General features: G+C 41.5%; 28 protein-coding genes, 2 long non-coding RNA genes, 1 other non-coding gene and 2 pseudogenes across 63 annotated transcripts; 15 read left to right on the top strand and 18 right to left on the bottom strand.

Moving 5' to 3' along the window:
• Positions 1 to 1,270: 1,270 nt before the first annotated feature.
• Positions 1,271 to 23,433, bottom strand: zdhhc18a (zDHHC palmitoyltransferase 18a). 3 transcript variants are annotated; one of them, XR_015860683.1, is made up of 10 exons: positions 22,820 to 23,433; positions 22,566 to 22,726; positions 22,253 to 22,402; positions 21,739 to 21,876; positions 21,615 to 21,666; positions 21,226 to 21,328; positions 21,036 to 21,148; positions 20,654 to 20,759; positions 17,327 to 17,485; positions 1,271 to 1,639 (listed from the first exon to the last, which is right to left on the bottom strand). XR_015860683.1 is itself a non-coding variant. In XM_088386287.1 (10 exons), exons 1-9 carry the CDS (start codon positions 23,050 to 23,052, stop codon positions 19,609 to 19,611), a joined length of 1,098 nt encoding a protein of 365 aa, XP_088242413.1. In that variant the 5' UTR covers positions 23,053 to 23,433; the 3' UTR covers positions 18,919 to 19,067; positions 19,580 to 19,608. The 3 variants fall into 3 exon arrangements, 2 of the variants coding, with proteins under 2 accessions (XP_088242412.1, XP_088242413.1); XM_088386287.1 differs by lacking the exons at positions 1,271 to 1,639; positions 17,327 to 17,485 and adding exons at positions 18,919 to 19,067; positions 19,580 to 19,650; XM_088386286.1 differs by lacking the exons at positions 1,271 to 1,639; positions 17,327 to 17,485 and adding an exon at positions 17,520 to 19,067.
• tent5ba (terminal nucleotidyltransferase 5ba) lies at positions 1,959 to 5,234 on the bottom strand. The gene is made up of 2 exons (XM_088386291.1): positions 5,075 to 5,234; positions 1,959 to 3,532 (listed from the first exon to the last, which is right to left on the bottom strand). Exons 1-2 carry the CDS (start codon positions 5,228 to 5,230, stop codon positions 2,504 to 2,506), a joined length of 1,185 nt encoding a protein of 394 aa, XP_088242417.1. The 5' UTR covers positions 5,231 to 5,234; the 3' UTR covers positions 1,959 to 2,503.
• Positions 23,434 to 23,892: 459 nt separating the features above from the next.
• Positions 23,893 to 26,556, bottom strand: pigv (phosphatidylinositol glycan anchor biosynthesis, class V). The gene is made up of 3 exons (XM_088388298.1): positions 26,340 to 26,556; positions 24,882 to 26,048; positions 23,893 to 24,809 (listed from the first exon to the last, which is right to left on the bottom strand). Exons 1-3 carry the CDS (start codon positions 26,403 to 26,405, stop codon positions 24,522 to 24,524), a joined length of 1,521 nt encoding a protein of 506 aa, XP_088244424.1. The 5' UTR covers positions 26,406 to 26,556; the 3' UTR covers positions 23,893 to 24,521.
• A 1,074-nt stretch (positions 26,557 to 27,630) lies between these two features.
• On the bottom strand, positions 27,631 to 40,918 carry arid1aa (AT-rich interaction domain 1Aa). 5 transcript variants are annotated; one of them, XM_088386975.1, is made up of 20 exons: positions 39,710 to 40,918; positions 37,111 to 37,326; positions 36,498 to 37,046; positions 36,316 to 36,420; positions 35,726 to 35,966; positions 35,564 to 35,653; positions 35,314 to 35,484; positions 34,572 to 34,872; positions 34,350 to 34,495; positions 34,175 to 34,260; positions 33,891 to 34,100; positions 33,612 to 33,816; positions 33,363 to 33,516; positions 33,114 to 33,283; positions 32,848 to 33,028; positions 32,258 to 32,383; positions 31,924 to 32,020; positions 30,918 to 31,758; positions 30,715 to 30,845; positions 27,631 to 30,639 (listed from the first exon to the last, which is right to left on the bottom strand). In XM_088386975.1, exons 1-20 carry the CDS (start codon positions 40,616 to 40,618, stop codon positions 28,798 to 28,800), a joined length of 6,771 nt encoding a protein of 2,256 aa, XP_088243101.1. In that variant the 5' UTR covers positions 40,619 to 40,918; the 3' UTR covers positions 27,631 to 28,797. The 5 variants fall into 5 exon arrangements, with proteins under 5 accessions (XP_088243101.1, XP_088243103.1, XP_088243102.1 ...); XM_088386977.1 differs by having other exon boundaries at positions 33,363 to 33,498; XM_088386976.1 differs by having other exon boundaries at positions 36,325 to 36,420.
• Positions 40,919 to 41,879: 961 nt separating this feature from the next.
• gpn2 (GPN-loop GTPase 2) lies at positions 41,880 to 44,684 on the bottom strand. Its single transcript, XM_088386980.1, has 5 exons — positions 43,892 to 44,684; positions 43,564 to 43,720; positions 43,269 to 43,429; positions 42,633 to 42,763; positions 41,880 to 42,475 (listed from the first exon to the last, which is right to left on the bottom strand). Exons 1-5 carry the CDS (start codon positions 44,303 to 44,305, stop codon positions 42,403 to 42,405), a joined length of 936 nt encoding a protein of 311 aa, XP_088243106.1. The 5' UTR covers positions 44,306 to 44,684; the 3' UTR covers positions 41,880 to 42,402.
• Positions 44,685 to 44,731: 47 nt separating this feature from the next.
• gpatch3 (G patch domain containing 3) lies at positions 44,732 to 47,857 on the bottom strand. The gene is made up of 7 exons (XM_088388181.1): positions 47,416 to 47,857; positions 46,422 to 46,876; positions 46,117 to 46,291; positions 45,774 to 45,833; positions 45,537 to 45,658; positions 45,334 to 45,461; positions 44,732 to 45,253 (listed from the first exon to the last, which is right to left on the bottom strand). The coding sequence occupies exons 1-7, from the start codon at positions 47,819 to 47,821 to the stop codon at positions 45,070 to 45,072; spliced, it is 1,530 nt and encodes a 509-aa protein (XP_088244307.1). The 5' UTR covers positions 47,822 to 47,857; the 3' UTR covers positions 44,732 to 45,069.
• Positions 47,858 to 48,226: 369 nt separating this feature from the next.
• Positions 48,227 to 51,742, bottom strand: LOC148391991 (uncharacterized). The gene is made up of 4 exons (XM_088388111.1): positions 51,605 to 51,742; positions 51,177 to 51,299; positions 50,806 to 50,915; positions 48,227 to 50,649 (listed from the first exon to the last, which is right to left on the bottom strand). Exons 3-4 carry the CDS (start codon positions 50,906 to 50,908, stop codon positions 48,674 to 48,676), a joined length of 2,079 nt encoding a protein of 692 aa, XP_088244237.1. The 5' UTR covers positions 50,909 to 50,915; positions 51,177 to 51,299; positions 51,605 to 51,742; the 3' UTR covers positions 48,227 to 48,673.
• Positions 51,743 to 52,929: 1,187 nt separating this feature from the next.
• LOC148391990 (uncharacterized) lies at positions 52,930 to 59,861 on the bottom strand. Of its 2 annotated transcripts, XM_088388112.1 has the most exons (4): positions 56,607 to 56,793; positions 55,879 to 56,060; positions 55,508 to 55,617; positions 52,930 to 55,352 (listed from the first exon to the last, which is right to left on the bottom strand). In XM_088388112.1, exons 3-4 carry the CDS (start codon positions 55,608 to 55,610, stop codon positions 53,377 to 53,379), a joined length of 2,079 nt encoding a protein of 692 aa, XP_088244238.1. In that variant the 5' UTR covers positions 55,611 to 55,617; positions 55,879 to 56,060; positions 56,607 to 56,793; the 3' UTR covers positions 52,930 to 53,376. The 2 variants fall into 2 exon arrangements, with proteins under 2 accessions (XP_088244238.1, XP_088244239.1); XM_088388113.1 differs by lacking the exons at positions 52,930 to 55,352; positions 55,508 to 55,617; positions 55,879 to 56,060; positions 56,607 to 56,793 and adding exons at positions 57,248 to 59,082; positions 59,238 to 59,329; positions 59,660 to 59,861.
• Positions 59,862 to 60,631: 770 nt separating this feature from the next.
• LOC148391989 (uncharacterized) lies at positions 60,632 to 63,619 on the bottom strand (annotated as a pseudogene). Its single transcript, XR_015861061.1, has 3 exons — positions 63,404 to 63,619; positions 62,964 to 63,073; positions 60,632 to 62,808 (listed from the first exon to the last, which is right to left on the bottom strand). The product of XR_015861061.1 is annotated as an uncharacterized LOC148391989 (transcript).
• Positions 63,620 to 65,138: 1,519 nt separating this feature from the next.
• Positions 65,139 to 66,984, bottom strand: LOC148391988 (uncharacterized; annotated as a pseudogene). The gene is made up of 2 exons (XR_015861062.1): positions 66,879 to 66,984; positions 65,139 to 66,723 (listed from the first exon to the last, which is right to left on the bottom strand). The product of XR_015861062.1 is annotated as an uncharacterized LOC148391988 (transcript).
• Positions 66,985 to 70,335: 3,351 nt separating this feature from the next.
• On the top strand, positions 70,336 to 71,495 carry nr0b2a (nuclear receptor subfamily 0, group B, member 2a). The gene is made up of 2 exons (XM_088388117.1): positions 70,336 to 70,970; positions 71,033 to 71,495. The coding sequence occupies exons 1-2, from the start codon at positions 70,460 to 70,462 to the stop codon at positions 71,272 to 71,274; spliced, it is 753 nt and encodes a 250-aa protein (XP_088244243.1). The 5' UTR covers positions 70,336 to 70,459; the 3' UTR covers positions 71,275 to 71,495.
• Positions 71,496 to 72,766: 1,271 nt separating this feature from the next.
• kdf1a (keratinocyte differentiation factor 1a) lies at positions 72,767 to 76,857 on the bottom strand. Of its 2 annotated transcripts, none has more exons than XM_088388114.1 (4): positions 76,554 to 76,857; positions 74,830 to 75,881; positions 74,380 to 74,454; positions 72,767 to 73,579 (listed from the first exon to the last, which is right to left on the bottom strand). In XM_088388114.1, exons 2-4 carry the CDS (start codon positions 75,857 to 75,859, stop codon positions 73,491 to 73,493), a joined length of 1,194 nt encoding a protein of 397 aa, XP_088244240.1. In that variant the 5' UTR covers positions 75,860 to 75,881; positions 76,554 to 76,857; the 3' UTR covers positions 72,767 to 73,490. The 2 variants fall into 2 exon arrangements, with proteins under 2 accessions (XP_088244240.1, XP_088244241.1); XM_088388115.1 differs by having other exon boundaries at positions 74,830 to 75,878.
• Positions 76,858 to 77,229: 372 nt separating this feature from the next.
• Positions 77,230 to 79,455, bottom strand: tpbg1a (trophoblast glycoprotein 1a). Of its 4 annotated transcripts, XM_088387877.1 has the most exons (4): positions 79,324 to 79,379; positions 79,154 to 79,242; positions 78,973 to 79,078; positions 77,230 to 78,904 (listed from the first exon to the last, which is right to left on the bottom strand). In XM_088387877.1, the coding sequence occupies exons 3-4, from the start codon at positions 79,014 to 79,016 to the stop codon at positions 77,929 to 77,931; spliced, it is 1,020 nt and encodes a 339-aa protein (XP_088244003.1). In that variant the 5' UTR covers positions 79,017 to 79,078; positions 79,154 to 79,242; positions 79,324 to 79,379; the 3' UTR covers positions 77,230 to 77,928. The 4 variants fall into 4 exon arrangements, with proteins under 4 accessions (XP_088244003.1, XP_088244002.1, XP_088244000.1 ...); XM_088387876.1 differs by lacking the exon at positions 79,154 to 79,242 and having other exon boundaries at positions 79,324 to 79,455; XM_088387874.1 differs by having other exon boundaries at positions 78,973 to 79,242; positions 79,324 to 79,448.
• Positions 79,266 to 81,819, bottom strand: LOC148391984 (transmembrane protein 222-like). The gene is made up of 6 exons (XM_088387878.1): positions 81,597 to 81,819; positions 81,326 to 81,410; positions 81,184 to 81,215; positions 81,018 to 81,114; positions 80,816 to 80,946; positions 79,266 to 80,374 (listed from the first exon to the last, which is right to left on the bottom strand). Exons 1-6 carry the CDS (start codon positions 81,713 to 81,715, stop codon positions 80,287 to 80,289), a joined length of 552 nt encoding a protein of 183 aa, XP_088244004.1. The 5' UTR covers positions 81,716 to 81,819; the 3' UTR covers positions 79,266 to 80,286.
• A 647-nt stretch (positions 81,820 to 82,466) lies between these two features.
• On the bottom strand, positions 82,467 to 87,962 carry wdtc1 (WD and tetratricopeptide repeats 1). Of its 7 annotated transcripts, none has more exons than XM_088387348.1 (16): positions 87,795 to 87,962; positions 87,292 to 87,420; positions 87,120 to 87,203; positions 86,910 to 86,956; positions 86,714 to 86,825; positions 86,087 to 86,274; positions 85,846 to 86,028; positions 85,679 to 85,776; positions 85,468 to 85,583; positions 85,308 to 85,383; positions 85,121 to 85,214; positions 84,824 to 84,994; positions 84,470 to 84,702; positions 83,958 to 84,114; positions 83,678 to 83,870; positions 82,467 to 83,604 (listed from the first exon to the last, which is right to left on the bottom strand). In XM_088387348.1, exons 2-16 carry the CDS (start codon positions 87,337 to 87,339, stop codon positions 83,407 to 83,409), a joined length of 1,998 nt encoding a protein of 665 aa, XP_088243474.1. In that variant the 5' UTR covers positions 87,340 to 87,420; positions 87,795 to 87,962; the 3' UTR covers positions 82,467 to 83,406. The 7 variants fall into 7 exon arrangements, with proteins under 7 accessions (XP_088243474.1, XP_088243480.1, XP_088243479.1 ...); XM_088387354.1 differs by having other exon boundaries at positions 85,679 to 85,773; XM_088387353.1 differs by having other exon boundaries at positions 87,292 to 87,408.
• Positions 87,963 to 88,466: 504 nt separating this feature from the next.
• On the top strand, positions 88,467 to 96,977 carry cep85 (centrosomal protein 85). 3 transcript variants are annotated; one of them, XM_088387346.1, is made up of 14 exons: positions 88,467 to 88,623; positions 89,385 to 89,434; positions 89,769 to 89,900; positions 91,768 to 92,525; positions 92,925 to 93,058; positions 93,183 to 93,294; positions 93,368 to 93,553; positions 93,761 to 93,913; positions 93,985 to 94,139; positions 94,475 to 94,592; positions 94,703 to 94,753; positions 94,845 to 94,952; positions 95,043 to 95,283; positions 95,350 to 96,977. In XM_088387346.1, exons 2-14 carry the CDS (start codon positions 89,395 to 89,397, stop codon positions 95,511 to 95,513), a joined length of 2,352 nt encoding a protein of 783 aa, XP_088243472.1. In that variant the 5' UTR covers positions 88,467 to 88,623; positions 89,385 to 89,394; the 3' UTR covers positions 95,514 to 96,977. The 3 variants fall into 3 exon arrangements, with proteins under 3 accessions (XP_088243472.1, XP_088243469.1, XP_088243473.1); XM_088387343.1 differs by having other exon boundaries at positions 88,468 to 88,623; positions 92,925 to 93,052; positions 93,177 to 93,294; XM_088387347.1 differs by lacking the exons at positions 88,467 to 88,623; positions 89,385 to 89,434; positions 89,769 to 89,900 and adding an exon at positions 91,150 to 91,387 and having other exon boundaries at positions 92,925 to 93,052; positions 93,177 to 93,294.
• A 237-nt stretch (positions 96,978 to 97,214) lies between these two features.
• Positions 97,215 to 99,896, top strand: ubxn11 (UBX domain protein 11). The gene is made up of 14 exons (XM_088387162.1): positions 97,215 to 97,385; positions 97,603 to 97,628; positions 97,709 to 97,792; positions 97,914 to 98,014; positions 98,080 to 98,131; positions 98,190 to 98,266; positions 98,329 to 98,413; positions 98,472 to 98,683; positions 98,765 to 98,842; positions 98,905 to 99,046; positions 99,119 to 99,222; positions 99,298 to 99,371; positions 99,517 to 99,666; positions 99,742 to 99,896. Exons 1-14 carry the CDS (start codon positions 97,315 to 97,317, stop codon positions 99,890 to 99,892), a joined length of 1,407 nt encoding a protein of 468 aa, XP_088243288.1. The 5' UTR covers positions 97,215 to 97,314; the 3' UTR covers positions 99,893 to 99,896.
• A 405-nt stretch (positions 99,897 to 100,301) lies between these two features.
• On the top strand, positions 100,302 to 104,859 carry hacl1 (2-hydroxyacyl-CoA lyase 1). Its single transcript, XM_088387339.1, has 17 exons — positions 100,302 to 100,468; positions 100,713 to 100,817; positions 100,895 to 100,935; positions 101,012 to 101,092; positions 101,158 to 101,230; positions 101,289 to 101,366; positions 101,540 to 101,634; positions 101,705 to 101,817; positions 101,880 to 102,015; positions 102,157 to 102,262; positions 102,405 to 102,488; positions 102,570 to 102,671; positions 102,741 to 102,895; positions 102,974 to 103,132; positions 103,216 to 103,323; positions 103,408 to 103,594; positions 104,392 to 104,859. The coding sequence occupies exons 1-17, from the start codon at positions 100,418 to 100,420 to the stop codon at positions 104,422 to 104,424; spliced, it is 1,707 nt and encodes a 568-aa protein (XP_088243465.1). The 5' UTR covers positions 100,302 to 100,417; the 3' UTR covers positions 104,425 to 104,859.
• Positions 104,860 to 105,012: 153 nt separating this feature from the next.
• Positions 105,013 to 113,643, top strand: colq (collagen-like tail subunit (single strand of homotrimer) of asymmetric acetylcholinesterase). 2 transcript variants are annotated; one of them, XM_088387341.1, is made up of 17 exons: positions 105,013 to 105,619; positions 106,120 to 106,229; positions 106,453 to 106,539; positions 107,929 to 107,973; positions 108,148 to 108,174; positions 108,764 to 108,835; positions 109,054 to 109,116; positions 109,203 to 109,229; positions 109,301 to 109,345; positions 109,421 to 109,456; positions 109,738 to 109,818; positions 109,889 to 109,985; positions 110,268 to 110,404; positions 110,646 to 110,765; positions 110,852 to 110,978; positions 111,074 to 111,176; positions 111,250 to 113,643. In XM_088387341.1, exons 1-17 carry the CDS (start codon positions 105,511 to 105,513, stop codon positions 111,317 to 111,319), a joined length of 1,356 nt encoding a protein of 451 aa, XP_088243467.1. In that variant the 5' UTR covers positions 105,013 to 105,510; the 3' UTR covers positions 111,320 to 113,643. The 2 variants fall into 2 exon arrangements, with proteins under 2 accessions (XP_088243467.1, XP_088243466.1); XM_088387340.1 differs by having other exon boundaries at positions 110,837 to 110,978.
• Positions 113,644 to 116,019: 2,376 nt separating this feature from the next.
• On the bottom strand, positions 116,020 to 123,243 carry plekha8 (pleckstrin homology domain containing A8). Its single transcript, XM_088386503.1, has 15 exons — positions 123,211 to 123,243; positions 123,026 to 123,129; positions 120,588 to 121,577; positions 120,115 to 120,231; positions 119,879 to 120,034; positions 119,661 to 119,785; positions 119,206 to 119,364; positions 119,095 to 119,135; positions 118,931 to 119,031; positions 118,428 to 118,704; positions 118,063 to 118,148; positions 117,495 to 117,553; positions 117,225 to 117,426; positions 117,100 to 117,161; positions 116,020 to 117,037 (listed from the first exon to the last, which is right to left on the bottom strand). Exons 3-15 carry the CDS (start codon positions 120,646 to 120,648, stop codon positions 116,840 to 116,842), a joined length of 1,644 nt encoding a protein of 547 aa, XP_088242629.1. The 5' UTR covers positions 120,649 to 121,577; positions 123,026 to 123,129; positions 123,211 to 123,243; the 3' UTR covers positions 116,020 to 116,839.
• LOC148391978 (uncharacterized) lies at positions 117,107 to 119,614 on the top strand. The gene is made up of 2 exons (XR_015860716.1): positions 117,107 to 119,036; positions 119,106 to 119,614. It is a non-coding gene; the product is annotated as an uncharacterized LOC148391978 (long non-coding RNA).
• Positions 120,762 to 122,970, top strand: fkbp14 (FKBP prolyl isomerase 14). The gene is made up of 4 exons (XM_088386510.1): positions 120,762 to 121,276; positions 121,446 to 121,597; positions 121,662 to 121,789; positions 122,078 to 122,970. Exons 1-4 carry the CDS (start codon positions 121,080 to 121,082, stop codon positions 122,234 to 122,236), a joined length of 636 nt encoding a protein of 211 aa, XP_088242636.1. The 5' UTR covers positions 120,762 to 121,079; the 3' UTR covers positions 122,237 to 122,970.
• On the bottom strand, positions 122,786 to 135,355 carry chn2 (chimerin 2). Of its 2 annotated transcripts, XM_088386509.1 has the most exons (14): positions 135,165 to 135,355; positions 134,883 to 135,047; positions 131,500 to 131,538; positions 130,284 to 130,339; positions 130,174 to 130,205; positions 129,978 to 130,091; positions 129,642 to 129,912; positions 126,564 to 126,647; positions 125,846 to 125,930; positions 124,656 to 124,829; positions 124,521 to 124,598; positions 124,251 to 124,388; positions 124,076 to 124,181; positions 122,786 to 123,544 (listed from the first exon to the last, which is right to left on the bottom strand). In XM_088386509.1, the coding sequence occupies exons 2-14, from the start codon at positions 134,929 to 134,931 to the stop codon at positions 123,373 to 123,375; spliced, it is 1,398 nt and encodes a 465-aa protein (XP_088242635.1). In that variant the 5' UTR covers positions 134,932 to 135,047; positions 135,165 to 135,355; the 3' UTR covers positions 122,786 to 123,372. The 2 variants fall into 2 exon arrangements, with proteins under 2 accessions (XP_088242635.1, XP_088242632.1); XM_088386506.1 differs by having other exon boundaries at positions 134,883 to 135,355.
• Positions 128,685 to 134,802, top strand: LOC148391975 (uncharacterized). The gene is made up of 3 exons (XR_015860717.1): positions 128,685 to 128,759; positions 134,322 to 134,459; positions 134,617 to 134,802. It is a non-coding gene; the product is annotated as an uncharacterized LOC148391975 (long non-coding RNA).
• Positions 135,356 to 137,712: 2,357 nt separating the features above from the next.
• On the top strand, positions 137,713 to 140,758 carry cpvl (carboxypeptidase vitellogenic like). 2 transcript variants are annotated; one of them, XM_088386505.1, is made up of 13 exons: positions 137,713 to 137,871; positions 137,994 to 138,175; positions 138,239 to 138,360; positions 138,524 to 138,644; positions 138,704 to 138,762; positions 138,824 to 138,903; positions 138,979 to 139,045; positions 139,106 to 139,228; positions 139,295 to 139,426; positions 139,519 to 139,617; positions 139,732 to 139,905; positions 139,979 to 140,151; positions 140,206 to 140,758. In XM_088386505.1, exons 1-13 carry the CDS (start codon positions 137,867 to 137,869, stop codon positions 140,285 to 140,287), a joined length of 1,419 nt encoding a protein of 472 aa, XP_088242631.1. In that variant the 5' UTR covers positions 137,713 to 137,866; the 3' UTR covers positions 140,288 to 140,758. The 2 variants fall into 2 exon arrangements, with proteins under 2 accessions (XP_088242631.1, XP_088242630.1); XM_088386504.1 differs by having other exon boundaries at positions 137,714 to 137,871; positions 139,979 to 140,161; positions 140,224 to 140,758.
• A 1,242-nt stretch (positions 140,759 to 142,000) lies between these two features.
• On the bottom strand, positions 142,001 to 179,618 carry creb5b (cAMP responsive element binding protein 5b). Of its 2 annotated transcripts, none has more exons than XM_088388344.1 (11): positions 179,062 to 179,618; positions 170,039 to 170,109; positions 169,767 to 169,860; positions 168,575 to 168,696; positions 167,375 to 167,526; positions 158,303 to 158,429; positions 157,008 to 157,118; positions 147,013 to 147,375; positions 145,520 to 145,747; positions 144,995 to 145,103; positions 142,001 to 144,215 (listed from the first exon to the last, which is right to left on the bottom strand). In XM_088388344.1, the coding sequence occupies exons 2-11, from the start codon at positions 170,090 to 170,092 to the stop codon at positions 144,061 to 144,063; spliced, it is 1,515 nt and encodes a 504-aa protein (XP_088244470.1). In that variant the 5' UTR covers positions 170,093 to 170,109; positions 179,062 to 179,618; the 3' UTR covers positions 142,001 to 144,060. The 2 variants fall into 2 exon arrangements, with proteins under 2 accessions (XP_088244470.1, XP_088244469.1); XM_088388343.1 differs by lacking the exon at positions 179,062 to 179,618 and adding an exon at positions 175,826 to 175,959.
• trnak-uuu (transfer RNA lysine (anticodon UUU)) lies at positions 172,064 to 172,136 on the top strand. The gene has a single exon. It is a non-coding gene; the product is annotated as a tRNA-Lys (tRNA).
• Positions 179,130 to 187,298, top strand: jazf1b (JAZF zinc finger 1b). Its single transcript, XM_088388371.1, has 5 exons — positions 179,130 to 179,379; positions 184,407 to 184,479; positions 185,186 to 185,382; positions 185,458 to 185,627; positions 185,750 to 187,298. The coding sequence occupies exons 1-5, from the start codon at positions 179,265 to 179,267 to the stop codon at positions 185,927 to 185,929; spliced, it is 735 nt and encodes a 244-aa protein (XP_088244497.1). The 5' UTR covers positions 179,130 to 179,264; the 3' UTR covers positions 185,930 to 187,298.
• tax1bp1b (Tax1 (human T-cell leukemia virus type I) binding protein 1b) lies at positions 187,285 to 197,496 on the bottom strand. Of its 6 annotated transcripts, none has more exons than XM_088388331.1 (18): positions 197,364 to 197,496; positions 196,067 to 196,260; positions 194,234 to 194,336; positions 193,930 to 194,120; positions 193,604 to 193,762; positions 192,734 to 192,882; positions 192,559 to 192,649; positions 191,753 to 191,938; positions 191,417 to 191,668; positions 191,161 to 191,331; positions 191,007 to 191,079; positions 190,779 to 190,915; positions 190,578 to 190,703; positions 189,764 to 189,817; positions 188,794 to 188,992; positions 188,532 to 188,698; positions 188,360 to 188,445; positions 187,285 to 188,057 (listed from the first exon to the last, which is right to left on the bottom strand). In XM_088388331.1, exons 2-18 carry the CDS (start codon positions 196,241 to 196,243, stop codon positions 187,862 to 187,864), a joined length of 2,517 nt encoding a protein of 838 aa, XP_088244457.1. In that variant the 5' UTR covers positions 196,244 to 196,260; positions 197,364 to 197,496; the 3' UTR covers positions 187,285 to 187,861. The 6 variants fall into 6 exon arrangements, with proteins under 6 accessions (XP_088244457.1, XP_088244460.1, XP_088244458.1 ...); XM_088388334.1 differs by having other exon boundaries at positions 191,161 to 191,328; XM_088388332.1 differs by lacking the exon at positions 197,364 to 197,496 and adding an exon at positions 196,953 to 197,171.
• A 349-nt stretch (positions 197,497 to 197,845) lies between these two features.
• hibadhb (3-hydroxyisobutyrate dehydrogenase b) lies at positions 197,846 to 201,673 on the top strand. Its single transcript, XM_088388359.1, has 8 exons — positions 197,846 to 198,014; positions 198,861 to 199,021; positions 199,134 to 199,243; positions 199,318 to 199,439; positions 200,260 to 200,393; positions 200,473 to 200,549; positions 200,622 to 200,778; positions 201,137 to 201,673. The coding sequence occupies exons 1-8, from the start codon at positions 197,945 to 197,947 to the stop codon at positions 201,293 to 201,295; spliced, it is 990 nt and encodes a 329-aa protein (XP_088244485.1). The 5' UTR covers positions 197,846 to 197,944; the 3' UTR covers positions 201,296 to 201,673.
• Positions 201,674 to 203,490: 1,817 nt separating this feature from the next.
• hoxa13b (homeobox A13b) lies at positions 203,491 to 206,291 on the top strand. 2 transcript variants are annotated; one of them, XM_088388352.1, is made up of 2 exons: positions 203,491 to 204,300; positions 205,318 to 206,291. In XM_088388352.1, the coding sequence occupies exons 1-2, from the start codon at positions 203,553 to 203,555 to the stop codon at positions 205,560 to 205,562; spliced, it is 993 nt and encodes a 330-aa protein (XP_088244478.1). In that variant the 5' UTR covers positions 203,491 to 203,552; the 3' UTR covers positions 205,563 to 206,291. The 2 variants fall into 2 exon arrangements, with proteins under 2 accessions (XP_088244478.1, XP_088244477.1); XM_088388351.1 differs by having other exon boundaries at positions 203,494 to 204,300; positions 205,315 to 206,289.
• A 302-nt stretch (positions 206,292 to 206,593) lies between these two features.
• On the top strand, positions 206,594 to 213,768 carry hoxa11b (homeobox A11b). 2 transcript variants are annotated; one of them, XM_088388368.1, is made up of 4 exons: positions 206,594 to 206,658; positions 206,991 to 207,036; positions 209,483 to 212,016; positions 213,274 to 213,768. In XM_088388368.1, the coding sequence occupies exons 3-4, from the start codon at positions 211,452 to 211,454 to the stop codon at positions 213,504 to 213,506; spliced, it is 798 nt and encodes a 265-aa protein (XP_088244494.1). In that variant the 5' UTR covers positions 206,594 to 206,658; positions 206,991 to 207,036; positions 209,483 to 211,451; the 3' UTR covers positions 213,507 to 213,768. The 2 variants fall into 2 exon arrangements, with proteins under 2 accessions (XP_088244494.1, XP_088244495.1); XM_088388369.1 differs by having other exon boundaries at positions 206,604 to 206,658; positions 211,232 to 212,016.
• Positions 213,769 to 214,777: 1,009 nt separating this feature from the next.
• Positions 214,778 to 218,560, top strand: hoxa10b (homeobox A10b). The gene is made up of 2 exons (XM_088388350.1): positions 214,778 to 217,382; positions 217,971 to 218,560. Exons 1-2 carry the CDS (start codon positions 216,629 to 216,631, stop codon positions 218,243 to 218,245), a joined length of 1,029 nt encoding a protein of 342 aa, XP_088244476.1. The 5' UTR covers positions 214,778 to 216,628; the 3' UTR covers positions 218,246 to 218,560.
• Positions 218,561 to 220,856: the final 2,296 nt, after the last annotated feature.

Genomic DNA, 220,856 nt, shown 5'->3' with positions numbered 1-220,856 from the left:
GACCCACGGACCGGTACCGGTCTGCAGACCGGGAGTTGGGGACCCCTGACCTAATGCATTTTTGCAATGTAGTTAAACCGGGCTAGATTATGTAAGAAAGCACAGTATTGATACCATGAACTTCACTGGGTGGCGAAACCGCCGTCCCATGGGAAGCAGTGAAATGAGAGCCCCCCCCCAACCTCAACCCGTCGCAATCCCATGTTGCTTTTTAATCACGCACACTAAAAAGCCGGAAAGCACACAAGAAAAATCTAAAGGTGCAGTTTAAATGCCTCATTCAAGCTTTTCAATTGTACTTAAATGCAAAAAAATTGAGCATCTACAGTTGAATCATCATCACATGCTGATCTGTGTTTGTGAAAAAAAAAAAAAAATACAAAAATGGGAAGGCGACTTCCACAATGGCTCTCTGTGCCAGCAAAGGTCATCAATCAGGCCAAGCAGCTCCAAAAGCACAGGAAAAGTAAACTTCTTCTTCTTTAAATGTTATCGTATGAGTTTTACGAAGAGAGCTTTCCAAGACTATTAACCAAATGACCACAAAGTAGCTTAAAGCCAATTCCGCAGCATAGAAACTCAGGTTGTGCACACTTGAAAGGAATGTGGAGGTGAAATGTCTGATACTTGCTTCACGGAGAGCGAGCAGGTGGGGGGTCGCTTTAGGCTTAGAAAAAATGTGCACAGTTGGACACTTAATCCCAGCATGTCTAGAAGCAAACTCACAATGGAAACATTAATGAACACTTGCCTGAGCCTGGGATGTGATATAAGGTTATGTAATATATGATCCCTCTTTTTTTATGAATGGAGCCCCTGGTGTAGCTTACTATTAATAAACGACTAAATAGATTGAATAAATTGATAATTAACAGATCAAGTGTTTGTGAGCACGCCTATAGTTTCAAAAAATGTTAGCTCAAAAGATAGTTTACTATTAATAAATGATTCAATCGATTGAATAGCTCAAATAAATAAATCTGGTTTGTAAATGTAAGCTAAACATATAAATAAAGGCCATGTCTCTTTAAAAAAATGTCTCTTGAGGAAGTTTGCTGAGCCCATATTGTACACTGTTGCTAACCAAAACAGCAGCACCTTTCATGAGTTGTTTTAAGGTCATTTCCACATCTGGCTCATAGCTCTAAGATTTGGGGTTTGCATCCATGTCAAGAATTTACATGTTCTTCCTGAGTATCAGAGTCTGGAGATAAGATAAAGACTGCAAATGGGGACAAGTCAAAAATGGAAAAATAACCACAGCTGTAAATCCAGCCAGACAGTTTATTATTTAATGTGATATTTTTGCACAATGGTATACAAATATAAAACTCCCTCATAATGGACGGCTTACCACAATAGTGGCCTGGCCTTTTTTTTACTGTTGAGTAATGACTACTGCTTGAAATAAAACAAAACAAACTTGAATAGCTAATTCCAACTGTCATCATGAGACTTTGTGAAAATGTTTTCAGTTGCCAGTCACATGTCGAAATAAATACGAGCCAATCGGGTTGCAGCTTCTCCGTCCTTCCTTGCTATCGCCGTGAAGATTTTGAACCGTGACTCGGATATGGTGTCAGTCAAGCAAACAGGGTTAGCTTTCCATCATTATCATTGGGTGGGAGAACAGGATGGCCTTTGTAAAAAAAATGAAAAAAAAAGCTTTAGTATCAGAGTAAAGAGAAGCCATTGTGCTTGAGAAAAGCCTCCTTATGGTTCATGTCCTCGGATCGTAACGGATCCTCAGCCAAATGCAGCCACGGGTATACATGACTGGAAAACAGTCTACTTGATGATCTCAAGTGGAAGACAAGCAAGCACTCGTGGTATGCGGCCATCGATAAGAGACGCTAATTACAATCCAGTCTACACTCTTTCACGTGATGACTCGTGAATAAATCCGAGAAAATGCTGGTGGCGAGATGAAAACAAAAATAACCACAAGAGAAGAAAACTGACTTTTGCTTTTTTTTAATCTCACAAAAAATGAATGCTTCTGCTCTTTAAAGACAGACAGAGTATTCTAGAGAGAGAAAAAAAAACCTGAATGCACAGTTGTCACGTTACAGACATGTCGAGAATATTTCACAGGTCATTTTTAGGCACTTGGAATCATAAAGCAAAGAAAAAAAAAATTCCCTTTCTGAGCAAAAATACATCTTTGGTCCAGTATTTTACAAAAATTAAAAGCCAGAGTATGAAAATAACATCAGCTTTAACGTTTGTCTCCTAAAGATTGTATTTCTATTGAAAAAAGCTCCACAAAGACTGTTTTTTTATCTTTTTAAGTTTTAAATAAGACATGATCGCTACATCTTTTTTTTTTTTTTTAAAAATGACCAGCACTCTCACGGACGTCATTTGTCGGCTCAATCGTACGTACAGCAGAACAGTATCGTTTTGTGTGTTTTGTTTCAATCGAGTCGCATTTGGCAAACTTTTTTTTGTCTGTGTTCAGTCTTCTTTCAGCGAGAAGACAATCAATCCGTCTTTTCTGGCCTCAGCTGCAGGGCAACCACGTCTGATAGGACGCGGCGCACGGCGAGGCGTGCGGCGCCTGCACGTGCGCGATGTAGTAATTGCTGAAGTTGATGTCCTGCACGTAAGGGGCCGGCTGGTAGTAACACGTGACGTTGGTCACGGTTGGGATGGCGTTCTGCTCGGCCAGCGCCTTCAACGCCAACATGGAGATGAGGCTGAGCGTCTGGCGCCGCTCGTGGCCCATCAGACACACGGTGCTCTCGTTCACCACCTGGTAGAGCGTCATCAGGCACTCGTAGCGTTTGTGCTCCATGCCGGCAAAGTGGTTGAGGAGATAAGCCTCCAGTTTCCTCTGCTGCTCGCCAATGTCGGAGAAGTCAATGAAGAAGCGCGAGCACATGTAGCGCTGCATCTGCTTCATGTCCGACTCGGAGGCCGCTCGGAAGCCCCGTATGAGGAGGTGGCAGTATTTCAGCAAACCGCCCCCTCGGATCTCTTCGGGGCTTCTGGTGGCAATGGTCCTCTGGCACAAATGATCCATGGCCTCCTGGAAGTCGCCGTACACGCTCTCGCCCACCACCGTGGGATGGAAGCTCTCCGACATGGGCGTCTCCGAGCAGCGGTCGAACAAGAGCAGCGAGTCCAAGCAAATCTGGAAGGAGTCCACGCTGAACTCAAACTGCCGCCTCAAAGTGTCCACAAATTTGAGCTCCACGTTCTTGCCCGTGTTGTTGGACAGCGAGATCAGGCTCCAGCGGTCCGCGTCGTTGCACACTTTCACCAGTTTCTGCACGTAGGCCTCCTTGAGGGTCAGCGCCGTGATGCGTTCCTTGGACACTCCGGGCGGGAGGAAATCAAAAAGGCAATCCAACACCACGTCCTTCACCAGTCGGAAGGCCTGGTCGTCCTTCAGCGACACGCCGAAAATCAAATCCAGGTCTTTGTAGCCCAGGCCGGTGTCCTGATGGAGCACGTGGCTGGCGGCCGAGCCGTTCAGCCTCACGTCTTTAACGTGCACTCCCTTGTCCTCCAGCCGTGCCCGCACCACCTAGACGGGACACAGGAAGCAAACAGGGCGTTACGGAAAGACGACATTGAAGTGAAGGCCGGATCGATACTCAAAGTCCATTTCATCTGCATCGACTCGTCAGAATGAATGCGGAGGAGGATGCCAAGCACGGAGCAGCCACCTCAGACTGTGACGCAAATATCTTTGGTGGGTAGCTGACAAGAAAACCTTTCCTCTCAGCTTGTGGGTCATTAAGGGTCAACTACGTTTCCTTTCCTCTCCTGGTGACCCGGATAACAGTTCTGGGAAAGCGGTCCACCACAAAGATGAGGATTCATATCAAGCTAGCTCAGTTGCTATCAAAATGAAAAAGCTCATCACATCATGTGAGCCTATTTATAAACTCAACTATCTTATTACAAGGAAGAGCTCATGATCCAAAGCAAATCACATCGAGTCTCATCTCTGCGGAACGAGGCAGCTCATGATCAAATCACGCCCTGAAATTCTTAATGAGTCTTCATCGCACGTATACAATCCTAATTCTCCCGCTGTGACTTTTAATGATCACATAAGATTTGAATATCTTGGGTCAGGCCACAGAAAAGAGGGGGGGGGGGGGGGGGGGGGGAATGAAAGACAAGGCAACCCCTGGAAGAGTTCTTAATGCCTCATTATGACTCAGCCCAGGAGAACGTGAACTCTGCCTGCACTGTCACATCCAGGAATGTGAACGCTCAGATTTACATTAGGCAGTGCTTCTGCAGGAGCTGCAAGTGTTCCTGGCAAAATGGTGGGAGGGGTGGGAGGGGGTGAAACCCAAGCAGAGACGACGAGACGCTTGTCTTTCCTAATATAGTAAGAGACTATTGATAAAAGTGACAGCCACAAGTTGTGTAACAAATAATTGGCTCGCTCAACAATATTTTTAGTCACACCTTCAACTCAACCTAATGAAAGAATCCACTCTTCCCACATTATTCTAAGAAGTCAATTACTTGTAACTACTCCTCACGTTATTCCCAAAACATGAATAATTTAGCTCTAGGGTGTGGGTGAAAACCAAAAAGAAAAAACACGTCGCCACTTCAGAGGATTCCAATCAGCATTTAAGCTTCCTGCAACACTTACTGGAGTGGAGCATTTATCTTTCCATAACCACAAGCATTAGCTCACGGCTTTGTGCACTCGCTGAGCTCATCATCGACGTGGGAATGAACTAAGTGCAGCGTGACTGTGAGGCTTCAGATAGACCATAAGTGGAATTTTGACTCATGAGAAGACGTTTTGCAGATAGCCAACTGTCTGTGCGGACGCCACAATGGGAGGAAAAATTGTGTAAGTCAGCCACTGGAAATGAGGGGGGCGGGGGGGGTTAGAGAGAGGTGGTGTGATTTCGATTAAAACCATCTCTGTGGTCCATACAGACTGACAACTTCTGCAAAAGATTGATTAAGCAACAGAAAGAGAAGTGAGCCTTCATGGAAGTATGCAAAAGAAGATTTCTTGGAATGTTCTATGCATACTTTTGTGAGTTAATGACATAGAAAGACAAGTTTGTCACCTAAAAAAAAAAGTTACCTGAACAATCTTTCGGGGGCTCATGGACAACGTGGGGAAGTTTCCGCGGCCGTGGATGGGCACAGCTTCTCCAAGAATGGAATCCAAACGCTGCACCTGATCCCAGGACAAAACGCAGAAACGCCGACTCTGCTTCGAGGCATCCCCGCACTCCATGCCGATCAAACAGCCCCGAGAGATACAAAAAAAATGAAGCCGAATAAATTCCTGTGGGATATTCCACTTAGTGCGTTCCGTTACTGCCAGATGGAGTTGGTGGAAGGAAGTGTTGGGTCAGCTGGTAGCAGAGAAATCCGCCCTACGTGCTCAAGCGTCGATTCATAAGGAAGTGCTCATGTGTTTCAAAGCTCCACCTTTATTAGCATACGGCGCTCTGATTGGTCGCCACGTTTGGTCATTGAGCAATGGCTCGGTGGAAACACCTCCCTATGACGTCAGTGCTGTGCATCGCTCCTCCTCCACTTGCCCTAATGCAAAAAAAATCAATTTAGCAACTTTCCACAATATACCTATAATATTAATAAAAAAACACCAAACAACACTTAGTAAATAATAAAAAAATATACATTTGACTTCTAAACCACAAAACAATCTGCCCATCTGCAAAAGTGCCTTGAGTTACTAAACTGACTTTAAATAGTTAAAACCCAAATGATGTACTGCTTATACAAATTTCAATCAAATTAAAACTACAAAAAAAGTAGCCTCAACCCTTGTCTCATAGCATATTGCTGTGTGACCCAGTTTTTTTTTAAGCTATTCAGAGTCTTGCATAGCTAAACAGTGTGAGCAAAAAAAAGCTTCAGAAGTTAAAAAAGCAAAACTACTTTCAACTTAAGCAAACTCCAAGCTCAACCTTTATTGACTCAAGGGATATTTGCAGAGCATGCCGGATGGGCGATTTTTTTTTTTAAATGTCTGTGACGCCCTGCTTCATGACCAAAGCTGCATGCCTTATAGGCGCCACATAAGAGAATGTTTAATGTGTTGCTTTGCATTTTCATTTCTCCACCCTCCATGTCAAATCACAACTCCCTGACCAGTTGAACAAGGAAGACAAGATTCATGAATCCAATCGTGATATCATTTCCATTCAACAAGTGGCAAAATGGCCACCGCTTGAGATTTTGCCGCTTACTTCATCTTCCAAAAACACAAAATTAGTCAGAATATTGTGTGTCAAAGACAGTGAAAGAGATATAATGAAACTGAAAGGAGTTTGTTGTAATTATGTTAAATGCTGAATCAATTAAAACACAGTCTTAATGCACTCAGCCATGTATGCTTTAAGTTTGAATAAGTGCCTCATTTGATTATGCGATTATTAAACCAGCATAAAATTCCCCCCAAAAAAAACTCTTCAATGAAAACGGAAATCGGAATAGGTTGAGAAGGAATTGACTTAATTTAGAAGAAACGGAATGAAAGATTAAGAACCTTTTTCCTAAAGCTAACCTAATATGTCTTCATTCTTTTTCCGTTGGCAGCTTTAAGTTCCTCTCATTAGCGTTTGCTTAATCTCTTTCCAACGCACAGGCACAAAAAGGTAAATTTGATCTTTCTAAGTGAATCCTTCAGGAAGACAAAATGAACGCATCAGCAGTTTGGAAACACCAATGAAGGTCGTTTTAGGCTGTTGTGAGCTGAAAAGATTTAGTCAATGTTTGAATACATTGTTTGGGTTAATCATATAAAAGTCTGCGTTCGTGTCTATAAAACGTGTGAAAGGTGATACGGTAAAATTTATTGAAATGGAGAAGCTGAGAGTGTTTGCACTATGATGGGTTGCAAATAAAACGTGACTTGGCACCACTCCCTGATCATTGCTTTACTCATAATTGGGTTTATGATGAAAACGCTCCACAGAATTGACCTTTAAGCTTCTCTTTTTTTTTTCCCAAATCCCCTCTCTGTCTTACATACTTATCCTGGATTTTAAATTGCATTGATTCATGCCCGGAGAGAAGCCAAGATGAAATCCCCTTAATGATAATTCCAACATAAAGGCAGACATTAGTCACAATGGCAAACATTACTCGTTTTGTTCACAGGGGGGGTTAAGTGTAACTGCATATTGAATTTAAAAAAAAAAAAATGGTGCCCATATCAGTCCACAGAGCTCATAAGTGCACCTGTAAAATGTTTACGAGGGAGTGAAGTTCATTTTAGGATTGAGCGCCGCTGGCTTTTAGTGACGCTGCAATAAAATAGATACACAGAAAAACATGCTCTTAAGCACTTGAGCGCACACGTACGTCATAAGGACGGGACTTTTTTAGTCCCCATGGAAGATTTTGCTCCTAATCCTGACAACATCGCTACGTCACCATGGCAACAGCATCCATCTGTGTCATTCGGACAGATGTGTTGTCGTTCTGACGGTCACGGCAGGTGCCGGCGCAAGACGGCCACTGCGTCACGACGCTATAAATAACACACGCTGTGGCAGCTGCGCATCCTGGGAAACAAAACGCACATTTCACCTGAATGTGAAACACTTGGTGAGAACACAAAGACGGTAGATAAATATTAAGCCACTTGACATTATCAGGTTTCTTCACTGTCCCATGGCAGAATGAGTCAGGACACGCTTTTTCATTGACCATGCTTTTGAACATTTGCCCACGTACACACTTAAGATTTAAGTCAATAGAAGCCATGTTTGGTCATGAGCGGGAAATGGGTGTCAACAGCCGCGACTGGGAAATAACAAGTGGAACACTAAAAATGACGTGTGTTTTCTTTTTTTTAATTGTTATTATTGTTTAGCTCCATTTGTGAAACAGTTTGAACGCTGCACTCTCCTTCACATTCATGCCATACCGTTTAATAAGTTTGACATTTAGGTAAATACTCTGACGTCTGCTAATCATGACGTTCGCCAAGAGCAGAGCAGGGCTCAGTTTGTTATGAACTAAAAGCGTGAAATGGTTAGACTCATCCTTAAAAATTGCCTCCATCATATTAATGTTTGATTATTGGTTCATTGCAGAATTGGAAGAACATTTAGGAATAAACATATTAGAAAAACAGACCACTTGTTTTATTATTTCGAGTTGCGAAACAACAAACATAGCCTACAATTTGATTTGTCCAATTCAACTAATAAAGGTACACTATAAGATATTCTACAGCTTGTTCTTTTTTAATCTAAAATAAAATATTGCTGATGAAAATCATTTAGAACTAAGTTAAATTTTATTTAAATTTTATTAAAATAATATTTTAACAGGGTTAAACAGAATGCTAATGACTTAGCTATACAATAAAAGAAAAAATATGATATTATCATCTCTTTTTCTGATAATGTGAATAACAGGGTTGAATCTGTTTGAGTGGCTCACTTTATTTTGGCTGAAAACAATGGAAAAGATAAAAAAACAAAGAGGAGGCTTTTACCTATTGTTAAAGCAATTAGCTCGAGGATGACATTCCTGCTGTCGTGTTGCTCGTTTTTTTTCCCCTGATATCGATATCAGGCCTGCATCTGTATTGAGAGACAAAAATGACCAGTATTTAAAATATGTCTTCTTGTATTTCTTTTAGGGGTGCTCAATGGCTATTTTCAATATTTTAGTATTACTTGTATTACAGCTACAAATGCATTTTGTCTCAGTACAACTGTAATTACATAAGTGTATGTTTCTGTATTTAGCACATGGGGTCCAATGTTGGAAGAAAAAACATTTTTCATGGGAATAAAATGTTAGTACTATCAGAAAAACTTGTTGGGTTAAGAAAATATAGCATTACATGGCAACGCCATAGTAGCACAACAAATAAGTTTTTAAATCTTTATTACCTACAGATTGTATTTACAACAGAGACAGATTAATTTTGGACCACATGGATGTGGCACAGGCCTGTTCTAAAAATAACTCACCAGTGATTGGACTTTGCAATTTCAAAGGAACATTGATCAATAAATGTTCAATCAATCATGATTTGAAAATGTAAACAGATGAAGAGATTTATGGAAACAAAGTGTTGCATACTGATATTTATTGGTTTCCTACCTTGTTAAGTCATTATTGATAATAATTTATTGGCATGACTCATGAAGAGGCTCAGTGTCACAATGAATGAAGATAATTAGCAACAGTTAATTAAAGGCAACAATAAAGTCATCAGAGTAAAAAAAATAATCAGAGAAGCATGTAAACTTTTTGTGCAATGATTCTGAATCTATGTATTTGTGGTTTTGTCAATAATAATGATAATATTTGTATTGTAGTCATATATTTCATAATATTTAGGATTTTCTTAGCTATAAATGACAACGCATGGTAAAATCCATATTGCACAAGGTTTCATTATTCAACCTTAAGAAAATTAAAACATTTTAAAAGCCTGATGTGCTATAAAAAAAAGTAATACATACAATTAGGGACTCATAAAGCCATCCAAAATGAAAATTTTACAATGACCGGTTATAATATCATTTGAGAAGCGAGTATCAAACTGGAGCCCTCAGTTTCAAAAAAGGTCGGTGACCCCCTGCACGAATTGAATCGCACGAGTGACACTGGATCTCGTGTTTATCCCTGAGTTGACATCCTGCCTGATCCATGACACTGTGGGTCTAGTAGGCGCGGTGAGGTTGTTCCTATTTCAACACACCCTAAGCAAATTGGCCTTTTAACTACCTGCTAAAATATTGGAAAATTCTCAAGCACAGCCACACTAATTTTGTGTCTTTCCGTCATATTGTTTATGTCACAAAGAAACAACTTTTTAGTCATACACAACCTGTTGTTGAACAATTGTCACCAACGTCACACACGGAAGTAATTAAGTCTCACCACACGGCACGTACATGTTATACACGAAGAACGAGTCTTAGTTATAATCGGCATTTGCTTTGACCTGTAACCAAAGCAGATGCTTTAATTACCCTATATTTAGTTTTACACTGTGACGCTCTTTCCACTGTGTTTGGAAAGATACTGATCCAAGTTTGTTTAGTAGTGGCTTCAGTCATGGCACCTGTTCTGCAAAAGCAGGTTGACTTGACCACTCGGCCGGGGACATCCGGACCTATGCCTGCTGTCTTATCACGGCAGAAAAGGTGTGATAAGAGCTCCGTTTACTTTTACGGGTTGCCCCAGAAGACAAATCTATGAGAGAGTGGAGAGAGCTTGCGCAAGCAGGCCACGCTGCTGACGTCAAGAGTGGCTGCTTGATTAATTACAGAAGTGCTCGGTGGAGTTTTCACAACGGAGTGAATATAGCTTTGGGTTTTGCCAAAGCAGCACAGTTAGATAAAAAAACAAAAAACAAACATCATTTAAAAAAAAAAAAAAAAAAAAAAGACTTAGGTTTTGCTGGCCTTATTTTTTTTAGTTAATTAATTAGATTTGTTCTATATTTATTTAAGATATATTTTGTTATAATACTAAGTGTTGCTTTTAATGACATCATCATTTTGAACATAGCCAATGCTCACTCAAAATAGTTCAAACATTGTTGCTTAATTTTTTTTCCCAGACTAAAGAATGACATTTACAACAATGAAAGGAATTTTGTGTCTTAAAATATGCTCACACAAATAATAGCGTAAGAGTGCAGCGTGAGGTAATTCCAAACATATTGGCAACGAGAAATCGGAATTAGAATTTCGAATTCAATATCAGTCAGAGTGAGGAACAAGCAAACGCATCCATTGCAGCCTTTACAATTTGAAAATGAAATTTTGATGAATACATTTATAATTTCATTCGCCATGGACTTTTTAAATTTAATATCTGAAGTGATTTTATATTTTTAGTCACAGTCGTGACTTGGTGACTCAGGATGAGAGTCGTTATTGCATAGCTGAAATGCTCCAAAGCTCAACAGTCAAATATAGCATTGGACTATTATGTAACAGTGGTTCATTTTACGCAAGAGGAAAAAAAAAAAACTTTGGCTATAGGCTGCAACTACTGAGAAAAATGAAAAAATGCAAACAGTGGCCTAGCGAGATAAGAAATTCCTTTAGAAGTTGTGATAAAATAGACAATAAATCAACTGTGCAGCTTTCATACGGCACATCAGAGAAGTGAGGGGATGTTGGCGGTGCGTCAGGCGCATATTTTATCCGTGTGAAATGTCTCTTTACTTCCCCCTGAAAGCCAAAAAGCTCAAGCACACATGTGGATGCATGCATGAGTTATAGAGGAGGCTGTGTTAAAGACAGGAATGTATAGCCTCACTCATAAAACTCCTTTTTTGCTCGCTCTCTTTGGCTTGGGAGCTTCTTACTTGGACAGATTCCTTAACGGGAGCTCAAATCATACCATCCAGCCGTCTCATAATGACCCTTAATGTAGCCGTATAACTGTTTATACTCTCAAATCCGACACTAAAAAAAAACAAACCCCATGTTGCTTTACTTTTCACTCGACGTGCCTCCGTCTGTGACCCCGCCAGACGGTTATCCACAAAATACAGACACCGGGGCCAAGAATATCACAAAAATGTAAAAATACAATATACAACTTCTGCCATTTTTCCAACACGTGACTCATATGAAAAACTTCCACAAGTGGAGCGATGGGTCCTTTCAAACCTCTGTAGAGTTTACCAGATGTGAGAAGGGAACCCCTATTTAGCAGGGAGCTCCGGTTTCATTCCCAGAAACCCCGCACCCCGCTGCCCTCCCGACGCCAGGAGCAGAACTCCCGGCCCGAGCAACACACGGGAGCCGCTCAAATCAGTGGGATGTTTCCAGATAAATTCCCTTAGAAGCCGTATCTGTTAAGATCATCCCAACGCAGGTTGACTTTATGATTTTAGGAGCAAAAGCACATTTTTTCCAACCTCAGACTTTAAACAGCGTGCCAAAAAATACAGCAGTATGCGCTGTTTGTATGCTTCCATTGCCTGTGTTCACACCCACAACAGCGCAAACCCCCATGACGAAAATCACAAAAGAATGAAAACTCCACCCATGCAAACAGTTAGACTGTGTTTTGGACTTGACTTGCTCGCGTTAGATAGGTTTAATCATAGTATGTCCTCGGGTGTCTTCAAACTTGTAAACGTGACAATTAGTCTCTGTCGTGTTTGGTGACGTGGTGTTTACGAAGCGTGGAGTAGAGAAAGAGAAGGAGATAATTGCCTCAAGAGATTTGAAAATAATTGTGCTGCTGTTAAGGCTACAAAAACGCTATCTTGTTGCTATTCGTTAGCTCATTTGTGGCTTTTCCTGCTATGTGTTAGCATTAAGCTAGCAGACGTTCGGGTAAAGTTATGTGTTAAATACGCAATTTTATTTTATATTTAGTCTAACAGTAAACATAAGGATGCCATCTCAAATTTTGGCTTAAAATCAGAGAGAAAAATCGACCAAACGTCTCGTAAAATCGTATCGATTTGGTCACTTTTATCTCAGGACGTTGCTGTGTTTCAAATTAGATGAGAGAAGCAGTTATTTTTCGTTTGTTAAGAAGATTCATGCGTTGTGGGGCAGGTTTGACTTTCACGAGCAACAAGGAAAAAAGGCACACATGGCCAAAAGCTGCTGTGAGTTACAAGCAGCGAAGCTTTCAAACGCAGCTGGAGGTCAGACGCCCGACGTCATGTTTCAGAGTGAGAAAAAAATATATACACACACATTTTTTTACTGTACGCTTCCTTTTTTTTGTGTGTGTGACAGATGTAGTAACTTTCTGCCATTTTTCTGTCTTTTGGAACATTACCCTGGCAAACAATATAGCGTGCAGTAAGTCAAATAAGCGTTATGTCTGGTCATGCCCTTACAGTGACTCAGCATTCATCGGCTATCTGTCGGTCATCGTGTCTTTTTTCCCCTGCTGCTCTGATTTTATTGTCATTGCTACATAAACCTGAGCCACTTCCAAGTGTCTGAAGTCCGACGGCCTTTATTGGTCATTGCATAACCGCAAATCAGGTGTTTACCATTGAAGGATTCCTGCACTATGTCACAGCCAGCACTGTAAATAACATTCAATTTACAAAAAAAAAAATACACTCTAGAATGCGCATTAAAAACCACACTACAACTTGACTCACAATATTTTGAGGATACTTTGTAAGAGCTCATTAAAAGGTTCATTATGATACAATGAGGTAAAGCAGAAGTGTAAATTGTGGTCGGATTATCAAACTTTGTACCCTAATAGTCTAGTATTAGTGATATATTAATTAGAGGGAGTCTTTTATGTGTACTATAAAACGCATTTTGCTGCCTAATCTTTTTTTTATTATTTTTTTTATACTGCTTGGCCTCATTACAGTTGCAAGCGAGCTGGGGCCTCTCCGAGCTGGGCAAGAGGTGGGGCAAACGTTAGAGAGGTCACTAGGCAACCACGGTGCACATATAGACAAACAACCTTTCACATTATGGACAAATGGGAGTCTTCAATGAACCGAACATGCACACGGTGGTTCTGATGTGGGTAAGGCAAGATTGAATCTCTTTCAACTGTGAGGCAGAAGCAAACCACTGAACACATTACAATTGTATATTGTGCAGAATTAAATGATGCTTGATATATAAAAATACTGCCATCATATATTAAAAAAAAATCAATTGACAAAATAATTCAAGTGGAGGTTAAAAAAAGGTTGCATTTTTTGTCATGCAGCTTTTTCTTTTCCCGTGCGTTTGGTGACCTAGCCCTGCCCTCTCTGAACCGAAAGAACAAACAAAAATCGCATTGACGTTGTCATTGTTTGAACACCAATAATCTCTGGAGTGCTTGTACCCGTCAAGTATGAAGTTACACAACCGAGTAAATCTTTTGTCAGTTGCCTTTTCCCGAAAATGAAACTGGAAGAGAGCGAGGGAGCGTTTGGAGTGTATTTTCGAACGCGCCATAATTAGGGTACAGGGATCTTAGTTGCGAGTCCGAGCTTTACTATTCCTGGTCTCAGTTTATGTAAATTTCCCACAATTTTTTTTTTCTTCTTTATGATGCATTTTTGAATGGTGCGACTTGTGTTGAACACAAAACATTTTTGAGCCACCCATGAAGTTGGATCAATTTCACCCAGAGCCAAACCAAACAGTTAATTCTATACACCAACATGAGAGTCATTTACATTCCCTAGCTGCACATGACACAAACCCCCACACACATACCTAATTATCGTGCATGCAAATCAGGAACGCCTTCTCGCACTCGAACTCGGAAGGTCGCATTGCTAAACGCACATTTATTCTGACTGTAGTCAAAACAAAATGGAGGCCAAAAAAACACATCTTTGATAGCAGACAATTTGTTCTCACAGAGAGGCAGCATGTTATTTTGGTCATACAGCAACGCGGGATTGCGAAAAGTTATCCGCCAAGAGAAAGTTAGCCACGGAGTTCCGTAGTGTCTCGTTTCAGCGGTAGGGGCGCATACTTGGCTGCTAGCTATCAATTCCTTCCACTCAGATTTAACGACTAGCTGTGTTGCGTCAGAGATACTTGACACTTTCGATAAGCAGCACAAAGTGATGTCGGCTAACTTTAGGTGTGAGTCACTTTTTTTGCTACTGCGCAAATGACAACGGCTCGCTAAAGCGGAGCCATCACATTGAGTTGTTTCTTGGAAGAGATGCTAAGTTTTATGGGTTAGAGAAAAATGCTTTCAACAGTGTACAGACAAACCAATAATTGAGTCATATATCACTGTTCATACTTTCTTCCAATTTAAGTCTGCCAAAGTTTGTTGGATGGCTGAAATATCATCCTGAGTGATTATCTTTTGGTGTGCTCACCGCCTTCGATAATGGCCGACGATCGTAGATGCTAAATATCTTGAGTAGCCTATTTATGATCTTGTTGTGTGTGGTCAACACTGAGTTCAGCAACGGAATTCTTAGCTGTGACGTGAAAACAGTCAATAAAGATGTTTCCGATGTCACCGTTGTCGGAAACAAATAGAGAAGCAACTGATTGTGTTTGTGGTTTGCTTGTATAACGAGTCTCATAAATTAGTCACCACAATAATCTGACGAGGAGTTTGTAAACACATTGAAGTTAACAGATACAATAAAACCAAACCTGGCCTCCTCTATGATCTTATTTTTAAGTATTTTCTGCCAGTCTCGATGATTTTTTTTTTTTAATCTACATATCTATCTATGCTGCCTCTCACAGGTAGGTCTTGGTACTACAATAAAACATTTTGTCTGGGTGAGGAGACGAAGGAATTGTTGGTGGTGAAATCTTCACGTGTGTGGCGTGCCATGTTGGTTATCTCGAGTACATCACGCACACGCGATTTGTGTGTGGGATCTCTCAAATTTTAAAAATCCTATATCACCCGACATGAAGTAAAAAGAAAAAAAAGTTTATGCAAACAAACAGCTTTTGCTATAGTGCTAATAACACCTAGATGCCATCTCCATATGCAACAATGATAAAGCTCTTTTTAAGATTTAAGATTTTACAGTCTTAAAGTTTTAACAATTCTTAGTTTTCAGTGAAATCGCTCAAATTGGAATCCCAGCACACTTTCAAGAAATGTGTGCCTCTCAGGACTCACAAAAACTTGACATGTGACTTACATACTTTGCATGTCCCTGCAGTTGTGGAATGCAGTACAGTCGGTTACATCCAACATGCAATTAGTCTCACGATTGATGAAGGTATACCATTTTAACATTACAATCAACTTATCTCAGCTCCCTTCACCTGCCAATCACAAGGCATGTGAGTATCATCGTGACACTCGAATCCCCAGGCAATATTGTTACAGTATTAATCAAATCATATGTGGTAAAGTTTAATTAGTTTAATAGTTTCACTCAACAGAGCTAGCCAAACTAGCACTGAGCTACATTTAGCAAATAAATTCTAATATTTCTTCTCAGCACATGAGGATGTTTAGATTTCTCTTGTCCAATCAGATTTCAGAATTTAGTATATGTTGTCATGACTTTGTAATTTATTCACTTTTGATTAAATAAATATTAATTCTGAACTGTTCCGGGTCATATGCGTGACACATGCTTGTTGTACAACATTTTTGTTTTTGTTATGATGATTGATGACTATAATTGCATCTGTATTATGAAATGGATTAAGTTAGGTAAATCCCCAAGTGGATCCCCGGGTACTAAAACCGCAGGCTCGCTGATTAAAACTGAATATTATAATATTTTGTCTGCAAAGGCAGATCTGGTGTTGGATTTAATTACAGTGTGCAGCTGTAACCAATGTTTTGAGTTCAGTCACCAAAAAAAAAAAGTGTAAGAGACTAAAATTGCGTCGACAGTGACAATCATCGCCCGTCCCTTAGAATTTTAGAACTTAAGAAGCAGAGCTCAGCACTTATCCACCCTCCAAGTCTCGTCTGAGCTCTTCTTTTATATATATAAAAAAAATCTATTTTAATTTTAAGCACACCCTCTTATTCTGCAAGCTGGCCACTGGTCCAGCTGACTGGGTGGCCTTTTTTGTCTCGGCTACTCCGCTTGAGGTTAAAGAGCACGAAATCCCATCGGCGGAGCAAAGAAATCTTCTCCGGCCACGCCAAGTCACTGAGCCTTTGCAGCCTTCGCGTCGAAACCTTCTATTTGTATTGTCAAGTTAGATCAAGTTATCGCCGATCCTCTTGCAAATCATTTGTGCTCGTGCTGGCGACTTCAAAATACAACACAGCTGCTGAGTCTGTGAAACTTTTCCCTCTGCATGGGAGCAAGCCAAAGTCTGCTCATCTGTTTTAACTTTGACTGTGATATATCGCTTGCCAAACGGGCAAGACTTACCCGTAGAGTCTTTTGAAGTGCAATGGTCGTATAACAAATGAATCCATGAACGTTATCACATTTCAAATCCAGGTTCTTAAAGTCCAGTAAGGATTTGATATATAGAATAGGACTGGGCCACAAAGCTGCTTTGAATGGTCTAGCATGTAAATAGTTGATTGTATGAAATGTCAATTTTTATTTATGGACCAGTTTACCCAGCTTCTATTCAAATGACAAATCTTGGATACACCTGACAGTTGGCTGGAAATTTGACCAACGGTCATTATCCTCAGCCTCCACGCAAATTTTTCTTTGCTTCTCAAGAAGGGTAATTACAGGCTGAAAAGTTACTTAGAAGCATAACTGGGCACAGCATAAACACTGGGACATGAGCAGTGCCAAGCAAAACCAGTTGTGCCATTGAAACATGGTGTTCTTTTTTAGATGGCAACTCCCAAAAGTCAAATTCTCATCTACAGCGACTGCATCTGTTCTGGCGATGGGGATGACCATGAGATGTTGCACACATTGTATCTGAGCAACAAACACACACACATTCCTCACCTGCCTTCCAGTGTAGCTTTGGCTCGCCTGTCGTCCATATTGTGAGATCACATTCACACGCACTTTGAAGAACACGTGCGCTCAACATGCGCCTTCTCATTGTTTCCATGAACCCAACTATCGCTGATTTACTGTCACCACAATTGGGGAAAAATCATTCTGGGAAAGGAAGAACAAAGAGAAGCAACACTCGTCAACGTGATTGTTTTATTAACAGCTCCACTGTCACATTTTAAGTCAAAAACCTATGTGCAGCTTTAATGCCCATTTACATAATTTAAAACAAAATAGTCATAAAGGCCTTTTGGTCAACTTGTACTATATTACTTAAGAATTGCTGTCTAAGGAGATTGCACAATCCTTGTGCACATTCCGCCCCCTAGTGGCGAAAACTAAAGCTTGTTTTATGTGAGAGATCACATTTTTCTATCAATTTGGGGTTGCAGGTGAACTGGAATCTATTGACATTTGAATACGCAACCAATAACACTCACATACACAGCCATGAACAATTTAGAGTTTTCAATGACGCTAACATGTATCAGGCAAAAGTAAAGATCATGCAGAAAGGTCGGAATCAAGGTTGAAAAACCTCAGGACTGTGATGCAGACGTGCTAGCCGGTACAAGTAGAAACTACAAAGACATTAAAATGACGAAGTGACGCGATACTGCCTAGATTCCAAACATAACTTGGCCTATAAACCATCGAAACCTTTAACCACAAACAAATGCCGTCAAAAAGCCCCGAGGCGAAGGAAACCCCGGCTTTTTTTTTTTATTTTAATTTCCCTCTGGGGCCCAGCAGTATGGTTTGCTTTGATTTAATTTTAATACATATTCAATGCAATAAGTTATGCTTTCAAAAAATATAATCTTGTGGTCATAAACAGGCAAAATATAGAACAGATGAGAAAACAACAAATCATACCGATTTAAAAAAAAAACTGCATCTTGCTCTCTGATTTTTTTTTTTTTTTTTTTAGCAGTCCACATAAAAGCAGGGGTTCCCAAATACTGAGCAGCAAACTAGCTGTGAGCAGACCTTTGGGACTAAAAAAAATAAAATCAGGCCTAATATTAGTACTGTGATATCCTGCCCTTGGTCCATCACAACCCATAAATTTAATCGATTACTTTTTGCCAAAGTTGGGAACACCTGATGGGAAAAAAATCCTTTCAAGGGAGCGATTCCTGAAACAAATTGCTTATTTTCTCCTTCTGTCATCCACAAACTGACATTTGTTCACAGGTTTCGAAAGCGGTTTGCATAAGATGCGAGCAGGAAACTAAACACTGCGGCTGACCTGATTCTATGGCTTGAGGCTTCTGGACTGTGAAAAGTGCAAAGGAGTGTTAAACGTTCACTTGTTGTGCTTGGAGTCGAAAACAGAAGTAGGAGCACTTGTGGAGAAAAAAAAGCTCCCTTAAGGTTACGGGAAAAACCGAACGTCGGGCGGCTCGCCGAGAACCGGCGCGGCTCGACCGAGCGAGGGCGAAGGAAACGCCAAACGGAACGCCGGGTTGATGGAGTGCATCGAGTCGCTCGTGCTGCTCCTGGAGAAGGGAGAGCATGGGGTGCTGGCCTCGGGCTGGCGCGAGCACCTGGTCTCTGTCTCTGCCGGGGCACTTGGAACCTCCGGGCCCAGAGGGGTGGTCTTTGGGGTGCCGGGAAGGCAGAGACCGTAAAAGGCGGAGGAGTGGAGCATCCTCTCGAGCACGTCTTTGGTGCTTTGTGTGCACTATGTGTAGAGGAAGAAGAGAAAGCTCGAGTGAGGAGCAGACCAGAAAAAGAATAAAGTGTCGTTCTCAGTTAGCGGTTAGCTTGGCTGGCATCCAGCACTATGAATTTCAGGCTGTCTGCTGAGACGCACAGAGGAAAAGTTAAATGCAGACAGAGCACGCAGAAGGCAACCATACGGAACAAGGTGAGGATGGATGTGAAGCTGTAACTCTCGGGGGGCGGGGGGGGGACAAGTACATGTTTGCTGACAGCACCATGCACACGCAAGTAAGATGTGACATAGACAAGATTTCATCCGAATCAAGAGAGGACAGGAAGTGTCATGGCAACAAACGCGGCCATCATCCAGCTCCCGGCATGGGTGAGTGGAAGTTGAAGGAGAACGAATGGCAGTGAAGCATGCGCACTCACGTTAGTGAACAAATTCCAAAGCAGTCACAAAAATCGGAGCAAAAACAAACTCTGCGGCACGTCATGGAGGAAAGAAAAGTGATCGATCCTCTTGCTTACCATCCAGCATTATACGCTGCATTGTTTTTTCAGGCTGTGCAGGACAAAGAAAAATCCTGACAGGTCTCCTCCTGCCGAGTGGAATGGATACAGCACAACAGTGAATATTAAAAGGAGATCGTTTGGGTGGCTCGGACAAAAGTCATCGGAAACGGAGCGGAGTGGAAAATATGGATCTCGCGGTGACAAATTATCGCACGTTTTGGAAGACTTTTGACAAGATATTGGAGTATGTGTGTGTCAAGGGGATTGATGTTAGGCAAGAGTCAAGTTTTAATTCCTTCCATGGAAAAATCATCCATCCACACCTTCTTGTAACCTCACATTGTACGCACACCAAGAAGAATTCCTTGGCAAGATAAATCCCTGTTGATTGGTTAGTTCATAATGACTTTGGCTAATGAAGGAACTAAGGGAGCAAAAATACATTTCAAGACCAACGGCCAAAATACAAAAAAAAAAAGTTTAAAAAAATATATATATTTTGTTATTCTAAAATGTTCCATACGTTGAACTATATAATGAACATGAATGGCAGAGAGGGAAAAAAATAAAATTGATATATTTTGTGCATTGTATGCAGGCTGTCGACTCATCAAAATGGAGACTCCCTAAAAAGTCAAACCACCACTGTAGTCAAATATCAGAACCAGAACACGTTTTATCACATAAAACACACTACTGGCCTTTAAATGCACTCCCGCTTTCTTCCCAACAACCACCAAACAATGAATAACATGAAACTAACAAGAACAATTATTTTTGAGCTGTATGGAAAGTCTGCTTCGTCACTAACTCAAATACAATCTGTTACTTTTTTTCATTTTGACCAACTTTAAAGGAAATCTCATTTTTATAGCTTATGTAGGTCAGCGCCATCAGGGCCAGCATTATTCATTCATTCTGCTTTCACATTTTTATTTTTTCATTACGTTCCATCTGTCAGCGGCTACCAACGACCGACTTGAAGGAGACAATACATTGTACGAACAAAAGGGAGTGGAGAAGCTAATGGGGACATTAAAAAAAAAACTTCGGAAGGGTGTGGGAAGACCATAATGTGGTTGAACCTACCATGTTTGTGTCATTCTTGGCTGCGAAGGAAGGCAGCTCCATCTCTGAGACAGGCGCAGCGGGGGAGGACTCCTCCGGTGTCAGGAAGCCGCGCCTGTCAATCAAGCTGCAGAACACAAAAGATGACATCAGCGTTGTGCCGGAATCGACAAGTTCAACCAGTCGGCAAAACACACCTCGTACGGCCATACGTGCAAAGTATTCGCATGAGAACAACAGTTGATTGATTGATTGATTGCAATGTGCCACCTACACAGCTGCTTTTTTTTTTTTTTTTATTCATTTAAGGCTCTGAGTTGCAGTATATTCTGGAAACCTCTCTAGCTAGCATCATGATTTATTCACAACATTAATTGTTAATATATATAATTTGTTGACACACCTCGGTGGCATGGGCCCACATAATGTCACGCAGCAGTTGGCGAAGATGCTGTTATAAGTGTACGGATTCCCAGATTCCTCGGCGCCCCTTTTACTTGACCAGGACCCTTTAATCTATAAAATGAATGTAGAAAGTTATTCTATTGACAAAAAAAAAATCTGTTGAATTGTGTTATATAGTGCCAACTTACATCTTCATTTGTAGTAAGGTTGGAGGCTACTAGGTAGGTATGGAAGCCTGAGAGGCCCAAAATAGACCAGATAGAGAAAAAACAAATGACCAGCTCCACTATGGTATAAAAGCAAAGTCAAGGAATAACATCACTATTATATAATTGTAAAAAAAAAAAAAGTGCTGTTGAATTGTTGTGGATTTGAAACGATGCAGACTATAAAGCAAAACTACTGATCCTTTTGCTTTAAAGCCATCTGCTACACTGTGTACTAACTAACGCTGATCCTATTAAGCACTGGCTTAGACTGGAAAACGGCTCGACAGCCTGTGATCAAGATTGCATGCATTTCCAAGACAGTTGGAGGAGACCCAAAAAAAGAAAAGTTGGCAAATTAAAAAGGATATCTGGCAGGACTCTCTTGGATGGCTTGGATGAGGCTTTTACCCGATTGAGAACCTGCATTAAAAAGGGAGAAGACTGTTATAAAAACTCAGATGTGTCAATGAAGCTTAAGCGTGCCAAACTTACGCAAGGTAATGTGTGCTATGACACAGCCAAATATAAAAGATGTCAGAAAAGACAGGGAGATGATGAAACTGTAGAAAAAGCGGTAATTGCGCTTGCCCACACAGTTCCCCACCCACGGGCAGTGATGATCAAACCTCTCTGGAAGAAAAACATACCAAACACACATGAAAACATTTTCACTTTACTAACAGGTTGGTTGTGTAACTCAGACTAATAAAGGGTGCAAAATAAACAGTTCGGTGACTGCAGAGTAAATTTACCGAAATAAATTTATCTGGTAAATTATGGAAATATTCAGAATACAGTATGTGCCAATTTGAGTTGTCATATTTAAACTAATATTAAAAACTCAATTTAAGATGCCTGTTACAGACTAACCTGTTTTTCCCCTAGTTCATGTAAATTATCATATTCTTCTCCTTTTCCAACCTGGTGTACTTTTATACATTTCATGAAATAATCAATTATGTGAAGCGTGGTGGAATACATTTGCAACTTTCCATCTTATCCTTACCCACACAGTTGTCACAGAGGCTGCAGTGTGAGGTCCGAGGGGGGCGAAACATTTTACACGTGAAGCAGTACTTGAGTTTGACCACCTGCTGGTTAATGAGGATCTCCTTGGTCCGTGGCGGAGGACGATATGATGAGGATCCTGAGGTATCTTAAAAGAGAACATTCGGAGGCAAATGTGGACTTGCTGTACTTTTCCAATAATGACACAAGCGTAAGCTGCTTAAGTTTGGGAGTGGAGTTCCTCACAGAATTCCATCCCCATATGGCAAAGCTCTTTCACCCCATCTGTTGGTGCAATGGATGTATCTTACCTATCTGCTTCTCGATGTCTGCAGCTTCATCTAAAGTGGCCCTGGGTAGGATGCCTGGGTCTGTGAAGCTGGTTCTCAGCAAGGAGAGGACCACAAACACACAAAGCACCCCACCGATCACCGGGATGAAGACTGTCAGATGCTCCACGAGGAATGGACAACTAGAAATAAAAAGTGCATGAATGTTTTAAATCAAACATTTGACACGTGTACACCAACAAGTGGTCGTCATGAAATAATAATTTGACACTTACTCGAATGCAAAGAAAAGGCCACATGTGACAACAATAAGCCCCAATGTCAGAGGCAGGACGCCGCTCTGTCTGGCCACGATGACCCGTCCATCACAAAAAAATCGGTTCTTCCCCGGGAACACTTCCCATTTTCTCCGCAGACGCTCCGTTTTCTTGTCGGTGTGATTCTGAACTGAAGCGGGTGCCACCGACAGCGCCAGCGGATCGATTTGCTGGTACTCACAGTTTCTCATCCTGTAAATAGAATTGCCCGTCGTCGCTGTTCGGATATTGATAAATAAGTCAGCAACGATATCGCAGAAGGGCTTTCAAACGAAAACGAGCTCAGTCATGGCAAAAAAAAGAAAAGGGGGGCTTGTTGGGGTTAGCATCCCCCAATGATGTGTCTCGTCCTCAATGCTAACATTAGCTAGCGGACCTGCTATCGTAAATGACTTTTACGACATAAAACCGCTTCCCAGTCCAACCAAGCCCCGTTAACATTTTTATAAATTAAACCACAAATGTACACTACGGTTATTAAAGATTTCATGCCAATAGTAGTCAGAAAGGAAACGCCGACGAGCTTAGCGACCAGCTTGATGCTTCAGCCTGCAGTGCAGTTCGCTTTTCTCTTTCCGTCGACAATGACGTCACGACTCAGCGCCGTTAATGCCTATTAATAATATTTCTTGAAATATTTTTTTTTAAGTATTAGAAGGCCAGGTACGCCAGTGTTTTCTTACGATTCAGAAGCTAAAGAGGAAATTAAAATTTGTAAGGAAACAGCTACTGCCCATCATATTGGGGTATCTTGATGGTGTAAAAGAGCACAAAAATGTGAGATGAGTTTTTACTATGTTATACAAAATATGTAATAAGTAAATAAAAAATAATAAATAAATAATAAAATAAGTAAATAAAAGTGAACTGTAACCATAGTTATTCGAAATGCCAAAGTGCTTGTGCCGTTCATAACCTTAAATACAATTTATGATGACGTCACACGCCCCAGTCAGGGACCTCCCACAATCAGTAAATATGTTTGCTAGGTTGGTGCTCAAAAATATGGATGGAGGAATTCACATGGAATGTAATTGTTCCAGAGAATGCATGCAATTTAATATCAGATTTTCAATTCATATTCAAAATGAAAGGTGAATTAACAACACATCCACATAATCAGGTTAAAAACAAATTTACAGTGGCATCTGTGGCAAAATGCATTTCCGCCAGTATCACTGGTGCTACAAAGACAAGAATTAAGTAAACATTCAAGTTTCAAGGTGCATAAATAAGACGAACGAATTTAAAAAAAGATCCCTGTTTAGGATGAGCATGAAATTAATCATTGAGAATTCTGAAGATTGTGGTAGTTGGAATGGAAAAATGGACAACATCAAACTAGACATTCTCATCAAAACAACACTAGCATGGAAACAGAAACTCAAAACATTCACAGATTCTCCCGATCTACTAAAAATGTTTAAAAAATAACAATCTATAAATTGATTGTTAATTTTCTCCAAGTAATTTAGTTAAACGCCCATCCGAGTAACTGTTACATAATCTACTTAAAGTTCTTTCTAGAACCCAAATGAGGCACATTTGTCATGCTTTTTGGCTTTTGTTATTATCATGACAAAATGTTTTTTTTTTTGGAACAGTGTATGCAGTGCATTATTAAAAATTGTCGTTTCCCACAGGCAATCTTCAGCCTTAGTCAAGTCCACGGTAAAACGTTACAATGCATTGCCAGGCCCAGCACCCAGTACGAGAGGAAGTAGCCCAGGATGGTTTGTGTGGTGGGAGAGCACATTTTAATATGCGCTATCAACGCAATGACGGGATTTTGAGGTGTGTGCTTGCATCCATTTTTGGCGGGAGTCTTAATCTGAATGTTGGGCATTGATGTTTTCCTTCGGTGGAGAAGTGGCTCATTGAGGAGGAGCAGATGGGCGCTGATCCAGAAGGGCACAGGAGTTGAGGAGGCCATGAATCGGGTGAGGACCTGGCCACAAAATACACGTCGGTGAAAATTGTTAGATCGATAAATAATCGTTGACTGTTGTTCTATTCTTACCTGCACATGCATGCACAAGGTCCCAAACACCAGGAGAACAGTAGAATGCACCACATATACAAATACTCTTGGGTTTAAAAATCCCGGTATTGGTTTGTCCAGGCCCTTCTTGGAATCTGCCTCCCAAAGTCCGAGTCTGAAACACAGTTCCGGGTTTGCTTGGAAGTAAGCATAAGCTGCCATTACGCCCAAAGTCGCCATAGGTAAAGCAAGAAGGAAGTTCGGGATTTGTCTCAGTTCAAAATAACGGAGGAAGCCCACGTTCCAGTACACGTCCTGGATGTGAGAATAAATTAAGGGGAGAGGTCTCATGCACCAGAGAGGTGGAGGACTATTTTCATCTGCAATACGGTAGCCCTTCTGCTCAGCTAAGGAGATAAGAGCCAAGGGGATGCGGTCTAAGGAGGCTGTAGGTGTGCAAAAAGTTCTATAGCCGTAATACTGAAAAGCACAGAAGGGAAGGGCAATGACCGTTGTGCCGAGTAGAGAGGTAAGAAGTAGGCGGATGATGACCCAAATGTAGTGGAAGATCTTCCTGTAGCCTTTTGCAAAGGAACGATATAAACGGATCTGGGAGATGGCATACACGGCTGGAAGATACAGAAGAAAGCCGATGTTAACCAGCCCGTTGGATCGCGCCGCTGTGGCGATACTGAATGCCAGGCAGGCTCTTAGGATGAACCCTTTTTCCAGGAGGAACATACCCCCGAATGTGAGCGCGGCAAAAAGACTCTCGGCGTAACCGGCTGTCATGAAAACATTGGCAGGCGTGATGCAGTAGAGGAAGGTGGAAAGCAGGGCGAGACGTCGGTCCTGCATAACCACCCGACTGAGCGCGTGCAAAGCCACCACGCTCAGCAGGAAGAGGGTACTGTTCCCGAGAGCGACTGCCACGAGTAAACGTCCTCGCACACTCAACCAGCCGCCCAGAGGCCATAGCAGCGTGTCGGCCAGGCCCCGCAGGATGATGGGGAAAAATGGGAAAAAAGCAAAGTTGTGCTCGTAGAGGTATCCTCTTTCTGCGATATGGAGGTAATGCTCGGCGTCCCAGTGGCTGAGACCACCAAATAACCATTCCACCGCAGAATCCAAGTATAGAGGCTCTGCTGTCCGTGGGGGCTTGAACGCATCAGCATCGTAGTCAGGGATGGCAGCGTTCAAGAGAGCCTGTTGATAAAAGTGTCGTATAAATGAATTGAAACAGTGAAACAAAATATACACATTTACAATAATTATAGTACAAAATAATTTTTAAAATAATTTCAAAATCTGACACAAATAAACCTTTAGCCGATTAAATTGGCTGACCTCAGATTTAGACACCTTTATGGGTTAACTTGTGTTTGCCCAGGTATTCCAACTTTATGAAGCTAGTAAAAAATAGCAAATAAATTTTATATGTGGCTCAGTGACTTTAGCCATACATGAAATAACCTTACTGCGAAAGATAAACAGCACCTGCAAAATCAACGAGGCAGCCCTGGTGAATGTAGCAAACTCCAGGACGGCTCTGTAATCCATCATAGTCAGTAAAAGACAAGACAAAATCTTGTTTTAATGCAACGGAGCATCGTGGGATTGTCGGCATCTCATAGTCAACAAAGATATCACAGCGAAAGAGACAGCCATTATTTCTAACACCACCTTCGACCTTTACGCATCTACTTCCGGTTTTATTGCAAATATGGCATTCAAAATAAAGCGATTAGAATCATCTACATAGACATAGAAATTTATACCAGTAGTTTAGCACTTCGGTACAAAACGTCAGCACATCCGCCATATTGGAGGTGGCAGATCTGCCTTGTAAATTGCAAGTCAACGACACAGACTGACATGAATTGACAACCTACAAATAAAATATAATTCACAATGTACAAACATTAAGATGTTTAAGAGCAGATTGGTAATCAAAATAACGTATGAAACTTTTAATCAAATGTTTATTTAGAAAATGGAATGTTGACGCTGTGGTGTTAGGAATTCGGACATGTGGCATCTTCCCTCATCACATGGCAAAAATATATATAAAATATATATACCTTAACAAGTTTGATTATCTAGACGTATTTGTGCACGTTGTCCGGTTTGTACTGACCGTCTCTTTTTCCATCTGTTGTGGTATAAAATGATGGACAAATCGTTGTACACCCCAGCAGGTGGCGCTGTGTATATACAACGCCACTAATCCAAAACATATCCACTCGGAGATGAATAGCTGGATGCGGTGTGCCTTGGATCATGAAATGTTCTTTTCCATATAGATCCCTGCAACACAGTGTGGAATGCATTGGATGACACTTTTCGTGGCTACCACACATAACCTCCACCAAGAAATCTTTTAGTTTTAGATGGCTAGCTTGGTGTGGTATGCTTTGGATAATTTGATTTGCCTTTCCATAGCATCCCTGCAACACAGAATTGGCTGACATGGCATTTATTAAAAAAATCCTTGTGTATGAAAAATTTAAGCGCTAATGTGGTATGCTTTGGAGGATTAAATCAGATTGGTAGAAATGTAGATACTTTAATTAAGTTGAGGAAACCAAATAATGTTTAATTAGTATTTGCATATTAGTGGTTTAGTTTGTAATCCAAATTTAATAATTTGTTTTAAGTGCAGAATTAAAACTAGATATTAATTTGGAGGGACAATCTCCCAAAAAATACAAACTAACTTCTATATTAACACAATGAAGATGTCAAAAGTTGCTATTCAAAAAGAATCAAGTGAAGGGAAGACAAAACATGAAACAGCTTAGGAAGATTTAATGTACATTTATTCTTACCACGTGGAACATATAGTATAAAGATTTCATACTGAATAAATGATATTCATTGAGCCAAAAAAGGGGGAGAAGGGGGAATTTACATGTCTTAGCTACATAGTCTGAAATACAAATATGAAGAATCCATGACAGAAGAAAAATTTGTCAAATGTGTACTTCATCTAGTTTGTGTTGTACCGGGAAACAACAGGTCGGAGCTGTGTCTGTTGCACTACTGAGCGGTGGGGGAGACCGGAGGAGCGGGTCAAATCAGCAGGAAGTGGAAGCTGCCATCAGCTTCCATCCCTCACCAATAATACGTGAGAATAGTGACACAGACAGACAGACACAGAAAGAAGTGTAATGTACAACATTATATATATACACCACAGCAAAGCTGTATTTGAAGTTGAAAACCAGTCCTAAGAGGTGATTTCTTTTCATAAGGGTAATTCATACAATCAAGGGATAAGAGGAGGTAAGGGTGTTTCTTGATACTTTGGGGAAGAAAGCCATTTTTGTGTTTACACCAAACTAGAATGACCTCTCCGAAGTCTAGTCGCGCCGCGTGGTCCTACAATCTACTGCACAGGCCTCCCCGGTGAAGGTGTCTTGTCGGGCTGACCGGTGATAATCCGACGACGGCGACTAGAACCAGTAGGCCACTTTTGTCAGTCTGCTTCAGCTCTGAACGCCAACCTTAACAGACTCATTGTGCCCTCCAGGGCCTGGAGAGCTTAGGGCACACTGCGTCTCCCAAACTCACTGTAAACGAGACAGCAACTTTGGTTACAGTTTTTGTTTTTCAGCTATTTATTTATTATTTCATTTATTTATCTTTATTAAAAAGTACCCCCTCCCCTCCCCAAGTGCAGAACAGTTTCTCTGCTCTCCAGTTGGCATTTATTTCGCTAGTAGTGTCACTTGGTGTGGCTTCTCTCTGTTGACATGGTGACAAGGTCTAGGAGCAAGGATGCCCCCGGCCCCGGGGGGAGGGCTCAGAGAACGGAATCTGAAGGTTTTCATAAATAAGAGTCACTTTTAAATGTTCCTTGCCCTGTTACACACAAGCCAGGATAGCGAGGGAGAAGGAGGCGTGAGGAGAACGCCACCTTCTAGAAAAGAGGAGCCACGGCTCCCTACAGCTGTCAGGACTGGCCGATCAAAAAGAGTACATCACAGATAACATGAGAGACCAGCGAGTTCATGAGGGGGGACACCGAAAGGTCGAGGAGCCGGGACTCGTGTAGTGTGAACTCTGAGTGGTTCTCATCCACCTTGGCTAACGCGTGCAGCGCCCGGGCGGCCCGCCTCATCATGTCCGGGCTGGTGGGCTCGAAGTGCATCCCCTGGAGGTGTACAAAAGAACTCTGGCTTTGCTGGAACTGGGTGGCCGCCAGACTATCCTCCAGGAAGCCCAGCAAGTTGCCAACACTGCCTTTCTGAACGGCGATGGCCCGGGCTGCTAAGGTATCACCCTGGGCCAGGTTGGCCAGCAGAACCACGGCCATCTCCCTGCAGACGGCCACCTTCCTCTCTCCGACCAGTCGCACGAGATTCCCGTAGAGCTTCTCCATTCGAGCGAACGGCGGGGTGGCTAGGATGAGGTCCACGTTGTTGTCTTGGATGCTCAGCTTGCTCAGCGTCTCCAGGACCAGTCTCTGAGGGGACAAAGCGTTGTGTGGACCCAAGGTGGGGAAGGGGTCCTGGGCTTCCGCTGAAGGGCAGACGGCCCAGTGGAGAAGGCCATCCAACAGAGGCAGGCAGATGCTCTCGGGGTAGACGGATAAGTCTAACTGGCCTGAGATGTTTGCCAATGTGACCAGCGTGTTTTCTCTCAGGAGCTCCAAGCAGTCCCACCACCATTCATCCCTCTGGCCCGTGCCCTCTTCTGTATCCTCATCTTTCTCGTAAGTGAGTGGGGCCTGTTTGCGTTCAGGGTGCCGGTGGTGGAGCAGTATGAGGCGGCCCAGTAGCAGCAGTAGCCCGGGATGTTTGGACATCTCGTGGTCATTTCCTGGAACAAAAGAGAGGCTGCGAATGATATTGGAGATGCAAACGCAGCGGCGAGCTAAGGAATCCTGCCAGTTGGCTAGCGAGACGAGCGGCCCTTCATCTTTACTGTGAGGTTCATCCTCCAGGATTGTGTTGACCTGATGCGTTAAAACACTAACGACCGACGGAATGGGTCTGTTATTCTCCCCGTGATTTTGCTCCATCGTTTTAGACTCTGATTTGTTCTCCTCTTCGTTCGTGAGGCTGTCCTCCGAGCCGGTCGCTTTCCCTGAGGAGGATGTCGCCTTTGACCTCTCTTCATCCTCATTCTTTTTCTCCTCTTCTGTTGGCGAACTATAGTCGAGGAACTCTTCACGGATTCGCCTTTTCAGCACGCTTTGGGGCACGGGTATTCGTTGTCGGCGCTCCAAGAAGTCTTTACGGGGTTCGAAGTGTGTCTGAATGTGCTCCGTGGAGTCTCCCCCTCCGGCGCTCCAGTGGCGCAATCCGCTGTCAAACTCTTGCAGTTTGCCGTGATTGTTGGTGTGTGCAGAAACAAACGGATCTCTCTTTCGTACCACCTTCAGAGGAAACTTATCAAACTTGCTACCCTGTTTGGGTCTGTTCTGGACCAACGAAGACGGCGACGAGCCGGTTTGATCGGATGACGACCCCTTGTCTCGTCTGTCCTCTTCGCCGATCTTCTCGTCTCCTTCTCGTGACTCCGAACATTCCTTATGCTCGTCCTCCTGTTTTATATGAGGCGGCCTTTCCGCGTCGTGCTCCTCCTCGTCCGCATCGTCGTCATCCTCCGCTTCAATATCTTCCGTATGTGCTTCCTCTTCTTCTAAGCCGTCCGCGAGTTCTTTCAAAACCTCGGGATCGAGTAGCGTCCTCTGGCCGGGGTCCCCCACCTCATATTCCCGCAGGATTCCAAAGATCTCAATGAGGCAACGTCTGAAATACTCAACCACCAACTCCAGTAGGCCGGGCAACTAATGGGAGAGAAACGTGATATTAGACACATACGTGGCAGAAGTGTGACAAAGCCCCAAAAAAAAAAGTCTCACCGTATTGAGATCAAAAGTAGAAATACTGCCGTCATCATAAAGAAGAATGTTGATTGTATCTAAAGCCCAGGTACTTTCAGCCAATAGACCGGACTTTAATGACATCATGACTCGCCAGGCTTCTGGAGTTCCTAAGCGTAAAAAAAGCACGATTAGCAAGCACAGAGAACGCATGCAAAGCGAATCCGTCAGGGAAGCCTTACCGATATCTTTCATGGTGAGTCTGCGACGTGGTTTCAGAACAGGATGGGACGCTTCGATGGAGCCCATTGGGAACGGCATGTCTCGTCTTATTAAAGGCGACTGGGCCGCGGTGGGAACGACGTGTGCCGCCGGCACGGGAGGGCCGGCCTTTTGCATTTTCATCACTCCGTGCATGTAGGGCGATTTACTTGGCGATGTCCTGCTCTCCATAGGGCGGGGCAGGGAGGCTGGGCTGGAAACTTGCGGAATGTGGTTCTGCACGCCTTGAGGGGGCTGGTAGTTGGACTGCACAGAACGAGGCATCGGTTGACCTGGTCCCGCCGGACCGTAAGGAGGCTGCCGCGGGCCCACCTGACCACCCCACTGGCCGTCATGATTCATACGCTGTTCTGATGGCATCATCTCTTCAGAGCGGTTCATGCCAGGGTAACCCGGTCCTTGTGGCGGACCCCCGGGTCCACCCTGCCTGCTATGGTAGTTCTGATAGTTCATATCTCGCGGCCCCTGCCACATGCCGCCTTGAGGACCTTCAGGGCCTGACTGCATCATCTGAGGGGGCAAGGCGGGCTGAGAATTGGGCCCCGCAGCTCCCTGCAACCGCTCGCGTCCAAAGGGAAATGGGAACTGATTGCCTGGCCCAGGTGGACGGCGGTCAGAGCCCGGGTAAGGTCCGCTGCCGCTGTATTGATTGTACGGCTCTTGCTGTCCCGATGAGGGTGCCGGGACGCCGCCTTGCTGTTGTTGCTGTGGTGGCGCTTGCCCCCCTGGGAAAGGCCCACTATACTCGGACTCGTGACGTTTCGAAGGAGGGTAGCCTCCTTCCACAGGACGCTTGTAGCCCTACAAATTCAATGAAATTATTAAAATTCTTATACAAAATCAGTATTTACAAACAACAGGAAGTAATAAATACAACCTTACTCTTATTTTTTAATAGTGTTACAAAAATAAGCATTATTAGGTTTAAATTCAGCATAGCTGTTAGCATAGCATAATTAGTGTTACCTGCTGTTGATGTGGGTACATTCCAGGCTGCTGATTAGGGTAGGAGCCAGTAGGGGGCGTTCCCTGTCCAGGATACTGATTACCATAGGAATCAAGTCTGCAAATGTGACATTGCAACATCAGCTTGGTCATGAAAATACAAAAATTGCTCAATGCTGATGAGTCAGCTGTCTAAAAGAAACATTTATTTTATATTTGAACCTGCATAGGAAAGTTTGTTTTAGATATGTTTTGAAATTGTTTCAAAAACTTTCACTTGACAAGCTTGTCCAAAAATTTGCTGTCCAAAATTCAAACATCCTGCTTTAGAGATAAAGAGATTCTGTTAACCAACCGTGGTTGCTGTGGTGGGAAGCGATTTGGCGAATACATCCCAGTGTCGGCATTGGCAGGCATCATAGAGTTTGGCTGAGGAGCATTAGATCCTATGTTGCCTTCTGGACCCATTCCTGGCTCAGGTCTGGAAAGAAAATAATCACAAACAGAATTTTTAGAATATGAAGATAAGTATGAAAAATACAATAGACAAATATTGGACATCTATTCAGATCCTTTTTTTTTTTTAACTGTCCCCAGTGACATTGGACTTGGAAAGTGGCTACAAAAAAAAAATAACCACACTCCATTGTGGGGGCAAAAATCTTCTAGACAAGTTCTAATAAAATGAAATACTTTCGCTCTTAACTATCTTAAATATCTAGTAGTTAAATAAAAAAATATGTGCACTTATTGTGTAAAACCTTTTCAAAGAACTATAATGGCTTCAAGGTGTAATCAAAACAAACGAGTGGGAAGAAAGTGAACCCTGTCAATTTAAAATGAAGCCTTAATTACATATCTCTCCCTGACCCATAAAGGAAATAAGCCTCTCGTCATTGGATTTAATGTCCTCTAAAATTCTAAATACCATCCAGTATGTCTCACCTCCTGTCATAGGCTGGTCCATAAGGATATTGTTGTCTGGGCCCCATTGGCATGGTGCCCATGGCCCCGGGTGGTCCTCGATTGAATGGTGGCTGCTGCTGTGGCTGTTGTGGCGCTTGCTGCTGCTGGTCGCCCGCCCCGCTGTTCGGGCCCTGGTTAGCGGGAAGAAACTGCTCCCCGACTGAAGATGCAATCAAAATTAAAGCCCCGTTTATTGCAAATTAACAGAGCAGGGAAGCATTTTATGACCGATTCAATGAGCCTACCTTTCCTCATGTTGCTAAAGGGGTCCTTGTTGGGTTCGTAGGGACCCATGCGCCCCTGCATGTCTGGGGTGCCCATGCCAGACTGGTAGGCAGAGTTGGGTGTCATGTTTTTACGTGGGTAAGCGGGGTCGCTTACATCGGAAAAGGGGTCCTGAACGTTAACACTGCTTCTAAAAATGGGGGGTGGGCAAAGATACATTTAGAATCGATTCATTTAAAGTTTTCTAATTGATTTTATGAGAAAGTCACCTGGAACCAGGTGCCATGGGGGGCATCTGGCTATGAGGAGTGGAGGCTGGGGTTGGAGGTTTTAAGTCTCCACCCTCAGCCATGGAACTGCTGGTGGACTGGGGAGTCTGAGGGCCCTGCAGAGAGCCCGACCCAGCTGTGGAGCAGAGGGACGCTTCAGTTTGGAAGCAGACAGACATGACACATCAATTTCATGACATGGCAAGGCTTTTGTTTGAAGGAAAAAAAAAAGGTGAGTGTAGCGCTAACCTGGCGAGGGCGGCTGGACCTTTGCGGTTTGGTTCTTCTTGTTGTCTGTAAAAATCTCAGGAGGAGGATCTTCGCCACGCTCGATTTTACACTCAAAGGCATACAAGCACTGGATGTATTGTTTCTTCAAGGAGCTGGCAGCACTGCTCGATGTACCCACATTTAAGGATGTGGCCAGATCTCGCCATTTCTTGTTTTTATTCACCTGAGAAACAGACAACAATGTATTAGAAGCCCTTCAAGGGAATTGCAATTGAAAATATGCACACTCAGCATTACCTGTGTCATGCCTCCGATATCTTTTACCGATACATATAGCCGGAAGAGGTCAAGGGGCTTGCGTCCCACGGCAGGCAGGTTGGTCATGCCCATGGCTTTCTCCTCAATGAACGCCAAATAACGATCCACCCACATCTTTCGTTCAGGTTCCGGTCCTAACTCGTATAGACGCGTTATAACTTCACTGGTCATCGTAGAGGAATTTGATTTCTGTTTGAGTGGAGAGAAGTGGAAACCTTGCTTAATGCATTTTTTCTTCCCAAAAAGTACAATTTTGAATTTACCTTTGATTTGGGCTCTGGCTTGGGAGTTCCACTTCCATCAACTTTGTTATTCATTTTATTGTTCATCTCTGGACTCTGAGCCATTCCTAGACACATTTAGGTTTAAAAAAAAAATACATTCATTGGTTGGGCTTAAAATAAGAAAAGGCTAAAATGATCAATGTGTAAAACGTACCACTTGAGTTGTTGACCATGTTTGGCCCCATGGGGTAGGGGGATCCACCTTGGGTGTTCATCATTCCAGGCATGTTGTTCATAGGAGGACCATACGGGGGACCAGAGCCCATCATGCCTGGTGGCATGTTAGGATAACCAGACATCCTGGATGTTGAAAAAAAAATTTTAGTAAGGGGATAATTATTAAAAGTAAAGCAAATCCGCTGGCGAATCCACCGACCTGTTGTGCAACGAGTTAGAGGCGGGGTGCTGCATGGCTGCAGGATCCTGGGGCTTTCTGTTCATGCCAGGAGGTGGGCACATCGCTGAGCTAACCTGGGATGGCATGTTGCCCATGTTGGGCCCCATGTTGGGTCCCATGCCGGGGCCGTACGGACGGGCTCCCATTTGATTTGGCGGCATCCTTCCTGGGGGCATGCCGGCGTATGGTTGTCCTCCACCTTGCCCAGCCATTGGACCCATACCCGTCCCAGGGTAGTTGGCATTTGGCATGTTACCATAGCTGGGTTGCCGAGGATAACCTGAAGCAAATATGACAAAATAGATCAGAAATAATTTGGGCAAGGTGGGGAAAAAATCTGTGATTTAAAAACCTAAGCTACAAATAATGCTTTTGCTTTGTGAGCCACACTTTTGTTTCTACAGTGTGCTAGCAAAGAGAGCTACGTTCCCCGAGCAACAAGCCTTCGTCACAGTCTGAGCTCTACTGACAGGAGGCTCTGCTACGTCAGCTGACTTTCTGCTTCAGGGCTATTAATAGCAGCAACAGAGTTAGAGGGAGGGAGCAGCGATAGCTTGCTATGCTGTGCCTGTGTACTGAAGGGATGGAGCCAATGAGTTCAAATGTGAAATGTACACAAACTTCAAAATCCTTCTTCATTATGTCAGGACAAACTTAGGTAATATGTGTATTGACAACAAAAAATCAATTAAAAAGGGGGGGGTGAGAAAGAGATACACACCCTGGGGCCCATATTGTCCCCCCTGTTGTCCATATCCACCCATGGAGTTATTTTGTTGATATGGACTCATCCCAGGATGCATTTGTCCCCCTGAGGACTGGCGAGGCGACAAAGCAGAGGCTGACTGTGGGGAACCATAAGGGGGCATCTGAGGGTTTCTCTGCATAAACCCTAAATTGGTGAAAGGAGAAATGAGGCTTGTTCAGATTAAGCTACAGTAAACACAATTATTTTGTGACATTTAGTGTACCTCGGTCTGGAGCCAGAGGAGACTGGCTCATGCCAGGGTGAAGGCTACCATCTGACTGCACACTTGATGGTCTTGGAGGCATCTGGTTGCCTGGGAAATTCATATTCAAGTTAGAGCAGCTCAAGAAAGGTTTGGTTTTGAGACCTGGAGAAAAGCACCCACCTGGCATGTTGGCAGGTGACAGCGGTCCAGTGCGAGGAGTACTGGCACTGGCCGGGGAGCCGGCCGGGGAAGGCGATGGTCCCCGGATGCCCGGCAGGTGGGGGGACGTGTGAGGTGAGAAGGGCGATTGAGCCGGGTTGCTCTGCTCGCCCTGGCTGCTGGAAACACCCGGCGTGCTCACTCCGGGACTCAGGGCACCATCTGTACCAGTAGGCAGGTCGTCAATGGAGCCCGACAGGTCCTGAAAACACATGAGGGGACAATAAAAGTTATTAAATTACATTCTGATTATAAACCCAGTAAGCCTGCCTTGCACTAATAAACTCCAATAAAATCTTTCTTAAAAATATGTAATTATGGCCGTAGTTTTTCAATTGCGTTTAATCACACTCAATTATAATGAGAAGTGTTTTGGCTCCTTTATTTCATTACAAGAAGGAGGAGGCAAAATATTATAAATGCTCCGTGTGATGCCGCTGCATCTCCATGACATAATTGGGAATAGTAATTTAGAAACACACAGAGACGTAGATTATTTTACTCATAAGGGGTGTGAAATGGGGAAGAGAAATTCTAGCATTGATGCATACATGACTGACCGGAAGGCTGGAGGGACGGCCCTGACTATCCTCTGGCCCTCCTTTTTGTTGAGAAGATGGTGGAGCATTGGACTGAAATGAATCTTGGGGTATCTCCTAAAAAAAGTAGCATTCTCTAATGCACATGTTTTTGAACCAAACAAAGACTTAAGATCCTCATCCGAGGGCCGCACCTGTTGTTGTGCAGGAGGAAAGCGTTGATAAGGTGACTGCTGTGCTTGCTGCTGAGGGTTCTGCGGGTATGCTCCAGACTGGCCCTGTGTGTGCTGGGGTGTCTGCGACTGCTGCTGCGAAGGGGGCTGCAGAGGCGGCTGCGACGACGCCGGATAGTTGGTCTGTCCCTGTGATCCCGGGGGAGCCTGGGAGCCCGGCTGCTGGGGAGTCTGACCGCCTTGTCCCTGGTACGGAGACTGGCCTGGCTGTGGTGCCGACGCTTGGGAATACGGCGGCTGAGGCTGCGCGGGGCCTTGAGGTGCAACTTGGGATTGTGGGGGAATATGAGGCTGCTGATAAGGGGTTCCTCCTTGGGCGTGCGGTGCCGAGGGGGGCGGCTGGTGGGGTTGCCCCGGGTAAGGTGCTTGACCTCCTGGTTGTCCAGGTTGGGGCTGAGAGTAGGGTGTTTGATGCTGACCTGGGTGGGGACCTTGCCCAGGTTGGCCGTAATACGGGCCCTGGCCCTGTGAAGCGTATCCTCCTGGTCCCTGCTGGCCATAAGATCCCATCTAAGCACACAAGAAATATCGTGAGCACAACTTAAACAAAAACACAATCAAAGCAGGATGTTACCTGTGGACCATATGGCATGCCACCCATAGCTCCGGGAGTTCGCCCTTGCATGCCGACTGGGTATCGTTGAGGACCTGGGGGGCCGTAACTCTGGCCAGGATATCCGGGACCCTGCTGCCCGGTGGGAGGTCCTTGCTGTGACTGCTGACTGTAGGGGCTACTGGCAGCGTAGGGTTGCCCTCTCATTTTCACCATCGGGTCCATGGAACCAGGCGGCTGGAAGACGCAAGGATATAAAAATAAGTCGGGAAAAATATGAAAGTCATAACAGTCGAGTTGGTCTTTCCCAACATTTATGAAACGAATTGGGAAATCTCACTGCACACCACCAAAATAATGTGACAAAAACTATAAATGCTGAAATGACGATCTCATTTCCTCACACTAATTTATTTTAATTCTTTTATATTCTTGATTTTAATTTTAAATAGTTATTATTATTATTATTTTGGTATTTGTGGTTGTTTAAGATGCTTTCTAAATAAAGTTTGTTTGGCTAATGTCTCAAGTAAACAGTGATATACATATATATTTATCTGCTAGCCCAATTCCAAACATCTCCCAGCTGAGTTCCTGTTTTTAACCTTGTCCAAGTATGTTTTTATTTCTGGAGAAGGCAGTTCGGCCCCAGATGTATGACACAAAAAATTCAGGAAGTCCTTTCAAAACAAGAAAGGAGTGAAAATGGAGAAAGCACAGATTGATTCAGGATCTGATATCAATCATATTTTGGTACATAGAACATCATCTTGTTGGGTTGTTTAGAATGCAACAGACCATCATTGTAGCGAGGGAATTCCCCAAATGTGCTGGAGGAAACGCCTCATCAGCGTAACAACCTTTTTTTTTTTTGCAAATGTTATGCCTTGCGTGACATTTAGCAATTGCGGCGTGATGAATTGAAATAAATAAATGCAGCACATGGCTAATCTGCATAAGACAAACTCCCTTGGTGGGTGAGAGATGGTGGACTGTTTTCTGATTGGCTTAAGAGGGGGGACTGGGGGGGAAATTCTTTGGAGTCAAACTTGTGTGGCATGCCAACCAGACGCAGGAGCTACATGCACACATCTTTTGCAGGCGGGGCTAAAATGCAGCTTTTCTTTTGAAGCAGAAACTATGCATTTTGAAACACGTTTGCAAATATACATGTATAATCACCATCTTTTTAAAACTGTGCATTTTCTTTCAGAAATTAGCATTTATATGGAAGCCCCACATGAATTTACAACAGTATGGAAAACATGAAAATGTCTGGGTGTTAATATATTGTAAACATAAGTGGCAAAAGTAATCACAATCCTGTTAAAAAAAAGAGTTTGGCAAAGAGAAGTACTGATTCAACTCCTTAGGTAAATACACATTTTCTTAGAGTAGGCGAAATAGCTATAAGTAAACATGAATTCTTAGCACAATACCTATTTGAGATTAGAAAAAAAATTCCAATGTCAGAAGTTGGTATTTTTACACAACATATTCACCGGAAGCCATTTATAAGGAATATCTTGCTTCACGTTTCTTTGCATCAAACTCACTGTAGTTATCTTTGCCTCTCTCCATTTATATTCACATTTCAGGGGTCATGCATGTAATCATCATTTGAGTATAAAGTGAATTTAAAACCACATCAATAATCAGAGTCAACATTTTGGAAAGAAAAGCGATAGTCAAAAGAACAAGTAATACCTCTGATGACCCTGAGGATGATTCAATACACCTCTTATCAGCAACTGTTGCTTTGCATCACATGTAATTATAAATGGCCACATGAGCTGCGGCTAAGGAGCCAATCAGATCAGAGCTAGCATGTCAACCCGAGACCAACTATCTCCTGGGTTTGACAGCTCGATTTTACCTCCACAATTCAAATCCCTGTTGCACGCTGCAATCTTGCAGCGCCTCGCTTCATGTGGCCCGAGCCCTCTGTCCGTTTACGGGCAACAATCAAACATGTGCATCCCCTATGCCGCACTCAGATAGGCGCTCACGTTGCAAACATTTGCGTCATTTTAATGACATGTTACAACGACGTTTAAGTGTGTTTTTCTTTGAAACTAGAAAAGCAAGAGGCCAAGAGCTTGATTAGAAGTGTGTCTAGCATTCCTTCTATCATTGCTACCAAATTAATATGGAAAAAAAATCTAGATTCCAGTTTTGAACCACTAAAACAACGAGTATGTATGATGAAATCTGGTGATCAAATCGCACAATGTTTGTTTTAACATTTAGCTAAGTATGCGTGGCAATGCTAAAAGGGGGTTGAAACGAAGCGTTGCCCCCTCGATCTGGATTCGAGCTGCTCTAAAAAGTCGGGCCTTCGTGGCTACGCCAAAGTCCCTGAACGCTGTCTACTTTCGACGACTTCCCTCGTCATCTCGCCCCGCTCTCGTGTCGGTTTATATCGTTCGAACCGACGGAAAAACGACTGTTTTAAGGGCTGCTGTGAGGGGGGAAACACACACGAGAGGCAGCCATTTTAGAGTCTTAGCGAACTAGTGTAGCAGACAATGGCTGGCCTACTACGTTGTGAACTAGTTAGGAGGAGGGAAGGAGACGTGGAAAAAACCACCATGGCCTTCGCGTTGTGGTGTGATTTTACCTGGCTTCGAGCTAGCGGCTGCCCGGCGCTTCCCGGGCTCATAGGCGACGGGTGATGGCTTCTTTGTTGCCAAGCCGGATTGCTGCCTCCATACTGACCGCTAGCGCCCATGTCTGCTGCCCCCTTGCTAGCTCCCTCCTGGCTGGTGTAGTCGCTAGACGGGTAGTTGGAATAAGCCCGTGTGGAGCTCGGCGACGTCAGGAGCTTATTGAGCGTCGGTGTGGATGTCGGCTGCGGGTTTCCGATGTTATATCTCTGGTTATTGTAAGATCCAGCCATTGCTGTGGGTCCTCCCGCTGGTGCTTGCTGCTTAGCTGGCTGCCCCCCAGCTGTCGGCGCCTGACTACTACGAGGCGAGTTCATAGCGTACGCCTGGCCTGGATACGGAGTCCTGTTGGGGAACGGGCTGTAGTTGTTAAACTGGTGGTTGGAAAAGTCATGCGAATTGGGTTGGTAAGGGTCCACGATGTTGCTGGGCTGAACGGTCGGACCCGCAGCAGCTGCCATGCCAGGGCTTTGTTGTCCGCCATGTTGATGAAAAGGGGCCCGACTGTAGTGCTGACTGTATCCGTACGACGGTGGAGGGAAAGCTGGGTTGTGATGGTGCACCATACCCGGGTGATTGTTTCCCTCCGGTCCGACGGTGTCATTCTGGTTATTATTGTTAGCTCTGGGCGGGTTCCCATTCCCGTTCTTCATCTCAGGCTCCCCTCCTCCTCCTGCATTTCCAGCGTCGGCGCCGTCCTGCAGATCCCCCCGGCCCGGCGATTCGCCTTCCAAGCCGGGCTGCTTTTTCTCCGACTGTTTCTCTCCCGATACCGTGTCCTCCTTGGGCTCTCGATCCGGCTTTTTGAGTTCTGAAGGCGGGCTTGTGTTCAGAGTGGCGGCGCTGGCGACCTGAGCGGCCATGATATACCCCCCACCTCTCTCCCTCTCTCGGCGAGTCAGGCACAATCAAAAGCTAGCATGGAACATGAATAATTGTTTAGAACCATTTATCCCGGTGCCGATTCATCCCCACCCGCGAACCGGACCGAATCCGGCTGCCACCCCTTGGTTCCGGTTCCGTGAGTGGGTTAGAGAGATGACTGGCGCTCCATACAATGCGTAAAAAAAGCGAGAGAAATTGTTGTGGGAGTTATGTTACTGAGCCCGGGTAGAGGCAGGGAGCGAGCCCAACCAACACGAGGCTTCGTTAGATACAGCCATTTTACTGAGCCGAGCAGGGGGGCGGAAAACCCGGACTGGATCGCACCCTGCAAGCAACGATGGACGGGATCGCCCACGTCCTTATTGTCTTTTCTCCACTATTCGAATATATTGCATTACACCAGAGAGTACTTTATATTCATACAAGTTATGTGCAACTTTAAACAGATCACACATCATCAACATGGTTGAAAATGATCATCTGTGGGGTCTCCACGTGTTTGACTTGTTTCTCCTCACTCACCACATAGAAATGAATGGTTTCTTTTTTTCAACGTATTGGATTTTATGTTTTTTTGCTGTATTAATGCAACCCACACAGCAGAAGGAGGAAGCCTTGCAGCAATAGACTAGCAATGCACATTCCCTCTTTTCCCTCCCTCCTCCCCTCTCTGTCTCAGTGCTGTGCAGTGGGGGATGGGAGCAGGCAAGGCTGCAGCTCTCACCCCAATAACATTGAACCAACAGTCAGCCAGACCTTATCTAGCAGCCTGTCTGAGAGGGATTGAGGGGAGGGTGTTAGTGCAAGCGTGGACACTTTGAAAAAGTACAGAAAAACAAGACACTTGGTGCTTTTTTTTCCCCTTTTCTATCTTCAGTGAAAGCAAAGACTGTGGCATCCATGAAACGCAGAGAGCAGCAGGGGAGGGGTGTGATGAGAAGTGTGTGCGTGTGCAGAAGGCTGCTAGCTGCTGATTAAACGGATGAAACACACGGGCGTGATCAAATTGTTGTTTTCATTTATTTGGAATTCCATTTGTTACTTCAAAACTCTTCCTCTATCTTATAGACGCACATCTTCCTGTAGGGGGCTTAAGGGAGGAAGGGGGGGGGGGGGGGGCAGGAGGTACCAATGAGGAGGCATAGTTGATCACATGTGCAAACATGGGAACACAATTTAACATTGTGCCTGACACACCCCCTCAATGCATGGATGACTGGAGGCGATAAATAATCAACGTTCAGCAGTTGATTTAGGATTTATTTAGCTTTCCTTTGATGACGCATTAAATACTTTATCTAAATTATAAACAGTTTTAAGAATTTCAAGGAGGGTGTGTTATAATACGATTACAACAAGATTGGTGGAAAGAGTAAAAAGAGAGTTTGAGGGTCTTCCATCCCAAAGAGCAGACACAGGGCCAGTTGTGCAGAAACACAGATTTAATGTGGCTTCCTCTCCCCGCCTGACTTAATTTTTCTGCTCCGGCTGGAGGGAAAATCTGGAGCGGATAATCAGAGAGCAGACTCCTCCGTTTTGGGAGCATGTCGGCTGCCACCCGCTGGAGGAAAGCGCACATGCAATCCCCAAAGGACATTCACTTTCTCATGAAGCATCATTGTATAAACGTTTCAATAAAGCAGAATATCTAAATAAAACATGATTTTAGCATATGTCAATGCATGTCCTTCAAATGTCATTCCTGTGTTCATCTACTTCTTCCATTCAGGTTATGAGCGGGCATCATTTCGTATTCCTCTCTTCAAATATCCATCAATTCCTCCTCCACGGTCTTCTCGCTGGTTTCAAGGTACCGCTCTTGAACTCCTAAAGTGCTGGAAAGTCCGCTGTTAAGGCAAACTCTTTTATTCAAACATTTCCGCTCAAGAAGTTGGAAGTACAGTCAGCTTTTCAACCACTCCCGTAAATGGTGGTGGTTCAATAAGCAACATGAGTCAGGGTTGAGTCACCAGAGCTGCTAGAAAAGGATACGAGGTAAACTCAAAGTCTGCCCCTACGGCAGCTGACATCATGGCCTGAAGATTCCTCTCCTCCAGGTCTCCAAAGCAGCAACCGTTGGCTTTGTCCACTGCCCGCAAGACCCGCATCATGCTTTCTTTGTCCTGCATTTACAGAGCGCAGACGTCTCAACTTTATGTAGGTGGGGAGAAAATAACCAACTGACACCCGAGTAGAACGGGGACCAGTGCGAGAGTGTTACTGTAGTAACCATCCGACCTAAGGTTAAAATCAGGTTTTGTTTTGGTCTTATAAGTTACCGAGCTGGATAACACCGGTTACCATGGTAACAATCATTCTCGGAAAAGCAGTGTGTAATTCCGGTGACCCATATCTCAAGCACTGTGGACTAAATTTTCAGCAGCCGCGTTTATTTTTTCATACTTAAATGTTAGACATGTTTTTCATTAATTGTTTTTTTTTTTGTATTTGTTGATTTGGTATATTCTGGTTGCTAATGACAAGAAAATATCTACAGACTAAGAAAGATCTACTTTTGTACTTTTATTCAATTTAAATCATGTAAATATTGTGGCACCTCTTGTATGAATCGCAATAACAGCATTTTTCTTAAAAATATATTACTAGATCTTATTGGGGTATAAATACCTGAACATTGAGAGACACGAACGAGACGAGGCTGTAATCTTGAATGACCTCTGCCAGCTTTTCGTTTAAACGGCGAAATTTTTTGAAGAAAGGATCTGCCGCCAGATGATCAAGAAGATACGTCAGGTCCATGACTTCAGTGTAGAAGTCCAGGTTGAATGCTGGTCAACAAATAAAGACATTAAATGAAAAAGTAGACTGTGCACCATTTTGTGGGAAAAAAAATGTCTCACACAAATAGTTGGAATCTTCAATTAATCAAAAATATTTTACAGTTAAGCTGGGATATCCCTACCAAGTTTCCCATAATGTTCGATTAGATCCATCTTGGAGAGGATGTTCACATGAGGGAGCTCCACATGCAACATGGTGGACAGTGAAGTGCACAGCACAGAGATGAACTTGGCTGGATCGGCACAGTAGTGAGAGTCCACAAGGTGCACACATGTTAGCTGAAAACAAAAAAAATCTACATTTAATGACTTTATATACCATCACCAGACAAGATTGTTACAAAAATATTATCCAATCGATTGCATGAACAGATAAGCATTTTATGTTTCTTCCTGTTACTATACATCACTGGCAGAAAAAAATTATCAAGGGAAGTTGAATGCACTCACCCTAAAATTCCACTTTCCCAATTGTGAGAATATGTTTTTCACCGAATTCTGATGTGTGTAGAGCTCCACCTGCCCAGGACAATCAAACAAGAAGTAACAATCCGGATTCTGCTTCAGTTTATCCTGCAACCAGTCCAGGTTGGCCTCCACATACTCCATGCAATAAAGGAGCCCGCCATTAGGTCCCAGTTTCAGGCCATCCATGACATCATCCAAAGTGACAAGCTCGGAGATGTCCACGGCACAAGTGTACGGTAGTCCATCATTGGCCGGGTCCATGTTCACCACAGCTACCTTGCGTCCGAGATGGGTGAGGAACTCCTGCATGGCCTGACAGTATGTGGTTTTACCCGAACCTGGTGGTCCGATCACCACCTGGCCGAATCGGAGGGTTTCTCCTTTGATCGCAGACATGCTGTAGCAAAACAAGTGTGCCGTCCGAGGGGAAAAAAAAAACTTTTTTATTGCATCAAATTAGGTCAGGGCCGGTGATCTGGTTAAAAATGCCATCCCTGTATTTTATTGTTACATTATGTTTAGTAAAAAGCAGACGCAAAACATTCGACGCATGGTGGTAATGTGAATCAACAAGCACTAACCAGTCAATTGTAAACCGGCATGAATAATTCAGATACGGTGTAAACACCGACAAAGTAGTAAAACAAGCCGGTATTGAAGTTACGAAATTCAAAAGGAGTAAAAAAAGAGTTTAAGAGCAAAGTAGTGCTGCTATCTATTGACAGTATTCGCGTTGCGAGCAACTGGCCGCCACGCTAACATCTAATACATCCGGGTCACCCAAATGTAGGAGTTTCAAAATAAAAGCTTGTGACGACGCAATCGTTCCAACGAGATTTATTATAAGATTGCGCTAAATAAAATACAAATTCTGGTTTTAACACAATAATTTTAATAGATCGGAATACAACAGAGTTCATTACAACACCTAATCAAGGGAGGTTCAATGTAAAAAAATACAAATTGTTTTTATTTTAAAAAATGTTGATATTGCATTTTTTCTTTCAATCCCTTTTGGAAATAATAAAATAATTCCTAAATAAAACAAAGTAAAACAAGTGTTTACGCAATTTTAATGTGCCGTGGTTATGAAATTGTGACAATTACGAAATGATGAAACGACTGAATTCTTCCAGCAGTCACGTCATCAAAGTTTTTTGTCATCTTCGTGGCCCAACACTGCCCCCAGGCTGCCAGCCTCTGTACTTCATGCTGTTGTTTTGTTGTCGTCTAAGCAGAGAGTCCCCCATATCAATGTCTTTGGGTTTATCATAGACCGTACTTATGTGGAAATCTTTTCTGGTCCTTTTACCAAGATGCGGGAGTAACTTTTCACCATGATATCTGTGGGATAAACAACATCACAATGAGTACAATGATATTTAACTAGAAAATCATTAACCTATTTTTATTTTGAAACTCACCCAAACCCTCGTTTGCAGTGTGGATGTTTGCCTTCATTCTCCAGTGCGTCCGGAATCCCAACTTGACTGCTTCCCAAGCCATCGCCGTCCTTCCACCCTTGCTTTTCCATTACGCGGCGGCCAAATCCCTAACCAAAGAGTAAAAACGAGTAAAACATAAAATTCCACAGTGAACAAATGTGTGTTTTAGATTAATTTCGTACCTTAGTGAACCTCTCAAAACTGCCAATGGCCTGATTATGGGCAGCTCCATCTTCAAGACCGTCCCGAAGCCTTTTCTCCAGTCGCATCCGGACATAGTCCCGGGCATCCATGTCACCTCCATCTGTAAAAAATTATAACACCAGTTTCAGAAATTATGTCAAGAGTGAAGGTTAAATACATTTTGGGATTATTTGCATCATTAAGGTAAAAAAAAAAAGTTGAGCAATACAGAATACCTTTATCATAGTAAATGCTCATGTCAACATCCCAATCGTCTGCCGTTTGCTCATCAAAATCTGAAAAAGGTGCACAAATGACAGAAATTACACAAAATGTAAAGAATTAAACAGTTGGTGCTTAATTCAATGGGTGTTGTGTGATTGGTGTTTGAGTCTTAGCCACTAGAGGGCAGTATAATAAAGAACAAGCTTGATGAAACAGAAGACTCACAAACTGCAATAAGTTTCTTTTGGAGGACAAAGAAAATATCGTGAGCATAACAAAAATAATGGATTGATGTAAAGAAAAAAAACAGGTTGGTGTGTATATAAATTGAGACAACAGCACTGTCGTGTTTACCTCCTTCCTCTTCCTGCCAGTACTGGGCATCAGTGTAGAACACTAATCCCGAGCCACCTTTTTCCCACTTTAACTCAATTTCTTCTTCAAATAGCCTTTCTTTGCTTCGCTCTTGGCTTGTAACGTCCTCGTGCAATGCTTCATGACGCTCCCACTCCTCGCAGCAATCGTCGTCCTGCAACCAAAAGAGATTAGTAATAAACGGCACTTGCCCATATTGTTCCTAATTGAAATTAAATTGAAAGTTGACCAGCACTGCAAAATAGACTTTTCAATCTGCAAAACATCTGAAGTCTTGATCTTACATCATCTGCATTTGACTGCACATCCTCCTCCTCTTCTGCTTGTGGCTCATCATTCTCAATTGTCTCGCAGTGGTCATCCAACTGTCTGCTTGCCGACATTCGAGCAGGTAAAGTGCCCGGCCCGCATATTTCATGGCCAGCGGCTGTTAAAACAGTCTCTTCTGTGGCAGGTAGCGTGCAAGTTTCCTGGTACTGGAAAGGCACATTGCCATAGCGACGGTTGGAGCCAGTCTTGGGGAACGTGAGGCCCAATTTGCGAATAAGGCGGGGAGGCAGCCGACACGACTGGATGAGCTGTAGGAAGACTTTGACTGACGTGCCCACATTGCCATTCTGCATCAGAGCGGGTGGATTGAGCTCAGATAAGGTTTTGAGGTCGGACAGGGTGAAGTGTTCAGTTTGGGATATCCGATGTCGCTGTTCAAACCTCGTCTTGTATGGGAACTGATCATCATCTGGTGGGAAAATGTTTGTCAGCAAATTAAATTATACAGTAATCCTTTGTTTATCGCGGATAATTGGTTCCAAAAACCACCCACGGAAAGTAAAATCCGCAAAATACGGTCACCAACAAGAAGTACTGGGCAGCCTAACGAGTTAGCGGAAAGATGCTAATTCGCGATCAAGCTAACACGCAAAAACGGACTTCTAAAGGAATGTAAACGAACATTTGGAGCAATACAACATTGTCCTAAAGGTTAGACACATGATCCCTCAATTTAGAAGTTTTATTTTGAATTTTAAATGTTTTTTTTTTTATTTGGAAAATAAAAACGCGATGGAGTGATGCCGCGATAAACGAAACGCGAAGTAGCGAGGGATCGTTGTAGTACCAAAATAGTTCTTACATAGGAAAATTGCATGATTGTAAAAATATGTGCATTGTTTTGGTAGTTTGTAGTGAAACTAGTGAAATTTAGACTTGCAATGCACCATTCTAACGATTATTAGTACTTCTGAAATGAAATATTTGGGGAAAACAAGACGAACTTACCATTGTGTTGTGATACCTTAACTCTTTTAATGACACATTTTCTGGACAGCCAATTGCCCTTGAAGTCGATCCAGTGGTTTCCTGCATACATCCTGACGAATCTGTCGGCGTGTTCGTTGTGGACCATTACGACACAACAGCAGGTTTTGGTCGACTGTTTCGTCTTTTTACCGCAATTGTTATTAGCCGCCGCTGGTGCTAGGTCGCTAGCAGACAACTTCTCGCCGTCCTCCTCGCTGCCCCCGCACGTTTGAGGCTCCCGATGCACCTCTGGTCGATGGCGGTAATGAAAACAAATAAAGCCACCGCTCTCTATGAACTGACTGAAATAATTCCGGAGGTCCGACGAGTGAAAAGCGGTGGGGATGTTGCTAATAACTAAGAAGACGCCCTGACAGTCGGCCATGTTTTCCTTTGAGTGTTGGCTCGTGAGTGAACGAGTCGTTCAAAAGACCGAATCTTTTCAGTGACTGATTTGTTTGAACGAATCTTTAGAGAGAATCGATTCTATTTGCTCACACGCTTCTGCAAGGAACCCATGCTATCCACACTTGCGGCAGAGCTTGGGTTGGCCCTGATTATATGTGTAGCCTAGGTCTTCTCCCAAAACTATCATTGAAGGGAGATGTATGAGATCCTGGAACCCCCAAGGGTCCTCCCATTATTAAATGGGGACCCCCCAGGAACAATTCCAGATGCCATCTTCATCTCTCACTTTCATAGCCTTCATTATGAGTACTGTGAAGTAAACAACTCTTTAATGAAATGTCTTAATGCATCTCAAGAACAAAAAAAAACTGTTGAAGAAAAATGGGGGATAGCCAACACTATTTTTTTTTTCATTTTATTGATCCACATGAACATGAAAGGCTGAAGAAAACAAAACCCTAAACAGACACTATTAAAAACTCAGCAACTTGTCCTGAATATGAATTAAAACAAATTGCAGTTAAAAACCACAACCAAAAGAAACACAAATTATAATGACAAATACAGAACTATTCTTATCCCGAAGCTGGTTAACTATATTTTCAAATGCATTACTAAAACTAAAATATGAACTTTTCACTGTGGTAAAGAAAAGTAGTTCAGCATCTCAATCAAAAGCTACATACTAGAATAGAATTATCATTGATGCATAAACTCAAAGTCTGCTCAAATAGAAGGTGAGAACTTCATGCATCATTGCTCATCCCCCAGAGACACTCAGAATTCTCAATAGAGACTCTTTGACAAGTGACTGAGCAGGCTAACAGGGTTAGATGTGGGCTCCTGTGTGCCTGATTAAGCTTACCCTGTTTGAGAATTTTTGGCCACAAACTGAGCATGAAAAAGGTTTCTCACCAGTGTGGGTTCTTGTATGACTTATTAGATTTTGCTTCTGAGAGAACTTTTGGCCACAAATCGAGCATGAAAAAGGTTTCTCACCAGTGTGGGTTCTTGTATGAGCTGTTAGAAATGGCTTCTGAGCGAACTTTTGCCCACAAACTGAGCATGAAAAAGGTTTCTCACCAGTGTGGGTTCTTGTATGAACTGTTAGCTGTGGCTTCTGAGAGAACGTTTGGCCACAAATCGAGCATGAAAAAGGTTTCTCACCAGTGTGGATTCTTGTGTGCTGTTTTAGATTGCCCCCATCAGAAAATGTTTGCCCACAAACTGAGCATGAAAAAGGTTTCTCACCAGTGTGGATTTTTTTGTGCGTATTTAAATATCCACTCTGATTGAATTTTTTGCCACAAACTGAGCATGAAAATGGTTTCTCACCAGTGTGGATTCTTGTATGTCTTCTTAAAGTTCCCCGTTCAGAAAACGTTTGGCCACAAACTGAGCATGAAAAAGGCTTCTCACCAGTGTGGACTCTTGTGTGCCTTTTTAAATATTCCTTCCAAGAGAATTTTTGGCCACAAATCGAGCATGAAAAAGGTTTCTCGCTAGTGTGGGTTCTTGTGTGCGTATTTAAATGTCCCCTCTGAGAGAATTTTTGCCCACAAACTGAGCATGAAAAAGGTTTCTCACCAGTGTGGGTTCTTGTATGAACTGTTAGATGATGCTTCCGAGAGAATATTTGGCCACAAACTGAGCATGAAAAAGGTTTCTCACCAGTGTGGGTTCTTGTATGAACTGTTAGACGTTCCTTCTGAGAGAATTTTTGGCCACAAACTGAGCATGAAAAAGGTTTCTCACCAGTATGGTTTCTTGTATGAATTTTTAAGTTTTTCTTTACTGAAAATGTTTTGCCACAAAGTGAGCATGAAAAAGGTCTCTCGCCAGTGTGGATTCTTGTGTGCTTTTTTAAAGTGCCCCCCTCAGAAAATGTTTGCCCACAAAGTGAGCATGAAAAGGGTTTCTCACCAGTGTGGATTCTTGTGTGACCTTTTAAATGGTGCCTCTGAGCAAATTTTTGGCCACAAACTGAGCATGAAAAAGGTTTCTCACCAGTGTGGATTCTTGTGTGAATTGTTAGAGCTCCCTTCAATGAAAACATTTGGCCACAAACTGAGCATGAAAAGGGTTTCTCACCAGTGTGGGTTCTCGTGTGGCTTTTTAAACTTCCACTTTTAGCAAATTGTTTCCCACAAACTGAGCATGAAAATGGTTTCTCACCAGTGTGGGTTCTTGTATGAACTGTTAGACCTTCCTTCTGAGAGAATTTTTGTCCACAAACTGAGCATGAAAAAGGTTTCTCACCAGTGTGGGTTCTTGTGTGCCTTTTTAAATGTCCCCCCCGAGAGAATTTTTTCCCACAATCTGAGCATGAAAAGGGTTTCTCACCAGTGTGGGTTCTTGTGTGACTTTTTAAATTGCCTCGCTCAGAGAATTTTTGCCCACAAACTGAGCATGAAAAGTTTTTCATCACACCATCATTATCTAATGGTTGAGGTGCTTGTGATCCTCCACAGTGGTCTCCATCATCTTCTCGAGTCATTTGTTGACTTGAGCTGCAGCTTGGAGACTCCGCGCCTTTGCTCACCTCATGTTGACCCTCATCTAAACTCTTCACAGGAACACCAATCGATAGCATCTCGAAGGTATCCTCCTCCTCTTTAATGTCACAGGAGTCCTTTCCCTCCTCTTTAATACAAAGTCGCTCCGGCTCTTCCTCCTCTTTTATGGTGCAAAGTAACATGGGCACCGTTTGTTCCTTCAAGTGGTGGACCTCTTTGCCCACATCTTCGTCTTTAACGCGAGTGCGCTCTGGCTCCTGCTGCTTACGACGAATAGCTTCACTGATGTCTGCAAAAACAAGACAAACACATAAATTACAATTGAAACCGGTCAAAACTATACAAGGATTTTTTTCAATCTGCCCATCACACGTGATATTAAAAGAATCCTACTAAAAATAAACACTGGAAGAGGATTCATAATAGAAACTAGATGTGTACGAACCTTCCCTGCGCAACACAACAGTCGGCTGCAACCAAAGATGTTCCTGTCGTCGGCGACTATGGTCCTTTTCCTCCACGTACTTTGCTGCGGTACTTGCAGACATTTTCACACTGCAATGACAACACGTGTTCAACAATGTTTGGCTAACAAAAGTGTCTTCTGGGCAGCGGCCAAACTTACTTTGTTGAAGTAATTGAATATAGGTTATCCCGTATTTACACAATCGTATTTTGTGTTGTGCTAGATCGTTTGGCAAGAAAATTAACTTAGCAAAAGACAGTCCAGTTGCATTGCTCCACAATCATTTGAGATGGAACATTCGTCGAGGATAATCAAGCTAAATGTCATAAAGTTAGCACTGTGGTACCTACCATGTGTGGTGAATTGTCTTCGTTGCTCCGCTGAGTGAAGTTCCTCCTAATATTCGAGTGGCCCAAAAGCAAAGATGTTAGCTGCTTCTTTTCCCCGTCTGCCAGGCATTGCATCTTTTAAACCTGGCGAGACACATGCTCCCATCACTTTGACTAACAGCTGCAGTTGGAGACTGTTTTGTCGTCCATAAAAGGCCATCTGTTCAGTTCTTTTCTGGTCACGGACAACTGGCCCTTCTATTTTCTAGGCACCTATACATTACTGAAACTGAACCCCCCCTGTCTAGCACAAATAACTCATGCGCCGGCCTGGCCTTTTGGGGCAACATACAGAGACACATGTTCAAGAAAGCAGAGCGCACTTCTGTACTGCAACCAAGAAGTACTACAAATAACGTTGCTAACATGATAAATTCGTCGGAACTTACGTCTTTCGTCGTTGCGGTTGTCGTCTTACAACACAAAGTTGTGCTAGATAGTGTGGTGAATTCTCTTCGATGGTCTTCCAAACAAACGGTGAAAAAGTGACTGGCTTGGGGAAGGAAAACTTCAGTCACACATGGCTGATTGGGGAAAGATTTTATTTAACTTGGTCAGAGAGAAGTGTCTCGGGCCCTAGCCAAGATGTCGAGTCCCTTTGTCTACTCTCGCCCTAAAACCTATACCCCCGCGCTTCCCTTCACTCGGGTGCGGGGTTGTTGGATGATCTATGACCTCCCAGTCGGCCTCACCCCCTCTTCACAGTGCATATTTTAACAGTTCTTAATGGAAACCAGATGGGTCTAGTGCCAATGAGTCTACATACCTGGACCAAGCCCCAAACAATCCCAAACATGACCTGGTCACACTTAGGCTTACTAGTGAGATATAGATTGCATGAGACCTGAATAAAAAAATTACCACAATAGTTTGGCAAGAAAATAAACTTAGCAAAAGACAGTCTAGTTGCATTGTTCCACAATCATTTGAGATTGAACATTTGTCGAGGATAATCAAGTTAAATGTCATAAAGTTAGCGGACTGCACTTTTGTATTGCAGCCAAGCAGTACTACAAATTACGTTGCTAACATGATGACTAAGAAACATTGCCGTAACTTACCTCTTTCGTCCTTACTGTTGTCGTGTGGCTAATGTTACTGATTCACTACATAAGTTGCGTGTTTATCTGATGCAGCTGAATGGAAGGCGGGGCGACACGCTTCTGTTTTGATTCGTTGAACGATTCGATTGAACAAATCTTTTGAGTGAACTGATTCCAAAGATTCGTTCACTTAAAAGAACGGCAATGCACATCACTACGTGTACGACGATGAAATGACGACACTTCCGTGTAGGGCGCCTGTAAGCGGATATGACGCATGAGCATGTGATTAGATCACAGTCCGGAGAAAATTTGTTTATTAAAATTATTCCAAAGAGAGCGCTAAAAAGTGATTAGTATTCATGAAACACATGAAAAAAATAAAATAAAATGTTTTTGTGGTTTTTATGTTCACTTTGAGGTCTTAGCTCTTAAGAGAACAGACTGCAAGACTTGAGGGGCTAATTTAAAAAAGTAAACTTATTCATTGCTAATACCTGTTTTAACTTTTAACAATTCCAGATGCCATCTTCATCTCTCACCTTTATAGCCTTCAATATGAGTACTGTGAAGTAAACATCTCTTTAATGAAATGTCTTAATGCATCTCAAGAACAATTTAAAGTGTTATGAGCAAGGCAAGGTAACAAAAAAAAAAGAGTTGAAGAAAAATGGGGGCTATCCAACACTATTTATTTTTTCATTTTATTGATCCACATGAACATGAAAGGCTGAGGAATACAAAACCCTAAACAGACAATATTAAAAACTCAGCAACTTGTCCTGAATATGAATTAAAACAAATTGCAGTTAAAAAACACAACCAAAATAAACACAAATTATAATGACAAATACAGAACTATTGTTATCCTGAGGCTGGTTAACTATATTTTCAAATGCATGACTAAAACTAAAATATGAACTTCTCACTGTGGTAAAGAAAAGTAGTTCAGCATCTCAATCAAAAGCCACATACTAGAATAGAATTATCACTGATGCATAAACTCAAAGTCTGCTCAAATAGAAGGTGAGAACGTCATGCTTCATTGCTCATCTCCCAAAGACACTCAGAATTCTCAATAGAGACTCTTTGACAAGTGACTGAGCAGGCTAACAGGGTTAGGTGTGGGCTCTTGTGTGCCTGATTAAACTTACCCTCTCAGAGAATTTTTGGCCACAAACTGAGCATGAAAAAGGTTTCTCGCCAGTGTGGGTTTGGGTGTGCCTTTTTAAACATTGCTTCCAAGAGAATCTTTGGCCACAAATCGAGCATGAAAAAGGTTTCTCACCAGTGTGAGTTCTTGTGTGCCTATTTAACTGTCGCCTCTGAGAGAATTTTTGCCCACAAAGTGAGCATGAAAAAGGTTTCTCACCAGTGTGGGTTCTTGTATGAACTGTTAGAAATGGCTTCTGAGAGAACTTTTGCCCACAAATTGAGCATGAAAAAGGTTTCTCACCAGTGTGGGTTCTTGTATGACTTGTTAGACGTTGCTTCTGAGAGAACTTTTGCCCACAAACTGAGCATGAAAAAGGTTTCTCACCAGTGTGGGTTCTTGTGTGAATTGTTAGAGATCCCTTAAATGAAAACTTTTGGCCACAAACCGAGCATGAAAAAGGTTTCTCACCAGTGTGGATTCTTGTATGAAGTGTTAGAGTTGCCTTCACTGAAAATCTTTGGCCACAAACTGAGCACGAAAAAGGTTTCTCACCAGTGTGGATTCTTGTATGAACTGTTAGAGTTCCCTTGTGACTGAATTTTTGGCCACAGACTGAGCATGAAAAAGGTTTCTCACCAGTGTGGGTTCTTGTGTGACTTTTTAAATGGCCCCCCTGAGAGAATTTTTGCCCACAATCTGAGCATGAATAGGGTTTCTCGCCAGTGTGGATTCTTATATGACGTGTTAAACTGTTCTTCTCTGAGAACATTTCCCCACACACTGAGCATGAAAAAGATTTCTCACCAGTGTGGGTTCTTGTGTGACTTTTTAAAAGTCCCCTCCGATAAAATTTTTGGCCACAAACTGAGCATGAAAAAGGTTTCTCACCAGTGTGGGTTCTTGTGTGCCTTTTTAAATTGCCCTTATGAGAGAATTTTAGCCCACAAACTGAGCATGAAAAAGGTTTCTCACCAGTGTGGATTCTTGTGTGAATTTTTAAAAGTCCCCTCTGATAAAATTTTTGGCCACAATCTGAGCATGAATAGGGTTTCTCGCCAGTGTGGATTCTTTTATGAAGTGTTAAACTGTTCTTCTTTGAGAACGTTTGCCCACAAACTGAGCATGAAAAAGGTTTATCACCAGTGTGGATTCTTGTGTGAATTGTTAGAGATCCCTTAAATGAAAACATTTGGCCACAAACTGAGCATGAAAAAGGTTTCTCACCAGTGTGGATTCTTGTATGAACTGTTAGAGTTCCCTTCACTGAAAATCTTTGGCCACAAAGTGAGCATGAAAAAGGTTTCTCACCAGTGTGGGTTCTTGTATGAACTGTTAGACTTTCCTTCTGAAAGAATTTTTGTCCACAAACTGAGCATGAAAAAGGTTTCTCACCAGTGTGGGTTCTTGTGTGCCTTTTTAAATGTCCCCCTCGGGAGAATTTTTGCCCACAATCTGAGCATGAAAAAGGTTTCTCACCAGTGTGGGTTCTTGTGTGCCTTTTTAAATTGCCTCGCTGAGAGAATTTTTGCCCACAAACTGAGCATGAAAAGTTTTTCATCACACCATCACTATCTAATGGTTGAGGTGCTTGTGATCCTCCACAGTGGTCTCCATCATCTTCTCGAGTCATTTGTTGACTTGAGTTGCAGCTTGGAGACTCCGCGCCTTTGCTCACCTCATGTTGACCCTCATCTAAACTCTTCACAGCAACACCAATCGATAGCATCTCGAACGTATCCTCCTCCTCTTTAATGTCACAGGAGTCTTCGCCCTCCTCTTTAATACAAAGTCGCTCCGGCTCTTCCTCCTCTTTTATGGTGCAAAGTAACATGGGCACCGTTTGTTCCTTCAAGTGGTGGACCTCTTCGCCCACATCTTCGTCTTTAACGCGAGTGCGCTCTGGCTCCTGCTGCTTACAACGAATAGCTTCACTGATGTCTGCAAAAATAAGACCAACACATAAATTACAATTGAATCCGGTCAAAACTATACAAGGATTTTTTCAATCTGCCCATCACACGTGATATTAATAGAATACGACTAAAAATAAATACTGGAAGAGGATTCATAATAGAAAGTAGACATGTACGAACCTTCCCTGCACAACGCGATATTCGGCTGCAACCAAAGATCTTCCAGTCGTCGACGACTATGGTCCTCTTCCTCCACGTACTTTGCTGTGGTCCTTTCAGACATTTTCACACTGCAATAACAACACTTGTTCAACAATGTTTGGCTAACAAAAGTGTCTTTTGGGCAGCGGCCAAACTTACTTTGTTGAAGTAATTGAATATAGGTTATCCCGTATTAACACAATAGTATTTTGTGTTGTGCTAGATCGTTTGGCAAGAAAATTAACTTAGCAAAAGACAGTCCAGTTGCATTGCTCCACAATCATTTGAGATGGAACATTCGTGGAGGATAATCAAGCTAAATGTCATAAAGTTAGCACTGTGGTACCTACCATGTGTGGTGAATTGTCTTCGTTGCTCCGCTGAGTGAAGTTTGTTAGAGATTGGCTCACTCCAATTTATCTTGCAAGAACCACACGGGAGACAAGTAAGTCCTTTTGGACACCTGCAGGTGGAGAGTCCATTCGTCGCTGTGCGTGCAGCGATGTTCGAATAGAGCTCTGGACTCTCCTTCCTGCAATAGGATATTTATTAAGAAAAACAGAGTGGGGGTATGAGTGGGCTGAATAGAAAGCCCTTGTCCTCTAGTCTAAACATCTCAGGGGATGTTTTACGATCTTGTGATAAGGAGGACAAGGTAAGGTATTTATTACCTGTTGCATTCCAACATAATCCTATGATAAAGATAACCTGGAAAACCTTAACAAAGTTCCTCCTAATATTCGAGTGGCCCAAAAGCAAAGATCAAACAATCATTTGAGATGGAACATTCGTCGAGGATAATCAAGCTAAATGTCATAAAGTTAGCACTGCGGTAGCTACCATGTGTGGTGAATTGTCATGACCCGGTCACATTTAGGCTTACTAGTGAGATAAACATTGCATGATACCAGAATGAAAAATTACCACAAAAGTTTGGCAAGAAAATAAACTTAGCAAAAAACAGTCTAGTTGCATTGTTCCACAATCATTTGAGATGGAACATTCGTCGAGGATAATCAAGCTAAAGCTACAAATTACGTTGCTAACATGATAACTAAGAAACATCGTCGTAACTTACCTTTTTCGTCGTTACTGTTGTCATGTAGCTAATGTTACTGATTCACTACATAGGTTCGTGTTTATCTGATGCAGCTGAATGGAAGGCGGGGCGACGCGCTTCTGTTTTGATTCGTTGAACGATTCGATTGAACAAATCTTTTGAGTGAACTGATTCCAAAGAATCAGTTCACTTAAAAGAACTGGAATGTACATCACTATACGCTAGACGATGAAATGACGACACTTCCGTGTAGGGCGCCCGTAACCGGATATGACGCATGAGCACGTGATAGGTCACGGTCCGGAGAAAATTTGTTTTTTAAAATTATTTCAAAGAGAGCACTAAAAAGTGATTTGTATTCATGAAACGCATGAAAAAAAAATGCTTTTGTGGTTTTTATGTTCACTTTGAGGTCTTAGCTCTTAAGGGAACAGACTGAAAGACTTGAGGTGCTAATTTAAAAAAGTAATTTTATTCATTGCTAATACCTGTTTTAACTTTTAACAATTCCAGATGCCATCTTCATCTCTCACCTTTATAGCTTTCAATATGAGTACTGTGAAGTAAACATCTCTTTAATGAAATGTCTTAATGCATCTCAAGAACAATTTGAAGTGTTATGAGCAAGGCAAGGTAACAAAAAAACTGTTGAAGAAAAATGGGGGATAGCCAACACTATTTATTTTTTCATTTTATTGATCCACATGAACATGAAAGGCTGAAGAATACAAAACCCTAAACAGACACTATTAAAAACTCAGCAACTTGTCCTGAATATGAATTAAAACAAATTGCAGTTAAAAACCACAACCAAAATAAACACAAATTATAATGACAAATACAGAACTATTCTCATCCCAAAGCTGGTTAACTATATTTTCAAATGCATTACTAAAACTAAAATATGAACTTCTCACTGTGGTAAAGAAAAGTAGTTCAGCATCTCAATCAAAAGCCACATACTAGAATAGAATTATCACTGATGCATAAACTCAAAGTCTGCTCAAATAGAAGTTGAGAACTTCATGAATCATTGCTCATCTCCCAAAGACACTCAGAATTCTCAATAGCGACTCTTTGACAAGTGACTGAGCAGGCTAACAGGGTTAGGTGTGGGCTCCTGTGTGCCTGATTAAACTTACCCTCTCAGAGAATTTTTGGCCACAAACTGAGCATGAAAATGGTTTCTCACCAGTGTGGATTCTTGTATGTCTTCTTAAAGTTCCCCGTTCAGAAAACGTTTGGCCACAAACTGAGCATGAAAAAGGTTTCTCACCAGTGTGGGTTCTTGTGTGCGTATTTAAATGTCCCCTCTGAGAGAATTTTTGCCCACAAACTGAGCATGAAAAAGGTTTCTCACCAGTGTGGGTTCCTGTATGAACTGTTAGATGTGGCTTCTGAGAGAATGTTTGGCCACAAATCGAGCATGAAAAAGGTTTCTCACCAGTGTGGGTTCTTGTATGAACTGTTAGAGTTCCCTTCACTGAAAATCTTTGGCCACAAACTGAGCATGAAAAAGGTTTCTCACCAGTGTGGGTTCTTGTGTGCCTTTTTAAACTGCCCCCCTGAGAGAATTTTAGCCCACAAACTGAGCATGAAAAAGGTTTCTCACCAGTGTGGATTCTTGTGTGAATTGTTAGATATTCCTTAAAAGAAAACATTTGGCCACAAACTGAGCATGAAAAAGGTTTCTCACCAGTGTGGGTTCTTGTGTGACTTTTTAAATTGCCTCGCTGAGAGAATTTTTGCCCACAAAGTGAGCATGAAAAGGGTTTCTCACCAGTGTGGATTCTTGTGTGACCTTTTAAATGGTGCCTCTGAGCAAATTTTTGGCCACAAACTGAGCATGAAAAAGGTTTCTCACCAGTGTGGATTCTTGTGTGAATTGTTAGAGCTCCCTTCAATGAAAACATTTGGCCACAAACTGAGCATGAAAAGGGTTTCTCACCAGTATGGGTTCTCGTGTGGCTTTTTAAACTTCCACTTTGAGCAAATCTTTTCCCACAAACTGAGCATGAAAAAGGTTTCTCACCAGTGTGGGTTCTTGTGTGCTTTTTTAAACTTCCCCTTTGAGCAAATTTTTGGCCACAGTCTGAGCAGGAATAATTTTTTGTCACGTCATCACTATCTGATGGTGGAGCTGCTCGTGATCCTCCACAGTGGTCTCCATCACCTTCTCTGGTCATTTGTTGAGTTGCGCTGCAGCTTGGTGGCTCCGCCCTTTTTCTTACCTCCTGTTGACCCTCATCTAAACTCTTCACAGCAACACCAGTCAAAGGCATCTTGAAAGTATCCTCCTCCTCTTTAATGTTGTAAGAGTCTTCTCCCTCCTCTTTGATACAAGGCTGCTCAGGCTCTTCCTCCTCTTTTATGGTGCAAAGAAACTTCTGCGCCATTTGTTCCTTCAAGTGGTGGACCTCTTTGCCCACATCTTCCTCTTTAACGTGAGTGCGCTTTGGCTCCTGCTGCTTACGACGAATAGCTTCACTGATGTCTGCAAAAACAAGACAAACACATAAATTACAATTGAAACCGGTCAAAACTATACAAGGATTTTTTCAATCTGTCCATCGCACGTGATATCAATAGAATACTACTAAAAGTAAACACTGGAAGAGAATTCATAATAGAAACTAGACGTGTACGAACCTTTCCTGCGCAACCAAAGATGTTCCTGTCGTCGACGCATACACACCTTTTCCTCCACGTACTTTGCAGTGGTCCTTGCAGACATTTTCACACTGCAATAACAACACTTGTTCAACAATGTTTGGCTAACAAAAGTGTCTTTTGGGCAGCGGCCAAACTTACTTTGTTGAAGTAATTGAATATAGGTTATCCCATATTTACACAGTAGTATTTTGTGTTGTGCTAGATCGTTTGGCAAGAAAATAAACTGAGCAAAAGACAGTCTAGTTGCATTGTTCCACAATCATTTGAGATGAAACATTCGTCGAGGATAATCAAGCTAAATGTCATAAAGTTAGCGGACTGCACTTTTGTATTGCAACCAAGCAGTACTACAAATTACGTTGCTAACATGATAACTAAGAAACATCGTCGTAACTTACCTCTTTCGTCGTTACTGTTGTCATGTAGCTAATGTTACTGATTCACTACATAAGTTCGTGTTTATCTGATGCAGCCGAATGGAAGGCAGGCAACACGCTTCTGTTTTAGTGTTGATTCGTTGAACGATTCGTTTGAAAAAATCTTTAGAGTGAACTGATTCCAAAGAATCAGTTCACTTAAAAGAACTGGAATGTACATCACTATACGCGAGACAATGAAATGACGACATTTCCGTGTAGGGCGCCCGTAACCGGATATGACGCATGAGCACGTAAAAAAGTAAACTTATTCATTGCTTATACCTGTTTTAACTTTTAACAATTCCAGATGCCATCTTCATCTCTCACGTTTATACCCTTCAATATGAGTACTGTGAAGTAAACATCTCTTTAATGAAATGTCTTAATGCATCTCAAGAACAATTTGAAGTGTTATGAGCAAGGCAAGGTAACAAAACAACTGTTGAAGAAAAATGGGGGATATCCAACACGATTTATTTTTTCATTTTATTGATCCACATGAACATGAAAGGCTGAAGAATACAAAACCCTAAACAGACACTATTAAAAACTCAGCAACTTGTCCTGAATATGAATTAAAACAAATTGCAGTTAAAATGCACAACCAAAAGAAGCATCAATTATAATGACAAATACAGAACTATTCTCATCCCAAAGCTGGTTAACTATATTTTCAAATGCATGACTAAAACTAAAATATGAACTTCTCACTGTGGTAAAGAAAAGTAGTTCAGCATCTCAATCAAAAGCTACATACTAGAATAGATTTATCATTGATGCATAAACTCAAAGTTTGCTCAAATAGAAGGTGAGAACTTCATGAATCATTGCTCATCTCGCAGAGACACTCAGAATTCTCAATAGAGACTCTTTGACAAGTGACTGAGCAGGCTAACAGGGTTAGGTGTGGGCTCCTGTGTGCCTGATTAAACTTACCCTCTCAGAGAATTTTTGGCCACAAACCGAGCATGAAAAAGGTTTCTCACCAGTGTGGGTTCTTGTGTGCCTTTTGAAACATTTCTTCCAAGAGAATCTTTGGCCACAAATCGAGCATGAAAAAGGTTTCTCACCAGTGTGGGTTCTTGTGTGACTTGTTAAATGTTGCTTCTGAGAGAACTTTTGGCCACAAATCGAGCATGAAAAAGGTTTCTCACCAGTGTGGGTTCTTGTATGAACTGTTAGAAAATGCTTCTGAGCGAACGTTTGCCCACAAACTGAGCATGAAAAAGGTTTCTCACCAGTGTGGGTTCTTGTATGAACTGTTAGATGTGGCTTCTGAGAGAACGTTTGGCCACAAATCGAGCATGAAAAAGGTTTCTCACCAGTGTGGATTCTTGTATGAATTGTGAGAGTTCCCTTCCCTAAAAATCTTTGGCCACAAACTGAGCACGAAAAAGGTTTCTCACCAGTGTGGATTCTTGTATGAATTGTTAGATTTCCCTTCACTGAAAATCTTTGGCCACAAACTGAGCACGAAAAAGGTTTCTCACCAGTGTGGATTCTTGTATGAATTGTGAGAGTTCTCTTCCCTGAAAATCTTTGGCCACAAACTGAGCATGAAAAAGGTTTCTCACCTGTGTGGGTTCTTGTGTGACTTTTTAAATAGCCCCTCTGAGCAAATTTTTGGCCACAAACGGAGCATGAAAAAGGTTTCTCACCAGTGTGGGTTCTTGTGTGACTTTGTAAATGGCCCCTCTGAGCAAATTTTTGGCCACAAACTGAACATGAAAAAGGTTTCTCACCAGTGTGGGTTCTTGTGTGAATTTTTAAAATTCCCCTCCGATCAAATTTTTGGCCACAATCTGAGCATGAATAGGGTTTCTCTCCAGTGTGGATTCTTGTATGAATTGTTAGAGCTCCCTTCACTGAAAATCTTTGGCCACAAACTGAGCACGAAAAAGGTTTCTCACCAGTGTGGATTCTTGTATGAATTGTTAGAGCTCCCTTCACTGAAAATCTTTGGCCACAAACTGAGCACGAAAAAGGTTTCTCACCAGTGTGGATTCTTGTGTGAATTGTTAGAGATTCCTTAAATGAAAACTTTTGGCCACAAACTGAGCATGAAAAAGGTTTCTCACCAGTGTGGGTTCTTGTGTGCCTTTTTAAACTGCCCCCCTGAGAGAATTTTAGCCCACAAACTGAGCATGAAAAAGGTTTCTCACCAGTATGGGTTGTTGTGTGAAGTGTTAAATGGTTCTTCTCTGAGAACGTTTCCCCACACATTGAGCATGAAAAAGATTTCTCACGAGTGTGGATTCTTGTATGAATTGTTAGATTTCCCTTCACTGAAAATCTTTGGCCACAAACTGAGCATGAAAAAGGTTTCTCACCAGTGTGGATTCTTGTATGAATTGTTAGATTTCCCTTCACTGAAAATCTTTGGCCACAAACTGAGCATGAAAAAGGTTTCTCACCAGTGTGGATTCTTGTATGAATTGTGAGAGTTCTCTTCCCTGAAAATCTTTGGCCACAAACTGAGCATGAAAAAGGTTTCTCACCAGTGTGGATTCTTGTATGAAGTGTGAGAGTTCCCTTATGACTGAATTTTTGGCCACAAACTGAGCATGAAAAAGGTTTCTCACCAGTGTGGGTTCTTGTATGAACTGTTAGACCTTCCTTTTGAAAGAACTTTTGTCCACAAACTGAGCATGAAAAAGGTTTCTCACCAGTGTGGGTTCTTGTGTGCCTTTTTAAATGTCCCCTTTGAGCAAATGTTTTGCCACAATCTGAGCAGGAAAAGTTTTTCGTCACACCATCACTATCTAATGGTTGAGGTGCTTGTGATCCTCCACAGTGGTCTCCATCATCTTCTCGAGTCATTTGTTGACTTGAGCTGCAGCTTGGAGACTCCGCGCCTTTGCTCACCTCATGTTGACCCTCATCTAAACTCTTCACAGGAACACCAATCGATAGCATCTCGAAGGTATCCTCCTCCTCTTTAATGTCGCAGGAGTCTTCTCCCCCCTCTTTAATACAAAGTCGCTCCGGCTCTTCCTCCTCTTTTATGGTGCAAAGAAACTTCTGCGCCATTTTTTCCTTCAAGTGGTGGACCTCTTTGCCCACATCTTCCTCTTTAACGTGAGTGCGCTTTGGCTCCTGCTGCTTACGACGAATAGCTTCACTGATGTCTGCAAAAACAAGACAAACACATAAATTACAATTGAATCCGGTCAAAACTATACAAGGATTTTTTCAATCTGCCCATCGCACTTGATATTAATAGACTACTACTAAAAATAAACACTGGAAGAGGATTCATAATAGAAACTAGATGTGTATGAACCTTCCCTGCGCAACACAACAGTCGGCTGCAACCAAAGATGTTCCTGTCGTCGGCTACTATGGTCCTTTTCCTCCACGTGCTTTGCTGTGGTCCTTGCAGACATTTTCACACTGCAATAACAACACGTGTTCAACAATGTTTGGCTAACAAAAGTGTCTTTTGGGCAGCGGCCAAACTTACGTTGTTGAAGTAATTGAATATAGGTTATCCCGTATTTACACAATAGTATTTTGTGTTGTGCTAGATCGTTTGGCAAGAAAATAAACTGAGCAAAAGACAGTCTAGTTGCATTGTTCCACAATCATTTGAGATGGAACATTCGTCGAGGATAATCAAGCTAAATGTCTTAAAGTTAGCGGACTGCACTATTGTATTGCAACCAAGCAGTACTACAAATTACGTTGCTAACATGATAACTAAGAAACATCGTCGTAACTTACCTCTTTCGTCGTTACTGTTGTCGTGTAGATAACGTTACTGATTCACGACATAAGTTCGTGTTTATCTGATGCAGCCGAATGGAAGGCAGGCAACACGCTTCTGTTTTAGTGTTGATTCGTTGAACGATTCGTTTGAAAAAATCTTTAGAGTGAACTGATTCCAAAGAATCAGTTCACTTAAAAGAATGGCAATGCACATCACTACGTGTACGACGATGAAATGACGACACTTCCGTGTCGCGCCCGTAACCGGATATGACGCATGAGCATGTGATAGGTCACAGTCCGGAGAAAATTTGTTTTTTAAAATTATTTCAAAGAGAGCACTAAAAAGTGATTTGTATTCATGAAACGCATGAAAAAAAATGCTTTTGTGGTTTTTATGTTCACTTTGAGGTCTTAGCTCTTAAGGGAACAGACTGAAAGACTTGAGGGGCTCATTTAAAAAAGTAAACTTATTCATTGCTTATACCTGTTTTAACTTTTAACAATTCCAGATGCCATCTTCATCTCTCACCTTTATAGCCTTCAATATGAGTACTGTGAAGTAAACATCTCTTTAATGAAATGTCTTAATGCATCTCAAGAACAATTTAAAGTGTTATGAGCAAGGCAAGGTAACAAAAAAAAACAGTTGAAGAAAAATGGGGGCTATCCAACACTATTTATTTTTTCATTTTATTGATCCACATGAACATGAAAGGCTGAAGAATACAAAACCCTAAACAGACACTATTAAAAACTCAGCAACTTGTCCTGAATATGAATTAAAACAAATTGCAGTTAAAAAACACAACCAAAATATACACAAATTATAATGACAAATACAGAACTATTCTTATCCCGACGCTGGTTAACTATATTTTCAAATGCATGACTAAAACTAAAATATGAACTTCTCACTGTGGTAAAGAAAAGTAGTTCAGCATCTCAATCAAAAGCTACATACTAGAATAGAATTATCATTGATGAATAAACTCAAAGTTTGCTCAAATAGAAGGTGAGAACTTCATGAATCATTGCTCATCTCGCAGAGACACTCAGAATTCTCAATAGAGACTCTTTGACAAGTGACTGAGCAGGCTAACAGGGTTAGATGTGGGCTCCTGTGTGCCTGATTAAGCTTACCCTGTTTGAGAATTTTTGGCCACAAACTGAGCATGAAAAAGGTTTCTCGCCAGTGTGGGTTTGGGTGTGGCTTTTTAAACATTGCTTCCAAGAGAATCTTTGGCCACAAATCGAGCATGAAAAAGGTTTCTCACCAGTGTGGGTTCTTGTGTGACTATTTAAATGTCCCCTCTGAGAGAATCTTTGCCCACAAAGTGAGCATGAAAAAGGTTTCTCACCAGTGTGGGTTCTTGTATGAACTGTTAGAAGTTGCTTCTGAGAGAACTTTTGGCCACAAACTGAGCATGAAAAAGGTTTCTCGCCAGTGTGGGTTTGGGTGTGCCTTTTTAAACATTGCTTCCAAGAGAATCTTTGGCCACAAATCGAGCATGAAAAAGGTTTCTCACCAGTGTGGGTTCTTGTGTGACTATTTAAATGTCCCCTCTGAGAGAATCTTTGCCCACAAAGTGAGCATGAAAAAGGTTTCTCACCAGTGTGGGTTCTTGTATGAACTGTTAGAGGTTGCTTCCGAGAGAACTTTTGGCCACAAACTGAGCATGAAAAAGGTTTCTCGCCAGTGTGGGTTTGGGTGTGCCTTTTTAAACATTGCTTCCAAGAGAATCTTTGGCCACAAATCGAGCATGAAAAAGGTTTCTCACCAGTGTGGGTTCTTGTGTGACTATTTAAATGTCTGCTCTGAGAGAATCTTTGCCCAAAAAGTGAGCATGAAAAAGGTTTCTCACCAGTGTGGGTTTGGGTGTGCCTTTTTAAACATTGCTTCCAAGAGAATCTTTGGCCACAAATCGAGCATGAAAAAGGTTTCTCACCAGTGTGGGTTCTTGTGTGACTATTTAAATGTCCCCTCTGAGAGAATCTTTGCCCACAAAGTGAGCATGAAAAAGGTTTCTCACCAGTGTGGGTTCCTGTATGAACTGTTAGATGTTGCTTCTGAGAGAATCTTTGCCCACAAAGTGAGCATGAAAAAGGTTTCTCACCAGTGTGGGTTCTTGTATGAACTGTTAGAGTTTGCTTCTGAGAGAACTTTTGGCCACAAATCGAGCATGAAAAAGGTTTCTCACCAGTGTGGGTTCTTGTATGAACCGTTAGAAATGGCCTCTGAGAGAACTTTTGGCCACAAATCGAGCATGAAAAAGGTTTCTCACCAGTGTGGGTTCTTGTATGACTTGTTAGACGTTGCTTCTGAGCGAACTTTTGCCCACAAACTGAGCATGAAAAAGGTTTCTCACCAGTGTGGATTCTTGTGTGAATTGTTAGAGATCCCTGAAATGAAAACTTTTGGCCACAAACTGGGCATGAAAAAGGTTTCTCACCAGTGTGGATTCTTGTATGAAGTTTTAGATTTCCCTTCTGACTGAATTTTTGGCCACAAACTGAGCATGAAAAAGGTTTCTCACCAGTGTGGGTTCTTGTGTGAATTGTTAGAGATCCCTTAAATGAAAACATTTGGCCACAAACTGAGCATGAAAAAGGTTTCTCACCAGTGTGGGTTCTTGTGTGAATTGTTAGAGATCCCTTAAATGAAAACATTTGGCCACAAACTGAGCATGAAAATGGTTTCTCACCAGTGTGGGTTCTTGTGTGCCTTTTTAAATGGCCCCTGTCAGAGAATTTTTGCCCACAAACTGAGCATGAAAAGGCTTTCTCACCAGTGTGGGTTCTTGTGTGCCTTTTTAAATGGCCCCTGTCAGAGAATTTTTGCCCACAAACTGAGCATGAAAAGGCTTTCTCACCAGTGTGGGTTCTTGTGTGCCTTTTTAAACTTCCCCTTTGAGCAAATGTTTTGCCACAATCTGAGCAGGAAAAGCTTTTCGTCACACCATCATTATCTAATGGTTGAGGTGCTTGTGATCCTCCACAGTGGTCTCCATCATCTTCTCGAGTCATTTGTTGACTTGTGCTGCAGCTTGGAGACTCCGCGCCTTTGCTCACCTCATGTTGACCCTCATCTAAACTCTTCACAGGAACACCAATCGATAGCATCTTGAAGGTATCCTCCTCCTCTTTAATGTCGCAGCAGTCTTCTCCCCCCTCTTTAATACAAAGTCGCTCCGGCTCTTCCTCCTCTTTTATGGTGCAAAGAAACTTCTGCGCCATTTGTTCCTTCAAGTGGTGGACCTCTTTGCCCACATCTTCCTCTTTAACGTGAGTGCGCTTTGGCTCCTGCTGCTTACGACGAATAGCTTCACTGATGTCTGCAAAAACAAGACAAACACATAAATTACAATTGAATCCGGTCAAAACTATACAAGGATTTTTTCAATCTGCCCATCACACGTGATATTAAAAGAATACTGCTAAAAATAAACACTGGAAGAGGATTCATAATAGAAACTAGATGTGTACGAACTTTCCCTGCGCAACACAACAGTCGGCTGCAAAGATGTTCCTGTCGTCGGCGACTATGGTCCTTTTCCTCCACGTGCTTTGCTGTGGTCCTTGCAGACATTTTCACACTGCAATAACAACACGTGTTCAACAATGTTTGGCTAACAAAAGTGTCTTTTGGGCAGCGGCCAAACTTACTTTGTTGAAGTAATTGAATATAGGTTATCCCGTATTTACACAATAGTATTTTGTGTTGTGTTAAATCGTTTGGCAAGAAAATAAACTGAGCAAAAGACAGTCTAGTTGCATTGTTCCACAATCATTTGAGATGGAACATTCGTCGAGGATAATCAAGCTAAATGTCATAAAGATAGCGGACTGCACTTTTGTATTGCAACCAAGCAGTACTACAAATTACGTGGCTAACATGATAACTAAGAAACATCGTCGTAACTTACCTTTTTTGTCGTTACTGTTGTCGTGTAGCTAACGTTACTGATTCACGACAGAAGTTCGTGTTTGTCTGATGCAGCCGAATGGAAGGCAGGCAACACGCTTCTGTTTTAGTGTTGATTCGTTGAACGATTCGATTGAACAAATCTTTTGAGTGAACTGATTCCAAAGATTCGTTCACTTAAAAGAACTGGAATGTACATCACTATACGGGCGACAATGAAATGACGACACTTCCGTGTAGGGCGCCTATAACCGGATATGACGCATGAGTATGTGAATAGATCACAGTCCGGAGAAAATTTGTTTTTTAAAATTATTCCAAAGAGAGCACTGAAAAGTGATTAGTATTCATGAAACACATGAAAAAAATAAAATAAAATAGTTTTGTGGTTTTTATGTTCACTTTGAGGTCTTAGCTCTAAAGGGAACAGACTGCAAGACTTGAGGGGCTAATTAAAAAAAATAAACTTATTCACTGCTCATGCCTGTTTTAACTTGCACAATATTCTCTTTTGAATTGTGTGTAAAATTTGGGGTTGTGGGGTAAAAGATCCAATGAAAATGTTCAAGATGGTGAAAATGTTATCCCTTTCTAAACAAAACAAATAAAACAATAAAAATAATACACTATGTTAAAAGTAAATTTAATATTTTTTTATATACTTTTCATTTTGTCTTTCAAAAAGATGGCCAAGAAATGTATTCTACAAGAGTTCATTAACCCAGAGGCTAACACTGTGCTTGGCCTTCACCTTAGAGTTTATCGGTGTGTTTTGATAGTAATAGGCAGTAAAACTGTACTCATGTGTCTGGACCCTGACATCACTACAGAGCATTTACACCGCATTACGCTCCTCGTGTATTAGTCACAACCATCGTGGCCTCCAGAAGTCCAAATGTAGTCATTATGTGCAATATATTTAAAATTCTAGACCAATTTGATTGAAAAAAAAACATGCAAACATATATGATGAATCAGGTGTAACTATTATAATCCCAGAACTATAAGCGGACAAAAAAAAATCATTTGCTTTCTACTGTAAGAATGTCATTACCAAGAGAATGTAATTTGTCCCCCCCCCATAATCCAGAAGAGTAATGACTTTGCTGGGGCGAAAATGACTCCCCTTTGCCTTACTGACCTCGAGGGGATGGAGCCCAGTAAATGACCCTTTGTTACAACAGTAGGCCAAGGTCAAGTGTCAAATACCAGACTGCACTCACGAGTTCATTGACCTGAGAAAATTGGCAAACCTTCACATTGGAAAAAAAAAAAAGTTAATGAACAATTACATGTAATTATATCGTATTATTTCTGCTTCAATTCTTGTTTGGAGTAACTTAATATTTATTGAAAAGTCAACGAAAGCTGATTGTGTAATTCCGATTGCCTCAAATGAATATATCCATTCCCTTAATCACACTGATTTCAACAGTTGCTCCACTTATAGAATGAAGGACATTTTTATTTCAACTTTATAGTCACCCAGGAGATAAGCGTCTGTCCTCCGTGTCCGTCTCTGCCTGCTCCCAACGTCTATAAACAACAGTCTTATCACAGGCATTTACAATTGTCAGCATGCTTCATCAAGACCGATGACTGAAGAGTGTATTATAGGGCATTTCAAAATACACATTGAGGACAATTTTGTATTTTTTTTTTTTATAACCATTCAAGTGACAATCTTATTGTATATGATTAGTGAACACACATTGTTTCAAATGAATCGTCTAAAGCTGATATTCACGATTCAGACATCTTTGGAGGAATGACTGATGAGGTTAATGATGTCAAACAAAGGTGAGGTGGATGATATTTAATCTTTTAATCACACTTATTAAGAGTAAGAAACGACCTTGACTCCAAAAGTGTTAATTCTCCAGTTTCACATTAGCTTCTGCTTTATTTCGAGGACAAAAGAAAGAAAAAAAATGTCAAATCAGAGCCTGAGCTATCTGTCGAGATGCGTTTATTTATATCTAGTCAGAACTTTTTAACCTCCTACAACAATTTAGGCTTTGTCTGGTCCCTCACTGGATGTGTTCCTGCCCGAAACTAAAAGCAACACGACATACTGTAGCTTCTAGAATCATTGAGAAGTACAAATCCCTTTACCTTGATAAGGTAAAGGGAGAGGGAAGCATAAAACGAGTCATTGAAATTGCGTTGTTTGTTTATTTGTGATAATAATAAAGCAATCTTCTTATCAGCGTCAAGCCTCCGTGCCAGGCACCGCGGCGATAACAATATGGGCTTACCTTAAAAAAAAAAAAAAGTACAACCTGGAACACCAAGTGACAGCATAAATTGAAATTCCTTAGATTGAATTGATTTGTTTCACCCTGCAGAACAGAACAAGTGTGCCATTAACATAAGGATTGTCTTGCTTTTAGGTTTAATCATTGATGCATTTTCAAATTACTGCGAAGAAGAAATTATGAAATTTAAATAATTTTTAAGTAAAAGGCTTACGTTTCGAACTTCTTCACAATGTATCCAGGCAGTAAGGCACCATGATTCTGCTTTAAAAAACTAGATAATTTATTCCATTTAATATCAAGTGTTTTTTTTAACTTTAACTAAAATCAAGAAATATTTTTTGTTTTATTCAAATAATGTTTTAATTATTTTATTTTTTTACTGCAAAATATCATCCTGTGGGCCACAAATGTCCCCTGGGCTTCAGGTTTGAGACCATTCCAAATTAAATTTAGCACTAAAGGTTGGTTTGTAGGTCTCCGAAGGTTTCCTCAAACTATTACAAAAATATACAAATGACATCATACTGAGTACTTAACTTCTGGGTCAGTGCCCCACTGCTCTGTTGGCCAAGTATGATCTGTCCACGGGGACCCATCAGATCCTGATTACCCTCGGAGTCCTTGGTAGCTTGGTACGGCCTGGGTTAATGACACGGACCCCGAGATAAGGCCCAGCCCTCTTGATATTCCGACGTTACTCCACCAGCTTCTTTTTCATTGAGAAAAGCTTATCAGTTTCTCCGAGTTATACCACCAGTCACCTGGCAGAGCACATGGCTGTTTTTCACGGAGAGCGTATTGACAAGTCAAGGTCCACTCGGGCGGCCTTATAAATACCGACCTGGCGGAGGCGAGAGCGCCTCACTCCTGAAGAACTTCTTCGTGATGGATAACCGATGCCAGTGCTGCAGCGATAGAGCTCTGAATCCCATCCTCTTTAAAATTCTCAGTCAACTCGATGACAGCAGTGATTATAATTCGATACCTCATCGATGCACTTGTGAGCTACGCCGGACGGTGTGTTTGAAAAGGCCGACAGAAATTTGCAAGGAAGCCTCATCGGTTTTGGTGAAAACGGTCCATTTTATGAAGAATTTACCTGCTTTCAAGCAGCTTCCACCCAATGACCAGTTTATACTCCTCAAAAACTGTTGGGTGCCGCTCTTCATCCTGGGTCTGGCTCAGGAGCATGTGGATTTTGAGGTGGAGGACGTACCGGCCGACAGCATGCTGAAGAAGATCCTTCTGCGGCGAGAAGGGGGAAACGAGATCGTGAAGGAACAGCCCACCATGGCTGGGGTCAGCAAACTCAAGTCATGTCTCAGAAAGTTCTGGAGCTTGGATTTGAGTCCAAAGGAGTACGCGTATCTTAAAGGGACAACGATATTCAACCCAGGTATGTTCGAATCAGATCTTATGTTTTTTAAAAGAGATGCTTAATGTCTTTACATTCAACAGACATCCCTGATCTAAAGGCATCACTGTTCATCGAAGGCTTGCAACAAGAAGCCCAGCACGCCCTGAGCGAGGTGGTCCAGCTCCTCCATCCAAGGCGGCAGGAACGTTTCGCCCGCGTCCTCCTCACGGCGTCCATGCTGCAAAGCATCACGCCCAGTTTAATCATCGAACTTTTATTCCGGCCTGTAATCGGCCAAGCTGACCTGTTGGAGCTTCTGGTGGACATGCTCTTCTGCAGGTAGAGGATGGATTTGTCAAAAAGACTGAAGCAAATCTTTTGAGTGTTCAACTGATGACGTTTTTCTGAATGTAAGCAGACATTATAAAATGTTTTTGTATCTCTGCAGAGATTTACTTGTCCACAATTACAAAAATGATGTCTTTTGTCTATGTTAGCACAGTTGTAAATACTTTTTTTTTTGCATCCACAGAAGAATTCAAATAAATCTATTTTTGTACATGATGTCTGTATTTATCTTTTGAATTATTCATACCCTGAGTAACAGATTTTTGTCGGACAACTTTGAAATGTGAACATATTCTGGTAAACTCAAGCACAATTACTATTTTTCTGTTCAACTCAATCTAATCACGTGATACATACACTGTATATAAACTATATTTCCATTTCCAATTTGGAAATTACAAAGCCGCTTGTGCCATTAATAGTGAGTCATGAAGGATTACTGTATTTGTCTCCCTCTAGCGGATGCAAGTAGAAATGACGCGTCGATACGATAAACACAGGCCTTAATAAAAGGACGCACCGTACTCTTTTTAATGTATAAATGGCATGCACTGAAATGCGTTCCACATTAAAGAGCCTGACTTTGCGGTTGAAGCAAAACTGTGGCATGTTTGTTGTGAAAGAGAGACAGACCTTCTTACCAGACACCTCATACAGGTAAAACAGGAATGTGCTAGTCGGGCCAGAGAAAAAAAGAAAAAAAAAAACGGGTTACACAGTGCGCCTGCAACAAATACACAAAAGGAAGTCATGACAATATTTGGCAGAGGAAGAAAGTACACAACTGTATTTGGATGCACAGTTTTAGGGGGTTGTTGAATAACTGGATAATGTTTTTTTTATCACTTTTAACTCAGGCATGCAGAAGTTACTAATCATTTTCCCAAGTTGAAGCCTTAACATTTTAAGATAAAAATGGCTGCACAAGATCATTGCCATTCCCAACGGCTATACATACTGTATATTAAAAAAAAATTGCACTACAAAAGCAGCAGCATAAAAAAAAAAAAATCAGGCCTCACTTGTGCACTGCAACACCACAGTAAAAAAACAAAGACAACCCCCAGGATTTGATTTCCTTTTTTTTTTTAAACCAGCCAAACAAGTTTGCATTTGCCAGGAGCGGAAAAACCCTAACTTGCGCATCACGCTCAACTCAGAGATGGTATAGTAAAACAATGTGAAGCCAAACCATTGTTTTATGAACACATTTTGTAATTGTGATTTAAAACAAATGGGCCATGGATCAATAAAAAAAAAAAAAAGGACATAAAACACTTTGTTTAATAATATAAATTAATGTGCACTTTTAAATAAAAAAAAAAGAGTGAAATACTAAAGAACTCTTGATAATGTAAATGCTTAGTGGGTCAGATTAAAGAATTGAGGTATGTGGTTGGTCTACATGCCAGAATGAATGTAATTTTTTCTTGAATGAAAACAACAATGTACAACTAATGATCATGTTAATTCCCATAACAACAACATACAAATATACATCTTTATTGAACATGATACAATAAAAGGAATGGATTTTTTTTTTTACTTTGTCCAAAACAGCACTGACCATTCAATAAAAACGAAGAATACATTCAAATTCCACAAGCGGGGTTAACAATACAAAAAGTAACTTATTACAAGGAAATATGGCTGTAACATTTTGTCAAAGCAAGATAACTTTTTTTTTTTTTTTTGGAAAGCCTGAGTCAGCAAAACAATCACATGTATCAGCCTCCAGGTCATTTTCTTCTACCGTTCCTCAGCTGAGACTATCAAATCTGCCCGGAGTGTAGACATTCATCTTTTTCAAACATGATGGCGCAAATTGACACAGTAAAATAAAAAAACAATTCCTCTCATTTGGTACATGAAAACAACAGTTGACTACGAGAGGTAAATTCATCAAACATTAGCAGCATTAAACAAATGAGACTTAAAATTCTGTCAATTCAAAGTTTCAGACCTCTCAGGGAAAAATGGGGATTTTACTAGACTGGAAATGTTGCATTGGCTACTGGGTACTGTATATATACACATACATTTAATGTAACATTTTAAAGTAAAAAAAAAAAGACTTACCACAAAAAAATATGTATAAGAGGCATGGCAGAATATTCTGTTCAAATGTCCATTTTATTCTAAGCGACCCTTTACTTACAGCCAGCGTGTAACAGCAGTAGGACAAAAGCGGGCACGTCTTTGGCCGAGTCACTAGAGGGCAAGGAGAGGCGCGCCCGACGAGTCCGTCTCGGTTTCGTGCAGGTACGGCGAATAGGCCATAGCGCTGCTGGAGGTGTACGCTGAAACACGCAGACACGCAGTTATTATCTCATCGCGCAAACACTTGCGATTGAAAATTGACACACCTCTTCCGAAAACTTATGTGGCGGGGGAAAAACAATTGAACAAAAGTCATTAGTTCAACAAAGAACTTTAAATTAAGAGCGGGGATTTCTATGCCAGCTACAAATAATTTGTTTTGATGCCGCATGTGGGAGCGAGAGTGGCAAGACGAGACGTGTTGGACATGCTTTAAGAGAATTTCGTTCGGGAGGGTTGGAGCTAGCCAAAAAAATTTTGCTCCTACACCAAAATAATTAAAAAGGAATTTTTATTTGTGATAACACCACGAGGCAAATATGTAACACTTGCATTTTTTTAACCCGCCTCCTTATGGAACAGCAATAAAAACAAATCTGAAATCCCAGTTGGCCTCTAAAGTGACATAACATCGTCTGGCATATAATTTACGAGACTCCATCCGCTGCGGTTGCAACTAGGGGGGTGTCATGTGACCGCTTGGCCGGAGGGGTGGACAGGGCTTGATCGGCGGGTGTCGGGTGACCGAGAAAATAGGGGATTGTAAAATGCAGAGAAAAAAGACGGGAATGCGGCGCTTTCACCGTTGCTGGGAAGCGGGATGGCAGTCGGGGCGGTTCTGCAGCTTAACATCGAGATGTAGCTTTAACCGCTAATGGTTACATTCAATAAAATTCAATACACACAATAAAAAAAATTGGCTGCGGAGACTGCATTAATGTATATAATATCACGGTTTTTAAAAGTTATTTTTGTTATTTTGTACTTTTGGGGAACTCACTTTTGTCGCTGTAATGTCTCATCTTCCTGGCCAGCTCATCTGATGGCGTCTGCTCCGACACTTTGACTTCTGGAACTATTGATGGAGACAAGAAAAGACCAAATACGGTTTAGAAAAATAATAATGTTCAAATATTTCTTGATGCAAAGACAGAATGTTTACAAACGAGTGGGGAAATTATGAAGTGGCGGATTTGAGTTTCGATCACAGCAAAGGTTCCGCTGTGGTTGAAACTAGGGCGGGGCCTAATAATTGATCAATTTAGTCACTCTCACCCCCCCTAAAAAAAAACCAATTCTGTTTTTTTTTTAAGGTACAAATTTTACTGATATGAATACATTTCCAATTCCCCCCAATCAGTGTTACTATACACTATACAAGTAAATCTGAATTTAGTTGGAGATCATCAACGTGAAAATATAAGATGGCAAGAAAATGTGAGATTCTTACAGTCGCTGCTCATGAAGGTGTTGGTCATGGTTTCGTTGCCGCTGTCGGGCAAAGTGCCGTCGCTGCGCCCGTTAGGACGTTGTCCCGTAGAATGTTGCTTCTTGTTTCTCTTGCCCTTGCGGGTGCTGATACGAATGACGCCGTGCACCAGCTTGCATTCGGCCTCCTGCTCCTCAAGGTTGTAATCCTGAGCGATGCTGTAGATGAGCTCGCTGATCTCGTTGGTCTTACGGGAGAACGACGAGTCCGAGGTGCACTTGGCCAGCTGGTCGATCTGATGCAAGGCGTAAAGCTCCAGCAGTTTCTTGGTGATGAGCGAGTCGATATCCGTGCCCGTGTCGCTCAGGTCGTCCAAGTCGTAGTCATCGCGGGACAACAAACTCGTGTTGCTGATCGGCCGCTGGTTCTCCCACCGACCCGAGGTTCGGGTCCTCTTGGAGGGCACGACCGGATACTTTACTGACTGACCTGCGATGCGTACATCCTGGTAGCGGAAGCTATCGCTTGTGGGCAACAATCGAACGGATTTAGTGGATTTGTTGGGCTCAAAAGATTTGCCTCCCCCGGGGGAGTTGGTGTTCCCAGCCGTGCCATTTGGAGGGTGGGACTCACTGCTCACTTTAGGGGGATGGTCTGTGGAGCTCTCGTTAACTGGCAGGCAAGGCTCTCGGCTGCCGTAAAATCCACAAGTTAATACGCAGCAGATAAGGGCCTTACAGCCGCTCCAGCCCATCGAGGCACAAGATCCACAAGCGTGTCTGGTGGTGGGAGTGTTGTCTGCCGAGCCCGGAATGAAGCCAATCGTCTCTGAGCCCTGCCCGGCGCCGTTGTGCGCTTTGCGACCATGTTTACTCTCGGAGTAGCGGGAGTGGTTCTTGTGACGATGCTCTCCGTAGGGATCCTTGTAGGAGTCTGGTTTGGTTGAACTCTGCCCGAATATTGTCGGGGCCTGACTGTACTTGTCTGCTCTGGAGCTGTGATGTTTGTGGTGGCGTGATGCCTGTGGGGCCCCAGTGTTGTGGCCAGGCATGGCTCAGAACCCCCCTGACCTGCTTGGGGGAGGGAGGGGGAACAATAGACGAATAAGCATCTCCTCGAAATGCTCTCCAACCAGTTAAAGACATTTGCATAACCAGTACTCATTCCAGAAATGTAACTTGCTGGGCTATCAGAGGCAATGACCTAAGTTTACAAACTCAATTTTAATACGTGGGATATTCAAAACTGTTTATTCGAATCATTCTGTATATTTTCTCTCGGCACTGGCTCCCGAATGTGTATTTTTAATATTTTTGCAGCCTCAATGTGCTCCCACATCAAACTTTGGAATCAATAGTGTTTGTCAATTTAAGAAATTATTTCTGTTCAATTAGTCAAGAACAATAATCAAATGACAACTAACTTCTGACGTCATATTTATTTGTCTTCTGATTGGCGGAGCAAAAATTGTTGCAGCAAACTTCGACTCGTGGAATGGGCTTCCCACATAAATGTGAAAGTTTTTAGGATGTGAATTGAATCCCTACTGCAGGCCCAAGTGACAAATGCACGATTGCACCACTCGTAATTGCAGGAAGGTAACATGGGAATGTTACAACTCAATGTAATAATGCTGCCTCATTTTTGTCCCCGCCCTTTAAGTCTGGTCATTGGGAAAAATTACACACCCTAAACGCAACCAACCGCCTCGGTCTTAAATACCAACAAACAAAACTTTTACTTACCGCATAAGAGTAACCGTTGATTTGAACTTTTATGGAGGGGGATCCAAGGGCGGAAATCACAGAAAAAAAACTTTCTCTACAGGCGCCTCAAAATGAAAGAATGCCCAACAACGGAGCGCATAATAAAAAAAGTCAGGTTGCGTTTACACAAACACAAACTCGACCAAAAAACAGAAAAAGGGAAAATTCTAAGTAAACTCGTTATCGCGTTATCCTTTCGGGTTAACTTGTTGTCGTCCGGTGTTTGGCTACTACCTGCGGCTACGGCTAATCCCTGGTTGTTACCGCAGGTAAATGGTGACGTCACGCGAGGCGGGTATTAATGCGCAGAGGGGCGGAAGACGACATCAACATTAGAGACGCAAAAGAATAAGTTGAAAAAGAAACTCATTTCAAAAAGTTTCATCACTATAATAAACGGGGGCGGCTTTCATCCGTGTAGAATACACACACACATACACACACATCCCCATAATGTGGCGCACTGCCGAGCCAGCAAGTTATTTCTAAAGAAAATCTTTCATTCTGCCCTATTTTCCCCACTATGGAAGCACTTAATCACCCTGAGCTTCCAGTGGAAAACAATAGCTCTACTCCACTTGCATTAGAAGGTGAGCCACGATCTGCACAGAATAAAACCAATTATAGCATGAGGGGGGAAAAAACACAGCAAACATTTCCTGTGTAATTCACATTTAATGCCAGTAGCTCAGAAACAGCCATGTAATGTTAATTACAAATTCATTAAAACTTGTATGCTGTAGGTACAATGACAATACGGTAGAATGTTCTATAAATAGCTACAGTATTCTATAAGGTACTTCTCATTCCACTGAGCAAATTCCATTCAGTTTTGGACAGTATACAAATATACAGTCACTAACACTGCACGATATAATGTTCTACTATATAAGAAATACATAAATTGGGCCTTTACAAAGATCATTATTATGTAGTTACTCATGACAATAGTGGTTAGCTATTGCTGGGCCATAACACAAAATACTGCCACAATAGTAAATGTATTGTAAAATTAATAGCTTGCCTGTCAATAAAAAGTGGGCTATGATATGCAAAGATATATTTTTGTAAAGGCAAGAATGTTGATATTGCTTCTGTATTGGGTCCTATTAGATTGGGGATTGCACCTAATTTATATTGAAACAGCAAAAAAAAAAAAACACATGTAAACAAATCTTTGCATGTTTGACAATCCTATGCTATCCTATCAAAATATCAGGTTACTGCATCTAAAAGAAAAAAAAAAAAATCCAATCAGTGCCATCCAGTAGCACGAAGGCACTTTCAAGTTTATTACCATTAGCTGCAGTACATGCTGGAGCCCAGAGACAAAAAAAAATTACTGGCAATAAATCTACAAGACGTTTCTAGCTTCAGAAGGAGATTTTAAAGGTTTGACCTGTGCGTCTTCAGTAATAATACAAGTGTCATTGGGTGGCAGTTGTGAAAGAGAAACTCCAACATGCTGCCGTGCCCTGCTGACACCGTTTTGAGCCGAGATGTGCCCCAAGCGTGGGTCGGAGTCAATCTCGTATCGGTAGTGATATCCCTCCATCACGTCATGACACGCATCTCTCATTTCCACGATCCACCTCTTCATGCCTTTGCGATTCAGGTAGAGCACAAAGAGAAAAACCATGCCCACAAAGCCGAGCACGAGCCCGAGGAAGACATAGGACGTCTGCAGGCTGAGGTCAGTCATCTCCGTTTGGTTCGGGACAATGCATCCGATGACCTTCGACCCCAGCCCTCGGAGTCGGCTGTTAGCTAACGCCTTTGGTGAGGCGCACCTCACAGAATCCGCATCTACCCGAGCGTGTGAATCATTTAGCCAAGCCACAAAACTTTGGATCTCACAAGAGCAGATGTACGGATTTTTACCCAGAAGGATGCGAATGTTCCCGAGCTTCTCCAGTTCTTTGAGATCATCAGTCCCGAATGTCCTGAAGGCGTTGCGGGTCAAATCAAGCACCTGCAGGTTGTTCATGCCGGAGAAGGTTCCGCTGTAAACTGCCATCAGTGAGTTGTTGCTTAAGAAGAGCTGCTGCAGACTTTGCAGGTGGGAGAACATCCCCAGGGGAAGAAGAGCGAGTTGATTATCCGAAAGGTCAAGACGGAGGAGCCCTCGGAGGTCTCCCCAACGTAGAGCCGTGGTGAGGTCAGTCAGGGCGGTGAAGTTGTAGAGAGAGCGGCTCAGGTTGAGCTCCTGCAGAGGACTTCCGGGGATGCTCAGAGCTTCTGGATGGATGATTGACAGCTGGTTGTCACTCAGGTCCAGGAGGCGCAGGTTGATCAGGGTGGAGAAACTGTGCGATCCCATCTCTGTCATCCTGTGAGGACAACTTCCATGATTAAGCATTTGAAAATGATTAACAGCACACATAAAATTAATTCTCACCTATTATTGCTTAAAATGACTTTGGAAATATTCTCCAGCTCCATAAAGGAATCATGTCCAATCTTGTGAATATTATTCCCCGTGATGACGACAGTCTTTGCATATCCTGGAATCATTTGTGGTACCATCAGAAGATCCTTAGAGATACATTTCACCGCATGTGTGACAGCAAAGCACTCACAGCCACCGGGACAATCCAAGCAGAGAGATCGGACGCAAAAAAGTAATCCAAAAAACACACAAACTGCAGAAATACACATCGCTAAAAAACTACACAAAAAAGACAAAACAGAAAAAATGACACGTCTATATTTTAATGTGGCGGATCTCAAAAAGTAATGCAAAAAGCACCTCAGCAATAGTCCCTCCTCATCTGCTGTACTCGGGGAATAAAGGCTGTTGTAAAGTGATGGCAGTTCTTGTAGCGCAGAATCTGCTGGATGGAAAAAGTGTGTAGTCCCCCTCACCCCCCTTAAAGCTACAGCGGACAAGCAGACTGTGACCTCCACTATACAATGAAGCAGGAAAGCCGTTGTTGATAATAAAAATAAATATTTTGTACAAATATGGCAATAGAGTCAATATCACTACAAGGTGTCTTTTTTATTATTATTAATTAAACGTTAAGGTGCAGTTACTTTATTATGCTAAAGTCCACAGCAATATCTAGGACATGTTCAATATGATAAAAATAGAACATCCGTGATCAGAATGAGTCATAGTATCAAAGACCTCGTGGATGGTGAAATTGATTTATATGCGGCGTATTGGTACCAATATTTGACCACTTGTAAGATCTCAGACTTTGATTATTCTGATATATTTTCTTGATAATAACGATTATGATATTCGTAAAGGGACTTTATAGTGATATTGACGCCAACATGATGAGGCTAAAATTACATTCCTTTATGAAGAGGTACAATTTTTAAAGCATTGAAATGCACCCATAAAAAACATGTAGTACCCTAACATTAAAAAAAAAATAAAAAGAAATGAGGATGGGGGGATACAATAAACACGTTTATCTACTCAGAGTCATTTTTCCTCCGACGGGTCCCTTCGTCATTTGGTAATGCTTTCAGAACACTTAATCTTAAATAATTGAGGAATAATTTCAGCAATGGGTTTGTGCAGTAATTCACATTGTCATTTCCCATCACTGAAATGTATATTAGCCAGTCGGGAAACTCAGCGCATCATTCCAAGGTAGTTCAAGAGCCTGAGCTGAAAGCAAAATTTGCTTCATAAAAGTCTCAAACACAATACGTAGCAAATAAATGTGACAAAATGAATCTCCTGGTCGTGTATTAATTACTGCAGGTTGAACGTGAGGATGACCATGCTGATTACGACGCAGAGAAGGATGAAGGGCAGCCAGGTCTTGAGGAACGCGGACCAGCTGAAGGGTACAAAGAGGAACGTTAGAGGGCTTGTCAACCACAACTTGAATGTTACACGAGCCTCTCTCTTTCCCTCCTGTATCGTGGAGCGACAAGGACTCAGTGTCTTTTCTCCCATAGCCCCATGCTCATTGTCCTACTGCCCATAACCCCCCCACCCCCAACCATCACAGGGAGCCCCAGCGGAGAGGTGACCTCCAGCGGTGGCACGTAGGGGAGCACTTCTGTCAGTGATGAATTGCACGACTCCCCACGTGTTAAACAGACTCCTGTGGCGTGGGAGTGGACGTGCGAAGGCAGCACAAACTGTGACGCCAGCATCCTCTATGTGGGTCAACGGAGAATAATGAGGGGGGGACTCTCAGCCATATGGCTGTGTGGTTGGTTTCCTTTAGCAATTTGTGGTGCAGTTGAATTATTTAAGTGTTTCGAGGACTTACCTCACATATTTGCCATGAAGAAGAGAGCCAAAGCACAATTTGATCATGTTCCAAGAGGAGCTGTTGTCATAGCGCATCAAGTTGAGGGCCATGGCGACGTGGGAATGGCAGTTATCAAAACAAAGGTTGTGCTTGAACAAAAATAAAATGATTTATTAAATTCAAGAATTTATTCTTTAAATTCCAAACAGTTATTTCTTACCTGTCTGCCTTTGTATTCCTCAGATGCATCGTAAACGGCTTGGTCCCACGTTGCAGCACCATTGCCCCGCACTTTGTTCACATCAAGTTTCCAATACCTACATATAGACAAATTTAATTTATTCGTGGTCAATATTAATATTACTTACTACTTTTAATTGTATTACTTTGTTGGTCTCCCGAAGCCCATATTGTCCTCCTAGGAAATGGAAAACATTCAATCAGTCTACAAATATAGATTATTTGAAAATAAATGACTAATGTCTAAAAATGATTTATACTTCTTATGGCAAGATCAGTGGTACCAACCGAGACAAAGTAAGATCCTGCAAAATCTCTGATGATTCCGGAAGAGGTGCAAATTCCCATATGGCCAATGAAAGGCAGCACCCACCTGCAGCATGAAAACAGACCTCGTCAACACCCATTAAAAAAATAATCCTTATCCCTTTCATAAAGCATTAAAAGTGAGAGACAATGAGATTACGAGATACTTAAGGTGAACAGTCAGTATTCAACGTAGCTGAACTATCTGTGCACACACTGCTAACTAGCATTAGCTCGATCGTTAGCTTCTTACGATAAAATAGGAATGGGGGTCCAGACAATGCAGTAGGGGTAGCGGCTGTTCTTTTTGTCATTTCCCAACAAATCTCCGTGATAGTTCTTCATAATGTTGATGTTATCGGCATCCGCCATATCACGGCTCCACCTCTGACAGGTTGACGAAGACGGTGACGTACAGCAAGCAACACCGGGCAGTGTGTTGTCGCCTCACCGTGGACGGATCAACGGTCCGTGAACGCAGCACCAATCGCCTTTTATAATTATGACCTGAGTATTGTCGTATTATAACTGGTATTTATATTTTTACAGAGTGTTAAAATTAAATACTGAATCCAAATGCTTAAACCTATTAGAAGCACGTGACCTACATTTAAATTAAAATCTATTTTAAAAAATTAAATATGAAATTGCATTCATATTAAATCAAAATCTATTTTAAAAAATTAAATATGAAATTGCATTCTCTGATTCAGGTGAAAAAATAGCTTACTTGCCAAGTTTTATACTTTCTAAAGACCCAGAGACATGTCTGAATCATGGAAACCGGCTTTTGTTATTTTTTTTAGGTCTGTTCATCGTTCACACTGCCAAGTCAGCAGCGAGCTTTATCACTGTAACGCTACCAGAGCTGGGTCACCTCGTTATCGTACAATATGTGGCATGTGGGTTGCCCTAATGGTGATTTACTGTGCACACAAATTGCAACATAGTCAGCAAAAGCAGATAGTGAATATGGCACTGATGTATGAACAGAATACCTGAAGGTTGATAGCTTCAATTCATCTCTGCTCACCTAATTTATTTCCAACAATACTGCACATCTGTTGTGTGACTCTTCCACACAAAAAAAATTGACATGTTCCCACAGAAGGACAAAAAGACACAATGTTGTGGTATTTTATTATTTAAAGTTTGTTTCTCAGTTTTCAACAAACATTATGATTCATCAAAGAAAAACAACAGAAATCGGTGAACAAAATAAAACACATGGAAGCCTACTTTTGCATTCTTTAACATATATTCAGTTTATGACATCTAAGTGTCGAGTAGCCAAGGATGAGTGCTAGCGACACACAGCATCATATACTTGGTGTATATTTCTTTTAAAATTTAGTATGTGTATAACTTAGAAAAAATATTTTCACACCAAGTTGTATTTGAAATTAAGAATAAAAACGAAAAATGAACAGATATTTTTCCAGTCTGTCTCTGGTTGAATGAAAATCTCCCACTTTCGGGATTAAACAAGCACAAATCCTTGGCCATTGGACTGATGGACTTTGGCAGAGGAAAAAAATTCTCCCAGGCTTGTAAACTAAATAAAGTTCATCCATATATCCTTGCACCATGCAGCGTTCATAAAATGAAGTGTGACATTGAATTGCAAGCTTCACGAACCCCGACTGTAAAGTCAGGACTCCAAACAGGCTGAGATGAGCGCACACTGCTAGAGATGCAGCAAAGCACTTTGATATGAACCCCAAGAGGGTCACTGCCACTCGCAGGGTCACGCTGACCCGAAAATGGGTCATAGGGCGCCTCTCTGACATCTGGGCCAGACGTGCTGAACTTGTCCATCTCTGTGACAAAACAGGGGAAGTGATGTAGCGAGGTGTCTGCCTGTCTAAAGTATCAAGCGCCTCTCCACGCGTATATGACTTGCACCCCCCTGCAGAGATCCCCACCAGCCCTCCTCGTAGAATGAGGGCAATGCATAGTGTTGAGATGTGACGTGAAACTCCAGCAAATTAGGGCTCAAACAGAAACGGGCACAGCGCTTTGCTTTACTACTTTCCGTTCTACAGAATAGCCATCAGCTCCTTTTAGCTCGGTCTACATTGCGCTTGTCCGTCTGAGCTGTTCTCGTCGTCAGAACCATCTGGGCCCACGCCACGTAGTCCTGTGATACGATAGCCCATATTGAGCAACATAACCTCCAGCGGATCAGCGTTCATTCGCCGCTGGTTGGCCTGAGCTGCGCCTTCCATGTCTTCTACCACGCGGCCATTTTCACTCTCGGTCTGTGAGGAAACACAGGAATGAAGGCCGATAAATCACCAATTATACGTCCATGCATTCAAACACGTTGCTTACCTCTGGTCTGGGGTTCCATAATCGGACCACGGGGTCAATACCGCTGGAGGCCAGGAAGCAGTAGCTGGGGTGAGGCTGCAAACAGTTGACTATGGACTCGTCCCCTTGCATGATACGAACCAGGTTTGTCGTCTCCTTTTCCCAGATAAAGAAGGAGCCATCGTCTGAGCCGCTGACGATGTACTGGCCTTTACTGCACAGATTTGGAGTTAGAACGAGCCTATAAATTTGAAATTACATAATAGAGTGACTGGCCCCGGAGTGAGCTCTAATCACTGACCTTCCGAAGAAGTTGGCTTCTTTAATATCTGTGGTGGTGTTGCAGTGACCACAATATCTGTGTTTGTAGTCCAAGCTCTGCTCTCGAAAAACAAACTCATCCATAGTGATGGGCTCCATTTGATTCGTAGACTGCAATCGGAAAGAGCTCGCTCCGCCTGGTGAGAGAGTGAAAATGATTAATCTTGTGGTAATAATGCAAGAAGCATTTCATTTATACTTGTATATAAAAAAAAAAAATCAGTAAAAAAAACACAACTGGGGCTTTTGCCTTGTGCCAGAAAATTATTTAAAAAATTCAAATGCCTGAAAATGGCATTTTCTGAATTTTTTTGTTATTGCCCCAACTAAGAATGCTTTTTTATTTTTTTTTAGATTGCTTGAAATGAAAAATACTTGTGAATTTGAATATTTCCCCTCCTTTTTTTCATGCCTCATGCAAAAACTTTGATGACAACATTTAATAAATAATAAATGAAGACAGCATTGAAGATCTTCAGCAACAACGCCCACCTGATTCCGTCTCTGTGAAGAAGGCCTTGATATCTTTATCCAATGCGTCGCAAGCGCTGCTGTGCGCTTGGTCTGGAAACTTCCCTTTGAAATCGTCAAGGCACTGCAGCGCTTCAGACATATACTTGAGCTCAAAGAGACAACGCGCAAGCCTGAAATGCGCCTTCAGATGTTCCGGGTTTAGAGTCAGTGCCTTCAGGCAATCCTTCAGTGCGTCATAGTGGTCTCCATCCCTTCAACATTTACAAACAGAGAAAGGAGATTTTTTTTCCCCTCGTATGTTTTTACATGCTCGGCCAATAAAGACAATTCTGAACAGAAAATGATGACGTCCTAAGATAAAATGATGCCAACCATTTCCGCTTCATGTAAGCCGCGGCCCGGTTTCCATAGAGCACGGCGTTGCAGCCAGAATGATGAATTCCCAAACTATACAGTTGGATGGCCTGCGTCCAATGCTGCCGTGCAAATGCATCATTTGCTTGTTGCTTAATCTTTTCCAAATGTGGAGGAAGATCAGAGGAGCTGCAACAGGCAGAAAAGACTTTGCAGTCGCGTAGAATGCTTATTTTGAAATACTATTGCTGTTAAAAACAAAGTCATTGCTCCAAAAACAAAATGTCAAAGTCAACGGACAGCTTTAGCATTTACCTAAGTTGCATCTTGCTTTCGGTGAACTCAATATGGCTGGCAGGCAAACGAATTCCATTGGAGACGCCGTTAGTGGTCTTCCCAATTTGCACATCTACAATCCAAAATGACAAATAAATTTCATTTTTAAAAGGTTTTCAAAAGATTTCTAAAATATTTGTGTTAAGATAACATAAGAAAGACCTACCAGGTGATGACTGGCACTTTTGTGGAAGCAGCAATGTGTATGGCTTTTGTTTGTGTGTTAAATCAAACAAATACACCTAAAAACAGTAAACACACACAAAAATAAAAATCAAATTTTCAGGATGAATTTCAGACTACGTTGAGGGTAAGACCGGCTCTACCTGTTCTCCGCCCATGTTGACAAGTAACTCCGTTCCATCTGGACTGAAAGTGACATAAGTGACCACAAAGACCCTCAAGCGGTTAAAATAGTCCATTAATTTCACTGGCAGGTGACCTGAAGAGGGGCACGGGAGAGAAAGAATTTTACGCCACTATGTCAGTCGAGTTGTATTAAACTCTACATATGATGCATCAATGAGTATTCAGTACCTGCGACGTAATACTGCACAGCCGTGTCGGGGACGGGCATATGACTTTCGAGGAATGTACGCACAGCAGATGACTTCCATTGATTTACAGATTTTCTGCTTAGGGTGAGGATGAAAATGTTACACACCCAAATTGTAAACACACACAGTGGATGCACGCCAACCCACCTACTGTTGTGAATCATCCGAATGTCATAGAGACGTACATAGGGACCGTTGGCCCCTACGGCCATGTAATTGTTGTCGCGTGGATTGATAGCCAAACATTTGGCTTCCACCAGCTGACTACACAACTTTGTTAGGTCGATCAACACCTGGGAGTGTTTTCCGCTCTCCCGTAAGTCATATTGTCTGAAAGGCAGAAATGAGCATCATGGGTTGGGAAATAGAATCACTAAAGAATTCTTACCTGATGATGCCATCTTCTGCAGCGCTCCAGAAGGTGTTGGGCCACATGGGCGCTGTGGCGATGCGTTTGACCCTGTTGGTGTGATCCGAAAACATATGGATGGTTTCCTTCACCGTCAGGTCATGCACGTGGACCTTCGAGTCTGCAGCACCAGTAATCAAAATTCTGTCTCCGGAGTGAGGGAGGAACTGTGTAAAGAAATAGACAACACGAGTGTGTTTAAATATTGTCTTCATATTCTTAACTGTGATCTATAAAAACATTCTATTAACCAACATCATGAGTTATTAAAAAAAAAGTAGTGTGTCCTTTTTGTGTCTCACATTCCCCAATCAGGAGGATTTTGGTCTTTAGCACAGGAACAAACGAACCACTAAGTATTGACATTACTCAAATATAACTAAAATATCTAATGATGTGATTACAAAAACTATTTATTTTGTAGGATTTTCATTATGTGCAGTAATTAACGCAGGTCTTACTCAGAGCAAGCAAAACATGATCCACTAAAACTTAAATGAGCAAATGTTTGCTGGCAATTATCTTCTACTTAAGAAATGGCCAACAGCGCCACCTTTTGTACAAGCGGACAATTGAAGGAAGTAAACAGTATCACATTGCTCTTACCTTAACAGAGAATATATTTGCCGAATGGCCTGTGTGCATAGTTGTAAGCTTCTTGAGTTTGAAGGGATCCCAAATAATAGCATGTTGATCATCCGAGCCCGAAGCCAGCAGACTGACAAAAGGAAAACAAAAATTGCTTTAGAAAACTCAATTTTTACATTTTTTTTGGTATGGTCCCATATAAGTTCTCGCTTACTCTCCATTTTCATTCCATTCCAAACAGTTCACACAGCCCGTGTGGCCCTGTACAACCACACAGAACAGTAGAAAAATAAACAGTTACAACCCTAAGATATTTATGTGGTTTAACAGTTAAAAATGAACCTTACAACTAGTACAAGATGCCACGTATTGTTTGACAAACCCCCATATTATGATGCATGTTCATGCATCTTCTGACACTAACCTGAAGCTCAGCCTCCAGGCCAAGTCTCTTGATGAAGGGGTCGGTCACATGGAAGGACCTTTGGAACCCTGCTGTTCTCTTTTCCTGCATTAACATCAGCCACAAAAAAACAACAACATTAAAATATTACCGTAGTTCTCTGAATAAACCAAGTCATTGCTTGAATACTCACCTGGATCTGCCTATGCAAGATATCTCGGGTGATGTTGACGTTATTCATGACTTCAACAGAAATATTTGAAGTTGGGCAGGATCCAGGTCTCACCCAGATGACAGGTGGTCTATGGATCTTCAATGTTTACTGCAAAGACAGGGGAGATGTAAACATAAATCTTTGTTTATACATAAACAGACACTTTGCTTTAAGGAGTAGCGGTAAACAACTTGCTTCCGTCAACAAGATGGGTTTGTTTGCCTGATAGCGTTAGCTGTCAACAGTGTCACGCTAACGCAGCTCTCTGCTAATCCTAAAATCCATTCCGCATATTAACAGTACAATTCTAAATATTGAGAATCTGTTCGTCTTGCATAATATGAGACCATTTTAGCAGCCACCGTTTTTTGAAGGTGAGTGTCGTTTCATAAATTGCCTTAGCGTATTCCGTTAGCTGTTAGCTAAACAAAACGTCAGTGGCAAGTAACGCTGATATTTGCAATCGTTTGATGACAACTTACGACTGCGTATGCAAGATCGCTGGTCTCCCTCTTTCAAAAATTCCACTGTCGAGAAATGTCGACGTAAAAAACACGTCATAAATCACAGCCTTACACCATTTTCGCCCAAAGCAACAAACTCCCACTGTTTCACTAAACACAACTTAGTTCCGCTGCTTGGGACACACACTTCCGGTTCATGCTATTAAAATCTAAAATTTGATTAAAATAAAATTTGATTAAAATAGCATGGGCATTATGATCTCAAACAAAGCTTGTATTTTCCATTCTCAATTTTGTAATTTGTGAAAAATACCAGCACAATTTTACAGACAAACCTATTATTCTAATGATGGTTGATTAAGTATTCTATTTCTCAAAGTTCCAAACTTTGTTTTATTTTGCAATCGACAATAAAGGGTTATGATTATTGTTGTTGTCTGAAAGTTTAAAAAATGTGACCTTTTTTCTTAACTTTCAAAGGTTTTGACTAAGAATTTGGCCGTATTTATAAATTATATTATTTGCCAACACACTGGGAGTAATGGTAGAATTTCAGAAATATATTGATGGTTTTGTATATGATTTGAAGTTGAATTTGAATTTATTAACCAAGGAGATATTTGGTGTTTTCAGCACAATAACTCGTACAGATGATGTTGACCGGGCGACGCTGTGTTACTGAACAAGCGCTCTTTAAAGTTGTCTCATCGGCTTTGTGTGCTGTGCGATCAGCGCGCTGCATTCGGGTAGTGGCGGCGGAACAACTGCCACCGCAGCGGATGTTTGTGATTCGGTTATCTACCCAAAACGGAGATTTACCACCATTTACATCGATGAGGAGCGAAAGGTAACGCGACCATCCCCGTACGAGATAACTTATCTGTGATAAAAGCAAATATTTTCGCGGCGATGTTAACAAATTGGGAGTAGCAGCTGGACGAGCGCTCGTTAACATGTTAGCTGTAGCATGTTAGCCGCTATAGCAAACTGGACGGAAACAGATTTGTCATGGATTAACAAGATTAAATGTGTTGCGTCGAAGCGCTTTATAGTCGACCGTGAGTGATTGGGATACAATTTTTATGTTATCGTATTCAAGTAACTCCTATTTGCTAACATTGTAGAAATGATCCTCAAGAAGACGTCTTCGTTTTAGGAATGATGGAAATGGGTATTAGTCAGGTAAGAGCGGGCTTGTGGTTAGCCTGCCTGGAGCTTGCCTTTTTGTTTGAGTTAGTTATGAATTAACTAGCCAGACTTGAGTAAAGCGGATTAGAATAATGGAATGAGATTGCCGACAGCGTCTGTTCATCAGGGACGTGTGACAATATTATTATATGTTGCTCTCCTTGAAGTCTCTGAGGGCGTCCGTGTTTTGGAAACCGATTGTGTAACGGTACATCGTGTTCGTGTTGTTATTTTCGTTGATGTCCCTTGGAGTCGAGTCATCGGGTCAAGTTGAGAGCCAGCTGTAAAGTTCACTTGATGGTAAACAGTATTGAATGCTGAGCTGGGATTTTGTCAATGTGTTCTTGATAACACGTGAACCTGTCTTGTTGATGCTCTATTTTTGTTATTACGTTAAAAATATATATATAATTCTTTCAGGTGACCCCGAATGACAACCTCACAGAGATACACTGGATCCAAACCAGCTGGTAGGTCTTCCACTAAGCCTTTATCTCTTCTGTATATATTTAAGCCGATAATGGTTCTCAAACTTTGTTTTTAACTAAAATAAATGTGTTTAAAAAGCACTTCTCAAAGAGTCAATGCAAATGAAGTTAAATATTATTAAAATGTTTTTCCTAAATATACTGTACTGGATTTAAAAAAAAAAAAGAAAAAATGTTTAAACCACAGTAACGTTCTGTGTACAGATAATTCTGTGATTTATTTTGCATTTTTTATGTATTACTAGAAGGTACTTGCACCACACTTTGAGAACTACTTCTCTAATGGCTTTGGCCGGTTTCCTAAATATGCACACAGCGCGGTTTGCTGACATGGAGTGGCACACGCCAGACTTGTCAGAGAAGTTCCAGAGTCGCCTGGGCCGCCGGCCCGGAACATCGGACAGTGGGGACACAGGTCTTGGCACGTCAGCGTCTGACAGCACAGAAGGTGACTTTTGCGTATTGTTTCCTGTGCGGATGTGTTTTGCGATTGTGGGTCTTTTCGGTTTGACCACTTCCTTGAGTTGAAGGTTTCTGCCTCTGTTTTAGATGTTTAGCAAATGTTAACACGGTTTGGAGTTGCACAAAAACACCAGTAGATTTTTTTATTTATTTTAATAAAAACTCCTCATATTTCTCTCTATGTGTTGCAACCTGGTGATGACAGTCTGGTCCCGGACCTCACTTCCCTCTGAGAAAATGGCGCTCGTGATTTTAGCGTGTGAACAACATAATCTTTATTTTAACAGCGTTTCCAATCGAACCATTAGTCGATTCATGGCTTCAGCACCTATTGTGAATTTTCCTCTTTGCTAAGAAAAAAAGAAGTTGACAAATTGCATTTTATTTAGAAGGTCAACTAAAGTTCAGCAGTAGAGGTTTTGTTTCATTTTAGGCTCATCCGGAGAAACTTTTGTGGTCTCTTCTAAATAGTTTGAATCAGTGCTTTTTGCCAGATTTAAAGCACCACATGTTCCCCTGGTCCCCGGAGTCCAATATTTACTTTGGACACACCCCTTTGGCTCCAGCCTCATAAAACATCAACATTCCTAGCATGAGTGAAGTGTGTTTGAAAGAAATGGTGATGCAGCACCTCATTAAAAACTCTTCCAAGTACTTGAAGCATTGTCTGCACATGTTTGCCTGCGTGTATCTGGACATGTTGTGAGCTGTCAGGACGTAGTTTCGTTGGTTAGTCACAATTGTTGAACACAACGCCAAAACTGACAGCAAAGGCGAGCAACGTGACAGTTAAGTCCAAATTTAGCATCAGTAAAGACCCGTTACAAATAAAATGGAAATTAAAACAAGCTGTCAAATCTTCCTGCGACAGTTTTTAAATGATAGTTTATATTGTAGCTGCCCTAATTTTAGCCTAAGGGTCTGTTTTTACAGTGACAGGTAATTATATTACATAATTTGCAGGCAGGAATGTGTGTTGAGCAAACATCTCGCGGAGAAGTTTAGACTTGTTCTAGTTTCTCGTGGATTCTGAAAGTTAAGTCAATTGGCGTTCTATCTTTTATTTATTTTTGAGGACGAAGCGGTTTAAGACATTTAGATGCGAATGTGAGCTTGTGATGAGTGAGTGGGAGGAGGAAAGGTGCTTAAATAAGCGTCACCCACAGATCACTCTGTAACTTGAGAGGTGGGCTATAAATACCCCTAACCTTTCCTGTGTTTGCCTAGTTCGATGCGTTTGCTCAGTGTTTGAGCACAGGCTGATTGAGGACAATACTTCTTTAGGCGCAAGACCGACCCCGCTGCGTCGCCGTCAGCTCGCGTGATTCACTGTCGCTGAGAAATGCAACCCTCGGACGTCTTTGTGGATTTAAAGGGTCCCGCCGCTCAGCTCGGCTCAGCGATACAATGCGACTAACGTGCTTGTCGTCTCCTTGTGACTCTCTGTTTTCGAGACTCGAACGGGTCTCAGAGGTTTGTATAGAGCTATTGTCGAGTTTTATTCGTGTTTTGGGGGGAAATGCTTCACGGTGTGAATTAGGTGTTTAGATGAGTAATCCGAAGGCGCTCCTTCATTCTTGCAAACTCGTGATACACGTGACAACGGAATTTAACATTGTTTGCATATATGCTAATCCGATGAGGCGCCTTTGCTTCATGTTGTATTTTCGTCAGAGAGGCTTGATTACTCAACAACAAAGTAGGCCACCCACAGACACTGCTGCGTCTACAAAAATAGTGCAAATAGCCTGCAGTGGGCTCAGTATTCTGCGCTGATCCTTTTCCGTACATCTGTATATGGAACAGTGAGATAACGTGTGGCTAATTTTACCCATTTTTTAATTGGGTTGCAGATTTCTGCAGCTCCAGGAGCAGCCCCTCTTTCCAACCCATTCGCAGTCAGATCCCCATACCGACGGCACATGTCATGCCATCCACGGCCGGAGCCCTGGCCTCCAAGTCCCAGGCAAGCGTTCAGGAAGAGTCCAGATCTTCGTCCACCTCCAGAACATCAAGTGGCTCCGCCTCCAAATCGTCCTGTCTCTCTAAATCCGCGTCATCACCCAACCTGGATGCTCAGCCCGCTACGGGAAGCGAGCCCGCCGGGCCAAAGCCGGACTGCTTGAGCCGCTACCGAAGCTTAGTCAACGGGCTGGACCACTCGCTTTTCCCCACGGATCACACACGGATGGACGACGGCCAGAGGTTTGACACCCCTGCCGTGGAACCCACCCTGAACCAGTCCGCCTTGTTGGGGGGTCTATGCCCTGATGTCAGACTCCGATTACAGACTACAGGGATTAGAGAGAACTTAGACATTGCGTCTGATCTTTATAGAGGAGCCACGGATCACAGCTATAAATCACTCCCAGTGAGCAGGCCTGCAGTTTCCCTCCCCGGAGTTACCGTCCCCAGCGACCTGTCCAATCCCAAATCCGGCCATGCTGCTGCTGTTTACGCCAGCCCGCTTCACTTTTTGAGGGACCACACGGGCGCCAAAGCATACGATCCAATCCACCAGGACCGCTGTGGTAAAATATTAGGCTGGCAGCAGCAGCAGCAACAACAACAACAGATGGACAGCATACGCATGCAGATGGAACAAATGCAGGTATGTTTTTATTCCAGATTACAAAAGCGTCATCCTACCTGTCAAAACAAACGTTATTGTGCTTTCCATGAAATGACAGACCGATAAAAGGGTTGTTCAGTGGAACACCCTTGTTTTTGGAGCACGAAATGGGGACAGGCACCGAGCTCATCATTGGAAAAATAATGTTGAGCTAGACTACGCAAAGCCCGAGGGCATACAGACATGTTGGCCTATTTAAAAGCAGGTCGTAAAAGTACAATTAGTGTACCAATTGATTTGTACAAATATTTAACTTGGTAAGAAATCCCCTGTTCCACAAAATGTACCTAAATGTTGGATCCAACGATGTTCTGTATTGATCAGACTGAAGATAGGACAAGACATGGTGTTGATCTCATTGTCCCATATCTGTCCCAGTTGAACGCCGGGGTGAGCCAGTACACGTCTTTGTACCCCTCAGCCATGCACTCGGAGTCTGGCAAGTGGGACGCGCTGGTGAAAGCCAGTGAAGGTCTGCTAAAGGAGAAGGAGCTTATAATAGAGCGGCAAGTGTTTCTACTCATTTTACCGCTTGTGTTTGGTTAACCTTATCCTAACTGTCCTCAACAATCCTGGACCGTAGCCATTTGTATTTTTTAAGCACTAATTTTCCGCTTGATCTTTGTGCAGACAAAGGCAGCACGTTTCTCAGCTGGAGCAGCGTCTGAGGGAGAGTGAGCTTCAGGTCCACGGGGCCTTCTTGGGCCGCGGCGCTCCCTTCGGGGATATGTGTTTACTGCGCCTTCAGGTGACTTAACTCGTGCAAAACCGCCATCCGCTTCCGTGCGGACCTCGTGCTGACTCAGATGACAATATTGCAGGAAGCTCAGAGGGAGAACGCGTTCCTGAGGGCGCAATTCGCCGAGCGCACCGACTGCGCCGCCATGGAGAAGGCGGAAGCCGAACGCAGGCTGGGCGCGGTGGAAGCCGAGACGCGCCGACTGACTGACAGCCTGAAGGAGACGTGCGAGAAGCACGCTGAGGAGATGAAGAAACAGGAAGACAGGGTGGGTGTCGACTCGTTGTCGTTTCCGTAACGTGGGTTTCGCAAGCTAGTAAACCACAAAAGGTTGTGAAAACAAAAGAAGCATCCATCAGTTAGTATTACAAGAAAAACAATTTGAAAACACTCTGCAGTTTGTTTTAAGTGTGTAGAAATCTCATATTTTGTGGTCACATTCTTTTATTATTACTTATTACTTTTTTTGTTGTAGATTAAATCTCGAGACAAGCACATCAACAACCTGAAGAAGAAATGTCAGAAAGAGTCGGAGCAGAAACGAGAGAATCAACAGCGCATTGAGACTCTGGAACGCTATCTGGCCGACCTTCCAACTTTAGAGGACTACCAGAGCCAGAACAAAGAGGTGAACACCGTTGAAAGCCACACATATTTATCCTGATCTTGGCTGGTTACGAAATCTGGTTTGTGCCTTAGCTTCAGGAGGCCGAGCAGCAGGCAGCTCGGCTACAAGAGAAAGTCAAAGAGCTGGAGGCCTCTTTAGAGGCAACGCGCACACAACTTCATGAGAAGAACACACAGTCGGAGGAACAGAAACGAAAGGAAAGAGATCTGCTTACCACCATTACGGAGTAAGCAAGCACACAAACACATACACACAAATTGTGTGGATCAGGATTATAATAGTTTTTTCATTACACCTCGTTTTTATTTCAGTTTGGCTTTTTTTTAAATTCAGTTTTAATTTGTTTTTCATTATTTTAATTAATTTAAAAATGCTTGGATTTTAGTTTTTTACTTTTAAGTCAGGATGGGTCAGCTACTCATTCTGGTAGCTAAGAAAAAAGTGGTAATGTGTATATATAATTATATTTTTTTGTTTTATCAGCATAAAATGTAATTTCATTAGTTTTCATAACTATCATAACATTGGCGTTTTGTATGCTGCTCTTTGCATCTTCCTCAGTATGCAGCAGCGGGTGCAGCAGGGCCTTGAAGATGGAGCCCGACTGCCCTCTCTGGACATTGAGAAGCTCAGAGGAGAGAATAATACTTTACGGGAGGAGCATCAAAAACTCAAGAAGGTCTGCCGTCTTTTTACTTATAGTTGTGATTATAAGAACTTTTAGAACTCAACATATTTACCCAATAAAATGTATGACTGTCATCAATAGCTCCGTTTTTTTTTGGGCAGGTTATTGAGAAACAACATAGGATGATGGAGCAACTTGGTTCCCAGATTAAGGTAAGTGACCACTTGTGTTGCTTCAAAATGGTTCTATCAAGTTTTTGTCATCTTTTATTTTTCATCTTTTTTTTGTTGTTGTCCTCTGCAGGCTTTGGAAGTGCAGATATCCCACGAAGAGAACTCTTCTCAAGCTCTACAAGACGATGTGTTGGCCAAAGAGGAAAGCATGTCGGAGCTCCACGTAGCCATGAAAAAGGTTAGTCGCCTTCGAAATAATCTGCAAGATGCTCGGATTGCAGAAAATGCTTTTGCTAGGCCAAAACTGATTTTAGCAACTTTCTTTCAGCTCGCTTCCCAAAACCAGGAACTGATGGAGCGGAATCTAACTCTGCAAGAGCAGATGAGCGAGTTAGAGAAGAGCGCCAACGAGGCCTCCTCGACTCTGGAGCCGTCCGGGGCTCACCTGACTCAGAAGCTTCACAAGGAGCTCTCCTCCTGCCTCAGCGACTTGCGCTCCGTGTGCAGCATTTTAACCCAGAGGGCTCAGGGACAAAACCCCAACCTCTCCCTGCTGCTGGGTATCACATGTACGTTCGAATGAGACCCTTTTTTGACGATTCAGCATTTTTAATATGCGATATTTGTCTCGATAGCACCCATACCGATGGCAGAGCACGATGAAGACTGGATCAGTCCAGAGGTCCTACACAAGAAGCTGGTGGAAGCGCAGCAGCTCCGTCGTGACGTGGAGGAGTTGCGTAACCTAATACTGGACCGCTACGCACAGGACATGGGCGAAAACTGCATCACGCAATAGCTTTGCCCCGTTTCACCTCAGGAGCATCGATATCGGGCTTGACTTTCGAGCCTAGTTACTGAATGTCAGGATGTGGAGCGGGTTTTATATTTCTTGGACAGCGGAAAGCCAAAAATGATTTGGCTTCTTTTGACTGACTACGTCACAGTTAGAGCCTGCCTGTCGCACAGTCTTCCCATCCTACTGTTGAGTTCAACTATTTCAGTCCAAGGGCTAACAGAAAATAATTTACCTCTAATACTTGATCGTGGAATATTGTTTTATTTTTTTAATGTGATATAGATATACTATCACTTACCAAACAGTCTTAAACCTTTTTTCACTCAAGCAGATAGAGGTGTGTGTGTGTGTGTGTGTCTCCCAGAAATATAATTTATTGAACTCTCAATTTCCCCTCTTTGAGGGGGGGAAAAGATCCAAGAAGCGGTTGACAATCAACTGGAAATATTGTTCTTTCATGGAGATGTTGCGACCATGCCATTATTTGAAATGGTTACAAGTGAAACATCTGCTGTGTTGTGAGGTAGAAGACTTTGTACCAAACCAGCGATCTACACCATCGGGCCTTCTTCGTCTGTTCAACGTACCAAAGAAAGCTGGTCGTGCAAAGTTGGAATGTTTTCAACCCACCCTTTGCCCAATCCATGTCCAACCTCTGCTGTAGACCTGGTTCTCACTGAACACCAACAGGTGCCTTTCTTACGCATTTGCGGTTATGCTTGTCATTCTTTTTAGACCAATCCGAGGCTGCTCACAGCTCACTCTTCCAGTATGACGTTTCTCCCCGAGCATCAGCCACTAGGATGATAGTCCATACATTCCCTGACTCTGAATGTAGGAGATGATGTAGGATGTTAGCTCGCTCTGCTAGGCGTGTGCTAGCTCTATATTAGTCCTTGTATAGCTGTTGCCATGTACATTTAAAGGTTGATTATGGCTGACTCATTAGATAGATTTGAGTGAGAAACAGTATTGACCTTCAGTATTAATTTATTGGACAGTGTGAACATGTGGGCCTCCTTATATGTTGCTGTAATGATTCGCTTGACATTAACAATGTGCAAAGGTTCCATGAAGTGTGTGTTGTGTTTCCACATTATGTGACCAGTTCGATTGGATGTTAGTTCAGGATTGTTTTAATTCTATGTGATGAGAAATAGGGCTGACTGAATCTTCCCCAAAGTGAATATTTTTACACATTTTTCCCTGACACGGAGCAAGCCATTTCAAGAAGACTTTAAAGGGAATGTAAAGGAGCTTTTCATACAATATTTGCAATGCAATAATTATCCAGGACACAAGCCATTTCATGGGACCTAGTAACCCTAAGTTGCACAAAAATTGAAAGTCAGGCTTTGCATGCCTTAACATCTCGAAGGTTTTTTCAAAAGGGAAATTGTTTATATGGTCATATAGTTTGTCCTTTGTATTGCCCTATTTTAGAAATAAAGATGTTCAATTTTGGCCATTGATTTTTTTTATTAGTAGTCTTAATTAAATCTTAACGCTGGTGCTATGACTCGTTTCTATAAATATTTGACGTATTTAATGTAGACAAGTCATGAATAATCCTCCACTGACGTCATAGCACATTTGCGTGATTGTCTTTCAAAATTTAAGTCATGTATAGAACTTGATATGTGACGTAAATTCTAAGTTGCGTTTAAAAAAATTAAAAAAAGAAACTCAAGCGCGTGCACAATACTATTTCCGCTCAAAGCGCGCGCTGGCTTGTGTGTTGCTAATAGCAACATACGACCGACATTAAAAACAAGCTACAGCTTCACACTCCAATCTTGTCATGAGTTCACCATTGTCATTGCTAAAGAAAACGAGGCGAGTCCCACTTCAGTGTGAGGAAAATACTAGACGGTAAGATGACACAATTTAACTAAATTATTTATATTGCATTACGTCCAGGAGACTTCCGGGTGAGCAATGTCACGTGACCTTAAAGCTTTTTTAACTGAACATTTAACGTTATTCTTATTTGTTTTTTGTATTTAATAAACATGTTCACAGTAACTTTAGGTCAAATATTATGCTAAAAATGCTGGCTATATTTATAGAAATTGTTTCTGTCCTACAGGGGCAAAAAGGAGAATCTATCAACAGGTAAGCTGCAAATAACACAACACACTAATACAAAATATAAAAAAATATTTTACTACAACCCCTTAAATTTGAATCTCAAGTCTTAGATGACCCAAGTGCTCATGTGGCCAGTCCCAGTCGACACTGTGATGCTGACTTTGTTAAGTTTAAAGCATCTGATAAAGGTAAAGACAAATGTTTACTCTTGATGTTATGAAATTGCCTTTCATAACTGATTAAATGCATTTTTTTAAAAGCTTGTATATGACTTCCTGATATGAAAAAAGTTCCCTATCCTCAACTCAGGTGCTGCGCCAAGTGAATTTGAGTTGATGTCTTCCATGATGCAGCAACTGACCCTGCTGGAGAGGAAGGTCACAAGCCAAAAAGAAGAAATGGCACGCAAGGTAAACACTCATTTGATATGATGGACAAAAACCCCTCACTCACACAACACTGTTTTCTTTGGAAGGACCATGTTATTCTGAATTTGAGGGAGAAACTGAAAGCTCAACAAGATTCAGGTAATAACTCCAACTTCTCAAAACCAATTTTGAATTTGTGGCTGATAAGTGGTTATAGTGCAGGGCCATCTTGAGAGTTGCAGTCATCTTGAAAGAAGGTGCGAAAAGCTACAGCACCAAGTGGATGACATGGAGGTGCGTTTGATGAAAACCTTTCCAAGTGATTCATTCATTAATTTCTCTATTACTGTTTGCAGAGCTTCCTGAATGACTACGGTTTGATCTGGGTGGGAGACACAAAGCCCAATCATGCAGCGCAGCAAACAAACATCTCAGACACAGGTACAAGCCATCTGACTTTTGAACAAAAAATGGCTGCTGACATACTTCCTCCTTACAGACAACCCAATGGTCCAGAATTTCCATATGGACTTTGACCTCGTGATACAGACGATTAAGGAGCTGAACGTTCTCGCAGGGGAAGCGTTCGTACAAACAACACCCAAAGGGGCGCAGTTGGCACGAAATGATCCGGTGCAACTGAAACTCTACAGCAATGGCATTGTCATGTTCAACGGACCTTTCCGCTCCTATCAGGAGAACAGTACACAGGTTCTTAAAAGAACAAGTCAAGTGCTAATCACTTTACATCTCTGAGATAATTTTTTTTTGCACATTTGATTCTCCTCGCAGCAATGCATGCAGGATCTGATGGAGGGCTATTTCCCATCCGAGCTTCAATCCAGATTTCCGGATGGTGTGCCTTTTGAGGTGTGTACTCAGCATCACTCCACATTAACACATTAATGTAAATTTGTCTTTTGGTTCGCAAGGTCCACGATAGACGAGAGGAAGAGTTTGTCCTCAGAGTACCATGCGATAAATTCCCTGGTAGAGGACAGGCTATGCGAGAGAAAAAAGAGGAATTGCCAAATAGACGCAACTCGCCAAATAGACTCAACTCGCAGTTTCCCGGTTGGTCCTGCACTCATGTCACATGATTTGAAATTATTGAATAAAGCCATCATGTGTTTGTTTGGTTCACAGCTAAGACGTTAAGCACAAATCAATGCCAGAACAATCTGCCAAAATTAGCAGTGAAGGCGGGTCGAGTGATTGACGTCAGGGACTCTGGGCAAACAGCCTTGCAGGTTTGAAGAGGCACAGGCGATAATTTCTCGGACTGTGCTGATCATATTCCATATTCCGGCTCATCTTTTCCCTAGGGCTTGTCTGACACACACAAAAGCTCCTCAGCGATCATCGTTGATACGCCAGCACTGCAAGCAATGAAGGACAGGTACTCAAAAGGTCATCATTTTTGGACCATAAATTATGAGTAGCCCTTTAAACTAACTTGTAATCTAATGTGATCAGTACAAAGGCTATGTAAAAAAAAAAAAAGTCCTTACAAAGATAGAATGTCACATTTTCACTTTTTCAAGCAAACACACAATCACCTCGGAAAGGCCATCATCTCCACGCAACATCATCACACTTAAGGTCAAGTCAGAGGATGGTGATCGCATTTATGTGCTGAAGATGCGACTCTCTGAGACCGTGGGTCACCTCAGGCAGCATCTGGACACATATAGGTCAGCTTACATCTTTATTTACCTTGGAAACATCATGTCAGCTCATGTTTGCTGCTATTGATTTTTTTTTTACAGGGGACATAACCTGGCTGGCTATGACATTATCAGTGCATACCCTCAGTGTCACTACCAGGATGACCGCCAAACGCTTGGGTCATGTGGGTTCACAACCAATGTTACTCTTCTTCTGCGAGGAAGGAAAAACACAAATAAATCATCTAGCTAAATAATCTTTGTAAGTTGTTTTATTTTACTCTTACCCCTTGAAGAATGACAGTTGTGGGAATTTATGTGTATAAATTCTCACAAATGTGAAACTTTTCCATCAAAATATTAAAATGTAACTTTTAATCCAAAGTGATTTTTTAACCATTAAACGTGATTTTGTAGTTTGTTTTTCACAATATAAGCACTTGTAATCAACAAATCGTGAAATGTTTTAGGTGGGTATATATTATGTCGTATTTCTAAAAATAATAATAGTGACGGATTTAAACGAATAAGTAATATTTATAAATTGTGCGTGGCAGAGAAATTAGCCACGTGGAGTTGTTTTTTTTGTGTTGTCGAAAGCATGTTTCCGCAAAGCCAATGACGTATATTATAAGTCGTGTTTGATTGGCCCAAAACCCGGAAGTTTTTAAAACGGTGCAACCTGTACAACTAACCTTCTTTCCGACCGCCATTACTTAGGAGCTAGATAAAAATTACACTTTGAACTTTTGGAAGAGTTTTTAGTTTCTGGACAACCATGGACGAAGTGACAGGAGCTCAGCTTATTGCTGAGTCTCTTATGAATCAGGTAAGTTGTAAACAACAAATTTGGGTCAGATAGTAAAGCAACTATGACCTAACCGCACTTTCTCATACTTCGAAAAATTGAAGAGGCAGTTTGTTCATTTGTAATTCGATGTTTATTTTAAGCAAGCTGCTTTTGTTCTTTTTTTGTATGCGTGTCAAAGTTCCCTGTCAAGTTGTGAGTCAACACAATACAAGAAAATAGATGAAAACACTTTTTCTTGATATGCGTATAACTGTCCCTATAGAAAGTGGAATACATGTTTGGGATCGTCGGTGTTCCCATCATTGAGGTAGCAATGGCTGCTCAGGCTGCAGGAATCAAATACGTTGGCATGCGAAATGAACAAGCGGTAAGATGCACCTACTCTGCTCAGTCATATGGATTCTTCTGTTTGATCCAATCTTCCATCAATGTTCCATACATTAGGCCTGTTATGCTGCCTCTGCCATTGGATACCTGACTGGGAGGTAGGACATTGCCCTTCAAATAAAAAAAACAACAACTGGTGGTTTAGGTTAATTGTGGATACATCTCCCTACCCAGACCAGGTGCTTGCTTGGTGGTGTCAGGTCCAGGACTCATTCATGCTCTGGGTGGAATGGCCAACTCCAACATGAACTGCTGGTATGAATCTATAATCTCCTTCAAATAGGAGTCTGTTAACTGGATTTGTGCATCACTACATGCAGGCCAGTGGTTGTTATCGGGGGATCTTCAGATAGAAGCCAAGAGACAGCAGGAGCCTTTCAAGAGTTTCCACAGGTAATCAAAATGTACACATTTAGGTATTTTCCTCTGCTTTAATTGTTTACCTTTTTAGGTGGAAGCATGTCGCCTGTATAGTAAATTCTCAGCAAGGCCAAGTAGTCTTGAAGCCATCCCTTCCGTGATTGAGAAGGTAACATTATGATCGATGTTTCCTTCCTTTTATTTGAGTTTTTTAAGTTAATATTGAACAGAGTTGAGTGAAATTTGCATTAGTTTGCTCACATAATATTCGCTTATTATTATTAGTGGGAGATAAGTGATGACAGTATTTTGAACACATTACTATTTTGAGGCTTTACACAGGCTGTTTGCACAAGCATGTATGGGCGTCCAGGTGCTTGTTATGTGGACATTGCAGGAGATATGGTGAATGCTAAAGTGGACCGAAGCAGAGTCAGGTTTGTCATATCGCTGTTTCCTGGTACTCGACAGCATTTTCACATTCAACAAAATGTGTTCCACCCGCAGGTTTGTCCACTGTTGTCCACCTTCTCCCATTTGTCTTGCCGACCACGATGCAGTGTTGGAGGCCATCACTGTCTTGAAATCAGCTAAAAGGCCTTTGGTCATCATTGGCAAAGGTAAAACTTCCTTTATGTTTTTTTAAAAAGGAGATTTTAAATTTTCCAATTGTGGCCCGCAGGTGCAGCCTACGGTCGAGCAGAAGCCGCTTTGAGAGACTTTGTGGAATTGAGCCAACTGCCGTTCCTTCCAACCCCCATGGGGAAAGGAGTCCTGCCTGATGATCATCCCAAATGTGTGGCGGCTGCACGCTCGAGGTAGATTAGCTAAATTGGGTGGGGGGGTAACGAATTATAATAAAGGCTATAGATAATAAAATATACAGCTATGATATACTAAATGTGAATATCGTAAATATTTGTCATCATCTTCCCTTCTCAACTCCCTTTGCAATGAAGAGCTCTTCTCCAGACAGATGTCGTGCTTCTTCTTGGAGCCCGACTCAACTGGATGCTCCATTTTGGTCTGCCACCGAGATTCGACCCAAATGTCAAAATCATTCAGGTTGGTCGTTTTTTCAAATTGTCATATATATAATCCATATTTAATTTCATGGTGTGCTATAGTGCTGCATGTTTATTGTCACAAATAGAATTTTGGTCTGCATTTTAGTACATGTATTGACTCTATGATGTTCCATGTGCAGGTTGACCTTTGCCCTGAGGAGATGGGAAACAATGTGAGGCCTGCTGTTGCTCTTCTGGGGGACATCAATGCGGTCGTCACTCAGGTGAAGAACGCTTCACTGATCTTAAATGCCAAAAGTACCGATATATATTTTAGTCAAGTATTATTATCCTTTCTCTTTCAGTTAAGGGAGTGTCTTATTAAAGATGGCTGGAAGTATCCTTCTGACACAGAATGGTGGAGTAGCCTAAAAGAGAAAATGACCAGTAATGCCAAAATATCAAATGTGAGTTTTGGCAACAAAAAAAATTATCTTGCTGTTCACCTCATAAACAAACCTGGACATTCTTCACAGGCGCTAGCTCTCCACTCAACGATACCCATGAACTACTACACGGTGTTTCATCACATCTCACAGCTACTGCCACGCGACTGCATCATTGTCAGCGAGGGCGCCAACACCATGGACATTGGACGCACTATGTTGAATAATTACTTGCCTCGTCACAGGTAATCATCATCTACAGAGCAGCTCGGGATGTTACATAATGCGGATCAAGCGTTCTTCATGAATCGAATGACCTTTAGGTTGGATGCGGGAACATTCGGAACAATGGGAGTGGGCCCCGGTTTTGCAATAGCTGCAGCTGTCGTCGAGAGGACCGAGAATAAGGGCCGAAGGATTGTCTGTGTGGAAGGCGATAGTGCCTTTGGATTTTCCGGCATGGAGGTTGAAACCATGTGCAGGTCTGGAACTTTACTCTTTCCAATGCTATAGATTTTCTTTCAAAATCACATATAACCCCTCTTTTTTTTTTTTTTTTAAACAGGTATAACTTACCTATAGTTGTGATTGTTGTGAATAACAACGGTATATACAGCGGAGTTGACCCTGAGACGTGGAAAGAAATGGCAAAAATGGGGGATCTGACCAGCATGTGAGACAAGAATCATCTAAATTGTGTCAAATCAAACGCTCTCTGGCTTTTAAATACTCACCCTTATCTTCGTCCTCAAATCAGAGCGCCCCCCGTGACCCTCCTTCCCGAGGCCCGCTACGATCAGGTGATGACAGCATTTGGCGGGCGTGGTTTCTTGGTCAGGACGGCGGAGGAACTGTGTAACGCTTTGCAGCTCAGCTTGAGTGACTGGCAACGACCAAGTCTTCTCAATGTGCTCATCGACCCTTCCTCTGACAGAAAGCAACAGGTACACACGCTCATTTTATGAAGATTTGCTATTTTCTGACCGATGTAATCATCTGAACAGGTTCTCAACTGTCATTCCGCATATGTCCTCTAGGGAGAAGTATTGCGCTTACTTAGGCCCATCATCCATCCCAATCAATGCGCACACAACTTTGAATCGCTAGTTGTTGTAGCCTTTTGTTGACAAAACACATAAAGAAAACCAAAACCTCTTTAATGAAGTTAATAATAACGAGGTGGGGCACAACGGAACACAAGGACCCGATTGGCTGGAAGATGAGAACAGGTTAAACAAATGGTTCATTAAGAGGAAATAACACAGACCAGGGCGGCAACTCTGAAGTTTGTTGGAATTAAAAGCAGCAGCATTCCATTTGGTGATTATTAAAGACCAATAAGCGGCTCCGTGTTTATTTGACTGCAATGTGTCCCTGAGCGCTAATCCTCCCACTCCACAGGTGCACTGTGGAGCTGCTCCTTTCCACTCACAATCCCCCCCATCCTCGCATCAACTTGACCCCCTCTATTTCTGGTCCCTTATAATTAGAAAGCGGGGCCCTCTGTGTTTATGTTGAATGTATCCACGCAACCCTCCGTGCATGGTGGCACGGATACATTCAGGTGATGGAAGGTTCCATTGAGGCACTAAGCTCCATGGTTGTGACCTCCTTTTTGGTCGACGATGGATGCCTTGCTGTCAGTCTGTTAGTCAAAATCCCAGCCAACAAGAAATATTTTGAATTTTTATCTCTGATTTAGGAAGAAATTTATGGTTTTTTTTTTCTTTATGTTTTTCAGGAGTTCCCTTGGCTCACCCGTTCCAACCTGTAGAAGGAAAGTGATTTTTTTTTTCTTCTGTTTCTTAAAGACTGACTGAAGGTTTTTCGATTGAGACCATAGTGAGGATAAGCGGTTTAGAAAATGAAGTAATTTAAAAAAAAAAAAAAAAAAAAGCTCAAGAGCTTCTGGTTCTACCTTCTGGTGCATAACACATTGCAGTCATTTAAAAAATGTGTAATTTAGGGCAGCTTTGTCACAAAGCTTACATTGAGTGTGTGACTAATCCATTTTCTTGTCAAACATTTCTGCCTTGAACAGAACAACTGTACTAATGATGAAGGTGGTGCCTATAAATAGTAATAACAAAAAAAATAATTTAAAAATGTCCGTTAATACAAATGCAAAAAAAAATCAATGCAAAAATATACTTGCATTATTTTGATGTAAAAAAACAAGTCATGATAAATAAATCTATATTTATATTGACTGCAGTTCATTATATTAAAATATCTATTTTGTCTTCTTCCAGTACATTACTTCTTTCCACACATACCAAACTAAAGCAAATGGTTTCATATTAGGACTCAGAATGTCATCCCAGAATTATTTACAGCTTATACATTCCCCTAAAGAGCACCAGTGGAAAATCAGACAATTTATTTCGTAGGACAGTCCAGGCAATAAAACCAATGTGGTCGGGGAGTAAATGGATACTACAATCGCTCAGGGACTGGCTAAGAAAAACAACATTGCAATCAAAATAGCCTCAAAGCCAGCACAATAAAATGTAAAAGTATGTGCTAATGCACGTAAGATCTTGTAGTGAGGCAAATTGTGGATTCAGTCCCCCCTTGTGAGGGGAGTGGAAACAACAAAAGGCACCCCCTGCAGTAGTAGAGATCTAATATTAGCACCCATAAGCAGCTGGCAGGCCGCCTTCTGTAATTTTAGCGCACAAGGATGCGGAGGAAAGGTTTAATGGGCATTGGTGGACATGCCCCCCTCGCGAGGGCGTAAAGACAGCACAGCAGAGCAGAGAGGAGAGGAGAGGGAGAATGGGGAGGTGAAACGCAGACAAGAAGGCAGAGAGGAACACAGGGCTGCTTTCGCTTTCCCCCCGGATAAAGTCGGGCAACTATGGGCAGCATCATGACTCCTCGAGCACATGGACTTTATTTGACTCTGTGTTTTTACTATGGCATGGCCCATTCATCTTTCCTGGACAGCTTTAATTCATTCCCGGCAGGTAAGCCTGTTGCAATTGATCCTTGTGCGTGCAAAGGTGCATGAGCAGGTGTTGAAGGGCCCCAGCTTGCAGAAGGATATTTATTTCTTTATCATGGGATTGCTTTTTATGTATTTATACGGGAAGAGCGTAACAGCTCTTGTTATGATGCAGAGCTCAAAAAAAAAAAAATGTGGATGAAGTCATCCATGTCAATCAAAACTGACCATTATGTTCTTTTACAGTGTGCCTAATGAAATGGACTTGTAAACTACTCTTGTTGTCATGTTGTTGTTGCCCATGAGGTGGACTGGAAATGCCACTATAAATAGCCAATGCAGTGGTACCTCATGTCTGCACGAGGAACTGCTGGACGGGTGTCACCATTTGATAGTTTGCACCTGTTTGTTGCATGCTAAGTGTTAGCGACTAATCTTCTTTGGGGATTGCGTGTTTGCCACCAGATGTTTCCCATGCATGTCCAACGTGTTTCTCCTTGCGTGTCTTTACACCTTGCACAGCACTCGCTCCACAGGAGCAGCAGAGGAGGTTGAACCCATGCTGTTTAGTGAGTCTGCCACCACCCCCACTTCTCCCTCCACCCCCTTCACTTTGGCGCCGCCACACTCATGTGAGTCCAAGTCATGTGACCGCCGTCCTTTTGTGGAATACCCGACGTGTGTCAATGTTGTCGTGTCCTTGGATGGTGTCCAACCGCTGGTGTCAAACACCCGCTTATTTTAAACCTCCAAATAACTGAGATGGATACATACAGTAGATATGAGTTGTGGTATGCTTTGGATCCTTATCATTCAAAAGATTTTTTGAGATATTTTGATATTTACTTCTTTTAGGGAGGTGATTCAGAGTCTCCATCTGAAGGTAAAGGTTCCTCCTGTGCCCGTGGCCCCCCTGGACCCGCTGGTCCCCCTGGACCTCAGGTAAGAGCTTTCAAAATGTCAAATTGTCATTGTCAGTGTTTCAATAAGACCTCTACAAATGCTTTTATTTATTTAGTCATAAATAAAAAATAAATAATTTAAAAAAAAAGAAAAAATCTATAAATAAATGAATAAATAAATAAAATAATTCAATAAATAAAATAAGAAATAAAGAAAATAAAACCCCTCAGAATCTTTGTAGAAATCAAATATTGGAGTGTATTATTATTATTATTATCTTGAAAACATTTTTAATACCATCCACAAGCATAAGCGAGGTCAAGGGTCATGATGATGGGTAATAGGGGGTCTCCAAGTGCCCACTTCACGTCGCCCAGCTTAGTGAAGATTTTCTTGTAGTTCCTTATGAACATACATTTCATGCATGGACTTGAGCAAATCTGCTCCTTTCCTACGCTGAATTTAAAAGGAATGAAAGGAGCCGCTCTAATTGGCCATCTAGCAAATCAACTGTGTTCACTCCCACAATGATGCAAACGCACCTTTGTGGCTGTAGGTGTATGAAAAGATCAAAAGAACAAAAACTCCACCCAGTATTTAAGCACTGGGAAGGAAATTGCAAACCAATGTGTCAAAAGGGAGGACTGACAAATGTTTTTTTGTCAACATGTTTACAATCTTGGGATTTGAGATTTTTCCATCTCATGCCAAATATGATTTAAAACATGGCTGAGAACTGAACAGGTGACGTTCTTGAGGTCTCCAATTTGAGAAAATCCTGAAGAGGAGACAGGAGGGGGGGGGGGGACTCTTTCATGCATGGAACACAGCAGCCCATTAACGCTCTGCATTTAGCTCCAGACATAAATAGCTTTTTTCCACTGGCGGCCCGCAGTACACCTCATGTCATTTTTTGAAACTCGATGAAGAGTTGTCTGCCAGGAAAGGCGCACTGGCTTGCGTACATTCCGGGGATTACCAAACTAGGGGCGTGGCCACGCGACTACATGACCGATGGATGCTTATTAAGACATTAATGATTAATAAGTGATTTTTTTTTTCTTTCCTGACATGTTTTATTTATTATGAAGTGTTTTGCTGCGGTCGACCACCCTGGGCTGCCTCAGCAGCATCCGGGCCGCAGCAGGCACTTTTTCAATCAATATCTGCCACTCAAGCCTTAATTAAAACTGCAGCTCGCATTTCCACATGCAGGCTTTTTGCGGTTACACTGAGGACATTGGGGAGAAGGATATTTTGAGATAATGTCTAAATAACACACACCTTGAATTAACTAGAGGACATCATGCGAGAAAAAAAAATCTAAAAATAAAAATATATTTGTAGAAAGCTTGGGATAACGAGACAAAAATTTTCAAAAAATGTAGAAAACTTTTCAATAACTTTTTATATGTCATTTTTTTACAGGGTCCACCTGGATTACCAGGTATTGGAGGATCCAAGGGAGAAAAGGTGAGGCTATTTTCCTACATGACATTCGTGCCACTCATAATCCATAATCACATGTGCTCATTATTTTTGTGAGCTCAATTTGTCTTGGCCTGCAGCCCGAGATGCTGACAGATGCTAGTTTGGAAATGCATTAACGGCGTCTGTCCTTGTCCCTCCTTCACATCCTGTTGTCAGGGAGAAATCGGAAGACCTGGACAAAAGGTGAGCGTCTCCATTAATCATCAGTTATTCTGGCGCTAAATGGATTTGGACCAAAATGAGATTCAATGTCAATGGCTGCTTTGTGAACAAACGCAACCTTGACGGGAGACATGCAAAAGATGCTGAGTTCACAAAGCTCGACCCAGCCCGCACGGGTCGCCGTAACACGACACAAACTGAAGGGCACGAGTGTGTGTGAAAAACCACCGGTGGAAGAGTAAAATCCCAGACGATCACTTTCTGCGGGCCGGAGGAAGAGATTCAGTGGCAGCGTTTGCAGCACTGCAGTGCAATTTAGCTTAGTGCTCAGAGCCAGCTCATAAATCATTTTATTTCCCACAAGCACCGGCTCCTGTTCTATACACGGGCTATCATTTAATTAAATAGGGCAAAGTGACAGCGCTCGTTAAAGTCAGTCCTCCCCTGCGTGTACTCCTTGCACATGTCGGATACTTGCAAAGCCCTTTGCAGCAAATACTTCTGTTTCATCGTACTGGTTGAATTATTAGCTTTTACTCTCTATAAATGTCCCGATTTATAAGCAGAACAAGCTTGATAAGCTCCTAAAAAAAATCATGTGCTCCATCAGGGTCGGACCGGTCCCCCTGGACTTCCCGGAAAGCTGGGACCAGTTGGATGGCCGGGACCAAGTGGGCCCAAAGTGAGTAAGTCAGATCTCTTTATGTACAGTCGATGCACAGGAATACGTTTAATATAATTGTTTTGTAATTATAGCAGTTTTTATGATCAACTAAAAGGAAATTACATTATTATTATTATTTGTTTTTGTGTGATATCCAAACTGCATTTCATTTTGTCTCTGTTGCGTAAAACATTGCGTAAAAATGAGGCAATTGTTGTGATTTTTTTTCCGGTCAGGGCGAGAAAGGTGATCCGGGACTAATGGGTATACCTGGCGGGAGAGGACCAATCGGACCCAGGGTAGGTGATCTATAAATAATTAGGATTTACATGTCTACTTTTTTTTCTCCCCAACATGCAAATAATAAATATTTCCTGTATTTCAGGGTTTACCTGGGTATAAAGGTGAAAAGGTAAATTGTGATGATTGACAGTGGAAGGCTTTTAAAATGGACTCAACATTTGTATGTTTGCTTCATATCAGGGTTCACCAGGGCAACATGGTGAGAGTGGCTCCAAAGGTGACAAAGTGGGTACAGAATCAGGATTTTTGTTGCAATGTTTTTGAGGAATAGAGTTTGATGTTGTACTGTTAAATTTTCAGGGGGCAATGGGATACACCGGAATGCTGGGACAGAAAGTGAGCTCCATATTTTTTCAAATTTTGTTTTTGTTTTTTTTTTGTTAATTTTGTTGTAATGCTTTTTTTTATGATTTCTTTTTCTCTCATATTTTTTCAAACTATTTTTTATTATTCATTTTGTTGTAATGTTTGTTTTTTGTGATTGGGTTTTTTTGTGTTAATTTTGTTGTCATGTTTTTTTTTGTGATTTTTTTCAAATATTTTTTCAAACTATTTTGTTCTTATTAATTTTGTTTTAATGTTTGTTTTTGGTGATTGTTATTTTTTTTATTGTACAGGGTGAAAAGGGTCCAAAAGGAGAACCTGGCGCTTCGGGAAACAGAGGACCCACTGGTCGGCCAGGAAAAAGAGGCAAACAGGTGATGTGCCGCCAATAATATGTTTTTTTTTTTTTATGAGCATGTTGTGTATTTATGGCTCATGTTGCAGGGAGTAAAAGGAGACTCAGGCAGTAGTGGTCCAAGGGGACCCCCAGGCCCACAGGGATCTCCCGGACTTCCCGGTCCTCCCGGTCCTCCTGTCACAGGTGACGAACTTTGACCTCCACTGCTTTTTGCACATTAGTACAAAATGACACAATGCGTCTGGATCTGGCATGCTCTCCCATTGTGGCACTGAGTTCAGCCAAGCGCTCTGTCAGCAGAAGGCAGCAAAGACTAGCGTAAGCGTTTGTCTTATTTAGTGAGGAGACATCTAATCTCCTGAGGTGAAGCAAAATGCCTGCGTCATGACGTCATGGGGCTGGAACGAGCCTTCACATTCTGTATTAGTGCAACTCACAAATGATCCTTTCCTCTTCTGTTTTAAGGGCTTCACTTGGTTGGAAGCAAAGGTGCCCGCGGGCCACCTGGGCAGCCTGGACAATGTGGCTGCAGCTCTCTCAGTGGCTCTCTGTTAGAAGATTATCACTCCAGAGGAAAGCCTCAGAATCTCAAAGTACCTGCGGTGAGGGGAACATACGTTTTGCTCTGAAATTTTTTCATTTCTCTAGTAGACTAAATCTGCCCAGAGAATAATTAGGCCAGGTCATTTCTTTTAAAAAAAAAAAAAAAAAAGGCAGGTTTGCGCCGTTATGGGTGTGAACACAATTGATGTCATTCAGAGATTCATTTGTTATTGCTGCAACTACACATATAAAATTTTCTGGTCCAACAACATATTCTCCCCATATGTCTTTTCCATTCAGATCTTTGTAGTGAGCAACGAGGAAGAACTGGAACGCCTTCAGACAGAGAACGCTTTTGCATTCCGCAAAGATCAGCGGTCTCTCTATTTCAAAGACACCGACGGCTGGTTTCCAGTTCAGGTATTTCTCAAATGATCTTGGACAATTATCTTTTTCCATTTGTTGCTCAAGTCTCTTCAACTCTGTTGAAGACTTTCCCATTCCAGATGGCAGCGTTCCAATCTATGGAGAACCCGCCCGATGACGACGGTTACTGCGGCGACGGCATCGTGCAGCACCGAGGCGGCGAGGAATGTGACGACGGGAATAAATTTGTCACTGACGCCTGCGTCAGTAAGTTATCTTTAATACAGTCAAGTATTTTTTTTATTTATTTACAATGGCTTTGCCACCTGATGCTGTTTTTTTTCCTTATCATCTTACCACAGAGTGTAAACACGCTTTCTGCGGCGATGGATATCGCCATGAGGGCTCTGAGGAATGTGACAGGAAAGACTTTGGCTTCCAGACATGTCACTCATATCTACCAGGGTAAGCACAGCTCGCCGCACGACGACACAACCGAGACCTCCCAAACTCTTGACCGCGTATTTTTAATCCACAGGTCATACGGTCACCTGAAGTGCACGTCGTACTGCGCTATCGATTCCACAAACTGCAAATACTTCACCTGAGTGGAACGCTCCACATTTGCATCCGGATCCTTTTACGTGGGACACAAACTGGGAATATACTTTTCATGCCAAACAAAAAGAACAAAGACATGGAAGACCGAGATGACCCGAAGCATATAGATAATATCCCGTGTACTGCTGCCGCATTGAATCCCTCGGAGCGTCGCTTCATATGCGGAGGGGAAACTTTTCACCCACACGTCGGAAACAGCAAGACAGCTGCGCTCCGTCTTAACTAGCCGGATTTAAAACCCCGGCATCCTCATCACGCCTCCATGGACACCAATCCAGCAAGATGCACGCCAGACGTGCTGAGAGACTTTGCCAGGGGCATCGTAAGCTTCACCCTGTTAGTATCGAAAAGGAAAAAAAAACACACAAAAGAGAGTAAGTAGGAGCTCCAGAACCGGGCCGAGGCCTCAGGTATCAACGTGCCAGTGCAGCAGCATTTGCATGAGGCTGGCCCATCATCAAGCATGTAATCACTTCACCTCTTACTGGTTTTAACTTTGTACTCTTAAGCTCACATCAACATAAGCAGGGACGTAAAGTCAGTTCAATTAATATTCCAACGAGACTGTTACACACCGCACCGGCGACACAGGTGGTGCTTCTCGACTCAACACACACATTTGGTCACATATCCAAGAACAACGCTCAGGTACAAGCAGGTCGTGTAAACTCTCACAAGTATCCGTTTTGGTTTGTTAGAGGCACACAGGAAACTCAGCCAAAAAAAAAAAATAACATCCGTGTATCTCAACATGCTCATCAGAAAATTTATTGAAAATGAGCCAAGGTATATTTTACAGTAAAAAAACAAAAAAAAATTCATGACACCACCACCAAACAAAAATATTGCAAAAAAACTCGGAAATAATAATGAGCTTATTTAAAGTTAGCCACAAATTGACTTGCTCAAATATCAAATCTGGTTTTGTTGAACACAGTTATTATTCTATTGGCACACAAGTTAATTGTACCTTCAGCAATCAAGTCGAATGTTTATTTGTTCTGCCTATCGCTGACAAATATATGAACAAAGATACATCGCTTACTGAAATAAATAAGATATTTTATTGGAAAAAATTAGACATTTTCCAACAGCACACCTAATGTATGCACATCACCAGGAGGAAAATAATTTAATTTGCGATTTAACAAAAAAAAACATTGTCATATTTGTCAAAGCAGTCAGTCTGACTCCAGGATTAAAATAATTTGTCCCAAAAAAAAAAAACATCCTTTGAGGCACCGTCCCGTGCCTTTAATTTAATTTGCAAGATTCCGCCACACCCGAGGAAATCAAGACAAAAGGCGTGACAGAGGTGTCAATTATTTGTCATTACTGTATGTCCTTGAGCACACTCATCACGGGCACACCCCACCAGTTAAAACTTCATACCGTAAATGTTAATTGGTTCACTTTATCGCTAGTAAGGTGCTTTCCTGGGCCAACAAGGTCACAGGTCCACGCAAATCCACGGGGCTGTCTCTGATTGGTTGTTTTTCCTCTGGCGCGGTCGTTTCATGCCAATCATGTTTCCCACAGATTATTTCCTACTGTCAGGTCATACTATCAGTTTTAACAAATATGACCAAAAAAAACCGCTGAAACTTATTCAAACCTACTTTTGAAGACATTGTAAAAGAAAAAAAAAGATGTTTAACCAAAAAAAAAAAAACCTGTGATATAGTGAGAGATTACTGTACGTACTATACTTCTATATGTGAAGGCTTGAAACTGTTATGTCCTTAAACTCAGCGTACAGGCAAGGCTGGAATAGTCCGTAGCTGCTAAATAGGCAATGAAACTGTTCTATGGTTCCTTACTGTATTTACTCTATTACCTCGTTATCCAGTCTTTGTGTCTTACAGTCACGCGAGCGTGTGTAGACCTAAAGAAAGGAATTAGTCGGCATAAGCTTCCTCTGTTCATAAGCTACCCCTCTACCAAAGGAGACATCTCCTCACTCCTTGTAAAACATACAAACAAGACTGTTACAACGTTGTGTCTGCACGTGCTCATGTGATCATTACAGGTGTAACTTTCATCGGCGTAGCAAGTGTCTTAAGAGTATGGTAGTCATGTGACACAATGTATTAAGTTTAAACGACACTGTGCTCTGAATGTTCCCTGCCCGTGGCTAATTGTTAGCTTTGTCCCATAATGTAATGTGCACAACACAACAAGCATGTAAGGCTTTATTATGAAGTGTAGTATGCGCTCTGACTGGGATAGTGAACAATTGTTATGTGTTGTTACTCTGATATGATTTATACGGATGTTCAGAAAATATAATAAAAGTGAAACTTACAAAATATATCAAGCTGTTTTTTTTTGTCTTGCACTTTGAAAGAAATAAAAATCATTTTATTTATTTATTTTTGTTTTGCACTTTGAAAGAAATAAAAATCATTTTATTTATTTTTGTCATTTTATTTATTTATTTATTTTTGTCTTGCACTTTGAAAGAAAACAAATATGAATTTATTTCATTTTATTACAAGAAAATTCAAAAGTGGGGTTTTAAATTTGTGTTTTGCTTTAGAGTTGAACGCCAGTCGTCGGGGGCCACGTCTCAACATCTTATTTCAAGAGTCCCCTCATTAATTAAGTGCACGTGCGTGAAAACTTTTAGCTCTTTTTACGTTCCGCGGTAGCTAAAAGTTTTCACGCACGTGCACTTAATTAATGAGGGAGACTCTTGGAAAAGATGTTGAAACGTGGCCCCAGTCGTCGGGGGCCACGTTTCAACATCTTTCTGAAGATTTCCCCCCTCATTAATTAAGTGCACGTGCGTGAAAAGTTTTAGCTCTTTTTACGTTCCGCGGTGGCTAAAAGTTTTTCCGCACGTGCACTTAATTAATGAGGGGACTCTTGAAAAAGATGTTGAAACGTGTCCCCAGTCGTCACGGGCCACGTTTCAACATCTTTTCGAAGAGTTCCCCCCCTCATTAATTAAGTGCACGCGCGGGAAAACTTTTAGCCACTGCGGAACGTAAAAAGAGAAAGAAAAACAAAGAGAAAACAAATATGAATTTATTTCATTTTATTACAAGAAAATTCAAAAGTGGGGTTTTAAATTTGTGTTTTGCTTTGGAGTAGGGGCGTTGAACGCCAGTCGTCGGGGGCCACGTCTCAACATCTTATTTCAAGAGTCCCCTCATTAATTAAGTGCACGTGCGTGAAAACTTTTAGCTCTTTTTACGTTCCGCGGTAGCTAAAAGTTTTCACGCACGTGCACTTAATTAATGAGGGAGACTCTTGGAAAAGATGTTGAAACGTGGCCCCAGTCGTCGGGGGCCACGTTTCAACATCTTTCTGAAGATTTCCCCCCCTCATTAATTAAGTGCACGTGCGTGAAAAGTTTTAGCTCTTTTTACGTTCCGCGGTGGCTAAAAGTTTTTCCGCACGTGCACTTAATTAATGAGGGGACTCTTGAAAAAGATGTTGAAACGTGTCCCCAGTCGTCACGGGCCACGTTTCAACATCTTTTCGAAGAGTTCCCCCCCTCATTAATTAAGTGCACGCGCGGGAAAACTTTTAGCCACTGCGGAACGTAAAAAGAGAAAGAAAAACAAAGAGAAAACAAATATGAATTTATTTCATTTTATTACAAGAAAATTCAAAAGTGGGGTTTTAAATTTGTGTTTTGCTTCAGAGTAGGGGCGTTGAACGCCAGTCGTCGGGGGCCACGTCTCAACATCTTATTAAGAGTCCCCTCATTAATTAAGTGCACGTGCGTGAAAACTTTTAGCTCTTTTTACGTTCCGCAGTGGCTAAAAGTTTTCCCGCACGTGCACTTAATTAGTGAGGGGACTCTTGAAAAAGATGAAACGTGGCCCCCGACGACTGGGGCCACGTTTCAACATCTTTTTGAAGATTTCCCCCCCTCATTAATTAAGTGCACGTGCGTGAAAAGTTTTAGCTCTTTTTACGTTCCGCAGTGGCTAAAAGTTTTCCCGCACGTGCACTTAATTAATGAGGGGGGGAACTCTTCGAAAAGATGTTGAAACGTGGCCCGTGACGACTGGGGACACGTTTCAACATCTTTTTCAAGAGTCCCCTCACTAATTAAGTGCACGTGCGTGAAAACTTTTAGCCACTGCGGAACGTAAAAAGAGCTAAAAGTTTTCTCGCACGTGCACTTAATTAATGAGGGGGGAATTCTTAAAAAAGATGTTGAAACGTGGCCCCCGACGACTGGGGCCACGTTTCATCTTTTTCAAGAGTCCCCTCACTAATTAAGTGCACGTGCGGGAAAACTTTTAGCCACTGCGGAACGTAAAAAGAGCTAAAAGTCTTCACGCACGTGCACTTAATTAATGAGGGGACTCTTGAAAAAAGATGTTGAGACGTGGCCCCCTGCTTATAAGGTTTTATACTAAAGTTAGTTTCAAATTAGGTTTTTAAAGTGATCATCAGTTGAGTGTCTGTCAGGAGATGCTGATGCAGGTCTGCGATTCAGCTGCAGGCCAGTGTGGCAAAGAATATAAGCGTGTAACTAACTGCATTACCACATTGTCAGTTTCGTCTAAATAAGAAGTGAAGTTTCTCTTTCAGGACAGGAGATGCAGCAGACAAGCTGAGCCCCATGCCATGTATAAAAAAAACTTTTAATGCTATTTGAAACTCTTAAATGCACTCATGGACAACGTTGCATTTATGTTGGTAAAAGGTTTTAACAAAGCTAGGAGACAAGACAACTCAGTTATGTTTATTGAATACATATCAAATATTTCTATAGATACAAAAAAGCAATCAAATACTTGTATATAATTTACGTGATTAACTTTGCACATATCCACAACCATATTTTGGTTTGTGGAAAATTATTGTAGGCATAAAAAACAAACAAACAAAAAAACAAATGTAACAAGGTCTTAAAAAAGTTTCACTGGTTTCTAAGTAATAATTTAGCACAGTAGTATCATGATGACATCGCATATGGACGGATGAGATCAGCACATTTTTTTCCGCGACATGAAACAGGTTTATCGAGTCACTTCATTCAAGGCGGCATGTTACTGTAACTCTTATGATGAGATGAAACTAATGACATGTTTATAACTTAAGACAAAATAAATAAACTTAGAAAATGCATATTATGCATTGGCTTGTTGAGTGTTTATAGCCACGCTCTACATGAATATTTATTTAGTTCTCCAGTGTTGTAGTGCTAAAACCTTCCTCCATGGTCCCTCTTAGAGTCAAGAAAAAATTTTTGACTTTCGTTACTAAACAAACAGTGCAGCGTTGGCAAGTTAGAATAATAAAAAGTCAACTAGGCAAAAATCACCTAGTTTATAATAAAAACACTGACATTGATTTTGTTTCCATGTACATTCAAACTTTTCATTTCAAGCTTAGAAATCAAGCTTGTAGTGTTTGTATGGATTTTTTTTTTTTTTTTTAAAGACTACACTAAAACCTACACTTCATTGTTGATGCCGAAAGCTCCTCAAGTGCAGACTCAGTCTTGAAACTTCAGTCTGGAAACGAGTGTGGGTCACCTTTTAGACCACCTCGTCGGACTCCAGGTTGTACTCCTCATAGAGGGCGTCCAGGATGGCCAGTAGACTGTCCATGGCGGGCAGGTAGACGTCGAGATCTCTGTGCATGCCGCTGATGAAGCCGCTCTTCAGCTCGTCGCCTTCTGTCGTCACCAAGGCGGCTGTGAAGCCCTGATAGGACGGAGCGGCTCGCAGGGCCAACTAGGAAGAAAACAAAAAAATGAGGAACTGAAGCATTTTTTTATCTGTGATTTGTGACTCACCGCAAAAACTCCTCGGACCACCCATCCGTGATACTGGCGAAGAGTCTTGCCGTAAGCGTGATCTGAAGAAGATGATAGTTTCAAATACAAACTTATTTGGACAGACTAGACTCGTGACTACTGACTGAGTGCTCCGTGGATGTCTTGCTCCCCCGCGTTGACCTGCATCAGGAACTCCTTGAGGAACTTGAGGCCCCGCCTGAGCCAGAGCAGAGCCTCGGTGGCCGAGTTGCGCACCTGGGCCACCTGCGCGTCAACCTCGTGCAGCACGATGGACTGCAGCGTGGGGAAGCTGTCCGGGTCCGACATTAGCTTCTGATTGATCTTCTACGAGTAGGAAATGAAAACTTTTCAATCACTTTCATGTATTTGTTTGGAGCTTCAAGTCGACTGACCTTGATGTTTCCCACAAAGTCCATTTTGACTGGAGCAAAGACAGTAGGGCCAAGTTTGTCTGAGAGGGCACAAAGAAATTATCGTTTCTTTTGTCCTTTGTCCAGTCATGCAAGACAGATAAAATATTTCAGGAATAAAGTCAGCATTAAAAAAATATTTAAAAAAATATATAAATCATAATAATTATAAATAATAAAAATATAAATAATTATAAAGAATAAATAAAATATTCATAAATGAGCAATCATTGTTATATGTCCAGTAAAATGAGACAAAACAGTTGACTTAAAAATTGAAAAAGTGGAAACTTCTTCATCCCATAAAAGTAATTAAATATTCAAGAATGCCTCTTCAAATTGAGCATGCATTTGAGTCAACTGTAAAAGTATGAAGGCCAGACAGAAAGCATTTAGAAGTCGTGAAGGACAGAGCGAGCAGCGACGGCATGAAAAGAAAAGAAAGAGCGAGCAGCGATGGCATGAAAAGAAAAGAAAGAGCCAAGGCTTGTCGACGGCTTTTTTCTTTTTTTTTTTTCCCCAAGAGATGAGGACGACACGACTGGCCTACCTAATACAGGCACTATTGCATAGCATGAGTCCAAAAACTCTTGCGTGGGGATGCCATTGTCCTCATCCAGCTTTATATCACTAAATCTAAAAAACAAAAAGGAAGGATAACAGATTCAGACAGGACCATAGTAAACGCATCATCGACTTTATTTGAGCAAACAGAGGGGAAAAAAAATAATACAGGAAAAGAAATAGAGATTCACACTTTGTTGGCTAACAGTCAGAAAAAGAGAGAAAATAAAGACGACAACAGGCGAGTCAAATGAAACGCTTGACACTATTAAATCTCATACTAATGACTTGCTTCTTCAGAAGAATCCCGTGAAAGTGAAAATTGAGGAAACGCATCACATAGGTTCATACCTGTGACTCATTGTGGTGAAAAAAGTCTCCACTTCCTCATTCTCAGTCGAATCCTTGAAAATCTCTTCTTCACAGTCAACCTCCTCATCTCCGTCAGCCAGTGTTTCCTTCTGAGGCTCATCGCCACTGCTTTCCACGCTTTGGTCTCCTTCACAGGTCTCCTTTTCCTTCTGGTCTTCTGCTGAGTCTTTACCCTGAGCGGTAATATGGGATGCAGGAGGAAGAGGATTGGCTCGTTCCTCCTGGATCGAGCTGTCGCCGTTGGCGGCGTGCATGTCTGCGTGGGTACACGAGAAAGATGGAAATGAAATATTTTTGATTGTTGACTAAAATCGACATCACAGTTGCCTGGGGGGCTCAGGTCGCGACCAATCATGGCTCGGCTTGCAAAAGTCACATGACCAAACTCAGATATCAGTTGTGACCTGAGCCCCGAGCAACTGTGATGTCATTTTCAGTCGAACCCGCCGCTGGTTCACATGAAGGAAACTACTTGGACGTACTTGGAGGGGAAGGTTGTCGTTCTGGTCCGTCTGGTTCATCCGCGCCGGAGTCGAGGCTGCGGGTGTCATGTGACATCACCTCTGTTTCTGACTCTCTCCATCTGAGGTATATTTGAAATGTAAACACTGAACGCTAACATAACATGACCCTTAGCGGTACTTACTTTTCTCCGAGGCGTCGATTCACCTGATTGACGGGCTTCATCTGGAAAAAAAGTGTGAATGGGCGTCATGTTTGCCGCGTTTGATCATATCAGGCTGCAAAACAAACGCACCTTCTGCGGCTTGATGGCGGCGACGGGAGGTGACGCCGGCGGGCTCTGCTTGGACGCATCTGGCGTGAAAGTCCGATTTGCGATCTGCATGCACTCCTCGAGGGTCTTGAGGAATGTGCTGCACGTCGACTTCACCATGTCGCCCGTTTCGATGCCGCTCTGAAATGACAACAGAGACCATACATTGAATTACAGCAGATACAACAAACCAGCCTTGTTTAAAAAAAAAAATAAAATTAAAAAATTATAATATATAAATAATACAAAAATAATTTAAAAAATAATGTACAACTCAGTAAAAATGAACAATTGATAAAGTGGTTGCACAAGTGTGCACCCCCTCTTATAACAGGAACTGTGTCTGTAATGTGTTCAATTAAGAAGACAATAAAGTAGTATACCACACAGAGACCGGCTTGTTTACATTTTTAAAATATCCATACAGCGTTGCTTACTTCTGTTGCGCCACCAAGCTCGCCGTCATCATCCTTGATTTTGTTCACTTGTTGAAGAAGAAGGTCACAGTACAACCTGAGCTCGGACATCTTTGTCTTTAGTGCTTCTGTGTTCTCTTGGAGTTCTGCAAAGAGATATAAAAATAAATCATGCTTTGGTGATAAAAGCAGCAGTAAGAAGCTCAGTTAACTTCTCAATTTTATGATGAGCCATTTACCCTTCTCTCTTTTTGTTCGGTTGTCTGTCAGGCAAGCTTTTGCTGTTCCCAGAGCAACAAGCCATTTTTGCCTCTCTGCTGCATTGATGGCTCTCAGGTAGAAGTACTGCTCTCCAGGTATTGTCAGATCAAGCCGTGTAGAGTCAGACGAATGAACTAACAGCCAAGATGCGTCGATAGGTTAAAGCAGACTGTCATTTTTTTTAAATATCCCAAAAATGGTTAGATGCACAAACCTTGAATTTCACAAACAGAGATTTTAATGCTCCCCTTGCAGCCTTTCCAAGCATCCTCATGAGAATCATAATAGGACAAAGTTCCCCCGTCAAGCACAAACCATCGAGGTTGCCATCCTGGAAATTATTTTAAAAATACATACCCATTAAAAATGACGTAATTTTCGACTATGGCAAAGCTAACAATTACAGATTATGATGTAACCCTGGTATTTTAAAAGTTTGAGTCAAGTGACACATCTATTCGTCTTGCACACGATGAAGAAGAATTATCACAATCATTACATCGATTACGGTCAGTTTGTACAAATCATTGTTAATTCAAATGGAAAAAAAAGTGACGCGTTTAGCATTCGTTAGCTTGCCCGCTGCCTCTTTTCTTTATGTTATCACAAACTCGGTGACGTTGTCATGCTAGCTAGCTTCCATGGCGATTACGGCTATAACATCAACGTCAAGCAAAGATAACGTACCGCTGATGTAATTGGTCCATTTATATAGTATTCCCTCCATCGTTGAGGTGTTTTTTGCCATTCATTACTTGTTTGTCATGATAAGATTAGGCGCACAGCTGACTGCAGCCACCGAATCAGCCCCCAAGTGAGATTTGCGTAGTACAGTAAACACACAGCATACATTACATGGCGTCTACGTTGGGAAAAGTACGTAAACTTTTTCTTGGATACGTCTCAAAGCGGCCACTCTGCCTTATCGTCAGAGGATTTGCGTAGGGTGGGTGTGGATTTAAATAAATGACGTAGAAAAGAACCAATGAAATGATAGAGTTTAGATACAGGGCGGTGCTTAGAGGAATATACCAATGAGAGTTGGAGGAGGGCGAATTGTTGAACAGTAGCGATCTTTCATGAAGTTTGGTGCCACGTAGTTAACTTAAAACACTGACTGCAGTGATTTAATTTTGCAAACCTCGCGAGGTTATACTATAGCTTTTTTTTCTCAACACAATGTTATTATTTTCGATTTGCTCGGTATTATCCTTAGTAGTTATGCTCGCCTTTGGAGGCAAACTACCCGACCCTGAAGTCAAAATTGAAGTTCTCCATCAACCTCTTCTATGTCAGCGCAAGACAAAATATGGAGATATGCTTCTTGTCCATCACGAAGGATACTTGGACAGTGACGGCACGATGTTTCACTCAAGGTAATGTCTTGCATTGATGTCCAATCTGTCGCATTAATTTCTCTTGAACTAACTCAATCATGCTGTTTTATACTGCTCCACCATGTCATCAATTTCATGCATTCATCATTCCACATGAGCGTTAAATATGGTGCGACTGTATTCTAAAATAACTGATGGATATTTGCAGCCGCCTTGAAGGTGATAGAAATCCAGTGTGGTTCACCCTCGGGAACCGAGAGGTCATCTTGGGCTGGGACAAGGGTCTGCTGAAAATGTGCGCAGGAGAGCGCCGGAAACTCACCGTTCCGCCATCTCTGGCCTATGGGAAAGAAGGGAGAGGTATGTTAAAAAGAAATTTGCATACAGAAAAGAAAGAGGTACATCAATTATTGTTTGGTTGCAGGCAAGATTCCTCCGAGCAGCACTCTGATTTTTGACATTGAACTCGTCGATATCCGCAATGGACCGAGGTCGCACGATTCCTTCCGTGAGATGGATCTCAATGATGACTGGAAGCTTTCTCGGGAGGAGGTGTGAACTTTTTCTTACATTTTTTTCTAATAGTGTGAATGTTTTGTGAACTTTAAAGGAGTATTGTGAAAATTCACCCACAAAAAAAACCATCTGTACTCTTATATTGCACTTATTTTTTCTGGAAAACTCTATTAACATATTTAATTTTTTTTTGCTATTATTTACCATAGTCTGAAATTTACCTTTATTTACTATGCACGAATCTTTTTCAAGGTGCGGTGATGCAGTGATTTTACCTGTGAGTGCGCCCTCATGCGGCAGTAATTGTCACTGTGTGCTTCACAGGTAAAGCAGTACCTGGACAATGAATTTAAGAAACATGGCCACACGCCAAATGACTCACAGAACGACGCGATGGTGGATGATATCTTCAAATACGAGGATGAGGATAAAGATGGGTTCATCTCAACAAGAGAATTCACTTATCAACACGATGAATTGTGAAGGACACGTTTCATCAGTTTTTTTTAATGGACTGGCTTGCATCCAAACTTGGGTTCTTTACCTCATTCTGTGAATTACATTCTTGTGCACAGTCAACTGCACTGAAAACATCATCGCAAATATATTTAAAATGAAAGTTAGGGATTTTTTCAGGGAATAAACAAAATATTTACCTAGTATTTTGAGTTGGCGGTCCACCTTAATGTTATTCTCTGTTTGGCCGCTAGAGGGCATAATTGTACCTGACAATCTGTTATTGCATTGGGCTGACGCTTGATAATTTCTCCCCATTAGTTCATCTAATGTTTAAAAGCCCTATATAATCACATCCAGATTCATTCCACGAAGCGTGAACTATTATTAATTTGTAGTAAAAGTTTTAAGGCATTCACTCTCTTAAATTACACTTGGCAGTGGACTCCTGAAACGAGCACAGTCCGACAACCTTAATGGAAAACTAAGGCACCCAAATGTAGTGAGTTCATTAAATGTGCAGTCACGCCGAGCAATTTATGATAATCATTCTGGGCGATTTTAAAATTCCCAATCGAGCTCCCCTACAATATTTGCTGAGGGACTTTGAACACAGCTTTTTTATTTTCGCAACTCTTTTGTATCCAGACACCAACTAAACATGCATCATTCCCAACCGTATATATATTACTGTGACAAAACAATGGGATTCAGAGTAAAAAGACAAAAATAAACATCTTTACAAAACAAATCTGTACACACGTTGGAAAAAAAGTGCTTCATGAATTGACCAATTGTCTCATCTTCTTCACCTACCATGGGGGTTGTGTTGTTTCCGTAAAAACTTGGATGATATTCCCACAACTGATCCAGGAATTGCACGCGTGGGAAAGTTCACTCGTAATTCACACGTTCACAGACTGCACACAGGAGGGTAGCGGGGCACTCTTCAAATAAAAAGGGAACAGGTAACAGCGCTGCGGCTTGTAAACATCTCATACCTGACGGTCTGGGAGCTCCGTGACAGAAACGAGACAATGTCAACACCAAAAAGAGTCATGCGTGAACGGAGGCTCCTCAAGAGCATCGTGATTGACTCTCCTCAAAGCTGGCTTGGATTTCCTCTGGTAGTCAGAATAAATAAGCATCCCTGGTCCCGACAGCTAGAATAAGACATCTTCGTTCTCGATCATGAGTTGCACCACAAGCTTTTGCTGCCTCATGTCGTTCAGTGTGGTCAAGGCGTTCTGTTCCGGGGGCTGCATCAGAGTCGGACCAAAGACGATGCCCAAGTTCTCAGAAGTCATGAGATTGTCCTTTTCGAAGGTTGTTACCCTGGAATGTGACAAAGACAAGCTTTGGAAAAGATCTGGTGGAGCAATTCTTAATTCTGTTATTCTATGGCAGCAATCTATTGTGACAGGCAGAACTAATAAAGTGCTCTTATGTTACCAGCACACATCATTAGTTCAGTCGAAATACTTTTTATTGACGTTTTTGTCTGGTGACGTGTTTTAGGGGTTTTCGAAAGTAAAATATGTGCCTTGGCTTAAAAATATGTTGGAAAACAGGGCTGTAGATGACAGTTCCAGCAATACCAACAAACGCCACTAGGTGGCAGTAATACCACAAATACCCTGTCAGGCTTTTTAAACGGATGTGTAGTTTTACAATCGTTCTATTAGGAAATTGGGATTTATAAGATTTTTTTTAAATATATAAAATTGATTGAAAAAAAATCATTATTTTGACTTCAATTAAATTTTTACAAAAAAATAAAATATTTTATTTATGGTGATATTTGAGTGTTTGACTAGCACTTATTTTTTTGCATTGTGTTTGTCTGCAATATCTTTTGTGCCTCACCTTTTAAGGTGAGCCATCAGGTAGCGTAAAGTCTCATAGTGAGCCGGGGGAAGCTGCAGCAAACCCTCGTGGATGGCCTCTAGTCTGCATTCAGCATTTGGAATTTCTGCAGAAATAATGATTGAAATGATTAACATCTTAAAAAAATCTAAGCGATGAAACCAGGAGTCCTTACTTGCAGCTTGAATGAATTTGGGGTACAAGTCAAACGTAATGACAGGGATGGGGAGGTCTCGCAAGTAAAGCTTCAGAGCGCCAGCAATGATGTTGATGTCTGCATAGGCACTGGCACTGATGTCGGCCTTTTCACCTTCTGTTGACGAGAATACAAACAATATTTGTAGTTTTCCACTGTAAAATATTCTCACCAAATTTCAAGACAAATATTTTTTTTTCACTCATATTATTCAATCAGCTTGTTCAAGATGGTGTGAAGATGACAAACCTCGGTCAAAGGCGAGTCTAACATCCTCGATGTGCTCTGAAAAGCCGGACACTCTGTAGAGACCTTCCGATTTCATACCTGCAACACAAACGTCGTCAAGGTGTGCACACGGGAATACCGCCTCCGCCATCTTACCTCGGAGCTCAATCTCTCGGATGCAGAGATCCACCACCATTGGCCTCGGGGTGTTATGGGCCTTGACCAGCGTGGTGAGATCACAGCTGAACACTTTCTTTATCCGCCGCAGATCTGGTTGGCAGTCGCTTGGAACCAGTTTGGAGCACTGTTTGTGTACATTCAGCCCGCAATCTACGGGGGGGAGGAGATAACGAAAGGGCCATCAGCCTCGGCAGCCGTGATAACCCAAACACAGCGGTGTGAGGCTTAAGACCAAGTGAAAGTGACGAGTACTATCACACGGCACGGCCGCTCTCGCTTGCTTCACTGCGCAAATATGAGATAACGACAACAGGAAGTCGTTAGAGTTGCGAGCAAAGTGTGTCAAAGATGTCCGACGACAGATTTGGGATTAAAATGGTGGCTAGTGTCCTTGTAGCGATGCATCCGAGTTAGAAATGGAGTGAGAGAGAGCAAAGATGTTCTTTCTGCTTTCAAAAGCACGAGTTCTCATGGTGCAGGCTAAGCCTCTGGCTTAGCAGCGTGGAAAATGCGTTAACAACAATCACTGTGTTTTGGGGGAAAAGCTGCCAGGTCTTGATTTGTGTCTGTACTCCAAAAATGAAATCTTGTGATGGTTTATATTTAGTTACATTTGACCCGTCTATAACCTTTCACACAAACATAAGTCATTTATATTTTTAAGTGAATTTAAAGGGAATAAGAGATGTTTTCATTGGACGGGAAGCGAGTCTGCTGTGATCACTCCCACAACGGCGCAAACGCCTGTTTCTGTCTGCTCGCGTGAAGCCAATAATACACCCAGAAATGAAAACTCCACCCACGCGTCGGAATTGCCATGGGCATCAAAATGGGGCCCCAGTGTTTGCTCAGAGTGTTTCTAAAAGGAAGGATGATGTAACTCAGAGGTAAACATGCTCCCATCAGAGCTTTTTGGGAAGACAGATTCAAAATGCGTGAATATTAGCACACACATAAAAAAATAACAACCTAAAAAATTGAAAAAAAAAAAAAAAAAAAAAAAAAAAAAAATAGATATTTATAGAATAATAAAAAACGTATTCAATTATATATGGGTTGATAAGAATTTGCAATTCACAACTTAACTTGGAGTTAGGTTTCGCATATGCCTTGTGACCGACAAGAAATTCTTTGTTTAGTGAGTGAATGCTCCGCTATGGAGTTACCTGAGCAGCGGACACCTTGGGCAATCAGACCCCACATGAAGTTGGCGCAGTACTCGCACCAGTGTGGGCCTCGAAAGGTGTGTACCTGCAAGTGGACAACCCACGATTATAAACCCGCAGTTGAGCATTGCACCTTCATGTCCAAGTTGGAGAAGAATCCTTTTGATGGGCAACGCAGAGCTTATTTTGTGATGGGGACCCTCAGTGGGCTGGCAGATTAAAGGATTTCCGATTATGTGTCTAGCATCTGCTGCTAGGCAATCAAATACATGCAAATCTGCAAGTCATGTTGGTGCATCCCAAAACATTGTAAGGATGACACCTGTGTGTAGTCAAAACACACACCTTCCAAATATGGAAAGACTGAAATGAACATATGGCAGATGCTTAGGGATTTGTTTTTGTTCTCTTTTCCAAGCCAAATGACCAATTAGAACTTTTGAAACTTAATAAATATTCTCAAAAATTAATTCAAAACTGTCTATAGTGCTTACAGGACATAAAACGAACCATTACTTTATTTGGAGTCAATAGAGTAACACAAAGAGTTTAAAATCAATAATCAATACATCCCGCTGTTAATGGGGGGGTTCATTATTTACGCATGGAGATCAACTGTGTGTGCTCCCATCAAAACAACACTAGCTGCTAATGTAAAATGATATAATATTTCTATTTCCATCCAAAATGTGCACAGAAAAAAATAAAAACAGCTCACCTTGAAGTTATGGATCTTCTCATAGGAGCACTGCCTCTCTGTAGTGTCTTTCAAAGCGCTCTGTCTCACCAGAGAAGACGAAATCTGTGGACAGGAGGCCAAGAGTTTGAGAGGCTTCCACAAAAGTGTCCCTTTGCTCCCAAGTTTGACTCCCAGCGCAAACGCTAACAATTCCTGTCGCTTCCGCTCTTGTCTTTTAGCTTTATGGTTAGTCAGCTCCCCCGCTAAACCTCCTCGGTTATTTTCGGCCTCCGTACTGGACTGTTCCCACGGACCCTCCATCTTCTCCGGAGGAAGATGCAAAAGGGTGACGGCTAATCCGCTCCCCTCTAAGTTTTGAGGGCAACTGATGGCTCCACTTCTGGCTTCAACTGGGAGGGGAGACGAGGAACAAGATGGGCAGTTTGGTGGCCTGAGGGTTGGAGTGTGCCTCGCACAATGGCCCTCTTTCACACGCCCAGAAAAGAGCTAGAGAGAGAGAGAGAGAACAGGCTCTATGATGGGGAGGGGCTGTGGGAGGGGAGGGGTTGCTGTCAGGACTGTTTCACACAGCTCAACAGCTCTGTAAAGCAGGATCAATAGTGCAGACGCCCTCTTTATATCACAGAGCACTCTCACATTCGCCTACTGCCTTCCGGACACACTCCACTCCACTTAGCTGCAGATTCAAAAATGCCAGCAGCACGCAGAGAGCCAAGCACTCGGGTTTCCTAAATGTGTCACAAAACAGAACCCGAGATTATTGGGCCAGGACAGATGAGGAGCTTCTGAAGAGATCATGACCTCCAGCTTTGTTAGATAGCTGGTGGAATTCCCCACCCTAACACACGCGTGGAGTCTTCCGGAAACAGTAGCAAACAATTTCCATCAGTCACAAGAAGAGACAGAATCCAGGGATGGGGGGTGGGATTACTGCCATAATCCAGATATAGGAAATAATCCGAGAGTGCTCAAATCCATGTAAAAGAGCAAAGGAAGCTCATTTTGCCATACGGAGGTTTAGCAGTGGGGGGCTGTTGCTAAAGTCGAGTTGAATTTGTGCACGTAAGCAAGTACAGGAAGCCTGTCAACTGCCCTTATTATCATTCCACGACTAGTCAACACAAGAGAACAAAAACCACACAATTTACACAACACAAATAAATAAATAAACACGTGAATAGTTAAATTCTTTAACACAGGAGAACCTGTTGAGTCAAACACAATTGCGATTAGCAGTGGTTGACTTTTAAGATATTTTAATTTTAAGAATTAATTTAATGTATTAATTATTATATAAATATTTATTAATTTAATTTTAATTTCAAAACAAATATTTATTAAAACAAAAACAAAACACTTGTCGTAGCTAATCTTTCGGAAGCACACTGAACTGGAGTTTCACGTTTTTTCGAGGCAATTTTCAAAATTGACTGGAATTTTTTTTCCTTTTTGTCCTCATACTTAAAGCATCGCTGCAAAGACTGACATGGCAGCTGTCACTGAGCGTGACATTCTTTGAGAATACCTACACATACCAGAGGATACAATTTAGCATACAAGTCAGAAGGGACAGATGAGAAATATATCACTGGATATTTTAGCCTCAAGAAGGGAGGGGCGGGGGCACGATTGAGCTTTGTCTACGGGCAGATGGCCTCTTGTCTGGGCAAAGAAAAGACATGGAAGAAAAGGACAAAAGGTGGTCACACACAACAAGCTCAGCTTTCTTTTGGACTGGCTTGACTCCTTTTATTCTGAGTCTTTGTGAGGGCACAAAGTGGACCCGTGTGAGTCCAAAGTTAGTCGAAATAGAGATTTTTTTTCAAACCAGGGGGTATTTACTGACAGAGCAGGTTATTATCTGTACAAACAACAGAGACATTACTGTGAGGATCATTCCAGGGTAAGTAACCAGACCAGCCTGACCGGCACCTCAGCCAGTCAGAGTGGTGAGGATCAGGAGGAATGTGGTAGACGTCTGACCACATTCAGCATGCAAAAGGAATTTAACCGAGGAGATAAACCTACAGGCCGAGTTCCCTTTTTCGGCCCCCGGGAAGCATTTTGGTTGCACCGTGAGCCCACAGCCACGCATTAGAAGGGTAAATACGTGCCATACAGTGAAGCCACTGTGTAAGTGAAGCCTCAGGGCGCGGCTGTGCGAATGGTAAACATGAAGGTCAAAAAGACTTTTCCACATTTAAGCCATCAGAGGTGAGCTGTGCTTTTTGGATAAATCTAATCAAGCAAAAAAAAAAAGGTGCAAACATCTGCTGACAGCTCAGATCATTGTATGCAGTATGAAAAAAAAATATCAAAAAGACCTGCAGAGATATTTGAACACAAGACGACTTTCAGGACATCAAACATTGCTTTGACTCAAACGACCATTGACGATTGTTGGTCGGGTATCCTAAAAATGAACACACCGAGGCATTTTAAATCAATTGATGACATGTTGATCGATGACCATTAGCTGTATTAATGTCTTGGGTGTCAGGTTACGGAAAAGTAAAGCGATGACTGATGCCGATAGCACAGCTGATGCTCAGAGTTGTCACGTGTCGCCAAAATACTCACTATGGATAATATTCTTAAAATGTCAATTTTTTAGAAGAAATCTCGTGGTGTGAATTAAAAATTATAGAGCACACGCATAAAGATTGCCCCCTAGTGGACGGATTGCTAAATCTCTTCCAGGGAAAAGGAGCGCTTCCTTAGAAGACATTCACAGACCATTACGACACTACCCGTCGAAAACAATGCGCTTTTTGTTTCAGCGTGGTTCATACGCATGCCACAGAGAGCAAAGGCCCCCATCCACTCGGTCATCATTACCTTTCAGAGAAAGCAATGAAGCATGGCAACACACACCCGCAGGCAGCTATCTGATAATGTGCACTTAACTCCCAGGACAACTCGTCCTCTAAAATCACTTTTGTGCCACTGTAAAAATGTAGGACGAAAGTTGATTAAAATCACAGTATCACTCCGGATCTGTTAAAACGCCCAGATCACCGATATATGTACACACACGCAAGGAATTGAGTGTGTGACTTGACATAGCATGCTAACATTTAGAAAATTGGCACTCACCTGTTCATCCCTGACAAAGGTAACCTTGCGGGATTGTGTGTGTCCACGGCTCAGCCTGTGCACCATCTTGTCCTTTAGCAGCGAGGTGTAGCCAAGATGCTCATAAATGGGATTTGCAGTCATTTTAGCGATATACTCCGCAGCCTTAGTCTCGATGTAGAGTGTGATGAGGGCGTCCGTGACCAGGTCGTGCACGGACTCGAACCTCTTCTCGGCGACAAAGTGTTTCCCATCGTAGAACAGCCTGTAGTTGAGCGTCTGCGGCCCGAATCTAGACGGATGGTTTGAGTCGAGGTGAGAAAAGCGAGCTGGATGAAATAGCTTTAGCTTTGATACCTTAAGGCCAAAGTGTGCGTCCCGGGCTGTCTTTGGCTTTCCCTGATCAAGTAGGAACCATCAGCAGGCCTGAGAAGTTCATCTGCATACTCTCGAGAGATCATGCCATGGAACCTGGAACCAATTAAAACATTGGATTAAAAAAAAAAAAAAAAAAAAAAAAAGTTTTTAGTACAGTGATTAGATTTACACTCACTCTCTGCCGTAATATTTTGGCCTGGTTTCCATCTGTAAAACAAAAAAAGACAGTCAACCAAAAAAACGTGAGTATACAAATATTTCTTCCGCTCCTATATACTCACTCACCTCTTTGGGACATACGATCCTTTTCGGTCTTGGGGCCTCCTGCTGTAATTGGTACACTGTTAGAGAAACATATGTGGACTTTAATTAAGGCCTGTGCGTGTGCAATTCAGTGCAAGTTGTAATTACTTCAAAATAGTAGATTGGACCCAAAAAAAATGTCGCCGATGTACATTTAAGAAGAGGTATACTAAATTAGAAGCTGCTAGGCGGCAGCAAGGGTGGCCCGGACATTGTAAAAGGGTGAAAGCTCGAAGAGAGGGCGAAAGAAAAAAAAACAAAACACTGAAATCCTCAGTAAATATTTACTTGAGAACTTTTAGCACAAAGCAACCTAAGTTGTTCCACTGCATTGGTGGAGCTGGAGGGGGGCCAGTGAGGGGCACTGCCCCCCCGCTGAAATATACTTGGATCCCCCATGTGCCAGGTTAGTTAATTGACTTTGGGTATTTTATGATTTTCAAATATCCCCTCGTGGCCAATGCGGAACATATTACGAATATTTATTAACATTTTCTGAAGAATATTTGGGGTTTATAAAAGAAATATATTTTGGAGGGGTTTTCAGACCCCCTTGGCCCCCCCGGGACAAAATCCTAGCGCCGCCAATGGTCCATCAATGCAGCCCATAGTTCCTCAGCTGCAGCCCGTGTGAAGCCGAGCCCACTTTTTATCACAGAAAATTCTCCTGGAAGGGAACAAGCTTCCTCACTGTGTGTATTTTCATGTTTTTGTCAAAGTGACTTAAGGTCTGGGCGTCATCCATCCCTTTGACACAATAAGTGCTGATGGGACCAAACACAATGATTAGAAAAATATGCAGACATTTAATATATGGAAAACAAATGCAACAAAAGGAAATTGCTACAATGTGTCACAGTTTCCATTTGCACTCGTGTTGCTCCCCACTTAAAATGATTGGAGTCGCATCAAATATGGACGAGTGGATCCATTTCCTCCCGCAAGGCATAAAACACTGGATGGAGAAGTGGGCGATATTCAGATCCTCTTCACAGAGAGAAAATCGTGTTTTCTCCCGCGAGCGTAACCTATTTTACTCACACTCGAGTTCATGTTGCTCAGCATGAAGAAAGAAAGCCTCATTTGAAATCAATGTTTTTCATTCACATCACATATTGGAAAAGCGTGTGGATGGTTTACAAATGACGAATACACTTCCCACACAGAGGGCAAATTTATCGTTAATCATTATACTCACAGTAGGACTTCCATATTGGTGGTTGGTAATCCTCAGGGTCTGTAAAAACATAAAAAGTGAAACAGGTCACTGTGTCGGTCTCAACGGTGTAAAACAGCGTGTTTTTTTTTTTGCCTCAAGGACAATCGATACATTCCAACTTGATCGATGGCACCAGCCCAGAACATTTAGTATGAGGAAATTACATTACAAAGGCATAAACTCCTGTTCCTATTTTTTTTTATACCAAATACCACCTAAAAAACATTTAGCTATCCAAATATCACCATTTTTCTCGATCAACATTAAAATACAGTAGCGTAGTAGGTCAAAGTGTTCATCAAAAACAAAGATGGGTTTTATCCCGACAAAGCCAATTTAATGTTATTGTAAGTCACTGTAACATGATATTTAATTTGAAAATTGAGTCTAAAGATGATTTGACACTTAATTGTTAGCATTGCGCTAAAGTAGCCTTCATTAAAGTTTGTTGACTGAACAACACAGAGCAGTTAAGAGTAGTAAGTGCATCATGAATCATACCAACATGCATTCCTTTGCCCACCACACCCTTCAGGCCTGAAGTGGTGAAATAAAACACACCTGAGCGCTGCGGGGGATTAAATTTGTGTCAACTAGTAAGCACTTGTTAGATGTGACTACTGTGGATCAAGCAGTAAAATAATAGACGTCTAACAGCATTACCAGTTCAGGTTTTATAAAAGCCGTTTTCAAAGTATGAAAAATTAGCCTGTGCATTTGAGGGTTCATTTTCTTTAGCCCAGCCAGATCAAATTTCCTTATTCTATTCATGGTTTCTCAAAACCTGATCTACACGATAAAGAAATTAATCATCATGAGATTGCCTTTGCAGATATGTTGCCTGTGTGGTTGGCTGGGCATTGCACTGTGCAGACCAAAACGATTGATCCCACTGCAGCTTGTTCAAAGAATTTGATTTCATCTGATTGTCTGCCAAATACTTTCTTTGAATGTAATTCTTGGAATCTACCAACCTGGTTTCGTTCGATTCGGCAGCATGGAATCAAACCGACGCTCCTCTAGACTCACGACATGTATGATGATGCAAATATGGGCAAAACATCAAAAGGGTTTTCGTATTTATAAGTGCCTGCCGATGGGGGAGAACGCCGGATGACACAGCTGGAGGCCAGCCCCCCGAAAGCAATTAGACGCATCGCCGCCGAGTTCTTCTACAGTCACATGCGCTCATTAAAATAATAATCATGTTTACTCGAGTGGCAAAGAGCATATTTGATGAATGAAGATAACATGCCTGCATTTTTGGGACCTGTGGGTGTATACTATAGACTCAGTAAAGTGCAACTATAAAAATAAAAAATTCTCTAAAAATGTGAAAAATATGTGTTTCAAAATCAAAATTTTCCAATATCATACGAGTTTCAAAATCAAAATTTTCCAGATTTTTCAGATATGACTAATGCACAGATAGTGTTAGAAAGAGAAAAAAAACACAAACACTGCCACAAAGTAAATATTTTCCAGGCTGTTAGCAATTTAGCAATGATTCATTGGCCCATTGAGCAACTGCGGTGACAGAGACTCTCCACACTTTGCTTTCTAGCTCCAGATACATCCAAAATTATGAATAGAATTGAGGAATATTGTGAATATATCTATATTAATCTTTCAGTCAGTAGACTTGACATCACTTTTATAATTTATTGCTACAATGCCAGGAATGTGATTTAAAAAAAACAAAACAAGATATGACCAATCAAAATAGTACAAAAAGGTCAGAATGTTTGTTATTAGCTACGCAGCTGAGGAATGCGTCCAGTCATCCTGCAAGGTTCAACGTTATCATTTCCTCCATGGACGCCGTGTTCTTGCAAAACTCACGTCACATTATAAGCTGCTAAAATCATGTGACTGTTACCAAGCTGTAGAAGAGCTTTGTAGAAGAACCAAGCTATTGTGTGTGTGTATCTCAGCAGTAGGGAGACCATCTGTTGTATGATGACCCAAGTCCAAAAAAAAAATTACACCTTCGATAGCCTCGGTGCTAACTGTAAAATCCCGGTAATGTACAAATTCAGTTTCACACGATCCTCAATGGAAAAGAGGAAAAATGTGAGTAGTGGAAAGACTTTTGAGGGGACCACCAGTATTTAGCAGAAGCATGTGCTGCGGGGTGTTGAGCAGAACACTTCAGATTTCATTCCATCTCTTCAAACGATGTTGTCATTCACATCCTGAAGCTCACGGTATTTTTTCTTTCTCTTTACTCCATCACATAATTTCTCTCTTGAGAGCCATGCGGGAAATGGAGCATTGTCGTGTGCATGCTCCTGTTTGTATCTATGCCAACAACATTTGGGATTTTGCAGTTTGAAATAAACAGCTCACCTAAGACTATTTTTTTTTATCCCGAGACAAGGTGTCGCGTTTTATTTAACCGTATTCACGACGAGCTGGCGAGACGGAGTGAGCCAAACACGCATTTCTTTTGCAGCCAGAACAGACGGCCTGATTTGGGTCAGCAAACAGCACCAGCCAGGATTCATTTTGCCGCGTGGTGGAGATTATTCAAATGTTGAGTCTGCCTGCCAAAAAGCTCGACTTGAAAATAATCATACCCTTGTGACAACCACTCCATCGCTGGCGGCAACGCAGCTAGTAACCTCTGATAATTACGCCGAGTGGTAATGACAGCCCTCGAAATGAAAAGTGTTTCCTTCTAAAGCAAGCAAGGCAGGAGTCCAAAAAGTAAAAAGTGTATCAAAGTGGCTACTTTCTGAGGCCCACGCATAAATAATAATATTGCCTAAAACATGTTATAACTCAAGTTATGTCAACAGGCAATGACGGATTGTCCCACCTACTGGGCACCGCATCAGGATAACGTGACTCTGGCGTAGGCCAAAATGCTGATTTCAATATACAATGGAACCTTGGTCCATAAATTTCATCGGCTGCAGAAACGTTTGTAAACTGAGGTAAGGTTTCCTATTGAAATGAATGGAAATGCAATTATTCCGTTCCAACCTCCAAACCGTGGTAGCAATATTTTGGTATTTCTAATACTAATATTTTTAGATTTAGATCTAAGCACTTGATGGAACATTCCAAATTGCCTTTTGGTTTTTCTTTCAGGTCAGGACAGGTTTCATTATACAAGAGGCAGTATGTTACTGTATTGTGTGGCATATTTGGGTTTTCACAACCCCAGAGAACTTCCAAGCATGGAAAGTGAAGTGCACTTGCCAAACATGAGCATTGCTTGCAGCCCACCACCAAGTGGGAAACTATGAATGTGATTGGTCCCAATTCAGCATGAACATGCATGTATGCACAAATAAGAATTTCATGTGCTACCATACTCTATGTATAAATCTAAGAGGGTGCATTTCAACTCTTACCAGATGACACGGACGAACCAGAGAGGCTTGAATTACTCGACGCTGCCATCTCGTCCCCTCCTCTCCTTCACTGCCGCTCAGCCAAGGTGCGCTCCCGGCAGCAGCAACCTCCTACCCGGCGGTGCTTCCATGACGCTCGGCTTGGACCGACGGAGTCTTCTTTTTCTATGAATGAGCCAGCCGATGAAATCCTCGGAGCGCGCACGGTCGCCGATGAGTGGCGCAAGAAACGAACAAATCTAGGCTTTCCCCCCCCCCTTCTTCTTAAGGGGAGAGACGTACCGCCTCCTCCACTACGAGAAGGTCCAGCGAACGTGGCTCACATGTCTACAGGTTGCCGATGCAAACGTACGGCAGCAGGCAGCCTGCTGCCTCCATGTGCCTCCCTTCCAGGAGGCTCGCAGCGTATAAACACACTTGGCCGCCGCAGAAGCTCAGACGCGCCTTCTTAAAGTGAAAGTTGCACTTGCTGCACAGGAGAGAGAAAATAAGAGCCACCACTATCAAATTAGAAAAACAAAATTACTTTATGACCCAATTGGACTAAGTATTCATATCGAGTCCAATTGAAATGTCATTTTAGGTCGACCTAATTAATAACTATCTCAGATCGAAGGGGTAATACCGCCACCTAGTGGCCCTAGTTTCGCGTCGCATCTGATGACGTCACTGGGGCTAACAACTCCCAAAGAAGTGCCGGCCCCATCAGATAAGTGGAATGCGGAATTGATCATGTTGCAAGGTCTTGCACGCATAAAGATTTTAATCCAAGCATCGAACAAAGTCTTTTAATTTGGATTGCTCTCCAGCAAAATCAAGCAATTACGCACACATTAAAGGTAGAGAAAACATGCAAAATGATATGAAATCAAATTTACGAGTGCAATCATTTGAGCGAACCAGAAAAGAACAAGTCACCTCACTTGGTTACAGACAGTATAAATAATATGTGACACGGTGACTAAGTTGAAATGCAGCTCCTTGCAGTTCCGATGGAAAGTCCTCCTCCTCGTCGTCATTTGCCGATGCAGCAGGAAGAGAATGTGGACGAATAAGAGCTCAGCCGATTCTGGTCGTTTATAACAACCACATGAGGCTCATGCTGCAAATCACCATCAGCGGCAGGGGATGCGAGCAACGGCGACCCGCGCTGGCAGTGACTTTGAGTGCGAAAGTCTTTTCCTCAGCCTTTCCTTTTTTGGGTGTCATGGTGACCTTGTACTTGGCCTCGTCCGTCAAGCTGAGTGGTCCGATAGTCAGGTCTCCGTTCTTAGGGTTAAAATGGATCTTCTCTTTTTTGTAAAGTGCCCCTTCGGTGAGTTGCCAAGTGTCTGTTTGGGTCACGGTTTCTGTCGCTTTTGCATCTGTTTGGCCTGCGTCATCTTCCTTTGCCTCGTCTGTGTTATCTTTGGATGATTTGTCATTACTTGCCACTGCTTGGTTTCCCTGACTCTCGATGTTTGGCTGTTTTGCATCATCTGCGTTTGCCGCTTTTGCATTATTTGTGTCTGCGTCGGCTTTCTTTTCCACTTTTTCTTCTGCGGCTGATGTGTCATCACTTGCCTCTTCTTGGGTTTCCTGATTCGCAGATTGGTCGCTTTGACTTTCGTTGTTGCTCTCTTCGGCCTCGTTGGCTTGAGTAAGTGATTGTCTCTCTCCTTGGTTTTGATGGATGATTGCACCCTGCTCATTGTTTGAGCTAGGATCACCAATGAGAGTTTGGAAAGCACTAGGTTTTGAAGCCGTCTTGTCTTTGATGGCGTAGGAGAGAATCTGTCCGTTGCCGATTATCAGCCATACGATTTTTGTGTAGTCGTCCAGCGTTGCCTTCCTGGTGGCCAGAGTGACATTTTCACCTACTTTGCCATTGAGTTGAATCTCAGCTGTACTGCGCTTCCAAACGAGAATCTTCTCGGCGTCAGCTAGCGGACGGAACATCAGGAGCGCCCACATCAGCCAAGCCATCTTTCTGGTTAGCACTCTTCTGCCCATTAGGGAACCAAGGAAGACAAGGTACAAAAAAAAAAGGGTGCAACAACAGCAAGCTCCACGAGAGAGAGAGAGAGCAAGTACTCAGCTGACAGGACTATGTGCCACACTGAACCAACAGAGCTCAGGCGTCGTATATACCCCCAACGCTCGGCCTTCAAAGCAAAGACATCGGCCCTTTGGAAACGACAAAGCGCCTGGAAATGTCATACACGCATCATCGCGAAGACGTAAAGGCGATCAAACGCAAAGCTTTGAGACGAGGAAGACACCTGCTGACGCATTACGAAACCAGCAACTTGACAGGACGGGGACTCCGTGTGCTAACCAAAGACGATGTTTGGGGAAACATTAGCACAATTCATTGGAACCTCTCATTAAAGTTCAAATACGAATTCACAAGAATGCCTACACTTTCCACACGAATGAATTGTTTCTTTGACAAGCCTTTTACCATACTAAATCTATTCAGATTGAAACAAAATAACGACAGTTGATCTTTGTATGTGTATATATATATATATATATATATATATTTTTTTTTTAATTTTTTTTTTCTTGAATGGGACTTGATTAGCAGAATTGCTTCAACCTGTCAACCTTTTCGACAAGTCATGTATGATATAGTATCAAATGAAATGGTAAGGAATGTATGTTGATGATGTCTTTGCCCAAATAAAAAATCAAATAAAAAAAAACAATTAAAAAAATAAATACATTAAATAAATAAATTAAAGGGGGACAAAATGGCTGCTTGAGTCAAAAAGGCAACGCTTGATACCGTGATACAAAGAAACAAATTCGTCTTTGCCACATCGATAAAGCCCAAATTTGGTGTCAAGCGCTTATGAAAGTCCTGCGACGAAGCATTTTCGGGAAAGAAACATTGCCGATCACGTGATTCTTTAACGATCACGTGAGGTTGCTTTAGGATTTGATCATGTGACTCGGTCTCCACTCTTACGCGATTGACTGTTTTGTGGAAAAGAAAAAACATGAGGTGAGTTTTAACCCACATTTTGACATCATTTAATTCCACCGACATTTTTAAAATGTTTAATTTCAACACTACGCGTTTGAGCGTGTCGTATAACATTTGAACGGACTTGTAAACACTAACAGAGCTTGGATCGAGACCGTGGGTGTCCTGTTCCTACTCTGGACCGCTCACGTTCCAGTCCAAACTCGCCGATGCTCGTCCTTTTTCTGCCGAAAGTCACTTAATGTCAGCAGCCTCAACGGTGTGGATCCCGGAGCTCCTCTCTTTCTCACCCCTTACCTGGAGAAGGGTGCCATTGACGAAGGTAGATTGTGTCGATATCGTTTCGTCTATCGACAAGACGATATATATTATTTGTTTGCTCCAGCCAGGAAATTAAGTGCAGTTGGGGAGCTGCCTGGCCAAAACGTGAAGAGTTATGCCGGCTACCTGACTGTCAACAAGAAATACAACAGTAACCTCTTCTTCTGGTTCTTCCCCGCACTCCTGGTAAATTCCCATCACTCCAAGCATCATATAATTCATTATATTGTTGCCTCGCTGAACAATAATACAATGGAGCAATTCAGTGGCTTCTTACTTGAGCCATAAAAATCCTGCTAAATAACAAACCACAAGATGGTGCTGAAGTTGTTTTGGGTGACTCTTCCAGCCATCCAGCCATGACGGAAAGGCCCCGATTCTGCTGTGGCTGCAAGGGGGCCCTGGAGGGACCTCTATGTTTGGCCTTTTTGTGGAACATGGACCTTATGTGGTTTCCAAAAACATGACGGGTAAGAAAAACCATATAACTTTGGCAAGTGTCTGTTCAATAACGTTTGTGCAATTGCAGTGAACCTGAGGGACTACGCCTGGACCTTGAAATATTCCGTTTTATACGTTGACAATCCAGTAGGTGGCATATTTAGATCTTTGCACTCGATAGGACATTTCAAATTGCCTTTTGTTTTAGGTCGGGACAGGTTTCAGCTTCACCGACGACGACCGCGGTTATGCACAGAATCAGGATGACGTTGGCAGAGATCTATACAGGTGCAACATCTATTCCGTGACTGTAATTGGCTCACTTTGATTTATTTTTTTCCCCCCATTCTGTCGCTTTCCAAGTGCTTTGATCCAGTTCTTCCAACTCTTTCCCGAGTATCAGTCCAATGACTTCTATGCAACCGGAGAGGTAAGTTTGGCTTTTTAAATCAGTTTCATCCAACAACAATAAAACTGTGCGTCTCTGCAGTCGTACGCGGGGAAATACGTTCCGGCCATCTCTTATTACATCCATAAAAACAACCCCACGGCCAAGGTCAAAATCAACTTCAAGGGCATGGCCATCGGTGACGGCCTGTGCGACCCCGAAGTGGTACGTAGCTGCCGAAGCGAGAGTCACAAGTCTTCCACGGGAATGTGACATTCTCATATCTGTCAGATGCTGGGTGGCTACGGTGAGTTTTTGTACCAGACGGGCATGATCGACGAAGTTCAGAAAGACTACGTCAACAAACAGACCGACTTGGGTGTGGTGCTCATCCAGCAGCAGAAGTGGGTTGAGGCTTTCAAGGTACCTCGTGAAAGGAACTACTCAAATAAGGATATTCAGATTTATGTTTGGCGTCCATGTTTGTTTTTTAAATCATTTCTTTATCCGGTCAGGTTTTCGACAGCTTGCTGAATGGCGACTTGGCGCCGTACCCTTCCTTCTTCCAGAATGCAACAGGCTGCACCAACTATTTCAACTACATGTTATGTCAGGTACACGGAAATATTTGTCATCGAAACAATAACATTACCAATGATTTTTAAATACACAGGTGTTCCTAATGAAGCGTCCACTGCATTTCCATATTTGTGAATGTTTTACGTCAGGAACCCGAAGACCAGGAGTACTTTTCCACCTTCGTGACGCTCCCTCAGGTGCGGCGTGCCATCCACGTTGGCAAACTTGAATTCCACGACGGTTCGCAGGTGGAGAAGCACCTGATGCAGGATGTGATGAAGAGCATCAAGCCCTGGCTGGGCGTGCTCATGGACCACTACAAAGTCAGGACTCGAACAAAACTGATGATTTGAAGAGTTGTGTATTTTGAGACCATCTGTCCTCCTTCGCACGCAGGTTTTGATCTACAGCGGTCAGCTGGACGTAATCGTGGCGGCTCCTTTGACCGAACGGTTCCTGCCCACCGTCAACTGGACCGGAGCGGATGACTATAAGACGGCGCCGCGCTTTCATTGGAAGCTTCAGCCCGGCGATACGGAGGTGGCCGGTTACGTAAGACAAGTGGGGGAGTTCAACCAGGTGAGTTCATGACCCGCGAGTGGATAAGTACTCAATTTAAAAAGAGACTTTTTATCACGCAGGTCATTATCAGAGGCGGCGGACATATTTTGCCTTACGACCAGCCGGCGAGGTCTTTTGACATGATTGACAGATTTCTATCAACGCGAGGCTGGGCATGAAGAATTCACACAATCACACGCTTTGATGAGCGTATGTAAATCAGGTTCATTTTATTTTTGCTGTAATTACTGGATTTGAACACGGGATTCTTTTTTATGTTCTTATCGCTCGTCAAAGACAATGTCTTTTAATCTGTATGGCTGCAAAGTTTTTCTTAATGTTTTATTTTTTTTAAGCATTGCACTCTTATGGGTTATTTTCAATGAGAGGGCTGAAAATGCCTTTTAACTATGATCATTTTTGTTTTCAAATCGTTGCTGCTCACTAATAGTGATTATCCAAAATGAAATTGTACAACACTCATATTAGTCTGCCTTTGGGGTTAATAATGTGGTTTTAATATGGCACCATAACAGTATTGAATGTTATTTCCTTCTCAAACAAAATTTGTTTTTAACTTGATTTGCCTTAAAATAAAAGGCTATTTTAAATAAACCCGTGTGTCATAGAATTAAGTAATACATACAAACTAACATCTGTTCCGAGGATTGTATTGACGTCTAAGGTGTAGTAACAACAATGCCCACTAGGGGGCAGTGTGCGCAAAGAATAACGTTCACAAAATGATTCACTACGCATTTAGTACTAATCATGACAATCATGATCTTTAAAGTAATACTAATTCTGGTATTTGTAATTTATGCCTGTGCACAATGAAAATTAAACTCATAAATTTAATCAGTGGTTTAAAGCAGTGGTTCCCAACCTTTTTTGCGCCACGGACCGATTACGTGTCAGAAATATTACGCGGACCGGCCTTTAAATAAATACATTTATAATAAATATATAAATACGATGGAATAAAATGATACGACTGGCATAAAAACAAATATAAACAACATAAAAATAAAACTCACCATTACGTTGAATCAGCGGGAGCACTCAGCTTGTTTCTCAGAATCGAACTGGTCCAATCTAGGCGTAATCGGAGACAATGTCCTTCTTGTTCACGTCTTTTTCTTTCAAAAAATTCCAAAGGTTTGTCTTTTAATGCAGGATACTTGGTCGCCATGTCCCGAAGCAGGCTGGAAGGCTTCATTGCCTCGTTAACTAGTCTGTCGCCACTCGGCGCATCACTTGAGGCAATAAATCCATATATTAAGTAGGTTTCCAGAAATTAAATGCATCTTTACTTTTCTTAAAAGTCGTAGCTTCTTCTTCTTCCGTCTCCTCATTGGGTTGTTTTCTATTTCCGAAGAAGCTTTCCAAACATCTCAGTTTCTTGCTAATTTTTTTGCTAGCTTCGCGGGCTCGACAGGTGTGGCATGTCACGTGACCGGAACAAGCGTCTTGACCGAATTAACCTGTGTCAAGATACACAGATGCGCCGACGGAAGTAATTGAGAGAGAATCGCCAAATGTTTTATATTTTTCAAAATAAATTCTTACTCATTTTTGCTAGCTTTGCGGACTCGACTGGGGGAAACATGTCACGTGATATATATATATATATATATATATATATATATATATATATATATATAATATATATATATATATATATATATATATATATATATATATATATATATATATATATATATATATATATATATATATATATATATATATACTGTTCAGACTCTATGAATAAGCAGTTATGTCGCAAAGATCTACTGAGCTCATTTTGTTTTGCACTTCCCCAGTGATGAAATCAATTGAAGTGAGTCATTTAGCTGCCTGTTGCTGAGCAAGTGCTTTATTTTCAGAATGTAACTGCAGCGATAATGTTGAACATCTGTACAAAACAAGCTGACGTGGGGACAGAAAATGTACAAAGTTATGCAAGCAAGGGTCAGTTTATGACGTATAAACAACCTATGTAAGCGCTGAAATGAGCCTCGACGTATGACAAAAGGCAACAAGTGCTGTATGCAAACATTATTTACACACATGTGGCATACATGTATTCCCTTCAAAAAGAAAGGTAGTTGCATTACATGTACATGATTATAGAAATTCATAGTCTTATGTACAATATTTATAGTTTACAATTATACAAGTATTAACGCTTAAGAATTATTCTTGTACGCAAACAGTCGCATATTTTTTTTTCTGCATATAAAGCAACACTTTTTTTCCTGAACTTCATCAGAGTGCAGGGGTGGGCAACCTACATCCAGTGGGCCACATATGGCCCGTGAGAACATTTCATACAACCCGCCATGCAAGTCCAAATTCAAATCTGCCATGGTATTCCAAAAAAAGACTAACAAATGCTGATAATATATCAAAATGAAGATTTTCTTTTAGTATTGCCCTGAGGACTAAAACTAGAAAGGTTCCACACCCATAGTGACATCCTGTAACCCGGACCACGGCCCAGTTTGAGAACCACTGGTGTAATCATCAAGACGTGGGAATTCAAAATTGAAATCAAGCCCTTTTCTCAGGAGAAACTTCCCTCCTGCATTTAAATGCTACTGCACAAAGTTAAGACGTGAGGCGAGCGGAATTTTGCTTTACGAGTACATTCTCTTCAACTGAGACCCAAAGACGTTTCTCAAAAAGGGGGGGGGGGGGTGTCAGTGAGCATGACCCCGTTTAATATGGCTATTCTTACCCTCAAAGTGCATAGACAGCTCTGCTTCACCTTTTACTGTACAACACAGTGCTTTAGGGTGCTCGCCTCGACATTCCTGGTCACAAAGTGGAAGAAACGTTCCCGTTTCCTCGGTATGTCGCCGAAAAGAGAAAAAGAAGAGGCCTGAGAAAGATTAATGAAGAAGAAATCTAAGACAAAAGCCAATAAGCGGCAAAACTATCAATAACCTGAAATAGATATGAGTGAAGAAGAAAATAAAATAACCAAGGCACATTGGGAAATCACTGCCATAAATTGCTCCTCTTTAGGAAAAAAGAAAAAAATCAGTTATGGATTACAGAGATGCTCTCTGACGAGGACATGCGTTTTACTATCCTTATTCGGATTTGATCCGACCTTCCATGCAAGTCTAAAAACGAATAAAACCTCAGAGGAGTTGTTCTCAAAATTCAAAAATAAAAAGTGCATTTGTTTGATCGTCGTATCATAAACTTATCAAGGGCCTCGGCGGACATTTCTATCGGAAAAGGCTTCCCCGCCCTTAAGTTAAAGCTTCGGGTGGTCCTGGAGGAGATTGTTGTGATTTTAAAGCTGCCTCGCCGCTCTCATCATTTTACATCATCCACATCGCTTGTCCCACGAGCGCTATGCTACGACAATAACGATGAAGTTCATATGAATCTTTAAGACTGGCAGTAATGAGGTTAACAGTCGTAAGGGGAAGGAAAGGATGTGAAGCTACAGCCCGTAATGCTTTATGTGTTTTTAGGAGAATTTACTAGCTTTTTTTTGTACGAAAAAAAAAAATGAATAGAAAATAAAATAAGAGATGAAAGCCTCCAGTCTCTTCCCTCTTGTTCCCTACATGAATGCTTAGGTCCATTTTGTACCGGAAGGAAAAAAAAAAAAAATCCATAGCATTGTTGCTGACATATTAAACAAAAGTAAATGTTAAAAAAAAAAAAAAAGGCAACATACCATCAAACGTACACATTATAGGGTTTATAAAAATACATAGCATGGCTACTGTAAAAAGAAGAGCCTTGGAGGCTTTTTGAGGTTTTTCTTGATGGGGGGGGGGGGGGGGCAATGTGTGCAGCTGGAGAGCCTCAGAAAGCAGAGGTGGGTTGGGCTGAAGGGAGGTATGGGGGGGTGGGGGTGACCACCGGGGCTGGACAGTCTTTCTGCTCCCCTAGTGGATGGGGTTAATGTCTGTCCGGCTGTTGGCTTGTCCGTGCATAACGCCGCCCCCTACAGTCGTGGTGGAGGTGGTGATGGTGTTGTGCTGAATGACCTGCTGCTGCGTGCAAGCTGGAGATGGACTTCCGGCTGGACTGCTTTCTGGACCTGAGGACACATCACCGGGGATGGTAAATTAGGGCCCGGACGATTAATTAGCCGGAGTAAGTTAATCGCCTGTTAATAGCTCTTTGAAAATCAGCAAAACTCATCAAAAAAAAAAACTAAATAACATCTTTTGTTTCCAATTTTGTAAGTGCAAAAAATTAAAATCAAATTAAATTAAAAATTTTAAAACAAAAATAAAATAAATTGGCTAATAATAATTGACCAATTTTTTAATTTTTTTTTTTCAAGACATTACAACATCAGAAAAATTCTAATGACATTGACCAGCAGTAAAGGAACACAGTCTAAAAACAAGATAAAATCACTCCAAATGTCTCACAATGAACAGATAACACCAAACTCCAAAATGGAATCACTTAGCTTTGTACACACGCCAGCTGACATTAAACGTGTGGACATGTGTGCACAACTTAAGCCTCATTGATGAACGTCTCGCCCAGTCTGGGAGGAGGCGCTCTCCTTTACAAAAGAAACATTCAGCCAGGACGGATATGAGCCTGACTTTCCTCGCTGGGAAGCACACAAGGGAGGCTTCGCTATCCTAATTATGTCTCGTATCCCTATCAAAGGGGAGGGGCTCTGACGTCACGCTGGGAAACAAAATGGAGCTCATCACGTAGTTGTCAAAAATGGCATTTCTTCATTTGTTGTTGACAAAATGAAATCTCTCCATGGCAGCGCTATGAACACTGAAGGACTAAAGTATGTGTTTGGTGTGAGTTTGTGTGTCTGTGTGTGTGTGTGTTTGGGTGACTCACTGAGGTAACCTTGGGACTCTTTTTGCATAGTGGTGATGGGACAGTCCTTGTGTGTGAGGAGGAGCTGCTTGAGCTGGGTCACCTCGTTCTTTAGCATGGTCACTTCATTCTATAATTAAAAATAATAAAATGAATCATGAAAAAAGTCAATTGAAAGACTGTGCAAGGTTTGTAACATTTAGATACCGTATTTTCCGCACTATAAGGCGCACCTAAAAACCTCAAATTTTCTCAAAATCCGACAGTGCGCCTTATAATCAGGTGCGCCTTATATATGGACCAATATTGAGCCACTACAGCAGGCGTGTCCAAAGTCCGGCCCGCGGGCCGAATGTATATATCTTATATATGGACAAAGTTTTAAAATGGGCTATTCATTGAAGGTGCGCCTTATAATCCAGTGCGTCTTATATATGGACAAAGTTTTAAAGTGGGCCATTCATTGAAGGTGCGTCTTATAATCCAGTGCGCTTTATAGTGCGGAAAATACGGTAATCCATTTTTCTATTGGTTGATTTTTTCTACCTGAAGCTGCATGTTGGTCTGCGTGAGTTCTTCGGCTTTCTTCTCTAACGACATGACCCACACTTTCCTCTTTTGTCTACATCGTGTCGCCGCCGCTCGATTTCGTTCCAGAAACTTCCGCCGACGTTCATCCGGATCTTCGTCCACTACGCGCCTGCGCCGGCCGCCGCTGGGGGGCGGGGAATGAAGCGTCTGCGTTGGCTGCATATGTTGGGTAGCGGGAGACATCTGAAACATGGAAAAGGGGCAGGTAGGGGAGGGGGGGAGAGGGTTAATCATAACCCAGCTCTCTAATGAGACAGTTTACGTCTGCCAACTTGCAACCACAGACGCAATCTTTGTGACACAGCTGGAAAACATCCAGACACCTGACTGCCCCAGCCACCCTGCTGCTCTCCAAAAACACAAACAAGCGTCCATACATTACCCCCAAAGCTATTTCAAGTGTGCCAAGTGGCCACAAAACAACATCTGCTTCAACAAGTGAGTGACTGGGCTAATTCTTCGAACTGCTAGTTAAAGAGGTGTCAGGCACTTTTCCACCACCCACTTCTACTCAGACTAACGCCGGCAGACACAAGTGTTGGTGGACGGACGGATCTTGACATAAACTTGGCAAGGTCAACCGTTTGCAGTTTGGACCATTAGCATTTTTATGAGAAGCACGGAAAAACACAAATCGCTTTAATGCATGCCGAGCGTACATCAAAAGTGTTCTTCTAATGCATTAATGGCGCATTTGGAAAGTACAGACTCGGATCATTTGATGCGGGAATGGTCCATCATGGCAAAAGGGCATCAGACAATGCAAGGACAAAGTGACTGGAATCAAATTATTATAAATGTTGTGAGCCGCACTTGCATACTACAAGCTAATGTACTTGCAGGAAGGTGTTAGCCAAGGGTCTCAAACTCATTTAAACTATTCACCACATTTCTAATTTATTTTGAAATTGGGATTATATATATATTTTTTGCAATATCTCACTGTTATTAAAAGGAAAAACAATTTCGATTTTTGGTATTTTAGCGAGAAAAATTTAATTGACACATTATTTTGCTTTTGCGGGCCACATAAAATTATGTGGCAGGCCGGACGTGGCCCCCAGGCCTTGAGTTTGACACCTCAGAGTTTGATTCCCTCTTTGCATTTGTGTAAACGGAGGTGGAGCAACATTTCCACAAAACAAATTTACAATCATTCAAATTCATTTCCTGACCTCTTGAGGTGTTCTAAAAGGAAGAAGCTGTATGACACTAAGGCGGTAACAATTGTACGATGCAATTACAATTAAACAGTAGGGTGAAAAAATAATTTGCCTTCAGGGCTAAAAAAAACCCCTCAGCTGTAAACACTAATTACAATAAACTCAAATTAAAACATCGACAGGGAAAAAAAAACCCCCGTAGAACTATAAGTGGTTGATACTACTCCAGTGCAGTAGGTGGCAGTGTGCATTGGAAAGTGGCTGCCAGGATTTAGAATGTCTTACCTGTGAAGCGGAGTGCATCTGAGGATGTGGCGAAGTCTGGTGCGGGTGCCCGGGATGAAGGTGGGCATTGTGGGAGTTGTGATGGGGGTTGTGCCCCTGCGGGTGATGGTGGCCACCCTGACCGTGGCCCTGACCGTGGCCCTGGTTGTGACCCTGGCTGTGGTGGTGATGGCTGTGGTGCTGCTGGTACGCGTGGGGAGGTGCTTGGAGGTGCTGGTGAGGGTGCGAGTGAGAGTGCGAGTGCATGTGATGGTGGTTGCCTTGCTCCTGCCGCGACGACATCATCTCCATCATGTGACCCATGGAGTTCATGTTTCCGTTGGCGATGGCGCCGGGATGGTGTGAAAGTGCAGCTTTCAGCCTCTGAGGGCAAAGAAGGAGCACAAAGCGTTCGATCAAAAATTAGTCCATAAATTATCTTTACAAAATTGATTCTGAATTAATCAATTGATGCAAAATCGGAGTGCAGTTCTTGATTAAAACCAAAAGGGGCACTGTTGAGTCAGTTTTTGCACAATAGTAATTAAGTGTGTTGCTACTTTCTAAATTAAAGACAATTTTCTTAATTTGTTTTTTTTAATGTGCGGTTTAGGGCCTAGTGGAAATCAGGTTGCCCCAGGCAATTGTCTGTTTGCCTAATGCTAAGTACTGCGTGCCCGTGCTTACTTTTGGAAGGTAAATAGAATTAGCAGACAGGCTAGTCAAGTTATGCAAGAGGAACATGCTTACTTGATATTTCTCAACATAAACTATCACACTTTACTATTTTTTTAACCTCAATTTAATTTGATAATATTAAAAAAATAAATAGACATCCAAAGAATTGATTGATAATCCTCCCCAATCGTTTAGTAGATTTAATCTTCTGAATATTTTCCAAAAATAAATCATTAAAAGCTTATAGAAACTGATATGTTTTATCATAGTGATTACTAACTATGATAGCTACATGCACCGGCTAGATAAGATGATGAATAGCTCCATAAATCTATATGTCTAGGGAACAAATCAAAGCACTTAGTCTGTCCTCTGTCTCCCCTTCAGTCCTGTCATTCTCCCTCTTTACATTCCCCGATTGCCCATTCCACATCTTGCCTCTTCATATTCCTAATAACCTCCTTCTGTGTGTGTGTGCGTTTATGAGATGAGCTCTCTGGCAAGGTGCAAGTCTCACACTGTTGACCCAGCAGGAGGTTTGTTGCTTTAAGCGTGTGGTCTACTTAGCCCTGACAGACGTGGCGGTTCTTCTCGCTACAAATTTGAGGCGCTCTTAAGTTGTTTGTGTTTACCCGTTTTCCTCAAGAGACTGTTTTTCCGGGCACGGCATGAAGACCAGATAATTCATAAACACCCAAGCGGCCAGTGTGCCACAAGGGTTCAAATGTTACAGACAAAATGTCTGCCTGATGTTCACGGCTCCGAGCTGTTTAGTCTAACGTGATGCATAAATGCATTTTGATTCTGTTTGATTTTTTTTTTGAATAATGAAAGACTTGGATGTGAGACGACTGCCATGAATGGTGCACTTTTCATTTGTGAACTCCCTTCCCCCTTCCTCCCAGCTGCTGTCAGTAAGTCCATGGAGCGTCCAGGGCTCCATATCTTTTAACAACCTCTACATTCATGATTCCCACAGGGAACGTCATCCAGCTGGTCTGGATCACAATACTTAGACGCGACCGGAGCGCACCATCAGCTCGCCCTCTCCTCTCTCACACCATCCATGAGCTGAAAAGCTTTTTACCAGACAAGGGAAAAAAAAAAGGCCACTATTACATTCTTTTCTGACCTTGATTTAAAACTATTCTCAGAATCCCCAAATTATGCATGGTAGTATCTATTTGAGAGAAAGCAGGATTGTGAAATGATGACCTTGTCAAGCCTGTTTTGGCTGAGTATACTTTCAGTTTGTCATACGAGAGATGCCTGACATAGTGGCAAAGACCTCGTGTTTTTTTTTTTTTTTCTTTCTTTTACGATTCCGATTAAAAATTCAGCTCCTGGTAGCTCGTTCACCTCAGTAGTTCAACTCTCTGTTGAGACCATTGAGGTTCAAATAGCATAAAGGCCATGCTAACACCCAGCATGCAGGCTTAGGCCTGCAGCTGTTAAAAAAAAAAAAAAAAAAGTTTTACAATACAATTAAATCTATAAATTATTCCTTGCAGGAAAATACAGGAAAGCCAATTTTCACATTATCTAAACTTAAAATATTTCGCTAAATTAGCCAACTTAAAAATTCACTCAACTTTTTTTTTAAAAATACATTCTAAGAAGACACAACTACAAAGCGATTGATCATGCAACTAAAACAGAAAATGGATCATATCAAGCTTACGGACATCCATCACGTTCAGCGGTGTCGACGGGGACATGTTTCGCCTATCGCGGGATGAATTCTGAGGATGACAGTCGTCACAAAACACATTCCCTTCAACCTTCAACTTGTCACTCAGCGCCAGGGAGGTGAGTCCCGCCCCTCTTGTGTAAGAGGAAACCAATCAGACACAAGTGTAAGTCTCCGAGTCACGTTGGGTTATCACTAGAAATAACACACAAAATGGCTATCAGGCCAATGGGACAGCATGATAGCAGGATGTAGCTGGGTATGAGAAGGTGGAGGGGAGATTAGATGTCTCCTTCTAACACATACGCCATCAAACCAAAAACAGTGGGAGCACTTTTATCGGTGTCTTTGATTGAAGTCCAGCTGGCAGTTTTGTAGATGAGTTTGCAAGCAGACAATTTAAAAAAAAAAAGATTTTAAAGGGATAGTGCACTTATTTGGCCATTTTTAATAAAAACTTAATATTTATAATTAATTTGATAACAATTTGATACCCTCATTTTGTCACTCGACAGAAAATGACCACATTTGTTGGGGCTCAGGTAACAACCAATCACAGCTAAGCAAATGTCACATGACCAAACACAGAAAATATTTATTTGACCACTTTACAAGTGCATTTTCCCGATATTATTATTTCTTAACTTTACAAAAGACAGAAAAATCATTTGACCGTTTTACAGTATTTTTCTATTATTTTTTTATTATATTATTTAATATATTATTATTATTTTTATCATTATTTTTTACCTTTACAAAAGAGAAAAATCTGCCAATTTTTTTTTAGCAAATTTTTTACTACTGGTGACAGTTGCAAATATCAGGCGGCCTGCTAAAACTCAGCCAAAAGTGGAAACAAATATAGACCTACTTGAAAATTTGTATCCACAACCACAGCGAGCAAACTATAGGACGCAAGTAAAGTGATGATAAGCAATCTAAAACACCATCATCAGCTTTCGAGATGCTTACTAACACATGGTTGCGTTTTGCTAGACTCTACTAAGTGCCCCAACTGAGCCGCCACATGCATTTTACTTTAATAACACATACAGTACTGTCCATTTCTACAGGGCAGCTATAGAAAACAGTCATTAAATAAGCACAGGTGTTAGCCTGTAGGGTTCTGTAGAACTGGACTAAAAAACTATATTTAAGACGGTGTTCATGATATAATTTTCAATAAATGTTGGCCAATAATGCAGTAAATAAAATGTATTACATTCCATTTAATGACATTGCTGTATATTTATACAAAGTGAAATTTTATGTATATTATTTATTATTTAAAAAAAATATATTTTTGCGTTTTTGGGGTGGGATGGCTGGAATGGATTCTTGGAATTTCTATTTATTTCACAAAGAAAAGATGATTGCACTCTTATCTCAAAGCATCACTGTACTTCAAAATGAAAATGAAAGTTACAATAGCAGGAAACAATTCATGCATTCCTCCGTATCAGGTTGAACCGGAGTGCTTATCAAAAAGTGAACAAACAAAAGTGAAACGGAAGCGTACTAAGTCGATGCACTGGAATGACTTTAATGAGGTCAAATCAGTTTTCTAAAAGGTTGCTTTATTCTAATAGAAACTCTTTTTTTTTTTTTTTTTACAAACCCCTTTAAAATTCATTAGGGAAATGTGGAAAATACTAAAAAGTCAATTATCTGCCCTGGCACATGGGGAGTGGGTCAGAGGATATTTCGGGGGGGTGGGCAGTGCCCCCACCGACCCCCCCTGTAGCTCCACCAGTGGCTTTATTATTGCTTATTTAAAAAGTCAATTTTTGGACAATGACAAAAACTTTCACTCCATCTTTAAAAAGAGCCAGGGACGCTTTTAAAAACTCCGTTTCATTGTCGATGAAATACTCCATGTGAATCGTCAGCCATTTTTTTTTGTCCAGGGGGTATGTCTAGTGTCTACTCTCTGACCTTTGCCCTTTGATCTCTCCACTTTCTCTTTTTAGACCTTTCCCTTTTATGTGTTTTCAGGGCGACCAGGGGATGGGCCATTAATGATATTTATTAATGGCCACTTCCTCTTTGACACAGGGTTGCTTTGACTGATGTCCTGTGAGTGCTCAGGGCACCTTCCAAGAACACACCCGGGCTACCACTCGACAAATGACTTCATATCTATTAACCCGTGATGGAGGAAGTGCAGAGCAGGTACGGAGGAAAGAGATCATGCCGGGAGGGCTAAATCAAGCCTGGTGAGGTCAAGGTGAGCACTTTTATTCCCCTCAATGGTGGAATTGGGTATTATTTGGCTACTGGTGGGCCCTGTGGCACCGCACAACAGCGCTAAAAGATAGCAAGGCATCAACATCACTGCAAAACACAGCTTCAGAGTAAAATGTCACAAAAATGGCAAATGAGTTTCTAATTTGAAACTACATCATGTCAGTGAATCAGTGATTTTAGTAAAATGAGCATCCAAAGAAGTTTTGTTTATTATTTCTGTTTACTTTTTGTGTTATTATTGTCAGCACATGAAAAGCAGACGAGTAGTCTTTTTTTGTGTTATATTTTTCTTTTTTTTTCTTCTTTTTTTCACTTTTTATATTACTTTTAATTTAGTTTTTTTATTTAATGTATTTTTGTATTGTTTAATTCAATTAAATTTTTATATTATATATATATATATATATATATTACTTGTTATATTACTTTTTACTATTATATTTACTTTTTAATATATTATGTTATATTATTTACAAAGTTTTTTGTGTTGGTTATTTTGCTAGTTTTCATTGTTAAGAGAATCATTTGTTGCATCAATCCCCATCTTTTTGAAAATATTATGTGTGGGATTTGGTCCCCGAATTCTCAACCCATCTGCGCTTTTAAAGCCGAGGGGTTTGTCTGTGTAGTTTTGCCAAGCGCTAAGAGGATCTAATTCCGCTCACTAGCCAGTACGTGCCTGCCTGCAGAACCCACTCTGCGTCCCCTTAAACTCCACACCCCCCATTAGTTGACTTTTATTAGATTTCCCTCTCGCCCAGAGAAGCAGTAACCCTCCTCTCTCATACACCCTTCTTTTCCTCCCCCCCCTTTTCTCCCTGTGCTTGCCAAGAGCTGGGGACTGTTAAACTGATTTCCTCAGGGAACAACGAGGCAGACAGTCTGATGGGAGAGCTCGGCTGTAATGTCGCCCCCTCTCTCAGGTCTCGGGCCAAGTGTATAAGAGCTGGGCTGGACGGAGCTCACCTCTGGCTGGGGCATGGACACAAACTGTTCTACCGGGGGGACGGCCAGACGCACACCCACCCACCGAGGATCGTGATCCAAAGCATGCGCTCATACGCTTAGCTGCTTCTCCACCCTGTCAACTTAATGGATGGGGTTTTGACTAGAGTCTGTTCCCGCTCATGTAAAGCAGAGCTCTCGACAAGCATTTTACGCTCACCGCTACAACCGAAAGCCTAATAATAAATCGAGCTGACAAAAGAGCAAACTGTAGTTTCCTATGTTTATAATAATAATAATACACACTGACATACAGAATGTCTTCATGGATCATCGGATTGCTTTTCATTTAGATGGAGCTCATAGTAAGTTAGAGACAGAGGCAAGCCTTTGTCCTTTGAAAGGAAAGGAACACAAAAGGGAGGCTTTTATTGAATTTCATGGAGAGCAATTGGAGAAAAGAAAAATAAAGTGGGACTAAATGAGATCTCCTGGTGTCCAAGGAGATCAGATATTGAGCAAACTCGTCAATATTGACTTGAACGTAATCTGAGTGAAATCTCTGACCCAACAATCTTAATCCAATCACCGCTCGAGTGTGTGAGGTCTTGTTCTGTAGTTCAGGGAATAACTCATTCAACGCTTGCTGTCTAGGCGCTTTTGGGTGGGGCCGTGTGTCACTGGGTATTTGGGTTCATTGACAGTGGACTAGTCCATGGGCTGATGGCAGCTGGTTTACCCAGTCGGATCCCGTCCTATTCACAGGCCCGGGAGCAAATGGCCTTTGCATTAGCGCGGCAAAAACAACATGGAGTCATCCAAAGATGGACAGATGCAACAATCCACACACCAACACAACTCTTTAAATATCAGGATATATTATCTATTAAATCACAATCCAGAAGCAATAGATTGGTTTTTTTTTGCAAAATTTTTTTTTTAGCAACTATACAAAGCGGGCCGCAAAAAGTGGACGATGGGCCGCAAATGGCCCCCGGGCCATTGGTTGAACACCCTGACCTAAATTGCTTGAATTGAGGCAATTCTTGTTCAATAATTTTATCTTTTTTTTTTCATTGTTCTCTAGAAAAAAGTACTTTTTTTCTTTTATTAATCATTTCAAAATTTTCTTGGTAACCTCAAGTAAAAATATTAAATATTAATGTTTTATATTAAAACACAACTCCTGCAAAAAAAACAAACAAAAAAAACATTTCCATTCTTAGCTTCGGAGAAAATGTTTCAAAATCTCGGATCAGATTGTGAATGACTTCAGCGTTTTCAGCTGCGATTGTGCACATTGTCACCGAGCTCCATTCAACGAGTGGCCCGCCATCATAAAAACAACACACCAAGAGACAGTATGTCTCTCGGTCAGGAAAAAAAAAAAAAAAACACAGTGGGAGCAGTGTGAGAACCCCCCCTGCTCCATTTCCCTGGTCTGAGTCCAACACTGATAAACTCACAGCTCCCTCACCTCAATGGTGAAAGAAACAATTGTGGTAGATTCATCATTTGTAACGATATGTGTGTCCTCTGTCAATGTTGGTTAACCACACAAAACTGCACATCAGTGATTATATGCAAATGGTTTGTTGTAGTCCGGTTAGTCCACAAATGTTTTTGGACTTCCAGGGACAATGACTGCCAGTGGAATGAGTGTGAGTCATTTTTTGTGCACGTGGTACACACACACTGACACAAATATATACAGTACACGTTCACTGGCGGCGGATTCAGCTGCGCTCATAGTTCACCGTCCCGCTCCGATGACATCACGCTCCGACAATGTTGCCATTCATACAGATGTTGCTTACAAAACCTGGAGTTCCACTTGTGTGTGTTAGCTTAGCCTGAGGTGTTCCACAGCGGGGCTAACAAATGTTATGCACTATAATTGTTTAACTCAAAGTAAATGACTTCATCCTAAAACAATTATAAGTGTGTGAAATGTGACACATAAACACTGTATTTGGCTGAGAATATTTATAAAATGTTCTCACACTTATTATTAGCGTAAAAAAAACTCTTTATGCCTGGTAATTTGAGAATTTAACATTACGGGCTGTGTCAAGGAAATAAAAAAGTGGCTTTAGTCTGGTTGAAAACTTTTGATTATGGGTTCTCGTGTGTGCTATGAAATATCTCTTTAAGAGACGAAGATTTTTTTTTTTTCCGCCTCGGCGGAGTAAAAAGGAGCACATTTAGAACATGCCAGGAATTATGTCATCTATCCGTCGTGCGCCAGCTCCGCAGCCAAGAGCGCTGCAGTGGAGCAACATATAGTATTGTTTACCTCGTTAAAAACTCGACGCCTAGCTTGATGCTTAGTGACACGTTTATTGTCCTTAGTAACAATGTAAACAATATTTAATTGGAAGCTAATAAATAACACATTTTTCAAACATTAAAAACACTTGGCTGTTTGAAATTGGCAGGCGAGCGCAATGGAGGAAATCACAGAGCTTATTTGAAAGGAACACACACACACAAAAAAAACAATATGTTTTGGAAATGAACACGCTAACATGAGCCGGCATTCATTTTGTTCGGGACAAGCCCGATAAGAGAAACGAAGCAGGAAAAAGTCCATCTTTTACCTGCCTGTGTTTGTTATTGTGCGGAGATGATGAAACAGACTTGGCTGAGCTCTCGTGTGCATGTGTGAGCGAGCGCTCACGAGGCCCTGTGGAGAACGGGCTCTGTACGCTGATGTAATGCATTGGCCGGCACGCTGTGGAACTTGGCCTCGTCCCTATTTCCTTCACACTACGAGGGTCAACTATCCCACAACCTCCAGCCCACAACACGCAGCGTTCTGTTCCCTAGGCCACAACAGAACAGAACACAACCACACCCGGCGTGCCGAGCACCCGGCGCAAAAATCACTTGTAGCGAAACTAATAAAACAAATCTAGGGTCGAAACAAAGATGGCCGCCACAGAGCACAAACATAGAGCGTGATACGAGTCCCCAAGGGGGCCACAGCAATCTTTTGGCTCATTAACTATTTACACCAGAGACAGGCCTCCCTGCTGCTCTGGCTCACCACAAAATCAATTAGCCGTCATTAGCCCCCCAAGCTCTGGAGCAGCTCTTTTTTTTTTTTCTAAATCTGCACCAGGGGCCTCCAGAATATCAAACAAGTCCTTTCAAGTGGGGAATTATAGCAATTTCCCCGTCTCGGAATATCAATGTCTGTCACTTTTTCAACTGGCCGTCTATCTATTTCCCGTATGTCTATCAAAGTCCCGCTCGATCCCAGTTCCTTGCTTTAATAGCGTAAACTTTGGTGGGAGAGAGTGCACCTCATGGGTGTGGGGTTACAGTGTGGAGATTTCCCATTGGCGGAACGTCAACACGGTCGGGGTAATGCGATTAGAGCCGGATCGAGAAACGTCGCAGGGGACACATGGGCCTGATCACGCCGCAGTTATTCGATAGCGAAGCCGTATTTATCGACCCGGCCCGGGCGCGGATATTATGGAATTTAACTTCTTTACTTATGAAACACATACTAAAGATTGCGGCCTTCGATAGCACAATTGCACCCGTTTCTTCCGTCCCGCAATCAGGAAAATCCATCAGTTGCGTTCCGAGGGAAGAGAATCTGGAGCGATCCGCTTTTTTTTTTTTTTTGGTGCCTCGTGCGTCTGGATGGCAACCGAAAGCGGTGGCCTGCAGCCACTTAGTGACTGCATATGTTTATGGAAGGCCCAATGGAGCATTTACAATTCAATTACAAAGATAGGAGGAGTACAAAAAGCAGTAAGATGTGTCTGGATGACAGCCAGAGGAGAGATAAGCCTAATACAGCAATATTGTGTTACCCTCGCTATGTTACCATAGAAACCGTTGAGGAGATTCAAAAGACCACAAAGACGATCAATCTTGAGAGAGCAGGAGGAAGAGGGAGAATTAAATGCCCTGGGAATGCTCCTGCGCTCCTCTATCAGAGCAATAACTCTTCCAATGACCTCCAATACTCTCTTTCCTTTCTCCGTCCACTCCAGTAAAGTCGGCGGCCATTTTGAAAGCTATTTATCACTAATGAGTTCCTATTTTTCCAAATTTTCACATTTCAATCTTATTTTTCTGACTCTAAATGGTATATATGCAAATTCATTTCAGTCTATGTAACTTCTTAACCGTTCTGAAGTATGACATCATGTGACTTTTCCCTCGGTTGCGTGAAACTAGCGCTAACAAGTTGCAGGGATCTCCAGAACAAGTTCTGTACGTTTCGATATACATCGAACGGGACAGCTGTGCCGCAAACTACATAAAGAAGCCTTTCTTTTCCGTCTCGAGCTCTGCGCTGCGCTGGCAGCTTTGATTACACACCAAAATGATGAAATCCACACAGGCCGTGCTTGGCAGAGCTGAGTGGAAAAGAAAAGCTGGCACGCTTTTAAGCGTATGCGCTCATAAATGTGCGCATATATACAGTACTCACCAGTTTGGCCTCTGAGTGCATGGAGGGAATGTGCGCCGAGGAACACGGGCTGCTGTGGGCGGGACCTTGCATAGCCATCATGTTGGCCCCCATGGACATTTGTCTCTCCATCTGACAACACAACGGCAACAGTGAGTCAATAAATCCTGAATAGCACCGCCAAAAAGGGTGAGATGAGAGACAACCAGAGGGTGATTTCACATGACAGTCTGCCCCTTCTGCACAACTTTGTGATGATAACAGCGGCTGACCCAAAAACAGGAAGCCGCAATGGTGAGACTTAACACAGGAAGAAGGTAAAACAAGGGTGTGTGTACTGATAGTTGCGAGGGTCTGTCGGGGTCTGCATTGGAATTGCGGTAAGCGGCACCTGTCAGTGAAATCAGCTGAGCGACAAGCGTACGAGCAAAGAAGGCGCCTTTGTGCGAGTGCATGCATGCAGAAATGTGCGAGCTCCTGCAACTTCACAGCTGCTAACTCTGGGTGGGGGGGGTGTTAGTGGTGAGGTGCCCCTCCCCGTACAGCACCCCCCCCCCAATGGTGAACCTGACACAGCCTTAATTGCACTAAGTGTGTTTTGTGTAAAAATATAACCCTAACCTGCAGCCCTTTCCTGAACCGCCAATCTTCTCCCCCCGAAAATGGTTTAACTTTTAATTTAATAAACATTGGGAGATTTAACATAAACACGAGCTGTCTTGTGTTACAATGCGGACAAAAGTATCGGGACGCTTGGCCATACAGGAAGTGGCAACGAAAGAAAATAACGTAACTCTTCTTTTGGCATTACTATATATTTTTATTTATTTTTTTTTTTTATTATTTCAATAAAATCTATGTTATAATGTGGACATGTACAAAAGTATTGGGCTACTTGGCCATACAGGAAGTGGCAACAAAAGAAAAATAATGTAACTCTTCTTTTGGTATCATTTAAAAAAAATCTGTTACAATGTGGACATGAGACAAAAGTATTGGGACACTACAGGAAGTGGCAACCAAAGAAAATAATGTAATTCTTCTTTTGGCATCATTTCAATCAAATCTATGTTACAATGTGGACTTGGGACAAAAGTATTGGGACACTACAGGAAGTGGCAACCAAATAATGTAACTCTTCTTTTGGCATTATTTCAATCAATAACCCCGATTCGTAGATTGACTTTCTCGATAAGCTTGGCTTAGTCAATTTAATGGTGACAGAGCGAATACAAAGCAATGATTCTGCACAGTACAGTGTGTAAACGTAGCATATGTGAGGGAAACAGCGTGAGTGTGCTCCATTGTGTACTCACGGGCATCAACACAGCCGAGGAGCCAGGCATGGTGGGGTCTGGCAGCGTGCCAGCCATGGAGGCTGGCAGAGGCTGTCGCTGTCTGTTTCGTAGGTGCAACAGCGAGGATAGAGAGCCGGGGACAGGCCTGAGAGGGAACACAACAAATTGGAATTGTCAGGGGGAGGGGGAAAACGACAAATCAGATCAATAACTCAAACATTTAAAGTTTCAAGGTGAAAATTGAATAAGAACTGGATTGAGGAAACTTGCTTGAAAGAGTTTTTTTGTTCATAAATGTTATGAAAACAATATGCCCTAAACCGCTAACCACGTTTTTATGATTTCATGGCAATCTGTTTCATTTTCCACACAGTGAGTTGCAGCAGGGCTGGCCATGTATTTATTTTTTTAATTTTTTTTTGGGAAGTGCTGAGAGTATTTGGGCATGAAGGTTACCCAGGACAGCAACACATTAATGGGAAAAAAAATAGTTAAACTATATTGTGACGAAAACAACAACCATGTAGTTTTAAAAACCAGTTTAAGATTAAATGCATAAGATGTGTGGTCATCATTTTACTCAGATAGCTTTGTGACCTTTTTAACTACTGCATGCTCCAAAGTGAGGCTGCCAAAGAGCTATTGATTGCCACATTCCCGAGGTTGATGCAGAATGCACAAATGGCTTTTTCATAACTTAAAGCCAAGCACACTTCAAGACACGCAATTCCAAACCCAGAAGAAATTATTTATAACCGAGAGCAAAGGAATTATCCAAAACATTTGTCACATTATTATGGAACGCTTCTGCATAAAGCCTTTAAAAAGTGTGGTTATAACCCACAGACTATCATACTTCCTTCGATGAGTAATTACCCCTAGATGAATCATTTTCAAAGCAAACTTCTCCCCAGTGTTTTAAAATGCGATAGAAAAGTCAGGCCGCAAACGTTGAGGTATCAGGGGATGGATTACGAGTGTGCTTAAAACATACCATACTTGTTGTTCGATGACAGATGATAAAGTCAAAGCGTTTATCATAGTGGATTATTTCCATTCATAAACGGGAAGAAGGCTTGTGGGAACATTCTTATCGAGATTTTGAATAGAGGAGGGAAGGGTAAAAAAAGATCATTCACAATAATTATTAATAATAATTTAACATGTAATTGTATATATTTAATATAATCTAATGATAATAATAATTTAAATTATTAATAATAATTTCACAAGGTAATTTAAAAAAAGATAATTCAGAAAAATAATTTACAATAATTATTAATAATAATTTAATATATCATTTAATATCATTTAATAATACTAATAATTTAAATTATTAATAATTTCACAAGATATTTTTTAATATAATCTGTATTTAAGCAATCAATAACTCTCAGTGTGAATTATAACTCTCATGCATCAATCAAGCTCAACTCAATATCCACAAGCATTTAGGAATAAGTGCAAACAAGCAGCATTTAAGTTAACTGTGTTCGGCGGGTTAATCAATTGACCACATCATAGTCCAGATTATTATATTGGCAAGGTCGTGTGCAAGAGTGATGGTCACACATGGGGGGGGGGAGTAGAGCAAATGGCCCCACACCTGAATAAATACCTGTATTTTTCCAAAGCTAAATATGTGCATTTAGCCTGCAGACATTTTGGATTGCTCCGTACACACGGCACTATTACCATCCCCGACTGTGTGTCATTTTGGGCTAACATAACAATTTATCACAATCACACTCATTTAACAGCACGTATGACACCTGAGCAGCCGCTGCGTATCCAAACATTTCCACATGGGGGAAGTCATGAAAATACAATGAGTTGCTGGAGCAGAGTTTCCCAAGAGCCGAGGCAGAAATAAACTTTTGAGTTTGTGATTTTTGTGTTTTTAACTGTTACCCTTTAGAACCATTTTTGTCCTGTATTTTAAAAAAAAAAACCAAAACATCTCAAATGTGTTAAAGGAAAACGGACAATGTTTATTTATGTGAAAGGATATTTTTCTGTTTTTGATGACTAACATCTGAAGTCATTTCAATTCCGATATGGAAATAATGTAAAGCCGCACTAGAACTCTCAACTCAACTGAATTTATAAAGCACTTCAAAACAACCACAAAGTGCTTTACATTGAGCAATAAATTAAAAGCAACTATAAATTAATAACATAAAAAGAGTAAAAAGCACAAAGCGTCATGCTCAAAAGCCAAAGACTAAAAACGTGTTTCAAAGATGGGTGGCTTGCCTAACGTTTTTTTTTTTTTTCCAAAGAGAGCTGTTATGGATTTATGTGCTACATTTTACGAGAACCAGTTAGGAGGCGAGCAGGAGCGTTTTGAACCAACTGGAGACACTTGATGGAAGATTTGCTGATTCCATAATAAAATGCATGACAGTGGGTATTTTTCATTAAATGTCTCTAGGGGACTGATAGTTGTTTAATTTATTGCTATTTAAACTTCAATGAAATAAAATGGACTCAATTGAGACAGTTAATTTAATCTATGTTCCCGTTTTGCAACCAAAACTGTAAAATCTGACTTAAATTGTTAAAAAGCAGAAATGATTGCATCATAACCGCCCCCTGACATTTGAGCAGGGGTGTGTAGACTTTTGAGTTCCTACGTTGCCAGCCACTAAAATGTCACTCTTCTGCGATAACATCCTGTGTCGTATTTTGGCGATTATTTTCAAGAGCATTTTACACATTTATTCAGTTTTGGTTTCAACGTGGTTTGTATTCCGACAGCAGCGCTGGTAGTGACTGCGCAAGTGTGTTTGTGTGTGTAGGTGAGTGAATAATGACAGGCTGTGGCTCCTCTGAGAGGATTGATAATAGCCTGGGCTGTGGGCCCCTTGGGAGAGCAGGTAGACACTCCACAGTCCTGACCCTGCACTCTCACATTACTGAGTGCTGGGCTCTCACACAATGTCTTTTTTCCTCCGCAGAACCACAAAGCCTCCTCCCACCATTTTCTTCCAATCGTAATCCAATCGTCTTTATAAATATAGACGATCCATATTTACAGCTCGAGAGGAACTGGTTGCTTGCGGTCCACCTCAGCTGAAGATCTTCTAGATTAGTTAGTGGACACTGGTCTTTATAGAATGCACAATCCCCAACTCCAAGTAGTGGAGACTTCAACACAAGGGTTTTGGATGCACTCCAAAAAGGAGAGAGAGAGAAAGACAGAGCGAGGCGCAGGTCCACTGACTCATATCCTTCCCTCTCTGAGTACACTCCAGCTATGATGTAATGCTTTTGGCTTTTCGCCCTCCCCCCACCCTGTGCCTGCCTACCCCGAGATTTGGTTCCTCCCTACTCGGCCCCCCCTCCCCTCTGCCGACATCCAGCCCAGCGTGGATGCTCTCGCGCCGGGGTGAAGTCACCGAGCTCCGGGTAGACACATCGGCTAAAAACTTTCGAACGTAACCAAAACATCCCAGGGCCAAGTTCCAGACGTTTGGGAGACGGTGGTGCAGTTGCCATGGGAACCGAAGTAAACAGAGGGAGAAACAAGGGCCTCAAACAGCTTGCAGCTGCCTGGCTCTCCGAGTAAACACTACACAGGACCTGCCCCTGATTTACTGCCTTTAATCACTGGTGGGAGGAGAGTGCCATGGGGTTCGGGCTGAGGAAATAAAACCAATCTGATCAAATAAATCAGCGCTAATGGGTTAAGACACAGGCTGACTTTTATTAGCTAGCTAGTGGAGGGATGGATGCTACGATGGCGCGACGCCGCAAGAAAAGATGGGACGGATCTGGGATTGGTGGGGGTGTACGTATTTCACGGCAAAGACAAAGTGAGTGATAGTCTGGGATGAATTAGCCGCCTGTTGCTCAATCATTTTACGCAATGTGATGTGGCACCATGAGGACACCAAGGATTTGTCTCTCATCTGAAATGAAATATGATAAAAGCTTGTCTATAAATTCCACTCACCACTAAAAGACATAAACATATTGGCGACAATTACATATATATATATCTTTTGGATGCAATTCGTCAAGGGAACTCGATAGCTGCCGGTTATGTCATGATTCAGCTTTGCTGGGTTCTGTGTGAAAAGACAAAGCCTGATAAATATTAGAAGAATCTGTTCTTCATTTTGCAGCGTCTCAGTGAGAATGAAGCTGGTGACAATTATTTCCCCAAGCGGTTCAGTTCAATTGGGTTTGGTCCCGAATGATATATTTGTTTGAACTTCCATTGCAAAGGGTGTAAAATTATATCTAAGTAGGTTTGGGTGGGTGGAGCTAGATATGATGCTGTCTGCTGATTGGTCAACAGAATTGTCAGAGTTGAAAGACAAAAAATAAAAAACGGATTTTAAAATGAGTTTAAAAAATGGCCCGGCGATACCGTTGATATCTTTACAAACTAATTTAAAAATGTCAACATGAATTCTAAAATGCACCGAGGCCAAACTTGTCTTTTTATGCTCCCTCTTACACGCTCCAGTTAAGAGGCTCTTATTGATTTTAATTTCCACCTGATATATTTTGTCAACATTACGGTAGAACGCTATTTACTGAGCACTTATCACCATTTTCCTTTCTGCCAAAAACATCCTGTATCAAACCAAAACACAATAACCAGACCTCTTGAAGTTCATATCTCTCCCACTCCCACCTTCTCCTCCCCAATCCTATTGTCTCATTTTTACATCATCACTTTTCTTTTGATCGCCGTTCCCGATCTTGAATTCCTCTAATCGCATTTGTCCTCTGCGAAGTTCCAACATGATCTTTCTTTTCCTTTCCAAATCTCCGCTCCACTCGGCCATCTGATGCCTCTCCTGTCTGAATCCTTCATTTCCTCTCCTCCATCTACCTCCTGCCCCGTCTTCCTCTCCGCCATCCACCTCTGATCCCGCTCTTCCTCTCCTCTGTCTACCTCTGATCCCCTCTTTTCCACACTTGGCCATGCAGTGATTCCCCCCCCCCTTGAGTGTGAGCTGCTTGTGCAGGAGGCTGCATGTGTGGTGGCCCCGGGGCAGGGATGACACAGCCCCGCTGGAATGAGAGGGAACAGAGCCTGGGCGTTCCTCTACAAACGCACTATTAAACGCACTGCACTACACAATGAGCTCATCTTAATTCGGCTCAGATGTACATCGGATGTTTCACCCCTTTTTTTTTCTTCCTTTTTTATTTTATAATCAACTGCGCAACGTCGCTTGACTTTTAATTGTAGGGTGCACGCTTAAGTTTTTTTTTTTTTTGCTCAGGTTTATCAAGTCGGGACATGAGGACTCCTCAGGCGATTTTCTAGAGGTCTCCTGGACTCAGGAAAAGACCTCTTCTCTTATCGCCTTAAACAAATCATAAACACTCATAAAATATGTTTTGTTTAAATTGTCAACTCCGTGAGGTCAAAGTTTATCTAGAGAACACAAAAAGCCTTGAGCGTTTGTCTGGCGAAGAGACTTTCAACTTTAAAATTACGACCACGGTGAAATATTAAGATTAAATAAAGTCGAGGTGTATTTAAGAAACTCGACGCCAGATTCTTTTTTGTGGGGGCGCTTGTTTTATTTGAGAGATGGGAAATGTATATTTAATGTGGATTACATTCAAAACTCATATTAAAGCAATACAGCTGCGACACACACTGACTTCAATTGTTCCGAGGAAAAGTGTCCATGTAAAAGTGACCATTTAAAAGAAAAATAATCATCCGGATCTTAGACGACAACCTAAAATCGCTGGCGTTTAAGATGATATCCGACAAAGCCACCGCAAATGTTATCCCTTACACATGCTTTGAATTATTTTGACTTCCTTTAAAGGACCGCAAATAGCTGGTGTGAAAATGATTGTGCATTAAATGCAAAATGAAAACAAAATGACTTCCTATGATGCAATAATCGAGGTCGCACAAGGTATCCCGATTGTAAAATTATTCTAAAATAAGTTATAGGCTCAATGGACAAAATTTTGCCTTGATCGAATATGTGGACAATTTATTGATTAATCAATATTTACTTTCTAAATATGATTTTTTTTATACTAATGAGAAAATAACTGAATGTTCTAACCTCCTTTTTCAATATGGTGTTTTCCTTCTTCAATGAGAATAAAAATAAAAAAAACATCTTCCTGAACTGAGACTGAACTAACAGCGCCTCTGCTGGTTGCAGCCACACATTGCACTCCGTTATGTCTTGTGATGTCATTTTTAATCAACAGCAAGCGATGGAGAAAAGATGTGGCCTTTTCTGCTCTATTTCTTCATAAATCCAAAAATGGAATATTAATCAAAATATCATATTTAGACTAACGGAAGCCTATCGAACATAGTATTGCAAGAAAATCGCCGACTCAACTTCCTCTATAATTGCTTCAAGACATGAATAATGAAAACGAAATCCCACAAAATTGACCAAAATTCAAAAAGATCGATTTAGCAAATTATAATCATAAATTTGCTTCAATTATTATCATTACTTTTTATGATTATAATTAAAAGGGTCATAGCCCCAAAACCACACAAACAACAAAACTTATGCTCAACTCTTGACTGTTGTCTAAAACAACACATTTGGATGACATCAACCGTTTGGGAAAACACATCTCCTTTACAAATAGAACAAATAAATGGCCACTCAATTCACTCAGTTGCATTAAAGCTAATTGTGCTACGTAATGGAAACAACTGGACTAAGAACCTCTCGGGAGCCAAAGCGGAATAAAGTCATTCGAAAGGTCTTGTGCCTACACCCATCTCCGAGCACATCCCCTGTTATGAGTTAAAAAAAAAAAATGGAGGTCTGCACCGAATGTTGTATCTCACGCTTGACTAGTAACGTCCGACATATTTAACTTTGACATAACTCAGTCGCAAATGTTTACAAGTGAAAAGCATTTAAATGGATTTTTCTTTGTATGATAATGAAAGTCGTGGCTTTCTTATTCCTGTTTTTTTTTAACACTGGTTTGTGTCAGCGTGACTCCCCGAAGACCGTTTTTAGGGACACGGGGAAAAAGAGAAAGGCGAGGAAATAGGAGGGAGAGCAAAAAGAGGTCCTCAGGTTTCACAGCTGCAGGCCTAGCTCAAGTCGAAAGTAAATGGACTTGAGGAAAGCCAATCCTAATTGATTCCAAGCCTCAAAGCTCTTTAGTAAACATTGTGGAGCAATGAAAATGACTTGTTATCCTAATTCATTGGATGCTCACGTTGTGTGTTCAACAAAGCTCAAGAACAATTCAAGGAAGTTAAACGATGATGACTAGGACAGATTTTTTTTTAGCAATATAACCTCTGCTGAGCCACAAAGAATAAAAGTTTATAGGCCTTCGACGTTTGCTTGAAAACCTATCAATCCTAAATAAGGAAAAGTCGTTATTGTATGTAAAGGTATTTTAAATACAGTTTTTTTTTTTTATCATAGAACCTCAGAGGATGAACTATAAAAACATCATAGATGGGGAAAATCTGATATTTGCCAACAGTAATTACCAACGCATGGGTCCAACTAAGAATTTGAGCCAACGTGAGTAAAAAAAACAATATTCAGGAAAATCCCAGTCCAAAAAAAAAAAATCACAATTGAATATGTAAGCAGTAAAGAGGTAAAAATTCTTCCGTGAGTTTTTAATGACAGGTAAACTCAGGTGAAGCAGATCCCGCAACGTCTAGGTTACCGACTGTGATTGCCGCTGCACCTCCAAAGCGGATGAAATTCCATCCCCCTGTCCCGTCCTTGACAAAGAGCCCGACGGCATGTCAGTCAGGCTTATAGTGATGGGCCTCCCATCCAATATTCACAAGCTTCTCGAGCTGTAAATCTACTCAGGATAACCTCGACGCAGCATGGGCCTAACACTGAGACATCTCAATGTCTGGCTTTCCACAAGGCCTGGTTTAAAGTAACACAGAACTGGCACAAGTCTGAAGGTGGTTGGGGTCGAGGGATAGGCGGGGAGTGTAATCGTAAGATAAAGAGCAGAGCAACCTTCGCAGGAACGACTTCCGCAGAGCTCTTAAATTCATACGAATCAAACCTCATGCAGCTGAAAGTCGTCACTGTCACCATATAAGTTGCTTTATGCTTTTATCAGGCAAGGAACCGTATTTGGTAAGTGAAGGTGAACTTTGCAGATTTTTGTATGTGGTGAAATTTTCTCAGTTAGGGAGCAAATAAAATTTAAATCTCTGAAAAATGTGGGAAAATTGTGACTTGATGATGATGTATCATCCATGATGAAATGTAATTGTAGTAATGTCAGAGAGCATTAAAGAAAAAATAATAATAATAAAATAATAAATATAAAAACTAAAATGAAAAAATTAAGTAAATCAAATAAATTGTAGAGTTTCAAAATAAAAAATATAATAATAATAAAATAAAAAATAAAATGAAAACATAAAATAAATCAAATAAATTGTAGTCGTGTCAGAGTTTCAAAATAAAAAATATAATAATAATAAAATAATAAAAAATAAAATGAAAAAATAAATCAAATCAAATAAATTGTAGTAGTGTCAGAGAGTTTCAAAATAAAATAAAATAAAATGAAATAAAATAAAAGACCTTAGTTAAAAAAGCCTCAAAGGAGAAAGAAAAAGTATCCATCATCACTTGTTAATTTTTTTTTTTACAATTGTGTGACAATATGAAGTGAATTGGAATGACACCAACACTCAGGAACGGAATGTGTTCCGACTTTGAGGTTCCCCTATACTTCATTCCACATTCCAGGTATCATTTCACACCTATGGCACGGTAGCCCAAAACTCCCAGACAACCACGCCGCGAGAGCTGTCATTCTCCCGCAATCTTAGAACATGAAATGTTAAACCACTGTTAAAGCGGACACTACTGAAGACTTCAACAGTGACTTCATCTTTGGTATTTTCTGCTTAGGGACAATACGGAATGAAGAGCAAAAACCAAAAGTAACAAAACACTGCCATTACCTCAGACACCAACGTTTGACAATCGGCATCAAAACAAAGAAGACAGGTGGAGCCTGTCGAGATACCCGCCAATAGTTGCAGCGTTTGTTGTTTTTACATTTTCCTTTGCAACGTTCCTAATTAAATGTGAGGTTGATTATATTCCGACTCACCCAATCTGTCTGTTGGTGGATGGAGCCTGAGTGATGACGGAGCTGGACTGAGGAGAGGGTAGCGCCTGCTGGATCACGATGCTGGTGTCGTGGTTGCCCATTCTCGAGTGGGCCTGCTGGTGTTGGCCCCCTTGGCCGTGTAGCGAGATGTTCTGAAAATCCAAAGACTGGGTTATGTAAATCTGTATTTGAAATCAGACATTTTTCATGTCACATTCTTTCAATGCTATCATTTGTTGTGTATATTTTCCTTGCTGGGGCTCGCCCCCCCCTGCTGACTTGGCACAAACTCCCGTCATAAAGCATCCAAATTGGGGAGGCTAGACGTGGCTGACCCGGGCACAGTCAAGATCTACTTGGACAATATCCTTAGGTAGAACTTGCACCACACATTTTTCCAGATTAGATAAGAAATGTCTCTTCTGATGATTTGACAAGTAGCACTGCATCATCGTCTTCATCTACAAAGCGTGCTGTTTATTGGAACTGTCCAAAGGACGCTTGGAAACTTTGCAAGATGGAAGACTCGCTCACAAGTTGACGTTTTATTTGATGTTACAGGTGAAGAACTCAATCTCTCATCTCCTCACCTGGGCTGGATGACAAATCTCCACCTGCTAGCCAGGTCTGTCAATGTCAACAAGACATAGCACAAAAGACACCTGGGGGAGGTCCAAGGACATTTTGGCCACCCCATAGCGCCGCCAGTGCCGAGGAAAGAAAAATTCCTGTAGCTAAAGAAGAAACTGTAGATCCCTTCGCTTTGTGTTCCTGTCAACTGTAGGACCTTGTATAGACAGGTGTGCTCCTTTTCCAAATCATCTCCAATCAAATTTGCCTCAGAAGAACTCCAATTCAGCTGTAGAAACATTTTGATGATGATGGGTGGAAACAGGAAGCACGTGAGCTCAATTTAGAGATTCAGGGCAAAGGCTGTGAATACTTATGGACTTTTTTTTTTTTTTAAATACACTCCAAAAAAATTAGGGGTGATGTGTGTGGTAAAAAAAAAAAGTTAATCCATTTGTAAAAAGAAAAGTGGAAAGACGCGTCGTTCTTCTCTAACCTACATCTGCTTGCGGTGGAAAAGTGATATGATTGATGAGATAGGAAGTCCTCAGCACCTGACCTGACCCCTGTCAGAGAGCATGCGGCTTCAGGTTCACCTGTTTTAACCCCAGGTTTCCATTTCCGTAATACCTGTTTGGAGTCTTCTTCTTCCTGGGCCTTGCAGAACTCTTGCTCGATGGAGCAGTCGAGCTCGCTGAACAATCCCACCTCCTCGCAGTTCTTCAGGAAGCGTGTTGGCGTTGGCGTCTGGTCTGTAGATCAAGTATGATCATGTGGTTATTTTTTGGACTTTATTTGTGAGAATGCTTTTGTTGAACATTTAATTCCATCAAATGGTTTCGCTATTTACTTTGGTTGCGGGGTGACGTTGGTTTGCTCCATTGGAGTAACTGCTTGAAAAACAAAAAAGCGCATTACTATAATGTGCTTGCTATTATTTTTAGGAAAACGTGACAATTTGATGAGGAAGTGGAGCTGCTTCTCCTGGACAGCATGGGCTGATAAAGTACAGATCTCAGCCACCATGCGGGGGTCTCATTTGTTGAGGGCGCTCAAAAAGCTGTGCTAGTCAACTTGGCTTTGTGGGGGGTTCGCACAGATCAGGTTTCAGACAGTTGAGGGTGATTTTAGGATCAGGGTTGTTTCAAAGGCTAAAAGCATAGCTCACAGTCTGTTTATCTACTTTCAGGAGACCAAGGCTTGTTTCACTCTGACTTGCATGCTGACCTATGAACCCTAAATGAGTTATTTTGCTCACCACATTTTTTTTTTTTTCTTGGAGGCTAATAGTGCTTGAAAGAAAAACGAGAGTGGAGTTGATGATAAGACCTGGTGAAATGATTTATTCATTTAATATATTAATTTAAATATTTTTACACAGCTTATGATGCTGGAGAGTAGCAAAGGGATACTTTCAGTCAAATCATTTCTTACAGAAAATAATGCAAGCCTTGGAGGTGTAACCTGAGAGCTAAGTTTAGAAATAAATAAAAATAAAAATAAATAATAATTAAAAAAATAAAAATAAAAAATAAATGAAATTGAAAATATAAATATAAAAATAAAATATAATATAACTAAATAAATATAAATAAATATAATAAAATATTATATAATAAAACAAACATTCAGAATTGCCTTGACATAACTGAAATTAGCATATCATCTATTTCTTAGAAACCTTTCCAGAAGATCAACTGAGTGCGTAGACATTCGATAAACAAAATTGTCCCAGTCAGACGTTAGCATCTCTTGGGCTAGCCGCGTGCGCGTCACAAGACTGTAAACAAGGCGCGTGGTGAAGATTACAGTCGTAACTCACCTGATAACAAGTTGTCATTCTTTATGGAAGGAAACTTAAGGGTCATCTCATGTTTGTGTCGATGTATCATCAGATGGTCTTCAGTGGGGAAGCGCTGGACACAACATGCATCAATACAAAGATGAATCAAATGCATTTCGAAGAATCTGAGATCTTTTTACGGCCGTTCTTGAGTCCCTCCTTGATATGCAAGACAGTAACCTCCTCCTCAGTCGACCTCTGCGTCCTCTTCATATTACACACATGAACACACACTGTCTTGACACACTAACCTGAGAACAGCCAGGAGCGTTGCAAACATACGGCCTTTCCGGGTCTGAGTTCATCACAACTTCTCATAAAACTAAAAGAAAAGGGAGAAAAAGAGGAAAATAAAGAGAGGAAGTCAGTGAGTGAGTCACACGGGTTTTCACAGAAGTATCCTACTGGGAAAAATATAGTCATTTTGTGGCATAAAATTATATTGCACCTGTAGCAGCTGCAAGGTAATTTGGGTAATAAACGACGTCTGCTCACGTTTCACTTTAAATTATGTGAAAGTAATGGGTTGCGGTTTTCAAGGGCTGAAAACGATGGATTTAGCCAAATCTCCTCTTGGGACACCTGACAAACAAAGCTCGTACAGAATTTCGGGGGCAGACCACATCTGCTGGTTAGGGGAAAATTGTTTTCACCTCAATTGTTTCTGTAATTTTGCAATTAGGGAAAAATGAGACAAATTGGTTAAGACGCTCAAATGTCGTTTTAGGTTTGAGGGATTATAACTTTGAGTTTCATCATAAAGGAGTCATTTGAGTGTCAGATTTTTTCAATCGGGTCTTATGACAAGAAAGATGTGATGTGGCAGAGCAGTACAGCATGAGAAAGCATAAAATGCAAACTTGTTCTAGAATTCAGACAGTGGCCTTGATGCTAATGTTAGCTGCTAGTGTTTAGTCAGCAACTGGCATTTGCCTTTTGGCTTTGGCACTTATCAAAATTTTAATATTATATGATTTGACATTTAATATTTTCGAGCAAGGATTGAAAAAAACAAAAAACAAAAACATTACATCTTACAGCCAGCCAGAAATTCTGGCAGTGGGCTTGATGCTAACATTAGCTGCTAACGATTAGTCAGTAACTGGCAAGCTGCCTTTTGGCTTCGTCACTTGTTATCAAAATTTCAGTATTATATAATTTAAGGTTACAAAGGTAGTCTTAACATGAGATTTACTTGATTTTTTAAAATCCTCATTTAATATATTTGGGCTTTTTTAATCGTTCAAATATGGAAAGATTGCTAATAACACTCCAAACTTCTTTTTACACTTTTATGACAGACGTTAAAATTTGACTTAAAGCATTGCATGTTAATTGGGTTATTTTTCACATTGGCGTCTGGCATTAATTAGTTTTTTTGGCAATATTTCCTGTGGGGAAAAATTGTTTTGAAATCCCAAAAAACTGGAGGTTGACCAACTTTCTGGGACAGAGTGTGCTCAACCTTGGAGCCGCAACTATATTGAAGCATTACATTTATTGAGCAGAGCAACCACACAATTTAGAGGCACACTGAAGCACCTGAGGAAGAATTGGGAGGGTTTAATACCTCGCTCAAGGGAACATTACTCACTCTGACCCTGTCATATCCTGTTTGGAATTCAAGATGATAAAATAAAGAAAGCAAAAAAAAAATGGAGATTTATTTGTTTTTGCCAGGTGCTGCAAACTGTAAAATCTGACTGAAGTCATGGATGGCCAAGTTTCATGCCACGCTAATATACAAACAAATGCAGGATATTTTTTGAAAACAACATGTGTCATATATTCCATTTAAAGAAAATAATAAACAAAAAACAACCCACAAAAAAAAATTATAGGTCTGCAAATTCTGTAACTGGCTCATCCCTCTTTTCACTTATAGTTATTGGAATGTAGACATGGCAACGGCACAAACGAGACATTCGGAATTCATCTAAAAATGCATTCATGGTTGCGTATCAGAGGGGGGAAAAAAAAACACATCAAAACAATTTAACGGCTACTCAAGATCGATCCAAGGCCGAATATGCGGCGGTTTAAAGGCTCAGAGCCCGGAGTGCGTTTAGGAAAATACAACCTTGACTCAGTGTTGCAAATGCAAAACTACAAACAGGGATTGACTACCTGTCTCGCTTGCAAAGTCCAGCGTTTGATTAACCAATCTGACGCTCAACCTTGTTGGCGAGATGAGCGCTACATGGAAGTCAAGGACATTTGGAAGATGAAGTGCAGTAGTAAGAATAGATTTTTTAACACCATGATCATCCATAAGAGCCTGGATAGCTCAGTCGGTAGAGCATCAGACTTTTAATCTGAGGGTCCAGGGTTCAAGTCCCTGTTCAGGCGAGGAATTTTCTTAGCAATAGTTTTTCAGAAACTTGTGGTCTATGCTTATATATTGCACTTCAAATTCAAAATATGAGCAATACCGTATTATACAATACATACAAGAAGCACTGGCGGAGCTAGAGGGGGGCCACACAGGGGCGCTGGCTCCCTCTTGAAATATCCTTATACCACACAACTGACTTTTGTATTTCCCAATTTTTTCCCTCATTTCTCCCATTCTCCATATGGAACATATAATTAATGATTATCAACTTTTTATGGGAAAATTTTTTGGTCTCCTATTTATCTGTTGACCTGCACACCACCATTCTTATAACAGTCCTAACAAGACATCGCTGCACTTTTGAAGTTACCCTTCGCCAGATGCAGGCTGTAATGTGTAATCTAATAATAAGGCGCATCTAATTATCTGACCGGGGAATGTTGTGTCTAAAAATCTATCTCAAAATGTACGACAGTCGCTGAGTTCCGTGTAAAAACCAAATGCTGTGTTTTCTGTTACAGCTCTGATGTGGTCATTTTATTTCATACAAGAGGCTATTGAAACATATGGGATGCTATAAAATAATTCCTCCTTACTAAATTTGTCATTTATTCCACTTAACATGTTTATGATTATTTTTACCTTTGGGTAAGTTTAACTGGGCACCCAAATGTAAACTACTTAAATGTGTCTTTTTCATGGCTACAGACTTATTTCCTCAAGCACAGTCAAAACACTCAAATATTGTGTTATGCTAAGCAGCGCTGTTTTGCCAACAAGCCGGGCTTCACGAACAAGGTCTGGACAGGGTCTCGCTGTCAGAGACCAACGAGGCCCAGTTCTCGCTTGCTGTCACCAGGTCGCCGTGGGCCCCTGAAAACTCAGCTGGTCCACTTTGACACAACAAACAAAATATGAAGCCATACTGGATGAAAAATGGCGACTTTCATGCGGCTTTCCATTGTCGCTTGTTCTGTGTCAAAAATATCGTCCCGGGTGAAAAATACATCATTCTGCATTTCAAATAGATCCAAATTCAAACCATATGAGGTGGGGGGAAAAAGGCGGAATCATTAATTCTGTAAATGACCCAATCACTTTCACACTTCTCATAATCAGTACTTAAATATCCTTTCCTTGGAAAGACCACTTGGCTCTAATTTGATATAGATGTTTAACTTCAGCAAAGGAAATTTGGTTACGCTTTACATTAACTATAACCCGATGTGTGCGCTGGGGAAGGATTAAGGGTGTGGAGTTCAATTTCAAAAAGAAGTAAGGGAATGAATTCTCCAGGTTGAGTGCATATTTGAATTTCAACAGCACATCAAGGGAATGAGTGGCGGACGAGGGGGGGCGGGGGGTGGGGGGGGCGAAAAGGCGTACGGGGTTAAAGCAAGCGAAAACATGCACAGCAATTCAAACCTCCACAGCCTGGGCCTTTGACAGTACAGGTTCAAGGTGGGATCACCACAGTCCCTCAGGCGGGGGGGGGGGGGGGGGGGGGGTCATGGACCACATCGACAATGTATGCAAGCTCACTCAATCCATTTTAAAGCGGCGTTTCTTAATCGCAGCACCGTGACCGATTATCAGATGTGCCGTGGGAAATTATCTAATTTCACTCAAGTGGTTTGCAAAATTACATCTGTGTTCATTTTTCCATGCCAGAAACTTCTAGTGACAGGTAGACCAATTAAATGCTCTTCCACTAGATGTCATAATTAACCGCTCCATGCACTTGGTGAGACATTTTTTTGTGATGGTGTGCCAAGGAATTTTTTTTCCCCCTAAAATAGTTGGAAAATATTGCTTTTAAAAGGATGTTTGTTTATGAATAACTGAGGAAAATTGTTGACTGAACCGTGACTGATTTTATAAATTTAAGCCAAAATTAGGAGAGGATTGTTTCACCTTGACCAGATGTAGCAACCATCACGAAAGAAATGGAAACGCAGGTTGTGTTTCACATGCAGCTGGATAATCAACAAGTTGATTTGGAATATGGGAAGAATTAGGTCCGCATTAATCACATGAGCATAGCTACATAAGTGACATTTCCAAATGTGGAGACAAGGATGGAAGTACAGGTGGTGAAGAGAATTGGGTGAAAACTTTTACAAAGTTAACAAAATTACAAAAAGCAAAAATGGTCTGATCTGCCCCGGATTTGAAAAAACAACATTTGGCATGCATTCTTCCATTTGCAGCAACTTGCGTTTGTGTTTAAGTCCCGCCTTCTTACACAGAGTTACGTCTCAGAACTTGTTTACATGCAAATTACATTGTTTACATTTACATTAGCACATATAGTATCCTGGAATTTAACGATACAATCATTTTTTATGAGTGTTTTATTTAATATGAATTAATTTTAGGTCCTATTTTGAATATAAAGTTTTTTATTCTAAATTAATCTGTGGCTATGATTTTTTTTTTAAGAGGCTAACTAAGGTCAGGTTATAATATGTTGTTTGTCATTATTGTCTCACATATGTCAACTTATTAAAAAATAATTTCATACATGTTTTTGAGGGGGTGAATAAAATGCATTACAATTAAGACGCAGTAATAACATTACAAATGACATAATTAACTATACATAATGTATTACAGTAACCTACAGATGCTTAAATACAACAAAAAACTCAATACCATCAAGTTTCCAAAGTGTCACTGATTCAATTACACCCTCCAGCAACATCTTACACCTTTAAAAAAAAAATAGCCATCCCCTGCTGCCACTCACATTATGTTTACATTGATGGATTAAAACCAGAAAACCCATTTCAGGTAGAGTTTGCCCATAAACAATAAAAGAACATTACTCTTATGAAAAGCATTGATGTTATGTCAGTCAAAGCCTCTCCATTAAGTTTGATCTGATTTTATAGGACTATGCATGTATGCAACGTCATCCATACACTGTAGCCTTAAATGTACTGAATAAATAATAGAATCATCAAGCTTAAAGCTTTTATATGGGGCGTTTGATTACTATAAATAATTAAAGGCGACACACTGGCTAATGGTGCAAGCCTACATAATCATTTATCAACATTCACAGCAGCATGCATCGGGACACAAGTAGTTATTGATAGCGTGTCACATAAACATAATGACAGTGGAGAGCAATCAAATAATTGGAGCGTGTAACTTGCGTGTTTTTTTTTTAAACCGCGTCAGCACAAGTAAGCCTCGTCAGCATCAAATATCGACTTATCTGCAAAATGACGTCATGGTGTGGATGAATTGATTGCAACAACGAGGAAGTCTTTTTTTTTTTTTTTTTAGAGGAGAACATTGAATAGAGATTATGTGGTCGCTTTGCTGTGGTGGGCTGCAGCGCGCGCACCGCACACCGGCTCGGGGCTGGTTCCCTATCCCGAGATGGGACAAGCGAAAACTATCCCACCCCGGTGGATTCAATATAAAGATAAACATGCTGTGCAATAATCTATCTTGAGATATTCCATCGAGCATGCGATAAATTGTGTGGACTTCAAACTTAACGGTGAACACCCAAGTGACATGTCACGGCGCCAGCATCGTGACACTTAATCACAAGCAACGTGCATCAACGAAAGAAATCCTAAACAATCGTGTCACGACAAAACAAGCTGTTGCATTCAAAAGTAGCTATGATGGAGTCAAAATAAACTGCAGCGTGCGTCCCACTGCGAGTCTTTTTTTTCCAACTTACCAAACAAGTGTAGAAAACGCGAAGCGGCCACTCAGAAGAAACCACGTTGGACTGAGAAAAGATTACAATACGATCTATTTAGAGAAGCATAACGTCACCCCGGGGGTGACGTCACGTGGGATTCCTGAAGTTCTAAATCATTGCGGTCCGCTTGGAGGCGGTGCGAGGATGGGCGGAGTTTGCAAGTGCACACACCAGGAGGATGGACCAGGGGCGGTGTACTGCATGCATGGGGGCCGGGTGTGGGGTGTGGTCCAAAACTGGAGCTTCGGCCACGGCCAATTAAGTAGACTGCAAATAGTGGCACTGGACCTGGACTAAACATCCATTACGTCCTTTATAGTGAATAAAAACAACATACTGTCAATTTAAAGCAAAAGCAACTCATATTGCAAACTCATATATGTCTCAGACTACCCCAAGCTGTCCTCAAGTCTTTATGGTTTTAAACTACGACCCATCCAAAAGTTTTTTATGGCCTGTAATAAGAGTGCATTTATGTGTCTCAAGGTACAATCTACGCTAATGCACCCAATAGGGCTAATTATTGGGTTCCGACTCTTTGTACCACTGCCAAAAAAGCTCCACGTTTGCTCCCAGTCCGTTGAAGCCAATTCTCAAGGGTACAAAAAGCAAAAGGCCTGCACAGTGTAAATTCTGAAGTACGATTGCGTATGAGCAAGTAGAGACCTTTGCAAATCTTGCAAGACTTCAACTGTATGGAAATTGGGACGGTTGCTGGCAAAAAGCCAGTCCACTTTCAATCATTGTCGAAGTGCTCTTGATTAGGCAGCGATCCCCAAATCACAGCTTTCCTGGATTCCTCCTTGTGGCTCCGATTATTCATGTGTAGATTCCATGTGTTGATGGAAAAAATATGGGAGAAATTAAGTTTTTCCCAAGGTGAAAATGAGGACTTGGGAGACACGTACCAATTTTGACATCTTAACAGATTTGTTTTAAACATGACAGAATCCACGCATGATGAGAGGAAAGTTTTGAGTTTTATCATTTATATGTTCTAATTTTACGCAATGAATTGATAAATCAATAAATAAATTATTCTGTATTATTCTATGAATTATTATAATATAAAAAATATATCAATTATATTATTCTATACATTTTCTTCATCACTTACGAAGGAAATTAATTCATTTTTTTAACTCAATAAAATAAATTTTACTAATCTTAATGCTCTGAACTTCAGTTTTAATTCAAATACTGCATTTAGGAGTAATTGTCATCGAGATGGTTTTTGTTTCTTGAGTATCAGTGGCTGTGGTATCGGCACCTTCCATAAGTACCCGATACCTTAAAATAAGGCCAGCCCGATACCGATACGAGCAAAAAAGTCACCCATCTCTACAAAATAATAATAATCCTGCAGATATTTTCCATCACGTCTTTCACTTCACACCACCTGGCAACGACAGTTGTTCCACTCCCCTGTTTTAATGTGCGCCTTTTTCCGCATATAAGAAGAGATTTAAAGGACTTCTGAGAACAAGCCATTTATTTGGTTGCTCTGTTTGACCCGCTGGTGCCAACTGGCTGTGATTTCTGGGGGGGCCACAGACACCGCTAGTGAAGCCACAGCCCGGCTCCTGGGATTAATGACTCCTTGCACGTTGAGAGATGTTTACCACTTGCCTGCGACCACTCCGCTAAGAGCACTGTCACTGAAACAATAACGCAGTCTGAAAAGCCCTCATAACTCAGAGCTCCTCCGCCTGTGTCTTTTAACCAGAGCCTTAATCAACGTTTATGACATCCTTTTGTCTCTTTATTGCCAATATATTACCCGACCAGTCCAAACATTATGTTCTCAGAGAAGCGGACTATTAAGGCTAGAAAGCAGCGATGCAGTTTGGGTCAGTGACCCACACTAAAGCCGATTTGATCTATATTATACTAAACCTTTTATTATTATGCCTTTGTGCAACACTTATGAGGAAGTTCACCTTGGAAGGCATTGAAAAGTGTTGCATAGATGGCAAAAGGTGCGGAATCTATAAAAGCATTGAAGATTAAAAGGTAGCTTTTAGGAAAAAACAGTCCACATGTCTCGAAAGTTCCTTGTAACAAAGACTTGTTTGTGTCATATTTGCATCCCTAGGAGGAAAAAAAAAAAAAAGCTTGTAAAACGTCCACAGGCGGATTAACAGTTGAGCCTGACTGCTGAAACTAATTCAACAAAATGTATGGACTGGGAGGCTCCCATAGATAACCCCAGTGACATTCCAGCTCTCAAACACTCCAGCTTGTAACATTTACATTAGGTGGCTGGAGAATGAAGCTGCCTGTCTGATGCTTCTGTGGATTTAGGGTGGAAGATAATGGTCTGTGTGCTTAGCATAGGCCCATGGCTCTGGTGACATCTGAATCGGGCTCCTGTTTGTGTTCTGTCTAATGAAGGAGTGTGGGACCACACAGAAAAGGTAAAGGATGTACAATATAGGATTGTGAGGTGATATAAGTCACATTTTAATCAGTTTACAGATCAGTTTTTGTCCTATTCGTGTCCAAAGAATTATTGTGATATACTGTACGCGATTTATCAAGAGCTGCAATATTTTGATTGCGACAAATGGTATGCAGACTATTGTTATCGTTGGACAATATATCACACTGAGTGATCACCACCACTAATTGAAGCCCATGTCAAAATATAACAGAGCAAATTATTTCTTGATGCCAACAGCTATAAAATATGGCTCCCCCCCTTGTTTAAATAAACAATTCAGTAAATTTTGATAGTTAACAAATAGTAATAACTTCATTAGGTCATCCACGTCTATGATCAAAAATGAAAAACAATGATTACCTCATCATAACATCAACAAATATATGATGCTAAAATCACAGTGACGGCCACTTAGGGACGGGAAGAACTTCAGAACCGTCAGCATGTATTAAACTTAACAAACACTGCCCTCTTGTGGCAATAGTAATGTATTACACTACCAAGTGCTTTTTCATTTTACTCGGGTTAAAAAGACTGATCGAGTGTGTATTTAATTTTAAAAATAAAATTGCAGTATAAACCAGGTCACGATTAAAAAGTTACAGTTCTATATATAATAATAAATTGATTAAATGTATATTTTTTATATCATTTAATGATGAATTAATGAGTGAATTCATTTTCAAAGACAAAATTAAGACACTAGCAAGTAGCAACAATACGAATTTGAAAAGACAGAAAGAAGTAAAAATATGTTGACAATACTTACAATTTCCGGTTTCTGCTTTTGTTATGAAGCCAGGCAGCCTTTTTTACCGGCAAAATGACCGGTCTGCGTCAATTGACGCGGCTTCGAAAAAGTCCCAGCCGGCGCGCTGAACACCGCCCCTGTGCCTGCAGCTCCAGCTGTTCTCACCGCTGCGCTGCGCCCGTCAGCCAGCTGCCGAGCTCGGTTCCGATGCAGCAGCGACCATGACAGGCATCGCCGCTGCTTCTTTCTTCTCCAACGCTTGCAGGTTTGGCAGCTGCGGACTCCACTTCGACTCCCTGGCCGAGCTCATCTTGCATATCGAGGATACCCACATCGGTAAGAGCGCGACGGCCCTGTAACGCGGTTAGCATTAGCGGCTAGGCTAAGGCGCTAGCCGGTGGCTTCCTGCTCCTTGACAACCTTGTTGCTAGGTGTGGTGGGAGTCGCTCTTCGTCTGGTATTACTGTACTTCCGGTCCATCACACCGCGTTATAAACGTAGTTTGTCCGCCTGAGAACTTGTGGCGACATGTCGACGACTTTTTTTTTTTTTTTTTTTTATTGCTGCTCCGTCAGGAAGTTGTTGGCGTTTATCTTCTCGCTCGTGCCACATTTATTGCGACGTGAGGTCCCGCGCGCCAAACTACCGGATGACGTCAACGTCAAGCAACTTTAAAACTTTATTTCAATCAAGTTTTTTTTTTTTTGCGTGAGATACGGAAATGCTTTTACAGATCATTTGAGTTGTTTTTTTTTAAAGATGACGCATTCAGAGATTTTTTTTAAATGCCTCCCCACCTATGCATCAAGAATGAAATAAACAGATTAAAATATGTTTAATTCCATTCAATTTTATTTATATAATGTCTATTATGTTGAAGCATATTGATATAATGGCCATACATTTTTGAAGTTCTGGCTTCGAATCTCTATTCTGGCAGGAGTTTGCATGTTTGCACCCTGTGTGTAGTTTTTCAATATCAGGCAAATATCAAACCTGGCAAACTTGTTGCTTTCTACGCAAGTCTGATAAAAAAAATAGCAAGTCCTAGGACCTCAGTAAAGATTAAATTCCCTTTCTCTCTTTTTAACATGGTCGTTTCCTGCATCTGTTCCTTCAATCTAATATTTCAGTCTCATTATTGAAGCTGACAAGGACCAGCTGCCTCTGTTGTTCTTGTTTGTTGCTTGAATGGCTTTAATATCCTCTCCCCGCTTATTGTGTGTCGAAGGCGTGAGTTGCATATCCCCCGAAATGACTTATTTGGAAATAATGAGGCAATTAGTGTACTCGGTATGGAAAAACTTTGTGCACCCCTTAATCACTCACCCCACCCTCATTGTGTGCCCACTCGAAGAAGTGCGAAATCTTACAAACTGTGCCAAGTGCCTGTGAAGCATAATTATAGACAGAGTGCCTGATTTGGCCGCTCTTCCTCTTCATCTGGTGGCCTGCTGCATGAAGCACATTCTCCTTTATAATTAGGCGCCTGGAAAATAAGCAACAACATTCCCCCTTCCAGAGCAACAGGCTGCCTGGTGAGGCTGGCAGACAATAGATGGCGCTATCCAGCTGTGCTTGGTGCAAAAAAAAAAAAAAAAAAAGGACCACATTGTGTTCAAGCCCTGTAGGTGGTGGCATTGCTGGCTATTCCAATACTTTTGTCCATGTAGAGTCAGCGTGGGAGTCTACAAAAAGAGTATTGTGAACTCACTGGAAAGAAAATGTCACCACCATGAAATTCAATTCAATTCTTATTTTATAGTTGTGTTCAAATCTCAGAAAAAGTCTTTGTTTTAATAAAGTAACAATTTTAAACAGAGCTATATAGCCGTTTCCTTCAAATTGCAAATTTGCCTTTAGTGTCTCTTCCTAAAATGGCCACAAGAGGGCGACATATACTATTATCTGACCTATACCTTGGCATAAGGTACCTGGTATCTAACATTATTTTGGAAATATTAAAACATTCTTCCTTCCACAGATTTTTTTTCTCCTTGCAAATTTGAAAATATATTTCATGGCTCCTTCACATGACAAAATCAATTGTACAGTTACAATATGGGGAGAGTGGAAAACTGTAACATCTGCAAAAAAAAGGGGACATCATATGTCACTAATGGATTCCAACTTTGTGAACATACTCACCCAGCAGATACTAACAAGGACCAGAAGAACAGCAAAGATTTTTCCATGGAGCCTAAATTAAGCTTGAAAGATGTCCATAGTGGTCTGGTGCTGCTTATGTGTCGCAGGGAAAACCACACGGAAATGTTTGCTTTGTTGCTAAGAAACCAGCCCGTAGTTGACACCAAGCACACAGTGAGTGTTATAAGACCTGTGTGTGTCTGTGTTTGTATGTGTGTATGTGTGTGCAGTGCCGGGGCCTGGCGTCATGACGGCCTGCAGTGTCCAAAGCGAGCTTAACAATCAGTCTGCTTGTTGCCAATCCTCACTGGAGGCTCATTTAGAAAGATTTTGTTCGCTGCCCCCCCTCCTCCTCCACACACCTCAAATCTGTGCGGAAGTAATAAATTCGAAAAAGCACTAACTAGTTCCCTGATCTGTGCACCTGGTTGGCCTAATTAGATTTCCTCGTCCCCTGACACCACTGCTCATGTTCCTTAGTAGTGACTGTTGGACGAGAGGCTGTCCTCCCCAGTGTCTGTCAAAACATAGCTCATATTGATGACAAATCAGTTATCAATAACGGTGACTAATCCAGAAAAAGGCAGTACAAATTTGTATTTGGATTATTTAAAAAAAAAAAAAAAAATGCTGTTGCTAACCAAAACAGCAGCACTGAAGACCATAATCAAAGCATAATGTGGATTTTACTTATATATATTTTTAAATTTTATTTCTCCACTCAACTTTATTTTGAAAAAAAAAATTTTTTGAATAGAACTGTGCATAAATAATAAAAGTAATTTTGAATAATGTAAATGGGGCTAACAATGACAGACGTGTGTCTGTCTTAACCCTCATACTAAAAAAATCTTTTTTCTGACAGATTGCTTCTGTGTTGAGTAAGCCGTGCGACAGCTTACACATGGGACTCAGCAACTCCGTTTCATTTCCTTCTTGAGGCCACATCATAATGAATCGACTGTGCCAGCACTCCCGCGTGTGTCCCCCGCTGATCACAGCCGCCGTAAACATGTCACCGTAAGGCTCAGCCCGACCCCACGCTGCATCTGGCCTTGAGGGTGGATGGGGAGAGCCAGACGATGGTGGAAATGAGAGGCGTGAGTGTGAGACGGCGTTGGGGGGGGGGGTCATAGAGGGCGTTGTTAGCCGGCAGCAGGCGTCACTTCCTGCGTTGCCTTAGGAAAGTTTGTTGACCGGTATTTGGGTTCCTGTTGGGCGCTGCCATCGGGGCTCTAATGAGTGTTACAACAAAAAATGAGTATGGGCATTTAATTTTTCCTCCTGAGTAGATCCATGCTAGTTGCATCACTCAACTTAATGAGATATGCTGACATTTTTCCACCTGCTAATTTTTGCCCACCAAGGTGGACCACCAGTGTAGTTTATTTAAAAGGGTTCCCATCTCTACTCGAGGCGCCTTCCTCCTGGTCCCCCGTGCTCCCAGCCTGACTGCTGGTGGGCCCCAACAGAATAGCAGAGACTGCAGGGAATTGCCCCCCGGAGACCATCCATCTCCGTCGTCCCCCGCGTGAGGTGTGTGTGATTTACAGCGTGTGGGAACAGATTGATGCGCTGCCGTTTGAGCGAGCTGCCATTGCACTCACGGAGGCTCATTAGTGAACTTCTGCTGGGCTTCCCACATGCCAACATGCAAGGCTCACAACATGACTTTGTGAGCCGCCTCTGGCATTTGCCGTTTGTCAGCATCTTTCCACGGAGGGCGGAGAAGTGTGGCTGTCCCGCTCACCGCATCCAACGCTAATGAAGCACATGCTTATGGAGTGTCCTTGAGAGTGGCAGACGTCGAGTTTTTCTCAGAACTCTACCTGCCGGGCTGTCATAAAACTGGTATGTGATGTCAGCCGAGAAGCCAGACTTTGGGCGATTACTCTGTCTTTGGAATGGATAATTATATGGAAAACAACGCTGGCATGGACACTGGACCTTTCATTTTGGTACACCTGCAGACCATAATGAGATCCAATACAAGAGCTGTATCACAAATTTTGAATTTACTCACTGGAAGTCCTGTGCGATATGGACCTAAGTCTATATATCAATTTAAGTACGTAGTATTCGTTTATTCGTTTATTTCAAACGTGAAAAAAAATTAGATTACTGTACAAAAATGAAAAGACAAAAATATATACGTATATATATAAACTAAAAGAGTAGCAAGCAAGATATAACCAAAAAAGAAATGCCTGAAGAGTGGGAAGAAGTATAACAAGTATTTTTGCAAAATAGTATTTTTCCTTTAAAATTGCGCAAAAAAAATTCTAATATTGTTCCTCGTTTTATTTATAAACAAAATAAAATCCAAAATGGTGAACAGGTTAATCGAAATTAGGGATGGAACGAGTACCGATACTAAGTATTGTATCAGGCCGATACCAGTATTAATTTAAAGTATCGAATTGTCGCGAAGGCTTCCGATTTCAGTCACTGCTCACACAAAATTAGACTATGTAATAGAATATAATTATTGAAATATCTACTTATTTCTTTTTTGGTCTGAAAATGAATCCAGTTACTGCGTTTGGCATCACGCACAAAGTCACGGTCCAAACAGCCTGCGGCGTAAGCTGCCGTGAGTAAACGAGCTGATGGATGGAAAGCAGCCACATGGGGGTAGCAGTCTTTCACAGCTCAGTCAGAGGCAAGCAGACAAGGAGGCGGAGCTCCACAGCCAGCTACATTTTATGGGCCATCTCTCTTCTCCCACATGGACGCCGCCGTGAGGAACGTTTGAAGTCGGGCCTGCTTCACCTCAGGGTGTGGAGATTGGCTATTGTTGTACATTTAGCACCGCTAAACAAGATGGATGTCTGGCTCCTAGCTCAGTGTGTGTTGAGTGCTCATGAATGAGCAATGTGCTGTGTTTGCCTGAGTGCGCTAAGCAGCTTTTTTACAAAGTATAGTACTAAAAATTAAGCTAGGAACCCTGTCTTTTACCAAAATAAAAATAATTAAAGCATCTTCCATATGTTTTAAACATACACACATTAAACTTCTCTTCCCTGCACGGGTGGAGCTAGAAGGGGGGCCACGGGGGCACTGCCTCCCCTGAAATACGATTGAACGTGCCAGGTCAGACTTGGATTTTTTTTTTCCTAAATTGACTTTCCCTCCCTCGAAAAATACAAATGTCAGACATGAACATTAATATTCATCCATGTATTATTCTACTCAAACTTTTTTGTCTTCATCAGACACGGACCCCCGCCTTCTAGAGAAGCAGGAACAGCAGCAGCCCACCTATGTCGCCCTCAGTTACATCAACAGGTAAACAAATGCTACAAGCTAAAAAGATCGGCCGACCACTTCAGTATTTCCACAGATGCTGGATGTACGTCACTGCGTGTTAGCGCTGAGCCCTATGAAAGCTCCTTTGAGGACCCAACAACCATTTCAGACGTCATCTGCGGGACCGTTTAGAGGAGTTGAATGAGGACTCGGTAGCCGCTTTGTTTTTACAACACCGAATCAGCTTTGATATGGTGACGGAGTCGCGCAAACGTCTGCCGACGCCTCCTAGCTTGCGCAAAAGCATGTTTATGTGGTTATCACGTGATTTGTTAATTCCACTTATTTGCTTGAACATTTTCATTTTTATGATGCATTTAAACCAACTGTCTATAAACTCTGTTTGCCTTTTTATAGGACTTTAGCTAGGATTTTTTTTTTCTGCCTCGTACCCAAGCTCACCGCTCAGCCCGATTAATTTTTCAACACCATAATACATCACACATATTGTGTGTCACCTCCTAAACAGTCCTCCGTGAAAATATGACTTGAACCTGAAACTTCTTATTCGTGTATAATGGCCAATTGGACTTAAGTTTTAGCCACACCCCCTGAAATAATTTAGGAAACCTAAACTGGTAAAAAATGAATAAATTCTGTATCTTCAAATATGTCTAATAAATTAGAAACAAATTTTAGAATTGACTTCACAATGTCCAAATTAAAACTCTTCTTTTTCCCGCAGGTTCATGACCGAAGCAGCGAGGCGAGAGCACGAAGCGCTGAAGAAGAAGATGCAGCCCAAATTGTCGTTGTCTCTAACGGGAAGCCTATGTCGCAACAGCGTCGCCGTCCCGCCTCGCCACCCCAGCGGCAACCTCACCCCTCCCGTCACCCCGCCCATCACCCCCTCCTCGTCTTTTCGTAGCAGCACGCCAACAGGTAACCATCCTCCACACATTTAATTAACGCCGGATTCACTCACCGTAATCTCTTCATCTTCTCACGCACACACAGGCAGCGAGTGCGACGATGAGGATGTGGACTTCGAGGAATCCGACAGCGACGAGTCGTGGACCACCGAGAGCGCCATCAGCTCCCAATCCATCCTCAGCTCCATGTGCATGAACGGCGGCGATGAGAAACCCTTCGCCTGCCCCATCCCGGGCTGTAAAAAGAGATACAAGGTTAGATGGAGGCCCTCAAAAATTCTCTGACAATTTTCAAGAATTTATTTGAAATGTTACATGAATAAAGTCCTAATTATACAAGAATATTTTTAAATGTGACTAACTTTTCCGCCTCGCAGAACGTCAACGGGATCAAGTATCACGCCAAGAACGGCCATCGAACACAGATCCGAGTGCGCAAGCCCTTCAAGTGCCGCTGCGGAAAGAGCTACAAAACATCTCAGGGTCTCCGACACCACACCATCAACTTCCACCCGCCTGTGTCCGTCGACATCCTCCATCGCAAGATGCAGCAATAGCGCCCCAAGTGGACGGAATCCACCGGCACCAGCAGATTTCTTCAATCTCAGCTTTTATTTTGCTCAAAACACTAGATGGTTTTTTTTTTAAATATTTTGCATGCTTTAAAATTTTATTTTATTATGAATGTTCAAGCTTAAAAGTAGGTCACCTTTCTGTAATTTGCACATTGAAGCTTTTTTTTTTTTTTTTTTTAACTTTGGACCTCTAACACCACAAATTGGGTTTTGTTTTTTAACTGTGCCAAACTGGGACTTCGAAAAACACACCGGCCACAATATTAGGTACACCTGCACTATCAAGGGCTGCCTTTCTAAAACTGCTCAGGTTTTACAAGGCATTCATCAATACTTAGATTGTCCTTGGGTGCATTGTATAAATGGTTGGACTTGATTTGTACACAATTTTCTGCATTTATTCTCTGGATATTATTTTTTTTTAAATATATTTTTTAAACATTTTCACTTTATTTTTGCAATGCTGCAGAGTGGCCTGACTTCTACTTTACAACTAGTAACTGTAATACTTTTTGGGGAAGGGGGAAGTCATGGCCAGTGTGTATATACTAGCCGACATTTTTTATTTTAATCTTTTTTTTTTTCTTTTTTACATCGCCAACACGACACCCAAGGGTGAACTCAGGTGATATTTGCAAGCATTTCAGCAACACGTGTTTTAAATCAGTGTTTAAGCTCTCAAAGCTATTATTTAGCTTCACTTTTCCCTATGCAGTTTTTAAAGCACTTTGATTTTTCCGGAACAAGTTGCCAACAAATGAGCATTTTTGCCAATCTCACGTTCCTTGTAAATATATACAGTATATGTGGCAGCCATTTGCAAAAAGTGTTTTCCGTCTTGTGACATTCGTCCTTGCCTTGAATTGTGAATCATTCCGTAACAACAGTGAAGCCATGTTAGACAGCTGGGGTGGGAAACCTCTTATCTGGTCGTATACAGTCCTTCATGGGCCAAACTACATTTTCAGGACAAAAAAAATTGGTAAAATCACCAGGGTGGCTTTTAAGGAGGTTGTATACGATCCATGATACCTCGGTTCCCCACCCCTGCTTTAAAGGGGGCCTTGACTTGATTTTGTACTCATTTTCATATTGCTCCAGCATAGTTTGAGATTAAATGTAAATTTCCACTGTATAAACATGTTTAGGCATGGAACTGCAGTTGGCAAATTGTGTCACTGCCAGAAATCTCGACAACAGTGTACAGTGAATGTATTAAAAGTGCATTAAATTATATTTTCATACGTATCTGTGTTATGAGGTAAATACAAAAAAAATAGAATATTGTCAATGTACCGTATTTCCTCGATAAAAATGCTTCGTATTTGGAATAAAAGTTGTTCTGACGTTTCATATGATCTTTATTCGTTCCATTGACAGATAAAACAAGTATATGGAGAGAAAAATAATCGCAATAAAACAAACTCACCCACATGCAATGACTCAACTAAATATTTAAAGCAGATAGAAAAGAAAACCCAGAGTGTTACACACAGTATCAAGGCTGTCACAATATAGATGTACTTATTCTAAATAAAATAAATCTGACGAAATTCTGTATAATGTCTGTGCACAGTCATGAAATATATATATATATATATGTATATATATATATATATATATATATTTCAGATATTACATATGATTTTATGATTATGTGTGGTTGCAAAGCCCCCAGCTATTGGTACCCCTCCTCCATCTTAGCTTCAACAGTGTAAGGTTAAACATTTGGTTTTCAGGATTAACTGTAAATTAGAAATGTGAATTAAAAATGTCAACCCAAAAAAAGCCATAAGGAAGCTAAAATCAGTATTTTTTTTTTTACTGACAAGCGCCTGTCTATGAAAGAAAGCGGTACGGGGGGGGGGGGGATTCACGCCACTGTCGTCATGCACCAAACGTGAGTGTCGGCGACTAATCCAAGAGCATGTGCCCGTCGAAGTGAGTGAGCACGTGATTCTCAAAAACCTTCTGGTCGCAGTCCAGCGGGAACTGCTCGCTGCACATGGGGCAGATCTTCCAGTGGCTCTCTACGTGCTCCTCGAATTTGGACTGGTCGTAGTTGGGCGGGAAGATGACCTCACACAGCGGGCATCGCTTCATGTCCATGCTATGCACACAGAGGAGAGAAGTTGTGAGCAGAAGAGGTTGCAAAAGTACTCACACCCTGTACTTCAGATCAAGTACTTTCCCCCTGGTTAGTCTGGTGATGACATGGACTGAGCCGGGAAAGAAGGTTGTAAAGCGCGTGTTTGATGCGACGTGGGTGGGCTGCCGCCGCCGCACGCAAAGCGGTGGGGAGCGTGGAAAGTCGGTGTGGCAGAACAAACACGTTGCACATGTTGCAATGTGCGGCGCTTGGAAAGGACGCCCGTGGAAAACTGGCTCGGGGTTTATGAGAAGGTGTGTTACCTGGGATCAAAGCAAAAAGGAGTTTGTCCGTCGTTCACAAACGGGTTGGGGGCTTCTGTAGCGGCGGGCCTGTTGTTGATATTAACCTGAGAGGTAAAACGCACTGGTCACCTTGTTGTCAAAGAAAAAGCTATCTTGCAAAATTAGCCAAAAAAAATAGAGAGGCTGTTACGTCATTGTTGTTGGTGTTGCTTGGCACCCCCTCGGGCTCCTCGCGGCCGTCGGGTCGGGCCTGGTGGCGGGTGGGTTGGATGCACACCACGTTGCTGTCCCAGGAGGGCGGACCCACGGGGGGGAGGAAAAGCAGCTGCTCATCCGACAGCTCGTCATCGTCGTCATCTGCCAGATAAAGCTACTGTGAGTGAGGAGGGATTTGGGATTTCCAAATCATATGACCTTCGAGGTTCTGCTTTCTGAAGACGGCACAAACCGACCTTTTGAGTCGGAGTTTGATGAGTATGGGTTTCCAAATTGCAGCTTGCTGGGACTCTGAGAGACCAACAGAGGGTTGGGGGAATCCTGGCCGTATGGCACCGGGTACTGCAGGAATAAAGGCACGCTGGACTGAATATTCTCCACGCCGGCTTTCCCGCTGGGCCCCTGCTCTGGCTTCTTGCAACTCTTTTGAAGCTCCTGGAGAGACAAAAGACAGGGTTGGAATAAATATGACATGTAATCATTAGCAAGATGTACCAATTATTCCACAGTCTAATAAGATCGACTCAAAAATAAAATACAAGACTACATTGTGTAATGTGCTTTGAGCAGAATAGCTCAGCACACTTTCCACCCTCGATTTGAGGCCTCCCTGAAATGAGTCTATTTCGTCTATAAAAAATAAACCACATCTGTCCAATGTCGGTAAGGATTTCATTGCCATGACAACAAGGTGGCAGAGTAATTAAATCAAGCTTAATGAGTGCAATTAAAACAAGAAATGCATTTTAATCAATTATAGGAGAGAACAGCTAAATTAAAAATCTTATTTCAAATTACGTAACATTTGGGGGACACTCATGTTTTAAGTTCCTCCTCAGGTGGGTGCGCACACAAATGAGGTTTCACTAGCATTTACCAAAAAAAAAAAAAAAAAGTACAGAGACCATTTTGTGTTATTGATGTTAGTTGCAGACGCCAATTGAATTTACAGTCCAAACCTCTAATTGGGTCATTCAGGTCTTCTAAAGCGCCACCCAACATTATTTCAGGGCATTTAAGGGTTTCACTGTGCTCCAAACTAATGGTAGGGAAAATGAGAACACATTCACTTCACTTTTACAATGAAGAGACATTTCACGCTCAAGAGCAGATTGAGAGGGAAAATGGCTGCTGTTTTTTTCGGGAGGGCTTTTTAAGGGTGGAAGGAGTCTATAAAAGAGAAAAGGAAAGCGTTTACAAAAGCACCTCCAGTTTCTCCTTGAGTTCGTTCAGCTCCCGGCCCTTCTCGGCTACCTGGCTCTGGAGTAAACAAAGGATAAACAACGAAGGAATGAGCACTTTTTTTTTTTTTGTCCTTCGCCTCTCATGCACTGAGTTCCAAAAAGATTCGGCTCCGGCGAGCGCTGATTTATGTGCTGTGCCGCTGGGAGCCAAACAACATGTTTGAGTTCCTCACAGACACGAGGGCAAATATCCGCCTGCCGTTCCGAGCGACCGAGCCAAGCGAAGCATTAGGACGGCAACTGGAGAGGAGCCTTTCGGAGCCAAGCTTCTCTTGTCTCCAGCGGTGGACATAAACAGCCGTTAAAGTGTTGTCTAGCAGACGGGCTTTCTCGTAAACAACGTCACAAGGATTGTGCTCAAGGGAGCGCGTGTAATCAAATGTTGATCTCCTTTGAGCTTAGATTAGCCGTACAGAGGACACGATGTCGGTCGGGATGGCTGAGGCCACTTCCGCGAGGTCTGTTCATGTTTTTGTTGGCATTCAAACGTCTGCTCTGATTTGCCACTGTTGCGGAAACTTCCAGAAGTGACTTTCTACCACCTGTTGTTTTTTCTGTTTTGATATTTATATTTCCACTCACATTTATTTCGATTTAATCAGTAATTAGCTACTCTTTTGCATTCTTCCGAGACAAATCACTCAATTCATCAGTTTTTTGAGAATTATTTCTTTAAAAATAAAAATAGCAGCGACTAGAGTGCATCTAACCTGAGACAAACACGGAATGCTAATTAACCGACAATAGCGAAGGTCCGGTTTGGAGGATGCACCCACCATGCAACGGTCTTCCTCTGACGCAAGCTGCAGCTTGAGCTTCTCACTGATCTTCTGGTGCTCCTTCACTTTCACTGCCATCTTGGCTAGCTCATCATGCATCATGCCGCTACGCTCCTTTTCCTCCTGACAGATCAGTGAGAGCTCAAAACAATTGCTGTTGTTGCACAGGGAGCATTTACAATCTTTTTTTTTTTTTACCATCAACAACTGCTTGTATTTCCTGTATTTGGAATGCATGTCGTACGCCTCTCTGCTGATGCCTTTAAACTTCTCCTGGTTGATGGCCTCCATCATGGGATCTGCAGAACCAGGACTCCCAGGGAGGACCATGAAAGCTAATCAGCAAGAGAGAGAGCAGTTAGAAAATAAATAAATAGGAGCAATTGACAAAATATTCAAACACTTGTTTGCAAGTAACATGCTAACCTGGAAGAGATGTGTCTGGACTCACTGATGCAGGTACGGTTGTTAGATCTTGTGTTGAGTTTCTCTTCACCTCCTACACACGAGAAAAAAAAAATCTCATTTCTATGACCAAAAATAAACTCTCTGGGAAAAAAAAAGAAAGAGTGAGACTTACCCCTTGCTGCTCAGACAGTTTGATCACTTGTTTTTGCAGCCGAGTGCATTCCTTGTATTTCTCCTTGTAGTGCTCAGCGGCCATGTGCAGACGCAGCTTCAGGTCCTCCACCTCTCTCTGTAGCTCTCCTACCAGAGCCGGGTCTGCGGGGGAGTCATCCGCTTTGACCTGCTGAACACGACATATTTGTTTTCATCACCGTCAACGATCATTTAACAAGTGCCTAATAAATTGGCAAGTAGACTTTGTGACTCACCGGCTCCTGCTTGGCTTCTTCTTTCATCTTCTCCACAAGGCTCTCCAGACGACCACACTGAGCCTGCGCCTCGGCTTTGGCCTGTCGCAGAGCATCGGCCTCCAACTTCATGTGGTAGAGTTCGGACATGGTTCTGTCACGGCTGCTAGACGTGTCCCTCAACTCGGCGGCCAGCAAGGTGGACTGCTGCTGGTTGGCCTGGAGCTGCTCCTCTTTCTGACGCAGCTGCTCCTTCAGGGCTTTTAAATCTCCCTGTCGACGTATAAAATGGTTTTAGGATACGAGGGGTGTGAATTTCACGACGCTGAATATGACCGATGGATTAACGGCGCCTACCAAGGGGGATACTTGGGCCAAGACCTCTTTGTACTGTTTCTCTTTCTCAGTAAGGCACATCTGCAAGCGTCCCACCTCCTCTTTAAACTGAGCAATGGTGTTGTCTTTGTTAACGTCCACCGATTTCATCATCTGCAGCTCGGCGCTCAGTTTAGTGTTCTCCAGCTCTCGGTTTTTCAGGTGAATCTGATGCAAGCATAAAAAAGAGCATTTCCATTTTTACAAATAATTTGTGTATATTGCAATCCTTATCTAATTCAGCATGACAAACGGAGAGAAAAAAACGATTGGGTAGTGCCCAGCTGCAACACAGTTATCGTGCAAGCTAAATAAGATGTGGAATTTTTTTTTTTTGGACCATTTCCGTAGTGACTGTGTAGTTTGTGGCAATCCCATTTCCTTTGCAGTGCCCACCACAACAAAGAAGCAGACGGCTCAATATGGCAAGCTCGCTTTGGATGTTTGGAGTGGAAAAAAAAAAACTGAGCAAAATAATCACAGTAATTAAAAAAAAAAAAGTTCAAAACCGGCCTCCCTTTTGAGGCAATCTAATATTATAATATATATACAATTGTAACTTTTATGTGACATAAAGCTGTCACTGAACATAGTTGTCAAGTAAACCGCTGGCAACCAAATTGAGAAAATGATTATGTGACAGGAGAGCGCCGAGTTGCCACATCCTGGGAGCTTGCCATTCCGATGCTGCTTTTCATCTTGAAAGTAGCATTAACCCAATGAGACCTTGTTTTTCCCCCCTGGCAGAAAGAATGGAAGAGAAGCCATAAAACTACAAGCGCATTTACCTTGTAGAGCTCCTTCTCATCTTTCTCGTTGTTGAGTTGGGACTCGAGTGTTTCCTTCTCTGTTGTGAGTTTCTTCATTCTGTCCTTCAGGCTACAAAACAACATAAATGAACAGTTAGCATATCGGAGTCCGATAATGTTTTGACGCTTAACATGTAGAACTTTATTTATTTACAAGTCCAGCTCGGTTTCCTTTTGTAGGCCTCTCTGGGTGACTCCAATGAGATCTTCCTCCAGCTGCAAGACTCTGGACGTGGCTTCTTCCAGCCGCCTCTTCACTTCCTCTTTCTCTTCTTGTAAGACCTTGGAAGAACTTTGCAGTTCCTGGAAAGCAGGAAATACATTAGCGATCAATGCAGTGACTCTTAAAATGCGATAATGCAATTAATTTTTTTATATATCTCAAAATATCTGATGATTTTTGTTTCCTTTCTTCCAAACATTCAACCTTTTGTGTAGTGTGTTCAATAAATCAAATAATCTTTTGCCATATAAAAAAAAAGTCTTAAAATTCAAAGTCAGTAATTCGTACAAAAAACAAAATGGTCAAAGTTGGTAAATTGCATGTCTAGATAAACATCCTCATTCAACAAGCAACAGCAAACGATTTGTTTTACTATTTAAGATCATCATTTTACAATCATATTTACACCACATTTAAAAAAAAAAACATAAAACTACAGCCATAAAATTAACAGCCACAAAATAAGCCGCTGCTCTCTTGTGAAAGTCGTTTTCAAAGGAGCAGATTTATAGCAGAAGACAGCCAAATGAATTCAAACTGGCGTTACTTTCAAGACTTAATGGTTGAGTTGTAAAAATGTTGGATTACGAGTTGATAATACAGACATGTACATTATCTGTCAAAACTTGATTTATGCCATCCGTGGCATACGTGTGAATAGGTCTGCATGTCTTTCACTAGGGGGCGCTAAGAGACTATTTGGGGCCCAATAAAAAGTCAAAACAGTGTGCTTGCTACCTGTACTTTGCTACCTGCACTTCCATAAAGCAAAATATTTTCTCCCTGCTAACACCAATTTACTTGATTTTGTCTTTTCAGCAGGGCGCAGTTCTCCTCCTCCCGTCCGCAAGCCTTCTGCAAGCTCTCCTTGTCCAATTCCAGCTGCTCCATGTCCTGCTGCAGCAGAGCCACCTTTTTCACCAGCTCATCTTTCACTCGCTGGACTTCCTCCACCTTTTTCTGCACAGAGAAAATGATCTTGTTCAACTTGTCGAGCTGCTTTTCAGTCCTAATTTTTCAAAGCCAAGTCTAATTCTACACCGGGATTTTGAAAAGCTTGTCGAGGTTGATGTTGTTATTAAAGAAAAATTAGACAGTGTGGTATTTGTGCGCTTTGCAGACTTTACCTCAAAAAAACCCGCCTTGGTGGTGACCACCAAAATGTCAGAGTTGCATTCATCCTCCACAGTCAGCAGCTCTTCCTCAGAGGGGCTACTGGCACGAAACAGGAACGGTGTGCTGGCTCCGCGAATCTCCCCTTTGTAAGTCACGTAACAAAACTGGTAGAATTCGCCGTCGTCGTTGGGCACATAGTATCCTGGACAGAAAACACAATAAAGCCGAAAAATTATTGTTGTATAAAACACAAATGCCAGAAACAGATTGAGTCAAAACTTCAAACTTTAAAATATATTCCATATATGATCTTACCCTGAAAGACCACCGTTCTGTTGACTGAAGTTCCGTCCACATGGTTCTCAGGGAGGGGGGACCACAAGAATGTGTAATAGTCCCTCGCTGTGCTCCAGCCGACCTACGAGACATTTCAAGGATTCTCTTCAAAACAGTGTAATATAATAACAACCAGCGACAAGCTTTTATACAAACGTGACTTGGAAACAAACAACAACTCCAATAAAACTATGAAATTCCGTTTTATGTGTTGTAAACCGACGACTGATGACGGGGGTGGGAGTGTCAAAGTGCAGAAAATACATATCTTATTTGATCCTCTGCCATAAAACTGTCAAACAAAATCAGAGTTAATGGGGGGGTCTGACTTTTTAATGTGCACCTTCTCACAAAAGCCTCAAAACAAATCAAACTAAAAAAAAAAAAAGTGCTGCATCATGTTCATCACGAGCAAAGACAGAATATGTTAAGATATTTATAAAAGCCTCGAGCTGCAGCAGCGCGAGTGTTCATCCCAGCCAGAGATACCCCCCCCCTCTTCTTCTCCTTCATTTGCAACGAAACCCCCAGTTGTTAACCGGTGCACTTCCAGCCTCCAGCAGTAAAGAACAGGAAGCAATTAAAACATGCACATAGTGAGTTTATGTCATTACTGGAGGCCAGCCCCCCCACCGGTGCGCTCATTAGTAGCACTGGCTGAAAACTCTTGAGAGCAACTCTTTCACTTGCTTCAGACGTGCCTACAATTGTGTATGGAAAGAGACACACAGACCAAAACATTCGGTGTCAGGATTCCAGTTAAAACCACTTTTCTAATATTTTGGTTATTTAGTGACTTGCGAGGACAAAGGACCACTGCACTATAGAATGTGAAGTGTTCCAAAGAGATGGACAGATGTACAGTAAAAGCTCGACAGGTTGTTGCAGGACGCCCATCTGCTAGTCAGAAGGAACAGATGCAGGAAGTGTTCATGAATCACATGGCGGGTGAGAAGCGTTAATTACAAAGCAGTGTTTGCTTTCTCCTCTGCCTCCTGACAAGCCGCCCCAAACCTGCACCTCTGTACGCCCCGAAGCGGCTCCAGTCATGCTGTACGGCTGCGATTGCAGATGTGACTAAAGCACCGAAAAATGTCTCGAAGTTGTAAATCTTTAGACAGTTTGGCGTGTACTGCCCCAAGGGAATGAATAGAAGTTTTCTAAATGTGATTTACAGTTTGAGATTACCTTACAGAGAAAAGTCTGCAATACAAAGATGTTAACTGCAGCGATGTAAATCAACACAAAAAATGTCTTTGTGTGGTTTACTAGCTTGTTTCTGTAATTTGCTATTTATAATTTTGTCAGCTTTCAATTTTACCGCACCACATTTTTTAGATTTCAAAAAAACCCACAAACATTTTGGTTTAAAAACTCAAACAAATTTGAAGTGAACTATTTTCATGGAACAGTTTAAAAGTTAGACTAATAATCACAGTTCAAACGAACGATTCAAAGTGCATCATATAAATAAACCTGTTTTAAACTTGTACTATTTGGACAAACACTGACAGAACAGTAGTGCAGAAGATTTTTTTTTTAAATGTTCTTGCTCGGGAGGAAGCACTGAGATCTAATCTAACACTGCATCAAGGTTGTCTGCAAACATGCTAACGCAAGAACCTTGATAGCAGTGAATCATCTGTCCACACAAGACGGTCTGAATTTTAAAACCATTCCAACTTGCTGAGGAGGAGTTTCTTCACTTAGTCTTCTTAGCTTAATCAAAAATTATTTGGCAACTATGTATTCACTGAACAAGAATATTTATTTGCACAAGGCTGTTTTTAAATATCAAACCCGGTTAGTCACCTTGAAAATGCCAACCCAGTCCTTTGGGTGCGGCTTGATGAACTGTGTGAGGGTATAGTGACACTCCAGTGCAGCATGAGGCAGGTAGCTCTTGCCTACATTCTGGAAGATGACGTGGGCAAAGTTTGATGTGTCCATGTTGTTGTTTAGTGAAGGCCCGTCCGCACCAAGCACCATCAATCAGTCAACAATGGCTGTAAGAGATTACACATAAAAAGCAACAAATAATTATAATTCATGAATTTATTTAATTAATGCAATTAACAGGCCAAACCCTAAAAAATTCCACAGAAAATTGACATCATGCCTGTTTTTAAGACATCTTAAAATTCAAGTCGAATGTTTTGACTTTGTATTTCCCGTCGCTTGAGTGACACGGAAATAAATTGCAATCAAGTTATCGTACTGCCCTTGATTGTGGATAATGAGAGCCACATCTGAAAATACACCTTTAGTCAACCACACAATTATAAAGTGAGAACATTTGAAATGGGCTGCTCAGCTTCTGACGTCACTCAGACGGCCACGCCCATTAAAGGCACAGATAAAACACATGAGCACATAATTCATTTAGTTTTTTAAAACACCTATTATTGTTTTATATTTTCACACTTACAGAAATCTAAAATAGGTAACACTATAACTTGAATACATAGGTAGCCAGATAACATCAAAAATGCTTCCATACAACATTCAAGCGAAAAACTTTAAAAAAAAATCACTTTAATGTGTTTATAGAAGCCTATGAACGTCCCTGAAATAAAGACTACAGACATTTCTTGATGTTAAAAACGTGTTCAAACAAAGTGATTTGAAAATCTGATATTGACTACTGGTATAATTAGATTTAAACAATTTGCAATAAAATTGAGAAAATACAACACACTTTTTTCACCTCAGACATCGCTTGAACCTTGTTGTGTGCAAGACATTAATAAATGTCGAAAGTCAACATTCCAGAAAGACCGATCGCTAATACTGGCAGGCGTGGCCTAGAGCGATTAAAGAGACAACTCAGCGATTAGCTGGTTTTTGTTAGCCGCATATTTACCCCATAAAAAAACGTTTGTGCCTCGATTGTAAAATGACGGAGAACAAAACGTCTCTCGACAAGCCCCATAACATTATCCGGAGTTAAACTCCAATTGCCTTTCGACACCGACGAGAGGAGAGTTAGCTAACGTCAACAGTTAGCAAACGCCGAGTCTCAAACGTTGAAAAACACGAATCAAACGCGGTGAATTTTGACGAAAAACGCATGATGAGTGAAGCGTTATTCAACAAACGTTAGACATACCCGGTTGCCATGCTGTATAACGACCAAAATCGTTATGGATCATAAAAAATGACTGTTGACGCAGTTCAGTGCTTCCCCGTATGCTTTTCCTGGAACAACAACAATACTACATCATTTCCGGTCAATAGTTTGGTATGCACGAATATATTTAGTGCAAAAATTATTTTTAATATAAATAGAATATTATCAACAAACTAAAATATATAATTTTTTTAATTTATTTGGTCACATTGATATTGTTTTGGAACACTTGGGAGCGTATAATGAATACAATTTTGAAATTTTGAAAGTCTATTAAATGTTCGATGGATAGAATTTGTAAAACTCTTCATACATATGTATTTTCATTTTTTACTGCTAATACATGAAACACATCTTGAAACAATAACGTTATCAAAAATCAAATATTTATTCGATTTTGACGCGCACGCGCACAAGAGCGTATCCACGCAGACCCACCCTCGCAGGCCATTGGCTGAAACCTGTGGGCGTGTGGGGTATGGCACGTTAATTGATTGGCCGAGGAAGCCGTCATTGAAAAGCGTAATACTACGTCAGCAAGCTGCGAAAAGGAGACAAGCATGGCGGCCATACTGAGAGGGAGTCGGTACCTTTTCGGAAGGCGGTGCAAGAATGTTCACGTTGCGATTGGTAAGGATTTCGAGTTGAGGTTATATAGCTGCTTCTCTTACCTGTTGGCGTTTTAACACTTTGTCTCCATAGAACCGCAAAGTTTTGCAAGAGACTTGAAGAAGTTTGAGTACCTTATGACACACTGTTAAGCTAGTTCAGGGGTCTTGTGTTCTTATTTCCATATTTGAGGAGTTTTTGCTTGTCTCGGGTTCATGCCGTTTGCCAACTAATGACAGTTTCTCTAAGTTAATGAAGAAAATATGTCATCGTGGTGGCTTTGTAAGTAGTTATGGAACAAAAGGGCTGGTATGTGCTGTTGCTTAACTCTTGTTTGTATTTAATGTATATTATGTAAGAACTCCACTTACTGTCAATGTCAGCTGAGTTTATCTGAAGACCCGATGATTTAGGTCGGAAAATATTTTTAAACTTCTGTATGATTCTGCACTGTAGTAAAAAAGTAATCGAGCCAAGCTAATCATTAGCAGAAGTTATTTCTAACGTTCTGATTTTTTTTTTTTGCTTGTTGACTGTGTTAAGGCACACAGTGTGGCAAATATGCAAAGACAATTAAAATTATGACATTATTTTAGCTTAAAGTTAGCAGGAATTTGTCAAATAATGAAGACTTTCTATTGTGCATCCAGAGGTGTACATGTGGTTCCATTTTTCAATTTTAATTCTAAAGAGTTGTAAAGTTTAATTATAGAGATGGATCTGGGAGGGGTGGTGGTAGTGCCCAGGCCAGCCTATTATCAAGATTTTTTTTTTTTTTAGCTTGAAATGGATTATCAAAATCTAAAGACAGCATCGCTTATATTTGTTTACATCCCTGATAATAAGCATTTGAGCTTTCTATTATAGCTTCCACGCGGTCCATGGCCTCCAAGACACAGGTGGGCTTTATTGGCCTTGGAAATATGGGAAACCCAATGGCTAAGAATTTGCTGAAGAACGGATACCCAGTCATTGCCACAGATGTCTTCCCAGAGTCTTGCAAGGAAGTTCAAGAGCTGGGTGCCCAGGTGGGCTAGTAAAGATTTATATGAATCTTTTTTTTTGCTGTAAATGCATCTTAAATTGCTGCCACCTGTTTGTTCTCATCAACTGCTCGGACTTTTGTACGTTTTTTTTCAGATTGTTGATAATCCTGCCGAAGTGGCGGACAAGGCTGACCGCATTATCACCATGCTGCCCTCCAATCCAAATGTTATTGACGTGTACACTGGCGCCAATGGGATTCTCAAGTATGGCTCTCAGCTTCCCTTATAATTTGCATCATGTTTCCAGATTCTAATTTAACGAGCTTTGTTAATAACAGGAAAGTGAAGAAGGGCTCCTTGCTCATTGACTCCAGTACAATTGATCCTGCTGTGTCCAAAGACATGGCGGCGGCTGCTGAGAAGATGGGGGCTGTTTTTATGGATGCACCTGTGTCAGGAGGTAAATTTTATAAACAGTATATCAGGGGTGTCAAACTTTGGCCTGTGGGCCAAAATCTGGCCAGTTGTGTAATTATATTTGGCCCGCCAAGACAATACTAAAATTACAAATTGTCTTCACTAATATTTATCATATTTTTAAAAAATGGAACCGTTTTTACTCATCTCTGATTTCAAAACTAGTTATTACTTCTTTAGTTACTTCTACTAGAGTTGCCAACAATCAAACCAGCTCGATGGCTTTCCAGTGGGAATCTTGTCTGCTTCCACCGCCAACAACCAAATTCCACGGTGCCAAATTGCACATATGAGCAAGGAGACCCCACGGAAAATGTTGGCTGCCTTCCATATGAGTCCTATAAACTCGATGACTGATTCCATCATTTCCTGGTACTCGTGTGGCTTGTGTTAACCTCGATGAACCAGCACATTTGATTTACTGCATTTTTTTTTTCTTTGATGGATTGGTGGCTTTTTCTGTCTGTACTAATTTCTTTACAAAATGCAAAAAAGTTCATCTTGAATTAATCAGTATAGCTGCTTCCAACTTCGAGTATCTAGTAGAGATTTGGAAATTTTTAGTATAAAGAAATACTGACGGTCTCTGACATGTAGCACATCTTTTCTATCTGTTCTCTGGTTATACCGCTCCCCGAGACCAAATCTGTCAGTGAGTAACTGAGACAAATATGAACACACATGGCAATTTTATGAGCACATCAATGTGATTTGCCCCTGCAACGTTTTATCCATCCATTAACCCCTCAGAACAATTTGAAACTGGCAACAAACCGTGACAGCGGCGTGATTTCCATCGTCAGGTGTGGGCGCCGCCAGTTCGGGAAAGCTGACTTTTATGGTGGGAGGAGCCGAGGAAGAATTTACTGCCGCCAAAGAGTTGCTCAGCTGCATGGGGGTCAATGTGGTCTACTGTGGTCAGGTTGGAACTGGACAGGTAAGGACACTTTTGGGATATTCCTTGAGTGACCTTTTTGTTTGTTATCAAAAATCGTTTTCTCAATTACTAAACGCAGGCTGCTAAAATCTGCAACAACATGCTCCTTGCTATCGGAATGATCGGAACGGCCGAAACGATGAATTTGGGAATCAGGTAGAAGCAACTGAATGACATCTGAAATTAAATGAATGGACACCTCGGTGATTGAATGTTCATTCGTTCCAGGCTTGGTCTCGATCCAAAACTCTTGGCGAAGATCCTAAATATGAGTTCAGGCCGTTGCTGGTCCAGTGACACCTACAATCCTGTGCCGGGAGTGATGGAGGGAGTTCCTTCTGCAAATAATTACCAGGGAGGCTTTGGTACTCAGCTCATGGCAAAGGTTTGTTTACTTCTGCCATGTCACGGTAACCTTGACTCATGAAAGAAAATTCAACAGTGATGCTTCCGTTAAAATATGTCACCCATAAATGTTTAAATTCAACTTTTTTGGGGGGGGGTCCACTGTATTAGGCTGTTACACAGCTGTGATTTTTTTTTTTTTTTTTTAAATTAGCTAAGATCACTTCCCAGTTGAAATTTATTTGAATTCCTCATTTGCATGCCTCAATAACTTCTCCAAGAGTAATTAGAATTCAGATCCATTATGAAGATTCCGAAAAATAATTTTCACCTGACGACTGTGTTGGTTTTTCTACAACTCCCACTTGATGTTCATCAGAAAGTTCTGTCTTTTTCAGGATCTCGGTCTGGCCCAGAACACAGCCACCAGCACAAAGACCCCGGTTCCACTTGGCTCCTTAGCTCATCAAATCTACCGAATGATGTCCGCCCGCGGTTATGCCAGCAAAGATTTCTCCTCTGTGTTCCAATTCTTGCGTGAGGAGGAGGGACAATAACACGTACCTCCTTCACTCCGTCCCGTGCGTGCCTTACCTTCGTGGGCGCACACGGCCGCTGCCATATTGGAGTCCGGGGGTGGGGGGGGGCTTTTGGGGGGCTCGATCAGGACTTTTTGAAAGTTGTCAGACTCAACAATACAACACTCCTTTCTCTGTTGGAGTCCATACTGTCCGACTCGCGGAGGATTCCAAAAGGCTGCCCCGAGTAGTAGCACTTAAGTGTTAGGTGGGGATTTTAGTTACATGAATGAGACGGTGTATTTCTTGTTTGCAGTCATTTTATGTTACTCTTCTCTCTCTTTTCAATGGCCATTGGCAAACGTGACTTTAACAAAGTGTCATATCTTGCAAAGAAATAAAGATGACATGTCTTGAGCTTCCTTGTCACACCATAATGTCATCTTAAAACACTCAACGCAAATAATCCCTATTAATTACCAAGTACTGTTTTTTTGTCTGACTTTATAGAAACTTTTAGGATGTAAGCCATGAGTCATTTTCTCCTGCCGTTTCGCGCGGCATGTTTCTGATCCAAAGAGCCAGTGAGGGGCCGAAGTGCCACAGGTCATGCGATCACAAGACGAGCCCATAAAAAGTCCATTAAGCACTGTAGGCTGAGAGCTGCGTTGTCATCCGCTTGATAGGTACTGCAAACATTGCAGTACTTTGCTCTCGGGCCTGCACGGGTGCTGTCACGCCAACTGGCTCCCGTTTATGCTCAACGTGGTTTCTCGTTCGCATCCGACATTCACGGCGTATACTGATATTTGTTACATGGATGTTCTTAAGTGGTTGTTTTAAATCAAATAGCACAAGTTTTCATTATAGGACATTTCAAGGACCAAATGTGTTATTTGTTAGAAGAGTGATGAATAGGTCCAAGTGAACAAAAGACTCCACAATAACTTTAAATCATTTAAGTTACTTAAGTGATGTTCTGTGTAAATATTTTAGGCTATCTTTTTTTTATTTTATAACTATCGCCTTTCACATTCACGACTTAAATGGTACAGAATATTTAGTCAGCAGAATTCTGATTTAAAAATAGCTTAGCACTGGTGGGACATTGTGACTTCCTTGGAACGATTTCTAGAAATAAAGTTTTTTTTATTTATTTGTTTCCTATATTTGAGAATCATTAAATGATCAGTGGATGAATATTGTTATTTATTAATAATTTTTTATTAAAGGAGTCAGAGATTTATGTATCAAGAACGTAAAGTGTGTCCTTTAATTTTCTATATATTCTTTTAAAAATGCAAACACTTGAATATAACAATGGATAGTTTGTGCGCGTGCGTGCGTGCGCGTGAGTGCGCATAAAACGTTTTTTTTTCATAAATGTTCACACATTTTAAGTTAACCCTATAAGAGAAATTAAATAGCCTATCCCCTCCGCAAAAAAAGTACACTTGCACGTATACGCCATGAACTCTGCCCATAAAAATTTACAGCCTCCAAAAGGTGGGAAAATTCTATTAAAAATATATGAAAAGGCCTCAGATTTAGTACAAAAAATATCACTTCCTAAAGCACTAAAAGTTGCAATTAATGTAAAATTTAATACATAGTGAAATTCTACTATGAAATATTACACTGACACTTTTTTGAATATTATATTGAGCTTAACAAAGCTAATTCTAATTCTGTTTCTTTTTATTTGACTTTTTTTAGGGGAAGCAATTGTTGATTGACAGGCGGTTTTGTGTTTTTGTGTAAAGCTTCCCTTTGCTATGTATGCTCTTCCATTGTGTTTGCGGTTCTTTTGTCTTTCAACTTGACCTTGGACTCCAGCCGCGTCCTGCATGCCCGTCTTTGGACTACTGCAAGCAAATGCCGCCATCATCTCATTTTATTATCATTATTATTTCTATTGAATGGGCCTTGACATATTTTATTCACAAGAGAAGACGATGATTAATATTTAATTATTAGATAGACGTCTGCGTAAAAGCTGCGTGGGGATTTTTTAACAGGGGCAAGACGCTGCACCTTGGACTCATTAAGTGTTTAAAGAATGCTTTGAAGCCTTAGCATGCGCAATTGTGCATCACTATACAGACATTAGTTTTGATTTTGTTTAGTATAACATAGCAGACCTCTAATCGCATTTTAAAAGCTAAAAAAACACAAAGGGTATGTTGTTTGTGTGGCTTGATGTGGCTTATTATCTCCTGTGCAGACCTTGCTCATCTCCTTTGCATATCACGTGTCTGTCCAGGGCCAATAACCTCGCGATGGTTCCGTGTAGGGTATGGTTCCCCTGCCAAAGAGTCCCTTGTCTGGGTGCATTCGTTCGAGGGGGGTTCGAGGAAAAAGAGCCGCATGCGTGCACGTGTCGGGACATGCTATGACCGCGTCATTGCTGCTGCACTCGCACTGGGCCGAACCGCTCATGTTCGTCTACGACAGCAGCGCGGACGAGCGCGCCAAGAACATGCAGGACGCGCCGTTCCCCGGGGGGAACTTTGCGCCCAACCAGTGCAGGAATCTGCTGGCGCATCCCGCCTCGCTGGCTCCGAGCAGCGCCGCCTACGCCAACGGCGACGTGCCCGCGTCTGGCGTCGGGGAAACGGCCAAGCAGTGCAGCCCTTGTTCGGCCACGCAGAGCTCACCTAACGCCTCCCTTCCGTATGGATACTTTGGCGGCGGAGGCTACTATCCGTGCAGGCCGGTGTCCCACGGCAGCTCCAAGGCCTGCGCGCAGCCCTCCTCGTACGGGGATAAGTACGTGGACTCATCGGTGCCCGTCGAGGAGTTCTCCAGCCGGGCCAAGGAGTTCGCCTTCTACCAGGGTTACTCCCCGACTCCCTACCAGGCGAGCTACTTGGACGTGCCAGTGGTCCCGACACTGAGTGCGCCCCCCGAGCCCAGGCATGACCCCCTCCTGCCCATGGATCCCTACCAGCCGTGGTCCATCACCACCAACGGCTGGAGTGGACAAGTGTACTGCGCCAAAGAGCAGCCCCAGGCTAATTCTCTCTGGAAGTCATCCTTGCAAGGTGAATTCTTTCATATTTACAGTTTTGGTAACACTTCAATGTTTTCATCATAATATTGAATGTTATGGTAAGAAATATGCATATTTTTGTCATGTCTCTTGCATTAAGTACAAGAATACAAGGCCCTGCATGCATATTCATTTTTTCCGATTTTCTTGTTTGTAATGTGTGTTACGCTTGGAAAGTAATTGAAAAATGCAAAATACAGTAGAAGGTTATTTTTTCTCTTCTTTTCAGCTAGAGGACCACCAGGCTAATGTGAGGATTACGTATACAATACAGTTTTCCATGTTGATGCGCAGAAATTGATAAATGAGAGCTTTTCGCTTATATTTTCCAGTCTGGTGTCTTTAGACAATTTACCCTGTCCAAATAAAATACATTTTCCAATGTGCAATGGACGACACGTAAAGAAATAGTTTTATTTTTCCCCCCAATTGAGTTTAAGAGGATAACGCCCATGCACCTCCACATGAAATGCATTTAATTAAATGTCGTGTTTTACCTATACGAAAATTCACCCGTCAGTATAACAACAAAACAAAATATTATATTATTGAAATATCTGTTCCTATGATCACAATTCCTTCCCCCAGAATGGCATCTGTCGATTTTAACTTTGAAATATATAGGAAAAGGTTCAGAATATATATATATAATTTGTAATGGAAAATTTATAATAATGTATTTATTAAAAACATGCATCAAATACCACGTATTTCCCCCACAATAATATGACATATTTGACATATATATGACATATTTGAAATATTCAATTAAAATATTGAATATTTTATTTTATTGAATTGCAGTAAACAAGCAAATATTTATTATATTTTTTTCAGCACGTTACCGCAGCACATTTCTCTTCACTCGCACACAATTCATCTGATTCAAAGCGTTATGAATGCAGACAAATATTGAAAGCACCACATGTGTTTTTATTCCATTTTCCTACATTGAGTGTGCGTAAAGAGTTGAAAGTGACACGTTGCATCTCCTCCAAACACGCAGCAGACAACACATGTGGTGGTAGCGGGGACAGCCAAGTGCGCCGTGGCAGGAAGAAGCGCGTCCCATACACCAAGGTGCAGCTCAAAGAACTGGAAAGGGAATACGCCACCAATAAATTCATCACCAAGGACAAGCGCAGGAGAATATCTGCGCACACCAACCTGACAGAAAGACAAGTGACCATCTGGTTTCAAAACCGGCGCGTAAAAGAGAAGAAAATCGTCAATAAATTTAAGAGCTCCTGCTAGGTTCTCGTTGATTTTGTTTTTGGGGAGGTGAGGGGGGAACAGGAATGGACACAAACGTGCCTTGATCACAAATAAACTCTCCTATAATTTATTACCTTCACTTTTGTCGCCAGAGTGCCTCCTTTCACCTTTCTTGCTCCTTTCCTCGCGTTTTAATTGGAAGCAGTCCACGCAGCGCGTTGACAGAAAGTCGGAACTGTTCGCGACAAGTGTGTGCGATTCTTTTCCGCTCTCATTACTGCTTCCCACGCATATTCGTCTTCATTAATTTTCACAAAAAAACTCCAATTACAAACACAAGCATGTGGAGTTTTGTAAAATTATCGGTGTTAATTTATGAAGCAGCGACATGTCTTTTTGGGTTGATCACAAAAAAGCTCCATATAAATCAACTTTTTCCAGCCGAAATGAAGAAATGACGCACCAATCAAATAAAACTATTACAGTTCCTAATAAAGTGGTTGCATTTGATGTTTACAATTACCGAACGGGGTGATTCAAGTCCTTCATGTCGCACCTATTGTCACCTCGTTTTGATACCTCATAGATATCATCCCTTTTATTTTTTCAGATTTATACCATTCAATAAAAATTGGACTTTTTCAGTCGTTTGACATATAACGTGTCTGACGTGGTTGTCACTGTGTATTTCTCTTGTCTGTCAATTGTGATTTTAAATGAAAAAATATCCAGAAAGAATAATATCGTGTGGACGTATTTAAATTTGTAAATATTTTGGAGACACAGCCAAATGAAAATGTCAATAAAGTTGCTTTAAAAGCGCATGTGTGATTCTCGTCCTCTTTTAAATTAATATTGGGATATTGTTCACTGACGTTAGAGTCGTTCAACTTGTCATTAATTGTTGGATTGTGTTCATTATGTTTTCATTACTAATATCATTTTATTTTATTTTGTTCAGACAAAATATGTAGGTTTTACCTTAAAACTTTTTTAGACATTTTCGGCGGCAACTTCCGCTTTCGTCATGAAGTATGACGTAGCCGGAAGTGTTAGAAAAGCGGAAGTGTGACGAAGTCAGAAAGTCTGACGAAGGCGGAAGTTGCCGCCGAAAAAAGTCGAAAAAAGTTTTAAGGTAAGACCTAGTACATATTTTATCTCAACAAAAGAAAACAAAAAACTATTGTTATTAATTGACTTTTAGCTGTTGAGGCTATGTAGAGTTTGTATCCATCTAGTGGACAAAGTCTGTCGTTACAGCGTCTGCTATTATGGGTAGACTTCTGCATTTGTTGTTAAACGTCATATATTATAAAAAGTAAAGGCAAGCCTTAAGTAAAGGTTCTCAATAATAATAGCGAATAAAAATTAAGGTGATAATCGAGTCAAAAATATTGGAATTTTGGTGTAAATGTAATGTTGCGATTTAACATGTTTTGAAGGTTCATTATCATTTGTTTTTATTAGTGTTCATTTTCCTTAATGGGCCCAGCATACGACGGCTTCGAACAAGGTAAGGTTTTTTTTCTTCTTATTGAACGTATTTAAATCTTAAAAAATGACATTTAACTGACTGAAAACGTATTCTATGAAATAAAAGCTCAAGATGGACCTTGACATTGCAACCCAGTTATTCACGGATAAAACACATAATTCTATAAATCAAATATATGAACTATCTTGTATTGATTGAATGAATTTTCTCATTACCTATGACTTCCATGACATTTTGCTTTCTCAACGGCTAAGGCTTTGTTTTGATTTGGTTCCATGAAGCTTACAGACCTCATTCTGTCTCTAATTTGGTGTCATTGCGCCCCCTAACGGTAAAGATGCTAAATTGTCTGTAAAAAAAGCATGAGGTGTCTGTTACCTATACATCCATTTTCCAAACTGCATTATCCATGGACTTGCACTTTGACAATATCTTCTTTTGATAAATGATTTGAAATCAGCAAGGTATGATTGTGAACTTTTGCGCATTTTAAGTTTTGCAAGACTATTAGAACAAAGTCGAGATCCACATACGTTTTTTTGAGTTGCAGTTTGGACTACACTTTGCATGAAATATCCATAATTATGTGTACTGAATTCAACAGAACAAAAAAAAAAACTTTTCATCATGTGCTCATGTACAAATGCTTCCTTAACTTGTGATTTAGCAAACTTGGCAACTTGACCTTTCGAAAACACTAAATCTCTGCTTTTCACAACTACTGTGTGCAAAAACAATCTTAACCTTAAAATGATCTTGCACTCATATTAAAAAAAAAGGAGGCTTATTTTTTTTAATAAACGTAATAAAGGCCACAAACTTAATATTCACCATAAAAATATTCTCTAACAAGATAGCATTCGAATCCAAATGTTATCGCACACTTGAAAAAAATTAAGAATATATTTGATATAATTTTCTTCATGAATAACTCCAATTCAACATAGGCAAATTTGAGCTATAATTTATTATAATTAATTATAATTATAATTATTAATTATAATTATTTAATCTCTTATTTTCACATCCTCCATTTGGTGAAAGGACATCAAACTGAACCTAACCAAATCATCAATCCTCAAATAATTAATTTTTTTCATTGTCATGGGCTTCTTTCCATCTGCAAAAACAAATCTGTTCCATAACTCAAAAGTCAGCACAGCAAGTATAATTGTTTACTTGTTGCTTTTGGTCATCATCTTAAGTGCAGGCTTGGAGGGAAGTGTGGCTTTTACTTCACGGCAGACATGTTTTTATTATGACTTCCCTCCCAGTGAAAGCGCCTCTCTGGGATTAATGCAATAACACACATTATGAGTGTCTGGTTAACCCAAAATATTTATTTGAAAACCTCTTTCGATGGGCCAAACACGCCACCAGCTTGCCACTCTGGAAGCGTTGACTTTTTTACAGATGAATGAGAATCATAGAAGAATGACCAAAATGTGTTTTCATTTTCAATGGAGGAAAGAAAGAAAGTTGGTGTGTGAGCAGTAAATCAGCCTGTACAGAACATTTAAAAAATGTCTACGCCAGAGCTCTCTGTATGATATATGTGGCACATGTGGCCACTTATGAAAATAAATTACACTTACTGACAAATGTAGTCATAGAGATGCATTTACATGCAAACTTAATAGAATTAATGAGCACAGCAGTTGTATCGTAAAAATAATAAAAATCATCGATTATAATCTTAAAAGCTTCAAAGCATTGTACTGAAACATTTTAAAAAAAGACAAGAAAAGTCTTTATACTATTCATGCATGAATGTCAAATAAAAAATATTTAAAATAGTGCAGTGAGTACCTTTTAGCATCTTGAAAGTCAACAATAAACTTGGCTTGATCCAAAGCATACCATATTTTTTTTAAAAATCCATCAAAACAGCTTTGAAATAGTTAAAACTGTAGCGTACTCACATTAAATTTAAGAGTTTGGAATTGTAACGCGACATGTATACTTCTGTTTTTCCCGCGTTGCCATGGTAACCTCATCTTTACTATTTCATCAGTGAAGCCAGAGGCAGAAAATGCTTTGAGTGTGGGTGGGGTTGGACTGTCGGTGTGGAAAAACACCACATGCCATTTAGGTTTGCAGTTTTTCAAGCCGGGTCAGCATCGAGACTTTGGCAATGTGGAAGGGGGAAAATAACGTGTATTTATATACTTTGAAAAGTGTGATCACTGAGGTGTGTGCATCCTTTGGGGCTTCCCTGGATATGAAAAGTCGACACACCCCTGTTTGAAGATACATAATTTCAAAATTTTCCCCACCAATAGTGTCAACTACATGTGGAACCTAATTGGAAAAGAAAAATCAGGATGGGAAGTCAAATAAACAACAGTGGTGATATTGCATAAGTGTGCACACCCACTATAGGGGATGTCAGCAGATTAGGAACGTCATCTCCCTACTTAATAACGTTTTTGTTTCCATCAAACACTTCATTTTTGTTCTCCAGCTATCCCCGAGGTGTCAAACTCGAGGCCCGGTACCCAGATCCGGCCCACTACCTCATCTTATGTAGTCTGGAAAGAAGAAAGTCTGGAAATGATTTGCGTGGATAGCACACTTTTCAACTTTCTCGATGATGCATTTCAAGCAGAAGCATACAAAAATACTTTGCAAATTTGTGATCCTATAAAAGTTTGTTGACAAACTCCTTTTTAAAAATATACATGATTATATTACTTGTACAATAGTTTGCAACTATTTTATGAATTTAAACTGACAATTGATTTCAAATCAAGCAATCCATCAATATGATTCTAAAAATGAAAAACAATATTGCAGAGGGAATTATGGATGTACAAAATGGTTTTAAATGACTCTGAGGGCAACTAAAACTGTAATGGGCAATGAAAACAAATTTTCTTCATCATCGCAGCCCTTTTTGACATTTCTGCCTTGATTTATTTTTGGCATAGGGTCTCGCATTACAGTACAAACCCACTTGAGATTTTTTTTTTAAAAGGGGGGGGGTCAGTAGTGCACCTGTTTTATAATTGTCCTTTTGACAATTTTTAGAACTTGTAAAAAAAAATATCCGACCTTTATATGCTTTGTAAAAACAAATAATCTGATTGCAAAGTGGCAGGATAATCCCTGTGCATTTCTGTGCTAATCTACAAGATTACTGTACACAATTTAACCAACATTTATATTATTTGCGGTATAGTGTCATGTAACAAATAAAATATGATCCTTCAGCGTTGGTTTCTAGCCCAAAAACCTTTTAAATAAGACACAGATATCAGAGAACTTTGGGAACCACTCTCACAAAAGCCTCTGTGACACTATAAATTGTTTATAACTGATGGCATGCAGGAGGTTTCCAAACCATAAATTGTGGTGGAGACTCACTGTGTGGCAGGAAAGGGTACTGCCACGTCTTAGTTATTTTCCCTGGGCTCATTATTTGGTAAATAGCACATCAATGTAAATGTTAACGACGTGATAACAAACTAATAAGGGTCAATTTACAACCATTTATTTACCCTTAATATACAAAAGTATCTATTTACATAATGCAGCCCTAGTTAACTCCATTCAAATTCGCACAGAGGAATGTTTGCCCTCCAGACACAACATGATTTTTCTGTAATGTTTTTTTTTTTTATTGCCTAATTGTTTCTTATGAACATAATTCACCAACTAGGCCTTGCAAACAATTTCAACTCATGCAGGTTAAATTTTGTGAATGAAAACGTCAGTTTGCGACAACTGATCGTGACGTCACGATCAGTTGTCGCATTCATTGCAGTGTCACGTGGATGCATATTTACATAAACATAACATTTGCACATGCGCCTTTGCATTGACGGACAATCTTAACACAATGTTAAAATCGGTTTTAGTAGTTAGCATAATGTTAGCCTGATTGCATTTGTGTAACATTTTCGGAAAATTTGGAGAAAAAAAATTAAGAAACAAGAACAGGCCGGTTACCTGGACGAAAAAAAATAGCAATTGGTCATTGTTATTTCAAATACCGTTAAAAATGATACTTTCAAAATATTATTGAAAAATCAAAAAGTCATTAACTTTCATGAGACACATTCACCTGACATGCACGGACTATAAAGCCTCTTCTTGTTTGGTAGAACCTCGAACAAGGTTTGACTTGGAGAAAAGTACTTTGAAAATAGCATGCGTTGAAGAGATGCAATTTTCCCCCTCCTCCACGTGTATTTTTCCCCTGGCTTTGCAGCCAAAGGTTGACTTTATAGCGGGGAGCCATTGACTCACAAGCTCCTGCGGGCCCATTGAGGCGTGTGTCATGTAGTGCCAGTGGTCACATGGCTCGGGATCGACATGGATCTCACTCACGCACGTCAGCTCACGACGTGCAGGGCTCAGTGCGCCTCACTAAAGTCACTGCAGCTCACTCAGTCAGCAGGATGACCCCGTGCTGAGGAGGACGGTCGAATATGGATTTGGATGCTTCCAATATGTATCTACCCAGCTGCACTTACTACGTCCCCGGAGCGGACTTCACGGCTCTGCCGCACTATCTGGCCCAGGGTCAGCCCTCCTGCCCGGTGGCTTACTCCTACCAGTCATCGGCTCTTCCTCAGGTTCCGTCCGTGAGAGATGTGGCGTTCAGAGACTATGCGGTAGACGGCGCGGCCAAATGGCACCACGGCAGGGGGAGTCTTGCGCACTGCTACGCGGACGACAGTTGGACCAGCCCGACCCCCCGCGGCGGAGACCTGCCGGGGAAAGGCGTTTCGTCCTCGGGTTCCACCGTTGCGCCTGGAGGCTTCCACGGCGGCGCCGCGGCAAGGAACGGAGTCCTGCCGCAGGCTTTCGATCAGTTCTTCGACTCGACTTACGGCGGCCAGGAGCATGGAGCCACAACGGGGCAGGACAGGCTAGGCGCGGTCAAGTCGAGTCCTGCGCCGGCTCCTCAAGCTCCAGGCTCGGACACAGCGGAAAGCTGCAGCCCCAAGTCGTCTCCCGGCCTCGGCGAGGACAGGAGCGGAAAAGGAGGCGGTGAGTATGGACCATGGTGTCACTCTCTGCTCGCTCTTATAAAAGACGCTTTATAAGCTCTTTTTAAGGTTTATGGTTCTGAAGGTTTATGGAGGGCCACGAGATTTAGCCTGACAAAAAAGTATATTATAAACGACAAGATCACGTGCTTGGGCTTGAAATTGGCCGTGAGGGGTTTAAAGTCAAGAGAGGCTATTCCCTTTTTTGGATCCTGCACAGATTTCGCATTTGACTTATTTTTATTATTAACCGTTTGCTGCATTGTAGACTTTTAACAATCTGACGTTTTAATATTCAACAACAAACATTGACTCAGTCAATAATCCGCACTTCCGCAACCTTTTTGTGGTTTTTCATGATCAACTATTTCAAAAGCATTTTTGATTCTTTTCGCACTTTGAACAATAACTGAAATGTTCATTTTAACCGCAAATATCCATGGAATACGTTTCCAATTTTTATTCACGGTTAATCAAATATACTTATCAACAATTTGAAAAATACGCATAAACCCTACTTTAAACATAACCTTTACTATGAGCGTTTTTTTTCCATGTTGAAAACATGAGCGCAATGCTCAATTTGGGTATTTTTCTATTTTAATGAACTTAAACTGTAAGCGCTTCGTAATATCAGCAATATAGAAACTAGCGACCACCGTGATTTAGTTTTCAGTATTTTACGCACAAACAATTTAAATCTCTATTTTACAGGCAAATAAACTCCGATCTTTACTTTTACTTCCCATAACACTCACTTTTCTTTCAAATTATCCTTCCGAATCTCACGTAGCTTTTAATTAGCTACTTAAACAACGAATTCAGTTTTAAACTTGACCCCCTTCCGCTCTCCGTATCAACAATACGAAACGCCAGCGAAGCGTTTCATCCAACTTTCAAGGCTCTGCCTTTAAGAGCTGTTTATAATTTAATGAGCAATATGTGTACAAATTTACTGAGTTTCCAGGCATTTAATATGCAGCTGGCCTAACCAACGGAGCCCGAATGCAACACTTTACGTGCAGCCCAGTGAAATCCGAAGCGGACTATAAAAACTGCACTTGATACTGCTGCCTCCAAAAGTCCTCTTGACTTACATGATTGTTTAAAAATGATTTTTAATACCTCATATTAGTGTTTAAGCGCAAAGGCCTTGAGAGGATGGAAGCACTTGAACCCTTAGCTCATTGTGCGTAATCCTCCCATCTTGACCCACTTATAAATATCAAATTAATATGATCTTTATGATTACGATTAGGTGTCCAGAAGACGCGCAAGAAGAGATGTCCATACTCCAAGTATCAAATCAGAGAGCTGGAGAGGGAGTTTTTCTTCAGCGTTTACATCAACAAGGAGAAGCGGCTGCAGCTTTCCCGGATGCTCAACTTGACTGACCGACAGGTGAAAATCTGGTTTCAGAACAGGAGGATGAAGGAGAAGAAACTCAACAGGGACCGTTTACAGTACTACACCAGCAACCCCCTGCTATAAAACATGGACTATATATATGTCAAACACCTGCACGCCATTGGGAACTCTTCAAAAGTCCAAATGATGTGTCATTAAACGTCCCTTTCTCTATTATTATAATTATTATAATAATTATTATTTGTTTTGTTGTGACAAAAATGCTCTTATGTTCATCCCCCAATTTGTATGCTCACATTTACACGCTCGCACGCACAGACTGGAATCGTTTTATGCGTACTTTTAATATTATATTGTGCAAATATATATATTGCATATTGTGCAATGGCTGGAGGTGATTTTTTTTGGGTGCTGTTTATGTGTTTTAGTGTGCTGTGACATATTCAATCATATTTAACATGTCCTTCAGCGCTTCCATGATCCGAATTGTAAACCGGTAATATAAAAAAAAATCCCCCTCAAAATCCCGGTAGTGAAACTAAACCCTTTATTTTTGTTTTATATTGTGGCACGTATTGTTCGTACGCAAAACCTGTCTTCTCCAGAGCCTCAGTAACAGGATCTGCTGCAGCTTTTAATTTGATATCCATTACAAAGAGCCGGCTCGTTTCCTGCCGCCTCATTTCTAACCCTACATGCCTGTTAGGCGACGGAAAAAAAAAAATCCCCCACGTTTTAGTGATAAATAGAAAGTCTGTTTCTGTCATTTTGGAAGTTTCCATCTAAACATTCAAAATTTCTTATGCTCTAATTTCTCCAATTTACCACTATTCATCTAAGGGTTTATTTCACCAGCAGCGTGTAGTAGAAATAGTAAATATAGACATTTGTTTACCCCAAAATTCGTCTTTACCCCCTGAACCAAGCTTCTAAAAAGAGCTTGAATGACCTGCCATTAGATAATATGGCTTCCTTATACCGTACATCCTGTGAGAGTCCCAGGAATTCCGCTTTGATTGCTGCACATCCTCCCAGTTGCTCCAGTAACTTGGCCATAAAAAAGGCGGACTCGTCTGGAGCATTTGGAGTGGAGTGCAATAAAGTGTCTGAGAACCAAGGTTATTAACTGCGACTATAAGGAGGCTAGCAAAACAAGAGGTGCTGCACCATTGAAGGCTGCGGCTCTCCTTGGTGCAGCATCGGCACGCCAGGCTGTTGCAGGAATATTCTGGATTGTTTTTTTTTTACCCCCAGTTTGAGTGTTGTGGCGCAGTTGAAGGCCTTGCTGCTTTTGTCCACAGGAGGGCGCTCCACCGATCAATGTCAATGCCGTTTGATTCTTTCCGATTAAAGACGCTGGTTCAGGGGTTCAATCTTTCAGGTAAGCATGATATGATAACGATGTGTGTGTTTCTCCCTGACTGTTCACTTTGATTATCTTGAAAAACACAATGGAGGCACTCAAGTTGGTCGACAATGTTATCATGCAATAAAATATTATCGGGTTAATTGTATCAGATTGTGGCTCGAGATTGTGCAAAAGTTATGGCATCGTTAAAAACATCCAATTTTTCACTTATAACCTCAAACACACACACAAAAAAGTCCTGCTTTGGGTTTGTATTGTTAATTTTCATGTTACTTGTAAGTGATATCATTATTAATATCTGTCTGTTGGCATTTATTTGTCTGGCAACTCAAGACAAATTTAACAGACTTGTAATGACTGGAAAGAGGAAAATGTAAGAGATAACATCAAAAGGTCATCATCCATCACTTTAACAACTCCCGATTAAAAAGGAATAAGAATATACACGTATGCAAGTGCGCCAAGGCGCAAATTTGGTTTAATTACATTTTGTGTTCTTACGTTTGCTCACTTTGGCGGAATTTGTTGGATCTCTACCAAAATAAATCAAAACACCCTTTTTTAAATGCTTGGCAACTAGTTTCAAAATAGCGCAATAATGAAACAAAATAAGACGTTTGTTTCGTCTAATTTTATATGTATTTTTTTAACTAGGCACGTTTCTTCCCATTTTTCAATTTTATTACCCCCCAAACTATGTAAACTATAATGTTACGAAATAGAATTTCGTAACACTCAATACACCATAGTAAAACAAAATCAACACATATATAGTCGAAATAATTGACCCAGTTTTTAAAAACTAAAACCAACACAAATCACATTTGGTTTCTTTTGGCGGATTTTTTTCTTATTTAGTACGCACGGTTTTGTTCCATAATTTACCGCAAACTCCTATTTTTTTAAAATAAAGTATGAATTACGGTTGTATATAACACACAATAGTTATTTTAAAAAATTAAGTAGATGGAAAAATCACCCAAAAAAACAAATGTTACTAGTAAAACCTTTTCAGAAGTATCTTTCGTAATACTTTCTTAATTTTGTTTAAGAGGTTTGTAAAGAGTAGCGTGGATACGCCAGATTTTAAACGAAATATATATGAAACATAATATAACGTCAAAGTAAAATTGCATGGACACATTAAATATTTAACATGGATGCATTAATATTTAATATAATTCGTTTTAACGTCAACGAAATATGCCGCATATGAATAAAGACGTGTTATGTATTTTCAACAATTTTTGGTTGTCATTGGCTTTATTAATTATCAACGGAACTAATGTGCGTCATTAAAAAGTGTTCACAAAGCAGTGAAATTGTCCGATTAATTTTCCTCCACTAATAAAAGCACATGTTGAATCGGTGAGGCCAAATGTAGCAGTGAAAGCGTCAAAAAATGATGAGCGCGCCACAGAAAAAGGGGTCAAGAGTCCCCTGTGGAAGACTTTGAGGACCTTTTGGAAGTATGATGCACCGTGATGCACCTTTACTGCTCCTTTTCTTTACAATGCTGTAAAAGCGGTCATAAAGTAATACATTGCACAAGACTGCTTGCAGCTTTCAACTGCCTCACTTGCTAAATTTCCCTTTGCATGCTCCGAGAATATACTCAGGGTTCAACATCCTCTCATTGAAATGATATTTTACCCATAATCCCATTTACGCATGTGCACCCCCCCCCCCCCCCCTTCCTCCACACACACTTTTTTTTTTGCACTTTTCCTGACTTAACCTAAACCAAAATATACGACCCTGGAGCAGGCTGCTCGGACTGGGAGGAGTCTGTAAGCTGCCTGCTCTTTTAATTGGCTGCGGGCTACAGTGAGAAGCGTGAGTATCACTAATTATTCAGCAATGTTTTGCACAAGAAATGTCGGGCAGATTGGGCGATCTTCACCTTAGCACAGCCATGACATGCCCCAACAACCAGGCTGCCAACCCTTTTTTTGTGGACTCGCTAATCAACGTAAGGGGCGATGCCGGCTCGTATTATCACAGCAACGGCGTGTATTTGCCCCCGGAATACTCGTACGGACTCCCCGCTGGTTCCTCTTGCTTCCCCGGGATCGCGAAGCGCACTGAGGGGAGCGCACCGCCATCCGCGCCCTATGCTCCTGGTATGGAGACGTGGCTGGAGGCGTCTCGCTCCTGCAGAGTCGAGCAGCCTGGTGGGCAACATCTGAGCCAGCAGTGCTCCTTCTCCGCCGCCATAAAGGAGGAGAGCGCTTATTGCCTCTACGAATCTGACAAATGCCCCAAAGGAGCCACGGTGGAGGACATCTCCTTCTCCGGAGCGTCGTGTCCACCCACAGGCAGCAGCACCGTGCCGGTCCCCGGCTACTTCCGCTTATCGCAGACCTACGCCTCCTCCAAGCTTTACCACCAAGCCCAACCGAGCGTGAATAACTTCCCACCGCAGCGACCTCCCCGTGCGCCCGCGCAGCCGGCTCCACCCGCTGTAGCCGCTGTCTCCGGGAAGCGGGAGAGCCACGAGGAGGCGCCCGCGTCCGAGCCCTGCGCCCCAGCTCGAGACGAAGACAGCCGGCTGTCATCCGATGGATCGTCGTCGTCCCCGGAGCCTGCAGATGCTTGTGGTGTGGAGTGTGAAGAAAAACCCTTAAAAGGTGCAGTACATGCATGTGCTTTATCTGAATTATTTATGAAATGAATATTAATTTGCAAGCTTGTGGTCATGCTACAACGATTGAGTAAATAATGCAGGTGTAAAAATACCCACTGTGAATATTAAGCATGTGCATCAAGTTTAATGGGAATTTGTACTGCAACAGAATTAAAAAAACCAGCCACATTTTTGCAACACCCACAAGACAAATAAACACACAAAGTCCTCTTGTATCACATTAATCTTGTGGCTTGCCTAGCCTACATCCATTTGTGTTTTATGTCTTAATAAAAGAAGCGTTTGCATGCATGGGCGTATGCGTATCAGAGATTTGATACGGGGGGGGGGGTATGATGTGGCATCATTTGGATCTATGTAGACAGATGAAAATGAAACAGCTATCATTAAAGGGCGTGTAAAATATTGATTTTTTGTGCGTGTATGTAACATTTACAGTACATACACAATAATCGGACCAGGAAATAACGTCATGCATGCGTCTTTCTATTCAAAAATGACCTTTTTTTTTTTTTTTTTTTGGTCATGCTCGTCCACACCTGTTGCCTCATCGTGCGTGGAATTTTTACAGATGCTGGCAAAATGGAGAGTCCAGCGAACTGGCTGACCGCCAAGAGCGGCAGAAAAAAGCGCTGTCCATACACCAAACATCAAACTCTGGAGCTGGAGAAGGAGTTCTTGTTCAACATGTACCTGACCAGGGAGCGGCGCCTGGAGATCAGCCGCAGCGTGCACCTCACCGACAGGCAAGTGAAAATCTGGTTCCAGAACAGGAGGATGAAACTGAAAAAAATGAGCCGTGAGAACAGGATCCGGGAGCTGTCTGGAAACTTCGCTTTCACATGAGACTTAGTGGACTCTCCATCTCAGCCGACTGTGAGAAGAAACGGGACCCTCTATAATAGGCTAACTTATTGAATGTTATTATTTCCGCTTTTAATCGTCGTGGATGTGTATTTATATAAATGACGTTTGTAATCGTGGTATTTGAAACGTTCAGAATGTGAACGCAATGTATGTACATAATGTATAGTGGAAGCATATGTGCATGTAAAATTATACCCACTCGCTGTTACAGTAAGAAATTGATGAGTATTTGCACACTTTTGCTGGTCAATATATAATATTATTATTAATAATAATAAAAAACAATCTTTACAATTGTTAGCTCTTTATTTCATTGACGCTGTCGTGATGCCCGTTTTCGGGCTAATTATATTATTTGGGGAAATTTTCCATTGGCAAATTCCCATTGATAAAATCTTAAAATCCATCTTTGTAATGGCACAATTTCAAAATGAATTTCAATTTCTTATGACATAACGTTGTCGCGTAATTATTATTATTGTTACAGATGCATCTTTTGTCATTGTTACTCCCAATTATTGTCACTGTTGCCAATGATAAAGTGTTAAAATGACACAATGTTAAACTCCATCTGTGCTCATTAGTTGACATACCCTGGCAGAATTTGTGAAATAATATTTTTTTAAAGGAAAAATATGACTAGTAACAGTGATTATATCTTTATTTTCTTTCTAGGTATGTTTTAGTTAATGATTGTGTTTTTCTGCCACGAATTACAGTTAAACTTGATTCCTATTAAAAATAAAATAAATATGTTTCGCCTGATTCATATTTACTTTGAAGAATGGTATCTTGAAAATTTGCCAGGGTATGTAAACATATGTGCACCGTTTATTTCCTAATGACAAATTGTTATAAAAACGTTTAAAATTCCTAATGAGGGTTTAATGTTACATTTTAATACCCAATGTAAAACGCATGGTAACAGCACGTGACGCCATCTTAAAATCCTTCATTGCTGAATGTTAAAATGCATTTTGATTCCAAATGTTAAATTCATTTTAATTAGAAAATGACGTACTATTGACTCATCTATCTTGGCACAGTGTTAAAATGCATTTTAATTCCGAATGAAATGCATGTTATGGAAATTACCAATATCACATGCGTTAAGTCAACTTTTATGGTGGCACAATGCAAACCCAAACACTCAATGACACACTATATGCATTTTTATCCCAATTGACTCCATGCATGCTAAATTGTATGTTATGGTAATATGGGTGACGAAATGCTCCATTTATGGTCATTTCTGATGACACCATGTAGAAATGCATTTAAATGATTCAACGTTCCAAGGCGTATGTTATGATACTTTCAATCACAAAATGTTAAAATCTCTCTTTTATTGTAATTATTGATGACACAATGCAATTGCGTTATTCCCAATGACAATAGTGAAACGCATTTGAATTCCCAACGAGTCAGTTAAAATCCAACTTAATGGCAAAATGTTCAAACCCATCTTTTATGGGAATTCCTACGGGCACAATGTAAAAAAATGCATTTTATATACTCCCACCAATTAAGTCATTTATTAAAAGTCATTTATTATCTCCCAATAAGAAAATGTTAAATGCATTTTTTTCTATGTACTTCCTTATATGTCACAATGTTAAAATACATCTGTTTGACTCCCAATGACGTCATGCTAAAAGGTAATGATAACTTTCCATGACAGAATGTTAAAATCCATTTTAATTGTAATTCCCCGCGCAATGATGGCATGTACTCCCAATGACACCTAACATGCATTTTAATTCCCGATGACACAAATTAATAACTCCTATTGGCACAATGTTAAAATGCACCAAATCCATTTTTTAATCCCAATGACCCCAATGTATTTTGATTCCCATTGCTTGTGTTGTGGTAACACAATGTTAAAAATGCATCTCATGTCCACTGAGCCAATGTGAAGTGCATCTTCCCAAGGACACGAAATGTTGAAGTCCATCTTTTTCGATAGCAGCAGAAGAGGAGAGCGGAACTGTGGAGTGGTTTAGGTAGTCTCATGTTGTTGGGCTATATGTGACCTGCGTCCCACAACAGGAAACTGCCTTGATTACCTCAGTAAAAACTCGTCGCATATTGTGAAAAGTGACTTTCTATTCATTAGCTATTGTACTTATCAATAATTTGGCAGCAAGCAAATAAAACGCATTACTCCCACAAGCGCCACATTATGTTTTATTGTTGTGCGTAAAAGCAATCCGCGGTATTAATTAGACCTCTCGGTGGGTTTGGTCACAGTGAGTAACGTCCATTTAGCCAGCTATTTTTTATTTATTTCTTTTTATTCACGTTTGTACTTTAAGAGAAAGCCAATTAAATGGATCTTATTTGCTAAGAAGAAGGTTTCAGGTTGAGGAAGAGAGCGCAGACAAGTCCTCGGTTATGATCATTGCAGTCTGCCAGTTGCCTCGCCGTAGGAAATGCCGGATGCGTCTGCTTTGCGCCTCAGAAAAGACACAAAGGCCCGGCTTTATTGGGGGGATATTTAGCTTAGACAGCCATGTTGTAACCTTAAGAAAAACAACCCCAATTGCCCGTGATAAAAGGGGCCGTTATGGCACCCAAATAACCTCGC

Source organism: Syngnathus floridae, chromosome 10 (genome assembly GCF_059516105.1).
Source record: "Syngnathus floridae isolate MCC-2025c chromosome 10, RoL_Sflo_1.0, whole genome shotgun sequence".
Lineage (NCBI taxonomy): Eukaryota > Metazoa > Chordata > Actinopteri > Syngnathiformes > Syngnathidae > Syngnathus > Syngnathus floridae.
The sequence above is the reverse complement of the archived record's forward strand: the minus strand, read 5'-3'. Positions and strand labels throughout refer to the sequence as shown.

Bases quoted from the DNA above. Each gene is read 5' to 3' on its own strand.
- arid1aa (XM_088386975.1), bottom strand. From the start codon at position 40,618: ATGGCCGCTCAGGTCGCCAGCGCCGCCACTCTGAACACAAGCCCGCCT. The intron at 33,517-33,611 runs GTTAGCGCTACA...TCCAAACTGAAG, and splicing joins GGTCCAGCCGCCCTCGCCAG to CGTCCCTCTGCTCCACAGCT. The intron at 30,640-30,714 runs GTGAGACTTTTT...CTCTCCCATTAG, and splicing joins CTACTTTTGATCTCAATACG to TTGCCCGGCCTACTGGAGTT.
- tpbg1a (XM_088387874.1), bottom strand. From the start codon at position 79,232: ATGTGTATTTCTGCAGTTTGTGTGTTTTTTGGATTACTTTTTTGCGTC. The intron at 78,905-78,972 runs GTGAGAATTAAT...TTGTCCTCACAG, and splicing joins GTCATTTTAAGCAATAATAG to GATGACAGAGATGGGATCGC.
- gpatch3 (XM_088388181.1), bottom strand. From the start codon at position 47,821: ATGGCCGACTGTCAGGGCGTCTTCTTAGTTATTAGCAACATCCCCACC. The intron at 46,877-47,415 runs GTAAGTTCGTCT...TTTTCCCACCAG, and splicing joins TAAGGTATCACAACACAATG to ATGATGATCAGTTCCCATAC. The intron at 45,462-45,536 runs GTACGAAATTAA...CTCTTTGGTTAG, and splicing joins GTTTTGAGAGGTTCACTAAG to GGATTTGGCCGCCGCGTAAT.
- tent5ba (XM_088386291.1), bottom strand. From the start codon at position 5,230: ATGGAGTGCGGGGATGCCTCGAAGCAGAGTCGGCGTTTCTGCGTTTTG. The intron at 3,533-5,074 runs GTAACTTTTTTT...TGTCCCGTCTAG, and splicing joins GCCCCCGAAAGATTGTTCAG to GTGGTGCGGGCACGGCTGGA.
- kdf1a (XM_088388114.1), bottom strand. From the start codon at position 75,859: ATGCCTGGCCACAACACTGGGGCCCCACAGGCATCACGCCACCACAAA. The intron at 74,455-74,829 runs GTAAGAATCTCA...CTCCATCAATAG, and splicing joins CACCTTCATGAGCAGCGACT to TTCCAGAAGTCAAAGTGTCG. The intron at 73,580-74,379 runs GTGAGTTCCCCA...TGCGTGTTTCAG, and splicing joins GAGACATTACAGCGACAAAA to CGTACACCTCCAGCAGCGCT.
- cpvl (XM_088386504.1), top strand. The intron at 138,904-138,978 runs GTGCAACATCTA...TCGCTTTCCAAG, and splicing joins GTTGGCAGAGATCTATACAG to TGCTTTGATCCAGTTCTTCC. The intron at 139,427-139,518 runs GTACCTCGTGAA...TTATCCGGTCAG, and splicing joins AGTGGGTTGAGGCTTTCAAG to GTTTTCGACAGCTTGCTGAA.
- plekha8 (XM_088386503.1), bottom strand. From the start codon at position 120,648: ATGGCAAAAAACACCTCAACGATGGAGGGAATACTATATAAATGGACC. The intron at 119,136-119,205 runs GTGCGTTTGTTT...CTTTTTTTCCAG, and splicing joins CCGCCATCAAGCCGCAGAAG to ATGAAGCCCGTCAATCAGGT. The intron at 118,149-118,427 runs GTATGAACCTAT...TTTGTTTTTTAG, and splicing joins TTCACCACAATGAGTCACAG to ATTTAGTGATATAAAGCTGG.
- hacl1 (XM_088387339.1), top strand. From the start codon at position 100,418: ATGGACGAAGTGACAGGAGCTCAGCTTATTGCTGAGTCTCTTATGAAT. The intron at 101,367-101,539 runs GTAACATTATGA...GGCTTTACACAG, and splicing joins TCCCTTCCGTGATTGAGAAG to GCTGTTTGCACAAGCATGTA. The intron at 102,489-102,569 runs GTGAAGAACGCT...TTTCTCTTTCAG, and splicing joins TCAATGCGGTCGTCACTCAG to TTAAGGGAGTGTCTTATTAA.
- colq (XM_088387340.1), top strand. From the start codon at position 105,511: ATGGGCAGCATCATGACTCCTCGAGCACATGGACTTTATTTGACTCTG. The intron at 108,836-109,053 runs GTGAGTAAGTCA...TTTTCCGGTCAG, and splicing joins CGGGACCAAGTGGGCCCAAA to GGCGAGAAAGGTGATCCGGG. The intron at 110,405-110,645 runs GTGAGGGGAACA...TTTTCCATTCAG, and splicing joins AGAATCTCAAAGTACCTGCG to ATCTTTGTAGTGAGCAACGA.
- LOC148391990 (XM_088388112.1), bottom strand. From the start codon at position 55,610: ATGTCTGAAAGGACCACAGCAAAGTACGTGGAGGAAGAGGACCATAGT. The intron at 55,353-55,507 runs GTTCGTACATGT...TTATTTTTGCAG, and splicing joins TATCGCGTTGTGCAGGGAAG to ACATCAGTGAAGCTATTCGT.
- gpn2 (XM_088386980.1), bottom strand. From the start codon at position 44,305: ATGTCTGCGATCAAAGGAGAAACCCTCCGATTCGGCCAGGTGGTGATC. The intron at 42,764-43,268 runs GTATTTATACCC...CTGTAAATGCAG, and splicing joins TCGTGTCTCTCAATGTTCAG to GACAAAGAAAGCATGATGCG. The intron at 42,476-42,632 runs GTATCCTTTTCT...CGGACTTTCCAG, and splicing joins GCAGACTTTGAGTTTACCTC to CACTTTAGGAGTTCAAGAGC.
- zdhhc18a (XM_088386286.1), bottom strand. From the start codon at position 23,052: ATGAGAAACTGTGAGTACCAGCAAATCGATCCGCTGGCGCTGTCGGTG. The intron at 21,667-21,738 runs GTAAGTTTGGCA...TTTTTAATGCAG, and splicing joins CATAGCACACATTACCTTGC to GTTCTCAATCGGGTAAAAGC. The intron at 21,329-21,614 runs ATATCCTTTTTA...TTGCTTTTATAC, and splicing joins ATCCAAGAGAGTCCTGCCAG to CATAGTGGAGCTGGTCATTT.
- creb5b (XM_088388344.1), bottom strand. From the start codon at position 170,092: ATGAACTCAGACCCGGAAAGGCCGTATGTTTGCAACGCTCCTGGCTGT. The intron at 145,104-145,519 runs GTAGAAAAAATC...TTTTAATTATAG, and splicing joins AGACCAACATGCAGCTTCAG to AATGAAGTGACCATGCTAAA. The intron at 144,216-144,994 runs GTGAGTCACCCA...ATGTGTCCTCAG, and splicing joins AGAGTCCCAAGGTTACCTCA to GTCCAGAAAGCAGTCCAGCC.
- hoxa11b (XM_088388368.1), top strand. From the start codon at position 211,452: ATGGATTTGGATGCTTCCAATATGTATCTACCCAGCTGCACTTACTAC. The intron at 212,017-213,273 runs GTGAGTATGGAC...GATTACGATTAG, and splicing joins CAGGAGCGGAAAAGGAGGCG to GTGTCCAGAAGACGCGCAAG.
- jazf1b (XM_088388371.1), top strand. From the start codon at position 179,265: ATGACAGGCATCGCCGCTGCTTCTTTCTTCTCCAACGCTTGCAGGTTT. The intron at 184,480-185,185 runs GTAAACAAATGC...TTTTTCCCGCAG, and splicing joins GCCCTCAGTTACATCAACAG to GTTCATGACCGAAGCAGCGA. The intron at 185,628-185,749 runs GTTAGATGGAGG...TCCGCCTCGCAG, and splicing joins GCTGTAAAAAGAGATACAAG to AACGTCAACGGGATCAAGTA.
- hibadhb (XM_088388359.1), top strand. From the start codon at position 197,945: ATGGCGGCCATACTGAGAGGGAGTCGGTACCTTTTCGGAAGGCGGTGC. The intron at 198,015-198,860 runs GTAAGGATTTCG...TTTCTATTATAG, and splicing joins GAATGTTCACGTTGCGATTG to CTTCCACGCGGTCCATGGCC. The intron at 200,779-201,136 runs GTTTGTTTACTT...TGTCTTTTTCAG, and splicing joins GTACTCAGCTCATGGCAAAG to GATCTCGGTCTGGCCCAGAA.
- LOC148391984 (XM_088387878.1), bottom strand. From the start codon at position 81,715: ATGGCGGATGCCGATAACATCAACATTATGAAGAACTATCACGGAGAT. The intron at 81,411-81,596 runs GTAAGAAGCTAA...TTCATGCTGCAG, and splicing joins ACCCCCATTCCTATTTTATC to GTGGGTGCTGCCTTTCATTG. The intron at 81,216-81,325 runs GTTGGTACCACT...TCCATTTCCTAG, and splicing joins CAGGATCTTACTTTGTCTCG to GAGGACAATATGGGCTTCGG.
- hoxa13b (XM_088388351.1), top strand. From the start codon at position 203,553: ATGGTTCCCCTGCCAAAGAGTCCCTTGTCTGGGTGCATTCGTTCGAGG. The intron at 204,301-205,314 runs GTGAATTCTTTC...CCAAACACGCAG, and splicing joins CTGGAAGTCATCCTTGCAAG to CAGACAACACATGTGGTGGT.
- LOC148391991 (XM_088388111.1), bottom strand. From the start codon at position 50,908: ATGTCTGCAAGTACCGCAGCAAAGTACGTGGAGGAAAAGGACCATAGT. The intron at 50,650-50,805 runs GTTCGTACACAT...TTGTTTTTGCAG, and splicing joins TGTTGTGTTGCGCAGGGAAG to ACATCAGTGAAGCTATTCGT.
- hoxa10b (XM_088388350.1), top strand. From the start codon at position 216,629: ATGTCGGGCAGATTGGGCGATCTTCACCTTAGCACAGCCATGACATGC. The intron at 217,383-217,970 runs GTGCAGTACATG...GAATTTTTACAG, and splicing joins TGAAGAAAAACCCTTAAAAG to ATGCTGGCAAAATGGAGAGT.
- nr0b2a (XM_088388117.1), top strand. From the start codon at position 70,460: ATGGATAACCGATGCCAGTGCTGCAGCGATAGAGCTCTGAATCCCATC. The intron at 70,971-71,032 runs GTATGTTCGAAT...TACATTCAACAG, and splicing joins GACAACGATATTCAACCCAG to ACATCCCTGATCTAAAGGCA.
- ubxn11 (XM_088387162.1), top strand. From the start codon at position 97,315: ATGAGTTCACCATTGTCATTGCTAAAGAAAACGAGGCGAGTCCCACTT. The intron at 99,223-99,297 runs GTTTGAAGAGGC...TCTTTTCCCTAG, and splicing joins CTGGGCAAACAGCCTTGCAG to GGCTTGTCTGACACACACAA. The intron at 99,667-99,741 runs GTCAGCTTACAT...TTTTTTTTACAG, and splicing joins CAGCATCTGGACACATATAG to GGGACATAACCTGGCTGGCT.
- wdtc1 (XM_088387348.1), bottom strand. From the start codon at position 87,339: ATGAATAACGTCAACATCACCCGAGATATCTTGCATAGGCAGATCCAG. The intron at 87,204-87,291 runs GTGAGTATTCAA...ATGTTAATGCAG, and splicing joins TCTTGCATAGGCAGATCCAG to GAAAAGAGAACAGCAGGGTT. The intron at 84,703-84,823 runs GTTGGCATCATT...TAAATGTTGAAG, and splicing joins GCTTACATGAAGCGGAAATG to GGATGGAGACCACTATGACG.
- cep85 (XM_088387346.1), top strand. From the start codon at position 89,395: ATGACAACCTCACAGAGATACACTGGATCCAAACCAGCTG. The intron at 89,901-91,767 runs GTGACTTTTGCG...ATTGGGTTGCAG, and splicing joins AGCGTCTGACAGCACAGAAG to ATTTCTGCAGCTCCAGGAGC. The intron at 92,526-92,924 runs GTATGTTTTTAT...TATCTGTCCCAG, and splicing joins TGCAGATGGAACAAATGCAG to TTGAACGCCGGGGTGAGCCA.
- fkbp14 (XM_088386510.1), top strand. From the start codon at position 121,080: ATGTTATTATTTTCGATTTGCTCGGTATTATCCTTAGTAGTTATGCTC. The intron at 121,277-121,445 runs GTAATGTCTTGC...GGATATTTGCAG, and splicing joins GGCACGATGTTTCACTCAAG to CCGCCTTGAAGGTGATAGAA. The intron at 121,790-122,077 runs GTGTGAACTTTT...TGTGCTTCACAG, and splicing joins GGAAGCTTTCTCGGGAGGAG to GTAAAGCAGTACCTGGACAA.
- chn2 (XM_088386506.1), bottom strand. From the start codon at position 134,931: ATGGCAGCGTCGAGTAATTCAAGCCTCTCTGGTTCGTCCGTGTCATCT. The intron at 125,931-126,563 runs GTGAGCTGTTTT...GTCCACTTGCAG, and splicing joins AGAAGATCCATAACTTCAAG to GTACACACCTTTCGAGGCCC. The intron at 123,545-124,075 runs GTGAGGCACAAA...GTCACATTCCAG, and splicing joins CTGATGGCTCACCTTAAAAG to GGTAACAACCTTCGAAAAGG.
- pigv (XM_088388298.1), bottom strand. From the start codon at position 26,405: ATGATGGATTACAGAGCCGTCCTGGAGTTTGCTACATTCACCAGGGCT. The intron at 26,049-26,339 runs GTGCTGTTTATC...TTTTATCAACAG, and splicing joins CTGCCTCGTTGATTTTGCAG to GCTCTCTTGAACGCTGCCAT. The intron at 24,810-24,881 runs GTAAGAATAGAA...TTTTGTGGCCAG, and splicing joins CCTTGTGCATGCATGTGCAG to GTCCTCACCCGATTCATGGC.
- tax1bp1b (XM_088388331.1), bottom strand. From the start codon at position 196,243: ATGGTGCTTGGTGCGGACGGGCCTTCACTAAACAACAACATGGACACA. The intron at 192,883-193,603 runs GTAAATTGGTGT...CCTGCTTTCCAG, and splicing joins TGCTGAAAAGACAAAATCAA to GAACTGCAAAGTTCTTCCAA. The intron at 188,993-189,763 runs GTGCTTTTGTAA...TTGTCTCTCCAG, and splicing joins AACTCAAGGAGAAACTGGAG to GAGCTTCAAAAGAGTTGCAA.